The following is a 243,793-nucleotide window of genomic DNA, read 5'->3' as shown; positions in this document are numbered from 1 at the left end:
ACTGGTTTGAAATGGAGCCAGGCAATTCTTATATGCAGCCTGAATTGAGAACCATTTATTCAACAAATATTTATGGAGTACCTTCTATGTGCCAGACACTGTTCTAGTACTTGGGACACATCAGTGAAACCTCATGGAGCTTAAGTTCTAAAAGGGTCAGAAATTCTAGTGAGAGGTGGGCTAGGGGAACCATTAAACTAGCTAGGATCTTGGAGGCAGAGACTTTATTTTATTCATGTTTTTATTTCCCAGGGTCAGGGCTGTAGAATTCACCCAATAACGCTTGTTGAAAGAATGAGTGATCTTTGGCCTTCTCATACCTAACTTACATTTTTCTTTTCTGGATTCATTTCACTAGACCCTTAGCTCCACGATGACAATGACAGGTCGAATTTGTTCTGTCATACCCCCAGTGCCTATTACAGTGCCTGGCACATAGGTGCTCAGTAAACAGTACTTAAATGCATGCCTGCATTTGTTATAGCAGCCTGAGTTTCAAGAGTATTATACGGATAACATTAATGAATCCATGCAAATAAACATTTAGACAGGCATCGTCAACCAAAGGGTGCTCACTGGTACCCGGACAACCATTTCACAGACTGGTGTGCCCTATAGGCATCCCAGTGATACACCATCAGCCAGAGAGCTTGTGAACTCCTCCGAGCAGAAGGGCTCTCCCTGCCCCCTCTCCCAGCGCAGCTCGCTTTGCCCTCCGCCTCCTCTTCTCCGCCCACTCTCGCCGCGGTCTCCTGGCGGCGGAGGCTTTGTCTCGTGGGCTGGTCCCCAGCGGCTCCCTCCCCAAACAGCTGCTGCTCGAGGGAGGAAGCGGCGCGGGTGCTGTCCAGCATCCCGGTGCTGAAAATCGGAGGGCTCGTCATCCACCACTACCATGTAAGGGCCATGAGAAGGGCTCGTCCTGGCGCAGCACGGACATGGAGGAGGACTTATTCCAGCTAAGGCAGCTGCCGTGAGTATCATGGGGGCGAGCAAGAGGCAGACAGGCTTTCTTTTAAAAAACGAAAACCTGCAAGGGGGGTGGGGGGGGTGCATCTCCGCATGGTTTCTTGAATTTAAAGGCAACTGTTTCAGAGGAAGGAATTAGGGCCTGGAGGAGACAAGCCATTTTCTTTCCCCAGCAGCCCAGCCTCTGTATCTCTGACTCAGTTCCATTTATCAGATCTGTCAGTACCTTATGGGGGAACCAGGGGGGTTGTGATTCCCCTTTTAATTGCTCTCGATCCTAAAAGGATTTCGAGATGTGAGCTTTAAGAAAGCATTAGCTGCTGTTTTGAAATGTGGACAGAATTGGTGAGTCTATGCAATGACATCGGTCCTTTCCAGCCCTAATCCTATGCTGTGAAATCCATAATTTTTCTGCAAGGTCTTTTGGAAGGGAATGATACTGATGTTGCAAACTGGTTGATAAAAAAACTGGGATGCCTTCCTAGAGGAGAGGGTTGGGCAAAGTCCTGTTGTTTATGAAGTGTGTGAATGAGAGGGCTGTGCACGGTCGGTGAAACCTCTTGCCTTCTTCTGAATGAAAGGTTTTTGTAGCAGCTAGCTAGAGTGAGACTCACCGTCGGAACATCAGGAATATACTGCTTTGAGGATGGCGATTTTTAAGAAAAACCAAATTTGCTCTGAGAATCTGGGGGAAATACCATGCAACCGAAAGGACAGGGGCCTTGTTGTGGGGCTTACAGATTTTTCCTACCACAAGCAGATAGTGATTTGTTAAGTAAATTCCAAGAGTATGAGAGGGGGCATTAAAAAGAACATTGGTGGGGCAGGGGTTGTTTTAATTTTTAGAAACACTAGCCATTTGAGTGGTAAGAGTAGATTCCCTTTGAGATTGTTAGAAAGGATAAATTATAGTTAGTATGTGTGTATTTTCTTGATTTTAAAAATGGTGGATTTTTTTTTCTATAATCTACTGAGGAATTCTCCCAAGTGACTTTTAGTGTGGCTGATACACTTCTCTGAGGCTCTGAGTACTGAAGGGGATTGTAATGTTTACTTTTCAATCAGAGTAAAATTAATTTTCACTAAAATTTTTAATTAATTTAAAATTTGCTTTAAAGCTTTTACTAATTGATCCACAAATAGCATATCTGATTATGTAATACAGCATTATTTCACAAATGCTAGAAGATGTTCGGTTATAATATCCAGAGGTAGATATAAGAGTACATAAAAATGTAAAGGTCTGATTACAAATTTCCCAAGGAAAACATACAACTTTTAATGAGAGTAAATATCATATTCAAAAATAAAACTATTACCCCAATAAAAAATAATTTAATATCAGAAATGTGAACTTTGGTACTCAGAATAAGACTACATATTGGACCTGTGGTTTTCCTGGGATAAATTTTTCAATGATGTCGGAGCATGTGAACTTTTCAAAGAGTCATGTGTATATGAACTTTGCAAAAGGGTCATGTATATTTAATCTACTAATATATAGACCTGACATTATCATGACAATTCCTTCTTTAATTAAAAAAAGCAAAAATAGGAAGTTTTTACTTATTTAAATGTAAAAATTTAAGTTTTTATAGGAATATATTACAATGTACCAATAAATAAAGGTAAGTAAAGTTCAAAGAGAAGCACAAGAATAAAGAGTAAGTCTCCTTTCTTTTCAAACCCCAGTCCTATTCCCCAGAGTTAAGTTTCTTGATTATTCTTTCTGGTGCTTAATAGGCATAAATACATATATTATCTATTAGGTCCAATTGTGTACTGGTTAAGTACATTATCTCTTGAATCAGACATACTTGGGTTCAAATCTTTACGATGCCACTTCCTGGCTGTGTGACTTTAAGCAAGTGACTTAACCTTTCTGAGACTCAGTTTCCTTAGCTACACAATGAGGATCATAACAGTACTTAATTCACAAGGTTATTGTGAAGATCGAATGAGATAATATATGCCAAATGCTGGGCAGACACAAAGCACTCAATGCGTATTAGCTATTATTATTATTACATCTGAAAAATCATTTATATAAACAAAATATGTAGGTTTGCTATACTGGACTCCCTCAAAATCTTAATCTGCAAACCCCAAATGACATTTGAATGAAGTCAAAATTAGCCCTGAAATGTGTTGACCTCAATTTCTAAAAAAAGAGTAAGATAAATGAAACGGCCACATGAATCTGAGTGGGTTACAAATCACGATTTAGATGTTTTTTAAACCACACCCTTCGTATATTATGCACAGATTGCAGGCAGCAGATTTCCTGAGAGCAATATGGCTAAAAAAAATTCAGAGTGCCTTGTAGAGGGTTGGCAAGAGTGGACTTTGGAATAGACTCAGTCCCGTGGGAGGCCAAGTGTTAGCAGATTATAAGCCACTAAGTAGTTTACATGGTTGGGGAATGGGGAAAGGGAGTGAAGGTGTCTAAGAAACAGTCCTTCCTTGAACTTGAAGGAACCTTCACACAGCTCTGGGGTGGTTCATTTGAGACCACAAAAGACCATTGTTTTTCACAGGCTGTCCACTCTGGGACAGCACCACATAGAGGAGATTTGGGAGGCTGAGAGTTTGCATCCACTTCTGCCTTTTTGTGTGACCTTGTGCAAATCAGACTTTTCTAGGTCTGTTCTTTCTAGGATGATTTCTTGAAAGCAAGTTTGCAGACACTGATTGATCGATTCATTCATTCATTCATTCATTCATTCACTAATTTACTTAGATACCATCCTAGGTACAAAGGATTCTACAGCTGAGTAAGGTAAAATGGTTCTTGCGCTTAAGCAACTCACAATCTAGAGCTGCAATGTCCAATAGTACATTTAGCCACTAGTTACATGTGGCTATTTAAATTTAAACTTAAATGAATTTAAAGTATGCAGTTTGTACATGAAATAATTTATATAGTATAATATACAATATAAAATGTATATATATAATATACTATAGAAAATATGTGGCCGGGTGCGGTGGGTCACGCCTATAATCCCAGCACTTTGGGAGACCAAGGTGGGTGGATCATTTGAGGTCAGGAGTTCGAGACAAGCCTGACCAACATGGTGAAACACTGTCTCTACTAAAAATACAAACAAAATTAGTCGGGCATGGTGGCACATCCCAGCTACTTGGGAGGCTGAGGCAGGAGAATCACTTGAACCTGGGAGGCAGAGGTTGCAGTGAGCAGAGATTGTGCCACTGCACTCCAGCCTGGGCAACACAGTGAGACTCTGTCTCAAAAAAATACGTGTGTGTATATATATATATATAATGTAAAATTTTTAAAAAATTTGTCTCTCAGTCATACTAACCACATTTCAAATGCTCAATAGCTACATGTGGCTAGTGGCTACTATATTGGACAGCATACATGTAGGCCAGCAGTCCCCAACTTTTTTGGCTCCAGGGACTGGTTTCTTGGAAGACAATTTTTCCATGGATGGGGTGGTTAAGTAGGGGGATAGGGTTGGGGTTTCAGGATAAAACTGTTCCACCTCAGATCTTCAGGCATTAGATTCTCATAAGGAGCCTGCAACTTAGACCCCTTGTGTGTCAGTTCACAATAGGGTTCACGCTCCTATGAGAATCTAATGCCGCTGCTGATTGACAGGAGGCGGAGCTCGGGCAGTAATGCTCGCTCACCCAAGGTTCACCATGCAGCCCGGTTCCTAACAGGCCAGAGACCATTATGGGTCCTTGGCCCAGGGATTGGGGACCCCTGGTCTAGGACATTTCCATAATTGCAGAAAGTTCTATTGGACAGCACTGGTTTGGTAGGAGGAAGGACACTGAACACATCATTGCAAATAATTATGAGAATTGTCTTAAGTGCTATCAAGAACTACTGCAAGCCTGGGGAATATATTGAGATCCGTTTCCACTAAAAAAATTTTTTTCTTAATTAGCTAGGTCTGGTGGCTCATGCCTGTGGCCCCAACTACTAGGGAGGCTGAGACAGGAGGATTGCTTGAGCCTGGGAGGTCAAGGCTGCAATGAGCCATGATCGTGACACTGCACTCCAGCCTGAGTGACAGAGTGAGATCCTGTCTCAAAAAAAAAAAAAAAAAAAGAACTAATGCAGAGTACGGGTAAGGAGACTAGTTTTAGATGGGAGGTGGGTATCAGGGAAGACTTCCCTAAGGAAGTGACATTTGACCTGATCCTCTGGAGATGTAATTTCAGGAAAAAGAGACAGGATTAAGAACATTCCAGGAAGAAGAAACTGTATGGGTAAGAGCCCTGAATTGGGAAAAAAGACTGGTGTGTCTCTAAATCAGCCAATAGATCATTAATGAACAAGTGGCTTGAGGGGAAACTGCTGAGGACAACAGGGAGCAGGTCATCCAGGGTCTTGTGGTATATGACAAGGAGTTGGGACATCATCCTGCATTTGCTGAATCTACTGTCTCCTTTCTTACAAACCCTGTCTTTCAAGGTTGAGTTTGGGTCCACCATTGTAATAAATCTGCCCCTGACTTCTGCCAGTCTTAATCAATAGCAGAGGTAAAAATGTGGAAACTGGCTCAGGCAGACCTGGGTTCAAACTCTGGCTCTGGCCCTATCTGGGTGGCCTCGGGCTAAAGCCTTCTTCTCCTCAAGGCTGAGTGCCTTTCTGTGAAGTAAGAACAGTGATAACACCTGCAGGGCTATTGTAAGGATCAGGGAGATAATCACTGGGAAGCTCTCAGCACAGGGCCTGGCTTTGAGTATGAGCTCGATTCGTGGTGCTGGTGTTATTTGTTTTCCTCCACTCGGCATTCGTTTCCCTGATCTTCCAACTTATTAGGTAGTAGGAGTGCCTGGAAGCCACAGTCTCCTGTGCAAAACATTAAGAAGATGTCTGGTGTGGTGTGAGAGCATATGTCTGAACTTGAGCTCTTCGTCTGTCCTCCACCTGCTCCTCTTTCAGCCTCCCCCATCTCAGTTGATGACAACTCCATTTGTCCCATTTGGCCAGAAACTTTGGAGTCAAGTTAGACTCCTCTCTTACTCCCATTTCACTTTTTTGTTTTGTTTTGTTTTGTTTTGTTGAGACAGAGTCTCACTCTGTTGCCCAGGCTGGAGTGCAGTGGTGTGATCTCAGCTCACTGCAACCTCTGCCTCCCAGGTTCAAGCGATTATCATAGCCACCCCTGTAGCTGGGATTACAGGCATGCACCACCATGCCCAGCTAATTTTTTTTGTAGAGATGGGGTTTTGCCATGTTGGCCAGGTTGGTCACCTTGCTCCAAGTGACCCTTCTGCCTTGGCCCTGCAAAGTGCTGGGATTATAGGCATGAGCACCATGCCTGGCCTCATTTCACTTTCAGTCCATCAGGAAATCCTTTGGTCCTGCCTTCAACTTACACCCAGGCTCCCACCCCTTCTGCTGCAATCCCCTGGTTCAAGTCTCCATCCTCTCTCACTGGGATTGATTTCAATGATGTCTGTGCTGGTTTTCCCGCTCCTGCCCTTGCCTCTGTATAGCCCATTCTCAACCCAGCAGCCAGAGGGATTCTTTAAAAGTCAGATCATGTCCTTCCTCGGCTCAAAACTCTCCCATGGTTCCCATCTCACCTCGTCTCTTTCACTATCCTACCCATTCATGCTGCCGCCTCCCTGCTGTTCCTCAGCCATGCCAGCCAGGCTCCTGCCTCAGGATCCACCCCCTAGAAAGCTCTTCTCCAAGGTACTTGCTTCACTCTCATAAAGTCTCAAATGCCACCTTCTCACCAAAGCTTACCCTAATAACTCTCTTTAAATTTGCAGCCCTCTCATATACCCATTAGGATGGCTACTATCAAAATAAAAAATACCTGAGCTGGGTGCGGTGGTTCAAGCCCGTAATCTCAGCACTTTGGGAGACCAATGCGGGAGGACTGCTAGAAGCCAAGAGCTGTGAGACCAGTCTGGGCAACAAAGCAAGACCCCATCTCTACCAAAAATTTTGAAAAACTAGCCAGCCATGGTGGTACGTGCCTGTAGTCCCAGCTACTTAGGAGGCTGAGGAGGGAAGATTGCTTGAGCCCAGGGTTTTGAGGCTGCAGTGAGTTATGAATGTGCCACTACACTCCAGCTTGGGTGATCGAATGAGACCCTGTCACAAAAAAGAAAGAAAGACCAAAAAAATCAGAAAATAACAAATGTTGGTGAGGATGTAGAGAAATTGGAACTTTCACACACTGTTGGTGAAATATAAAATAGTGTAGCCATTATGGAAAACAGTATGGCAGTTCCTCAAATGTAAAAATAAAAATAATGCGATGTGACCCAGTAATTCCACTTCTGGTTATAGATGCAAAATAATGGGAAGCAGGGTGTTGAAGAGATATTTGTACTTCTATGTTCACAGCAGCATTATTCACTATAGCCAAACATGAAAACCCATGCCCATGGACTGATGAATGGATGAATAATATTCCATTGTGCAATATTGCTAAAATCTCCTCTCTTAGCAATTTTCAAGAAACAAAATGTGGTCTAACCACATTTGGAATATTATTCAGCCTTAAAAAAGGAAGGAAATTTTGGCTGGGTGCAGTGGCTCATGCCTGTAATCCCAGCACTTTGGAAGGCTGAGGCAGGTGGATCACTTGAGTTCAGGAGTTCAAGACCAGCCTGGCCAACATGGTGAAACCCCGTCTCTACTAAAAATACAAACATTAGCCAGGTGTGGTGGCAAGCACCTGTAATCCCAGCTGCTTGGGAGGCTGAGGCACGAGAATCACTTGAACCTAGGAGATGGAGGTTGCAATGAACCGAGATTGCACCATGGCACTCTAGCCTGGGCAACAGAGTGGGACTCCATCTCAAAAAAAAAAAAAAAAAAAAAAGGAAGGAAATTTGGGCAGTCCTACAATGCAGATGAAGCTTGCAGACATTGTGCAAATAAAGCAGTCACAAAAAGACAAATACAGCATGATCCCACTTACATGAGGTGCCTAGAGCAGTCAAATCCATAGAGACAGAAAGTAAAATGTTGGTTTCAGGAGCTCGGTGGTGGGGGGAGAGGGAATGGGGAGTTGGTGTTTAATGGTACTGAATTTAAATTTAAATTTTGCAAAATGAAAAGAGTTCTGCAGGTGGATGGTGGTGATGATTGTACAACAATGTGAACGTGCTTAATGCCAGAGAACTGTATACTCAAAAATGGTTAAGACTGGGCCAGGTGCAGTGGCTCACGCCTGTAATCTCAGCACTTTGGGAGGCTAAGGCAGGCAGATCACTTGAGGCCAGAAGTTCGAGATCAGCCTGGCCAACATGGTGAAAACCGTCTCTACTAAAAATGCAAAAATTAGCCAGGTGTGGTGGCATGAACCTATAATCTCAGCTACTCAGGAGGCTGAGGCATGAGAATCACTTGAACCTGGGAGGTGGAGGTTGCAGTAATCAAAGATCGTGCTGCTGCACTCCAGCCTGGGTGACAGAGTGAGACTGTCTCAGAAAAAAAAAAAAAGGTTAAGACGGTAAGTTTGATGCTATGTGTATTTAATCACAGTTGAAAAAAAGCTGCAGCCTTCTTCCTCTATCCTCCAATACCATGTTCTCCTTTTTCTTTTTTCATAGCACGTATCATCTGCTAATAAACTCTATAATTTGCTTATTTATTGTTTAGTGTTTGTCTTCCCTCATGAGAGTTTCACAAGGGTGGGATCTGATGTATCCCAAGTGTGTGGGATATTGCTGTCAGTTTCACCTACTACTGGATTCCAGTGTAGACCAATATAGACAGGCCAAATGATTAGGAAAGCTACATGAATGAAAAACCAGAAAAATCTGTCCGTCAGCTGTGTTATTTTCCCTGACAGTGGGACCACTATTAAGTTTTAGCAGCTGTATAGCCCAGTCTACCTGGAAAGACCAGACATAGCTTTGTTTCTTCATGTCTATTTTCTGCTTCCCCGGATTCCTTTTTTAAGACAGACTCTCACTCCAGTTGCCCAGGCTCGAGTGCAGTGGCACAATCATGACTCACTGCAGCCTCAACCCCCTGGGCTCAGCTGATTCTTTCACCTCAACCTCCCCTGTAGCTGGGACTACAGGCACATGACACCATGCCTAGCTCATTTTTTGTATTTTTGGTAGAGGCAGGGTTTCACTGTGTTGTCCAGGCTGGTCTCAAACTCCTGGACTCAAACAATCCACCTGCTTTGGCCTCCCAAAGTGCTGGGATTACAGGCTTGAACCACCATATCGGGCTGTACTTCCTCATTTTCTTTGACTAAATCAGGGAGGTTGGGAAAACAGCAGTTTGACTACTGATTACATAAAAAATTTTTTTATTATTTTAATATTTAAAAAAATGTTAAATTGGCAAATAAAAATTATGTATGCATGGTGTAGAACATGTTGTTCTGAAATATGTGTAATTGTGAAATAGCTATTTCAAGCTAATTAACATATGCATCATCTCACATCCTTTTTTGTGGTGAGTACACTTAAAATCTCCTTTCTTAGCAATTTTCAAGTATACAATACTCTAAATTGTTATTAACTATAGTCTCCATGTTGTACGATAGATCTCTTGAACCTATTTCTCCTGTCTAACTGATTTTTTTTTTTTTTTTTTCTGAGACAGTCTTGCTCTGTTGCTCAGGCTGGAGTGCAGTGGTGTGATCTTGGCTCACTGCAACCTCCGCCTCCCAGGCTCAAGTGATTCTCCTGCTTCAGCCTCCTGACTAGCTGGGATTATAGGCACCCACCACTGCGCTTGGCTAATTTTTGTATTTTTAGTAGAGACGGGGTTTTGCCATGTCAGCCAGGCTGGTCTTGAACTCCTGACCTCAGGTGATCTGCCTGCTTCAGCCTCCCAAAGTGCTGGGATTAGAGGTGTGAGCCAATGCGCCCAGCCTAACTGAATTTTTTTTTTACCTGCAGCAACTCCCTAATTCCTCCAAGCCCCTACCAAGCTCCTAGTAATCACCATTCTACTCTCTGCTTCTATGAGTTTGACTTTTTCAGATTCCACATGTAAGTGAGATCATGCAGTATTTGTCTTTCTGTGCCTGGCTTATTTCACTTAACACAATGTCCTCCAGGTTCGTTCATGTTGTTGCGAATGAGTGGATTTCCTTCTCTCTTAATGCTGAATAGTATTCCATCGTGTTTATACCACATTTCCTTGATCCATTCATCTCTTGATGGACACCTAGGTAGATTCCATAGGTTGGTGATTGTGAATAATGCTGCGATGATTATATGACTATTGCTGTTGAAATTGTCCCAGGTAAACTCTTTGAGCCCATGTTAACCCAGGCAAGGATTTGTGTTTGAGTTCTAGGGGAGAAGCTAGAAGCAGGTCCTGGTTCCTCTAACTGAGAAGATCTCTGCATAGAGACACAGGACCAGAGGAGGTGGCAAAGGCACACATGAGACTTCCTGCTGGCTCCCATCCCCCTGAGACCTAGTGGGGCCAAAGGAGGGGGAGGATCCCTGGACAAGGAGGAGAGATAGGGCATCATTGTCACTCACTTCAGGCAAAAAGTAGGGAGTTATTGTAATAGCCTGGGCATCGCCCAAGGGAACCCACCACAGCCTTTAAAACCTCACACTCAGAGCTGCTCACACCCCTTCATTTCAAAAATGTTTACATTTTATGCCAGCCAGCTTCACTTAAAGAATGTGTGTTTCAATGACTTAAGGGGAATAGTCTGATTGTTGAGTGCATTATATAAGATAGTGTAGTGGCCCTCGTCTATAATCTCAGCACTTTGGTGGGGGCCAAGGTGGGAGGATCGCTTGAGGTCAGGAGTTCGAGACCAGCCTGGCCAACATGATGAAACCCTGTCTTTACTAAAAATACAAAAATTAGCCAGGTGTGGTGGCGTGTGCCTGTAATCCCAGCTACTCGGGAGGCTGAGGCATAAGAATCGCTTGAACCCAGGAAGTAGAGGTTGAAGTGAGCTGACATCATGCCACTGCACTCCAGCCTGGATGACAGAGCGAGACCCTGCCTCAAAAAACAAAACAGAAAACCTCACACTCAAAGCTGTTCACACCCCTTCACTTCAAAAATGTTTACATTTTATGCCAGCCAGCTTCACCTATGAGGAATGAGTATTTCAGTGACTTAAGGGGAACAGTCTGGGCCGGGTGCAATGGCTCTTGTCTATAATCCCAGCACTTTGGGGGGCCAAGGCAGGAGAATCGCTTGAGCTCAGGAGTTTGAGATCAGCCTGGGCAACATAGAAGGACCCCCTCTCTAAAAAAAAAATTATCTGCGTGTGGTGCCTGTGGTCACAGCTACTTGGGAGGCTGAGGCAGAAGGATCACTTGAGCCTGGAAGGTTGAGATTGCAGTGAGCTATGATTGCACCATTGCACTCCAGCCTGGGCGACAAAGTGAGACCCAATCTGAAAAACAAAACAAAACAAAAACCACAATAGTCTGGAGGCCAAAGAAAGAAAGTCTCCTTGAAAAGAGGCCATTGTTTGGGTGGCCTTGGGTCTTAGGGAGGATTATTCCAGGGCTCACTGGCCTAGACAGTGGCTTTACAGCCCCAGCTAAGGTCTTCTCTGGGCTGTCTGAAAGAATTATGCAGATTTGCATGTGAATGATTATGTGATCTTGGGCAATTTATTTAACTTCCTTGAGACACAAGGGGGTGCCCGGGTCACCTTTGAGGGCATTTTCAGCTCTATGAGACTGATTCTCAGCTCTCTGGATGAATATGCCTGGCACCAGCCTGGATCATGGCAGTTATTCTGGTGTATTTATTAACTTATTTGTTTAATTAATTTTTTTTTTGAGAGAGAGGGTCTCTCTCTGTTGCCCAGGCTGGAGTGCAGTGGCATGATCATGGCTCACTGCAGCCTTCGAACTCCTGGGCTCAAGCAATCCTCCTGCCTCAGCTTTCCAACGTGCTAGGCTTAAAGGTGTGAGCTACTCTGCCCAGCCTGGTGTAATTATTAATAGTATCTCATTCACTCTTTAACCCAGGGTTTCTCAGCCTCAACACTATTCATATTTTAGACCAGACAATACTTTGTAGTGGGGGGGCTGTCCTATGCATTGTAGGATGTTTAGCAGCATTTCTGGCCTCCTCTACCCACCAGATGTCACTCTCACTCCCACCAGTTATGACCATCAAAGCTGTCTCTAGACATTGCCGATGCCCCTGGGAGACTAAATTGCCCCGATTGAAAACCACTGCTCTAGGACCAGGCGCCATGGCTCACACCTGTAAGCCCAGCACTTTGGGAGGGCGAGGCAGGTGGATCACTTGAGGTCAGGAGTTCGAAACTAGCCTGGCCAACATGGTGAAACCTCATCTCTACTAAAAAAATACAAAAATTAGCTGGGTGTGGTGGCTGGCACCTGTAATCCCAGCTACTCGGGAGGCTGAGGCAGGAGAATCGCTTGAATCCAGCAGACAGCCACTCATTTCTACAGCATATTCAGATCTCTCTTTAAGCCTCACTCCTCTGACTTGAGTCATGCTGGCACCCTGTACATGTTCTCTTAACAACTTGTGCATCTTCTGCAATGCTCAGGGTACCTTTGGTAAAAGGCTGTAAGTTCCATAGGGGCAAGAACTCAAATCTGACACAGAGAGGGTCCCCTCTGTATGGTTGTTAAATGAATGAGTGAATAAATAAGTTACAAAGACAAGGCCGGATGTGGTGGCTCATGCCTGTAATCCCAGCTCTTTGGGAGGCCGAGGCAGGCTGATTATCTGAGGTCAGGAGTTCGAGACTAGCCTGGCCAAGATGGAAAAACCCTGTCTCTACTAAAAATATAAAAATTAGCGAGGTGTTGTGGCTCGCGCCTGTAATCTCAGCTACTTGGGAGGCTGAAGCATGAGAATCTCTTGAACCCGGGAAGCAGACGCTGCAGTGAGCGGACATCATGCCACTGCACTCCAGCCTGGGTAAGAGTAAGACTCCATCTCAAAAAAAAAAAGAAAGAAAGAAAAGAAAAAAAAAAGTTACAAAGACAAATGACCGACTCTGAAAGTTGCAGCACAGGCTTTTTTGTTCTCCAATCAGAAGAGTAACCCACTCCCTCTACTGAGGCCATGTCAGAGAATGAATAAGTGTGTGCGCGCTCAACTCAGGCGATTTGGTTTTGGATCCTGACTTTCTGGCTAACTTGGTAGGTGATCTTGGGCAAGTTCCTTGTTTTTCTTTAGGCCTCAGTCTTATCATCTGTAAAGTGGAGACAGCAATGGCACCCACCTCCTAGGGCATGAGGGTTCCTTGAGATGATGCTCATAATGTGCTTAGCGGAGCTACCAGCCCCTGATAAAGGCTTCATGAATGCTAACTATGATTTATTTTTTATCATTACCTTTTGTCCAGGATATAAGCTAGTGGTCTGCTATCCTAGGAACAAGCTCATTGCTATTCAGGTTGACAGGGATGGCAGAAAAATGCAAATAAATAAAATCCACAGAGAACTAAAATTTCCATTAATTATAGACTTCCAACACATTCAGAAATGGAAGGTCATCACATCCAACCCCTCACACCCCGTCTCCCCAGTTCAGAGCAGGCAGGCATCAGATGGTGACTTTCAGACTTCTGTGGCTGCCATCAACATCTTATTAAAATTCAGGTTCTTCGGCCCCACTCTGTAGAGATGCAAAAGCATTATTAGGTCTAGAGTATGGCCCAGGAATCAGCATTTTAATCAGTTCCACAGGGGTATTCTTGGCTTTAGGTACAGAAGCTTTGGCTGACTGGTTAAGATCATGGGTTTTGGAGCTACTTGAGCCAGGGTCCTAGTACACTGCATATTATCTAGGAGACCTGGGAACCATTGGTGTAACCTCTCCTAGCCTCAGTTTACTTGTCTATAAACTGGAGATTTTTTTTTTTGAGACAGAGTCTCACTCTGTCACCCTGGCTGGAGTGCAGTGGTGCAATCATAGCTCACTGCAGTCTTGACCTCCTGGGTTCAAGTGATCCTTCCACCTCATCCTCCCCAGTACCTGAGACCACAGGTGCATACTACCACGGTCAGCTAATTTTTAAATGTTTTGTAGAGACATGGTCTTGCCATGTTGCCCAGGTTGGTCTCAAACTCTTGGGCTCAAGTGATCCTCCCACCTCAGCCTCTCAAGTGTTGGGATTATAGGTGTGAGCCACTGTGCCTGGCTGAAACTAGAGTTATTAATAATATTTCCCTGTTAGGATTGTTGAGTGCATTACATAACATAGTTTATAACACTCAGGCTTGGACCTGGCATGCTGAAGTGATTCATAAATATTAAATATCATTACTCCTGAGCCAATCACATGGACACCTGCCTCTGCTGCAATGCCTCTCATGAGAGGGAGCCCACTTTCTCCTAAAGCAGCCGCTTTCATCTCTCGGCTTCTGTGCCTGATAAGCCTCCTCTTTATATTGAGTTGAGATCTGCTTCCTTCTTTCTTATACCCAGAAGTTCAAGCTCTGTTCTTAGGATCCAGGTTGAGAGGCACCTTCTTTCACAGGTCAGAGCCTCAAATATTTGAAGACAGAGGTTCATCTCCTGGGAAGACTCTTCTCAAATCCTACAGCTCAGGGAGTGCCCCAGGTCTTGTCTTGAAGGAGACAAAGCAAGTCCATATGTTAGTGACCTTGGCAGTCTCTGCTGCTCCAAGTGCACAGCATCTAACTCCATTTGTTGACAAGTTTCAGATTCCAAAGACGCCACATCACCAGGGTATCTGGGACAAAGCTGAGGGATACCGGTTATCAGTGTTTTTGATAGAGTTCCCCAAACAAGGTGATCCCTTGTTGCAACCCTGCCTTCCACTGGCAGAGGAGCCTCCCTATGAAGATATCTTCTTGTACTATTTGGAAGAGTTGGGGAGAAAGGGATGAATATTTAACAAAAGTCTCAGCCCTCCACCTCTCCAACCCCCCTAATCCAAACCACCACTACCTCTTCTCCCACTGGCCACACAGCTTCCTTCCTGGCCTCCCTGACTCCTCCGCAGCCATCTTTTTGTATTAACCAGGCCTTTGATTGTTTATATTCAGATGTTTCAACATCTTGGAGGCTTGCTGACTCTGGAGGGACTTGCCCCTCTCAGAGTTAACTAATTCCTAGAAATAGCAAACAGCTCACCTGCCAGTGTGCCTTTCCTATACAAACCAATCAGGCCAGAGCCTCAGGTCTCTGCAGCCACCTCCTTTATCCAGCTCCCAGACTCCAGGCCACATCTACCTGCCCTCATCACCCCAGAACCAGGCATGAGACAATTAAGGACAGCCCCTATGCTCCAGAGAAGGATGAAATTATTCAAACAAACCGATCCTAAGCCAGCAGCCTCTGCCTTGCCCATTTCTTTCCTGGGAAACCACAATAAAGGCTCTTGCTCATGTTCTCCCCCTATACCCTCTGCCTCCTGACAAACCCTGGGGCTGCCATGTGTGCCCCTTACAGTGTGGCATGCCCCTTCTTCTTGGGATCTGTAAGTATGACAGAGTATATCTTGTCAATGGCTCACATCTCGTGATCTCTCAGCCTTGCCATACCTAAATAATATTAAAACCTATATTTAAAAAACGCTTTCTGGGGTGGGCACAGTGGGCCACCCTGTAATCCCAGCACTTTGGGAGGCCCAGGTAGGCGGATCACCTGAGGTCAGGAGTTCGAGACCATCCTGGCCAACATGGTGAAACCCCATCTCTACTAAAAATACAAAAATTAGCCAGGCATGGTAGCAGGCAGCTGTAATCCCAGCTACTCGGGAGGATGAGGCGGGAGAATCGCTTGAATCCGGGAGTGAGAAGTTGCAGTGAGCCGAGATTGTGCCACTGCACTCCAGCCTGGGTGACAAGAGCGAGACTCTGTCTCAAACAAAACAAAACAACCCGCTTTCCTCCATTGATTCCTCCTCTTGCGGGAGAATGTGCTGAGTGACCTCAAAACTCAACTCTGATCATCTTCCACCCTCTCGCTGCTACTTGAAACCCTTCCATGGTGTCCCACTGGTCTTAGAACAACACAGAAAATCCTCACTGTGACCTCCAGGGCTCTGTGTGATCCCGGCTGTCTCTCTGACCTCTGTTCCCTGGTCCCACCTCCAGGCCTTTGCACTAGCTGTTCTCTCTACTCCTCCCCTATTTGTGTGGGACTGTCTTTGTCCCCTTGATCTCTCCTTGGGGAGGTCTTTCCTGATCACTCACTTTTTTTCTTTAGGCCTCAGTTTTATCATCTGTAAAGTGGGGACAGGAATGGCACCCACCTTCTAGGGCATGAGGGTTCCTTGGGTACCACTGCTGTCCCCACTTGGCACCCTGTTTGCTTCCTCCTCAAGATATATTTCCTTTGCAAATGTATAATGATGTATTTGTTTACTTGTATATTAACCACCTTGCCAACCAGAGCATCCATTTCTGGAGGTCAGGGACCATGTCAATTTCATCCTCCATTGGACCCCAGCACTCACTCAGCATAAGTCAGCCCTCAATAGATGCTTATGGAAATACTGAATGGTCCTGCTAGGCTCTTCCAGATGCTCTCGATAGATAGACTCCTTAGATCTCCATGGCTACCCTGTGAGGTAGGAATTGCCATTTCCATTTTATAGGTGAGGAAACTGAGGCTCAGAGAAGCAAAGTAACCTACCTAGGGTCACACAGGTACTGAATGGTGTGGGTAGGGGATTCAAACCCAAGTCAGTCTGTTTGCCAGAGTTGGTCTCCCTTGTCTACTCTGGCGGACCACTTCTCTGACTCTGAATGCCACATGCAGATAATCACAACTTAAGCTTCCTTTGCAGTCTGATAGCTTGAACTCTGATAGCCTGAACTCAAGGGTTAAAACTCCAGAAGCCCAGATGAAAAGAGAGAAAACTTCCTTATTTAAAATACCTGGCTGGGCACAGTGGCTCATGCCTGTAATCCCAGCACTTTGGGAGGCCAAGACAGGTGGATCACTTGAAGTCAGGAGTTAAGACCAGCCTGGCCACCATGCTGAAACCTCGTCTCTACTAAAAATACAAAAATTAGCCAGGCATGGTGGAGGATGCCTGTAATCCCAGCTACTCTTGGGGATGAGGCAGGAGAATCACTAGAACCCAGGAGACGGAGGTTACAGTGAGCCAAAATTGTGCCACTGCACTCCAGCCTGGGTGGCAGAGTGAGACTCCATCTCAAATAAATGAAATGAAATGAAAAGAAATAAAATAAAATACCTGAATCAGACCGGGCATGGTGGCTCACACCTATAATCCCAACACTTTGGGGATCACTTGAGCTCAGGAGTTTGAGACCAGTCTGGGCAACATAGCAAGACCTTGTTTCTACTAAAATTCAAAAAAAAATTGCTGAGCATGGTGGCACATAGCTGGAGATCCAGCTACTTGGGGGGCTGAGGTGAGAGGATTGCTTGAGCCTGGGAAGTCGAGGCTGCAGTGAGCCCAGATCTGTACTCTAAGCTTGGGCAACAGAGTAAGACCCTGTCTCAAAAAAAAAAAAAAAAAAAAGTAACAATACCCGAATCAAATCACAGTCCCTAATTTAAGGTACCGAGGAAAATTCTATGGTGGTACAAACAAGATCTTTAGGTTGACAACTATTTCCTCAAGTTCTTCTCTCCCTTAAATAGCAAAATTATGTAAAACAAATGTTCCCTGCTATTTTGGTAAATTATATGCTATATATATAAATATACAACAAATGGCAAGAGATTGTGAGCCAGCCTGTTTTGAAGCCTTCATATATTTAACATATGCCACTGCTATTTTCTTTTTCTTTCATATTACTTTTTTTTCCCCTTGGGAAATCTTGGCTCATGTAGTTGATACATTCTTTTAGGAACCCGACTGATTCAAAATGTAGACTGGCTTTCTGAGTACTGTATAGTTTAATGTCAAAGGTCCCTCTTTATTTCTGTTTTAAAACAAACTTTAATAAACAAAGGTGCCCTCGCTTTTTGTAGTTTGCCAACGAAGAAATGTGAGCAGGTCCAGGTTTAAAACTGCAGGGAGGTTGGGCTCTGTGGCTCACGCTTGTAATCCCAGCACTTCAGGAGGCCGAGGCAGGAGGACCAGTCGAGCCCAGGAGTTTGAGACCAGCCTGGGTAACATAGTGAGACCCTATCTCTACAAGAAATTTTAAAATTGGCTGGATATGGTGGTGCACGCCTGCAGTCCCAGCTACTGTTGAAGCTGAGGCAGGAGGATCGCTTGAGTCCAGGAGTTGGAGGGTGCAGTGAGCTTTATTGCACTACTGCACTCCAGCCTGGGTGACAGAGCAAGACCCTGTCTCAAAAAATAAATAAATAAAACTTCAGGGAGCTAAGCCATTTTCTCAAAGTCACTTTTTACAAGGGTCAATGTACTCCAAACTCAAGGTAGAGAGGTGACTTGGAGAAGACAGGTTGCAGGAAGCTCGTATTTCCTCATTGCTCACAATTTTCCTCTTCATCAAGCTCAGTTAATGCTCACAGCCGTCTGCAAGCTGGCTGTCATTCCCACTTCACAGACGAAAGCAGAGCATAGCCACGCTTAGCAGCATGCTGCTCCATCAGCTAGAGCGTGGTCAATAGTCGCTGTTGTTATGTATATTTATAATAAGAGCAGTAGATGCCCAGGTTAAAAATGGCAAATATTACAGAAGGGTCCAAAATGAATAAGCAAAAAAAATGTGTCTTCCCTCAAAACTGGGACATGGATGAAACTGGAAAACATCATTCTCAGTAAACTATTGCAAAGACAAAAAACCAAACACTGCATGTTCTCACTCATAGCTGGGAATTGAACAATGAGAACTCATGGACACAGGAAGGGGAACATCACACTCCGGGGACTGTTGCGGGGTTGGGGGAGCAGGGAGGGACAGCATTAGGAGATACACCTAATGCTAAATGATGAGTTAATGGGTGCAGGAAATCAACATGGCACATGGATACATATGTAGCAAACCTGCACATTGTGCACATGTACCCTAAAACCCTAAAGTATAATTAAAAAAAAAAAAACTTCCCATTCCCATCCAGTTCTCCTCCCCAGAAGAAACCAGAGTTAGGCTTCTTACGTGTCCTTCCCAAATGTCAATGATTGTCTAAGCATAACTCCTCTAGAACAGTATTTCTCAGACTTTAGCATGCACACGAATTGCCTGGAGACTGGTTAAAATGCAGATGCTGATTCAGTAGGTTTGGGACAGAGTCTGAGACTGTGCATTTCTTGTTTTTTTATTTTTATTTTTATTGTTTGTTTGTTTGTTTATTTATTTATTTATTTATTTTGAGACAGGGTCTTGTTCTGTCACCCAGGCTGGAGAGCAGCGGTGTAATCACAGCCCACTGCAACCTCAAACTCCTGGGCCTGGCACAAAGCAGGTGCTCATTCAATATTTGTTGGGTAAGGGATTCCAGTAACATCCGTGGCAGTGCTAAGAGTTAAGGATTTTCGTTTTTTTTTTGATGGCAAAATACACATAACATAAACTTTACCATTTTAACCTTTTTTTTTTCCCTTAGAAATGGGGTCTTGCAGCCGGGCACCATGGCTTACATCTGTAATACCCGCACTTTGGGAGTCTGAGGTGGGTGGGTCACCTGAGGTCAGGAGTTTGAGACCAGCCTGGCCAACATGGTGAAACCCTGTCTCTACTAAAAGTGCAAAAGTTAGCTGGGTGTGGTGGTGTGCGCCTGTAATCCCAGCTACTTGGGAGCCTGAGGCAGGAGAATTGCTTGAACCTGGAAGGCAGAGGTTGCAGTGAGCCTGGGTGACGGAGTGAGACTCCGTCTCAAAAAAATAAAAGACGGGGTCTCGCTATGTTACCCAAGCTGGTCTTGAAGTCCTGGCCTCAAGCAGTTCTCTTGCTTCAGCCCATCCACGTAGCTAGGATTACAGACACATGTGCCACCCCAACCCCCCGCCACCATGCCTGGCTCTATTTTAACCATTTTATTTATTTTTTATTTTTTTCCATCTTAACCATCAATTAAAGTGTGCAATTTTACAAGGTTGCACAGCCCTCATCTCTATCTAGTCCCAGAGCATTTTCATCACCCCAAAAGGAGACCCCACACCCATTAAGCTGTGACTCCCCATTCCCTGGCAATCCCCCAACCTCTGGTAGCCACTAATCTGCTTTCTATCTCCATGAATTCTGGACACTTCATTTAAGTGGACTCATATCTATGTGAACTTTCGTGACTAGCTTCTTTGCTCAGCGTAATATTTTTGAGGTTCATCTGTAAAGTAGCATCTGTCAGTAGTTTCAGGAGGTTTCTGTTTCTTCATTTGTTTTGTTTTTCAGAGACAGTGTCTCTTTCTGTTGCCCAGGCTGGAGTGCAGTGGTGTGATCACAGCTCACTGCAGCCTCGACCTCTCAGGCTCAAGCGATCCTCCCACCTCAGCCTCCTGAGTAGCTAGGACTACAGGCACGCACCACTGCATCTGGCTAATTTTAAAATTCTTTGTAGAGATGAAGTCTCCCTATTTTTCCCAGGGTGGTCTTGAACCCCTGGACTCAAGTGATCCTCTTGCCTCAGCCTCCTAAAGTGCTGGGATTACAGGTGTGAGCCACTGCACCCCTGAGGACTTTTTTTTTTTTTAACAGTGATGTGCTAGAGCCTGATGGTACCAGTTCTAGAGAGCAGATGGATTGTTAAATATGCAAGAATTTGGGTAGCCTGTTATTTAATCACTGACAGGCTGAAACAAGCCATTGTGGGAGTATCTAGGACACAGATATTGGCAAATGCTACAAATCAATATTGTTGGGGGAGGGTATTTGAGAGCCAGTTTATAGGCACACCGCTGGCTATAAAGCACTCCCATAATCTCTGTCAGCATCCCTGAGAAGTTACCGCAACTAAATACCTACTTTGGTTTATTTCTTTATTTCTTTAGAGTCAGGATCTCACTCTGATGTCCAGGCTAGGTGCAGTGGTGCAATCATAGCTCACTGTAGCCTCAACTTCCTGGACTCAAGAGACCCTCCTGCCTCAGCCTCCTGAGTAGCCAAGACCACGGGTATGTATTACCATGCCTGGCTAATCTTTTTTTTGTTGTTTTTTTGTAGAGATGGGGTCTTACAGGCTAGGGGTGGTGGCTCACGCCTGTAATCCCAGCACTTTGGGAGGCCAAGACTTCTCGGTGGCACGATTCACGCTCCAGAGCTCCCTGTGGGGTCAGGCTGAGGCTAGCCTTCAGCAGGAACGACATCCTTTCTTAGCTTCCTCCTGCCTCCTCCTGCTTCCCAGTGGGTTTCTCTTGAGACTCCTTCCTCAGTAAATCGCTTGCACAAACGTCCCCATCTCACTGTTTTGCAGAAATAGAAAAATCCTAATCCCAGCACTTCGGGAGGCCAAGGCGGGAGGATCGCTTGAGGCCAAGAGTTTGAGACCAGCCTGACCAGCATAATGAGACCCCTGTCTCTACAAAACAAACTAACAAAGCTAGGTGTGGTGGTGCATGCCCGTAGTCCCAGCTACTCAGGAGGCTGAGGCAGGAGGATCACTTGAATCCAGGAGTTTGAGGCTGTAGGGAGCTATGATAGTGCCACTGCACTCTAGTCTGGGTGACAGAGCGAGACTCTGTCTCAAAAGAAAAAAAAGGAGGGTGGGCACGGTGGCTCATGCCTGTAATCCCAGCACTTTGGGAGGCTAAGGCAGGCCGATCACTTGAGGTCAGGAGTTCGAGACCAGCCTGGCTAATATGGTGAAACACCATCTTTACTAAAAATACAAAAATTAGCTGGGCTTGGTGGTGTGTGCCTGTAGTCCCAGCTATTCAGGAGGCTGAGGGAGGAGAATCACTTGAACCTGGGAAGCGGAGGCTGCAATAACCTGAGATCGTGCCATTGCACTCCGGCCTGGGCGTCACAGCAAGACTGGGTCTCAAAAATGAAAAATAAAAAGAAAAAGAAAAAAGAAAAAAAGGAAGGAAGAAAGAAAGAGAAATCTACCTGAAGATTCACATAGAATCTCTCAAGGGACACCGAATAACTAAAACAATCTTGAAAAATAAGAACGAAATTAAAGGTCTCACACTTTCCAATTTCAAAACTGACTACTACTTACTTAGGTGTGGCTTAAGGATAGACATACAGATCAATGGAATAGAATCAAGAGCTCAGAAATAAATTCTCGAATCATATGATTTGATTAAATGATTTTCAAAATGGTGCCAAGATCACTCACTGGGGGAAAGGACAGTCTTTTAAACAGATGGTATTAGGAACACTGAATGTCCATATGTGAAAGAATGAAGTTGGACTCTTACCTAACACCATATACAAAAATTAACTCAAAATGGATCAAAGACCTAAACCCATAAAAGTTTAGAAGAAAATTTAGGAGAAAAGCCTTATGATATTGGATTTGGCAATGATTTCATGGATATGACACCAAAAGAACAGATAATAAAAATAAAAGTAGATATATTGGGCTACATCAAAATTTAAAACTTTCGGCCTGGTGTGGTGGCTCACACCTGTAATCCCAGCACGTTGGGAGGCCAAGGTGGGTGGATTGCTTTAGCTCAGGAGTTCAAGATCAGCCTGGCCAGCATGGTGAAATATCATCTCTACAAAAAAAAAAAAAAAAAAATTAGTCAGGCATGGTGGTGTGCACCTGTAGTCCCAGCTACTCAAGAGGCTGAGGTGGGAGGATCACCTGAGCCCAGGAGGTCAAGGCTGCAGTGGGCCGTGATCACATCACTGCACTCTAGCCTGGGTGACAGAGTGAGACCCTGTATTAAAAATTTTTTTTTCAAACTTTGGTGCATTCAATGATCACAATCAATAGAGTAAAATGGCAATCCAAGGAATGGGAGAAATTGTTTGCAAATCATATGTCTGATAAGGGATCTATATCCAGAATATAGAAAGAAGTACAACTCAACAACAAAAAGTCAAACAACCCAATTTTAAAATAGTCAAAGGACTTCAATAGACATTTCTCCAAAGATGTACAAAGGGCCAATAAGCACATAATAAGTTGCTCAATATTAGGGAAATGCAAATCAAAATCACAACGAGATACCATCTCACACCCATTAGGATGGCTGTTATCAAGCAAATGGAAAATAAGAAGTATTGGCAAGTTTGTGGAGAAATTGGAATCTTTGTGCATTGCTTGTGAGAATAAAAATGGTGCAGCCACTGTGGAAGACGTTCTGGCAATTCCTCAAAAAATAAAACATAGATTAATCCAGTAATTCCTCTTATGGGTCTATATCTAAAATAAGTGAAAGCAGGAACTCAAATAGATATTTGTACACTCATGTTCATTACAGCATTATTCACAATAACCAAAACATGGAAACAACCTGTGTCCATCAACAGAAGAATGGATCAGCAAAAGGTAGTCTGTGCACACAACGGAATATTATTCAGCCTTAAAAAGGAGGGAAGTTCTGCAGTGTGCTGCAACATTGGATGAGCCTTGAAGACATTATGCTAAGGGAAATAAGCCAGACACAAAAGGAAAATTACTGTATGATTTCACTTATCTGAGATCCCTAGAGGAGTCAAATTCATAGACAGAAAGTAGATTGGTGCTTGTCAGGGCTGAGTAGGGGAAAATGGAGCATTGATTTCTATGGGTACACAGTTTCAAGTGAAACTTAATGTCACTGAACTGTACACTTATAATGGTTAAAATGGCAAATTTTATATTTTAATATGGCATGTATATTTTACCACAATAAAAAAAGAATCTGTGTTTCACGATTTTCTTCTAGGACACCTGACTTACGGCACAACTATTACACCAATGTATAGAAGAGGTAAACTGAGGCTCAGAGTGACTATGTGTTTGTCTTATCCAGTGGGGATAATAATAGTCTCCACCTCTCAAGGTTACTCTGAGGGTTAAATCAAATAATGATGCCTATAAAGAACCCCCCTCCCCAATCAAAGAAGAGCATTGGCGACAGAGTGAGAACCTGCATCTCATGGTATCTCATTGTGATTTTGATTTGCATTTCCCTAATATTGAGCAACTTATTATGTGCCTATTGGCCCTTTGCATGTCTTCTTTGGAGAAATGTCCCTTGAAGTCCTTTGCCTGTTTTAAAATGTGAAATACCTATGAAGATGTGAGCGATGGAGACAGGATGGCTTCAACTGAACTAGGGACAAATGTTGGCGATTTCATATGGGTCAACCTAATAGTCACGTCTAATCCTTTAGTTAAACAGCAGAAACAAAGATATTTCTCTCATTGTTATGTATGTAATTTTATATGCTCGAAATGTCTCAAAATAAAATATCTTTATAAAAAAATAGAGTAAATGGGAAGCAGTGGAAGAGTTTGAAGAGGTTTTACCCTCTCATTGGCCAGGAATACAATGTTTTAAGCCAGATAAATCTGTGGTTGAATCCCAGCTCCATGCCTGTTTAGTTATGGGACCGTGGGCAAGCCATGTGACTTCTGGGACCTCAGTGTTCTTGTCTGTAAAATGGTGATAATAATACAAACTTCAGAGAGGTTCTATGCAGATCGAATGCACAGAAAACAGCTGGAACTTGCACAGAGCACAAACTTGATTCTATTAGAGGTGACTGTGGTAGAGGGGGTGAAATGTTAGCACCAAGCTTCAAACCCCGCCAGTCTGTCTGCCAACCCTGTGCTGGGCCCTGCATTTCCAGCCAAGACGAGCTTGACAGCTCAGGTTTTCCAAGCCCAGCCTTGCCAAGGAGTGGAGTTTCAGGCGTTTACAGAATTACTGTGACTTAATCTGTCTTTTCTCTTCTAGAACTTCACAAGCAGGGTATGTTTGCTGTACTTCTGAAATCCAGAAATTTACCCTTTCTATGCCAGCACAACAGTTACTCTTTGGTGAAATACATGGAATGATGCAATCGTTAATAATAATAGCACATCACACTCCGGGGACTGTTGTGGGGTGGGGGGAGGGGGGAGGGACAGCATTAGGAGATATAACTAATACTAAATGACAAGTTAATGGGTGCAGCAAAACAACACGGCACATGGATACATATGTAACAAACCTGCACATTGTGCACATGTACCCTAAAACCTAAAGTATAATAATAATTAAAAAAAATAATAATAATAATAGCAGTATTTTGAACTTAAATATTTCTCTCTTTTTTTTACCTTTTAAAAACATGGATCAAATGTGTACTCTGTCGGCTCATATACTATCTCTGCTATTCATGCCCATGTAACTCCAGACATTTTTCTTTTTCTATTTTTTTAAACAAATAAAAAAACCCAGGATCTTGCTCTGTCACCCAGGCTGGAGGGAGTGGCGCAATCTTGGCTCACTGCAACCTCCACATCCCGGGCTCAAGCAATCCTCCCACCTCAGCCTCCCAAGTAGCTGGGACCACAGGCGCATGCCACCATGCCTGGCTAATTTTTGTATTTTTTGTAGAGATGGGGTTTTGCCATGTCACCCAGGCTTGTCTCAAACTACTGGACTCAACTGACCCTTTCGCCCCAGCCTCCCAAAGTGTGGAGATTGTAGGCGTGAGTGACCATGCCCAGCCAGACTTTTTTATTTTCCTTTTCCTTTTCCTTTTATTTTTTCCTTCCTTCCTTCCTTCCTTCCTTCCTTCCTTGCTTCCTTCCTTCCTTCCTTGCTTCCTTCCTTCCTTGCTTCCTTCCTTCCTTGCTTCCTTCCTTCCTTCCTTGCTTCCTTCCTTCCTTTTTTATTTCTTTCTCTCTCTCTTTCTTTTTCTTTCTCTCTCTCTTTCTTTCTTTCTTTCTTCTTCTCTCTCTCTTTCTTTCTTTTCTTTGTTTCTTTCTTTTTATTTTTCAGATAGGGTCTCTCTCTCTTGCCCAGGCTGGAATGCAGTGGTATGATCACGGCTCACTGTAGCCTCAACCTTCTGGGCTCAAGCGATCCTCCCACCTCAGCCTCCCAAGTAGCTGGGACCAAAGGCACACACCACTATGTCCAGCTAATTTTTTTATGTTTTATAGAGATGGCATCTCACTATGTTGCCCAGGCTGGTCTTGAACTCCTGTGCCCAAGCAATCCTCCCACCTCAGCCTCCCAAAGTGCTGGGATCACAGGCATGATCCACTGTACCCAGCACCCCAGACTTTCTTCAGAAAGTCTGTGAGGACTCAAAGCTGTGATAGAAAGGACTTGCACATTCAGTATCACTATCCCCTTGAGAGACTGTGAGGTCAGAACACATCTGTCTTTTCAGTGCTATAAACCCAAAACCCACCCTAGGGCTGGGAGACAGCAGGAGTTTTGTGTTTGGGAGTGAGAAAGTTGGAAGGAGACAGGTAATTTTGCCCCTGAGTCCCAGATGAAGAAACTACTGCCCAGAGAAATCAAAGCTTCTTGCAGAGGAACAAGAAACAGCATAGTACGAAGGAACATATTGCATGAGAGGGGGGGGGGCCCATGGGGTCTCAAACTCAAATGCCTACAGGGCCTGACAAATGGGGCCACGTGCCAAGTGAGAGGAACACAGAGCAAGTGCAAGGATAACTAGCAAAAGACCCTTAGGGCTGGAGATAATGAGACAGTGGTCAACTGGAGTGCATGACCCATCTAAAACAGGGGTGAGGGTGGGCTGGGGACCACCACTGCCCAGACCTAGCACAATTCCAATGCAGGAATGTGGGCTCCAGACAGCCAGATATTCTACTTTTTCAAGAGACATTGGGATTCTGGCTTTTTATGTGAATTTTCCCAATTTTAAAATTTTGGCACCAGGCGTGGTAGCTCACACCTGTAATCCCAGCACTTTGGGAGGCTGAGGAGGGAGGATCACTTGAGCTCAGGAGTTTGAGACCAGTCTGGGCAACATAGTGAAACCTTGTCTCTATTCTGAAAAATGGCATCCACTTTAAACTTCTAGAAATATGGTGTGAGCAACTTTTTGTGGGCCTAATGTTACCTTTAGATGACCAAAATGTTAGATATAGACAGATGAGTCTAAAATCTGAAACAAATGTACTCACAAACAGTATTCTGACCTAAAACAAAGATATCCTCAATCACATAACCTACTTTGTGAATAGGAAACCCTGGAATTGGGCAGTGCCCAATCTGCTCAACTGTACATGGCAGTCCTGATATTATAACTCTTGAAGTTATTACTCTCCCCAACCCCAGTCCAACTCAATAGAAATGCTAACCCCCATCCATCAACTCTCCAAATCATGAGAAGAAGTCTTTCACCTGTCTTGGTCACTAGAGCTGTGCAGCAAGGCCGTTTGGGGGAAGCTTTAGCCATCTTGACCAGATTTGTTCTGTTCCCTAGGGTTGTGAAATTCCGTCGCACAGGCGAGAGTGCAAGGTCAGAGGACGACACGGCTTCAGGAGAGCATGAAGTCCAGATTGAAGGGGTCCGCGTGGGCCTAGAGGCTGTGGAGCTGGATGATGGGGCAGCTGTGCCCAAGGAGTTTGCCAATCCCACCGATGGTGAGAGGGCCCTGCAGTTGGGGAATCAGTCTGGGCCACAGTCAAGGTTGCCTACCCAGCAGGCAATTTCAGAGGGGTATTGTGAAGGGGCAGTTGGAAGGGCCCAGAGGGCCAAGGGGTGGAGCTGGAAGTGGGGGCTGAGCCTACATAGCTTACTTCAGCAGGCAAGGTTACATCACAATCCCTGCCAGTCAGCATCAATGCACAACATTTGGCTTAGGATGGCAGTAACGATGATGATGATGATGACAAAGATGATGATGATGATGATGATGATGGTGGTGGTGATGATGGTGGCAATGATGATGATGGTGATGATCATTATAGTAATGATGATGATGGTGAGGATGATGGTGATAATGGTGATGATTATGGTGATGGTGATGATCATAGTGATAAAGACTGATGATAAAGATGGCAATGGTGATGATGGTGATGATGACGATGGTGATGATGGTGGCAATGATGATGATGGTGATGATCATTATAGTAATGATGATGATGGTGAGGATGATGGTGATAATGGTGATGATTATGGTGATGGTGATGATCATAGTGATGAAGACTGATGATAAAGATGGCAATGGTGATGATGGTGATGATGACGATGGTGATGATGATGGTGATAGTGATGATTATAGTGATTATGATGATGGTGATCATGACAATGGTGATGATGGTGATGGTGATGATAGTGGTGATGATGATGATATGATGATGGTGGTGATGATGATGATGGTGATGATGATGATGATGGTGATAGTGGTGATTATGGTGATGATGATGGTGATCATGATGGTGATGGTGATGGTGATGATGATGATAGTGATGAAAGATGATGATAAGGATGGCAATGGTGATGATGATGATAGTGATGATGATGATGGTGATGACGATGATAGTGATGATGGTGGTGGTGATGATAGTGATGATGATGATGGTGATGATGACGGTGATGACGATGATGGTGATAGTGATGATGATGGTGGTGATAATGATGGTGATCATGATAATGGTGATGGTGATAATGATGACAGTGATAAAGATGGTGATGATAAGGATGGCAATGGTGATGATAGTGATGAAGATGATGATGAAGATGGTGAAGATGATGGTGATGATGATGATTGTGGTGATAATGATGATTGTGGTGATAATGATGGTGATAGTGATAATTATGGCGATGATGATGATGGTGGTCATGATGATGGTGATGATGATGATAGGATGAAGATGGTGATGATAAGGCTGGCAATGGTGATGATGATAGTGATGATGATGATGAAGATGGTTATGACGGTGATGATGATGATATTGATGATGATGATGAAGATGGTTATGATGGTGATGATGATAGTGATGATGATGATGATGATGAAGATGGTGGTTATGATGGTGTTGATGATGATAGTGATGATGATGGTGGTGATGATGATGATGGTAGTGATGATGGTGGTGATGATGAAGGCGATGATGGTGGTGATGATGATGAAGATGATGGCGGTGGTGGTGATGATGGTGATGATAATGGTGGTGATGCTGATAGTGAAGACGATGGTGATAGTGATGATGGTGGGGATGACAGTATAATGACAATGGTGGTGATGATGTTGGTTATGATGATAGTGTGATAGTAATGGTGACACTGGTGATGGTATGGGAGTAGCTAACATTGGCTGAGGATTTATTATGTGCCAGGCACTGCTCTAACCAGTTTACATGTTTTATCCATCTAATCCTCACAACAGTTCCAATTGGATCTATTACCAACATCTTCCCCATTTTGCAGGTGAGGAAACTGAAGCACAGAAGGGTTAAGTATCTTGCTGAGGGTTATACAGCTAGGAATTAGCCAATTTGGATTTATGCCCAGGCAATCTGGCCTCAGAGCCCACATTCTTACCCATGACCTTGTGCTGCCTCTGAGGCGGTGCTGTGGGACCTGGTCTCCAGCTTCCCTCGCTTCTTGATGCTGATGGATGAAAACATTCTATGCATTCCTGAAAAGCCTCAGATTCCAAATCTAAGAGAGGACTAATGACTGGAACGCAAGGCCTATTGTTGGCAGAGATAAGGTGGCAATGACAGGGGACGGAGGGAAGCTGAGGCTTTACTCTCAGGCTGATCTGGGCTCTACTTCCAACTCTGTGAAACGCAGGCCAAGTCCATATCCTCCTCTGTAAAATGGGGCTAATACTAGGCCTTAACTCATAGGATTGTGATGAGGATTAAATGAAATAATGCACATCTAGCTTTTGGCACAGTGCCTTGCAGGTAGTGAGCACTCAGTAAATGCCCCACAATAGTGTTACTACTGTTCTTCTTGTGGATGATATTTTTTGCTGGAGGAAACCATAACCTGCTAATGTGATCAACACCAGCTCACACTTCTGGAGAAAATTATGATTGATATACGAGGCCCATGGTTGAAATTCCAAAAAGATGACACCTCCCGGCAGGGGCTGATGAGATCCTCGGAGGTCACCCATGGGGCCACCCAGCTTCCTCCTTTAGTATTTTTATTTTTTTTCAGATGGAAACTCACTCTGTCACCCAGGCTGGAGTGCAGTGGTGCAGTCTCAGCTCACTGCAACCTCCGCCTCCTGGGTTCAAGCAATTCTCCTGCCTCAGCCTCATGAGTAGCTGGGACTACAGGCATGTGCCACCACACCTGGCTAATTTTTGTACTTCTAGTAGAGAGGGGGTTTCGCCATGTTGGCCAGGATGTTGTCAAACTCTTGGCCTCAGGTGATATGCTCGCCTTGGCCTCCCAAAGTGTTGAGATTTCAGGCATGAGCCACCGTGCCTGGCTGTATTTTTATTTTTTGATTCACTATTCATCTTGGAATTATTTTAGCTTTACAAAAAAATTGCAGATATAGTATAGATATTTCTCACATACCCTTTACCCAGCCTCCCCTAATGTTAACAACTAAACTAAAAAAATTAATGTTGGTGTGCTACTATTAGCTCAACTCCAGACTTTATTCGGATTTCACCAGTCATTGCAGTTGTGCTATTTCCAGATACAATCCAGCATAACATATTGGGTTTAGTGTTTTAGTTTAGTTTTGTTTTGTTTTTCAGATTTTTTTTATTTTGAGACAGAATCTTACTCTGTCACCCAGGCTGGAGTGCAGTGGCATGATCACAGCTCACTGCAACCTTGAAACCTCCCTGGCTCAAGTCATCCTCTTCCCTGAGCCTCCCAGGTAGCTAGGACCATAGGCGTGAGCCACCACTCATAGCTACTTTTTAGAAATATTTTTAGTAGAGATGGGGTTTCACTATGCTGCCCAGGCTGCTCTCAAACTCCAGGTCTCTAGTGATCCTCCTGCCTCAGCCTCCCAAAGTGCTGGGATTACAGGCATGAGCTACAGCATCCGGCCATCTTTTAGTATGTTTCAAAAACACTTATTAGCTTATAAACTTTATCTGTGTTTTTTCTGAGCATAAAATAACACTTGTTTATTTGGAAAGCATTCAGACATTAAAGAAATTCTCAAAGTAGGAAAGTGAGTGTTGTTTTCAAAGGTGAGCATGGTAAGCAGTTTTTAAGATGTCCACTCAGTCTTACTTCCCCTGCTTGGCACACACACACGTATATACATTTTATCACAAAGACAGCTCCTCTCGTACATACCTCTGCACAATTTTCGCTTTTCACTTAACAATATAGTATGCACATCTTTCCATCGGAGTGCAGATGGAATTGTGCCTTTCAAAAGTATTTCAGGCTGGGCATGGTGGCTCACATCGGTAATCCTAACACTTTGAGGGGCTGAGGTGGGAAGACAGCTTGAGCTCAGGAGTTCAAGACTAGCCTGGACAACATAGTGAGACCTCATCTCTACAAAAAATAGAAAACAATTAGCTGGGCATGGTGTCATGTGCCGTAGTCCCAGCTACTTGGGAAGCTGAAGCAGGAGGATGACTTGAGCCCAGGAGATCGAGGCTGCAGTGAGCTATGATTGTACCACCGAGCTCCAGCCTGGGCAACAGAGTGAGACGCTGTCTCAAAAACAAAAACAAACAAACAAAGAAGTATTTCTCTTTTTTCTGGCCATGGAAGTAATACATTGTAAAAGGAAGAAAGTTAATTCTCATATAATTTTTTCCTTCCTCCCTCTGACAACAAACAAATTAAACCATAATTCAAAGCCTTGTACATATTCTATGGATAGATACATGTGCAGATATATACACCCACATGGGTACATTTCCAAGAATAGAACCATGCTACATACCTTGTTGTCGATCTTGTTTTGTTTTGAAACATTAATTAACAATATACTTTGTGTATCTTTCTATATCTGCACATTCTTGTTAACAGTTGGGTCATATTTCATAATGTGGATATTTAATAATTTATATATGTATAATATCTACTTTATTTAGCCAACCCCTGTTGATGGACATTCTGGGTTTTTCCATTTCTCCCGTTGTAAGTAATGCTGCAATTGTAGGATATCACTTCACACTGGAATATTTTTCTAGGATAAGTTCTAAAAGCAGCATGTGCTGCATTTAATTATCTTGGCTGGGAACCACCCCAGAAAACCCCACACTAGGACAACTGCAAGGTGCACTGATTCCTTCCTTCCCTCTCCCTTTCTCCTTCCCAGATACTTTCATGGTGGAAGATGCGGTGGAAGCCATTGGCTTTGGAAAATTTCAGTGGAAGCTCTCTGTTCTCACCGGCTTGGCTTGGGCAAGTATTTCTGGGGGGCAGTGGCTCAGCCTCCAAGAGACCCCCATGCTGCTCAAGTGGGTTTCCATGGTCTACGAGGAAGGACACAGTTCTTTGCACATGGAGCCTTTGCTTGAATTCCAATCAACAAAATTTATGTGGCGTGATAAGTGGTGATAACGAGGTCCGTGCTTGAGGAGAGCTGGGTGTGGTTGGCAGTTGCCCCCAAGGAGGAGTTGAAGCTTCTAGCTAATTAGGTGGCTTTCAACTCTTTGGGCTCAGGGCTACTATGAGATTATGATGTCAGCTGTAGAGCTCTCCCTAGAAAAGCATGCACAGATTAGAAATGTGCGTTCTGCTTCAAGACTCTCATGATCCCTCATTCAAATCCCCTAGCTATGGCAAACAGCACAGCCAAACCTTTAATATACTTGAAATTAATTTTTGTGAATGGCAGGAGATGGTGACCTAACTACATATTTTTCCAAATGAATCATCAATTTCCCCTCAACATTCCCCCCCAATTGGAAAAGCTGCCTTTATCATATACCAAATTCCCATGGCCACACTGGCATGCTTCTAGATTCCATGTCTGTCCCAGTCTGTCTAGTCTCATAAAGGTACACGATGTTTAATTGCTGGGGATTCTGAGTCTGTTTTAATGTATTAAAAGGTCACACTTGTTAACTATACTGACAATTATATTCTATTCTACATGAAAAAATTACCTATAAGCCAAAGACAAGCTAGTCTTTAATTGCACTAAAAAGATCATTGTCTCTCTGCCTCTATAAAAGTTTTTTTCTCAGATTTTAGAAATATGTTTTCCCACTTCGTTTGTGATATGCCCATATTTTTTAAAACACACACACAAAAAAACACACATGAAAATAATATAAAATGTCTATTTGTCTATTCCCGCAATGGCAATGCATGCTTTTAACTGCTGGAGCTTTGAGTGTGGTTTGATGTGCAGCAGGGCACTTGGCAGCAGGTAGAGAGGGTTGTGCTACAGTCTCTGTCTCTGGGGTTATGGACTTGGCCAGCCTTCCCCAGCATCAAGCAGCATCCTGGCCTCATGATGTCTCCGTCCTCTCTGCAGATGGCTGATGCCATGGAGATGATGATCCTCAGCATCCTGGCGCCACAGCTGCATTGCGAGTGGAGGCTCCCAAGCTGGCAGGTGGCATTGCTGACCTCGGTAGGCAGCCCAGCAGCTCCCTCCTGTTGCATACAGTTCTGCTCCCCTGGGGTGTCCTGTGGGATCTCTCCCTTCTCCTGCTGCCAAAGGCTCAGCAGAAAAGAATTAAGCCCTGATGGAAACACTGTCCCATCCCCACCTCACGTGTCCTAGCAGGTTTACAGCCAACTCTACTTCACCCGGAGGTCCAGCTACTTGGGAGGGTGTCCCAGGCATCCTGTTCAATTGCTAGGAGCTTGAAACCCACCTGTGCATATCACTTAAACTCTATATGCCTGTTTTGTTGGCTGCAAACAGGAGGTGCCAATCCCCACATCCCTAGGATTATTTGAGGACTGGAAACAACACAGTGCCTGGCACAGAGTAGGTGTTCAATAAATTGGAGCTATTGCTCCCTGGAATTAAGGCTTGAAGGAGGAGGCTGCAGAACCCTCACTTTTTGTCATGGAGATATCAGCAGCAACCTCTTAAAAGAGAGGAATGGGCTGGGCGCAGTGGCTCACGCCTGTAATCCCAGCACTTTGGGAGGACGAGGTGGGTGGACCACCTGAGGTCAGGAGTTCGAGACCAGTCTGACCAATATGGTGAAACCCCATCGCTACTAAAAATAAAAAAATTAGCTGGGCATGGTGGGGGCGCCTGTAATCCCAGCTACTCGGGAGGCTGAGACAGGAGAATTGCTTGAATCTGGGAGGCAGAGGTTGCAGTGAGCTGAGATTGTGCCATTGCACTCCGGCCTGGGTGACAGAGCAGGACTCCACCTCAAACTAAAAAAAGAGAGAGAGAGAGAGAGGAATGGCCAGGCTGGATAAGAGGATAATAATGACAATCACAAAAGCTAATACTTACAGAGCATTTACTGTGCAAAGGCCTTTACCTACATTGCATACAATGTATGCATAATGTACATGTGCTCTTTAATCCTCACAGACCTATGAGCTAGGCACTATGATTAGTTGAGCAAGATGATGCACAGAGAGGTTAATCACTTGCTCAAGGTCTGTGATCTCCATCAGTGGTGGAGTCATTGCCAATTCAAGATGCCTCCCAGAATGTTGTTTTTTGTAGATAACTGTTCTGGAATGGCCTGAGTGCCTTCCACACAGCATGGCCCAGTCTGATATTAGCAATAAGGTTGTGAAGCTCAGTGGGAAGAGTTTCATGGCACATACACCTGTGTTTTTGTGGTTTAGTCACCTCCAGAAGTGTGACCTTGAGTGAGGCACTTGATGGCTGTATTTTGTGGCCTACAAAATGGGGGTGATAATGCCTGTTTTTCTGTGTATTTTGTTAAACACACCAGGGGCTGAGTCCATGATACTTGTTTTTTATATTCCTCCTTCTCATTGATGTCTCCTAAAGAGTAACTGCGGGCTGGTTGCAGTAGATGATGCCTGTAATCCCAGCACTTTGGGAGGCTGAGGCAGGCGGATCACTTGAGGCCAGGAGTTCAAGACGAGGCTGGCCAACTTGGTGAAACCCCCATCTATACCAAAAATACAAAAACTGGGCATGGTGGCACGTCCCATAATCCTAGCTACTCAGAAGGCTGAGGCAGGAGAATCACTTGAACCCGGGAGGCCGAGGTTGCAGAGAGCTGAGATTTTACCACTCCACTCCAGCCTGGGCGACAGAGTGAGACTCCATCTCAAATAATAATAATAATAATAATAACTGCAGGTCTGTGTTTTTGCAATGTAGGGCCTTTCTGGTCTCTTGCCATTGGATTATAACAACCACAATTTACTGAGCACTTATTTTGGGCCAGGCTAATGGTTTTGCATACATTACCTCTTTAACCTTCTCAAGCCTATGAAAGAGGTGCTTTTATTACTGTCACTTCTACAGATAAGGAAACTGAGGCTTAGAGAGGGGCATTGACTTGCCCAAGCTCAGACAGCCTGTAAGAGGCAGAATTGAAAGCCAGGCCTGGCAGGCTCAGAGCCCCTGTCTCGGGCTACTTTCTTGTGGTATGAGGTTTAGACTTGTGGGCTAGCTAGAGCCATTAAGTCTCATGGGTAAATTTTCTAAGGAAAAGTCAGAGTCCTGCAGGAGTTGGAGACATAAAGTACCCAAGGAGGATATTACAGATGCACATTGTTGCTGCAGGAAATACCGTGCAAGATTACCGTAATTATTATGATATAGAAGCAGTGCTTTGCTGTGCCAGAATCTCTCCTTTTGGGGAAAATGGGTGTTTTGAGGGATATTTAACTCTTTGAGGACATAAGAATATCACTTAGCACATAACAAAGGCAACACTTTATCCCAAGACCGTAATCTTCAAACATCTTTTTTCAAGGTTAATCTAGAAAAGAATTAAATAAAAACCATGTAGAATCCAGGACTGTCACATGTTTTTACATTGACATGAAATTTTTAAAATTGTAGGTTGCAGATGATACCATTGCCAGTGTACTGAAATATAAAAATCAAAATAAAATTATCATATCACTTTTTAAAATGTGTCTAGTAAAGTGGAAAAATGGAAATACTTACCTGATATCTATCATCGTTTGTTTTAAAATTACATGAACAATCTCTTTAGAGGAATTTGGAAATTTTGCATTGCTTTTTTCTTGGAACTGATATTTCCATTCATTTCTCCATATCATTTTATCTTAATGTATTTTTTTTTGAAATAGGGTCTCTCTGTGTTGCCCAGGCTAGAGTATAGTGGCATGATTTTTGTCTCACTGCAACCTTTGCCTTCTAAGTTCAAGCTATCCTCCCACCCCAGCCTCCTGAGCAGCTGGGACCAAAGACACATGCCACCATGCCTAGCTAATTTTTTTACTTTTAGTAGAGACAGAGTTTCACCACGTTGCCCAGGCAGGCCTAATGTAATATTATTTTGCTTGAAAGGATCACATTCATTACCCTATTATAATTCTCTGTGACAGAATACATACATTCTAAATTATTAGTTTTAATTCTCTGAGATGAGAAGTCTCTAAGCACTAAAATTTTTCTCCTGCACTGACTTATCATTATAATTTTTAGTAGTACACAATAGACCACAACAACATATAATTTTGATAAATAATTGTTAATCATAAGCAAGGTTTTATCGGAAATGTATCCCTTAATGAGTGGTGTGGAATGTTTCCCAAATATTTTATGTATTCCTGAATGACTATTGCTAAAGTGAGACAGGGTTCAGCACCAGATCTTTTCCTATTTGTCACTTTTCCTGAATGACGATGTATATGAAAAGCTTTGTTCACATAAAAAAAAGTTTTGAGGAACTGAAGTAGTTTTGTTAGAACTCAATAAACTGATGCCATTTGATTTTTTAAAACACTCTCCAAATTGCGTGTGCCAAAGAGCACACAGCTTTCATTTCTGAAAAATTATGTTCCATGACCTAACTTGCCGACAGCTTGATTCGACCGTTCTTCAATTCTGTTGAAAGTAGTAATAAAGGTATTGGAAACCAGATGACTTGCAAAAGTCATCTATAAGTGCATCATCAGTGCCCCTTCTGAGGCACCCTAAAGGGTTTACACTGAAAAGCAATGCCTTGGTCAGACTGGCCTAGAGAGGCGTGGCTGAGAAAAAGGGAGTCAGGCAGGAAATGGAGAAGAAGACCCCTAACTCGTTCTTGAGAAAGAGTCTGTAGGGAAGTTGTAAACTTGGAAATGAATTCCTTTAAAATGATCCATTCGGGGCCAGGTGTGATGGCTCATGCCTGTAATCCCAGCACTGTGGGAGGCTGAGGTGGAAGGATCCCTTGAAGCCAGGAGTTCGAGGCCAACCTGGACAACAAAGTGAGATCGTGTCTCTACTAAATAAATAAATAAAATTAGCCAGGCGTGGTGGTGCACACCTGTAGTCTCCCCTACTCGGGAGGCTGAGGTGAGAGGATCACTTGAGCCCAGGAGGTTGAGGCTGCAGTGAACCGTGACCACACCACTGCACTCCAGCCTGGGTGACAGAGCAAGATCCTGTCTAAACAAACAAACAAACAAACAAACAAACAAATAAATAAATTATACATACATAAACTGTGTCTGCTTCTCCCTTGGAACGCTTCTGTGTACCATCCCCACTCCCTGCCCTCGGACATGCCACAAGAAATGCTTTTTGGGTCAGACCAGACTGAATCTGTGCCCTCCCCTCTCTGGCCCTCAGTTGCCTTATCTGTGAAATGGGGATAATAGAAGCATCCACCAAGTAGGGCTACTGCGAGGATGCTGTAAGATGTGTGCATAAAGCCTTCAGCATGGTGTCTGGCACTTGGAGAGGGAAGAGCATGGTGAGGAGGCACCAGTCAGCCTGCTTGGGCTTAAGACTTGCCTCTACTCTCTCCTTTCAGGGAGGCGGAGCAGGTTTCTTAACCTATCTGAGCCTCAGCTCCCCATTCTGTCATATGAGTAGGATCATTCAAACCTCACCAGCTGTTACTCCAAGGATTAACAATGTAACAATGACTTGGCCTCCCACACAATGAGTGGTTTCTCTCACTAGTAGTTTACAACTCCCATGCCAGCCCCCTGTGTGCCTGTTTTTCCTACTTTCCAACCTCTACCTTGCAGCCGTTGGTATTTTCTCAGCAGTAGGGCAATTGTTTCTTTGGGATGGTGTGAAACTTGTCAAAAGCTAGTTCTGGAGCCAGAATGCCTGATTCCAGTGCAGGCTGCACCACTTAACACCTCTGTGACGCTGGTCCTGCAATTGCCCCTCTCTCTGAGTCTCAGTTCCCACATCTGTAAAATGGGGATAATAGTAGCACCCTCCCCATGGGATTGTTGGGAAGCTTGCAGGAAGCACTTAGTGTTTGCCACTTTGCAGGCTTTCAGTGAATGTTAGATCATTGCTGTTACCTAGAGGGTGACGTCACCACTTCCATTTGTTGTTCCCTTTCTGTGCAATGATCCAAGTCCTCTGCCTAATGAAAACTGTCTTTCCCCCCACAGGTGGTCTTTGTAGGCATGATGTCCAGCTCCACGCTCTGGGGAAATATCTCAGACCAGTACGGCAGGAAAACAGTAAGGCAAACTTACTCTTCTAAACGCATGTCCTCTGGATTCTCTTGGTGATGGTCTGGACAAGTAGCAAACCCGTTCTGCATTAGCAATTGGGAGGCCTAATAAGGATGATGTTGAAGTACAGTGAGAGGACATTGCTGTAAGGCTGTTGTGGACTCTCTTCAAAGCACACGTTCCTAGTGGGGCCCAAGCATATACATTTCAGAATCTAGACAATCAGTGTCTACTCATATCCCCTGGACCAGAACCATTTCCTCATTACCCCTGGCTGGGGCAGTCAAGGGATAGTAGATAAAGCCATTGATTCTCTTGCCCTAACAAGAGCCATTTCTCAAATTTTGGGGTTTTTGTTTTTCTTTTTGTTTGAGACAGGGTCTTGCTGGAGTGCAGTGGCACAGTCTCAGCTCACAGTAGCCTCAACCTCCCAGGCTCAAGCAATCCTCCCACCTTAGCCCTCCAAGCAGCTGGGACTACAAGCATGCGCCAATACACCCAGCTCAATTTTTGTATTTTTTGTAGAAATGGGGTTTCACCATGTTGCCCAGGCTGGTCTCACATTCCTGGCCTCAAGCGATCCTCCTGCCTTGGCCTCCCCACAGCGCTGGGATTACAGACATGAGCCACTGCACCCAGAAAACCATTTCTCAATCCCAGCAGGACTGAGCTCCAGTGTCTGCTGTGGGAACCTGTTCATGAAGACACCCTGAATTACCTTCCTTCCCTTCCTTGTCTCACTTCTCCACTCCCCTACTGGAAGTATCACTGCTCAAATAAACTATCTTTACTAGGATCCTTATCTTAGAGCCAGCCTTTGGGAGAGCCCAGACATGATATGAAATGGATTTGCAAACAAGAAGGAAGAGGGAACTTACAGCTCAGGGCCTTGAAGTCAGGTGGACCCAGGTTCAGTGTCAATTTTGCCACTACTGGCTGTGTGATCTTGGGCAAGCAAATTGACTTTTTTTTTTTTTTTTTTTTGAGACGGAGTCTTGCTCTGTCAAGACCACATGGTTTGTGCATGACAGAGCCAGGTCTTGCTCATTCTAAGTCTAGAGCTCTGTCTTCACTGTGATGCCAGTGGCTTGAATCGGTAGGTGCTCCAGAAACAAGTGGTGGCTCAATAAATGAATGAACGTTCTAGCAATGCCATAGAGGATGCAGACTCCAGGTGCATCCCCTCTCACTGCTACTACGCAGGAACCTTGGGCCAGCAGACACCTGGAAAATGGTGATCAATATAACTGCCAAGAATGTAACTCCAGAGGCAGCAGGCTGGAAACTAAATGCAGCCATGATGGGCCTCAGGGTCTCGGCTGGTGATGGGGCTGGAGACGGCAGTTGGAAAGGCCTCTCTGGGGCTCCCAAAGGAAGTAAAATCTGGTTATTACCCCCCTGTTAACCCAAGAAGGAATTACTCTGGTCTTCAGTGGCAGCTTCTTAGATTCTGCCCCCATCTGCCCTCCCACCCATTTCCTGTTTCTGGAGCATATGAGTGATGGCATAGTGATTTTCTGTTTGGAAGAATGAACAAGAGTTTAAGGACAGGAGAGAGGAAGGAAGGAAGGAAGTAAAGAAGGAAGGAAGTAAAGAAGGAAGGAAGGAAAGAAGGAAGGAAGGGAAAAAAAGGAGGGAAGGAAAGAAGGGAGGGAGAAGGGACAGAGGGAGGGAAGGAAGAAAAAAAGGAAGGAAGTAAAGAGGGCCCGGGCGCAGTGGCTCACGCTTGTAATCCCAGCACTTTGGGAGGCCGAGGTGGGAGGATGACCTGAGGTCAGGAGTTCGAGACCAGCCTGACCAACATGGTGAAACCCCATCTCTACTAAAAATACGAAATTAGCCAGGCATGGTGGCGCATGCCTGTAAGCTACTCAGGAGCCGAGATCGCGCCATTGCACTCCAGCCTGGGCAACAAGAGTGAAAATTTGTCTCAGAAAAAAAGAAAGAAAGAAAAGAAAAGGGGGAAAGAAGAAAGGAGAAAAAGAGAGAGGTAGGAAGGGAGGGGGAGAGGAAGAAAGGAAGGAGGTAGGAGAGAGAGTGAGGAAGTGGGAGAAGGAAGAAAAAAGGAAGAAAGGAGGGAGGGAAGGAGGAGGGAAGGAAGGAGAGAAGAAAAAACGCTTCTGAAAATAAAATAGAGTCATTTTTGTTTTGATGGAGCTGAGCAGCCATTAAAAGAACTGTAAAGCTGTGGCTGTCTGAGGCTGAATCCAATGTTAATCTTTAAGCCTTTAAAATAATCAAAGGAGGCTGGGAGTGGTGGCTCATGCCTGTAATCCCAGGACTTTGGGAGGACAGATCACCTGAGCTCAGGAGTTAGAGACCAGCCTAGGCAACATGGTGAAACCCCATCTCTACAAAAAAATACAAAACTTAGCCAGGCCCAGTGGCGTGCACCTGTAGTGCCAGGTACTCAGGAGGCTGAGGCAGGAGAATCGCTTGAACCCAGTATGGGAGGCTGCAGTGAGCTGAGATCACGCCACTACACTCCAGCCTGGGCAACAGAGCGAGACTCTGTCTGGAAAAAAAAATTCATTTATTTGTTCCTGAGACAAACATGCACACACACACACACACACACACACACACAGAGACACACACACACACAGACAAACATGCACACACACACACCCCTCAGGAATCCATAATGAGGAAATTTGCTGAACCCCAAATTCTGCTATCCAATTGCTGAATTATAAGGCAGTGAGGACTATAAGAGAAAATGAGTAAAAATACCTTGACTTTGGGCTTGAATCTGACACTGCATGACTAAAGCAAGCCACTCCCCATCTAGGGCTGAAATTTCCTTATTTATATCAGAGGAGACCGGATAAGAAAACACAGATATTCATAGCTACCATTCATTGAATCCCCAAAATGAAAGGGCAGGTGGGTTTTGTCCCTGTGTCTGTTCTAATCATTTATTAGAGGATGCCAGAAACATGGATTTGAGGAGTCAGAAGGCTCAGTGGGACAGTGCTGTGACTGACTAGTGATGTCTGCCACAGGCACAGGACTGAAGAGGGTGGAGGGAATTTAGTAAACTCCATGAGGAAAGGGGCTGCATTTGTTTTGTTCACTGAGTTGGCCCCAGAGCCTGACCTCCCTGGTTGAGAGTGCACACTCAATAAATACTTCTTGAGTGACTGAGCTGTGGTGGATAAGAACCAGACCTCCTTGCTTCCATTCTCTGCTACTTTCTTATCCTCTCCAGAGCAGCAACTGCCTTATCCTCTCCAGAGCAGCAACTGCCTGATGAATGTTCTTTGTTGACCAGGAAAGTCCACAATGCACAATGGTCATTCATGTAGGAGCCCAACTTCCCTTGGAAGAGTATGTTTACTCTACCACTAGGGGCAGCAATTCACTTGGTGTTCCCATATAGACATCTTCATGTTTGTGAAGGGCCTCAGAGGAGATTTTAAAGAGATTCATAGAGGGGTTTTCAGAAATGCCATTTACTGAATCTTGCAGATTGTAATCATATTTTGGCACCTTCCAAAATAGTAGTTCTCAGTGCAGGACTGGGGGCACTTGGCAATGTCTAGAGACATTTTTGATTGTCACACCTTGGGGGAGGGGTGTTCTACTGGCATCCAGTGCACAGGGGCCAATAATTCTGCTCCATAGCCCACAGTGCATGGGACATCCCCCACCACAAAGAATGACCCAGTCCAAGATGTTGGCGGTGCTGAGGTTGAGAAACCAGGCTCTAGAAAACATGTGCAAACAATATCACCAAGTTGCAGTGATGTGGCATCCGCTCTTCATGATCTTTCTTCATCTCCTGGGCCTGCTCAGCCCTCATTTCTTTCTTTTTCTTTTTCTTTTGTTTTTTTAATTGAGACAAAGTCGAGCTCTGTCTTCCAGGCTGGAGTGCAGTGGTGAGATCTTGGCTCACTGCAAGCTCTGCCTCCTGAGTTCAAGTGATTCTCCTCCTTCAGCCTCCCAAGTAGCTGGGACTACAGGCACGTGCCATCAGGCCTGGCTAATTTTTATATTTTTAGTAAAGATGGGGTTTCACCGTGTTAGCCAGGATGGTCTCGATCTCCTGACCTCGTGATCTGCCCACATCGGCCTCCCAAAGTGCTGGGATTATAGGAGTGAGCCACCATGCCCGGCCTCAGCCCTCATTTCAATATTTACCTAAGAAGCTCATTTTGACAAATGACATAATGCAGTGTCATTGTGAAAAGCACGGGTTTTGAGGCCAGACTGCTTGGGTTCAAATCCCAGCTCCTCTATTTAAAGGCAAGCTATTCAACTTCTCTGTGTCTCAGTTTTCTCATCTGTAGGTGGGATAATAATAGCCTCTCCCATGAGGAGTAAATGGCCCTTGTACATAAAACTCTTGGCACAGAGAAAATTACATAAATGTCCATTATTATACCTATCATTTGCCAAGCTTGTGGTGCCCATAAATGGCAATGCCAGCATTGAAATGCAGGCACACCTGGCTCCAGGGTCCACATCCTGAACCCTGACCTTGGCTGCTGAGAGACATAACTGAATTATCCCTCAGAATTTAGTTGATTAGTTGAACATTCATCCATCCCAAATAGATGAAGCCCAGGAGGGCTGCCCATATGGTGTCCCGCCAGTTCTCCCAACCAGCTTGATAAATTCCATACCCAACATGAAACCGGCCTGACCAGAGGGAAAGAGAAAGTGTCCCCAGATTGCAGAGCTTCCTCCTCCGCAGCATGGAATTCTGGCCCAGCCTCAGGAAGGACAGATCAGACTCTAATTATAAAGCTTCCCCAGAATTCCCCCAGGAACACGGGGCAAGCCAGGCAGCTGGCAAGCCTTGGCAACCACCGAGAACCTCCTTAATCTGCCCTGGCTCAGCTATAAGGTTCCTGCCGGGGTGTTCACCACGTGATATTGTGGGGCATTCACATACGGGGTTAGGACTCAGTGAGCCACTTCGGTTCCTACAGAAGTTTCTACCACCTGGGAGTTTGTGGCAGCCATGGAAAGGCGAAGGAAACTGTAGGTGTGTGGTCTTGAAGACATGGAGATAAACGCATCCAGGTTTATATCACAGTGCGCCCCTGTTGACTGAGGTGACCTTGGGCAAGATGCTTCATCTCTCTGAGCTTCAGTTTCCCCATCTGCAAAATAGACTCCATAATAGGCACTTTAATGGGGGGATTAAATAAGAAAATGTAGCCAGGCGTGATGGCATGTGGCTGTGGTCCAGGCTACTTGGGGGCTGAAGTGAGAGGATCGCTTGAGCCCGGGAGTTCAAGGATGCAGTGAGCTGTGATTGTGCCACTGCACTCCAGCCTGGGTGACACAGCAAGATGTCATCTCTAAAGAAGGAAAGGAAAGGAAGGAAGGGAGGGAGGGAAGTGGGGGGGGGAATGGAGGGAGGGAGAGAGGGAGGGAGGAAGGAAGGAAGGAAGGAAGGAAGGAAGAGAGGGAAAAAGTGCATAATACACTTGGAATATGGTATGGAGCGGTCACTATCTAGTTCAAAAGCTATTAGGTCTATCTTATCTTTAAGAAGGAAGTGGAGGTGCCTGGAGGCGCTTGGACTCCCTCTGATGATCCTTGGGCCTCCTCGACCTGTGAATATTGTCCTTCGGTTGAACATGTTAGAGAATACCACAGGCCACATTTGGCCCACGAGCACCAGGCTTTCTAGGCTACAAGTTGCAAACTGGTAACCCATAGGCCAAATATGGTAACCCATAGGCCAAATAAAAGATGTGTTTTATTTATCCTGCACAATGTTTTATAGGATTTTGAATCAGTTGCCTCCATTTCAAAAATGACATCTTGCATAAAAATAAAGTTATGAGTTTTTTGGAAAATCAGGTAATCTGGAGGCCTGGAACCCACATTTTGTCATGGTAACTTTTGGCTAGAGATGAACAGAGGCTGACAAGACAGGACAAGTTCTCTGTAATTCCGCCAGGCCCCCATCCTTGCTGTGTTACACTTGCATTGTACATTTACGTTCTCTGTCAGAGGTAACAGGGAGCCATCAAAGGCTCTAGAGGAAGGGAGTGGCTCATTCGAGGTTGGAAATTCTGGCTCCAACTTTGGCACCACTTACGGATCTTCAGCAAATCGCTCAACTACTTGGGCCCTTGCTATGTTAATTTGTAAAGTAGAAATGAAAGTAACAACCTTTGTTGACAGGGCTGCTCTGAGGACCCAGTGTAACGATGTGACAGTGGTTAATGAAATGCAAATGAAAGTTCCATGAAGTCAGAGACTCTGGCTGTCATGTTCCCTAGGGTAGCCCAGGGCCTAGCAAACAGCAGGTGTTCAATATATGCATATTTTATGCATGAATGGATAAATAATATATATCAGTATCTTTAATGCTGGATACACAGCACGTGTTCAACATGTGTTTATTGAATAAATGAATGAATGGGTGAAGAATATATGTCAGTGTCTGGTATACAGCAGGTGCTCAATACATGCTTATTGAATGAGCAAATTAATGAATGCATAATGTCTATGCATCTACCCTGGAGCCTTATATACAGGGATGTTCAATAAATGTAAAAAGAAGGGAGAGAGGGAAGGAGGAAAGAAGGAAGGAAGGAACTATTAATCTACAGAGGGCAGAACAGATATTAGACAGAATGACAGTCGTAGTTAATGAGAAGCCCAAAGGCCCGTGAGACATTTCTGCGGAGTCCCAAACAAGCTCTTGGGTGGGGCTTGCTGGCAGTACCCCCTGCTTTTGTAATAGCCATGACAGGCCTTACACAGGGTTGCTGAGCCCTCATTTTGGGGCAGCTGGAAAGCCCTGGCATCAGCAGACAAATGCAGAGCCAGCTGCAACCTGTTGTGACCAAACAGGACAGATTAGTGTGTCTCTGCTGCCTGGCAGGCGGATAATACGGCTCCCAGCAGACCTTGAAGGAGGGTTAACTCCCATGCACTTGTCTCGGTGCCTTTTTTTCTCCCACTGATGCTAATTAAGTCTTCTGTTTGATTCAAGACTCCTTGGATTCCAAGGAAGAAAGCCCCTATTAAGTTAGCTTAAGCCAAAAGAAAGGGATTAAATGTCTGTATGGCCAGTACCGATGTCACAGTCATGGATTTAGAAGTGCAAAAATGTTGCTTTATTATTATCATCGCTTCCTAGACTTTAGTAAATCCTGTACCGCCTATTATCTTATATACTTAATATCTTTCTTCTTTCTTTCTTTTTTCAATTTAATTTTTGTAGACCAAGGGTCTCGCTATGTTGCCCAGATTGGTCTCAAACTCCCAGCCTCAACTGATCCTTTTGCCTCAAGCTCTCAAAGTGCTGGGATTACAGGCATGAGCCACCTTGCCTGGACCTTAATAACTTTCTTTATATCAAATTGCTTTTAAAAAATCGATCACCTGTAACATGGGGCTAATAAAAAAATTGTAATATATTTTTGGAAAGTGAAACTATACAGTCTTAATTGGAAGATCAATAACAATTGCCTTAAGTAGGAAGTGTCTGCAAAAATAAATGCAACACAAACAAAGCAATGTTATTAAATTCTAAGTGGTTGTGGTTGTCCCATTGCCTTCTGTGTTAAATAGAGAGGAGAGTAGCTATTTTTAAAATGTGTTGGCTGGGTGTGGTGGCTCATGCCTGTAATCCTAGCACTTTAGGAGGCTGAGGCGGGTGGATTGTTTGAGTCCAGGAGTTCGAGACCAGCCTGGGCAACATGGCAAAACGCTTTCTCTACTAAAAGTACAAAAATTAGCTGGCCATGGTGGCGCAAACCTGTTAGCCGGCCATGGTGGCACAAACCTGTAATCCCAGCTACTCAGCGGCTGAGGCAGCAGAATCGCTTGAACCCAGGAGGCGGAGGTTGCAGTGAGCTGAGATCATGCCACTGCACTCCAGCCTGGGTGATTGAGCGAGACTCTATCTTTAAAAATAAGTAAATAAATACAAATAGATAAATAGGTGTTAAAGACAGACTGGCACCTCACGGACTCTTTCTCTTTGACATAATCATAAAAATGAAGACTGAAATGAAAAAGAAATAACTTTCTTGTGAGGCGATGCAAAATTATTTAAAATATTCTCTCTGCCACCTAAAGTCATTTTCTAAAAGACCTGAAATCATCTGGTAGGCTTCCAAATTTCCTCACTCATCTCCTTTAATTCAGTTTAATATCTTAAAGCAAAAAATCAGTATGTTTCCTACTTGCCCCCTGAAGTGTTCCCTGGGGGACAGGAGGGTGAACTCACCCTTGGAGCTCTGGGAAGGGTATTGCAGAAAGAGGCCTGCCCAGACCTCACAGAGCAGGTTGAAAATGCACGTGAAATTTGCATTTTACCCTCTCATATTTGGCATTGATTGTGATATGAAAATAGTACTTGTTTACTCTTAATATTTTTCTCAACCTCTAAGGGTAATTAACACTCCAGGAATATGTGCCATGTTTGTCTTCTCTGTTTTGTTTTGTTTTGAGATAGAGTCTCTGTCGCTCAGGCTGGAGTGCAGTGGCATGATCTTGGCTCACTGTAACCTCCAACTCCCGGGTTCAAGCAATTCTCCTGCCTCAGACTTCCAAGTAGCTGGGACTACAGGCACCCGCCACTCTGCCTGGCTAATTTTTGCATTTTTAGTAGAGACAAGGCTTCATCATGTCGGCCAGGCTAGTCTCAAGCTCCTGGCCTCAAGTGATCCCCTGGCCTCAGCCTCCCAAAATGCTGGGATTACAGATGTGAGCCACCGCACTCGGCCTCATGTTTGTCTTGAAGCATCGTGTCCCTCTGTGGTTCTTGACCCTGTTGAACACATGCCCTCTTTACTTTAAAAATGTGAAAAAATGTGCCTCTGTAATCCCAGCTACTCAGGAGACTGAGGTGGGAGGGTCCCTTGAACTCAGCAGTTCAAGATCAGCGTGGGCAACATAGCAACACTCCATTTCTTTAAAAAAGTGAACACTTTGAATAATGCCTTCTTAACTATCCAGAAAAAATTTCCAAAGATAAAATAACCTAGTCATTCACATACTTTAAAAAAGAAATCAGCCAGGCGTGTTGGCTCACACCTGTAATCTCAGCACTTTGGGAGGATGAGGTGGGTGGATCACTTGATCCCAGGAGTTTGAGAATAGCCTGGGCAACATGGTGAAACACCGCCTCTGTAAAATATACAAAAATGAGCCAGGCATGGTGGCACACACCTGTGCTTCCAGTTACCTGGGAGGTTGAGGTGGGATGATCACTTGAGCCGGGGAGATTGAGGCTGCAGTGAGCCGAGATTGCACCACTGCACTCCAGCCTGGGCAACAGAATGAGACCCTGTCTCAAAATAAATAAACAATAAAGAAATAAGTTCTTTGTTGGGTTTGCAAATTAGGAGGATGTAAGAGTATGTCATTCATTAAAATAACTTCAAAATGAGTTTGCTAACACAGGAAACCGCCTTTATATTATGTTTTATGCTTCATAGTAAAAATATCACTCAGTACAGTTATACTTTGATATAGGTTTATCCTGGTACAATAGATGTTAGAATAATGGTGCCAAAATAAACTCGTTAATGAGAAAAAGAAAGAAATCAGTTCTAAAGTGCTAACTAGGAGGGATAAATTTAAAACGTCATTAATAAAATAAAATTTATTTTTAACATGCAAATGTTTACCTACAACTCTGTCTAGATGACAAGAGGAAGGGGTCAATATCTGCCCCTGATTGTAAATACGTTTGGATTTAACTGAATATTGTTGATGGTTTTTCTTTACATCTGACCTTTTAAAATAAGGTTTAGATCAGTCTGTTCGTAGATAAACCCCGTGAATGAAAGCTGACACTGAAGCTTCGCGTCAGTGACTCAAATGCTGCACACGGCGTTGTCATTGACAGCATGGTTTTCTGAAAAAACAATTTTGTAAAGTTCCAGGTAAAACAAAGTAAATTTTCTTTTGACTTTCCTGAAAGTTGCATTCCTGAAAAATTAAGTGTATGTTCAAACTATGCCAAAAAAAAAAAGTCTTGAATGTGTGAAACAGAGCAAAAGGTCTAGGTGCAGATCATCAGAAACAGAGTTTCAGCTGCATGATGGGCGGGCAGAACATTTGAGATGGTACGAGATGCAGGACAATCTATTTTGTCTCCTGCATTGTGGAATATCTGAGATATCTGGCCCAGATTGGCATTCAATGCCAATCATTGGGACAACCAAGAATGCCCCATGATTTTCTCACCCAACCCCTATGGGTTGGCACTCCCCATACAGAGGACCCCGGTACCCCCCTTGGTTGTGTAGGCTCCCTTTAGCATGACCCCATTATCAGCAGCTCTCAATGAGGTGCAAACGCTACCTGGAGGTGCTGAAAAGCCGTTGTGATTCCGTGTCTTCCTTCTCTGCAGGGGCTGAAGATCAGCGTGCTGTGGACTCTGTACTATGGCATCCTTAGTGCTTTTGCGCCTGTGTATAGCTGGATCCTGGTGCTCCGGGGCCTGGTGGGCTTCGGGATCGGAGGAGTTCCCCAATCGTAAGTTAATACCCAGTGCTGGCTATGCAGCCAGGCTGCCCATCCACATGCCTGTTCATGGTCTGGGTCAGGAGGTAGGGGCTGAGATGGGGCAGCATGGGTGCAGAGATGGCTATATCAGGGCTTCCAGGATCAAGGAGCTATGGTGTAGCAAGAAAATAGCACCATTATCAGTATTGTTATGATCAACAACAGCAGCAAAACAACACAATGGCTGGAAAGTTGCAAAAGCAAAATAATAATGCATCTAGCATTGATTGACTGTGCCACTTGGACACATTGCAGCAGCCCAAGAGGTGCGTGTTATTGTATTATTGCAATCTCTGTTTTACAGTTGGGGAAACTGAGGCTCAGAGAGTGAAATCATCTGTCTGAATCACATGATGGGTAACTACAACATCCATGCTTTTAGCTACCATGAATGCTACTTCCCATGCTCTTCCAACCTAAACGCAAGGCAGGGTATGATGCTAACTACATGTCACTTGGGCAGTAATTTGCTGTTGCTGTTGTAGTTTAAGGTACTAAGAATATTCAGAGCTGTAGGAAGAAGCCACTGTCTCCTGGGGGATTGAGGAGGACTTCCTATTTGTGATGCGCCCTGAAGCAGATATTGGCACACTATGGCATATGGGCAGAATTCGACCTGCTGACTGGTTTTGTAAATAAAGTTTTATTGGAACACACCACACTCTCCATTTATGAATTATCTATGGTCGTTTTCATGCCACAGCAACAGAACTGAGTAGTTTCAGCAAATATATGGCCTGCAAAGCCTGAACTATTTACTATGTGGCCCATTATAGAAAATGCGTGTTGGACTCCACCCTAAAAAATGATAATAGCCAATATTTAGTGTTAACTATGTGGCAGGTGCTGTTCTAAATGGTTTACCCAGATGATCTCCTTTAATCTCTCATTTTCCCTAGAAGGTAAATTCTATTATTAACCCCATTTTACAGATAAAGAAACTGAGGCACAGAGTGGTAAAGTAACTTGCTGCAGGCAACACAGCCAGGAAGTGGAGGAGCTGGAACATGAACTGGACTTGCTAACCCCAGTGCCTGGGCTCTATACCCATTGCATTTTACTGCCTGCTATTAAGAAGGCAAAGGATTTGAAAAGACCCAGAAGGAGACTTGGAGAAGATGTAGGATATTTTCTAAGAAGTGAACCACATGAAAAGAGGAAGCCGTAGCTGAGGCTGAGGAAGGCTAATTGTCTGGTTGGTCAGCTTGGAGGGATGAGATCTATAAGAGAAAGCTGGCCAGGTGCGTTGGCTCATGCCTGTAATCTCAGCACTTTGGGAGGCCAAGATGAATAGATCACTTGAGTTCGGGAGTTTGAGACCAGCCTGACCAACATGGTGAAACCCCATCTCTACTAAAAATAAAAAAATTTTCCAGGCTTGGTGGCGGGCACCTGTAGTCCCAGATACTTGGGAGGCTAAGGCAGGAGAATCGCTTGAACCCGGGAGGCAGAAGTCGCAGTGAGCCAAGATCGTACCGCTGCACTCCAGCCTGGACAACAGAGTGAGACTCTGACTCAAAAAAAAAAAAGAATTAAAAGCTGAGGTTGGACAGGTAGGCCAGGGCAAGCTTGTTAAAGGCCTAAAATGCCAGGCCAAAGGGATTCTATTGGTGATGAGGAGCCACTGAGAGTTCTTGAGCAGCGGAGGTACCTAGAAGTATGGATCTGGCTGTGGCAGGTAGAACAGCTTGGAGGTAAGGAATTATTAGGGAAATTTTGCAAGAGGACCAGGGTGATCCCTTGTAGTGTATTCATTTATTCCACCAATATTTCTTGAGTACCTAGAAATGCTGGGTGCCAGGATGCAGCATTGAGCAAGAGCACCGTGGTCCCTGTTCTAGGATGGGATCCTGGGGAATAGACTTTGAGATGGAGATTACTGTGCGGGTGGTTACTAGGATTAACGCCTGTGAGAAAGTGAGAAAATTAGGACCAGCAAAGGGGGAAGCTGAGTTGCAATACCATTGCCACAGAGGCCTCTGCTCAGCTTACAGGATTTCAGAAGCAGAGGTGACCCTTCAGAGGTGTTTCAGATTGGGGCAGGGGGGCTAGGCCTTTTTACCTTCGCAACAACCAGGCGTCGGATGTGGGCTGCCCTCAAGGATGGAGCATGACCTCAGGCAAGGCAGCTACTTTTGGCCAAGGCAACTTCTGCAAGGGACTCAGCTATGAACTCCTGGCAGGCAATGCTCCTGCCCATTTTGGAGGGAATAAAAGCCTCAGTCCTGAAGGGCAGACCACGTGGCACATCACAGCATCCTCCACAGTCCAGGGTGGACCCACTTGCTTCAAATATAGTCAGGCGTCACTTAATGATGGGGATGTGTTCCAAAAATGCATCAATAGGTGATTTTGTCGCTGTGCAAACATCATAAAGTGTCCTCACACAAACCTAGATGGGACAACCTCCTACACAGCTAGGCTATACGGTATAGCCTATTGTTCCAGGGCCACACACCTGTACAGCATGTAACTGTGCTAAATACTGCAGACAATTCGAACACAATGGTATTTGCATATCTAAACATATCGAGACATAGAAAACCTACAGTAGAAACACAGTATTAAATTAAAAAAAAAAAAAGGCCAGGCATGGTACCTTACACCTGTAATCTCAGCACTTTGGAAGGCTGAGGCAAGAGTATCCCTTGAGCCCAGGAGTCTGAGATCAGCCTGGGCAACATAGCTAGACACCCTCGCTATTAAAGAATAATGAAAATAGGCCAACTCTGTATGCACTGCCTATGAGTTAGCCCTGCTCTGCACAGAGCAGTACTCTTCAATTGCAAAATAAATAAGTTAATTAATTACCAAAGTATTATAATCTTATGGGGCCACCATCATATATGTGGTCTGTTGTTGACTCAAATGTGTTATGCAGCCCATAATTATAATCAGCTCACCCCGCCTAGGAACAGTTCCTCCAGGATTCTGGTTAGTCTCTTTTCTGCAATAAACTAATCTACAGTCTTGTGATTGCTGCTGGCCTCATGGCTGCAATGGATGCCAATGGAGCTTATAGCTGAGTCCCTTGCAGAAGTTGCTTTGGCCAAAAGGCCAAATGTCTCCCGCCTCTGCTCCCCATTCTAAATTCTTCTCAGCTTCAGCGAGCACTCCCGCTGATCTAGACGGTTTGCCCGGGTGGGTGACTGAGACCTCATGCCTAAGGGGTTCGAGTCCCTGGTCGCCATGTCTCTTTTAGGCCATAGCTGCCGTGCTTGTCCATTTAACACCAAAATTGAGCAGGAGATTACCAAGAGACGTCTGGTATATCACCTGGGTGGCCCTATGATAGATGGGGCTTATTAAGTCTTAATGATGAATAGGATCAATTTCTCCAACATGGGACCCAAGGAGCCCATGGTGACTCTTTTCTTGCCTGTTCATTTCTTGACACAAAGGAGCCCAAAGTTACTGGGTAGCAGCTGTTGCTTAAAGTCTAATGGGTCCGGGCACAGTGGCTCACATCTGTAATCCCAGCACTTTGGGAGGCCAAGGCAGGTGGATCATCTGAGGACATGAGTTCGAGACCAGCCTGGCTGACACAGTGAAACCCCATCTCTACCAAAACTACAAAAATTAGCTGGATGTGGTGACACACACCTGTAATCCCAGCTACTTGGGAGGCTGAGGCAGGAGAATCACTTGAACCCAGGAGGCGGAGGTTGCAGTGAGCCGAGAGCGCGCCACTGCTATCCAGCCTCAGCGACAGAGCAAGACTCCATCTCAAAAAAGACAGTCTACTGGGACTCTTGCTGTGTCTCCTGTGGAAGCTTTCCCTCCCTGGGAGCCAGGACCTCTAGACCCACCGAGCCCAGAAGTTGCAGGATGTGAAGTACAAATCCCGTGATCTGGGTCACTGGGACTGATGACAATGAAGCCTACTCTTACTTCAACCCCTTAATTTCCAGACCCACGAAATCTTTTCTCCTGGGAATGAAGCATCATAATAGCAGTGGACTTAAGTGGGTATTGTGTCCTGGAGGACAGTGCCCCATGGTCACAGGGCATCGTCTCCAAGCTGACACCTTAGTGTCACCTTCAGAGTGCTGTTCCATTGCTCTCTCAGGCCAGCAGCTTCAGGATAGCACAATATATGATAGGACCAGCAGATTCCAGGCCACGCATCCACTTCTACATCTCCTTCACTCTATATGGGCTCCTTGGGTCCCATGCAATGTTACGAGGGATCCTTTGTCAGTGGGTCAGACATTGCGTGAGCCCTCAGGTGATGGTGGCGACTGAGACCTTGTGGGTAGGAAAGATAAACCAGTACCCAGAATAGGTGCTGATTTGGTCAAGATGAATTGTTGCTCCTTCAAAACTGGAAGAATCCAATGTATGTACCTAAGTTGCTACCAAGTGACGTGGAGTGGTTCCATCCTGGGGGCTCCACGTTGGTCTCTGTCGCTGGCAGGCTGGATCTTTGGCAGCACAAGCAGCAAGATCAGCATTGGAGGGTGGGGATCTGTTCAGTCCTGCTAGAGCGCCCACCCTCTCAGGGGTAATAGTTCAGGGATTGATTTCTTATGCCTGCTGAGCATCATGATGGGGAAGACTGGAAGAGACAGCCTAAAAGAGTAATGCTAATTCTTTTTTTTTTTTTTTGAGACGGAGTCTTGCTCTGTCGCCCAGGCTGGAGTGCGGTGGCACAATCTCGGCTCACTACAAGCTCCACCTCCAGGGTTCACACCACTCTCCTGCCTCAGCCTCCTGAGTAGCTGGGACTGCAGGCGCCTGCCACCACGCCCAGCTAATTTTTTTGTATTTTTAGTAGAGATGGGGTTTCACCATGTTGGCCAGGATGGTCTCGATCTCCTGACCTTGTGATCCACCCACCTCAGCCTCCCAAAGTGCTGGGATTACAGGTGTAAGCCACTGCACCCAGCCAGCATAATGCTAATTCTAAAATAGATCATAGGCTCTGAAACCAGACGGCTTGGGTTTGAATCCTGGTTGCTCTGTCACATAATAGCTGTATGACCTCAGGCAAGTCACTGAACCTTCCTACATCTGTTTTCTCATCTCTAAAATGGAACAAAAACATCCCCACCTCATGGGGTCCCTTAAAATAGTCATTAAATGACAACATTCTGCAAAATGCCCAGGACGGTGCCTGGCAGAGCACTCAAGATTTGTTAACAAGCATTTGATCTGCTGAAGGCTTTGGCAAGAAGCTCAAGTGTCATTGTGATGTATGATGGATGACGGATGAATGACTCAAGGTATCACTGTAGACAGAACAGGGACAGGGGATATATGATCACATGGATTTAATACATGAGCAAACCCCCAGCCTCCTCCTGCCACTTGGGAGGCTGGAAGGATGGTGAGTGGCTCTCAGCTCTCCTCAGTTCTTCCCTCCTTGATTCATGATTAATTCCTCCAGGGCTCTGTAGAGTAGGCATTTGACATACACGTCTGGATCTGGGATGAGCTTACAAACCACTGGAGCTTGAAGCAAAGGCTATTAATGGAGCTGCAGCCATAAATCTGGGCTGGCAGGAGCTTGTGGACAATGTGCTCCACTTCTGGCCCAGCTCCAGGAATTCCTGCAGACACAACTACTGCCCTATTCATGAATATGATGAGTTCATTGAGTACGATACAGTTTTCCCCTAGTGGCTGGAAGGAATGTACTCACAGAAGAGCAAATCAAATTCCCTTACCAGGGACGCTCAGAGAGATGCCTGCAGAAATAGACTTCAAACAGTCACTGGATTTTCTTCTCATATAAGGAAAGATAAAGGAATTAAATATTCAGAATGTCCACAGAAATTCTTGTTCAAGATGGTAGAATGAGAAGTGACATTTTCGATTTCTTCTTCCACATTTCCTGGAAATGACATAGAAGTAGTAAGAAATAGAATAAATCTTTTCTTTTTGCGAGAGACAGGGTCTCGCTCTGTTACCCAGGCTGGAGTACAGTGGCACAATCATGGCTCACTGCAGCCTCGAACTCCCAGGCTCAAGTGATCCTTCTGCCTCAGCCTTGCAGGCACACACCACCATGCTCAGCTAATTTTTTCTATTTTTTGGTAGAGATCGGGGTCTCACTATATTGCCTGGGCTGGTCTTGAATACCTGGCCTCAAGCGATCTGCCTGCCTTGGCCTTCCAAAGTGCTGAGATTACAGGCATGCATCACGGCGCCCAGCTAAGAAATAGAATAAATACTCAAGAGTACTGGAGAGCAAGAAAATGGCACCATCGGTGGATCAGAATTTTGAGAAGCCTCTGGAAGCTTATAAGCAGATGCGATTGCAAGGGTGGAGTAACTGGAACAGAGAAAACCACACCCTCAAACAGCAAAGGGGCGGGACTACAAAGAGGAAGAGAGATTCTTCCCATGGGGTTCTGGGATTATGGCACAGGACACCAGGGGAATAAAATAAAGGACATAGAGGAGCTAGGAGGGCCTTTCCCCCTTATCTCATGCTTATCTTAAGGGTCCCCGGCTTGCCTGCCTGCTCCCTACTTCTTCCCCATTTAGTTGTTCATGTATTGAACACTGCTTGTTTATTGAGCTATTACTACATTCCAGACACTGAGCCTCGTGCTTTACGTATATTACCACTCTAACACTCATGACATCTTGGGATGTAGATATTATGATCATCTCCATTTTACAGGTACAAAAGCTGGAGCTTTGTAGAGACTGAGTAGCATGCCCAAGGTCACATAGCTAGTAAATGGCGGAGCTGAGGTGTAAACATCACTTGATCCTCCAAACCTATTCTCTGAACTACTCCACTAAATAGCTTTTTTTTTTTTTTTTTTTTTTTTTTTTGAGACAGATTCTTACTCTGTCACCCAGGCTGGAGTGCAGTGGCGTGATATCTTGGCTCATTGCAACCTCCACCCTCTGGGTTCAAGCAATCCTCCCACCTCAGCTTCCCGAGTAGCTGGGATTACGGGAGCATGCCACCACACCTGGCTAATTTTTGTATTTTTAATAGAGACAGGGTTTCACCATGTTGACCAGGCTGGGCTTGAACTCCTGACCTCAAGCGATTCGCTTGCCTCAGCCTCCCAAAGTGCTGGGATTACAGGCGTGAGCCACCGCGCCCAGCCTAAATATCTCTTTTATCTGTGAGGAGGGCAAATAAAAACTAGAAACAAAATTACAGAAGAAATATTTAGCCACCCAAGAGAGCCACTGGCTTCCCACCACTGTAACTCTATCCACTTACATAAAAATAATGTCTTAGTTATACAATGTTCCTATCTAGTTATAAAAATGGCTCCCTTAAGTTCATTATTTGGAAACATTTAGTTGGAGATATTTTGATGTGATTAAATGCAATTAAAAGTTTCCATTAATTTACAATAGCTTTATCCTATTGCAGCAACTCATAAAACCAGATGAAAAAGATTTTGCTGTATAATTCTTAAAAGCTCAACAACCAGAAGTCCTTGTAATGTACTCTGAATTTTAATTATAATGTCAGTTAGGGCCAGGCATGGTGACTCACGCCTGTAATCCAAGCACTTTGGGAGCCTGAGGTGGGCAGATCACCTGAGGTCGGGAGTTTGAGACCAGCCTGACCAACATGGAGAAACCCTGTCTCTACTATAAATACAAAATTAGCTGAGTGTGGTGGCACGTGCCTGTAACCCCAGCTACTCGGGAGGCTGAGGCAGGAGAATCGCTTGAACCCAGGAGGTGGAGGTTGCAGTGAGCCGAGTTCATGCCATTGCACTCCAGGCTGGGCAACAAGAGTGAAACTCCGTCTCAAAAAAAAAAAAAAAGTAATTAGATCATTAAGGAGCCTATTCCTCTACCCTGATCTGTGCTTTTCTACAACCCTCCTTCTCTCCTCCCTTCCTCATTCTTTCCTTTCTTTCCCCCAAAGTAGATATAGTAATGAAGCTTACCAAGTGCTGGGCACTTTGCTAAATGTTCTGCTCAGACTACCTTACTTGGTCCATTGAACAGCCGTTTTATCCCCATATGACAGATGCGAAAACTGAGGCTTAGAGCTCACAAGGGACTTGCTGGAGGTCAGATAGTTATTATTATTATTTTTGAAACCGGATTTTGCTCTGTTGCCAAGGCTGGAGTACAGCAACACGATCATACCTCCCTGCAGCCTCAAACTCCCGGGCTCAAGCGATCCTCCCACCACAGCCTCTGGAGTAGCTAGGAGTACAGATGTGTGCCACCACGCCCAGCTAATTTTTAAAATTTTTTGTTGAGGTGCGGCAGGGGACAGGGTGGGTGGTCGGTCTCACTATGTTACCCAGGCTGCCCTTGAACTCAAGCAATCCTCCCAACTTGGCCTCCAAAAGTGTTGGGATTACAGGTGTGAGCCATCGTGCCTGGCCAGATAGTTATTAAGTGTAGTGTAGGGGGCCCGGGCACAGTGGCTCATGCCTGTAATTCCAGCACTTTGGGAGGCTGAGGCAGGTGGATCACTTGAGGCCAGGAGTTTGAGACCAGCCTGTGCAACATGGCAAAACCCCATCTCTACTAAAAATACAAAAATTAGCCAGGTGTGGTGGTGCACACCTGTAATCCTAGCTACTTGGGAGGCTGAGGCAGAAGAATCACTTGAACCTGGAGGGTGGAGGTTGCAGTGAGCCGAGATCACACCACCACACTCCAGCCTGGGGAACAGAGTGAGACTCTGACTCAAAAAAAAAAAAAAAAAAAAAAAAAGAAAGAAAGAAAAAGAAAAGAAAAGAAAAAAAGTGGAATGTAAGGTTTGCTTCTACTTTGTAACAAATCACCGTTGCATTCATGGTTTAAAACAATGATTAATTCAACTCATGATTCTGCAGTGAGGCAGTTTGGTGGCTCCTCTAGACTCCATGGGACTTGCTCATGTGTCTTCAGTCCACTGAATCATGGGGCACCCAGGCACCTGGTCCCATGGCATCTGGACAGGGGTCAAAGGCAGCAAGAAGAAGCCACAAAGCTTCTTGAGGCCTACGCTTGGAACTAGCATAACATCATTTCTGCTACATTCTGATGGTCAAAGCAAGTCACAAGGCCACCCAGATCCCAGGGAGGGGAAAATGAATTCTTGATGGGACGTGCTGCAGTCACACTGCAAAGGTGCATAGATACCGGGAAGGAAAATATTGGAGCAACTTTGGCAAACCAGTTGCAACTGGGTTCAAATCCAGGTGTGTCTGGTGCCAAAGCCCTTACCATGTTGAACAACAATTTCAAAGGGGTTTCGAGCATATATAGTCAGAAGGTCCTGTTAAATCATTTGTATCCACGGCGTCTCTGGTACTGATTTGGAGAATGACTCTGGAGTGTAGGCTGGTGGTTCTTAACAGGTTTCTAGTCCCTTTAAGGCAGGTAATAGGAATCACATGTAGAATCCCAGATAATTACACTTTCTCTCTACGGAGGAACATCAGAAGGAATAGACTTTAATTCAAGCAAGGGAATTAAATACAATTTTATTTTTGTCATTACAGACAATATACTTTTGTTTTAGAAAATGTAGAAAATGCAAATAAGCACCAACAAAATGATAATCACCTGTTACTGCACCGTGTCTCTCCACGAGAACATCAATACAGGTTGGCACTGGGCCAATGTGTTTTTACTTCCAGTAGAGGGCGCCATGTACCGCAGCGAAACACCATTTACGTAAGCGGCTGCGACGGGAAACCTGGAGTAAGGTAACCCACGCCCTACTTGTGTTTTAGCTGCTCTTAAAGACAGTACCTCAGGTAGCTGCCCTGCCTCAGAAACCTGCCTCAGAATGATCTTCAAATTGGTGTCTACAATGAGCTTATACACAAAGCCTGTCCTCGTTCCTCCAAAGACCAGGCAAAAATGCCAGGCTGAGATCACAGGTTCTTTCTTTCCAAACACGTGATCCAAATGGCAAGCATCTAATTGCCCAGTGCTGTAAATGTGATTATCTGCAGTGGGAATTTATTTATGCCAGAATCAGCTGATTCTTGGCATTGCTAATTTCATTGCTCATTCTTTTATTTTTCAGTCTGATTATAATAATTGCCATACTTTGGATAAAGATCAAGTAGCTTGTTTTCATAATGAACTGCTATAAATAATGGCCAAATGTGGGGCACAACAATTATAGGAAAAGATGTTTCTTGTGGCACAGGTGGCAAAAGCAAGAAATTGAACACAACCTAAGCATTCATCAATAGGGGCAGTTAAATAAATGATGATACTACCGAGATGAGGAATGCTATGCAGCTGTGAAGAATAATGCTCAGCTGGGTGTGGTGGCTCATGCCTGCAATCCCAGCACTTTAGGAGGAGGGTGAAGCAGGCAGATCACTTGACTCAGGCATTCAAGACCAGCCTGGGCAACATGGTGAAACCTTGTCTCTACAAAAAATACAAAAATTAGCCAAGTGTGGTGGTGCACACCTGTAGTCCCAGCTACTCGGGAGGCTGAGGTGGGAGGATCATCTACCCCAGGAGGTCAAGGCTGCAGTAAGCTGATATCGTGCCACTGCACTCCAGCCTGGGTGACAGAGTGAGACGCTGTCTCAAAAAAAGAGTAATTCTTGGCCAGTCATGGTGGCTCATGCCTGTATTTCCAGCACTTTGGGAGGCCAACACAGGAGGATTGCTTGAGCCCAGGAGTGTGAGACCAGCCTGGACAAAATAGTGGGACTGCATGTCTACAAAAAAAAAAAGAAAGAAAGAAAAATTAGTTGGGCATGTTGGTGCATGCCTGTCATCCCAGCTACTTGGGAGACTGAGGCAGGAGAATCTTTGAGCCCAGGAGCTCAAGGCTGCAGTGAGCTATGATTGCACCACTGCTCTCCAGCCTGGGTGACAGAACAGGACCCTGTCTCAAAAATAAATAAAGCTGTAGATCTACCTCTATTAACATGAAAAGATTTCCATATTGTCTTATTGAAGCAGAACCTAACACAGAAATTCAAGAGCAAGAAGTTTCCTCTGGGAGACTCAGCTGCAGGTCCTCCAGATGGTCCCACTTCAAGGAGAGGGAACTGTCCAGTGAGGGCTACTCCCGGGAAGTTTAAATTCTTTGGCACTTCTGGCCTGCCACAAAGGCTGGCCAGGCAAGCTTTAATGACCAGAGAAAGTTCTCTGGAAAGGGTCACAGATACTGGCAGTTGGAAGGTGGACTGGCATGCATGGACATGCTAAGAATGGGGATGTTTGGGTGGAACGCTGACAGTGTGCTGTGTGTGTTAAGAAAAAAAGAAGGAAAGAAGTAAGGGAGGGAGGAAAAGGTAGGAGACAGGGAAGGATAGAGAAGGGAAAAAGAAAGAAAGAAATAGCATGTTAGTTAAATTTATGTATTTACTTTTTCTTAGAAAAGAGGCTGAAAGATTGCAGGCCAGGCACAGTAGCTCATGCCTGTAATCCCAGCACTTTGGGAGGCTGAGGTGGGTGGATCACCTGAGGTCAGGAGTTCGAGACCTGGCTAACATGGCGAAACCCCATCTCTATTAAAAATACAAAAAAATTAGCTGGGCATTGTGGCATGCACCGGTAATCCCAGCTACTCGGGCTGAGGCAGGAGAATCATTTGAACCTGGGAGGCAGAGGTTGCAGTGAGCCTGAGATCGCACCACTGCACCCCAGCCTGGATGAGAGAGTGAGACTCCGTGTGGGCAAAAAAAAAAAAAAAAAAAAAAAAAAAAAGCTGAAAGATTGCAAAGCAAACTGATTAGTAGTTATGGCTTTGGGGGAGGGGAATGGAAGTTGGGGTCATAGGGAGAGGAAGAATCATCATATACTCTGCATGCTTATGTATTGCTGAATTATTTTACAATGAGGTTGCATTCATATAATACTCTATAACTAAACAAAAAAACAGAATGAAAAGTCTTCATGAAATAGGTTATAAGTTTGTTATAAAAACAAATCCTCGATCTCTAAGGACAGAAATAGCTTTGCCCTTAGAATATCCTGCTGCACATTTTTGCTTGATTAGTAGTTTGACTTTGATTTGGTGAAGGAAAGGTAAACATGGTATTATTATTGATTTTTAAAAATAATATAAGCATACCATTCAGAAAATAGAATAAAATATCAAAGTCATCCATGATAATTGCTGCAATCTTTAGCAACCACTATAATCTTGGTTTCTATTATCAGGGTTTAGTTAATGAAATTCCCCATGGTTTTTGTTGAGTGAGGTACTGGAAGGAATATAAATTGGAACAACATTTTGGAGAACCACTTTGGTAGTATATATCTCAAATCATAAAAACAGGCATACCCTCTGACTCAAATTCTACTTAGGGGGATCTGTCCTAAGGAAACAATGTGAAGACAAAGACTTCAGCCTAAAGATGTTTAAGGAAGTGTTGTTTATAACTGTGAAACTGCCCCGACAGGGAAGTGATTCATGGGCTGCATGATATAGACAAACCCAATTTAAAATGTTGGCTCTTCTGCTTACTAACTTACTAGTTGTGCAATCCTGGTCAAGTAACAACTTCTCTGTTGTTGATAGATGTAGATATGAAAATGGTGGTAGTCCGTTCTCCCAGTGCTGTAAAGAGCCATCTAAGACTGGGTAGTTTATAAAGAAAAGAGGTTTAATTGACTCACAGTTCCACAGACTGTACAGGAGGTATGGCTGGGGAGAAATCAGGAAACTTACAAGCATGGTGGAGGGCAAAGGTGAAGCAAGCATATCTTCACATGGCAGCAGAAGAGAGAGAGTGAAGAGGGAAGTGCTACACATTTTTAAACAACTGGATCTCATGAAAACTCACTATCACGAGAACTACGAGGGGGAAAACCACCCCCATGAGCCAATTACCTCCCACCAGGTCCCTCCCCTAACATTGGGAATTACATTTCAACATGAGATTTGAGTGGGGACAAGAGCCAAACCATCTCTCTCTCTCTCTCTCTCTTTCTCTCTCTCTCACACGCACACACACACACACACATACGCATACACATTGGGAATTGTAATTACTTACCCCCATTGACTTGCAATACTTATTGGGTGAGAAAATCCATGCAGAACATCTAGAATAGTGTTAAGCACATAGCAGATACTCAATAAAAGGTTGCTATTATTAAGGATAGTATGGTTCATGCATGTGATAGAATAGATGTGTGCAAGAGCCTATTGAATGGCATGGAAATGCTTACTTATAAATCAGATTGATAATAGGCATTCAAAGCTCTTGAGTATGATCTCAGCTAGGGATTCATACAGAAAGAAGAAGAGAGACTAAGACAGAAAGAGAGAAGGTACTAAAATACTCACACTGTTAAGTGAGACTAGCTGGCATTAACATTTTCTTCATGCTTTTCTCTAAAGAGAGTCCCACTGAACTACTGAAGCCCTAGCCTTTCTTCTGAGGCTCCTGAGAATTCTTCTTGCTTTGGATAGAGGTGCCTTTGCTCAGAACCCTAACAAGGACTTTTACTGATGATAGAACTATGTCTAAATCTCAGTGGTATTGCTGACGCCACCTTTTGAAAAGTGAAATGCTCTGTAAGGAAACCCATTGATTGGGTTGCATAGAAGCAGGCAGAACCGGGGGCAGAGGTTCCTCTGTAAGTGATTTATTGAGAGTGTTCTTGGGAGGAAGCTGTAAGAGTGAAAGATGCTAAGAGAAAGATACAGGGAAGAAGTTCACAAGGATGTGGTTTCTTCTGGACTCACCTGAGCACACAGGGAGCTAAGGGAGTGTTCATTGCTCCACAAGATCTGGAAGGAATATAAATGCCAATGCCAGGGGGTGGGCCTTTTATACACATACATGCCAGTCTGCAGCCTGCCCTGGGGTGATGGGCATAACTCCTAGGTACCTCTGGGGTGATGCAGCTTCAGTTGCTCAAGAGTATCCCTAAGAGAAGGTTGCAGGTATGAGCCATTAGCAGAAGCGCAAGGTGGGCACGCAGACCTAGTAAAGGGAACCTAGGAGATCTAAATGTGTCCCCAGCACCATCTGCCTTCACAAGGTTAAAGGAAATTAACTTCCCTTTATCCCCCAACCCCCACCCCTTAAGAGGAGCTAGGAGAGTAACATGAGGCCATTTAGTAGCTCAGATGCCTGGCTTAGGTGGGAGATATGAGAGAAAAGAAGGCCTCCTCTTTCTAGCAAAATTGAAGGCAGCATGGGGTAGGTGGGAGCAGGGGCTGGTTTAAAAGTTCCCTTCCCTGTCCAGCATGCCCAAAGTCTGAGGAAGTGAAAAGGAGGAAAGCATGGAAGCAGCAGACAGAGGAGGCAGCCAGTGCAGTTGGGATGCTGGTTACATTAAGCAAACAAGTAAATTGAGCAGAGACATAGCCGTATTGAGGATAATGAGACCAGATTTCCCATTATTGGAGAAGGGTATTGCAACATGGAAGTGAGGAAGTTTAGAATGAACCCTAAGGTGATGAACTGAAGTGGAAAGTTATCAGTATGAACTCGTTTTTAAATAAATATACACAGATAGATATAGATATGGTGAGTGTGTGAAGAGAGAGGAAGAGAAGTAAGATAGAGATAGATAGATAGACAGACAGATAATCTCTTAGCTGTGTCCACCAAGAGGCCCAGCAGCAGTGACACCCCAGGAGCAATGAGCACACTGAGCACAGAGATCTTGGTTTCTAAATACCATCTTCTGCCAAAGGGAACCAGGGCTTCTTAGAAAGGTGATGACAGACTCCAGGGCTGGGGCAAGGGAAGTATAAGATGAGCTGGATATCTTGTGCTAGAAAATAGGGAAGACCTCAAGGAATGATGGAGACATGCCAAAAAGACAATAGGAATCAGCTTGAAGGGGCTCCCACTGGGCAGATCTGGGGCAGTCTGAGCATCAAAATAATAACAGGTTGCAGGCCGGCCATGGTGGCTCATACCTGTAATTCCAGGACTTTAGGAGGCTGAGGCAGGCAGATCACTTGAGGTCAGGAATTTGAGACCAGCCTAGGCAACATGGTGAAACCCCATCTCTACCAAAAAATACAAAAATTAGCCAGGCATGGTGGCAGGCAGCTGTAATCTCAGCTACTCAGGAGGCTGAGGTGGGAGAATTGCTTGAACCCGGGAGGTGGAGGTTTCAGTGAGCCAAGATTATGCCACTGCACTCCAGCCTGAGCGACAGAGTAAGACCCTGTCTCAAAATAATAATAATAATAATAATAATAATAATAATAATAAAAACAGGTTGCAACTCATGGAGTAAAATTGGAATCCTCCAATCCTTACTGACTAGATAGATAGATAGATAGATAGATAGATAGAAGATAAGATAGACAAAGGGGAGGAGGAAAAAGCTCTTCTAAGTATCAAAATAGCAACGGGCTTCAACCCACTGTGTAAATAGGACTCCACAAGTCTATACTGATTAAATGGATAGACAGATATGATGAAGGGAAGAAGGAAAATCTCTTTCTTACAGTTGAATGTCAACTAATAAATACAGAAGGAATGATAAAAATAAAAAATACCATTTGTGGGGCTGGGTGCAGTGGCTCATGCCTGTAATCCTAGCGCTTTGGAAAGTCAAGGCAGGAGGATTGCTTGAGCCCAGGAGTTTGAGACCAGCATGAACAACATAGTGAGACCTCATCTCCACAATAAAAAAAAAAAAAAAAAAATTGGCCAGGCGTGGTGGTGTGTGCCTATAGTCCTAGCACCTGTAGTCTTGGAGGCTGGTAAGAGGATGGCTTGAGCCTGGAAGGTTGAAGCTGCAGTGAGCCATGATCACACCATGCACTCAAGCCTGGGGATAGGGTGACACCCTGTCTCAAAAAACAAAACAAACAAACAAAAACAACCATTTGTTACCATCACAGTGGTAGATGATGTAGATAGAGATAGTCAATGGCTAAAAGCTGGTGGGTAGAGGTTCTATGGGGAACTGGATATTGGCATAATCTGAATACTTCCCCACAAAGGGGAAATATTCTTATTCACAAATGGAATATTATAACATCTGTTAGACCAGATTACCAAGCTGGTAATCTCCATCACCAGCTTGATCAGGTGATGAAAATTAATGTCACCAGTGATGGACAGATTGACATTGTGTGCTGAGAAGGGCTCAGGTTGAGATGTTCCTGCCAAGAAAACATTTTTCCCTGGATTTATTGGATTATGGGTAGGGCTCAATGGCAGCAGTTAGGAAATTTGAGAATCACTTGGGGAGTTAAAAATGCAGGTCAGCCCAGGCATGGTGCCTCACATCTGTATTCCCAGCGCTTTTGGAGGCTGAGGTGGAAGGATCGCTCGAGGCCAGGAGTTTGAGACCAGCCTGGGTAACATACATCTCTACAAATCATAATAATAATAATTAGCCAAGAGTGGTGGTGCATGCCTGTAGTCTTAGCTACTCTGGAGGCTGAGGCAGGAGGATCACTTGAGCCCAGGAGTTCAAGGTTGTACAGTAAGCTATGATTGCACTTCAGCCTGGGTGACAGAGTGAGACTCATAAATAAATAAATAAATAAATACAATAAAATAAAAATGCAGACGCCAGGGCCTCATCCCTGGGAGTCTGTTTCTGAAGGTCTAGGAAGGGAGGGAGCTAGAGATCTGTATATTTAACCATCATCATCTCAGGAAATTCTGATGTAAGTGGTTCACTGACCACCCTTGGAGGAATGTTGGCTGCAAATTCAGAAAACGGTAGCCATTTTCCCACCCAGTTCTGATCTTAACTCCCTTTCCGTCCCTTTTACATTCCCAGGGTGACGCTGTATGCCGAATTCCTTCCCATGAAAGCCAGAGCTAAATGTATTTTGCTGATTGAGGTAAGGAGGAGAGTGGCCTGGGTCTCTAGGGTGTGTGGATTCCGGCAGGAGGTTCTCAGATGTCTTGAGCCACAGGTCAAGGAAAAGGGAGTTTAAGAAAAAAAATTACAGACTCAATATGCAAAGACGTAAAAGGATCAGTTACATCATTTCTGACATGCCCGTTTTGCAATAAGGACAAATTCTTCAATTGACAAGAACATTCAATCTATCATCCCTCAAAAAAAAGTGTCGGCAAGGGTATGGAAGAGTATGTTTTTCTTGAACTGGAAATAGCTTGTATCTGAGAGTTGGTGTTGAATGGTATGGCGTGAGTAGACCAAACTCTGGCCCGCACCCGTATCATCACCTGCCACCTGTCTTTTTGGTCAAGAATTTCCATTCTTGACCATTTCTGTGGCCTATAGGCTGCCTTAAAACTTTCGTGGTCCAGCTAGTTCCTCTCAAGTTTTTCTTCCAGGGTCTCGTGACCCATTTTCTAACCATGATCTGAAAGATCTCAGAGCAAATACAGTGGCTCCATGACTCCCCGCCTCATGCAGCTGCCCAGTGGCCCCCTCCACACAGTGGCAGAATGGTTTATTTGCCCATGCTGGACACTGATTCCAACAGTGATGACTATGAACCCTCTCTGATGTCCCCAATCATTTTAACCACACTGACAATGTTACTCGCATTGATCCCACAACCCAACATCCTGACTACGTCTGCTTCTTACCAATTAAGGTGATGCTCTGCTGATCCACACTTATGTGGATGAATCCGTTGTTTAAATATTGAAATGCATCTGGGACTTTGGGAGGCCAAGGCAAGAGGATCACTTGAGGCCAGGAGTTCGAGGCTGCAGTGAGATGTGATCACATCACTGCACTCCAGCCTGAGTGGCAGAGCAACACCCCATCTATTAAAAAAAAAAAAAAAAAGACTGGGTGCAGTGGCTCACGCCCATAATCCTAGTACTTTGGGAAGCCGAGGCGTTTGGATCACCTGAGGTCAGGGGTTCACGACCAGCTTGGCCAACATGGTGAAACCCCATCTCTACTAAAAAATACAAAAAGTTAGTCAGGTACGGTGGCAGGCTGTAATACCAGCTAGTTGGAAGGCTGAGGCAGGAGAATTGCTTGAACCCAGGAGGTGAAGGTTGCAGTGAGCCAAGATCGTGCCACTGCACTCCAGCCTAGGCGACAGAGCAAGACTCTGTCTCAAAAAAAAAAAAAGAAGAAGAAGAGGAAGAGGAGGAAGAGAGAAGAAGAAGAGGAAGAGGAAGGAGGAGGAGGAGGAGGAGGAGGAGGAGGAGGAGGAGGAGGAGGAAAGGAAATGTATCTAGACCAGCTGATCTTGAACTCTGACTGCCTTTCATTGCCTGACACTCTGTCCTTTCTCAGGGCTTCCCAGGATTCAGCAACTAAAGAGTCTAAGAATCTTGGCCCAGTGCAAGTGGTATGGGCCTGTATAACTGGTGTCCATTCTTTTTTTTTTTGAGACAGAGTTTCTCTCTGTTGCCCAGGCTGGAGCAGTGGCGCAATCTTGGCTCACTGCATCCTCCGCCTCCCAGGTTTAAGCAATTCTCTGCCTCAGCCTCCTGAGTAGCTGAGATTACAGGCGCCCACCACCACGCCCCGCTAATTTTTTTTTGTATTTTTAGTAGAGACAAGTTTTACCACCTTGGCCAGGCTGATCTTGAACTCCTGACCTCATGACCCACGCACCTCGGCCTCCCAAAGTGTTGAGATTACCAGGGTGAGCCACCGCGCCCGGCCACTGGTGTCCATTCTTATTAATGAGTGCATTACTTGTTGTTAGACATTTTTCTGTCACTTCTGATTGTCAGCAAAAGGGGACTTTGGAAGGTTCTTGGGGGCTCCAGAACAAATGGGGAGGCTGGAGGGCCAGGTTTTGGAATGGACTGTAGTTGTAGAGTCAGGGTCCCAGTAGGAAACAGCTTCTAAAATTAGAATCATTGCAGATGATTTAATAAAGGGACTATTGGCCGGGCGCAGTGGCTCACACCTATAATCCCAGCACTTTGGGAGGCCAAGGCAGGCAGATTGCTTGAGGTCAGGAGTTTGAGACCAGCCTGGCCAACATGGCAAAACCCCATCTCTACAAAAAAATTAGCCAGGCGTGGTGGCACACACCTGTAATCCCAGCTACTCAGGAGGCTGAGGCACAATAATTGCTTGAGCCTGGGAGGCAGAGGTTGCAGTGAGCTGAGATTGCACCACTGAACTCCAGCCTGGGCAACAGAGCAAGACTCCATCTCAAAACAACAATAACAACAAATAAATAAATAAAGGGACTATTTGTAAAGTCCCACAAGGTGTTACCACCCCAGGCCAGAAGGGGCAAAGAGAGGCATTAATGAGCTGCCCAGAGAGTTGTGTGATGAAGGCTGCCAGACAGGAGCCAGGACCCTCAGCTGACAGATGCAGCCAGCCACGACGGCTCTGCAGGGAGGGAGCCAGGGGAATAAGTGCTTCAGTCTCTTCTTCCTCCCCTGCTTCCATCTCCTGCAGGGCTCCACATTGGCTGCACCCAATGGGAAGCGCTAGGACAGGGATCCTGTTGATGGAATCCATACAAAAGTGGAAAAGGATGGAGGGTGACTTGGACAGGCAAACAGAAGATATTCAGCCCCATTGAGAAGGGGCAATTCTGATAAGGAATTCTGGGGCATCACTGGGCAAGGGAGATGGATGTCAGTGAGCAAAATCAATGTGTCCATTTTGTACAACCACGTTCATAGCCGCGTTATTCACACTAGCTAAGACATGGAAGCAAAGTGTCCATCAACACACATGTGGACAAACAAGCTGTGGTCTATAATTCATTGGAATATTATTCAGCCTTAAAAAGGAAGGACATTCTGACATATGGTACAACGCAGATGAACCTTGAGGACATTATGCTCAGGGAAATAAGCCAGTCACAAAAAGACAAATACTGCATGATTCCACTTATATGAGGTACCTAGAGTAGGCAAATTCATAGAGACGAAAAGTAGAATAGTGGTTGCCAAGGGCTGGGGGTGGAGGGGAATGGAGAGTTATTGTTTAAGGGGTACAGACTTTCTGGCCAGGCGCGGTGGCTCACGCCTGTAATCCCAGCACTTTGGGAGGCCGAGGCGGGTGGATCACCTGAGGTCAGGAGTTCAAGACCACCCTGGCCAACATGGTGAAATCCCATCTCTACTAAATATACAAAAATTAGCTGGGTGTGGTTGGGGGGGCGCCTGTAATCCCAGCTATTTGGGAGGCTGAGGCAGGAGAATCACTTGAACCTGCAAGGCAGAGGTTTCAGTGAGCCGAGATTGTGCCACCGTACTCCAGCCTGGGCGACAGAGCAAGACTCTGTCTCAAAAAAAAAAAATGGGTACAGACTTTCATGTTTGCAAGCTGAGTTCTGGAGAAGGGGAGTGGTGATGTTTGCACAATATTGTGAATGTATTTAATACCACTGAACTGTACACTTAAAAATGGTTAAGATGCTAAATTTTGTTATGTGTATTTTACCATAATAAAAAATTTGAGGCCGGGTCTGGTGGCTCATGCCTGTAATCCCAGCGCTTTGGGAGGCCGAGGAGCCCAGGAGGCCTGGGAAACATAGTGAAACCCTGCCTGTACTAAAAATACAAAAAAATTAGCCAGACATGTTGGCATGTGCCTGTAGTTCCAGCCATTCAGGAGGCTGAGGTGGGAGGATTGCTTGAGCCTGGGAGGTTGAGGCTACAGTGAGCCATGATCGGGACACTGTACTTCAGCCTGGGTGACAGAGCAAGACAAAAAGACAGAAAGACAGAGAGAGAACCAATGTGTTCACTACCAATTTGACATCACGTAATATTGATCATATTGATCTCCTTAACCAAAGCTGCCACATTGCCCAGCTCCAGCGGGCATGCAGAGCCATGCAAATATTATACAGTGTATAATGGTACCCTCGTGAGCTGGGCAACATGGCAGCCCTGGCCCAACCATATAGACCACAGGGAAAGGGTGGCTATTCTAATCTTGCTGACTTCAATGACCCCTTCCTTACCCATAGAGATACCCTTGTCCACAGTGCCCCCATAATTCCTCACTGTATGGACCATGCTACTCCCACCACTGATCCTGATTCTCCTGTGCCAGGTATTCTGGGCCATCGGGACAGTGTTCGAGGTCGTCCTGGCTGTGTTCGTGATGCCCAGCCTGGGCTGGCGTTGGCTGCTCATCCTCTCGGCTGTCCCGCTCCTCCTCTTTGCCGTGCTGTGTTTCGTAGGTATCCTTTAAGAGATTTCAGCTTTTGCTCTCTGACACCTTACTGTCCACTCTATTTTGGTGGGGAGGGGATGGGGAAGGATACCAAAGCCACCTTTTAAGATTATTTTTTCAAATCAGGAAATGAGACAAGGGAGCTATGGCGTGGGGTAGCCCCAGTATGGAGTGTTAGATTTCCTCCAGACAGACACTTCTGGGATGTTTTCTGGGGAGATAACAGGGGATGGGAGGATACATTGGCCCCATCATTGCAAAATCTACACTTAAAAGTGATTGTATTGCACTAGTTGAGACTCTTAAGTTGCAAGTGACAGAAACCCAATTCAAACTGGCTTGAGTAAAAGAGAGGGATAAATACATTTCAGAGGATTAAGTCAGACTTCAGGCATGGCTGGCTCCAGGAGTTTAAATGATCTCTTCATCTCCTCTGTGCATAAACCACACCCTCTACTGAGATCTTGCCACATATTCATCATTTCATGGGCACATGCATGAAACACTTTACAGCCAATAGGCACTAAAATAAACCTAGAGATGGGTAGTTCCCATGTATGGTAAATACCACAAAAATTCCTGGTAATGATAAGTATTAGTAATTATTAAGCTTAACTGTGTGGCAGGCTCTGTGCTCCATGCATTATCATATTTATTCCTTCCAATAATCACAGGACTATAATGAACCCCTATATTAGTCAGGATGATACCAGCTGCTGAAACAAAGCCCACAAGTTCAGTAACAGCACGACAGGAGCTTCTCTCTCACTAACACAATAGTTCGGAATGACTTTTCTGGTTGGCAAGTGGAATTCTGGGCTCAGTTTTTGTCCAGCTGGGGCTCTGCCATCCTCTAGGGCTTTGAAGTCTTCTACATACAGACAACAGACTTACAAAAGGCAAGTGGAGACCGCACAGGCACTTCTTAAATACCTTGGCCAGGAATAGTCTGCTCATATGCCATTGGTGAACGCAAGTCACATGGTCCCACCTAGATGCAAGGGGAGCTGGGAAATGTAGTCCCTGTCTGGGCAGCCACATCTGAGGACAACTTTGCACTATGAAAAAGGAAGCAGAATGTTGGTGGGCATTTGCACTCTCTGCTATATCCTCTTTTTATTGATGAGAAAACTGAAGCCCAGAAGGGCTAAATGACTTGTTAAAGGGCCTACAGCAAATAGACAAAAGAACTCTAAATCAGATCTTCTAACTCCTAGTCTTTTCTCCAGTATACCTGCTGTTTCAAACAGCTGTTGCTCCATTTTTACAGAAATGTATGTATGTAGTCATTTGGGGTTGAGACTTCCATTGGCCTAAAAATCTTTCTGATTTCTTTCTTTCTCTTGAACTGAGTTTGCAAGATGATGCTGAATACAGGTGAGGTGTAATTCCTTGAAAGATGGGGGTGAGATTTCTGATAGTGATCTTAATTTAATTCAGCCCTCACCTGGAATTCTGAAAGCAGCCCCAAATAATAGTAATAGCAACCGTGACAATAATAATAACTGTATTAACTCATACCAGGCACTGCAGTAGGCACCTTGCCTGGATTATCCTGTTTAATCCTCTTAAGAGCCCTAAGAGGTAGGATCTCTTATCATTCACATTTTATGGAGAAGGAAATGAAAGCACAGAGAAGTCAAGTAATTGTACAGGGTCACACAACCAACGTAATAAATGGCGGGGCCAGGATTTGAAGTCAGGTCTCTGGCTCCAGAGCCCCCACTCTTCTAGCCAGTATGTGGCTAGAAGCGAGTGCTCTGTTCCACCCTAACCAGCCACACCTGGGTCTCCTGTCTCCCCCATCCCAGTGGCTGCCTGAAAGTGCAAGGTATGATGTGCTGTCAGGGAACCAGGAGAAGGCAATCGCCACCTTAAAGAGGATAGCGACGGAAAACGGAGCTCCCATGCCGCTGGGGAAACTCATCATCTCCAGACAGGTCAGTGCCTGGACCAATAGACTCTGCAACGTGCGTATCGGGGTGCATGCAGGGGAGTGTGTGCATATGGAGTAGGGCATGCATGCGTGGACACACGTGGGTGTGTGTACCCAAGGTGGGGTGTGTGTGCACATGGAGCAGATGAGGGCCCAGTAGACAGGACCTGCAGGGGTAATTTGGCAACTCCAATCTGTATTTTCACTGCCAAGTTCTAAAAATGCTTCCTGGAGAATTTCACCAGTGATTAGAGAAATGTAACATCTGCTAATGGGTCCTGTAACTACTCCTGCTTTGGTTTCAGCTTTCAGCACAGATGAAGTCTGACTAGCAAATGAGATTGATTGGCAAAAGCTGTGCAATAAAACCACATTAGGAAGGAGTGTGCTTAGATCTAGGGGATCAAACCGCACCCTGTGTAGATGTTCTTAATGAATTGTGCCTCACTCCACTGGTAACACCATCAGGGAGTCCACCACAGTGAAACTTTATGAGCACCTACTGTATGTAGGCACCAGCATTGCACACATGAGGAGAAAAGATTCGGATTTAAGGCTGCAGTCCCTGCCCTCAAGAACCATCCAAGCAGATTGGAGAAATATGACAAATACCTTAAGCAGACATCAGATTCTATAAAGAAATTACCTTTTAAAATAAAGTTATATTTCTGATTCTTTTTATGTTATGCAAGAAGAACTGAATGGCATTTCACCAGGTTGGAAGGAGGTGTTTGGTCTGACAACATAGAGTCCAGGGGACCTGCCCTAAATCCACAGGGGCAGAGCAGGAGGGATTCCTCAAGAGGTGCAGAAGCCTATTTGGTTGCCTTTGGGGAGCGATCCCTTCCATGGATGAGGGAAAGCCAGGCTGGTCTCGAACTTCTGGCTTCAAGTGATCAACCTGCCCCGGCCTCCCAAAGTGCTGGGATTACAGGCACGAACCACCACACCTGGCCATAGCATACATTTTTTAAAGAATGTCGTAAAGCAAAGTTTGATAAATTTGTAAATTATGTAAAATTGGCCAATCGGTCATTTAGCTAATCAATCTTTTGGTAAATTGGCCTTTGGTGAATTAGTTTCTCAGCACATTAACTGTTGCCACCTAGATCTAGAACTGGGGAAGGCGCATGTGTGTGTGTGAAATGGCTGGACATGTTTTGGACTGGTTTTCTGCTCACTGGGTCCTTGGATCTGTGCTGAGGTCTGAGGGGCTAGGAAGGAGGGATCTGCTTCCCAAGTCCAGGTTTCCAGGTTGGAGGGCATGAGATCCATCCTGTGGGGATCGTGTCCCTGGACATGGCTGGGTTCTGGCTGGAGGGGCTGAGAGGCTGCATCCTATAGATTTGAGACCTGGGTTCTCAGAGCTCCAGTGTCCTACTTACTAGAAACCTCCCTCCCAGCCTGGGTGTGCACTAGTCTCAGGCCACCAGCCCATCTCCCATGCATCTGTAGGGGAGAGAATAAACACTATGTCCTTGTTTTGAAACAGGAAGACCGAGGCAAAATGAGGGACCTTTTCACACCCCATTTTAGATGGACAACTTTGTTGCTGTGGTTTATATGGTAAGAGCTGTTTGTTGACCACTTTGACCCCTTTCCACTCCCTGTGCCCTATTTTGGGTTTTGTTTTAATGCAATGGACAGATAACACTTTCATTTCAGGCAGCATTTGCAAATTTCAGTAGTTTGAACATCATCCTCCTGATTTCCATCATATCCAGGTTATCATCTGTACGTACTATTATTTCCTTAATCTTTTTCTTTAACTTGACTGCTTTTAATCACCATGCAGGCTGGAGTGCAGTGGCGCTCTCCTAGCTTACTGCAGCCTTGAACTCCTGAACTCAAGCAATCCTCCCTCCTCAGCCTCCTCAAATTCTGGGATTACAGTTGTAAGCCACTGAACCAGGCTTATAACTCTACTTTAAAAGAAAACACCTTAATTGCGAGTCACAGATAGAAGGCACTCTTAAAGAGAAATACCAGCAAAAGTAACTAGACAGATGGTTTGCAGAGGCAGTGAGCCTCTGTATTTAAGAGATAAAAAGGCTGGCTGGGCATGGTGGCTCATGCCCATAATCCCAATACTTTGGTAAGGCCGAGTTGGGAAGATCTCTTGAGGCCAGCAGTTTGAGACCAGCCTGGGCAACATGGTAAAACCCTGTCTCTACAAAAAATGTTTAAGTTAGCTGGGTGTGGAGGCATGCACCTGTGGTCCCAGCTACTCAGGAGGCTGAGGTGGGAGGATCACTTGAGCCCAGGAGGTTGAGGCTGCAATGAGCTGTGATCATGCCACTGTACTCCAGCCTAGGCAACCGAGTGAGACCCTGTCTCAAAATAAAAAGAGACGGGAGAGGGGAGGTGTTAAGGACTCATTAGCACATAAGTGAGACTGGGATATAATTTAAAAGGATTGAAAGTAAACTTAAAAGGTAATTTTTCTTTCACAATACGATTAAATATTTCTGCTATGTGGGCTGGTGTGGTGTCTCATGCCTGTAATCCTAGCACTGTGGGAGGCTGAGGCAGGTGGATCACCTGAGGTCAGGAGTTCGAGATCAGCCTGGCCAACATGGCATAATCCTATCTCTACTAAAATACAAAAATTAGCCGGGCATGGTGGTGGGCACCTGTAGTCCCAGCTACTTGGGAGGCTGGGGGATGAGAACCGCTTGAACCCGGGAGACAGAAGCTGCAGTGAGCCGACATTGCACCCCTGCACTCCAGCCTGGGCAACAGAGTGAGACTCTGTCTCAAAAATACGTGTGTGCGTATGTATGTGTATTTATACTATGTCAGTGTCTTCCCTGTAGCCCATATTGCCCCTTGGGTACCACAGGGGTGGCATGTGGCACGTATTTTGGGAACCACTGATTTGGTCAACATGGGCATCCTTTTAAGTTCCAGTTCTGACCCTGTTGGACCTTTTCTTAAATAATACCCATGGAAGGGAGCTGGAGACAGAAGGCGTGGGTTGGGGGTGGTATTTGGAGAGTGTAATCACCTTCAACTCCACAGTGAATTGGAGCTGCAGTCATCTTTCAAGTCCCTTTGCACCAATTCATGTACACAGCATTAACAGTGAACAAAATTGGCCTGGCTTAAGGCTTTATGTTCTTTTTTAACCAGTTCTCATTTTTCTATTCACCATTTAGCAAAGTGCTAATTAACAGGGAAGTGTCCCCAAGGTGGTCAATTACAGGGAAGAGGAGAAAAAAGCTTTGATAATATACAGAATGGCTCTAGCTCTGCCCCGAGTTCCTGAGAGCTCAATCAACTCAGTGAGCCTGCAGAATTTTTTAAAAGGATGGTGGGGGGTCAGAGTTGAGACTACCCACCTTTGAGCACATGTAATTTGGTCGGGCCAACACTCCTTGAATACTGAAGCGATTAATTAGAGACTAATTTTAGTGCATTATGAAAGCCACTACATTTGCTTGCACACATTGTAACCTAAGGAAATGAATCACTGGCTTCTGATTATGACTGAGTTTTCATATAATTATTCTACTGGATGAGAATGTTCTGGTCTTGCAAACTTGCGTATTCTAGTTCCTGGGTCAGCCAGGAATTAATAAATTCTGTCATTCTGCTCTGAAATTCGAAAATCACACGTCCAAGTTGATGCACTTGACCCAGAGCCCTAAAAGATGTTAATGGGACTGTTTTCTTCCAGAGGTTGGTCCCATTTTTCCCCTATTGCCAGTTGGGTAGACAGCCTTGGAGGTGTTGTGTCTCTGGTATAGTATAGTTCTGTTACCAGAAAGGTGTCCGGATTCAGACCCCAAGAGAGGGTTTTTGGATTTCATGCAAGAAATAATTCAAGACCAGTCCACAGAGTAATGTGAAAGCAAGTTTATTAAGAAAGTAAAGGAATAAAAGAATGGCTGCTCCATAGGCAGAGCAGCCCCGAGGGCTCCTAGTTGCCCATTTTTATGGTTATTTCTTGATGATATGCTAAACAAGAGGTGGATTATTCATGCCTTCCCTTTTTAGACCATATAGGGTAACTTCCTGAAGTTGCCATGGCATTTGTAAACTGTAACGGCACTGGTGGGAGTGTAGCAGTGAGGACGACCAGAGGTCACTCTCTCATCGCCATCTTGATTTTGGTGGGTTCACAGCTGGCTTCTTTACTGCAACCTGCTTTATCAGCAAGGTCTTTATGATCTGTATCTTGGCTGACCTCCTATCTTATCCTGTGACTTAAAATGCCTAACCATCTGGGAATGCAGCCCAGTAGGTCTCAGCCTTCATTTACCCAACCCCTATTCAAGATGGAGGTGCTCTGGTTCAAACGCCTCTGACAGTTCTTGCTCTTTCAAAGGACACAGGATCACTTCCCTTTGATCATATCGTGATGCTTTTTTACCTACCATCTTCTTGCTCAAGGTCCCCAGGAAAGCCCCCAAAATCCCAGTGCAGCCCAAAGACTGGTCCCTGCTACTGTAGGCATTGGCCCTTCCCAAGGGGGTAGGGAAAGGGGACTCGTGTTCCTCTGATCATTTCTTTACCTTTCTTGCTTTCTCCTGGCAGGTTTTCCAATGCATTCTCTTACTACGGGTTAGTTCTACTCACCACAGAACTCTTCCAGGCAGGAGATGTCTGCGGCAGTGAGTATCTTGGTTGTCTTCGCCAGCTAACTACTCCCACACCCTAGGCACATACACTGTCATGCATACACTCCCACCCCAGGCTCTGCCCTTAAGGGACTTGGCCTTGTACTACTTCTGTGGTTCCGAGTTCAAGCGATCCTCCTGCCTCAGCCTCCCGAGTAGCTGGGATTACAGGTGGCACCACCATGTCCGGCTAATTTTTGTATTTTTTTAGTAGAGATGGGGTTTTGCAGTGTTGGCCAGGCAGGTCTCAAACTCCTGACCTCAGATGATCTGACTGCCGTGGACTTCCAAAATGCTGGGATTACAGGTGTGAGCCACTGTGCCTGGCCTATTATTATTATTATTATTATTATTATTGAGACAGGGTCTCATTCTTTCACCCAGGCTGGAGTGCAGTGGCACAATCATGGCTCACTGCAGCCTCCACCTCCTGGGCTCAAGAGCTCCTCCTACCTCAGCCCCCCAAGTAGCTGGGACTACAGGTGCAAAAAGAAATAGAATGTTAGTTTTATTTATTTATTTATTTATTTATTTATTTATTCATTCATTCATTCATTCATTCATAGCAAAGAGGCTGAAAAGTTGCAGGCCAGGTGTGGTGGCTCGTGCCTGTAATCCCAGCACTTTAGGAGGCCGAGGAGGGTAGGCTGAGGCCAGGTGTTAGAGACCAGCCTGGCCAACATGACAAAACCCTGTCTACACTATAAATACAAAAATTAGCTGGTATGTGCTTGTAATCCCAGCTACTCAGGAGGCTGAGGCAGGAGAATCGCTTGGACTCAGGAGGTGGAGGTTGCGGTGAGCAGAGATTGCACCACTGCACTCCAGCCTAGGCGACAGAGTGAGATTCCATTTCAAAAACGAAAAAAAAAGAATTATATTTGGGAGTAAAATATTTTGATTTCCTTCAGGGTCTGCTATCTGTTGAATGATGTTCTACTAGAGTCAAGTTGGAATTTGGTATCTGATTGCCACGAAGAGTCTGTTTTGTCGGTCTTACGATCTTTGTTTTCATGTTAATGCTGGTCAGTTGTGCCTAAACTCCAAAAGGGAGGGGGGATAAGAAGAAGGTGTGTCTGAACCTCCTTCCCATCATGGCCAGAATTCAATTTTTCAGGTTTCTCTGGGGTCCCCTTGGCCCAGAAGGGATTCGTTCAGTAGATCGGGAGCTTAGCATTTCATTTTTGGTTTGCAGTTAAGTTACTCTTAGCTGATTTCAGTTTGCTCACCTAGGACCCCACAACACTGAAGCTGTCTCAGACTAATGGCCTCTCAGTTAATTTTTTCTAATAGCATTTCTTTTTCTTTTTTTTGAGACAGGGTCTTGCTCTGTTACCCAGGCTGGAGAGCAGTGGTGTGATCATAGCTCACTGCAGCCTTGACCTCCTGGGCCTAATAGTACTTTAAGGTGAAAATTTAATATAGGTTAAAATTATGGCTGGGTATGGTGTCTCACACCCATAATCCTAGCGGTTTGGGAGGCAGAGGCAGGAGGATCACTTGAGGCCAGGAGTTCAAGAACAGCCTGGACAACATGGCAAGACCCTGTCTCTACAAAAAATTTTACAAATTACCTGGGCGTGGTGGTGTGTGCCTGTAGTCCTAGCTACTAGTTGGGAGGCTGAGGCAGAAGGATTGCCTGAGCCCAAGAGTTCCAGGCTGCCGTGAGCCGTGATTGTGCCTCGGCAATCCAGCCTGGGTGAGAGTGAGACTCTGTGTGTGCAAAAAAATAAAAATAAATAAATAAAATTATCATTGCAAATCCCCTAAAGAGCCCTCACGAAGTATAGTACTCAGAACTTTATGGATATGATCCTGTGCAATAATTCTAATGTGCACATTAAGTTTGAGGACCAAGTTGGCTCTCCACCACAGCCACATAACAGACTCACCCGGGAAACTTTTTTTTTTTTTTTTTGAGACGGAGTCTCGCTCAGTTGCCAGGCTGGAGTGCAGCGGCGCAATCTCGGCTCACTGCAAGCTCCGCCTCCCGGGTTCAAGTGATTCTCCTGCCTCAGCCTCCCGAGTAGCTGGGACTACAGGCACCCACCACCATGGCCAGCAAATTTTTTGTATTTTTAGTAGAGACGGGGTTTCACCAGGTTGGCCATGATGGTCTTGATCTCTTGACCTCGTGATCCACCCACCTTGGCCTCCCAAAGTGCTGGGATTACAGGCATGAGCCACCATGCCCAGCCGGGAAGCTTTTAAACAGTGCCCAGACCCATTTAATCAGGACTTGGGAGGGCAGGTGGAGCCCAAGCATTAGTGAGTTTTAAAAGCTCCCCAGGCGATTCTATTGTGCAGCTGGAGGTGGCAACCTCTGGACAAAAAGAAACAAATGCAAAGAAAAGTCTATATGCTTTTTTATGCCTGTGCTTTTAAGCCATTCTGACTTTTAAGATAACACTAAATTCTCAGCATTGAACTCAGATTAGAGGATAAAAGAATCAAGTTCCTGCTTGTGTTCGGGGTTTGCCCAATTATCTTTTATATTAGGCCTCTATAATCGTAGTTAATAGTTTTGTTTATTGGTATAAGGATTGAGTGAGGTAGTGGAGTCCCATCTCACTGCGGGGGTGTGGGAGAGTCTGTGTTAAATGCTCTGCTGATGTGCTTCGATTGTAGAGTCAATCACAGGGTTTGGTACTGATTGAGCACAGATTGCCTCTCCTAAGAGTAGAATGCTTAAGCTAAGCATCCTAATGCTTAAACTAAGGATTCAGGGGAATGTCGTAAAACAGGGGTTAGCAACCTTTTTCTATAAAAGGTCAAGTAGTAAATATTTTAGGATTTGCAGGCCACATAACTCTGTTGCTTGTAGCAGGACAATGGTGGACGGCATATTGTTAAATTAAGTCCAGCCTAAAGCTGCCTCCTTGCATATTTTAAGTTCAGCCTAAAGGTTTCTCCATACATAATGAGTTGTATGAACTGTAACCTAACTGGATGTGTGAACAGACTGTAATCTACTCTTGTGCCAATCGCTGATTTCCGCCACTCAAAAGCAGTCAACTGGCCAGGCATAGTGGCTTATGCCTGTAATCCCAGGACTTTGGGAGCCAAGGTGGGAGGATCACCTGAGGTCAGGAGTTCAGGACCAGCCCGGCCAACATGGCGAAACCCCATCTCTACTAAAAATACAAAAATTAGCTGAGTGTGGTGGCACATGCCTATAATCCCAGCTACTCAGGAAGCTGAGGACGAATTGCTTGAACTGAGGAGGCCGAGGCTGCAGTGAGCCGAGATGGCGTCACTGCACCCCAGCCTGGGCAACAGAGCGAGATTCTCTCTAAAAAAAAAAAAAAAAAAAGCAATCAACTGTTCAAACTCTATTCAAATAAGGCAAACACTGAGCTGTAACCAGTCCAGCAATTTCTGTATCTCACTTCCGTTTTCTGTTACTTTCCTGTTTCTGTCCATAAACCTTTAAACACTTGGCAGTGCCAGTCTGTCTCTGACCCTATTCTGGCTTGGGGGCTGCCTGATTCACAATTTACTGTTTGTTCAATTAAACTCTGTTACATTTAATTTGTCCAAGGTCTTTCTTTTAACAATATAAATGAACAAGCATTGCTTGTGTTTCCATGCAAATTTGAATTTTGGGTCATTTTTATGCCTCATTATTTCTTTTTTATATGCTTTTATTTTTCCGTGATTACAAACACAACTGAATATCAAATGCACAAAGTAAGAATTATACAGGGAAAAAAAATCAGATACATTCATATATATATATCACCTTTTCAAGGCTATTTCCATCCAGAATAACCTTGGTTTGCCAGGGCCAATAGAAAGAAGTCACAAAATCGCCTTTAGTCAAATTTGTGTGTTTGCTTTCTTCTATAATTCCAATACCTCCACCATCAACGACTTGAGATAGCTGCCAAGGTGTTATATAATCAGTGCCAGTGTCTTCATTCATTCTACAACGAAGGCTGTCACTTCACACTTGGAAGGTTGCACGGCGGCCGGGCAGAGGTGCTCCTCACTTTCCAGACGGGGCTGCCGGGCAGAGGTGCTCCTCACTTCCCAGACGGGGCTGCCAGGCAGAGGCGCTCCTAACTTCCTAGATGGGGTGGCAGCCGGGCAGAGGTGCTCCTCACTTCCTAGACGGGGTGGCAGCCGGGCAGAGGCGCTCCTCACTTCCCAGACGGGGTGACGGCCGGGCAGAGGCTGTAATCTTAGCACTTTGGGAGGCCAAGGCAGGCGGCTGGGAGGTGGAGGTTGTAGCGAGCCGAGATCACGCCACTGCACTCCAGCCTGGGCAACTTTGAGCACTGAGTGAGCGAGACTCCGTCTGTAATCCCAGCACTTTGGGAGGCCGAGGCGGGCAGATCACTGGAGGTCAGGAGTTGGAGACCAGCCTGGCCAACACGGCGAAACCCCGTCTCCACCAAAAATACAAAAACCAGCCAGGCGTGGTGGTGTGCGCCTGCAATCCCAGGTATTCGGCAGGCCGAGGCTGGAGAATCACGGGAGCCCGAGGCAGGGAGGTTGCAGTGAGCCGAGATTATGGCGCTGCACTCCAGCCTGGGCAACAGAGGGAGAAGGTCAGAAAGAAAGAAGAAAAGAAAGAAAAGAAAAGAAAAAAGAAAAGACAGAAAGAGAGAGAAAGAAAGAGAAAGAAGAAAGAAAGAGGAGAGAAAGAGAGAGAAAGAAAGAGAGAGAGAGAGAAAGAGAGAGAGAGAAAGAAAGGAAGGAAGGAAGGGAGGATGGACTCATTATTTCTTCTTCTTTTAATTTCTAAAAATCACTTAAAAAAACATTTTTAGCACATAGGTCAGGCAAAAAATAGACAAGGGACCAGATTCGGTCAGAGTTTGCCAACCCCTGTTGAAAAGCTCTCTCTTAAACCTGGGTGGGAAAGTAAAACTGTAGAACAAGCCCACAGCTGGAAATTAGGAGACGTGGGTTCCAGCACCAAGTACCTGTGTCACTTTGGGCAAGTCATTTACTTAGTATGTATTTTCTACATGCCAGGTACTGGTCTATGTGTCAGTGTCCAAGAAAGCCAGAGCTGGACAGAAGTGAAAGCAGTGAAGGAAAATTTCATTTAGTAACAATTGCAATCGGAGGAGAGAGACCTCAGTATAGAACTGGGCTCCTTTCTGTATACGCAAGTATTCAAAGTGGGGATTTATAGCCAGGGAGCAGGGTGGGGGAGTCAGTGGATAGAAAATTACTAAGAGGAAATGTCAAGGATAAGTGGTTTCTGGTTAAACCGACTTTATAGGATTATTGCTGGGCCAGGCTCACACTCGTAATCCCAGCACCCCGGGAGGCAAAAGTGGGAGGATTGCTTATGCTCAGGAGTTCGAGACCAGCCTGGGCAACATAGTGAGACCCCATTTCTACAAAATGTAGAAAAAATTCGCATGCCTGTGGTCCCAGCTACTCAGGAGGCTGAGGCAGGAGGATCGTCTGGGCCTGGGGAAGTCAAAGCTGCAGTGAGCTGTGATCACACCATTGCATTCCAGCCTGGGCAACAGAGCGAGGCCCTGTCTCTAAAACTATAAATAAATAAATAAATAAATAAATAAATATTTAAAAAGGACTATTGCTGAAGGCAAGTATAGGGGAGGAAGCATATCTTTCCTTCTATTCATCCTGGTTTTATGACTGAGGCCCCTATAACAAAAGACAGATTAAGAAAAGCATATGAACGTATTTCATCTAAGTTTGATATGGCATACGAGCTTTCATAAGGAAAGGAAGATCTGGAGAAATGCTTAAGCCTGAGTATTTTTGTGCTAGATTTGATGAACAGTGGAGAGTCGTAAAGAAATATGACAGGACGAAGAGTGACTTAGTGGTAACAAACTGGGGGAAAGTCAGCAAGGCCTGTTCAGATTCTTTTCTGTCCCTGTGTCTTTGGAGATAAGGATGTTCTTTTTCTCTGGGTATAGGCAGGGCACCTCTCACCTGAGGGTTTTATGATCTGCTTCAAAATAAAGTCATAAAATTGCCAGGCACGGTGGCTAATGCCTGTAATCCCAGCACTCTGAGAGGCTGAGGCGGGCAGATTGCTCAAACTCGGGAGTTCGAGACCAGCCTCGGCAATATGTTGAAACCCTGTCTCTATCAAAACTACAGAAACTGAGCCGAGCGTGGTGGCGTGCATCTGTGGTCCCAGTTACTTGTGAGGCTGAACTGGGAGGATCGCTTGAGCCTGAGAAGTGGAGCTTGCTGTGAGACGAGATTGCACCACTGCACTCCAGCCTGGGTGACAGAGTGAGACTCTGTCTCAAAAAAAAAAAAAAAAAAAATCAGAAAATCCATCTGGGTTTTATGACCTGCTTCAGGGGTGAGGGGCAAAGGAAGGTCAGAGGCCCCTTCTCCACATGCTGTTTCTCCAATTATTTTGTCTTAAAATATTCAAAATGCCAAGGTACCATATTTGGGGGTTGGCATGTCCTGAACCCCATCACAGGCCAGGGTGATGAGATATCAAGGGTGGGGGGTGAGGAATTGGATCAAAAATATAAAAGGTGTGCATTTTCGCTAGACTGATTCAGCAGTATCTTGTCAAAACTAGACAGATCCCAAGGGTGAGGATGAATTTTTAAAAGGACTCAGAGGAGCCTGACAAAAGTTTGGTTAAAATGGTGGGGGTGGAGGGGGGCGTGGGGGTTGGCTGCACGTGGTGGCTCACACCTGTAATCCCAGCACTTTGGGAGGCCGAGGCAGGTGCACCACTTGAGGTCAGGAGTTTGAAACCAGCCTGGCCAAAATGGTGAAACCCATCTCTACTAAAATGCAAAAAGTAGCCAGGCACGGTGGCATGTGCCTGTAATCCCAGCTACTCAGGAGGCCGAGGCAGGAGAATTGCTTGAACCCAGGAGGCAGAGGTTGCAGTGAGCCGAGATAGCACCACTGCTCTCCAACCTGGGAGATGGTGTGAGACTCTCTCTCCAAAAAAAAAAAAGAAAGGTTTTTGTCAGCTGAGCATGGTGGCTCATGCCTTTAATCCCAGCACTTTGGGAGGCTGAGGCGGGTGAATCACTTGAGCTCAGGAGTTCAAGACCAGCCTGGGCAACATGGTAAGACCCTGTCTCTATAAAAAATACAAAAAAGTAGCCTGACATGGTGTGCCTGTGGTACCAGCTACTCAGGAGGCTGAAGTGGGAGGATCACTTCAGCCTGCAGGTGTGGAGGGTTGCAGTGAGCGAAGATTGCGCCACTGCACAATCCTGCTCCAGCCTGGGCAACAGAGTGAGAGCCTCTCTCAAAAAAAAAAAAAAAAGAGAGAGAGTCTTTGTCATTAGAATACGTCAGTGAATTCTAATTACAAAAGACAAATATTTCTGCCCTATGGGCTTATATTTGGGGGGAAGGGGAGACAATAACATAATGAGAAATTACATAGTATATTACAAGGTGATAGATGAGTTAAAGGAAAAATTTTAAACAAAAGGTAAAATCATGCCTCTCATACAAATATAAAATTAATACACGACAGATTTCAATTAACTCATTAATTAATAAATGAATCAGTTAAGAATTACTTAAAGTCTGAGTTTGACCTATTTGCAAGCTGACAAGTTAGCCTTTCACAGTTCCCACAGGTGCTAGCAGAAGACACAACACTCCTGGGTCAGAGACAAAAGACCATATTACTCATAGCAATTGCAGTAGCCAGAGTATCGGCATTTTCTTACACCAGTTCCTCAAGCCCCCAATCCCCCAGGGTAACATGAAGAGAGGCAGGCAATACCAACAAAAGTATTGAGTTGTGTAACAAGAGAAGATCCCTGAGCTTAGGGAACCCCAATCTTTTATACTAGACAGTAAGCATGCCTGTCCTTTGCTCTGGAGAGAGACGTTATATCGTCGAAAGCCATAAGCAAACTACTGTTTGAGCCAAGGGGAGACATTCTCTTTCTTCCAAGGCTGTTTGCTAATCAAATATCCTTGAAAATGTAGTCCAGAGCAAAGGTAATCAGTGCGTCTACTCAGAACATGCAGAAATGTCAGAGACCCAAAGAGAATTGTCTACTAACACAAATAAGAGGGTACAACTGGTTCAAAGGAGAAGTCAAAGCAAACACGTATACAGGCAATCAGAGATGCTGAAATGAATTTACAATTAGAGGCAAAACTGGTCAATATGTATAGGGCAGTCAATTGCATCACCACCAGGCACTATTTGCATTTTTATGTATTAATACTAGAATCATTTACGTTAGTATCATTTTTCTACAACATAGCTCAAAGACAATGACAGATGAAGACAACCTATAAAGGTACAACTACAAGACATTTTTGCCCATTTCAAAGTCTTTCACATATGCTTACTTCAGCAGCACATATACTAAAATTAGAACAATACAGAGAAAATTAGCATGGACCCTGCACAAGGATTGCATGCAAATTCGTGAAGCATTCCATATTTTTATGGATTGGATTAAGAAAATATGGTACCTGTACACCATGAAACACTACACAGCCATAAAAAAAAGAACAAAATAATGTCCTTTGCAGCAGCATGGAGGCAGCTGGAGGCCATTACCCTAAGCAAATTAACACAAGAACAGAAAACCAAATATGACATGTTCTTACTTAGAAGTGGGAGCTAAACATTGGGTACTCATGAACATAAAGATGGCAACAAGCTCAGGTGTGGTGACTCACACCTGTAATACCAGCAATTGGGAGGCCAAGGAGGGACGATTTCTTGAGACTAGGAGTTCGAGACCAACCTGGGCAATGTGGCAAATCCCCATCTCTACAAAGAATACAATAATTAGCTGGGCCTGGTGGTGTGTGCCTGTGGTCCCAGCTATTTGGGAGGCTAAGGTAGGAAGATTGCTTGAGCCCAAGAGTTCAAGGCTGCAGTGAGCAGTGATTGTGCCACTGCACTCCAGCCTTCCAGCCTCGATGACAAAGTGAGACCCTGTCTCAAAAAAAAAAAAAGGTCAGGAATGTAGGGCAGAGAAAGGGGCAGTGGTTAGAGTTAAGTTTTAAATAGGATGGTCAGGGTGGCCTCAATGAGAAGGTGAAATTCAAAGAAAGACTTGAAGGAAGTGAGGAAATTTATCATGGGGAGAGATAAAGGGCAATCCAGGAAGAGAGAGCAGCCAGTGCAAAGGTCCTAAGGCAGGCTCATGCCTTACTTGCTGAAGGAACAGAAAGGAAACCAGTGTGCTGGAGTAGAGTGAGTGGAGCAACAGAGGAAGAAGTAGAAGATGGTATCAAGGTTGTGTTGAGTGCCAGATAATATAGGGCCTTAGAGATTTTTGAAGGACTTCGGCTTTTACTCTGTGTGTCATGGGAGGTCATTGCTGAGTTTTAAGCAGAGGAATGACAGTGATTTGACCTAGGTTTAAAAAGGATCCCTTTGACTGACATGTTGGAAATAGACCATGGCTGGGTGGAGAGGTCAGGGGGGAAAGTGAGTACAAGCGTAGAAGCAGGTAGACTAGTTGGAAGGTTATTTTGGTAATCCAGATGAGAGAGGATGGTTGACGATGGCTCAGACCAAGATGGCAGCAGTATTACTGAACCGAACCTCACCCAGCATGGTAAAGCCAAACAACTACACTGAAGTTTGCAGTGAGAGAAAGGAGGGCGTTTATTTGCAGGGTGCCAAGCAAGGAGAAATAGACAGTTTACACTGAAGATCCGACCTCCTGGATGGCTTACAAGCAAGGGTTTTTAAAGGCAGGGGTACATTTTAGGAAAGTAGAAGTTATAGGCAAAATCATAGGTCAATCCATGGAAACTATACCTTGGTTTGGACCCTGAAATTGGGATATCTTGAAGATCAGGGGGCCTTACAGGTGGATTTAGAGATTCTTTGATTCATAATTGGTAAAGAAAAAAAAAGGGAGGCTTTTTCAAAAACTTGAGGTCAGCAGGAAGGAGTGTTAAGATTTGGCCTGTGGGCATGACTCTCTCTAGGCCCCTTAGGAAAAGATTTATAATCAAGGGCAGTGGTCAGAGTTGGGTCCTCAGTTCTCGCTTATCTGAGGTCTACTCAATGGTGGTCAGCATTTTCCATCTGGTGGATTCTGGGTTTCTGAAACCAACTCAGGGACATATGTTAAGATGTTATCTTTAGTTTCTATAGGGAGCCAAACATCCTGTGGCTCTAACCTCCTTGGGTGGCTATTATTTTAAGGTATTTTTACCTTCCTGTTTATTAAGTTCTTCAGTTACTTCTCAAGGCTAGCTAGGTGCCTGGTATTTCTCTTGAAGGGACTCAAGAGAATCCTTTATTTCCATGTTTGGGGGCAGTGGGCAGAAGCCTCCTGAGACAGGGTCCCTGCTCTGTCTCTGCAGTGATGAGATGTGGCCAATCCTATTCTAATATATTTTGAAGGTTGAACAGCTGATGGGTTGGCCATAGGGTATAATAAAAGAGAAGAGTCAAGGATGCCTCCAGGGCTTTCTGCCTGAGCAACTGGAAGGATGGAGATGCCACAACTGAGATGGGGAAAGTGTAGGTGGAGCAACTTTGGGGGACACTCACCCTCTCTGAGTCTTGCCTGTTAAATGGCTGGTTCAGATAAGGTGTGTGAATCAATTTGGACTGCTATAACAAAATATCTTAGACTGGGTAACTTAGAAACAACAGAAATTTATTTCTGTCCGTCCTGGGAGCTGGGAAGTCTAAGATCAAGGCGCCAGTAGATTCAGTGTCTGAGGAGAGCTCTCTGCTTTATAGACAGCATCTTCTTGTGGCATCCTCACATGATAAAAGGGGCAAACACTGTGTCCTCAGATGGCATAAGGGCTGGGGAGCTCCCTTCAACCTCTTTAATGAAGACACTAATCCCATTCATGACGGAAGAGCCTTCATGACTTAATCACTTCCCCAAAGTCCCTACCTCTTAATACCAACACAATGGAGATTAGGTTTCAACATGAATTTTGGAGGGACATATTTCAGACCATTTCACCTCTATCTTTAGGAGATTAGTCCCATAGTTTGAGAGTAAAGCAAGGTCAGGAAGGGAGCAATGTAGCATTCATCCTTCTTTATTAACTCTGCCTGGAACAGGGATGAGATCTTGTTTCCATCACCTCTTTCGCCATTGGGTTCCACTCCAATTTGCTTTCAATAAAAAGGTTGGGGTAGATGGTAAGGGACAGGAACAGGTGATAACCATGTATTAGTTACCTATTGCTTCATAACAGAATTACCACAAACTCCTGTACAGAAACTATGACATGATAAACGTATGTTGTTTCTTAGTGGCCTGAGACAGCACACACTTATCATCTCATAGCTTCTGTAGGTCAGGAGTCTGGACACAACTTAGCAGGGTCCTTTGCCAGGCTGCAATCAAGGCATCAGCCAGGACTGGAGGTCTGGGTTCTCATCTGGAAGCTCAACTGTGGAAGGACCCACCACCCCACCTTTGTTGGTTGTTAGTAGCATTCAATTCCTTGTAGTTGTAGGACTGAGAGCTTCAGATTCTTGCTGGCTGTCAACTGAGGCTGCCCTCCGCTCCTTGCCACCACATAGGCCACCCACATGGCCACTTGCTCCTTCACAGTCATCAAGGAAAAGCATAAGAGACAGTCCTGCACGATGGGCATTTCAGTCTTGTGTAATGCAATCACATACATCCTGTCACCTTTGCTGTACTCTATTGGCTAGAAGCAAGTCACAGGCCCCACCTACACAATCAAGGGGAGGGGATTACACAAGAATATGACTACCAGGAAGTGGGGATCATGGGGCCACCCTAGAGTCTGTCTGCCACTAAAGTGCCTACTACGTGCCAATTCTGGACTAAGCACATTCATACGCATAGCCCACTTTCAGTCTCTCAATCCCTTTGCATGGTGCTTTTATTTGCCCCAGTTTTATGAGGAAGCTCACACTTAGAGAGATGAAGCTGGAGCACTGCTGCTTGATGTTCAAACCTGAATCTGTCTGTCTCTGAGTCTGGGCTCTTTCTATGGCATCTAAACTGAATCATCCCAGGGAAGGAGGTATGGGGAGCAGGAAGGCGTGATTCAAGACTCTGTATATGACTCCCCCTCTCTTTCTCTCTCCCAACCCCAGTCTCCAGTCGGAAGAAGGCCGTAGAGGCAAAATGCAGCCTGGCTTGCGAGTACCTGAGTGAGGAGGATTACATGGACTTGCTGTGGACCACCCTCTCTGAGTTTCCAGGTGAGGGACCTGTGCAAGGCGAAGCTGTGTCAGGCAAGCCTGGGAATATGGCAGTTGTTCAGCCGGTGGCTCTGTCTGCCCTACCTGGAAGCAAATCCCATTTTTAGTCAGTGAGGGACTTTGTTTTTCAATCCTTAACTATAAGTTGTCAAGAACTGTGAAGGGGCTGAGATGTTACCCTACTTGAAGGCTGTCAAGTTAAGCTGCCCAGTTTCATGCCTGCTGGTGGAAGACATGAGACTCCTGGGTCAGAGACAAAAGACTATTATAGCAAGCAGCTTGAGTAGTACCTTGGTGACTGTTTCCCTTGCCCCCAAGTCCCACGGGGATGATGAGGAAGGACCCACGTGGAGGCTACACGTGCAATGGATTTGCAATATAGCTGGGGAACCCCAAGCTTAGGGAACCCAAATATTTTATAATGGCCTGCCAGAAACCTCCCTAAGGGAGACATCATCTTTATTATATTGGACAATAAGCCAACCTGCCCTTTGCTCCAGAGGGAAACAGTATCTCTATCTTCCGAGGTTGTTTGCTATACAAACAACTCTGACGTGGTAGCCTGGACCAAAAGGGCAGCTGGTCCCTCTGCTCATAAGATGTGTAGAAATATGAGAAACCCATGGAGAATCATCCTCCAACACCAGGCACACTGGAAAGGAAGAGTAGAGTGTCAAAAATCCAAACCTGCACGTGATGCAAAGGTGATCTATCTTTTTTTCTTTTAAGAGGAATAATTATTACAACTACAATAACATCTAGTACTTATTGAGCGCCTACTGTATGCCAAGGCCTGTGTTAAATGTCTTACAGATACAATCTTATTTAATCTTGCGAAGTCGTTTAGTTATTCCCATTTTACAACTGAAGAAACTGAGGCTCAGAGTGGTGACATAATTTGCCCAGTGTAGCAGAAACTGTTCCTGCAACTTGCAACTGCCAGGATTCTGTGCCTGAAGACTATCTCCGAAGGAATGAGACGTGTCTGTATCTAAAAGCAAGCAAGGTAGCTGGAAGTGCCAAGGAGTTAGCACCTGGGAGCAGCCTTTAAACAATACTGTGGGATGTGGAGGACAAATACCCCAGCATCCTTGCCCATCAGCAGGAAAACTCCAAGGCGCATGTTCTATGCTGGCTTTTGAGTCCCCCAGTGGAATTCAGCTCCAGTTGCCCACAGTAGTGGGCAACTGCTTGATACCCACCTTTTGTTAGTTGCTTTCCCTTCCCAAATTACTTCCCCACTCTCCTGCTGGTCCTTTCTTGGATTACCTCCCAAGTCGATGCCTTGCACTTGCATCCTTGTCTCAGGGTTTGCTTCTGGGAAAACCCAACTGCAATACTGAGTACCCCACAGCAGGCAGGGCTAAGACCTGTGCTCCCACCCTAGAATTCAGAGTCTTCAGTCCCATACTACACTGTGTCTTTCCTCTAAAACCCTTTCCCCACATAGCTTAGTAGGTAAGAATGAAGGCTCAGAAGTTAAACTTAACATTTGCAATCTCCATTTCTGTGACTTTAGAAAAGTCACATTATGTGACATTTCTGTAACTGGAAGCAGTCACGATTTCTGTGATTTTATCTCTCCGAAACTCAGATTCTTCTTTATTTACTGTGTGTATTGTTTTATTTGGTTTTGTTCACTAATGTGCCCCAACTTCCTGGAACAGTTCCTGACACACAGTAGGTGCTCATTGACTGAATAACTGTGGAAAAATGCTATTCGATAAATTAATAGCATTTATTTTAGAGGATCGTTTTGATGACTAAACAAGATTATGGATGTAAAAATGGAGCTGGGCGTGGTGGCTCACGCCTGTAATCCTGGTGCTTTGGGAGGCCAAGGCGGGCAGATCACCTGAGGTCAGGAGTTCGAGAGCAGCCTGGCCAAATGATGAAACTCCATCTCTACTAAAACTACAAAAATTAGCTGGGCATGATGGCATGCACCTGTAGTCCCAGCTACTCAGGAGGCTGAGGCACAGGAATCGCTTGAACCCAGGAGGCAAAAATTGCAATAAGCCGATATCACACACACCACTGTGCCCCAGCCTGGGTGATAGAGCGAGGCTCTGTCAAAAAAAAAAAAAGATGTAAAAATGCTTAGCTCAAATTCAGTTATTATTATTACTAATAAGCACTGTGCTATACTGCCTCTACTGAGGTAGAGTGTGTTATTTTTTAGGCTCATTTTATAGAAGAAGAAAATGAGGCTCAGAGGAGGTAAGGGACTAGCCCAAGACCACATGGCAAGTTAAAGGCAAAATGAGGCATTAGAACCCACCCATTCTGTTCCCTGGATTCAGTGAATGCCACCATTCAGGCTCCTGCTGGTGCCTGGGTTAGTTGTCTATTGCCAGGTAACAAATCATCCCGAAAATGTAGTGGCTTAAAACAATGCACACTTATGATCTCACAGTTGCTGTGGCTTCTCTGGGTGTTCTACTTCAGCATATTTCATGTGGCTGCAATCAAGGCATTGGCCCAGGGTCTGTAGTCTCATCTGAAAGCTCAGCTGGGGCAGGATCCACCGCCATGCTTACTCACGTGGTTGCTGGCAAGATTGCATTCCTTGAAGGTTTTAGCACTGAGGGCCTCAGTTCCTTGCTGGCTGTTGGCCAGAGGCTACCTTCAATTCCTTGCCAGGTGGCCTTCTCCATCAAAGCAAATACATGAGAAGGACCAGGGAAAGAGAACACCAGGACAGAAGTTACAGTCTTTTATCACCTGACCTCAAAAGTGACACCTTATCACTTTTGCTGTCTTCTAGTCATTAGAAGTGAGTCACTAAGTCTAGTCCACCCTCCAGGGGAGGGGATGATACAGGCTGTGCTACTAGGGTGGAGGGCATTGGGAATCACATCAGAAGCTGCCTATCTCTCCCCACTCCCCTTCCAGGTGTCCTTGTGACTCTGTGGATTATTGACCGCCTGGGGCGCAAGAAGACCATGGCCCTGTGCTTTGTCATCTTCTCCTTCTGCAGCCTCCTGCTGTTTATCTGTGTTGGAAGGTAGGTGATCTGCAGGCCTAGTTATGGGTATGAGCACAGGTGGAGGTGTGGGTGCAGGTGTGGGTGCAGGCCCAGGTAGAGGTGTGGGCCAGGTGTTAGTGTAAGCCCAGGTGGAGGTGCAGGCCCAAGTGTGGGTGTAGCTGTGAATATGGGTACAGGTACAGGTGTGAGTGCAGGTGTTGGTGTATGCCCAGGTATGGGTGCAGACCCAGGTGTGTGTATAGACCCAAGTGTGGGCACAGGTGTGGGTATTGGCCCAAGTGTGGGTGCAGGTATAGGTGCAGGCCCAGGTGTGGGGGGGGGGGGGGGGGGGGGGGGGGGGGGTGCAGGTTAGGTGCAGGCCCAGGTGTGGGTGTAGGCCCAGGTGTGGGTACAGGTATAGGTGCAGGCCCAGGTGTGGGTGCAGGTGTGGGTACAGGCCCAGGTGTGGGTATTGGCCCAAGTGTGGGTGCAGATGGGGTACATGCCCAGATGTGGGTGTAAGCTCAAGTGTAGGTACAGGCGTGGGTGAGGCTCAGGTGTGGGTGTAAGCCCAAGTGTAGGTACAAGTGTGGGTGAGGCCCAGGTGTGGGTATTGGCCCAAGTATGGGTGCAGGTGTGGGTGCAAGTGGGGGTACAGACCCAGGTGTGAGTGTAGGCCCAAGTGTGGGTGTAGGGTGTGGGTGCCGGCCCAGGTGCAGGTATTGGCCCAAGTGTGGGTACAAGTGGGGGTACAGGTGTCAGTGCAGGCCCAGGAGTGGGTGCAGATACAGGTAAAGGTGTAGGTGCTCATTAGGACTGAGGCTCATGGCTGCCTCACAACTGGATAAAAGATCAGGCCTAGGGAGGGGGCCTCTGATGGGGGTTGTAGTCAGGGGAGAACTTTGGCCCCAGTTTTGCTCTAATGATGCCAAATTTAGACTTTTGATATCATCTCCCAATGAGATCATAAATGTAGCTATTTATGTATATGTTAAAACTGTTAACTTGTTCAATGGAAATATTTCAAACAGACCCTGTTTTGTAATCCCGTTTTAACATTTCTCCATTTTTCCATTTGCCAAGAGCCTCAAAATATAGAAATGGCTTATGCCTCTATTAATCTCTGGGAGACCCCAGACCACACCTAGTGAGGAATCTGTGGGCCACCTCCTGGTCTGAGGAAGGTTGGGAGATGCAGCTTTGACCCTGAAATGTTAGTGTTCTGGGACATTTATGGGAACAATGGGACAGAATTATCCTAAGAATACTGAATAGTGGTTTACTTCCCCCAGCTCAGCTGGCCCCTGGCTCAATTCCTGCTCCACCCCCAGCCAAGTTCCTATCTGAGCTTTCCACTATTTATATCACTTCTCCCTAATCTTGTGCCCATCCTGGGTACCACAGGTGTTTCCCATCTCTCAGCCTGGTACTTTAAAGAATGACAAACTTATAAAAGCAGGACTGTCAACAAGATGATACTGAAATATGTGTGCCCGCATGTCTGTATCAGTGAGCGTCGGGGAGGGGTAACCTTTGCCAATTGCTAGGGCTTTGATACTGCCTGGGAAGATAGGACTACGCTGAAACAAGCAGACAGTCAAAAAATGCCATCATCTGCCTTTATCCTCCTCCTAGAAATGTGCTCACTCTGTTACTCTTCATTGCAAGAGCGTTTATTTCTGGAGGCTTTCAAGCGGCATATGTTTACACACCTGAGGTAGGAGGGGTGTCTGGGAGCTGCTGGGGAACAGGCGGTGGGGGGAGAGTGGCTGTGGGGGATGCTCTGCTTCCAGAAACCATTAAAAAGAATGAGGTGGTGGGCACAGTGGCTCACGCCTGTAATCCCAACAGTCTGGGGGGCCGAGGCGGGAGGATCACTTGAGCCTGGAAGTTTGAGACCAGCCTGAGCAACATAGCAAGACCCTCTCTCTAAAAAATAAAAAATAAAAATTAGCCAGGCTGTGGTGGCACACACATGTAGTTCCAGCTACTCAGAAGGCTGAGGTGAGAGGATCACTTAAGCCCAGGAGTTGAAGGCTGCCTTGAGCCGTGATCACGCCATTGTACTCCAGGCTGGGCAATGGAGCAAGACCTTATCTCAAAAAAAAAAAAAAAAAAAAAGAATGGGGTGGATGTTTATGTATTGATGTGTATAGGATTTAAGATATACATACTACTGAATGGAAAAGGCACATTGCAGAATAATATGTATGATATGATACCATTTATGTATTTTTAAAATACTATCTATTTTCCATATGTATATTTTTGAACATATCTGGGAAGATACATACCAAAGATATCCCTAATGGTAGGGCCCTATGAGGAGAATTTTCCTGGCAGTGGGAGTAGATCAAGAGAGAATTTAGGTTTTAGAATTTTGATTTTTTACAAGGAGAATATATTTCTATATTGTTTATGTAATTGAGTGAATTGAAATATCATGTATAAATGCATATGGTATGCACTGAAAAAGTATGTGCTGAATAAGTAAGTGAATGAAGATATATGTGCTATATATAATCCAGAAAAAGCTAGAGGAGTATACATAAAAATGTGACAAATCTTGAGTGTTGAGCTCCTGAATGAGTTTTACATTTTCCTCTTTATGTTTTTATTCTTTGCAAGCTTTCTACACTGAGCATTGCATTTGTTAAAACATGCTAGCTAATGTAACAGAGAACCCCCAAAGTGGAGTGTTTTGACACAAGAGCAGCTTCTCACTTATAAAAGAGCCCAGGCCAGGCACAGTGCTTCATGCCTGTAAACCCAGCACTTTGGGAGGCCGAGGCAGGTGGATCGCTTGAGCTCAGGAGTTCAAGACCAACCTGGCTAACATGGTGAAACCTCATCCCTAAAAAACATACAAAAATTAGCTGGGAGTGGTGGCACATGCCTGTTGTCCCAGCTACTTGGGGTGGGGCTGAGGTGGGAGGATCACCTGAGCCTGGGGAGGTCGAGGCTGCAGTGAGCCTTGATTGTGCCACTGCACTCCAGCCTGAATGACAAAGTGAGACCCTGTCTCAAATAAATAAGTAAATAAAATACTATAAAATAAAAGAGTCCAATATGGGTGTTCTAGGTTGGGGGACAACTTTCCTCTTCCAGTGATTTGGGGACCCAGGCTCCTCGCATCGTGTGCCTTTCTCGTCCAGGGATCTTGCCCCAGGGGACATTTGGCAATGCCTGGGAATATTTTGGATTGTCATAATGTGGCAGGGGGAGGCAGAAGTGCTACTGGAATCTCGTGGGTAGAGGCCAGGGATGCTGCTAAACATCCTACAATGCACAGCAACTACCCCCACACCCCTGCCATGACAGAGAATGAGCCATCCCAAAACATCCATAGTGCCCAGGCTGAGAAGCCCTGGCTTAGGGCCATGGAGTCCTCCTCCCAGCCAGCAGACATGGGAAGGGAGAGGAGAAAACGCACCCTTCTTAATTACCTTGGCCTGGAAGATGCACAATCCCTTCTCACTTTGCCGAGGGAAGAATGAAGCACGTGGCCCCTACAGGGTACAAACTGAGAGACTGTAAACATTTCCATCTCTCTCTTTATGAAATCCATTGAAAACCTGTGACCCAGGCTTCAAGGTGAACTCATGAGAAGAAGGTGGAGAGCAACCCCTGAGTTCTGAACTTGTGGCAGTTCCTGGTGGAGGAGTCTGTGGGGAGCCCCCCAGGACAGAGTGGATCCCTTTACTGGGTTCCCACCCACAGCTCAGCGTCTTGCCCTAGTTCTGAGTTGAGCCTCCCATGCCCTTTGGGGTGAGGATCCCTGTCCCTTAAGGGCGTCACCAACACTGGAGGGATTTGCCCTGACTTCTGGCCTGCCCCTGGGGTCGGTCCTATCAGCCTGGAGCTGGAGCAGTGGGAGGAACCTGCATGTCCCCAAGCCCATATCCGGCCGCTGTGTTTCAGGTCTACCCCACGGCAACACGGGCACTCGGCTTGGGCACCTGCAGCGGCATGGCAAGAGTGGGTGCTCTCATCACTCCATTCATCGCCCAGGTAGGTGCCGCCCCCAAATACAGAGGGGTGGGGGGTGACAAAACCCCATGCACGGCAAACAGTTACTACATGCCAACTGTCCCCAGAGCCCTCGGGGTGCATTCGCTCATTTTGTCATACCAACACACCCGAGGACAGAAGAAATATTGCCTGCAGACGAGAAAACAGAGGCTCAGGGGCTAAAATGACATGCCCAAGGTCATGCAGCTGGAAAGTAGACAATCCAGGAGTCAAACCCAGGTCTTCCCTGTGAAGAAAATCCTTGGGCTGCCATATGTTTTGCTTAAAAACAATTTGGATGAAAACAAGCGGGCAATTGTGAGCGAATTAATGCAAGAATAGAAAACCAAATACTGCATGTTCTCTGGGAGCTAGACATTGAATACACATAGACATACAAATAGGAGTAATGGACACTGGGGACCACTAGACTGGGGAGGAAGGGTGGGAGTCATGGGCTGAAAATTCCACCTATTGGGTACTGTGCTCACTACCTGGGGGATGGGGTCATTTGTACCCCAAACTTCAGCATCATGCAATATACCTGTGTAACAAACCTGCAGTGGACCCCTTAATCTATGATAAAAGTTGAATTTTTTGGAGGGGAGGACGGAGTCTCGCTCTGTCACCCAGGCTGGAGTGCAGTGGTGCGATCTCAGCTCACTGCAACCTCCGCCCCCCAGGTTCAAGCGATTCTCCTGCCTCAGCCTTCCGAGTAGCTGGGATTACAGGCGTGCACCACCACGCCCGGCTGATTTCTGTATTTTTAGTAGAGACAAGGTTTCACCACGTTGGCCAGGCTGGTCTCAATCTCTTGACCTCGTGATCTGCCTGCCTTGGCCTTCAAAGTGCTGGGATTACAGGCATGAGCCACTGTGCCCGGCCAAAAAAAAATTTTTTTTTAATGTTTTTAAAATTAAAACAAAAATTTTTTTTTAAATTTTTTTTTAAAAAAGGAAAGAAGGGTCAGGTGCTGTGTCTCACGCCTGTAATCCCAGCCCTTTAGGAGGCTGAGGCGGGTGGATCACTTCAGGTCAGGAGTTCAAGACCAGCGTGGCCAACATGGTGAAACCCCCATCTCTACTAAAAATACAAAAATTAACTAGGTGTGGTGGCAGGTGCCTGTAATTCTGGCTGAGGCACAAAAATCGCTTGAACCCAGGAGGCAGAGGTTGCAGTGAGCCAAAATTGCGCCACTACACTCCAGCCTGGGCAATAGAGTGAGACCCTGTCTCAAAAAGAAAAAAAAAAGGAAAGAAAACAAGTACGCCGACACAATTTAGTGGAAAACAAATAAATATGCCAGTTCCTGCGTTTTGAATTAGATAATTAGACGTCATTGCAGAATTTTGCAACTCTTCGTGTGTCATGAAGCATTTGTATCTAGGGATCTTAGTAAGTCTTTTTGCTTTTTGAAAATCCATGTTTATTTCTGTTTGAATTACTTTTTTATTGAGGTAGACGTCACATAACAAAATTAACCATCTTAAAGGGAACAATTCAGTGGCATTCAGCACATTCACAGTGTTGGGCAACCACTGCTTCTATCTAGTTCTAAAACATTCTCATCACCCCAAAATAAACCCCTGGATCCACTAAGCAGTCACTCCTCAATGCCCACTTCCCCTAGGCTCCTGGCAACCACCCATCTGCTTTCTGTAGATTTGCCAAGTCTGAATATTTCAGAGAAATGGAATTTAAAGACGTGTGTAGCCAAGTGTTTCTGTTCTACTTTGATTTTGGCCATTGTGTGGCACTCCTAACTGATACTGGTTGAGAGCTCACCATGTGCCTCCACAGTACCAGGTGCTTCCAGGTTCTTCCCATTAGAAAGTGACACCACTCTATGCCCATTTGGCAAATGAAGAAATGGGCTGGGCACGGTGGCTCACAGCTGTAATCCCAGCACTTTGGGAGGCCGAGGTGGGTGGATTACTTGAGGTCAGGAGTTCAAGACCAGCCTGGCCAACATGGTGAGACTCCATCTCTATTAAAAATACAAAAAAATTAGCCAGGCATGGTGGCACACGCCTGTAGTCCCAGCTACTCGAAAGGCTGAGGCAGAAAAATTGCTTGAACCCGGGAGGCAGAGGTTGCAGTGAGCCAAGATTGCACCACTGCACTCCAGCCTGGAGACAGAGCGAGACTCCATCTCAAAAGAAAAAAAGAAAAGAAAATGGGACTCGGCTCTGCCATGTGGTTTGCCATGTGCCAAAAGCTAGGAAGTTGGCACAGGCACTGCACTGTTCCAGAGGAGAGAAGAGTTATAAGGAGCCCAGACTCAAGCTTAGCAGACCCAAGTTCAAGTCCCAGCCCCATCCTTATTATCTGTATGAACTTGGGTAGGAACCGCTTATCCTCTTTGAGCCTCAGTTTTCTCCTTTGTAAAATGGGGATGAAGTACTTAGCTCATAAGGCTGTGGCATGGCATCTGTGTTGGTCCATTTTGTGTTGATTTAAAGGAATACCTGGCCAGGCACGTTGGCTCATGCCTGTAATCCCAGCACTTTGAGAGGCCGGGGTGGGTGGATCACCTGAGGTCGGGAGTTCGAGACCAGCCTGACCAACATGGAGAAACCCCGTCTCTACTAAAAATACAAAATTAGCCGGGCGTGGTGGCGGGAGCCTGTAATCCCAGCTACTCGGGAGGAGAATCACTTGAACCCGGAAGGCGGAGGTCGCGGTGAGCCAAGATTTCACCATTGCACTCCAGTCTGGGCAACAAGAACGAAACTCCGTCTCAAAAAAAAAAAAAAAAAAAATACTTGAGACCAGGTAATTTATAAAGAAAAGAGATTTATTAGACTCACGATTCTGCAGGCTGTACAAGCATGACACCAGCATCTGCTTGGCTTCTGGTGAGGCCTCAGGAAGCTTTTACTCATGGAGGAAGGCAAAGGAGGGGCAGGCGTGTCACAAGGAGAGAGAGGGACAAAGGGGGAGAGGAGGGAATCACCAGATTCTTTTTAGCAACCAGATATCACAAGAGGGCCTGATGTTGCTAATACTATTTGATGATTCGCGATGTCTGTGCTTCAGAAGGGATGCTTTCACCGACCCGTGTCTCCTTCCCCTAGGTGATGCTGGAATCCTCTGTGTACCTGACTCTGGCAGTTTACAGTGGCTGCTGCCTCCTGGCTGCCCTGGCCTCCTGCTTTTTGCCCATTGAGACCAAAGGCCGAGGACTGCAGGAGTCCAGCCACCGGGAGTGGGGCCAGGAGATGGTCGGCCGAGGAATGCACGGTGCAGGTGTTACCAGGTCGAACTCTGGCTCTCAGGAATAGTGACCGATGGGGGACTGAGCTGGTCTTTGAGGCTGCAGAGCTCGGGGGGCTGGCGGGCCCCAACTGGGGCACTGATTGTCACTGCCGACATCAAGAACTCACCCAAGAGTATGACCTGGACCAACAGGGTTTTGTGTCTTGACTCAGTTTGCTCATCTTCATTGAGGCCACCCAGGGATGGGGAGGTATTTGCTCTAGGGGGTTCTCTGGATATGTGGTGAAAGCTTTGTTCATAACCTGTGGATCTACATGGGAAAACTCCCCATATTAGGAGGGTCTGGTAATGCCAGCAACCAATCAGACACCACCCAGAGTCACCCGGCCAAACCCTCAGTGAACAACCAAAATATCTCTCTGTAGATACCGTCCAGGCTCAGGCCCATGTGACACCTGCTGTCCATCCATCAGACCTGTTCAGTAGGTTTCTCCCACACCCACAGCCCCAGGCTTTCTTCTTTGAAATTGCAGGTGATCTAGGTGTGGTCCGAGCAGCTATTTCCTGGCAGGGGCCCCCCTGGTTTGCCTCCCTAGAGCCTGACCAGTGGATTCTCTGGCAGATGGACATGGTGCATTCAAACTGGAGCCACGTGCCCCCACCCAGCCCCCTCTAGAGTTGCCGTTGTTGGCACCAAGAGATCCAGATGTGTCCCTGGGGACAGCTAGACTTGCACCGGGTGACAACCTCAGAACGCTGTTACCCCCTGGGAACTGAGGACTGAGGCCAAAGTGAATGAAGCTCAAGCTAGAGCACGGGCCTCCCCTTCTGAAGCAGTGAAGGCCACAGTTCCAGCTTCTTTCCTGGCCCCCTCCTTGGTCAGGCTGAATGGTGATTTTTTTTTTTTTTTGAGACGGATTCTTGCTCTGTCGCCCAGGCTGGAGTGCAGTGGCGTGATCTCGGCTCACTGCAACTCTGCCTCCCGGGTTCAAGCAATTCTCCTGTCTCAGCCTCCTGAGTAGCTGGGATTACAGGTGCCCACCTGTACTTTTTAGTAGAGACAGGGTTTCACCATGTTGGCCAGGCTGGTCTCGAACTCCTGACCTCAAGTGATCCACCTGCCTCGGCCTCCCACAGTGCTGGGATTACAGGTGTGAGCCCCTGCACCTGGCCTGAATGATGACTCTTGAGGGGAAAAAGTTTACTCAGGTTGCAGGTACAAAATCCAAAATCCAGGGCTTTGGGTTTTGTGCATGGGTAGACAGCTGAATGGGCAGAGAAACCAAAAGGATGCTACACCCACCATCTTGTCCCATGGAGATCAGGGGACCAGGATTCCCTGATGTGAAGCTGCTCCTCTGTCCAGGGACGTCTTGGTCATTACACAAAGGCAGCCCCTGGGGTTCCATTCATGGAGGCTGCCGTGGAGTGGAGAGGGGTGGGAGGACTCAGGTGTGTGAAATGTATATGTTTTCAAAGGAAGAGGAGGGAGGCCAGTTGGTTGTGAGTTGGTCTCCGCAGGCGACATCACTCCTGGGATTTGGTTTACTGGAGCCTTTTTTCCCCATAGTGAAGGCAGGGGACATAGACAAGGAGGGAGGAAGCTGGCAGATCCCATCAAAGGCCAGAGCAGACAGATCTACTGCTTGAAGTAAACATTGCAAGGAAGCCAATTTGTGCGTTCATCTCTTATTAAAACATGTCAGTGATGGACATTGCAAGAGCCTAAGTTTATTCACTGTCATCATGTCCTAGTGACAGTCCAGCCTAACAGTCTGCCTACCTTTGTTCATCGGAATTCATCTCAATGCTTTAGTGTGATCATCTCCTTTCCAATGAGTGGGGAAAGACGCACCGTTGGCCGCCAACATTTTGGCTGAGCCTGTTGGAGACAACACTTTCTTCTAATGGTGTGCAGGTCATCATGGGGGACTTCTTCCAGCTCAAGTTCTAAATCAACTGCAAACAATGCTGTGTCTCTAAAATATGGGCTGCAGACCCCTCGGCCCAGGCAGTCGAAGAGGAGATGGCTTGGCAGATCTCTGTCTCTCTCTGACAACCATATTTCCTTGAACCACATGTGGCTGTAGCTCTAATTATTTCCGGACAGCTGAGCTGTCCTGGGTAACACAGAACTTTTGCTTGTCTCTTTTGCCTTCCGGCTGGTCAGACGCCGCTGGATGATCATGTCCTCTCCCTCACCCTAGAATAACCCAGTGGAGCTGGGGGCTGGGTAGGGATAGACTGCTTGGTGGGCAGGAATATTTCCCAGAGACTAGGGTGAAGGGGTTTATAGTTGAGGGCTTTCTCTACTTGAGAAAGTGAAAGTTAAAAACTCTTGCCGGGCACAGTGGCTCACGCCTGTAATCCCAGCACTTTGGGAGGCTGAGGCGGGCAGATCACGAGGTCAGGAGATTGAGCCCATCCTGGCTAACACGGTGAAACCCTGTCTCTACTAAAAATACAAAAAAAAATTAGCCAGGGGTGGTGGCGGGTGCCTGTAGTCCCAGCTACTTGGGAGGCTGAGGCAGGAGAATGGCGTGAACCCAGGAGGCAGAGCTTGCAGTGAGCCGAGATCGCGCCACTGCACTCCAGCCTGGGCGACAGAGCAAGACTCCATCTCAAAAACAAAACAAAACAAAACAAAACAAAAACTCTTTGCCTTCTAAATAGCCTGCCCTTTTCAAAAAAAAAAATCAGTATTATCAAATGATACAAGCGCTATCACAAAAGGCACCCAAACTTCTGAATACGTGAGACCTTTAGCTGAAGACGTTTGTATCTAATTTTGAACAATCCTATTCAAAAAGCTCCTATTTTCATTAATGGAAATGTCATGTTTCTCTCAGAGTTAGGAAAGATCTCAGAAAGTGGCCAAAGATATTTAATGTAGCCAGAGCTATATATTTCTGTCTTTCTCGTACTTCAAGTATTCTGAAAAACATATAACTGACCTTGGTGGTGTTCACAATGGGATGAAACAGTATCTTAGGAATCGACTTTGAAATTAGTATGGAAATTCATTGTTTTTAATATAATATTAAGCAACAGAAAGCCTTGAATGATGAGATCAAGAGTCTCCCCTGCCATTATTTTCAATGGCAAAAACTGCAATTACTTTTTTTTTTTTTTTTTGAGATGAAGTCTTGGCTCACTGCAACTCTGCCTCCCAGATTCAAGCGATTCTCCTACGTCATCCTCCGAGTAGCTGGGATTACAGGTGCCCGCCTTGATGCTTGGCTAATTTTTGTATTTTTAGTACAGACAAGGTTTCACCATGTTGGTCAGGCTGGTCTCAAACTCCTGACCTCAAGTGATCCGCCCACCTCGGCCTCCCAAATGCAATTACTTTTGCACCAACCTAAGAACAGTAATCCCAGTCAATAGTGGCTTAAACCATTAGAACCAAAAACAGGCAGAGATCAGAGAAGGTTCAACACTCAACAATGTTATCAAGAACCCAGCTTCTTTTTGCCTTTCCTTTTCACCATCCTCTGCATGTTGACCATTTGACCCTGTGCTTGAAACCTCATGGTTACAAAATGGCTGCCCCTGTGCTGGACATAATATTTATTTTCAAAGAAGGTAGAATGGGAAAGGAGCAGTCATAAAAGGTTTTCTTTCAGAAGAGTCTGTTGATTTTGGTTAAAAAAGGAAGTCCCCGGCAGATTTACCATTGCTTCTCATTGATCAGACCTGGGTGTCATGCCCATCCCAGCACGAGTCCTGCTGTAGGGCAGCCTGGGGGTTGGGGGCCCCTGCCGGTTGGGGGCCCCTGCCCTACAGAATTTTAGGTTGGGTAAAGAAATCACATTGGTCAAAAACTAAATGCTGGGTCTTACTCCAAGCACCAGGAAGTGCCCTTGCCCTGGGATCCTGGTCAGAGTCCTCTCATCTTGGCCCAAATGTAGCTATGAGGAAGAGAGAGCTAGTTCCTTTTCAGTGTGCTTGCAGAGAGAGTTGAGGAAGAGGCCCAACCGATCCCTTCATAGCTACATATTCCCCATCCGCCAACATCCCCCACTTTCCTCCACGATTTGGATTCAGTCTTGTGTGGTAGTTGAAAGTGAAGCACTGGGCCTGGTGCGGTGGCTCACGCCTGTAATCCCAGCACCTGGGAGGCCGAGGTGGGCAGATCACAAGGTCAGGAGTTTGAGACCAGCCTGACCAACATGGTGAAACCCCATCTCTACTAAAAACACAAAAATTAGCCAGCCATGGTGGTGCATGCCTGTAATCTCAGCTACTCATGAGGCTGAGGCAGGACAATTGCTTGAACCCAGGAGGCGGAGGTTGCAATGAGTCAAGATCATGCCACTGCACTCCAGCTTGGGCGACAGAGCAAGACTCCGTCAGGGGCGGGGAAAGAAAGTCAAGCACTGGAATTACATAATTTCTGAGCCAGAATCTCCATTCTATCACATCCCAGCTATTGACTTTAGGCTACCTTCCTTCCTTTCTCTCTTTTCTTTTCCTTCCTTCCTTCCTTCCTTCCTTCCTTCCTTCCTTCCTTCCTTCCTTCCTTCCTTCCTTCTCTCTCTCTCTTCCTCCCTCCCTCCCTCTTTCTTTCTTGCTTTCTTCTTTCTTTTTCTTTCTTTTTTTTTTTTTTTTTTTTGACAGAGCCTCACTGTGTTGCCCAGGCTGGAGTGCAGTGGCATGATCTAGGCTCACTGCAACCTCCACCTCCTAGGTTCAAGTGATTTTCCTGCCTCAGCCTCCAGAGTAGCTGGGATTACAGGCACCTGCCACCACGCCCCACTAATTTTTTTATTTTTAGTAGAAACAGGGTTTCACCATGTTGGCCAGGCTTGTGTTGAACTCCTGACCTCAAGTGATCTACCCGCCTCACCTTCCCAAAGTGCTGGGATTACAGGTGTGAGCCACCGCACCCGGCCAGGCTGCCTTTCTCTGCCTCAGTCTTCTCACCTATGAAATGGGATAATAGCTACCTCGTGAGGCATGGGTAAGGATTAAATGAGCAATGTTTTGTAAGAGTTTAGCACAAAGTATGGTACCCAGACTGAATATATTAAGTTTTAGCTATAATAATAATTACTGGCTGGGCGTGGTGGCTCATACCTGTAATCCCAGCAGTGGCCGAGGCGGGTGGATCATGAGGTCAGGAGTTACGACCAGCCTGGCCAAGATGGTGAAACCCCATCTCTACTAAAAATACAAAAATTAGCCAGGCAGGTTGGTGGGTGCCTGTAATCCTAGCTACTCTGGAGGCTGAGGCCGAGAATTGCTTGAACCTGGGAGGCGAAGGCTGCAGTGAGCTGAGATTGTGCCACTGCACTCCAGCCTGGGTGACAGAGCGAGACTCCATCTAAAAATAACAATAATAATAATAATAACTGTTGTTGTTGTTAGGAAGGATGTCTACCTTAAATCTCGGCCCTCTCACCCTACTTAGCCTAGGCCTGGCCAGCATCATGGCAGATGCTTCATGAAACAACCCTCATGGAAATGGCATGGCATGGCAGGAGCCAACTGAGACCTCTTCATAGCACACGGGACTCCTGGGCCAAGACGCAGAGGCTTCCTAGGCTCTGGCCTTTCACAGAAACCCAGACAGGTGAAAATTCAACCTCAGAGGCTGAGGCTGATAATTAGGAATGAAGATGCTAAGCGGTCTCCTAGGCTCATTTAAGGCTTTCAAAAACATCTGGGAGCTTGTTTGTCATTTCAGAGGGTGCCAGCCCAAAGACAAGAGAGATGTTAAATTGCCCCCCAAAAAAGGAATATGCTTGGTAAGTTTAGTTCTTGCTATTGCTTAAATGTCCCTGCCAAAACTCACGTTGAGACTTAGTCCTTAACGTAGTGGTTTGGAGAGGTGGCGCCTTTAAGAGGTGATTGGATCCTAAGAGCGCTGCTCTCATAAATGGATTAATCCATTTATCAATTAATGGATTATTAGGTTAATGGATTAATGGGTCATCTTGGGAATGAAACTGGTGGCTTTCTAAGACAAGGGAAAGAGCTGAGCTAGCACGTTAGCACAATCAGCCCCCTCACCACGTGATGCCCTGAGCTTCCCTGGGACTCTGCAGAGAGTCCCCACCTCTCCACCAGCCAGAGAGAGGGCTCTCGCCAGATGTGGCCCCTCAACCTTGGACTTCTCAGACTCTATAACTGTAATAAATAAATTCCTTTTCTCTATAAATTCCACAGTTTCAGCCAGGCATGGTGGCTCATGCCTATAATCCCACCACTTTGGAGGCCAAGGCAGGAGGATCACTTGAGCCCAGGGGTTCAACGCCAGCCTGGACAACATGGCCAAACCCCATCTCTACAAACACACACACACACACACACACACACAAAATTAGCTGGGCATGGTAGCAAGTGCCTATAGTCCTAGCTACGGGTGGCTGAGGAGGGAGGATCATTTGAGCCTGGGAGGTGGAGGTTGCAGTGAGACAAAATCACGCCACTGCACTCCAGCCTGGGTGACAGAGCAAGATCCTGTCTCAAAAAAAAAAAAAAAAAAAAAATCCCCAGTATCAGGTATTCTGTTATAAGCAACAGAAAATGGACTAAAACAGTTCTCTATGAAGGGGTTCCTTGTGGGATGATCCCTCCAGTGGCCCCTCCTCAAAGGTTACGTGGTGCTCATGGGGCCACTCAGTGAATAGCTGATGCCATTTGGAATTCTGGATGTGGAACAAACACCATGTGTTACGAGTTCAGTGCCTCACCTCTCTGCTTCCTCCACACCCTAGTTGTATGTATAACCTCCTACAACAAACACAACAGATACAACAAAATCTGTTCCAGCATTTTCTCAGATTTGTGTCATGGCATTCATGGGTGCGCTGGGCAAAAGAGTTCCATAGCCAGACAGGCTTAGCAAGCACTGGGTTAAACAACATCAGATAGTTGTCTTTGCTGCAGGACTTTTCAGAACCTTTAATATGTTAGTACAACTTGTAATCAGGTTACTTAGCCTCAATTTTCTGTGGCTCTGGGCAGTTGGCCTCTTTGATTTTCTGAGCTGTCCTTTCTTCTGAAGACTCATGGAATAACAGTCTCAACCGTTCTTTATAATGCCAGACCCAGAGAAGGTAGAGGGATTTCGGTGATGAGAGGGGCCCCATGTTGGGCTAAACCCTTCTCCAGGAACTGACTTTGTGGCCTTCTCTCACCTCATACTTCTTTGAGGAAAGAAGTGAGGGATAAGCAATGGCTTATGAAGGAGCACATTGATTCATTGGCTGAGGGGAGAAGGGAGTTCTTGTGGAGGGAGGCAGCAGTCACTGGAGTCTTCAGAGGTGGGATGGTGGCATTCTGGACAATTTCTTTTCTTCCAGGATTCTCCCAAAGAGCTTGGCTGCCTCCAGGGCACATCCCCAGTGGATGGTGAGCCCATAGCCTCCATGGCCATAGTTGTGGATGACCTAGGAGAGGCAAGAGAGAAGGTGGCCAGGTCCAAGAGGGACAATGGAAAGAATAGATGAAGCTCTTCTGCCCTGGAAGACTCAGGAGCCTGCTGAAGAGTCCTGGGCAAAGCCAGATGCCATCCGAGTTTCTCTTGGCACCTGGGTGGAATGGTGGGGACCCCCTGGAACAGTTGCAAGAGATGATGGGGCAGCCACCAAATGGGTATCTGGAAAATAGCCTTGGAGTCAAATTCAAATCACATCCCAGCCCTGCCCTCCACCAGTGGTCTGACTTGGGCAAGTGACTTCACCTCTTAATTCACCCCAGTTTCCTCATCCAAAGCATGGGGAGAACTGTCCCTATCCCAACGAGCTCCAGAGGAGATTTAATAAGGTCATTCATGTAATGGACTTGCTGCTGTGTCTGACACGAAGTACACATCCAGTAAGTATACATTTTCCGTTATTTGACCACAGACTTTAGAAAACCAACCCCATTCACCATTTCACCACCACCATTAACACTGCCATTGATACTGTCATCTCTGCCACACCCTCAATATTGCCAATGAGACAGTTAGTGCAGACATGTTAACACTGCCTTTGAGATTGTCACCTCTGCTGTGGTATTAACATCCTTGATAGTGTCATTTCCATCAGCACCAACTATTATCCCCACTCCCAATCACACCATTATCAACATGGATCTCATCAGCACCACCTCCATTAACATCACCACTGCCCCTCTATGTAGCCTTCAGCAGGTCCTTAACCATCATTGAGACTCGGTTTCCCCATTTATAGAGGAGGGGATATTAGCCACCACTGCCCCTGCCTGCCAGGGAGCCTGTGTGGAACCTGAGATCAGACATGACTGTTCCCTGGAAATGCCAGAGCCATCTGAGGAGTGGAAGAGGGCATTACTTTCCTTGCCATGGGAGCATACCTCTGTGTTTGAAGGTCCAGTGCGAAGCTGTTCTCTTTGTAGCCGAATCTGGGGGCGTACTGGCCGGAAGCCAGTTCGTTCACCAATAATTCTTGCATTCTGGAAAGAAAAATGCTGATCACTCATTTCTGGATTTTTTTTTCCTGCTGCCATTTTTAGGTCATAGGGAGTTAGCTTTGAGAATCTCATCACCACCACCACTAATATAATCACAGTCGTCTTTATCAATCACCACTACCACCAACACCATCTTTGTCAGCTACCAACATCATTACCATTACTGCTTCCACCTTTCCACCAATGCCATCATCAACCACTACCCTCACCATCAGCCGCCACCATAATTTTAACAACCATCACCACCTTATCACCATCACTATTACCATTCTCAGCATTTTCCTCACTATCAGTACCAGCTCATCCTCATCACCATCACTACTGTCATCATCACTCACAGACAAATGTGAAAACCAAGGGCTCTCAGCCATGGCCAGACAGGATTCATTAGCCCCTAGCAAGAACTTCCCTGTACATTGTCAAATTCTGTTATATTCCACATCCCTTGCTGGAGTTAATTTGCCCAATTATCCCAGTGGTGGCATCTTCCCGTCCTGAAGTGTCCTCATTACCAAGCTCCCAGGACCTTGGTCTAGGGCACTGCTACTCCTCCCTACCTTACCTTCAGTGTGGGCTCCAGTCTGCAGCAGCCTTCCCAAATGGTGTTGTGGTCCTGGATATTGTTTAGTTCACTCCAGTTTCCCAACTGGAAGATGCCTCCAAGAGTAACTGTCTGGGTCCTAGATACAAATGAGGAGGGTCAAGGATGAAGGAAAATGAAGGCTCTGAGATGAATAAAGGTCATTACCATCAACCTTGTCACCTCTGCTAACACCACCACCATCACTACCTCAATTGCCACCGTCATCACCATCAACACCAACAACGAACTCTTCCATCACCACTTCCATCAGTGTTGTCATCTCCATCAACAACATTGTATTCACTACTATCATTAATAGGTCATCACCACCAACTGCATTCATCATTTCACCACCACCATTAACATTGCCATTGATATTGTCATCTCCATGACACCAGTAACATCGCCATTGAGACAACATGGTTGGTGCAACCATGTTATTAACATTGCCTTTGAGATTGTCAGATCTGCTACAGTATTAGCATCATTGATAGTGTCATTTCCATCAGCACCAACTACCATCCCCACTCCCAATCACACCTTCATCAGCATTGATCTCCTCATCAGCACCAGACCACCTCCATTAACATCACCACTCTACCACTCTTATGCCAATCACCACCCCCATGAACACTGTCTTCCCCATCAATACAATATTATCCCTACTACCACCATTCCGCTATCAACAATATTGTCATCCCATGAACACCACCACTGGTTTCAGTGACATTGTCATCTCCACCATTAACATTACCATCACTATCAACCCCAATCACCATTCCCATTCCCACTCCCATTATTGCCATTCACACCACTTTTTTTTTTTTTTGAGACAGAGTCTCGCTCTGTGGCCCAAGCTGGAGTACAGTGGTGTGATCATGGCTCACTGCATCCTCATCCTCCCGGGTTCAAGCAATCCTCCCATCTCAGCCTCCTGAACAGCTGGGACCACAGGCGTACACCATCATGCCTGACTAATTTTTGTATTTTTGTAGAGACAGGGTCTCGCCATGTTGCCCAGGCTGGTCTTGAACTCCTGGGCTCAAGAAGTCCTCCCACGTTGGCCTCCCAAAGTGCTGGGATTATAGGCATGAGCCACCTACATATCACTTTTAGTGTCACCACATTACATCCACTCCCTTTGTCTCCAGCATCACCACTATTGTCATCTGAAAGAATGTTCACGGTAGACCTCAGTCGAGGCTGAGTCTACCTTCCCAGGGATTCAGTAGCTCAAACTCACTAAAAACATTGAAAGGGGCCAGGCACGGTGGCTCACACCTGTAATCCCAGCACTTTGGGAGGCGAGGGTGGGTGGATCACCCGAGTCAGGAGTTCAAGACCAGCCTGGCCAACGTGGTGAAACCTTGTCTCTACTAAAAATACAAAAAATTAGCTGGGTGTGGTGGTGGTGGGCACCTGTAATCTCAGCTACTAGGGAGGTTGAGGCAGGATAATTGCTTGAACCTGGGAAGCAGAGGTTGTAGTGAGCCAAGATCGCACCACTGCACTCTAGCCTGGGCAACAAGAGTGAAACTCTGTCTCAAAAAATAATAATAAATAAATAAATACATAAAAACATTGAAAGGGAACAACTGCAGGGAGTAAGGAGCCTGGGGCAGGCAGCAGGGGCATGAAGAGGGCATGAAGGGGACCCCTCCTCTGCCCGAGAACAGTCCGATTTTACCCTGGGATGATGTATGGGGAATTGTAGATGCCTCTCTCTGGGTCATGCGTGAGAATGAAGTGCTTCATCCAAGGGGCGTCCACCTGTTGATTCAGGGCAGGAAATTCTCATCAGCGAGGTGAGTCAGTCTGGCTGCCCTTGCTCCCCTCCGTGGCCAGATGTCCTGACAAGAGTGGCCAGGCTGATTCCTTATAAGACCTCTCATGACCCTGTGGCCCAAGTCTGCACCTGACTGCTTGCCTCTTGCAGGAAGAGCTGCCCTAATTGGCAGCCACCCCTGCTCCCTGAAGCATTGTTTCTCCTCACCCACACGTCTGAAGAAAAGCACCAGTACACACATGTAAAGGCATACACATAAGAAATAAAAATAAAATTCTAAGCCCCCAACTGACTGAACAGACCCCCTCTTGGCCCCAGGAGCCCCAGAGAAACCTTGGAGCTGAGTTCACAGCCACGGGGGGAAGGGAGGGCCGATACATCTCATTATATCCCCTCCCTCAATGACCTGACCAAAGTTAGGCTTTCTTCCCTAAGGGGTAAGCAGATACCAGCCCTTTCAACAGACTCCACACTGATAACATCAATGACAAGCTTATCTTCCCAGATACAGAACTTCCTCCATTCCTTTTTTCTTCAAACCTTCAATTTTTTTTTTTGAGACAGAGTCTCGCTCTGTTGCCAGGCTGGAGTGCAGTGGCGCAGTCTCGGCTCACTGCAGCCTCCGCCTCCCGGGTTCAAGCGATTCTCCTGCCTCAGCCTCCCAAGTAGCTGGGATTACAGGCACCTGCCACTACACCCAGCTAATTTTTTGTATTTTTAGTAGAGATGGGGTTTCACTATGTTGGCCAGGCTGGTCTCGAACTCCTGACCTCATGATCCACCTGCCTCGGCCTCCCAAAGTGCTGGGATTACAGGTGTGAGTCACTGCACCTGGCCCAAACCTTCATCTTATCTTATGTAAAATGTAGATTTACTGGGCACTAACTAAAGTCTCACAAGTATGCAATCATTCTCCCGCTGCTGCACCCTTCTCTCACTTTTTTTTAAAACAAAATGTATAAAGATTAAATCTCCTGAGAACCTCTTTGGAAAAACGAGTCACAGGTGCATCTGTGACTCGCATTTTTCTTGGGTGCGCCCTCAAGCTGGCTCCATAAACCTCCGTGATTTGAGACTTATGCCTCAGTCACTCATTGGTTGTCACACCCATCAGCCCACATTAGGAACACACACACGCACCCCTACACACAGAAGCACACACACCTGCACACCTATGAACACTCACAGGTGCACATGCACACACACACCCTCAGACACACACCCTCACACACATGCACACACACATACCTTCACATGCATCCACACACATAACCCTCACACACATGCATGCACACACACACCCTTACATAAATGCACACACCCTCACACACATGCACACATACCCTCACACACACACACACACCATCACACACGTACATACACTCTCACATACATGCGCACACACCCTCACACACATGCACACACACATACCCTCACATGGTGTGCATGCATGCACACCGTCACACATATGCACACACCCTCACACACATGCACACACACTCACAAATGCACACACACACGCACACCCTCACACAGACGCCACACACCCCCTTACACACACACACACTCACATACATGCACACACACATACCCTCACACATATGCACACACACAGCAAGAGGAGGCATGGAACAATGCTTGCACGCACAGGCTCTTAAGCCAGGTTGCCTGGATTCCAATCCCAATTGCACTGCTTACTACCGTGTGAACTTGTGCCTGTTACTTAACTCCTCTGTGCCTCAATTTCTTCATCTGTAAGATGGCAATGACGATATGGTAGTACCCAGCTCAAAGGGCTGTGGCCATCACTAAATTAATTAACACAATAGGCTGAGCGTGGTGGCTCACGCCTGTAATCCCAGCACTTTGACAGGCCAAGGCGGGGGGATCACTTGAGCCCAGGAGTTTGAGACCAGCCTGAGCAATATGGTGAAACCCTGTCTCTACAAAAAATAAGAAAATTAGCTGAGCATGGTGGTGGCATGCGCCTGTAGTCCCAGCTACTCAGTAGGCTAAGGTGGGAGCCTGGGAGGTCAAGGCTACAGTGAGCCATGATCAAGATACTGCACTGTAACCTGGGCAACGGAGTGATACCCTGTCTCAATAATAATAATAACAATGATAATAATAACACAATTAATAATAATTAATAATAATAATAAACACAATAAAGTGCTTAGGACGGTATCTGGCGCTTGGTAAACATTCTAATGTTTGCTATTTTTATTGCAATACAGGCATATGCTGCTCCCACATAGGTACAAGCGCATACATGCATGCTTCACGATCAAGAGGAAATCCTGAAAGACAGCAATGGGGGTGGGACAGGTTTGTTTTTTTACATGTCAATTCCCTGCAGTCCGGGGGAGTCCTCTAACAGATGTACCTGATTTGTCCATGATCCTGAGAGATGAAATAAGCATGCAGAATGATCTTCCTATTAACAAAAGGCAGGGGTCTGACCCTCACACTCACCTTAATGATCTGCCCCCGGCCTGGCTGCAGCAGGGGGTCTGGTTGTAGTGCCCCAGCCCATACCCCAGTGGAGTTGACAATCACGTCTGCGCCTTCTCTTGCCACCTGGTAGCAACCAACAGGGTAGTGGGGGATGAAAGGTGGGGAAGACCCTGGTATCCCCTGTTCTCTCTTCCCCTTTCTTCTACCCCCAATCTGTCTACTCCCTGATGAACAGTGGGGAGAGGTCTCAATGAGGAATCAGATGGGCCTGGCTCAAAATTTTCACACTGCCATTTATGTGACGTGTGACCTTGAAAATGGCTCTTTACCTCCTTAATGCTCGGCTGCCCCTGTAAAATGAGGCTGCCCATGGCTGTTCATAGGCTGCTATGAGGCTCCTGTACAACTCTGAATATAAAAGTGGTTGTAAAACAGTTCTTTGGATGGGGGAAATCTTCCTGGAACCTCCCAAAAGAATTCAGAAAGGAAGCAGAGATAGTTCTCTTTCTCCTTCTGACTCCTTTTAACTTTATTCTCTTGCCTTATACTCTGCCAAGACATTTGCAGAAGACTCGTTGGAACCCCTAGCTCTGCCTACAGATGAGATGATCTCATCTCAAGCACGCATCATGAGCCCCTAAGCTCCCCAACCCAGCCCCAGTGACTCTCACCACAAGTCAGTCAAGGGACACACACATTGCAGGACGCTACTATTGTTCCTGAGTGAATGATTGAGAATGAGGACTGCACTGGGTCGACGACGTATCTTCAGTGTCCATCAGGGCCTGACCAGAGCAGGTTAGTCCTCATGACATAGCACTAGTAACTACGTGTACGGAGCGCCTTCCATGTGCCAAGCAGGGTTTTAGATGCTGGGATTGAATGAAGCCATACAGTAAAGCTCTTGTTGCTGGTGCCTGGAGATGGTGGCTTTTCCTATCATTATTATTGGTGGTGGTGTTGCTTTAGAGGTGAGTCAGCTGAGGGCCTGGACTTTGCAGAAAGACCAACACAGATGTCAGTAGGGTTAGGAAGCAACCAAGTGTCTGACCTTAGAGTGCAGCTGACACTGAGAAAAGGCGGCCAGCTGTCTAGCCCCAAAACTCACTGAGGCTCAGATATAAATCAGCCCCTAATGGCCACCATGATCCCAGTGTTCCTTTGTTCCCAACACCAGCATGAAGGCAGAGACCTCCTCCTTCAGAATACCTAAGTCCTCCTGGGGCAAGGGTCTGGGGCAGGCCTGTGGGGACCCTAGGAGCCTGAGAAGGGGCCCCTGACTCAGCAGCAAGAAGCAGAGGCCTCCCCTCTTCTCCCTTCCCCATCCCCTACATCAGCCCTGCAGCTCACCTCCTCAAAAGACTCCACCTTCCGCTGGAAGAACTTCACTCCCCTCTCAGTTAACCTGGGATGATCAAACACATCAAAAAGCCCAGTATTCAGTTATCTGCCCCATCCCACCAAGAGGGTGGCACAGGGGCCTTTCCCAAACAACCTTCTGTGGACGTTAGTCGCACAGGATGCTGCTTGAGAAGATGGCTATGTCATCACATCAGCTCATGAGCACCTGGCTGGACTGGTGGTCCACAAAATCTCCCTTGAGAAACCAGAGATGGTCCAAGCCCCTTGTTGGGCAGATGGAGTTGGGGAAGGGCCTTCCTGAAGGCCATAGAGTGAGTCAATGATGGAGTTGGAACTCAAACCCAGGCCTCTTAGCCCCCAATACTTCCTATGACCACCACATTGCTTTGTAACAGCAAAGGGGATGAGATTCAGAGTAGAGAAGGAGAGAGTTGTACCAGTGCCAAATTCCCCTTTGTCAGAAGCCGGGCATGAGGAGGGAGGTGGGCTGAGGATATCCACCTTCCCTTTAAACATCCCATAGGAAAAACAGTTATCACTATTAGAAATACACTAGAAACAGCCAGGCGCGGTGGCTCATGCCTGTAATCCCAGTAATTTGGGAGGCCAAGGTGGGCAGATCACGAGGTCAGGAGATAGAGACCATCCTGGCTAACATGGTGAAACCCAGTCTCTACAAATAATAAAAAAAAAAAAAATAGCCGGACGTGGTGGTGGGCGCCTGTATTCCCAGCTGCTCAGGAGGCTGAGGCAGGAGAAAGGCATGAACCCAGAAGGCAGAGCTTGCAGTGAGCCAAGATTGCGCCACTGCACTCCAGCCTGGGTGACAGAGCAAGACTCCGTCTCAAAAAAAAAAAAAAAAAAAAAGAAGAAGAGAGAAAGAAACACACTAGAAACATCCAAAGAACAGGAAATCAGCCAAAAAGAAGGTGAAGCATACCCTCGGAACTATCTCATTTCCATCATTTCCTCAAGATGGAAAAATCATGGGCATGTTTTTCCTGGAAAAGACTGGACAAGAGTCATGTGTCCCCAGGTTAGGAGAAATAGCCATGTCTTAGTACAATGATTCCCAAACATGGCTGATAATTAGAATCACCAGGGAGCTTCTTAAAATGCAAATTCTGCTAGGCCTATTTGCTCATGCCTGTAATCCCAGCACTTTGGAAGGCTGAGGCAGGAAGATTGCTTGAGCCCAGGGGTTTGAGACCAGCCTGGGCAACATAGTGAGACTCTATCTCTACAAAAATATTAAAAAATTAGATAGGCATTGTGGCACACACATGTGGTCCCACTACTTTGGAGGCTGAGGTGGGAGGATCACTTGAGCCCAGGAGGTTGAGGCTGCTGTGAGCTGTGTTCATACCACTACACCCCACCCCAGCCTGGGTGACAAAGTAAGATTTTGTCTCAAAAAAAAAAAAAAAAAAAAGCAAAGTTATGAACCTTATCCCAGAAGTTCTAATTCAGCAGGTATAGAGTGGGGTCCTAAAATCTACATTTTAAAAAAATCTTCTGAGGTCATCTGATAAAAGCCACCATATATTCCATATTTTTTTAATCTTTTTTTTTTTTTTTTTGAGACAGGGTCTTGCTCTGTCACCCAGGCTGGAGTGCAGTGGTGTGATCACAGCTCACTGCAGCCTCTACTTCCCGGGATAAAGCCATCCTCCCACCTCAGCCTCCTAAGTAGCTGTGACTACAGGCATGCACCATTATACCTGGCTAATTTTGGCATTTGTCTGTAGAGACAGGGTTTTGCCATGTTGCCTAGGCTGGTCTTGAACTCCTGGGCTCAAGTGATCTGCCCACCTCGGCCTCTCAAAGTGCTAGGATTACAGGTATGAATCACCATGCCTGGCCTAAAAATCTTTAAAAAATAGTAATATATAAAAAATGTATGGAATCAGGCCGGGCCCAGTGGCTCACACTTGTAATCCCAGCACTTTGGGAGGCCAAGGTGGGCAGATTATGAGGTCAGGAGATCGAGACCATCCTGGCTAACATGGTGAAAACCTATCTGTACTAAAAATACAAAAAATTAGCCGGCCATGGTGGTGGCAGTCACCTGTAGTCCCAGCTACTCAGGAGGCTGAGGCAGGAGAATGGCATGAACCCAGGAGGCAGAGGTTGCAGTGAGCTGAGATTGTGCCACTGCACTCCAGCCTGGGTGACAGAGCGAGACTCCATCTCACACACACAAAAAAAGTATGGAATCTCCCTTAATATGAATGTATGTGAAAATAAATACCAATGTATCTCTCAAGCGAGTGTTTGCTAATTTAGAACACTGCAAGATTCCTATGAACATGAGAAACAAGTCAAAGACATCCACTATCATCTGTATGAGTAACATTGTTCTAGAGGTATTGGCCAAAGCAGTTAGAGAAGAAAAAAAAAGAGAGGGAGATAAAAATAAAAGGCAGCTTATGTTTTGCAGATGATGTAAACATATCTGGAAACCTTAAAAGAATACATCTAAAACTATTACACAAACATTAGGGATTTGAAAGAGGTTGTTAATAGACATCATGTGTAAACAGCTACCCAGATGGTTCTGATGCCCAGCTAGGCTCAGGATCCATTGCCTCTGTGCCCAGTGGTGATCAGGACCAAGAATAGCTCCCACACCAGGCCTAAGGGTATTCTTCAAACCTGGGGGTTAGTCCATGCAGGGGGAAGCCCAGAAACCATCTTCCACTACAACTTGGTCTCTGGGAGGTGCCTCCCTCAAAGTGAAGCTTAAAATCTCACCTTTCAGTCAGCCACTGTAGATAGTTCTTTCCCTCCAGAATTAGGCTTGTGTGGAACCAGCCATAGCTAGAGTCACAGCAGGCAAAAGGTGGAAATAAAGGTAAAAATTAGAGCTATATTTGAAGGCTGTGAAATGGAGGTGGGAGCAATGTTTTTCTGTGGGCCCAAAGGCTAGTGCCAGGACCACTACGTGAAGTTCAAGGGGGGACGTGGTTTTGAGCTCAATGCAAGGAAAATTTTTCTATCAGACAAGGCCATATCTGACACTGGAAAATGCAAGTGAAGATTGGATGTGCATTTGTAGAGGGGATTCAGGTGTAGGGTGGGGTTAGGAGAAGACTGGAGAGGCATTGGGCTGTAGAGAAAAGAAAGGAGCGGTGTGGGGTCATACAGACTGGGTTGGAATCCCAGTTTGGCCACTTGGCTGTGTGACCTTAGGAAGTCACTTAGCCTCTCTGAAACTCAGTATCTTCATCTACAAAACAAGATGGTGATATGGAGCTTCTGGGCTTGAGATCTGTGATTTCATACCCCCTGCCTTCCCAGCCCAAGACCAGGTTTGAGTGAGTAGCCTCTCTGAAGGAGCTGGACGAAGGACCAGGAGACCAGGGTACCAGGGCCTGGGTAGGACAGGAAATCTGATGCCTCTACCCTCTGCTGCCTTCTGGACAGATCTGTCTAACTTGTGGGTCCCCAGTCCCCTTTGCCTGTGACAATAAACTCACCCGTAATCTGGGAACATATCCAGCTCTCTGGGGGTCAGCTTCCGAAATCCCAGAACTGTGTCCTTCCAGAAAGGGTCCTGAAGAGGAAGGACAAAGGGGGCACTGGGTGGGATGGAAGTCAATAATAATGATAATGGGCCAGGCGAGGTGGCTCACACCTGTAATGCCAGCACTTTGGGAGGCTGAAACGGGTGGATCACCTGAGGTCAGGAGCTCCAGACCAGCCTGGCCAACATGGTGAAACCCTGTCTACACTAAAAAAATAATAATAATACAAAAATTAGCAAGGTATGGTGGTGCATGCCTGTAATCCTAGATAGGAGACTGAGGCAGGAGAATCGCTTGAATCTGGGAGCTGGAGGTTGCAGTGAGCCGAGATTGTGCCACTGCACTCCAGCCTGGACCACAGAGTGAGACTTCATCTCAAAAAAAAAAAAAAGATAATGACAAAGACTTATGTAATGCTAAGTGTGTATAAGGCACTATTCCAAGCATTTTCTTATACTGGTCCATTTAATCTTCACAAGAAGCCTTTGGGGTGGATCCTATTCTTTCCCCAGTTTACAGATGGACCAGTTGAGGCTTAGAAGGATTAAATAGCTTGTCTAAGGTCACACAGCTAATAAATAGTGGCGTTGGGATTTTAACCCATACAGCTTAGTTCCAGAGTCCATGTTCTTAACCCCTATTTACGGTAAGGATAAGAGTAAGACTGAGGGTGAGTTACAGGGGAAAGGTCAGAAACAGGGGAGAGAAAGTGGCAACAGTGAGAGTCGCCGGGGATGAGAGAAAGCAACAGAGCATAGTGTCAGACAACCTGGGCGGAGACCCCAGCCTCATCACTTGCTGCTTGAATTCTCTGAGACTCAGTTTCCTTGTCTGTATCATGGAGTTAATAATCACTCTTGGCCGGGTGTAGTGGCTCACGCCTGTAATCCCAGCACTTTGGGAGGCCAAGGCAGGCAGATCACTTGAGATCAGGAGTTCGAGACCAGCCTGGCCATCATAGTGAAACCCCATCTCTTAAAAATACAAAAATTAGCCAGGCATGGTAGTGCATGCCTGTAATCCCAACTACTCAGGAGGCTGAGACAGGAGAATGGCTTGAACCCAGGAAGCGGAGGTTGCAGTGAGCCGAGATCATGCCAGTGAACTCCAGCCTAGGCAATACAGTGAGACCCTGTCTCAAAAAAAAAAAAATACTCTTGGTCCCATGAAAGGTAACAGACAATGTGGATAAAGCCCTTAGCACAGTGCCAAAGGTTGAACGAACCTTGAGAGCTGGCACGGGTCTCTGGGCACAGAGCCAGACCACCCTCTCTAAGCAGCCTGAGCAAACCCTCCCAGGGCTGTGCTGTTCCTGTTAGCACACTGGGCACCATGTAGTCACAGACGGCCTGGGTTCAAATCCCAGCTCTGCCACTGGCAAGCTTTGTGGCCTTGGGCAAGTTACTCCATTTCTCAGAGCCTCTGTTTTCTCATCTATTAAGTGAGGATAAGGACAGCACTTACCTCCCGGTTATAAAGAGAATTAAATGAGTCGCTGGCTGTAAATTAGTTAGGACTGGGCCTGGCACATAATAAATGCTTTGGCAGTTTTTGCTATGATGAGTATTTTATTTCTTCTTGATAAAAAGCCTTGGGACCTTCAGGGACACGTGAAACCTTTTGGCTTCAGCACCAAGTGCCCATCACTGCGAACATATTTGTATTTTAGCCATGCTAATCAAAGGCTAGTTTCCTCTGGGCATCAGAAGATTCTTTGTCCTCTGCCAATTTAACAGCAAAATTTGAAACAAAAATAATTTTCAAAGCAAAAATAGAATTTAAACCAAACGTGTTTTGAACCCAGGAGTCTGTTGCCTACGAGACTCAAAGCACCCCGCCCTCATCTCTGATTAAGGCTCTGCTGCACCCACCCTCACCACCCCAGCCCTGGGTGCTCATCCCTCATGGTCAAGAACTGCTCACCCACCGGAATGGCTTCATGGAAGAGGTTGTAGCCCGAGATTAGGAACAGGCCCAGTTTTTCAGCGTTGGGAGAATGGACATGGCTCAGGAGATAGTCAAAGGTCTGTTGGCTCCAGTCCCTGGAAGGGTCATGAAGAGTTTGATCACCCAATGCCCTGAGCTGGGCAAAAAACCTTAGGTCAGCTGGCATGGGGCTGTGGCATGATCAGGAGTTTGGGGTGTATTCAAAACCCAGAAATCCACCATGTTCACTCTTGCAACTCCCCAAATGCCTTGGGTCTTCTCCCTCCCAAATTTTCCAATATTTCACCATTAGTAGAATGAAGAAGAGAGGGAATGAAGGATGCCCCATCATAACCAAATGGAGTACACCTCCAGCATGGGATTACATGGCTGATGAGTTTCAGTGAAGGCCTTGACCTGGCTTTGGGGATTATGAGCCACACTGTTCAGTCCGGCTGCAAGCACCCCTCCTTGTAAACACTGGTGGCAGACATCAACTTGCAGCTCCTACAACTTTTCCTCCTCCCCCTGGGCACACAGCTCACCTACATTTCCTAGACCCTCTTGCAGCTAAATGTGACCGTGTGACTTGCTTCTGGCCAAGGGACTCTAAAGACTCTGCACATGTGGTCCTGTGTGATCCTTCTGCAGTCACCGGCCCATGTGAATGGTGACATTGAGGTGACCTCATGAGCACATGGAAAAATGGCAGAGCCACGAGATGGAAGGAGCCTGGGCCCCTGAATCACTGCCCACTGATCAGAAACATTGGTTTTTTTACAGATGTGTGAATTAAAATTCTGGCTGGGTGCAGTGGCTCATGCCTATAATCCCAGCTCTTCAGGAGGCTGAGGCAGGAGGGTCACTTGAGGTCAGGAGTTTGAAACAAGCCTGGGTAACATAGTGAGATCCTAGCTCTACAAAAAATAAAGAAAATTATCCAGGCATGATAGCATGCACGTGTGTCTTCGCTACTTGGGAGACTGAGGTGGGAGGATCGCTTGAGCCCAGGAGGTCAAAGCTGCAATGAGCTATGATCATGTCACTGCACTTCAGCCTGGGTGACAGGATGCCTCTTAAAAAAATTTTTTTAATCTGTTTGAGCTGCTATTCATTGGGTGTTCCATTTGCTGAACCATCTGGCAGTTTCTAAACTACCATAATGACCTTTGCAATTTATTGGATAAATCTGTGCATCCATCCACCCACTTAGATGTTCACCCACTTAGAAGTTTTCCAGATTCAGCTGGGTGCAAGGGCTCACACCTGTCATCCCAGCAATTTGGGAGGCCAAGGAGGGCAGATCACTTGAGCCCAGGAGTTCAAGACCAGCCCGGGCAACATAGTGAGACCCTATCTCTATTTAAAAAGATAAAATTTGGCAACGCATGATGGCTCATGCCTGTAATCCCAGCACTTCACCAGGCACGGTGGCTCACGCTTGTAATCCCAGCACTTTGGGAGGCCGAGGCGGACGGATCACGAGGTGAGGAGATCGAGACCACGGTGAAACCCCGTCTCTAAAAATACAAAAAAAAAAAATTAGCCAGGTGAGGTGGCGGGCACCTGTAGTCCCAGCTACTCGGAGAGGCTGAGGCAGGAGAATGGTGTGAACCCGGGAGGCAGAGCTTGCAGTGAGCCAAGATCGCGCCACTGCACTCCAGCCTGGGTGACAGAGTGAGACTCCATCTCAAAAAAAAAAAAAAAAAAATCCCAGCAATTTGGGAGGCCAAGGTGGGCAGATCACTTGAGGTCAGGAGTTCGAGACCAGTCTGGCCAACATGGTGAAACTCCATCTCTACTAAAAATACAAAAATTAGCCAGGCATGGTGGCAGATGCCTGTAATCCCAGTTACTTGGGAAGCTGAGGCAGGAGAATCGCTTGAACCTGGGAGGCAGAGGATGCAGTGAGCCAGGATCACGCCATTGCACTCCAGCCTGGGCAACAAGAGGGAAACACAATCTCAAAAAATAAATAAAAATGTATAAATTAAAACAGAGGAAGTTTTCCAGATTCACCAGTCATGTGGTATCGACAGGCACCCAGTTTAGGGAAGATGAGACAAAGCCTCCTAGTATCTGGCACAGAGCAAGGGGCTTAATATTTATGAATCTTTTCTTTATTTTTTTCTTTTTGAAACAGAGTCTCACTCTGTCACGAGTGCAGGGGCGGAATCTCAGCTCACTGCCACCTTCACCTCCTGGGCTTAAATGGTTTCCTGCCTCAGCCTCCCGCGTAGCTGGGATTACAGGCGTGCGCCACCATGCCCAGCTAATTTTTTGTATTTTTGGTAGAGATGGGGTTTCACCACATTGCCCAGGCTGATCTGGAACTCCTGGCCTCAAGTGATCCTCCCACCTCGACCTCCCAAAGTGCTAGGATTAAAGGCGTGAACCACCACGCCTGGCATTTTCTTTATTTTATGCTAGATCAGAGCTTCCACAAGGGGCTTGCTCTTGGTGATGGGAACCCTGACTCCCTCTGCAGACTTAGGTCCATGGGCCCCCCAGGCTACCCTATGTGACCCTCACTCACGCCTCCTGTGGGTTGCTGGGGTCAGAAAGGTAGGGCTGCCAGAGGCCAGCAGCCACGTCGGTGGTGGTGAGTGGGGTGAAGCGGTCCGCATAGACCTTTATGTCCAGTGGCTGCAGGACTGAGTGGTAGCACTCATGGATGCAGAGGGCGGTGGACAGCCCGATGACTCCTGCTCCAATCACCACCACACGCATTGCACAAGCCTGTGGGAAGGAAGAGTAGAGGCACACCATCATCACCATCATCTCCATCATCCTCACCGCCATTGCCACCATCCACCATCCACCACCAAGCCCTTTTTATATTTGACCTTCCTGATGACCCCTAGGAGGAAGGAATATCATTGTTCCCATTTTGCAAATGGAAACACTGAGGTATGGAGAAGTGACCGAGACTTCGCCACAGTCACACGGCTGGTGAATGATGCAACTTTCTCTGGGGAGCGTCCCCAGACACCCAGTTTCTGGGCTGGGAATAGAAAAGACCCAGCAGAGGGCACAACCAACTGTAGGCTGGGTAGGCCAGTGGTTAGTGCGATGGGCTCTGCCTTCAGGACTCAGCTCTGCCACCTACTGGCCGTTAACCTTGGGCAAGATGCTTCAACCTCTAATAACCTATGCTTGAGAGGATGGATGGGAAATTGAAGATGCCAAACGTAACAAATTTAACAAGCTGCCTGATGCAAAAGAGGTAATATACTGACATTTGTGGAGCACCTACTGTGAGCCACCTGGCACTAAGTGCTTCACAAGTATCCATTTATCCAAGTCTCCCAACACTCTTATGAGGTAGGGGCTACTGATATCAGTCCTGTTTTACAGAGGAGGAAACTGGGGTTCAGAGAGGTGATGTGACTTACCTGAAGTCACACAGCCAGTTAAATGGTACAGCTGTGACTTAATTTCAATTTGAGTAAACTCAACACATGCTTAATGCATACCTACCATGTGCCAGGCTGGCGGATAGCAAATGCAGCTATGAGCATGACAGACACAGTGTCTGGCCTCAGAACTTGGTCTTCCAGCACAGAACTCCCCCTGCCTTGGGGCACAGGCTGATTGGGCCCTGAGAAGTTTAGAAGGCCTACCAGCTTTTAACCTTGAAGCTACTTAAGCCCGCACAGCAGGGAAATATTCTGCAGGCTCCTGCTGAGGCAGAACAAGAGAATTATTTGTGCCCAGAAGAGCCAAATTCAACTTTCCCTCCTCTTCACTCACAACTCTCCTCCCGCAGACCTCAGCTCCTGGCAACTCGGGCCTGTGGCCCTGGACAGCGGGACATTCTTAATATGGCCTAGTTTTATAAAGGAGGGAAAACGGCTCCAGCCCACAAGAACTGGACTCTGTTGGGATTTCAGAAGCCAAGTTGGAGATAGAACCAACAAACAGAAAGGTATCGTTCCTCTAGGCAATTCTCCTTCCAGCTTCGAGCCTGAGCTTGGATACTGGGGCTTAGGGGACAGCCCCTTTCAGGGACCCTTGGTCTTCTCTCTTCCCTCTTCCCCCATACTTTGCCTCTGGAGACACAATCTCTTCATCTGCAAAATAGGGTTAATCCCAATCTCACAGGGTCATTTTAAGGATTAAATAAGAAGTTTAGCAAAAGTTCTCGGTACCATGCCTGGCACAGAGTAGGCCCTCAACACACAGCAGCCTCCTTCCTGTCTCCTAGCATTTTGAAAAATCACATAGAGCAAAAACATTGCAGGAACAAAACGAGAGAGGGAGGACCAGGCGCAGTGGCTCACGCCTGTAATCCCAGTACTTTGGGAGGCCGAGGAGGGTGGATCATGAGGTCAGGAGTTCAAGATCAGTCTGGCCAAGATGGTGAAACCCCATCTCTACTAAAAACTACAAAAATTAGCCGGGTGCGGTGGCAGGCGCCTATAATCCCAGCTACTTGGGAGGCTGAGGCAGGAGAATCGCTTGAACCCAGGCAGCAGAGGGTGCAGCAAGTCGAGTTTGCACCACTGCATTCCAGTCTGGGCAACAGAGCAAGACTCTGTCTTAAAAAAAAAAAAAAAAAAAAAAAAAAAAGAGGAGAAGAGAAAGGCAGAGTCAGACCTGGCTTCACTTCTGCCTTGCTGTGTGACCTTGGCTAAGTTAATTCCCCTCTCTGGGCTTTTTGACTGTCTCTGCATAATTTCCGGAGAGCTGACCACTTTTTTTTCTTTCTTTTAAGAGACAAGGTCTCACTCTGTCACCCAGGCTGGAGTGCAGTGGCACGATCATAGCTCACTGCCACCTCCAATTCCTAGGCTCAAGCGATCCTCCCCCCTCAGCCTCCCAAAGCGCTGGGCTTTCAGGTGTGAGCCACTGCACCCGCCCCCTTGACCATTTTTATATGTTAACAATGAGAAGGCAGAAGAATAAAGGGCTTTCTGTATTTTTCCTAATTCTCCATGAAGAATCTAAGAGACAGTATGGCCCAGGCTGAGAGTCAGACAGACCCAGGTTCACAGCCTGACTCGGGCACACACCAGCCATGTAACCCTGGGCAAGTTGCTAAACTTGACTGAGTGAGGGTGACCAACCTCCCCAGCTTGCCCAGGACTGAGGGTCCTCCCAGGATGCAGACTTTCAGACTAGAAGTCAGTGCATCAGAGTCCCAGGCAAACCAGGATGAGTTGGTTAATCCTAATTGAACCTCAGTTTCCTCATCTATAAACTTTTTTTTTTGAGACAGAGTTTCACTCTTGTCACCCAGGCTAGAGTGCAATGGCACAATCTCGGCTCACTGCAGACTCTGCCTCCCGGGTTCAAGTGATTTTCCTGCCTCAGCCTCCTGAGTAGCTGGGATTACAGGCATGCACCAACACGCCTGGCTAATTTTTGTATTTTTAGTAGAGATGGGGTTTCACCACGTTGGCCAGGCTGGTCTCAAACTTCTGACCTCAGGTGATTTGCCGGCCTCAGACTCTCAAAGTGCTGGGATTACAGGCGTGAGCCACCACGCCCGACATCATCTATAAACTTTTATGAGAGCTGACAAAGCTCCACCTCCTTGCCTTATCATCTCCTCACTGGAATATCAGCTCCTTGACACCCACGTGGTGAGAGGCAGAGCCCAGGCCAGCCTGACTCATAAGCCTATGTGCTTAAACGCCATGCTTGCCAATAAATCACACGGTTTGAAAAATCTGAGAATCAAGCCAGTAAAGAAGAACAGCCGAAGCTTCAGAGTCCTGCATTTCAAAAATAAAATATAATATAAAATAAGACAAAATAAAATAAAATAAAATGCCTGTAGGAATTTTTAGAGTGTTGGTAGGAATAGAATGGAAAATCAAAAAGGCCGGGCACGGTGGCTCACGTCTTTAATTCCAGCACTTGGGGAGGCCGAGGCCGGCAGATCACTTGAGGTCAGGAGTTCAAGACCAGCCCGGCCAACATGGTGAAACCCTGTCTCTACAAAAATACAAAAAAATTGGCTGGGCATAGTGCTGCACGCCTGAAATTCCAGCTACTCGGGAGGCTGAGGCAGGAGAACACCTTGAACCCGGGAGGAGGAGGTTGCAGTGGGCCGAAATCATGCCATTGTACTCCAGCCCAGGTGACAAGAGTGAAACTCTGTCAAAAAAAAAAAAGAATTTAAAAGGAAAAAAATGTGAGTCCTAAGTCAATTATTTTTTTTTTTAAATTCATCATGTGAGTCAGAGTTGACACTGATTATAGCAACGTGTGTGTGTGTGTGTGTGTGTTTTTAAAGTGCAAAATAAATGCATGAGGTCCTCATGACAAGCCAGAGCCAGATTGTCAGATGTGGCAGATCCAGCCTTAGGTAAAATCATTCATGCGTGTAGGTAATGAGCTTTTGGACTTAAACGCACCCAGCTCAGTTATTCGGTTGGACATTTTCATGTTGATGCTGATGTTTTTATTAGTGTTGCCGTTCTCCTCTGTTTTACACCATTACTTCAGCCCAGCAAGCTTGGAGTATGCATCCCAGAAGATGCAAACAGCTGAGATTATTATATTTGTGTGTGTGCGTGTGTGTGTGTGTCTGTGTCTGTGTGTGTGATTAGAATGTCTGTGTAAGTATGGAGCAGGAAGGGAACCAACGTATTTTGGTCTCTGCCACTTGCTAGATACATGTAGATTCAGTACAGACATAATCCTCCTAATCCTCTCAACTGCTCTAGGAAGTAGGGAAGGTTACTGCCCTCATTCTGGAGGCTGGGACTGAGGTTTAGGGAGGAGAAGTCACCCACCCAAGGTTACACAGTTAGTATGGGACAGCATTCGGATCTAGACCCAGTTCTATCGGCGCTTTCTGCACTACTCCAAAAAAATATTTAGGCAGTCGGCATGCAGTTGCCACTTGATGCTTTCTGCTTGTCTTTCAGTCTTGCATTTATCTGCCTAGGACCTCCCTTGTCCCCTAGAAGGCAATCTGAGACAACTGATGCCTTTGATTGCTACGTGCCCGTAGCAAAGAATATGAAAGACTTCTTTTTAAAAAAAAAATCAGTAAGCCAGAGATGAGGCATTTGAATGAACATAATTAGTTCTTCCTGGTTGCACCACACGGCTACTTCTTATGAAGTTGTTATTTGCAGAGTTTATCCTTGAAATGGAACAGAAGCTATAAAAGTTTGAGAACCAGGCTACCAACTCCCCCACCAAAAATAATAATAACTACCATATGAGTACTTGCTACATGCCTAGATCTGTTCTAAGTACTTTACATGCACCACCTCTTTTAACACTCAGACTCGTGCTGTAAGAGGGGAGTTATGATCCCCATGTTCCAGATGAAGAAACTGAGGCTTCAGGAGGGAAAAATCACTTACCTATGGTCTCTCTGCTGGATGTTTGAGAGGCTGGATCTCTCCTTTCCTGTCATCTGCCTTAGGCTGTAATATTGAGCCCTGTCTTTGACATTGCGAGGACATGAAATCCTTTGCCTCTCCCCTCTCCCAATCCCTGTCCCCAGCTCAAAGGTGCATCTGCCACTCACCGGAAGTACTAAACTGCTGGAGAGACCAGACAATTGCAGTGCGGGGACACAGGATGCTATTTCCTGAGGTGAAGCTCCTGATTCTGGGGCGTCTTGTTTCCAGCCCTCTGTCCGCCAGCCCGGACTGGAGCGCAGGGTCAAAGTCTGGAGCTATGGACAGGGCACAGCTTGAGGGGTGGGGCTCAGCACTGCACTGCCCACAGAGACTGGACCCAGGCCCGGCCGGGAGACCTCGCTCCCAGTCCCTGAAAAGTTGCCTGACTTTTCTGGCTGATCTCAAGCCCCTGTGGACAGGCCTTGGGGGAAGGAGGGAGGGCGGGCATTCTTGGAGGGTTGATGAGCACAAGAAGGTCTGTCTCTCTGGCCAGCTGGAGAGGATCCCCTTTCTTCCCTCTTCCTGCTGCCACCCTGGGAGAGGGTCGGGATGTTCCCTGGGGCACTGTAGGCCTGGCCTGCAGCGGGGGGTGGTCAGCCTGGCAGCCCCTGAGGGGAAAGGAGAGGCACAGGACAGGGGCTCCCTGGGCCAGCCCGATGCCATTCCAGGACGCTGGGGAGATGAGGCCAAGGAGAGACTGGAGGTGACGCCTGTGTGGGCCATGAGGATGCGTGGCTCTTTGCTCCCGTATCCCAGAGACGCAAGCGGCAGGACTCCAGGCCCTTCCTCTGCCAGGGATAGACATGGAGCTGTGATTTTTAGAGCCCAGAGATCTGCAGGCACCTCACTGTACAGATGAGAAGACTGAGGCCTGAGAGAGAGGGACCAATCAGCCCTGAGGGAGGCATTCTTTGGGTCAGCTTTAGCAATTCAGCCTCTAACACCTGCCTTTAATATCATCAAATAAAAAGACGAAGATGAAATAAGAAAATGCACGCAAAATACTCACTGCATAGTATTTTTTCTTTTTTCTTTAAGAGGGTCGGCTGGGCACAGTGACTCACACCTGTAATCCTGACACTTTGGGAGGCCATGGTGGGTGGATCACCTGAGGTCAGGAGTTCGAGACCAGCCTGGCCAACATGGCGAAACCCCTTCTCTACTAAAATTACAAAAAATCAGCCAAGAATGGTGGGGCGTGCCTGTAATCCTGGCTACTCAGGAGGCTGAGGCAGGAGAATTGCTTGAACCTGGTGGGTGGAGGTTGCAGTGAGCTGAGATGGCATCACTGCACACTCCAGCCTGGGCTACAGAGCGATACTCTGCCTAAAAAAAAAAAAAAAAAGAAAACAAAAATAAGAAAAAGAAAAAAAAACAGACAGGGTCAGGCCAGGTGCAGTAGCTCTTGCCTGTAATCCCAGCACTTTGGGAGGCCAAGGTGGATGGATCACTTGAGATTAGGCGTTTGAGACCAGCCTGGCTAACAGGTTGGTGAAACCCTATCTCTACTAAAAATACAAAAATTAGCCAGCCATGGTGGCACATTTCTGTTATCTCAGCTACTTGGGAGGCCGAGGCAAGAGAATCACTTGAACCTGGGAGGTGGAGCTTGCAGTGAGCCAAGATCAAGCCACTGCACTCTAGCCTGGGTGACAGAGTGAGACCCAGTCTCAAAAAAAAAAAAAAAAGAGAGAGCGAGAGAGACAGGGTCTCACTCTGTCACCCAGGCCAGAGTGCAGTGGTGCCTTGAACTCTTGGGCTCAAGCAATCCTTCTGCTTCGGCCTAGCCAGGACTACAGATGCATGCCATAACACCCAGCCAAATTATTTACTTTTTGTAAAGACAGGGTCTTGCTATTTTGCCCAAGCTGGTCTCAAACTCCTGGCCTCAAGCAATCATCCCACCCCGACCTCCCAAAGGGTTAGGATTATAGGCATAAGCCACCATGCTCTGACATATATTTTTCTTCAGTAATAAAAAATGGATGGGGTGAAACCCACTTTTTACTTTATATCTAACTGGTTTGAATGTTAATACAACAGTCATGTATCACTTATATATCATATGACCCTTATAAAGTTCCCTGTGTGTTTAATTCATCATGAGAGCACTTAAACATTCATAAAAGTTAGTCCAATACCTTCATGCTCCCCACTGCCATCCCAGCAATAATTTATGTTTTGTAAATTTCGGTGTACCAATTCTGAATACTTTATTTACCTGGATTTTCTTTTTTTCTTTTTTATTTTTTTCTGAGACAGAGTCTCACTCTGTCACCCAAGCTGGAGTGCAGTGGTGCCATCTCAACTCACTGCAACCTCTGCCTCCTGAATTCAAGCAATTCCCTGGCCTCAGCCTCCCAAGTGGCAGGGATTACAGGTGCATACCACTTCGCCAGGCTCATTGTTTTTCTATTTTTAGTAGAGGCAGGGTTTCCCCATGTTGGCCAGGCTGGTCCGGAACTCCTGACCTCAGGTGATCTGCCCACCTCGGCCTCCCAAAGTGGTGGGATTATAGGCGTGAGCCACTGCACCTTGCCTTACCCAGATTTTCTCTTTGCATCTCGAAACAGCCCTATAAGGCAGGTGCTGTTATCATCATCCCCACTTCAGAGCTGAAATTCAGAAACTTGCTCCAGCATCCACTGAAGTTAAAGATGGCTATCCTAATATCTATCATGCCCATTGCCTATGTATACACCCAAGATAAACGAAAACACACATCAATCAAAAGGCTTCTGTAAGAATGTTCATAGCCCCTGTTAACTTAAAAAAAGATCACAAATGTGTAAATTCAGAGAGGAAAAGAGACCTTATTTCTTAGAAGGGGTTATAGCCCACAAGGTGACCAGCCCGTGGGCTGGGTAGTAGGCCTCCCGCCAAGACCGGAGACAGGCACTTTGAAGGAGGAGGGGTTGGGTTAGGAGCTTTGTGCTGAAGGGGTTGGCTGAATGATATATTCAGCAGGTTACAGGAGAAGCTATGAATATTTATGAAGGTGGCCCCAACACGTGTATGAACAAACATGCATGTAACATACAACCCATGTTCACTTTGGGGTGGAGACTTAACATTTAAATGTATTACAATTAGGCCAGCCGTCGTGGCTCATGCTTGCAATACTAGCACTTTTGGAGTCCAAGGTGGGTGGATCGCTTGAGCCCAAGAGTTTGAGACCAGCTTGGGCAACATGGCGAAACCCCTGTCTCTACAAAAAATACAAAAAGTAGCTGGGCGCAGTTGCGTGCACCTATAGTCCCAGCTACTTGGGAGGCTGAGATGGGAGGATTGCTTGAGCCCAGGAGGCAAGGGTTGCAGTGAGTTGTGATCGTGCCACTGCACTCCAGCCTGGGCAACAGAGTAAGACCCTGTCTCAATCAGTCAATCAATCAATCAGTCAATCAATGTATTACAATTAGAACCTACACATCAAAAGGTCTTTTCAGGAAATGCAGGCACATGAGGGTGCAGTTTTGTAACTCCACCAGAAGCAGTCCATAGTCAGTGATTTTTCATTAGGAGAAAGCTACCAAAATCAGTCTCTTGTTCAATCAAAGCTGTAGTTATGACTGGAGGAACAGGGTGTCAGTTGGGCATCTGTGAGCTAGATGAGTTGTAACTGTTTTAATATTGCTTCTCTTGAGGCCAGTGTTTGTTTAGCTGCTAGAGAAAAAGAAAAATCTTGTAACATAATTAGAACATAGTTTATTCCTTAAGAGTAGGGGCACCTGAATTAACCCTTGCCTGACATGGCCTTAGGCTGTGTTTATAATTTGGTATCTTATTGCCACAAAAAGTCTGTTCTGTCAGTCTTATGATCTCTCTCTTTTTTTTTTTTTTTTTTTTTTGAGACAGAGTCTCACTCTATTACCCATGCTGGAGTGCAATGGAATGATCACGACTCATTGCAGCCTCTGCTTCCTGGGCTCAAGCGATCCTCTCACCTCAGCCTCCGCAGTAGCTGGGACCACAGACACGCACCACCGTGCCTGGCTAATTTTTTTTATTTTATCTTTTATTTTTTTGTAGAGACGGAGTTTCACCATGTTGCCCAGGCTGGTCTCGAACTTCTGGACTCAAGTGATCTGCCTGCCTCAGTCTCCCTGAGGGCTGGGATTACAGGTGTAAGCCACCATACCCAGCCCTCTATTTTAGCATTAATGCTGATCAGTTCTTGTATCTAAATCACAAAAGGAAGGAAGGGAGTATAATGTGGTGTGTCTGACCTCCTGTCTTATCATAGCTGGAAACAAAGTTTTTAAAGTTTTTCTGGGGTTCCCTTTGCCAAGAAAGGTGTTCATTTAGTGGACCCTTAGGATTTTATTTTGAGTTTACACCCCAAACTGGAAACAACTAAATATCTATGAGACGGAGGGTGGATAAACAAATTGTGGTGTTTTCAGGAAACAAACCTCCCCCCGCCAAAAATAAATAAATAAATATAAACACACACAATGGAATATTATACAGCAATGAAAAGGAAAAATACTGTTATATATAGCAACCTGAATGAATCTCAGTCATTAGGTTAAGAAGAAGCAGCTAGACACTTAAGAGCTCATATTGCACATTTCCATTTTTATGAAATTCAAGAACATACAAAATTAATTGACAATAACAGAGGCTATGAGAAGAGTGGTTACCTCTGGGGGAGATACTGACCAGCAAGAGGCATAAGAAAATTTTCTGGGATGCTGGAAACGTGATCCTTAATCTGGGTAGTGGTTGCAGGAGTTTATGCGTATGTAAAAATTCATCAAGCTGCATATTTAAAATTAAGATTGATGCACTTGACACAATTAGGGAAGAAAGAAAGAGAGAGAAAAGGAGAGGGGAAGCAAGGAATAAAGGAAGGAAGGAGGAGGGAGCAGAGGGGAGGAGAGGGAGGAAGAAAAACAAAAGAAAGAGAAAGCAGGCAGGCAAGGAGGGAAGAAGGAAAGAAGAAGAAAGAGAAAGAGGGTGAGAAAAAGAAAAAAGGAAAGACAGATTGTGCTCATAGTCACACTGCCTGGAAGCAGAGGCCCAAATGTGAACCTAGGTTAGGGTTGCCAGATCTAGGAAATAAATTCCAGGACACCATATATATATATATGTGTGTGTGTATGTGTGTGTGTGTGTGTCTGTGTATTTTTTTTTTTTTTTTGAGACAGGGTCTCGCCCTATTGCACAGGCTGGAGTGCAGTGGCGTGGTCTTGGCTCACTGCAAACTCCGCCTCCCCTGTTCAAGTGATTCTTGGGCCTCGGCCTCCCAAGTAGCTGGCATTATAGGCATGTGCCACCACACCAGGCTAATTTTTGTATTTTTAGTATAGACAGGGTTTGCCATGTTGGCCAGGCTGGTCTTGAACTCCTGACCTCAAGTGATCTACCCACCTTGGCCTCCCAAAGTGCTGGGATTACAGGCGTGGGCCACCTCCCCAGAACGCCCTGTATTTTATCTGGTGACCTTCACCCAGGTTGTGTCCAGAACTGGGGTACTCAGTCACTACACTATAGCTTTTAATTGAGAGCCAGAGAAGGACCCCAGGCATCAGTGACCAGGACTGGAGGTGGCCTGTGGCTTCAGAAAGTCCTGTACTGTGTACAAACAAGCATACTTAGAATTATTATTTAATTTTGGAAAATGAGCTTGGGGGACGACTATTGTTTTCATGATATAATCTACAGAAAGTAAAGTTCCATAGTATCTTTTTGGCTATTGGAATAAGGAGAAAGGTACCCACTAGGAACAGTGTAAGAATTTTATCTTTATTAAAAAGGAGAGTGAGTTTAAGAAAAAGTCAGCCAGGCACGGTGGCTCACGCCTGTAAATCGCAGCACTTTGATAGGCTGGGGCAGGAGGATCTCTTGAGCCCAGGAGTTTGAGATCAGCCTGGGCAACATGACAAAACCCCATCTCTACGAAAAATTAGCCAAGCATGGTGGCACATGCCTGTAGTCCCAGTTACTTGGAAGGCTGAGGTAGAAGGATTGATTAGCCTGGTTGGTTGAGGCGGCACTGAGCTGAGATCTTGCCATTGCACTCCAGCCTGGGTGACAGAGCGAGACCCTGTCTCAAAAGAAAAGAAAAGAAAAGAAAAAGTTGAGAAACACTGATACGGTTGAATCTGTCCATTTTACAGTTAGGGAAATTTAAGTGCACTGAGAGAGCTTGTGGGACCAAGGCCCTTTCCACTACCCTGAAGTCCAAAACTCACTGATCCTAGTAATGGGAGGCCCTAGACCTTTGAAAGCAACTTCTGTTTATTTGGCTGGAATTGTAGAAGTTAAGGGTCCTTTTGACCCCACTGGGTGGTTGATAAACAAAACGACCTCCTGGTAGTTCTGAAACACAGTCAGGCCAGGGCAAAAACATTTACCTGGAGAATTCTCTGCAGGAGTCAATCCTGGTGGGGCCAGGAAGTTACAGAATAACAGGTTAACTCCCACTCTCTTTCTCAAACAAAATTAGCTTTAATCACTTTTTCAAGTGTTAAACAGTATTTAAGGATTTCAATTATTTATGCAGAAGGCATAAAGAAGAAAATTGAGAATCCCCTGCAATTAATCCCACCACCAGGAAATAGGGACCATTAGTTTGGGCAGATATTTCCAAATGTGAACATAAACACAGGCAGGTGACAAAAATAGTATCATGTGACATATGTTGGTTCCTCTGTTCACTTGTACCAATATGGTACACCCTGAGCCTCTTTCCATGACCACTATAGAACAGTGACATCCTTTTTATTTTTCTTTTAATTTAGTGACAAGGTCTTGCTCTGTTACCCAGGCTGGAGTGCAGTGGTGTGAACATAGCTCACTGAAGCCTCGATTTCCTGGGCTCAAACGATTCTCCTGCCTCAGCCTCCCAAGTAGCTGGGACTACAGGATGGCATCCTTTTTACACAGGATACCGATGTACCTGGATGTAACAATTTTTTTTATTTTTTGAGACAGGGTGTCACTCTATTGCCTGGGCTGGAGTACAGTGACGCAATCACCGTTCACTGTAGTCTTGACCTCTAGGGCTCAAGTGATCCTCCCTCCTCGCCTCCTGAGTAGCTAGAACTACAGGCATGCACCACCAACCTGGCTAATTTTTACTTTTTTTACTTTTTTTTTTTTTGTAGAGACGGGGCCTCCTTATGTTGCCCAGACTGGTCTTGAACTCCTGGGCTCAAGCGATCCTCCCATCCTGGACTCCTGAAATGCTGGGATTACAGGCATCAGCCACCATGCCCAGCCAGATGTAACAATTTTTAAAGTCAGTCCATAGGGTTGAATTTACCTGTCATTTCTAATTTGTCGACATTAAAAATATCCTAGATGTGTTTCTTGGCACCCTTGCCCTATTGTTTCCATAAGGTCAGTTCCTAAAAATGGAATCATTGTGCCAGGGTTTGTACGTTTAAAATATTGATCCATTTTGCCAGACTGCCATCCAGCAGGGCTCTAGCAATTTACACATTTAAGGAGGCACTTACCCTCAGATGCCCACTTTGTACTTACATGGCCCTGAGAGTGAGAGCCTCCTTAAATTTTGCATCCTTCCTTCTCCCCACCTTAGTTCAAGCCCTGCTAAGGAGATGGCAAAGTTTCATGTCCATTGGGCTTTGTATTTATTTGTTTGTAAAGTGCCTATTCTTTTTTCCCCATTTTTCTATTGAGGTGTGTTGGTTATTTTTCTTATTAATTTGAAATAACTTTTTTTTATTTTTTTGAGATGGAGTCTCACTCTGTCACCCAGGCTGGAGTGCAGTGGCACGATCTCGGCTCACTGCAACCTCCACTTCCCAGGTTCAAGCGATTCTCCTGCCTCAGCCTCCTGAGTAGCTGGGCTTACAGGCGCACGCCACCACGCCTGGCTAATTTTTGTATTTTTAGTAGAGACGGGGGTTTCACCATATTGGCCAGGCTGGTCTCAAACTCCTGACCTCGTGATCTGCCCACCTCGGCCTCCCAAAGTGCTGGGATTACAGGCATGAGCCACCGCGCCCAGCCTTGAAAGAACTCTTTATATGTATGTGTATTATCCCTTTGTTGCAAATATTTTCCCCAATTGTCTGTCCTACAAAGGTTTGAAAACGTTTTTAGCTGTGGCTTGCACTTGTAATCCCAGCTACTCAGGAGGCTGAGGTGCAACTGTCCAGTGGGTTATCCTTGCCCACTGCCTAGACAGAGCCGATTTATCAAGTCGGGGGAATTGCAATAGTGAAAGAGTTTAGGATCAGTGTTCAGGGTTTGTTTTCTGTGGGTTTTTTGTTTTGTTTTGTTTTGTTTTTGAGACCGAGTTTCGCTCGTCATCCAGGCTGGAGTGCAGTGGAGCCATCTTGGCTCACTGCAACCTCTATATTCTGGGTTCAGGCGATTCTCCTGCCTCAGCCTCCTGAGTAGCTGGGATTACAGGCGCCCGCCACCACACCTGGCTAATTTTGTATTTTTAGTAGAGATGAGGTTTCACTATGTTGGCCATGGTTGGTCTCGAACTCCTGACCTCAGGTGATCCATCTGCCTCGGCCTCCCAAAGTGCTGGGATTACAGGCGTGAGCCACTGTGCCTGGCCAGGATCAAGGTTTTTAAGGATAATTTGGTGAGTAGGGGGTCAGAAAGTAGGGGAGTGTTGATCGTTCAGGTTGGAGACAAAATCATATGGAGTTGAAGCTGTCCTCTTGTGCTGGGTCAGTTTCTGGGTGGGGACCACAGATCAGATGAGCCTGTTTATCCATTTGGGTGGTGCCATCTGATCCATCGAGTGCGAGGTCTGCAAAATATGTCAAGCATTGATCTTAGGTTTTACAACAGTGATGTTATCCCCAGGAGCAATTTGGGAGATTTAGAATCTTGTAGCCTTCAGCTGCATGGCTCCTAAACTGTAATTTCTAATCCGGTAGCTATAATAATTTGTTAGTCCTGCAAAGGCAGTCTAGTCCCCAGCGAGGAAGGGGGTTTGTTTTGGAAAATGGGCTATTAACATCTTAGTTAAACTTTGACAAAGTTAAACTATAAACTAAATTCCTCCCAAAGTTAGCTTGGCCTACACCCAAGAATGAACATGGACAGCTTGGAGGTTAGAAGCAAGATGGAGTCAGTTAGGTCAGATCTCTTTCACTGTCATAGTTTTCTCAGTTACAATTTTTGCAAAGGCAGTTTCAGGGGCGGGAGGATTGCTTGAGCCCAGGAGTTCAAGGTGGCAGTGAGCTATGACTGTACCAGCTTGGGCAAAAGAACAATACTCTGACTCTAAAAAAACAAAAACAAAAACTTTTTTGTAGTTAAATCTACTTCCTTTTTTTTTTTTTTTTTTTTTGTCCTTTATGGTTTTTGCATTGCCATTTCTTTATAGTGGTGTATGGTTTTATAACATATTTTTTATGGCTATAGTTACGTTTAGAAACCCTGCTTCATCTCTCTCCCTTGCTTCATATTAAAAATTATTCCCACAGACTTTCTATAAGTTTTGAAGGTTTTTTTTTTTTTTTTTTTCTGAGACCGAGTCTCACTCTGTTGCCCAGGCTGGAGTGCAGTGGTGCGATCTTGGCACACTGCAATCTCTGTGTCCTGGGTTCAAGCGATTCTTCTGCCTCAGCTTCCTGAGTAGCTGGGATTACAGGCACCCACCAACCACACCTGGCCAATTTTGTATTTTTAGTAGAGATGGGGTTTCACTATGTTGGCCATGGTTGGTCTCGAATTCCTGACCTCAGGTGATCCACCCACCTTGGCCTCCCAAAGTGCTGGGATTACAGGCATGTGCCACCATGCCAGTGCTTTTTTTTTTTTTCTTTTGAGACAGAATCTCGCTCTGTAGCCCAGGCTGGAGTGTGGTGGTGTGATCTTGGCTCACTGCAACCTCTGCCTCCCGGGTTCTAATAATTCTCCTGGCTCAGCCTCCTGAGCAGCTGGGACTATAGGCGCCCACGACCATGCCCGGCTAATTTTTGTGTTTTTAGTAGAGATGGGGTTTTGCTATATTGGTCACACTGATCTAGAACTCCTGACCTCAGGTGATCCACCTGCCTCGGCCTCCCAAAGTGCTGGGATTACAGGCGTGAGCCACCATGCCCGGCCGAGCACTATCACTTTCATATCCATTTTACAGAGAAAGAAAGTGGGTCTCAACCGGGTCTGATGGCTCACACCTGTAATCCCAGCCATGTGGGAAGCCAAAGTGGGCAGATCAAGTGAGGTCAGGAATTCGAGACCAGTCTGGCCTGGCCAACATGGTGAAACCCCGTCTCTGCTAAAAATACAAAAATTAGCTGGGCATGGTGGCACACACCTGTAATCCTAGCTACTCAGGAGGCTGAAGTGGGAGGATCACTTGAGCCTGGGAGGAGGAGGTTGCAGTGAGCCAAGATCGCGCCACTGTGCTCCAGCCTGGGTGACACAGAGAGAAGGAAAATGGGTCTCAGAAAAAGTACCTGACCTGTAACCTCACAGTTCCTTAGTGGGGAGGCCAGTTTGAATGAACCAGGCAGATCCCAGGGTTTCTACACCTCCCTGGTGGGGTTGTCATGGTGATTCCTCTGCTCAAATATCACCTCACCCAGAAGCTTCCCTGACCACTTGTCTAAGTGGCCTCCTCCATGACTCTGCCCTTAGCCTGCTTTGTTTTTATCCCAAGTTCTTTTTCACGATTGGACATCATATTTCATTTATTTGACACATGAGTGCCTATCTTGTTCTAAGACCCTTACCAATATTAATTCATTTAATTATTATTATTATTGTTATTATTATTTTGAGACAGTCTCACTCTGTCGCCCAGGCTGGAGTGCAGTGGCATGATCTCGGCTCACTGCAACCTCCGCCCCCCGTGGTTCAAGCGAGTTTTGTGCCTCAGCCTCCCCAGTACCTGGGATTACAGGTGCCCGCCACCACAACTGGCTAATTTTTGTACTTTTAGTAGAGACAGGGTTTTGCCTTGTTGGCCAGGCTGGTCTCGAACTCCTGGCTTCAAGTGATCCACTGACCTCAGCCTCCCAAAGTGCTGGGATTACAGGCGTGAGCCACCATCTCAGCCTATTAATTCATTTAAGTGCAATATATTTACCATATATGATTTTAAACATATTTGCATATATATTTTTTTACTACATTTCCCACTTGATTGAATGCTCTTCATGGGCAGTGATTCCATTTTGTTCACTGATGGAACCCAGATTCCTAGACTAGTGCCCAGGAGAGCAACAAACATAGTTTCTTGGATGAGCTGAGTGAATGAGAAAATGACACAATGCTTGGGAAACACCTGGAACATACTGGGTAGTGGCATTATAATGATATGTTTTTTAAAGCCCAAATGGAGGTTGAGTTTTATATTCATTTCCTATGGCTGCTGCAACAAATTCCCAGAGATTTAGTGGCTTAAAACAACATAAATTTATTCTCTTGCAGTTGTAGAGATCAGAAGTCTAAAATCAAGACGTTGCCAGGATTGGACATGGTGGCTTGTGCCTGTAATCCAAGCAACTGGGGTGCCTGAGGCAGGAGGATTGCTTGAGCCTAGGAGTTCAAGACCAGCCTAGGAAACATAGCAAGACCTTCATTTCTTTTATTTTTTAGAGACAGGGTCTCACCCCATCAACCAGGCTGGAGCACTGTGGCATGATCATGGCTCACTGCAGCCTTGATCTCCCAGGCTCAGATGATACTCCCACCTCAGCCTCAGGCATGTGCCACCACGCCCGGTTAATTTGTTGCATTTTTTGGTTTCGCCATGTTGCCCAGGCTGGTCTTGAACTCCTGGGCTGAAGCAATCTGCCCACCTTACCTCCCAAAGTGCTGGAATTACAGGCATGAGCCACTGCACCCAGCTGAGATGCTCATCTCTAAAAAAAAAAAAACCCCTTAAAAATCAACCGAGCATGGAGAACATCACACACCGGGGCCTGTCGGGGGGTGGTGGGCTAGGGGAGGGATAACATTAGGAGAAATATCTAATGTAGATGACGGGTTGATGGGTGCAGCAAACCACCATGGCATGTGTATACCTATGTAACAAACCTGCACGTTCTGCACATGTACCCCAGAACTTAAAGTATAATAATAAAAAAAAAGTCAACCGGGTATAGTGGTGTGTGTCTGTAGTCCCAGCTACTCATGAGGCTGAGGTGGGAGAATTCCTTGAGCCCTGGAGGTCGAGGCTGCTGTGAGCTATGATAATGCCACTGTACTCCAGCCTGGGTGACAGCTCTGTGAGCAAGACTCTGTCTCAAAAAAGAAAAGAAAAAGATATCAGCAGGGCTCCATTCTTTCTGGTGGCTCCGAAAGGAGAATTCATTTTTTGGCATTTCTCCACTTTTAGCAACTGCCTGCATTCCTTGGATTGTGGCCTCTTCCTTCACTCTAATCCCTCAGTTCCATTGTCACATCTCCTACTACTGACTCTGACCTTCTCACCTCCCTCTTATAAAGACCCTTGTGATTACATTAGGACCTCTTGGGACTCCTCCAGGAAAATTTCCCCATCTAAACATCCTGAGTTTAATCACATCTGTAAAACCCTCTTAGCACGCAAGGTAACATAGGCAGGGATTCTAGGGATTTGGAATATGGACATCTTTGGGGGCCATTATTCAGCCTATCAGAGCTTTATTACCTCTGAATATCATTTTGGAATGAATAATTAAGGAGGAATTACAAGTTATTTGCTTTAACAAGCAAACTATTGGCCTGGTGCAGTGGCTCACACCTGTAATCCCAGCACTTTGGGAGGCCGAGGTGGGTGGATCACTTGAGGTCAGGAGTTCAGGACCAGCCTGGCCAACATGTGAAACCCCGTTTCTACTAAAAATACAAAAATTAGCTGGGCATGGGGGTGGGCGCCTATAATCCCAGCTACTTGGGAGGCTGAGGCAGGAGAATCACTTGAACCCAGGAAGTGGAGGTTGCAGAGAGCAGAGATCGAGCCACTGCACTCCAGCCTGGGCATCAGAGCAAGATTCCATCTCAAAAAAAAAAAGGGGGAACTATTACTTTTAATAGTTGATCATTAATGACAAAACCACAATTACTTTTGCACCATTAAAAAAAAAAAAAAAAAAAGACAAAAACCGCAATTACTTTTGCACCAACCTAATTTGCACCAATCCTTTCTGAGGCTGTCCTGGAAGAACCTGTCTTTGCCTGAGTTCTAAAGCAGAAAAACATGGGTGAACCAGGTTCACCACTTCCTAGTTACATAACTTGGGGCCAGTGCCTTAACCACTCTGTGCATCAATTTCCTCATCCATGAAATGAGAATCACAGGGTGACAAGAATGAATGTACCTAAAGTGTCCCAACCCAGAAATGGGCCCACGGCAGATCCACAATGCCATTGTCACTAATGCACAGGGGCTGTAGGAGGAGAAGAGGTGCCTAACCCAGCCACGGGGCAAGGAAGACTTCCTGGAGGAGGTGATCTTGGAGTATAAGTGGGGGGACATTCACATGTTAATAAATCATGTCCCCCACACACTCACAAAGCACTTTGCATGGTGCCTTAGCAGATAGCAAATAGCTCCATAACTCACTGTTTTTTAGTAGTTACAAAAGTGAGCTGGGACTACAAGGAGGAGGTCAAAGATGATTAAACAAACTATTAGATGATGAAAAATCATGATACTGATTGGAAAGGGCTCTAATGCATGGGAGAAAACTTCAGAGCTGCCTCTACTGGATTGTTCTCCTCCTCCACGCCTAGGGCTTCTTGGGACCTGCCCTGACTGAGGCCTGGGAGCTTTCACTTCCCCTTGTCCACTCCACCCCCTCAGAGGCTACTGGAGTCAAGCTGACAGGCTTTTTTTTTTTTTTCTTGAGACAGAGTGTCAAAAGTGGCACGATCTCAGCTCACTGCAGCCTCCGCCTCCTGGTTTCAGACGATTCTCCTGCCACAGCCTCCTGAGTAGCTGGGATTACAGGTGCACGCCACCATGCCCAGCTAAACCACAGGCCATTTTCACAAAAGGCTTTAGAATGGCCAAAGTTGTAAAAGACTCAATCAAATAAAGACAGGATCAACAAAAGTGCTTTGCTGAGCTACACTGAAGTCTGAAGTAAGTGGAAGAATCAGTGACACAGTACTGATTCCATTTTTACTTAAAAATTTGATACTTTGGCCAGGTGTGGTGGCTCATGCCGGTAATCCCAACACTTTGGGAGGCCAAGGTGGGGGAATTGAGTGCTGCCAGGAGTTTGAAACCAGCCTGGGCAACATAGCAACACCCAGTTTCTGCCAAAAATAAAGTCAGCCAGGCGTGGTGGTGTACACCTGTAGTCTCAGGTACTTGGGAGGTGGAGGCAGAAGGAAGGCTTGAGCCTAGAGTTCAAGGCTGAAGTGAGCTAGGATTGCACGACTACACCCTGTCCTGGGTGACAGAATGAGACCTTGGCTCTTAGAAAATTTTTGTAAATATTTTGACCAGGCGCAGTGGCTCACACCTGTAATCCCAGCATTTTGGGAGGCCGAGGCAGGCAGATCACTTGAGTTCAGGAATTTGAGACCAGCCTGGCCAACATGGTGAAACCCCATCTCTACTAAAAATACAAAAATTAGCCAGGCATGGTGGCGGGGGTCAGTAATCCCAGCTACTCAGGAGGCTGAGGCAGGAGAACTGCTTGAACCCAAGAGGCAGAGATTGTGCCACACTGCACTCCAGCCTAGGCGACAGAGCAAGACTCTGTCTCAATTAGAAAGAAAAAATTTAAATATTTTATTCATCATGGATTTGGCATTAATTCTGATTTTCTAAAATATTGCATTAAAATACTATTTATCTTAATCATTGAGTTTTTGGGGGGACTCTCTTACATTTTGCATCCTCACGCTGGTCCCAGCCTGACTCCTGAGGCTTTTCTTAGGGACCATTCCTGGCTCTACAGTAATGGGACAAGACAGAGAGATGGACCCATTATGATAAGGCAGACTGACACCTGCTGTGTGTTTAAGGGTAGGATGAGGGCTATGAGATCCTGGAAATGACACTGCTTAAGGGGCAGGGAAAGCTTTTTGGAGGTGATTTCTAGCAAGAGTTAGTTGCGGGGAAGAAGAGGGCTCTCAGCTCTAAGAGGAAGTGAGAAGGGGTGGAGACGGCCTCCAAAAAAGTTGGGGTGAGTGGAAAAGCAGGCCGGCCAGAGCAGGGGGATTAGGATTGGGGGCCACGGACGGGTACCAGGATCAGATCTAGGTAGGAATTTCTTGGTGAAGAGGCCATGGCATTTGTATAGGCAGTAGTTCTCAGACTGTCATCCCCAGACAGAAGCATCAGCATTGCCTGGGAATTCGTTAGACGTGCAAATTTTCCAGCCCTACAGCAAACCTTGTGAATTCGAAACTCTGGGAGGTGGGGTCTAGCAATCTGTATTTTCTCCAGGGGATTCTCAAACTCTCAAATTTGAAAACTAATGTAAGAGAGACATAAAAGAAAAATAAATCATAATGAAACAACATGCATTACAATGTGGAAATGCTCAGCCACTACTTCCTGAGACGACACAGGGGCATCTCAGAAGCATTGGCCTGCCAATAATAAATGTGCTTGGATTTGAGAAATAAAATATTCTCTACTCGACTGAATTTTGTCCACAATTTCGCCTTATATTTGACATTTAAGTACCTATGACTGTCTGTCTACCTAGAGTAGAGCTACAAATGGGGGCACCTTGTATGGGATGCTCTAATATTAGGAGAGGTGTTGTCATCCATTATCTCCTTTTCCCTAAGGATGGATGAACAACTCTTGACAAAACTCTCAAGCAAAACAAAGTATATTTTCCCTTCCTTTCCCTTCCCTCCCCTCCCCTCCCCTCCCCTCCCCTCCCCTTTCTTTCTCTCTTTCTCTCTTTCTTTCTGTCTCGCTGTGTCGCTCAGGCTGGAGTGCAGTGGCACGATCTCAGATTGCTGCAACCTCTGCTTCCCAGGTTCAAGTGATTCTCCTGCCTCAGCCTCCTGAGTAGCTGAGACTACAGGCGCCCGCCACCACACCTGGCTAATTTTTTGTATTTTTAGGAGAGACAGGGTTTCAACATAGTCACCTTTCTGAAAATTCAGTAAAAAATACCAGACCAGCCATGGTGGCTTGTGCCTGTAATCCCAGCACTTTGGAAGGCCGAAGCAGGAGGATTGCCTGGGCAACATAGTTAAACATTTTTTTTTAAGGAGCTGGGCGTGGTGGTGTATACCTGTAGTTCCAGCTACCCGGGAGACTGAAGCAGGAGGATGGTTTGAGCCTGGGAGATGGAGACTGCAGTGAGCTATGATTGTGCCATTGCACTTCAGCCTGGGTGACGGGAGTGAAACTCTGTTTCAGAAAAAAAAGAGAAAGAAAGAAAGGGAGAGAGAGAGAAAGGAAGGAAGGAAGGAAGACTAGTTTGTGTTGATGTATGAAATGGAGTTAGGTTCTGGCTTCAGATTACTATAATGGGTTTTTCACCCAGGAAACATTTTGTGGGAATGGAGCAATTCTTCTTGGGGAGACTGTCCGGTGCATTGGAAGACATTTAGCATCCATGGCTCTTGCACTCTAAATGCCAGGAGCTCTCCCCTTCCATCAGCAAGACAACCACAAACATTCCCACAAATCCCCTCTTAGAAACGCTCCGTAGAAGCTACAGTGCCCCCCACTAGAATCACCTTTGAGATGAATCGTGCTGAGACCCTGTGAATAATATGAAGGAGGTCACAGCCCCAGGACAGAGGGAGGGACAGGGAAGAATCCAGGAGGCTGCGTGGGTTTCCTGCTGGGCAGTAAGACAAATTTGCTAAGCTGCGGGGCAGGCTGGGACCACTGCGTTTGCGAGTGCTTGTGCAACATGCAGAGGTTGGGGGTGGGAGCCGATGAGATTTTGGCTAAAAGAAAAGTTTCCTGCTACTAAGTCAAGCCAGAATTGCCTTCTTAGTATCTTACTCCATGTTCCCCTCTCCATCACCGTAACTGGTCACCTCTCCCCGGGACAACAGCAGCAGCCTCCTCCCTGGCCTCCCTCAGCCCTCTGCCCCATGGTCCCTCCTCCACGCAGCAGCCGGAGCGATCTTTCCAGAGAGGATGGAGACTCCAGCCATTCCTCCCCTTTTCCCTTCCCTGAGTGCTGGTCTCCGGTTGACAAACTTCTTCCTGCTTCAGGGCACGCTGATCTCCCCCGCTTGGAGAGCTGTCTCTCCCTTCTTTCACCTGTTAATCCTGCTTATGCTCAAGCCCAAGCCTCAGAATAAAGCTCTTCTGGGAAGCCTTCCCTGACCTCCAAGGAGTTGGCTGGGTTTCAGAACACCCAGAAAGAATTCACTGAAAAAGATTAGCAAAATGCTTTTTTTAAAACGTGCCTAATAACTTGATTAACCTCTGCAAAATTAGGCGAATCTATTTTGCTTACTGTTTTTTTTTGTTTGTTTGTTTGTTTTGTTTTGTTTTTTGAGACGGAGTCTCGCTCTGTCGCCCAGGCTGGAGTGCAGTGGCGCGATCTCAGCTCATTGCAACCTCCGCCTCCCAGGTTCAAGCGATTCTCTTGCCTCAGCCTCCTGAGTAGTTGGGACTACAGGCGCGCACCACTGCGCCCAGCTAATTTTTGTATTTTTACTAGAGACGGGGTTTCACCATGTTGGCCAGGATGGTCTCGATCTCTTGACCTCGTGATCCGCCCGTCTCAGCCTCCCTAAGTGCTGGGATTACAGGCGTGAGCCACCGCGACCGGCCCCAGGACGTCTTTTATTTCCTGGTCGCTGTACAGTCCTGTCTGCACGGTCGCCGGGCCTCAGTTTCCCCAGCCAGAGCAGCAGCGGGCAGGGTCCCTGGGGCGGACGGGCTCCGGGCGGCGCGCGCGTCCCCGAGTCCCAGGCCAGATAGCCGGGCGCGCGGGCGGGGGCGCGTGTGTCGGGCGCGCGAGGAACGCGATCGACTAGCCGAGGCCTCGGGCGGCCCTCGGGGCCCCCGCGCACGCGCGCCTCCTCGCCCCGCCCTGCCCTCTTCCCCGCCCACTCCGCGCACTGAGGCCGGCGCGCGCCGGCGCGGGAGGAGGGAGCTGGGGGCGGGGGTGGTGGCGACGCCGAGGGGGAGGGGCGGGCCCGGCCCGGCTCGGTCCGGCCGCCCGCGCGCGGCTCCAGGAGGCCCCGGGCCCGGCCCGGGCGGCGGTGGCGGTGGCGGCTCTAGCTCGAGACCTCTGTGGCGCCCTTGCACCGCACCGCAGCCATGGCCCTGGTGACCCTGCAGCGCTCGCCCACGCCCAGCGCCGCCTCCTCCTCGGCCAGCAACAGCGAGGTGAGCCCCGGGCTCGCCGCTCCCGGCCTGGACCGCCGGACGCCGCGCCGAGGCCGCCGGAGCTGGGGCCGCGCGTGCGGGGCAGGGGGGCGGCTGCGCGGGCTCCCGGGGGCCCCGCCGTAGGAACAGAGCCGGGCAGCCGGACCGGGGTGACCGTGCGAGGACTGTGTGCGATGTGACCCTGTCTGGGGGAGCTGTGCGGGGACTTTGTGTGCGTTGTGACCCCCATCGGGGGACGACTTTGCAGGGACTGTGTATGCAGTGCGACCCCTCTGGGAGTGTCTGCAGGAGACTGTGTGTGCGCTGTGACCCACATCAGGGGGTTACCCCCATCTTGGGGTGACCCCTGTTAGGCGGGGACTGTGTGCGTTGTGACCTCTGAGGGTGACTGCAGACACTGTGTGCAGATGTGACCTCGTGATTGTGTGGGGACTGTGATTTCAGGTGTGACCCCCATCTTGGGGTTGACCTCTTTCTGGGGAGTACTGTGCGTCTGTCGGGACTCCCATTTGTGAGTGACTCTGCAGTGTGACCCGGGGTCCAGGGGTGACTGGATGTGCAACTGGGACCCTTGATTGGGTGACTGCGTGAGCCGCTTGTTCTGAGACCTGTGGCCTGGGAAGTTCTAGGCCCTTTGCCTGTGTGCCTGGCTGTGCGATGTGAGATGTGACTGTTGCTGACCTGCCGTCCGGGGACTGTGCCAGCGTGAGACAGGCATCTGGGAGTGCCCCTACAAACGTGTGAGATTGTTTCCCCGCCTGCCGCCTCTGGAGTTCTGTCTGTATGCGTGCACGTGTCACTGTGTGACGGTGACCGAGCGTGCTGTGGGCTCTGTGTGACTGTGTCTCACGTCTGCGTGTGCAGCCTGAGTCTGGCTTTTTCTTTCTGTAACATCACTCAGGCCTGTGTGTTTATGTGCATCTATGTTTCTGTGTGGCTGTGACCCATTCTGAGTGATTGCATAGGTGCATCCCTGGGCTGCGTGTCCTGGCACTGTGCGCATTTTTGTGGGTCTGTGTGTGGCCCAGGTCCGTTTGCCTGGCCACTTCTTCCTCTGGGGTTGATTGAGGGCACTGGTGCCCTCTGAGCCTGCAGGGTTGGCCTGGCTTGTCTTGTCCTAGGCTGGGGCCTTGGGCCTCTGAGCAGGTCAGCTCTCTGTAGCTGCAGGGATGACCCTCTGGTCGCGCAGTCTTGCCCACCATCTCTTGAAGAACCCGTCAAGGCCTCTGGTCTAAACTCTTACCTATAACAAGGCTGAGTGTCCGCCTGCAGACCCTTAGCTATGTTTAGAGAAGACTGGAGGAGCGGCCCTGCGGTCCCAGGCCCAGGAAGTTCCGCAGCCGGCATCTGGGCTCTTCAGCCCCTTTCTTTGTGGGAGGGAGTGGGGGAAGTTGACTGATAACACGGGGGAGGTTTGTGTGTCCATGTGAGAGAAGAGAAGAACGTTTGCATTTGGCTTGACAGCCCTGTTTCCTGGTAGGGTAGTTCTTCAGCCTTGTTTTGCTGGGATTGGCAGGGACATTTTCAGAGTGGCTGGGAAGTTGAACCTTCACAGCCCCCTCCTTGGAGAGGAGAGGCCATTCATGAGTTATCTACAGACAGGTTCTAGTAATCCCCCTCTACACGTTGATTAGAGGCAAAAGAACATTGGCGATCAATAGCCTGCTACTGAGAAGTTAGGCTGCAGGAGCACCTTTCCTTCCCACAGCGAGGAGGGGCTGTTTTCTGTTTCTGTCACTGCTGTCTGGCAATTTATGCACTTAATCTCAGGTTCTCATCACAAAAGCTTATGTGAGGTAAGGGGAGAGGTTGGCTTCAGGCTGAGCCTGTCAGCCCAGATTTCTGATTCAAAACTCCATGTTCCTAGAGTTACTTGCAACCTAATCTGTTCTTGTCTTACGCATTTTTAAGGTCTTACTATTTTTTAGTTGCATACCATAAATTTGCCATTTTAAAGTGTACAATTCAGTGGTTTTTAGTATATACATGAGATTGTGCAACCATCACCACCATCTAATTCCAGAACATTTTCATCCCCCCAAAAATAGGAACCCTGTACCCCTTAGCCCTCACCTGCAGCCTCCCCCTGCCCATTCTCCCTAACCTTAGGCAACCACTAATCTACTTTCTGTATCTATGGATTTGCTTATTGTATACATTTTATATCAATGGAATCACACCCTATGTGGCCTTTTGTGTCTGGCTTCTTTGACTCAGCATCACGTTTTTAAAGTTCATGCATGTTGTATCATGTGGCAGTACTTCATTCCTTTTTCATGGCTGTATAATACTCCATTGTATGGATGTACCACATTTTGTTGGACATTTGCATTGTTTCTACCAGATACATTTTCAATTATTATATAAAGCATTATTTTTACCAAGTGCCAATGACCTGATAAACATAAAGTAAAACTCAGGCAGCTTTTATTTGACCATAGTAAAGCTGCAGCATTCATTGCTTGGCTTTGAATGGGCTGGGATGTTTCCCGAAGGCAAGGCCCTCGTCCAGAAGTGTTGAGGTGAGAAGCAAGGTGGGATGGAGACAGCAAGTGTGTGTGGGTTCAGGAGACCTAGGCCAGGCCGGTTCTGCCCTGGTCCGCCCTTGCTTGAGTTGCTTCCTGTCTGTGGGCCCTGGCTCATCTAAAAGGACTGAATTAACTCTTTCATGTGTTCCTTGGCATATGTAGTTTCCCTGGAATAACTGACCTGAGATGGCCTTTCATCTGAGAACCTCGGAGAGTGACTGAGAATTAAATGATTGTGAAGTCCGTACCCCCAAGTCACGTCATCACTTTTCAAATTGCAACTTCATAATGAGTCAGACACTTAGGGCAGCGCTTTCCTGACACAGCCAGTCCTGCTGCCGGCATGGGAAACGGCGGGGGGTGGGGGGGGGATGCGGATCACAGCCCTCAGTCCTAAGGCTCTCCTTTCTGTTTTAATTTTCTTTTTTTCCCCAGCCTTTGATTATGTCACTTATGTCATTTTCCTGTGAATCTTACCTCAGTTCCTTTGTGTGAACCGGCAGAGCACAAGAATAGATAAATCAATAATTTTCAGGGATGGATTGTAACATTGTTATTTCTGAGAAACATTCAAAGTGACTAATTTTCATGGGCAGATCTCCAGGCACTTTTTTGGATTGGACCAGAGTTTCTCAACCCACTGTTGATACTTGGAACCAGAACATTCTCTCTTGTGGGGGCACCGTCCTGTGTATTGTGGGATGTGCAGTACATGTGGGATCCTGTCCTCTACCCACTAGGTGCCAGTAGTGACCTCCAGAAAAATGCCTCCAGACATCTTCCAATGTCTCCTGTTGAGAGAACTTGCTCCGCGTTGGGAACCACTGGGTTAGACCCCAGCATACTCTTTCTCAATTTGTTGCTGTTGTGACTTGTTTCGTGGTCATTGAAGCCTTCCCTGGTCTTTCTACTTCTCCTTCAGTGTGGGGTAGGTGCCTCTGCAGAATCTTGTATGTACATCATCTTAATATGATGTAGGGACTCCCAGGCCCTCTGGTGTACGCATTTTTTTTTTGAGACAAAGTATTGCTCTGTCACCCAGGCTGGAGTGCAGTGGTGCAATTTCGGCTCACTGCAACCTCTGCCTCCTGGGTTCAAGTGATTCTCCTGCCTCAGCCTCCCAGGTAGCTGGGATTACAGGTACACGCCACCAAGCCTGGCTAATTTTTGTATTTTTAACAGAGACAGGGTGTCACCTTGTTGGCCAGGCTGGTCTCGAACTCGTGACCTCAGGTGATCGGCCCGCTCGGCCTCCTGCAGTGCTGGGATTCCAGGTGTGAGCCACTGCGCCGGGCTGGTGTACTCATTCTTGATTGAAGTTGCCACCTCTTAGTGGGTGTCCCTTGCTGCCCAGGCCCCTCCCTACATTATCTCTGGACCCTTTTTCCTTCGCCCCTCCTGCCTTATTTCTGTCCTCGATCAGCCCTGCATCTCTCCCAGCCATCACAGCTTTCCAGGTTTCTCTTTCCCATTCAATGGGCACCTCTGTGCAACATAAAAAACATGCCAAGTCCCAGCGGTGTGGAATTGTCTGGGGGTGTGTGTGTGTTTCCTTCTCATTTCAGTTTGCTCTCTGAAAGAAAAAAAATAAAAATAAGTCATAGGTACTTCTGGAGCCCAACCTCTTGGCCTTTTAGGTTTCAGAAAATATTAAATATCTCTTTCTTGCATTTATATAAATAAACCGATAGCCTAGGATGTTTCATATCAAACTTTTAAGTCTTTTCAAGAACCATCAAGAGCTTTCAAGACCCACAAACAGACGGCCTGATTCCTGGCCACCTTCCACTGTGCAAGTCTTGCCTGGGTTGGTTTTTTGAAAATGGTGTTCATCACTCAGCTGTTATTGCCTGGCTCCACGGAGGAAGTGGATTCTCTTTAAACATGACCCCCTCCCCTTAAAAGAGAAAAACAGGATAAGATCCAGAACAACCCTGGAAAGTTGAGGGCTGAGGGCTAAAAGACCGTGCTGGGTAACAACACCAGATCGGAAATGTTGAGCTAACAGGACTCCATCCCCTGGACTGCGGCAGGAATGTGGGTCAACATTTGGAAACCTGAAAATTCCCCCACGGAAATGACTCCAGTGGACAGACCGGGATTGGTGAGGAAAGGGCACGGCTGTTTAGAAGTAGCTAGGTTTCCTGGATGTCTTTATCTTTTTCCGATACCGGGGTAGAAAATGTGAGACTGCCGCCCGAGGCATGTTGACAGTGGTGCCTGTGGTGTGATATTCTGTTTCTTTCTCTGTAGTTGGAGGCTGGCAGCGAAGAAGATCGAAAATTAAACCTCAGGTAAGCAGACTTTCAATTTTTGTTCCTAAGTCTTTCTCCCAAGCAGGTAAGGAATGCTCTTGTTCCTCTCCCAAAGGGAAAACCTTCAAAAAGAATATGCCAATTTTGGGCCAGGCACGGTGGCTCACGCCTGTAATCCCAGCACTTTGGGAGGCCGAGGCGGGTGGATCACAAGGTCAGGAGATCGAGACCATCCTGGCCAACATGGTGAAACCCTGTCTCTACTAAAAAAATACAAAAAATTAACCGGGCGTGGTAGTGTGTGCTTGTAGTCCCAGCTACTCGGGGGGCTGAGGCAAGGGAATCGCTTGAACCCTGGAGGCAGAGTGAGCCAAGATCACGCCACTGCACTCCAGCCTGGCGACAGAGCAAAACTCCGTCTTTAAAAAAAAAAAAAAAAAAAAAGCCAATTTTTTAGTGCCTTAGAAATTATACCTAAAGCACATATAAAACTGAAGTGCTTTAAAATCCATACATATGTCTAGCCACTTTAATAATACTAATATAACACTTGGAAAAGAAGGAAAATAATTGCCATTATTCTCCCACCCTTACATTACCATTTTGAGCATTTTTTGGTAACATTATTTTCTAATAGAGACAAGGTCTTGCTGTGTTGCCCAGGCTGGTCTTGGACCTCTGGCCTCAAGACATCTTCCTGCGTGGCCTCCTGAAGTACTGGGATTACAGTCATGAGCTACTGCGCCTGGCCTAACTTGAGCGCTTCTATGTATTTTCTTGCAGACTATGCTTCTGCTTAAAAAAAAAAGTAATAATCATGACACTCTGCCCTCACTTTTTCGTCTTGCTTTTGGTAAGGTGTTCCTTTTGCGGTAAGCACTTTGCTGATTGGAAACAGATACTCAGCCCCCTAAAGGTATCAATTCAGGGTGCTTTAATTGTGCTTATGAGAAATCTTTAGCTCTGCTCATTTAAAAGATTCCAAGATGTAGTCCTCAGCTGATGTATTCACTAATGGACACCAAAAACATTTTTGTTTTTTCTTTGCCAAAAATTAAGTTCTGCCTTTGTTTGGGTATTTTGTTGATTTATAGAAGATTCAGCCCTTTGTTATATTAATATCATGTATTCCTTCATACCAAGGAGCCAGTCTTAAACTCTGACCTCATAGTTTTAAAAAAGTAAATAAATTTTCAGGGATATTGTTCTTTAAAAAAAAAATAGTCTGTTTTATCTCATGAGGGGAAGGAAAATTAATTGGAAAAGGAAATGTGTGTTCAGAAATTGGGGTCAACCATTCATTACCGAGAGCAGGGTGTTCTGGTCAAACTCTCATGCAGAACTGGTAGAAATATGCTCAGCTTTTCCCTGATGTTTCTGTGTGCTTGAGTGAAGGGAGGGGAAATACTCACTTTTATTATGGCACACATGATTTCTAAAGATTATGGGACTAGGGAAACACTAGCCTGCAAGAATCAAAGAGATGCCTTATTTCTGGGTCCTCGCTTTTAATGTTATGCTCAAGACACAGGACACATTTACTCCGTCACCCTGGGGTTTTTGGTTGGTCAGGTCAGGGCCCACGTCAGGGTTCCCAGGCTAGAAGCAGCTGGACTCCCAATGGGGGCAGTCATGGGCCGAGTTGCAGATCAGACTGTCTGGGTGAAGCAGGGAGGGGGTGGAGTGGAAGTCTGGAGACTGACTGTCAAGGAGGATGTGAAAGAGGGGCTTACCCACCTCGGAGCCGCTCCTGTAGGCACCCAGCTCCCTTCCCCCCCCCGGTATCTCCTCCTCCGGATCCCTGCCCCCAACTCCCCTCCCCACCAGCTCCTCTCTCTACCTGTTCTCCTCCCCAAAATCCCCTTCCCCAGATCCCTCCCTCCAGGTTCCCCTCCCCCAACTCCCCATCTCTCTTCCCCCACTCTGCTCCCCTAGATCCCCTCCCCCAAGCTTCCCTCCCCCAGATCCCCTCCCCCAAATCCCCTCCCTAGATCCCATCCCCAACCTCCCCTCCCCAGTCCCCTCCCCATATCCCCTCCCTGAAGTCCCCTCTCTGAGCTCCCCTTCCCCCAGCTTCCCTCCCTAAATCCCCTCCCCAAGTTCCCCTCCCTCAGCTCCCTTGCCCCAGATTTCCTCCCTAGATCCCCTCCCCAAGCTCCTCTCCCATTTCTCCTCCCCATCTCCCCTCCCCCAGCTTACCTCCCTAGTCCCCTCCCCAAGCTTCCCTCTCCCAGATCCCCTTCCCCAGCTTCCCTCCCCCATCTCCCCTCCCCAAGCTCCCCTCTCTCAATCTCCTCCTTAGCTCCCCACCCCCAGGTCCCGTCATTGAGCTACCCTCCCAAGCTCTTTTCCCCCAGCTCCCTACTGGAGCTCCCCTCCCCATATCCCCTCCCCCAGCTCCCTCCTGGAGTTCCCCTCCCCATCTCCCCTCCCCCAGCTCACTCTTGGAGCTCCACTCCCCCATCTCCCCTCCCCAATGCTCCCCTCTCCCAGCTCCCTCCTGGAGCTCCGCTCCCCATCTCCCCTCCCCCAGCTCCCTCCTGGAGTTCCCCTCCCCATCTCCCCTCCCCCATGCTCCCTCCTGGAGCTTCCCTCCCCCATGCTCCCCTCCCCCTGCTCCTTTCTGGAGTTCTGCTCCCCATCTGCCCTCCCCCAGCTCCCTCTTGGAACTCTATTCCCCCATGCTTCCCCTTGGAGCTCTCCTCCCCCATGCTCCCCTCCCCATGTTCCCCTCCCCCACCTCCCTTCTGGAGCTCCCCTCCCCCTCTGCCCTCCCCTAGCTCCCTCTTGGAGGTCCCCTCCCCCATGCCTCCTCCCCTGGCTCCCCTCTAGCCCTTTCTTGGGGTTGGAATCTCTTCCATCTCTTGTCTCTCTCAGGGCTGTTGTTGATGAGAGAGTACTGAGCTCTGTCACTTAGACTGTCTTTGGGGCAAAGAGCTATTTTTATTTTTTAATTACCTTTAATAGCTTATAGCATAGTGTTTTCAGTTAATAAGAACTTATAAATGGCAGTGACATGAAAATGCATATGTGGACCTTTCTCAATAGTATTTAACCTTTTTTTTAAATTAAAACTTTTTGTTTTTATTTTTTAGAGACAGGGTCTTTGTTGTCCAGGCCGGAGTGCAATGGTGTGATCATAGCTCACTGCAGCCTTGAACTCCTGGGGCCAAGCTGTCTTCCCACCTCAGCCTCCCAAGTAGCTGGGACTACAGGCGTGCACCACCACACCTGGCTAATTTTTTTTTAAATGTGTTTTGAAGAGACTAGATCTCACTGTGTTGTTGAGGCTGGTCTCAAACTCCTGGGCTTAAGTGATCCTCCCACCTCGGCCTCCCAAAGTGCTGCGATTACAGGCATGATGACAGTCACTGCACCTGGCCCTTTTCTTGCTAATAAAAGGTCCCTTTCTCTGTCTAGTTGGGAGCTGCAGGGGACCTTACAAAGGGATGGGAAATAAAGCTTTGGCAGCTTTCCATATTGAATTCTCAAAACAGCCCTAGGAGGGGGGTTTTCCCGGTTGGTGGTTGAGGCCCAAGATTGGAATTGGGAAATACTGTATTTGAAGCGAGGCCTCTTATGCCAAGTTGATCCTACTCTGCCGCCTTTCTGGAGACCAGGTTAGTAGTCCCGTTGAATTAGCTGTCTTGGACATACAGGTGAGGGAGCATGCGTAAGGCCACTGGGGTGGATTAGCAGCAGCGCCAGGGCCAGCACCAAGGACTCATGCCAACTAGTGGTGGGTGCCTCCTGGGATGTTGGGTCATTCTGACCACCACCAAGAGTCCTTCCGTGCCACTGTCAGCAGGTCCCCAACACCATTGTGACCATGGGGAGACCCTGGGCTGGAGTTGGAGACCTGTGTTCTCAGTTAGGGTGGGATGCTGGGCTCTGGGCTTGTCCTCCTAGGTCCCTTTTTAAACTCCTCTTCAGCCACCTTGACGTCACACTCACCTTTTTAGGCACAGGACACCATCCTGCCTCCTAACCTTCCTCGCTACACAAGAAAAGTAGTGTCCTGGTTTAAGCTTTGACTGAAACTCACTCACATGCGTGTGTTAATTTGCATTTTCAGGCCTCTTCTCTCTGAGTCTCTCTTAGAGAAGAAAATTAAGGAATAGTTGATTGCTTTTTGTTTGGGGTCAGGAGAATTAGGGAGAGATTTCTCTTTGTTTCCAATGGATCGTGAAGGTAAACTGCCATCACCTCGTCTCTAAGAGGTGCTGTAGGGAGAAAAACTGGAGGTAGCAGTATATTTCTCTCTTTTTTCTCCCCTCTGTCTAGCCTTGATTAATAGTTTCATCTTTTGGGTCATCTAAAAAGTCAGCTCTGATTCATCCATATCCAATAAATTGCGGGGTCACATGGATCGGGTCTTCCGAGCCACCTGCCTTCTTTTTCTCAGGTTCCCTGGTGGCACCTCTTCAGGTCCTCACCCCTCATCTGTCCCGTCACAGACGAATACCCCTGGACCCATCCTCTCTACCTTGGCATATCACCCCCTGGTCCCTTGATGCTTCTTCCTTCCAGTCCTTGGAATCTTTTCTGAGCTCCAGCATCACCAGCGTTGCTGGCCTTTCTGCCTTCTCCTCTCGCATGTGCCTTTTGCAGTCCATCGGGACTGCTCCCCGCTCCCCAGTCATGCACATTCCCTAGGCCAGTTCCTTCTCACCTGGCCATAGTCCTCATGACCAGCTAAAAGTGCTCCTGCCCCAGATGTTTGTGACTTCCCTCTCTTAGAGAAAGCAGGGAGCCCCTGGCATCCCTATCTGTGACAGGTGCCACACCCGCCTTATGGTGCAGGTCTGTGTGCCCTTGTTGCATCCCTAACTGCTCTCACATCCCTTAGTGACAGCCTCATTTCTCTGCCTTTGTGTAGCATTTAAACAGTTTAAATGGACGGGCATGGTGGCTCACATCTCTAATCCCAGCATTTTGGAAGGCCAAGGCGGGACGGATCACTGGAGCTGCGGAGTTCGAGACTAGCCTGGCCAACATGGTGAAACCCCCTTTCTACTAAAAATACAAAAATTAGCCAGCTTGGTGGTGCGCGCCTGTAATCCCAGCTACTCGGGAGGCTGAGGCAGGAGAATCGCTTGAACCCGGGAGGTTGCAGTGAGCCGAGTTTGCGTCACTGCACTCCAGGCTGGGCAACAGAGCGAGACTCTGTCTCAAAATAAGTAAGTAAATAAAAGTTAACAGTTTAAATGGATGAACCTTTGACCCTGCAGTAAATTCCAGACATGTAGGAGAAACAGCCAGGTGTAGAGGGAAGGCAGTGGGGTTTTGAGTCAGGCAGACCTAAGTTTGGCATCTGGCTGCTGTGCTGGTGGCTGAGTTCCTTTACCTTTGTGTGTTCCTATACCTCTGTGGGTCTCAGTTGTTCCACCTATAAAACAGGGATGACACTGTGACCTTTCAGGATTGTGGAGTAGTTGTGTGATGTTCCTTGTCCAGGCCAGGCGCAGTGGCTCACGCCTGTAATCCCAATACTTTGGGAGGTCAAGGTGAGTGGATCGCTTGAGCCCAGGAGTTTGAGACCAGCCTACGCAACATGGCAAAACCCCATCTTCGCAAAAAGAAAAATTAGCTGGGCATGGTGGTGCACGCCTGTAGTCCCAGCTACTCAAGAGGTTGAGGTAGGAGAATCACTTGAACTCAGGAGGTCAAGACTGCAGTGAGCTGAGATTGTGCCACTGCTCTCCATCCTGGGTGACAGAGCAAGACCCTGTCTCAAAAAAAAAAAAAAAAAGCTCCTTGCCCAGAATCAGGTTCACAGTGGGCTTGGTTGCTGTGCTCAGTCTTCACAAAGTATTGCTGACGTGCAGTGTTAGTTCACGGCACAGGAGAATTAAAGGGGCCGACTCCCGCAGGTGCTGGGTCCAGGCCTGAGAGGGCGCCCACCATGGATGCCCTTTGACTTGGAGCAGCCTTCCCCCTTTACCCGGCTACATTCCTATAAGATGCAAATAAGCATACAGACTGGGAGGAAGCAGTGTTGTAACTCAGACAGTATTTCTGAAGGCCTTCTGGGAAGTGTCTCAAGAACTGATCATCTCACACCCAGCATGCAGATGATTGCAGCAGAGCAGTATAGATCCAGTTCCCTCGCTCTCCCCTGCCTTCCGCATGTGCAGGCTGCTGCTGGCCGCTCGCAGTCTCTCTTTGGAAGCTGTGCCGTTCAGACTGTGGGAATTGGTGAGCAGATGGCCCTGCTGGCAGCAACTCCTGGCTCCCTTGCCATCCTGGGAGCTGGCTCAGTCTGGCATGAGACATAAGTAGTTGTGGGCTAGGTAGGACAATGGGAAGATAATATTGTCCCCAGGGTGTGGATCAGGAGTGAAGTTTTTTTTTTTAAATCCAGCATTTACAAGTCAAGTGCAGGAACATGGTCATTAGAATTATTATAATTTGCTCATTTGTGATTGCCTGCCCTAGCAAAGGTTTGGGCCAGAGCGAGCTGCAGGATTTTGTCTCTTCTGTTTTATTTGGTTTCAGTGGTAAACTGTGAACTCCCTGACTCCTCTGCCTTTCTCTCCGCACTCCCTTCCCCTTTTGGTCTCCACCTGGAAGTCTCCCAGGGACCCCATTCTCCTTACAGCCTTCTGAAGTGGTTTTGCCTTCACCCCCTCCCCTACAGTGTCAGAGTGGATGGGGGTTGGCCTGTCATTGCCCTGCAGACCATGCTTCCCCTCTTCATTGAACACCCCTACTTTTGCACCTGTCCACACTGTGGGGTTCCTCCTTGCCCTTGGCGGTCCATCTTACCTGGGCTTTATTGTCTTTGTTGCTTGTCTGTCCAGTTAAGTCCTGCCAAAAGGTGTCATGCACCCCGTGCATCCAAGTTCTGTGTCCGTGCTGGAGATGGACGTGTGCGTAGGTTACTGTTTCAGTCATCACTTGCTGCATGACAAATTACCACTAACTTAACAGTTAAACAATATATGTTTATTTTGTTTAAATTTGAGATGGAGTTTCGCTCTCGTTGCCCAGGCTAGAGTGCAATGGCACAATCTCAGCTCACTGCAACCTCCACCTCCTGGGTTCAAGTGATTCTTGTGCCTCAGCCTCCCTAGTATCTGGGATTACAGGTGCATACCACCACGCCTGGCCAATTTTGTATTTTTAGTAGAGACAGGGTTTCTCCATGTTGGGCAGGCTGGTCTCGAACACCTGAACTCAGGTGATCTGCCTGCCTTGGCCTCCCAAAGTGCTGGGATTACACAGGCATGAGCCATCACACCTGGCCAGCCACCACACCCAGCCCATGTTTAGTATCTCACAGCTTCCATGGGTCAGGAATCTGGACACAGTATAGCTGGGTTCTTTGTTCGGGGACTCACAAGGCTTGCTGGCTTGGGCTGGGGTCTCGTCTGAACCCCAGGGTCCTCTTTTAAGCTCACGTGGTTCTTGGCTGAATTCATTTTCTTTTTTTTTTTTTCTGCTCTGTCGCCCAGGCTGGAGTGCAGTGGTGCGATCTCGGCTCACTGCAACCTCTGCCCCCTGGGTTCAAGTAATTCTCCTGTCTCAGCCTCCCGAGTAGCTGGGACTGCAGATGTACCCTGTAAATTTTTTTATTTTTAGTAGAGACGGGGTTTCACCGTATTGGTCAGGCTGGTCTCGAACTCCTGACTTCAGGTGATCCACCCGCCTCAGCCTCCCAAAGTGCTGGGATTACAGGCGTGAGCCACCACACCTGGCCTGAATTCATTTTCTTGCAGCTGTGGAGAATTCATGGTGCTTGCTTCTTCAAGGCCAACGGGAGAGTCTGCTTCTTTAGGGTCTTATGACAGATTGTTATCACTGGAATGACTGTCTTATCGCCTTTAATGTGCAGCACAGCCTAATTAAGGGAACAGCTCTCCCATCTTGTTCTCTGGTCCCTCCCACGTTCAAAGAGAAAGGCTCACTCGGGTGCATGCACCTAGCAGAATTCTGCCCACCAGTCAATCTGTGTGTGTTCTAGGGATGTGCCCAGTCTAATATAGAGAGAACACATGTAAACAAGTAGGTTTCCATTCAGCGTTACAGATGTGCCTAGTTTTGGGATGGTAAGGGGTGCCTGGTGCGCTCATGGGAAGAGACCAGAAACACGGAGAGTGAGCCTTGCAGAGTTTGACACCACCCTGGTGAACGCTGGTCCCCTCCGCTCAGCACCCACATGCTTGTTCGTGCTCTGAGGCTTAGTGTCTCTTGGATTTGCCCCCACCTTGAATATGCTAGCCTTAAAAATAACCACCCATGTTGATTCTTATTTTTTTTTTCCCACAGCTTTGGACTTAGGGAGGGATGGGCATGGGTTTGGCTCCTGTGTCTGTCCTTTGTCACCTCACTAGGCTATTATATGATTTTGGGCAGGCCTTAGTTTCAAATGGCCAATATAGTACACAGCTTGTAGGGTGGCTGTCAGAATTAAATGTGCTCATGATGCGAACCCCTTCTCCCATAGTAGACATTCAACAAATGCCCCCTGCCCGTACTTCCTTCATGGTAACAGCTTCTGTTGGAAATGATTCATGTCTTCTTTTTTCTTCTCACAGGCATTTTTCTCTCCTTAGTGTTTCCTTGGTGTTTGGTACTTGCTTTGTAGTGTATGTACTTAGGTACAGAAATGTTTCCTGTAATGCAGGACTGGCTGCATAATTTGTGGAGCCCAGTGCAAAATGAACATGGGAGAGCCCCTTGTTAAAACATTATTTAGAGGCTGGGCGAAGTGGCTCATGCCTGTAATCCTAGCACTTTGGGAGGCCGATGCGGGCAGATCACCTGAGGTCAGGAGTTTGAGACCATCCTGGGCAACATGATGAAACCCTGTCTCTACTAAAAATACAAAAATTAGCCAAGTATGGTGGCGTGTGCCTGTAATCCCAGCTACTTGGGAGGCTGAGGCAGGAGAATAACTGGAACCCGGGAAGTGGAGGTGACAGTGAGCTGAGATCACACCCTGCATTCCAACCTGGGCAACAGAGTGAGACTCTGTCTCAAAACAAACAAACAACAACAACAAACATTACTAAGAATTTGAAGATGGCACCAGCAGAGTATTAAACCAAGCACGGGGCCCCTCTGAGCACATATGAAGAAGCTGGCCCTGCCCACTAGACCGTGAGCCACCCTAGGGACAGGGCCTGCCTGACCTCCTGCCTCACAGGGCCTTGGATGGACCCTAGAGGTCTTGTACATTGAGTATTGTTTCCTGTTAAGCAACTGAAAGTGGTCTTGGACGTTCAGGAAACAAAGGACAGAGAGATTCTTCCCACTGTTGCCTCCGTTGCAGTTTAGTAATATCGGTGCTCTTAGATCAGTCTCAGTGCCCCTCTGTCCTCATCTGTCTGCTTGTGAGCTGTTCATTCAGCAGATATTTATTGAGCTCCTACTGTGTGCCAAGCCCTGTTTTAGGGGCTGGGAATATAGCAACAAACAAAATAAAAATTCCTGCTCTGGAAGCTGACGTTCTGTTGAGGGAGACAAGACAGTAAGTAAACAAGCACAATAATTGTGTGTTGGTAAGTGCCCAGGCGAAAAAATAAAGCAGGGATGGAGGAGAGAAAAGGGAACACGCATACTCCACTCTGTGAATTGCCTTTTGTGCATTATTTCAATTAATCTTTGTGAAAACCCTGTAAGGACATTTAAATTCCCATTCCCTGGATGAGAAGACTAAGCCCCAGAGAGGTCAGTGGCCTGTTTTTATTTAATAGTAAACAGTAGAGCTGAGGCCCTCATACTCCATGTCTCATTGACTCCAAAACCTGTGCTCTTCACCCCAAAATCCAAGCGCTGTCTTTTCCTCCTCCCTATGCATCAGAACCCACACTGGGAGACAGAATGGAGTTTAGCAGAAGAACCAGGCTTTGCAGTCCATTCTTCCTGCTTGAGCCATTAGCGGCATCACTATGTGCTTGGGCAGGTCCCGTCACCTCCCTGAGCTCTACTTAAAGCAGGGATTGTCACGTATCCTCTTCATGTGCTGCAGCCCGGAGAGCATCCGGGTGGTAATGAGGCCAGCTTCTGCAGGCTGCAGGCTCTGGGCTTGGAGCTTTTGCACTTGCTGTCATCTTGTTGTCACAAGCCTGCAAGGTGGGGACTCTCCTCGTTTTAGTAAACCAGTTCCACGAGGCTGGTGGGAGGCCTGAGCCAGGGTTTGAATACAGGCTGGTATGATTCAGGGACCTGAGTCCTGCCCTGACCCCTGTGGCCTTGTAGGTAGTGGCCTCCCATTGACTCCCACTTTTAAACATTGGGGCATATAGACTTAACATTCTGGGGCCATTGTGCTGTTTGGCTGTTCCTTTTAGTTTAACTCGGGTTTTATTTCTGCAGTTTGTTGGAACGTTTGATTTGAAAATCAGAATTTGCCTTCAATTTTTTTTTTCTCTCTCTCTCTCTTTTCTTCTTTTTGAGACAGAGTCTTGCTCTGTTGCCCGGACTGGAGTACAGTGGCATGATTACAGCTCACTGCAGCCCCGACCTCCTGGGCTCAATTGGTCCTCCCACCTCAGCCTCCCAAGTAGCTGGGACCACGGGTGCATACCACCTTGTATTTTTGGTAGAGAGGGTCTCACTATGTTGCCCAGGCTGATCTTGAACTCCTGGACTCAAGCAATCTGCCCACATCGGCCTCCCAAAGTGCTGGGATTACAGGCATGAGCCACTGTGCCCAGCCCTATCTATCTATCTATCTATCTATCTATCTATCTATCTATCTATCATCTATCTATCTATACTTTTTTTTTTTGAGACGGAGACTCACTCTGTCACCAGGCTGGAGTGCAGTGGCACAATCTTGTCTCACTGCAACCTCCACCTCTGGTGTTCCAGTGATTCTCCTGCCTCAGCCTCCTGACTAGCTGGGATTACAGGCATGCGCCACCACCCCTAGCTAATTTTTTGTATTTTTAATAGAGACGGGGTTTCACCATGTTGGCCAGGTTGGTCTTGAACTCCTGACCTCAGGTGATCCACTCGCCTTGGCCTCCCAAAGTGCTGAGAGTACAGGCGTGAGCCACTGTGCCCGGCCCTGTATTTTTTTTTTAATTAGAAAACTCATTCTAGAATGGGGACAAATGAGGACAGAGACGTGAAGAGTTAATTCTGTCAGAACTTAATTAAACTTTTCATTAAGGTTAACGTAAAACGAATTTTGCTGAGAGTCTAGTAGGTTTCATTAAACTTTTGAAACACCAGTACTTAGACTTCAAAAGAATGCCTCAGGGCTCTGGTCTCCTTCCTGTGCACTTAGCACATCGTGCGCGCATGCGTGTACACACCAGGAATGTGCGTGCAAGCTCAGCTCGTAGGTAGCAATGTTACCAATGGTCATCTTCGTGATAAATGGGGCAAAGCTGTGAGACGGAGTCAGAAAACCTAGGGTCCATCTTGAGATGCGTCATCTGCTGTGCAACCTAAGGCAACGCCTCTTCACTTCTCTGGGTCCCTGTCTCCTGCTGTGTAAAGTGAAAAGGCAAGATTAGGTGATGGCCTCCAAATTTAAGAATGAGAGTCCTCAGACCCACCAATCTAGATCTGTGTTTATATTGTGCTGCTCATCGTTTGCTGTGTATTTGTAACTGACTATCACGAGTTTTATTCCCACAGTGAGAGCAAGGTCATGCGCTTGTTAGGGTCTAGCTGGGTCAGGGCTATGGTCTGACCCTGCAATGGAGAAAACCAGCCGGGCTACTGAGAGGAAGTGACCCTCTGCTGGGACTCACCTCCTCCTCCGCAGAGCTTAGCCTGCCGCGTCTGCCCCCAGGAGCAGAGCCATACACAAAGCAGCATCCCTTTAGAAAGAAAGTACTTGCATCTTTAGAACTCATCTTTGGCATTCATTGTTCTGTGGTCAGATCTCTGGATTTAGACAGCTTATTAGAAAATTCCTGAGATGAGGAGGACATCCAGACAGGTCATGCTGCTTCAAGGAAGGCTGAAAATGAGAAACCAGGATTAATCAAAATAGGATTAATCAAAATCCAGAGGAGCCATTTTCTTTTTTTCTTTTTTCTTTTTTTTTTTTTTTGAGACAGAGTCTTGCTCCGTCACCCAGGCTGGAGTGCAGTGGCACATTCTCAGCCCACTGCAGCCTCTGCCTCCTGGGTTCAAGTGATTCTCCTGCCTCAGCCTCCTGGGTAGCTAGGACTATAAACGTGTACCACCATGCCCAGTGAATTTTTTGTATTTTTAGTAGAGATGGGGTTTCACCATGTTGGCCAGGCTGGTCTTGAATTCCTGACCACAAGCAATCCAACCACCTCGGCCTCCCAAAGTGCTGGGATTACAGGCGTGAGCCACTGCGCCCAGTCCCCAAGAGTAGCCATTTTCAAAGCGAACTGGGCGATTGGGCTGGAGGGTGCGGGGGCTCCTGCTTTGTGGGTGTAGTCAGTGTCGGGATGCAGGGTGATGTGCTGATGAGGAAGCCACGCTGGCCAGCCTGCAGTGTGGGGGCAGAATTGCAGTGAGATACAAGAGACTGCGCATAAATGAGGACATGCCGGGTGAGCCTGCCTGTGGCCAGAGCGGGGCCTCTGGATGGGGCATCGGCCTTGCCGCTTAGCTCACTTGCATGTCTGACCCTGGGCCCGCCACCTGCCTTCCTCCTCTCAGGGCCCTCCTGAGGCCTCCAGAGGGTCTTGTTCTGTGTACGGTGTCTGGCCCTGGCGTGTACGCAGTAGCCATCATTTTCAGTGTCAGCCCTTCCTGCCGCACTTGTTCCCCTCCAAAGACCAATGTTAACCAAGTGACACCTAAGAGGAAAAACCCAGCCTTGACCTGTTTTCCCACAAGTTCTTCTGAAACCTGTGCCAGGCTTTTATCTGGGAAACATCATTCTTGAGTGCCTTTACTTTTTTTTTTTTTTGAGACGGAGTCTCGCTCTGTCGCCCAGGCTGGAGTGCAGTGGCGCAATCTCGGCTCACTGCAAGCTCCGCCTCCCGGGTTCACGCCATTCTCCTGCCACAGCCTCTCCAAGTAGCTGGGACTACAGGCGCCCGCCACCACGCCCGGCTAATTTTTTGTATTTTTAGTAGAGACGGGGTTTCACCGTGGTCTCGATCTCCTGACCTCGTGATCCGCCCGCCTCGGCCTCCCAAAGTGCTGGGATTACAAGCGTGAGCCACCGTGCCCGGCCGAGTGCCTTTACTTTTACAGTTTTTTTTTTCTTTCTTTTCTTGAATGGTTACTTTTGAAGCTATTTTTAGAAAGACTTTGTTTCAGAGAAGGCTGTTCAGAGGTCCTGTGTTAGGAAATGCCTGGTCTCTCCCCTGTGCCCACAGAAGTCATTCCTGGTCCAGGCCTGGCATGCACTTGCCAAGAGTCCTCGAGGCATGTTTCCCCAAATCTGGGCCCAGTCAGAATTCCCACAGGAAGGGGCCTTCGGTGTGGTCTGGAAAGAGCCAGGCTGGCTGCAGCATCTGGAAATCACTTGTCACTTCCCTGATGGCCAGGCCCACCCATGCCACGCTGTGTCTGTTGCAGCTGGGAGTCTAGGAGTGGCTCTTTAGGTCTTGAGTCAAGGCCACTGACCTGTCGGCTGCCCCTACAGCAAGAAGGCTCCCTAAGGAACCTAATTCCCAGGGCCTGGGGACTCCTGACCAGGCCCCACCTCGTGAGGTGGAAGGGAGAAGAACCTCTTGTGAAACAATATGGTAATGGAGGTGGCTTTTACTTAGCTTTTGGCTTTTTGCATTCAGCCGATGTGTATTTAGTGCCTAAATATGGGTTCTTTGCCAAATGCCAGGGATTCTGTGTGGAGTCAGAAAGAGTCCTTGTCCCCCAGGAGTAACGTGTGTTGTATCTACAGTAGTGCCCTCCAAGAAGGATTTGAAACACCTTACAACATTCATAGAGAACAATAGAATTTAACATTAGTGAGAAAATTGGGACATGAAGAAAGCAGAAGAAAATAAGATGAAGTAAGGGGAAGGTTTGTACATGTAGTACATGGCATAGCATTGGTATGGTTACCACAATTTGGCCACAGATCTGACTTTGAGTTTCCTGGTAGTCAAAGCAAAGAGAGAAACAAGATCAATCTCTTGATTCTTGGTGTCCTGAAAATACCAACAGATTAGTTCCTTGGAAGAACTCTTCCTGATAGATACTTGTGGGTGTTCACAAGGAAGCCCAGCATAATGGATGGACAAGCAAGTTGTCTTAACAAGGACAGCTGATGCTGCATGCCTATCCCACCAATTACCCTGGGTATTTGTGGTCTTAAGAGGTGAGGTCAGCAGCAGCGCTTGGTGCCAGAGCTGCTGGCCGCCCCAGCACTGAGACAGGATGCTGAGTCATATCCTGCAGGGCTGCGGTATCCTGGTTTCGCGTGCCCTTCACAATGGGAGGCCTGCACAGGCAGGTCGGCCCCTGCTGTTCCAAACGTGTGGTCTCTGAGCAGGAAAATGCTAAAATTAGATCTTACATGGTCCAGAGCCATATAAGTGAGAGGGGCTCAAAACCTGGACACACACAGACCAGGAGGACCTGAGAGAGCAGAGCTCTTCATCGTTCTCTTCTGCTCTGGGCATGAAACAGGACCAATTCTGTTCTGGAAAACACGAAGAGGGCAAACAGTGCTGAGGCAGGGAAGGTCTTGCTTGGTGAGGGTAAAACTATGTAAGAGATGAAAGGGCAAAGTCATGAAATATGCCCATACCAGTGATCAGTGAAATCATCTGAAGCTTTTATTACCTACCGATAAAGAAAAATTACGGGTAGTGTTTTACCAAAATCGAATTAAGTGGAGATTTAAAAAATAACTTTAAAAAATTTGGCTGGGTGTGGTGGCTCATGCCTATAATCCCAGCACTTTGGGAGACTGAGGTGGGAGGATCTCTTGAGCCTAGGAGTTCAGTACCAGCCCTGGCAGCATAGTGAGACCCTGTCTCTACAAAAAAATTAAAAAATTAGCTGGGGGTGGCGGCACACACCTGTAGTCCCAGCTACTCGGGTGGTTGAGGTGGAAGGATCGCTTGAGCCTGGGAGGTGGAGGCTGCGCTGAGTGAGCCGTGATCGTCCCACTGCACTCCAGCCTGGGCGACAGAGTAAGACCCTGTCTCAAAGAAAAAAAAAAAAATTGGTAGCTTGAAAACTTGCAATGCTCCCAACACATACAAATGATTAATACTCAAGGTCATGGATACCCCAGATACTCTGACTTGGTCATTACACATTCTGTGCATGTAACAAATACTTACATGTTTTCCATAAATATGTAAAATACTACGTCGATAAAAAATTCTCGTTAATTTTGAGATAATTTCCAACTTACTTAAGAATTGCAAGTACAGTGAAAAGAACTTTCTTTTTTGAACCACTTGAAAGTAATTTGTCAACCTGCTACTCCATTACCCTTGGAATACAGACCAGGGCATTCTCCCACAGAACCGCAACACGGCCATCCACGCGGGACACTGACTCTGATGCATTCCCACCGCCTAGTCCTCTAACCCCATTCAAGAGTCACCATATGTCTCAGTGTTGTCCTTCATAACAAAAGATCCAATTCAGGACTGCCCATTGCATCTAGTTATCCTGTCTCTTGGCTCTCCTGCAGTGTGGAACATTCCTCAGTCTTTCTTTGACTCTTGTGGCCTGGATTTATTTTTTTATTTTTTATTTTTATTTTTTGAGTTGGAATCTCACTCTGTCGCCCAAGCTGGAGTGCAGCGGTGACATCTCAGCTCACTGCAACCTCCACCTCATGGGTTCAAGCGATTCTCGTGCCTCAGCGCCCCGAGTAGCTGGGATTAAGGGCGTGCTCCACCACGCTTGGCTAATTTTTGTATTTTTAGTAGAGAACGGGGTGTTGCCATGTTGGCCAGGCTGGTCTCAAACCCCTGACCTCAAGTGATCCGCCCACCTCAGCCTCCCAAAATGCTGGGATTACAGGCATGAGCCACCGCGGTCTACCATGACCTGGACATGTTTGTGCCCAGGACTGTCAGCTTGCAGAGTGTCCCTCAGTGTGAGTGTGTCTGATGTTCTTGTGTGATTCCACCGGGCGTGCATATTTGGCCGGAACATCACCCAAAGGATGCTGCGTCCTCATTGAATCCCATAAGGTGGCGCATGATTTCCTTTTGTCCCACTGTGGTGACATTCACTTTGGTCACTAAGGTGGGTTTTACCGGGCTTTTCCACTGTACAGTTATTCTTTTCCCCTTCATCATTCAGAAGCATTCCTTGGAGAGATACTTTAAAATTATGTTAATATCCTGTCCGCCATCAATGTCCGTTTCAATTCTTTGTATTTTTCTATTTTATTCAGTGGTTCATAATCTGCTACTTAAATTGTTGACATCCTTGCTCAAATTGTCCCTGTGGACAGTCAGGGCCAGTGGGATCTCATCCAGGCTGGCTTCTGTGTCCCTTTGACATATCCACATCATTCTTTAAGTGCTTCCTTGCTTTCTGGCAACAGATGCTCCCTACCCACCTGTGGAATCAGTCCTTTATCCAAGAGGCCCTGGTTCCTTTTAGTGGAAAATGAAATTTAGGAGCCAAGCTAGGTCTGCTTATTGCTGTTGGGGTGTTGCTAACCACAGGCCTCTCAATGGGCAGAATTAGGGAACATTTGTATGTACGTGCATACACACACACGTGCATCTATATTTATTTCAATATGTTGAAAACTATATGAGTTCAGACTGATAGCTTCAATTGTGATGCAGCACCTTGGGGTTCATTCTAGTTTTGTCTCTCCATATTCATGACTCCCATCGTCCCTAAAATATTAATAAATATTAACATGTATATTATATAAAATTTACATATTATTTATATTATAGAATAGATATTTGTTAATATTAATTATATGAATATTAATATAATTATAACTATATTAATTATAAAATTAATATAATATGTATATATCCTATAGATATATCATAAATATATTATAAATATTGATATTAACATTGATGTTTAATATTTCATTCCTTGCCTGTGAGCAGTCTCTGTCTCCCTTGCAGCCCCTCCCTGCACAGATGCCCTTTGCACCCTGCTTGCCAACAGACACCCCAGCTCGGGATCCCACACCCCCTCACCAACTCAGAAGCTGCCCTGCCCTTCCCTGCCAAATGGTTTTAGGTCTGAATTGTTGGGAGGAGAAGTGGACTTTTTTGACACTGTTTTCCAGAGGTGTCAGTTCAGCCAAAAGCCAGTGCCTAAGAGCAGAGGTTTCAGAGTTACACTTCTGCCTTCCTCTTCCTGCTTCCCCGCTCCTTGGTCTCATGAACTTGGGCAAGTGACTTAACCTCCCCGAGCCTCAGTGTTTTTTTTTTTTTAAAGACGGAGTCTCACTCTGTTGCAGTGCTGTGGCACAATCTTGGCTCACTGCAACCTCCGCCTCCCAGATTCGAGTGATTCTTGTGCCGCCCAATAGCTGGGATTACAGGAGCACGACACCATGCTCGGCTAATTGAGCCTCAGTTTCCGTATGTATAAAACACTGAGAGATGGACACTGAGGAGTAAATGAGTTAACATACCTGATGTGCTTAGCATAGTGCTCAACGAAGATGTTATTGGTGTTACATTTATTGATGTCCACTGTTTCCTGGTCACTGAGAGGGATCCTGAGACAGAGAAGTCATAGCCCTAGCTCTCCAGACACTCAAGGTGATGTGGGGAACTTAGCTGCTGTTGTGTTGTTTGAAGCACTCAGTTGTCAGGAAGACCTGACCTGACCTCCAGGTGGCTTTAACTTGCATGCGGCACTGATGCTGTGAGTCTTATTTGCCAGGTTCAAACTTTGTGTGGGGAGTACCCAGTGTGCCCAGGGCACAGAGATGACCAGGGTGAGTTACTCCTGGAATACTGACTTCAGAGAGGACCACAGCTTGGCCAGTGTATCTACCAGCACTTACTTTCAATCTACTGTATGTCAAGCACAGAGGGAGATTTAAAAAGCATGTGCATCCTGGCCCTCGCATCCCATTGTGAAGTTAAAATATACTGGCAGGAAGATGGCTTCACCACTAGTTAGTAAATAAGTGGGTCAGGGAACATGATTTGGAAGTCAGGGAACTTGGGTTCCTATCACTAAGGATGGTCTTTCCCTCAGTATCCAAGGGGATTGGTTTCAGGACCCCCGCCTTTGCCGAGGATAACAAAATCCATGGATGCTTAAGCACCTGCAGAACCCATTAATTCAAAGAGTTCAGCATCCCTCATATACTGTATCTTCTATCTGTAGTTGGTTGAATCCACTGATGAGGAACCCGCAGATACAGAGGACTGACTGTATGTGACCTTGAGCAAGTGACTTAACCCCTAAGCCTCAGTGTCCTCACCTGCACAGTAAGAGGAGGTGCTATAAGATGTTGAAAGGGAGGAGCTATAGCTCGCGGCAAGGGCCACAAGAGAAAGCTTCCTGGAGAAGGCATAAACACTGGAATACAGGCATGACGTGGGGAGGCCGATGGGAGGAAGGAGACCATGAGCCGAGAACCACAGTAGGCTTTATGGGGACAGTGCTATAGCTGGGGATAGAACAGAGAATGCGAAACATGGAGAACAGGGGGAATAGTGTGAGAGGTAATACAAGGAGGGTTTTTATTCTAAAGTATTGTTTTCTAACTATATTCTAAGCCCCTAAGGTCAGGGCATAGCAGATGAATGAAATTTAGGTTAACGACGTATAATGGCTAATTGTGGCAACCATAGAGAGTTAGCACAAGAAGTTTGGACTCTAATCAATAGATGATGTCACATGGCTGAAAGTTCTGGGGCTGGGAAAGAATGTCATGAGAGCAATGGTTAGGGGCTGTGCAGAGTGGGCGAGAGGCCAGGGAGGCCCTTGTCCTGATTCTTCTCACCAGGCCAAAAGCTTCCGGAGCTCTGCTGTCCTATACCACAGCTGATAGCCTCGTGTAGCTAATTAAACTTAAATTTAAATTAACTAAAATGAAATAAAATGACAAACCCAGTTTCTCGGTCACACTTACTGCCTCTTAAGTGTTCAGTGAACACATCTGGCCAGTGGCTCCCATACTAGACAGAGAGTGGGTAGAGAATACAACAGTCCTGGCCTTCAGGGACATTCAGAGAATGCAGCACAGAGCTGGGTGCACCGTGGGGCTGCTTGGATGTCGCCTGGTTCACGGGGGTGAGGAGGGCCAGAACTGGGGTGGTGCCTGAGAGACCTGGAAGGAGGGGCCTCTGACAAAGTTAGGACTCGGTGACGAATGGCTGTGGTATGGGGCTGCATACCAAAGACAGAGCTGAGAACCTGGGACAGTCGGGATAATCTCTTCTCGGAATTTTTGAGCTGTCTCAGAAACATTTCCTTCATGTGCCTGTTATTTCTGGCGTGTTCGGCTGTCTTTGCTGCCATAGCATTTCCCGCACAGTGCAGCCCTTTTACCTTCTGCCCTCATGAAGGGGCTTAGATCCTGGTGGAGCAGATGATGCTTGGAGGAAGCTGCGTTAGCTCCAGCTTCCATGGGGCCTGAGGGCTCTTGGGGTCATCAGGGAACTATCTTAAGATTTGCTAAACCAAGCCAAGACACATCACTTGCTGTCTTATTTAGGGAGAAAAAAAAAAAAAAAAAAAAAAGCTTGCTTTTGCGAGCTCGCTGCTCAGTTCAGCTGCTTGCCGCTACCCGTTGGTTTGGAGGAGAGCTGTGTAGCTGGCTCAGAGAATGTCTCTTACTGTCTGAAATACTTTTGGACATTCCTTCTCTCTGAGAGAAGCCTACGCCTTCTAGCCAAACAATACATGTTCCAGCAGCAAAGATATTTGTAATGAGCCCTGCCAGCATTCCTTGTCTGTGACCCCTTTCCCTAAGTATAACGCCCTGCAGAGCTGGAATTTTTCTATGCTCAGCATTATGTGTTTAGAGGGGTACAACTTGGGAGCTCCGGTTGACAGGTGTGTCCCTAAAGTTACTTGTTTTCTTAGGCTCTGAAGAGTGACATTTGGAATGAGGCCCTGCCATGTTGCACTGTAAGGCACACAGTGAAGAAGAACGAGACCTTGGCCCAACTCAGGGTCTTTGTGACTTTTAAACATGAATTCCAAATGAGGGAAGAACCTGTGGGAGAACCATGGAAAGAATTTTCCATCCCACCTGTAGTCTTTAGCTAATCTCTCTCCAAATGGTGAATTTTCGATCTCCTTTACATCTTTATCAACTTCACTTTGCTAGGCCTGGGGTTCCGAATCCATCCAGAGCCTCACTGAGAGTGGTTTTGAGGTCAGTTGATCAGCTTTCCACGTTGCTGCTATTGCTGCAGGTCAGATGGTCCTGCTCTCTGACCTATGGATTCTTCAGGAAGAGCACCGAACTTTTTCAGCCCCATTCTGCCTCTTATTAGCCAAATGACCATAGACAAGTCATTTATCTTCTCCCAGTCATGATGGTTTCATTTTCTTTTCTTTCTTTTCTTTTGGGGGCTGGGGGTGGGTGGGACAGAGTCTCCCTCTGTCGCCCAGGCTGGAGTGCAGCGGTACAATCTTGGCTCACTGCAACCTCTGCCTCCTGGGCTTAAGTGATTCTCCCACTTCAGCCTCCCGAATACCTGGGACTGCAGGTGCTCACCACCACACCCAGCTAATTTTTGTATTTTTTGTAGAGACAGGGTTTTGCCATGTTGCCCAGGCTGGGGTTGTTTCATCAGAGGAATGGGATTGTAAAAATTAAGTGGAAAAATGTAGGGATAAACTCTCTGTAAACTAGAAAGCTATTATTTACTTATTTAAAACAATATGTATTGTTAGTATTAGTATACCAGGCATTCAGGTGCTGAGAATTTGTGATGTTGACAGTGCGATGTCTGAACCACAAGCACGAGGTTTGTTTCTTAGGTTTGCACATTCTGAAACTTGAATTTGTGAGTTCACTCAGGGGTGATCAAGTTCTAAGAAACCAATTTACGCTAACCAAACTTATAAGGAACTGATATATAAAGCACCATTTGTAAATTGAGGTTTATGAACCTTTTACGACAGAGGCCAAATCCTTCTGGGTTCACAATAAGGTACATGTAGCATAATCATCTTACTCTCCTGCCCCTTGCGCCTCTCTGTTTACTGATCCTTCAGGGCCTCGCGGGCTTCATTTCTTCCAGGGAGGCCTCCCTGAACCCCTGTGTGTACGTGCATCTGCACCTTCTACCTCCTTCCACCGTGGAACTTGCTGCCTTATATCTAAATTACTGTCTTGTGCCTGCCTGGCCCTCCAGTGTCACTCCAGACCGGGTTTGGAGTGGTCTGTGGTGTGGGTGGAAACCGGGTCTGTTTCACTTCTAAACTCTCAGGCCTTAGCACTGACCGGAAACAATAGACACTCAGCAAATACTTGTTGATCAAAACCGAATTAACAGAGCCTCCTTTTTGGAATGCTCGTTGGCACCCATCTTTCTGTGCTGACAGCATTACATTAGTTCCTTTTTCTCCTAGAATTACCATCAAGTTGGCTGGACAATTGACAGTCCCCTCAGTAATCACCATGCAGAGTGGGGTACCATTGAGGGTTAGTTCTATCCAGGGGAAAGTGATTCCGTTTGTCTCAGCCTGTCCCATCAATCTGGGACCCTTGACAGGGCCTCTTCTTCAGGCCTATATTCCCTACTTTTTTTTCGAGATACAGCATCAGAAATCCTAAATTTGTACTATTTAACTCCCCGTTTCCTTAGGCATAAATTAGTGTAATAATGCCTGTCTGGTCTTCCACACGGTTTTGTGAAGATCAGATGAGTTGACATTCACCAGAATGCTTTGTCCACAGCAGAGTTTGTCAAAGGTCTGATCTGAGGTTGGGCTCGGTGGCTCACAGCTGTCACCCCAGCACTTTGGGAGGCCAAGGCAGAAGAATCGCTTGAACTCAGGAGTTGGAGACCAGCCTGGGCAACATAGCAAGACCCCATGTCTGTTTCACACAACACAGGTCTGATCTGTTTTTGCTATCACTGTCATCATTTCGTATTGTCATGATGCAGCATCTCCCTTAGAGGGCCAGAAGAACATTCAGGTCTCTGAAAGTGTGTAGTAGAAGACTAGCATCTGTTTTACTGCTTCCAAAGAGAGTATTATTTTGTTTTTGACCCTAGCATGACCTCCCTTTATTGCACCTAATCACATCACCCACCTTCTGAGAGCACCATGCCTTTTTGTTGGTGTTACCTTTTACCAGCAGAAAACATTGACATGTACCTATGTGAGAGGTATCTTTATGAAGCCCATGGAGAAGCCTGTTTTCTCTGTGTCTTCTGGTGTTATTTGTTTGTTTGTGTGTTTGTTTTTGAGACAGTCTCACCCTATCACCCAGGCTGGAGTGCAGTGGGGACTCCAGGATCACAATCTTCACTCACTGCAGCCTTGACCTCCGGGGTACAAGTGATTCTCGTGCCTCAGCTTCCCAAGAAGCTGGGACTACAGGCATGCGCCACCACGCTCAGCAAATTTTTGTATTTTTAGTAAAGACTGGGTTTCACCATGTTTTCCAGGCTAGTCTTGAACTCCTGACCTCAAGTGATCCACCCACCTTGGCCTCCCAAAGTGCCAGGATTACAGGTGTGAGCCACCATACCCGGCTATGATGTTATTTGATTCTGAGGTTTTTAAAACTTGGCTATGCATCAGAAGCACCACCTGGAACTTCCTGGAGATAAGGTCTGTCTCCCAGGCTGGAGTGCAGTGGCGTGGTCACAGCTCACTGTAGCCTTGACCTCACTGGGCTTAAGTGATTCTCCCACCTCAGCCTCCTGAGCAGCTGGGACTACAGGCACACACCACCACACCTAGCTAATTTTATTTTTATTTTTTATAGAGACAGGATCTTGTTATGTTGCCCAGGTTAATCTTGAACTCCAGGGCTCAACTGATTCTCCCACTTCGACCTCCCAAAGTGCTGTGATTATAGGCATGAGCCACCATGCCCAGCCCCCTGGAACTTTTAAAAAGTGGATGCCCAGGACTCATCACATCACCTTCCAAATTAGACTCTGCTGAGACTGGACCTGGGCATGAATGTGTTTTAGAAGTTTGATAGGTTGTTTCAATGTATGACCAGAGTTGGAATTCAGGGACATTTGGATGATATTCTATACTGTGATGTTTCTATACCTACTATTTTTGTTCTTCAAGAAATGTTGTTTCTATGCAGCAGGGCAGACACCCAGATCACCAGCACATATACCCATTCCTTAAAGAGGATGGCTGTCTTTGCCCTTATCAGTGCTTGGGCTGGCTTGGCTTAGCCCTGTGCTCCACGCTCTGCAAATGTTTGCCTGTTTGGATGAATGAACAGAACCCTGTAAGGGAATTCTAGGCATTAATTCCAGGGGTTAATCAGAGTATATATGGTAGAATGTAAATTGGAACCCAGAAATATGAATTCCCAGACCATTGTTTTTACTTTTGTTCCCCGTCCCCCCTGCCCAAGACAGTGTCTCACTTTGTCACCCAGGCTGGAGTGCAGTGGTGCGATCTCGGCTCACTACAACCTCTGCCTCCCGCGTTCAAGTGATTCTCTGCCTCAGCCTCCTGAGTAGCTGGGATTACAGGCATGCACCACCACACCTGGCTAATTTTTTATTTTTAGTACAGACAGGGTTTTGCCATGTTGACCATGCTGGTCTCGAACTCCTGACCTCAAATGATCCGCCCACCTCAGTCTCCCAAAGTGCTGGGATTACAGGCGTGAGTCACCACCCCCAGCCAGTTTTTACTTTTCTTAAACTTTGAAGCGCAACAGTCACCATGGGCGTTGTCCATGCTATCCCTGGAGATTCTATTTTGGAATCATTGTCGGGCTTCCTTCATTTGTCATGTGGAGAAAATACCTTACCCTGCAGAACTGCCAGAGTTCAATGACATGGCATAGCTAAGTACCTCCTACAGCCTTTGCCACATGGGAGATCCTCAGTAAACAATAGTCCTGTTGATGGGAAACTTACCTTGAAAGCGACTTCTTGGTCAGTGTGGCTGTGTGGTTTACAGAACTCCTGAGCCTCTATGCAGTGCAGAAGGGCCAAAGGATGTGTCCTGTCCCCCAACTATGACGGCAGTGGTGGGTAGGATAAGGCTGTGGGTCCCCTGCCCTTCTGATTTCTACTTGGGCAGGTGGAAGAACCCCGGCACAGTCTCGTCTTCCTGAAGTTCTGTTTGCTTGGATGAATGAACAGAACCCTGTAAGGGAATTCTAGGCATTAATTCCAGGGGTTAATCAGAGTATATATGGTAGAATGTAAATTGGAACCCAGAAATATGAATTCCCAGACCATTGTTTTTACTTTTGTTCCCCGTCCCCCCTGCCCAAGACAGTGTCTCACTTTGTCACCCAGGCTGGAGTGCAGTGGTGCGATCTCAGCTCACTACAACCTCTGCCTCCCGCATTCACATGAGAGAGAATGGTTCCTTCTCTCTCTTTCCCATGCATGATGCAGTCACATACTAGGAAGAAGGACGGAAGATGTGATCCACATTCTGACTTCTCAGTGCCTTAGTGGCTTTGCCGTTAGGCACCTGGGCAGGCATGAGCGGAGGTGACCGCGGCATAATGGCTCTGATTTTCACTCTGGATGAGTAGAACAGCTGCTTAACAGGGGTTAAGCAGATGGGCGTGGGGCAGATAGATGTGAGTCCAGCCCCATCTTGTAAAGATATGTGCTCCTAGGCAAGCTGGGGTTTCCTCACCTGCAAAACCAGAATCATGGTAATGTGTGTTTCACTTAATCTGTAGGGAGGATCGCTTGGTCACTTGTGAGCCGAGGGAAGAGAAGCTCCTACTCAGTGCCGCTTCCTTCAGGAATTGTTCCAGAAGTCACCAGTTAAATGCTCCCTCCTCCCTCTTGTAAACCATAACCGAGCCCCTTTCTTAGGGTACTTATTCCATTCTCTCCTGCATCATGGTTATTCACATCCTGAATTTATTTCTCTCGCTGAAAGAAACGCTAAAAACACAGCTCTTGGCTGGCTTGTGCCCGGAGGGTTTGGGATCACACCTCCACCCTTTAGGACCTCTGCAGCCTGACCTGCCTTGGGCACCGTGCGTATCCCAGAGCTCCTCATAGGTGTGCATGTGGTCCCCTCTACCTGGCGTGTCCTCTCAGGTAGCTGTTAGCACGACTGAAGAATTTTCAGGATGTAACCGTGCTTTGAGTACGCAGAATAACTAACTGCGGCAGCTGCCCACGTCACCGTCACCGTTGGGTGAATGGATGCTGATTTGAAAGAAAGAGTCATCCTTCAGAATGTTGATTTGAATCGGAAGGGGGTCTTGTTGCTTGGGGTTGGTTCCTTGGGGCCAGCTGTTTGCCCTCACAATGTCGAATGCACACCCTGGTGCTTGTTTCTCCAGCCTACTGAAAAGCCCGTAGGAGTGCAGTGATTAGAGGAACCTCAGCTGTTTTGCTGAATGGCCCTCTTTCATCAGGATGTGCTGGGACAAGGGCCTTTTTCAGCCAAAATATCAGAGGAAGACAAGAGTTCCACAAGAGCCATTTGCTTTTCGGGGAGGACTCCGAGGAAGAGTTGGTTCCCCAGCCCTCGTGGAAGCACTCGGCAGCCTCCTGGCTTTTCCTGATCTCCGTAGGGAGCAGATGGCCGGACCTCCGAGGGCAGTTGTAGGGAGCATTAGAGATGTGAGCACTGCAGCCACAAACCTCTTTTATTTTACCGATTTCTGCATCTTCCTTCAGCCAACCCACTACTTCTGCTGTCCAGAGGTTTCCAGCTCAAATTAGTACGTATGACCACCCTGATTTCTGTTTTCCTGCCATGGCTTGGTTTCTGGATGACACTGGCTGTTTATATTTTGGGGGCCTGGGGTTTTTTGAGGAGCATTGATTGAGGTTTTTGTCTGTCTTCAATGCTTTGGAGAAACTTTAATCTTATGAAGCTTCCCGAATGGCAGTAATCAGTGTCCGAGAACAGATCTATGTGGTGGAGATAAAAGCTTTCTGGTTGGTGGGTAGAGAGGGCAGCGGCTTTTTTTTAATCCCTCATCAAGATTTTTCTTACAGTGGTGGAGGAAGACATTTCCGTTTTGTCTGTCTGCATCTGACCTTTTGTAACTTTAGTCACTCCTTTTAGGACACTCAGATCTTTTGTGAGAAGGGTGATTTCTGGGTGGCTGGGATGGATGGCTTGTGGGTTTGGGCTTCCTGGCCCCGGACATCTGGTAAAGTGAGCGTGCCATCACCAATGTGGATTTCTTCATGGACTTCCCCAGTGGGGCACTTTGAGGGTCTGATGAATTGGGGGAGCCTGTGCCTCTGGGCATCAGAAGCTGCGGTCGTCAGATACAGTATTCAGATCGGCCACGCAGAGGGCGCATGAGGCTCTGGGCCCAGAGTGAGCTCAGAAGAGAAGCCAGGAAGCCGGGTCACAGAGACTTTCTGCATCTTGTTTTCATAAATCCTGTGACTGACCACGCTGTGCAGCCTCCCACCCCACCCCCCACCCCGAGAGTCATGTCGTGCGGTTTCCTCTGGCTGTATCCCCTGACTGTATTTGCAGGACGCAGGGTGATCTCACGGCTTCGGGATAATGCGCTGCTGCTTGGTCTTCCCTGCAGCTTCCAGTCTTGCTTTTTACAGTAAATGCCTGTTACTTGATTGTCGTGGGGGAACAGAGGCAGAGTGTTCCAGGGCCCCAATCAATGCCATCCCAACTTCATGCGTAGAGCAGGAGGCCCTGATTCTTATCAGTGTAGGAACACGGAGGAGGAACAGCTGGCCCTGTAAGTGATCACAGAGTGAAACCAGCCTAGTCTGTTGCATTGTTCCTTTTTTTTCCAAAGGAAATGTAAGGGAAACCAAGGGGAATTTTTGCTCATGGTTTCCAAAGCAAAGGTCATCGTTAATGGTTGGCTGTTTCCAGCGTGCTTGGGTTTCTGGTCAGTATGAATTGTTTTGTTTTTGTTTTTGTTTTTTTTAATCTCGTGAACAAAAGCAGTTGATGTTGTCTCGAAAAGATTTTCCCAGCTGCTTCGATGAACTGATGGTTGTTTTAGGTTTCATGAGTTTGGAACCTCTCGCATAGCTCTTTCAGATTTTGATGAGAATAAATAGTAAGTGATCTGTGTCTAAGAACAGTTCTGAAAACATACTCAGCTGTGAGATTCTAAGGAAGGAGAGAGTGACAAGCTTTGTGGGTGGAAAGGGTTAGGTGATTCTGCACCCTGTGAAATGAGATCGGCCAGATGGATGCTAAAGAGCTTTTTACTTCCTATGAGTGAGGGTGAGACAGCAAAGAAAGGCTGCTTCTCGTTTCTTTCATTATTTATAATCCTGAGCTCCTCAACACTTGAACCTTGCAGCACAAATATATGACTGTGAGAGGGTGGAAAGGATGACTCGGCAGTGCATCTGCAGTAGCAGACGAAATGCTGTCAGATGTCAAGTATTGGTGTCACAAGATATCGAAAACCAATTGCCTGGAATTCAAAGGACTGAACAAGAAGGCAGAACTAAGTCTTCTTACTTAATATTTGAGCAGTCACTATTTTTAGCATGAGCATTTAACCAGAAAAACTAACAGATTTTATTGTGGACTTTATATCATAGAACATAACAGTCTTCCTGATTTCAGGAGCTGCTGATTGGAAATGCTAGTTCATGTGGCATTTTCTTGGCACCCAGAGTCATACTTTAGACTTAGTGCTGAGTTTTTTATTCCAGAATTCGAACATTTAACTACTAACATTAGATGTCTGGGGCAAAGGTGATCTTGCTTTCTTATATTACAGAAAACATCTTCGTCTTTCTGTCAGGAGTTGATTTACTTAATTTCAAGGTTCTCTTTAATTAGAAGACTGCTTTTTCTTAGGGATTTTTCCTTCAAATCACGTATATGTCCATTGGTTTTTCAAGAGAGAAATTTTTATAGTTGCCTACAATTTGAACTGTGACCTCCTTTTATGAAATTATTAAGATGAGGATGTTCTGGCCGGGCGCGGTGGCTCACGCTTGTAATCCCAGCACTTTGGGAGGCCGAGGCAGGTGGATCACGAGGTCAGGAGATCGAGACCACAGTGAAACCCCGTCTCTACTGAAAATACAAAAAATCAGCCAGGCGTGGTGGCGGGCGCCTGTAGTCCCAGCTGCTCGGAGAGGCTGAGGCAGGAGAATGGCGTGACCCCGGGAGGCAGAGCTTGCAGTGAGCCAGATCGTGCCACTGCACTTCAGCCTGGGTGCCTGGGTGACAGAGCGAGACTCCATCTCAAAAAAAAAAAAAAGATTAGGATGTTCTTTTTAAATTATAAAGTATAGTATGTGTTTTATATTATTTTGAGAATCAAACAAAAGTAGATGTTTTAAAGGTTAATATAAGTTTAATATAGAACATTTAAAAAATACTAGAAGATAATCTATTCCTCCTCCTCCCCCACCTCCTGCAAAGCCGTTAATAATTTTGGTGTATTTTATGCATAATTTTGAGAGTTGATGGTATTTTTGAACAATTGATAGTAATTCATAGCTGAAGCATTCTTTTCTTATGTCTTAATTTTTGCAGAAGCCAGACTTGATAGCCAAGTCATGAAAGTGAAATTAAAAATAAAAACTTTTGATGTACGACAGGGTCTCACAACGTATCCCAGGCTGGTCTCAAACTCCTGGGCTCAAATGATCCTTCCACCCCAGCCTCCCAAATAAACATTTTTTAATTGTAATTTTTTTTTTTTTTTTTTTTTTGAGACGGAGTCTCGCTCTGTCGCCCAGGCTGGAGTGCAGTGGTGCAATCTCGGCTCACTGCAAGCTCCGCCTCCCAGGCTCACGCCATTCTCCTGCCTCAGCCTCTCCGAGTAGCTGGGACTACAGGCGCCCGCCACCACGCCCGGCTAATTTTTTTTGTATTTTTAGTAGAGACGGGGTTTCACCGTGGTCTCTATCTCCTGACCTCATGATCCGCCCGCCTCGGCCTCCCAAAGTGCTGGGATTACAAGCGTGAGCCACCACGCCCAGCCTTAATTGTAATTTTTAAAGTTATAGGTAGATATAAGTGTTATTGCTAGCTAAAATAACAAAATCCAAAGATTCATTCTGCTGAGAAATTCATTGGGCCAACTTCAGGTTTTCTGCAAGAATAGTGGACAGGACAACCTTGACTAAGTTAAATCACAGGTCAGTATCCACCCACTTTTTTTTTTCTTTCTTTCTTTCCTTTTTTTTGAGGCACGGTCTTGCTCTGTCGCCAAGGCTGGAGTGCAGTGGTGCGATCTTGGCTCACTCCAGCCTCTGTCCCTGGGGCTCAAGTAAGTGATTCTTGTGCCTCAGCCTTCTGAGTAGCTGGAATTACAGGCATGTGCCACCATGCCTGGCTAATTTTTGCATTTTTAGTAGAGACAGGGTTTCACCATGTTGGCCAGACTGGTCTCGAACTCCTGACTTCAAGTGATCCACCTGCCTTGGCCTCCCAAAATGCTGAGATTACAGGCTTGAGCCACCTGGCCCGTCCCCACTTTTCTTAAAATGCAAACAACTAGTGAAAGTGTAATTTCATCTTGTATTCCATCAAGGGAAGTCACCAAGAAACAATGGAGTTGTTAAAAGCCAGAGAGTTAGAAGCAGAGATCAACAGCAAGAGCATGAGAATTCACAAAGTAGACCGCCCTCTCCTAATCAGGGAGTTGTTCTCTATTCTTAGAAAACGTTATGGCCGGGCGCGGTCATGCCTGTAATCGCAGCACTCCAGGAGGCCGAAGCAGGCAGATCGCTTGAGGTCAGGAGTTTGAGACCAGCCTGGCTAACATGGTGAAACCATGTCTCTACTAATAATACAATAATTAGCTGGGCATGGTGGCACATGCCTGTAATCTCAGCTGCTGGGGAGGCTGAGACATGAGAATCACTTGAACCCAGTAGGCAGAGGTTGCAGTGAGTTGAGATCACACCACTGTACTGCAGCCTGGATGACAGAGTGAAACTGTATCTCAAAAAAAAAAAGAAAGAAGAAAATGTTATATGACAGTGAGATCCCTGTCCAGTATTCTGCAGAAAGGGGCCCTGGAGAGCCTACGTAGAACTTTGGGTGTTGTCACAGAAGCATTATTTTGTCACGAAAATTCTCCAGCAGCAAGCTTTTAGCAAAAGCAAGGTTTGAGAAAAGTACTACGTGGAATTATTATAAAAGCAGTTTCATCCTATTTGCATTTTACATGCCATTTGTCCACGCTAAAGCTTTTTCCCCTGCAGTAATTCTTTGTCCATTTTCCTGTCTGAATTCCAGTCTAACTGTGCTTTGGTCTTATCCTTCCCAGCTTAAGCGAGAGCTTTTTCATGGTGAAAGGCGCAGCCCTCTTCTTACAACAGGGAAGCAGCCCTCAAGGCCAGCGGAGTCTTCAGCACCCCCACAAGCATGCAGGTGAGGGCTCTAAGTTGATACTCTTATATTGGAGCTGCTTTTCTGGACAGCAGAGGAAACTTCCATTGTTGGTGATGTTGCTGAGTTTGAAGGCCTTAGACATAGTGGACGCAGGTTTGCAATGACAAGTGCAGGCAGAGGCTCAGATGCTCTCTCTTGAGCAGGCCACGCACATTTTCCAACCTTTTATGTCATGTCTGTCTGCGTCAGGAGTAAGGTCAGCAGCATCCTGCTGGGATGCAAAGATTTCCTCTCTGTAGTTTATCAGTTAATTGCAGGCTGTAAGTTACAGCCTGACTTTTTAACAAATGCACCAAAATGAATTATAGCCAGATGTTGTCCACTTGAAAATAACCATCTGGAGTGCTGTATACCTAATCTTGGGATGGATTTCTCCAAGCATTTGAAAAACACTCATTTGGAGAATTTCTTGAAGGGCCTTTGGCTCCAACTCTGAGATAGACACTATAGTAGGAAGTCTTGATTCTGTAATAGTTTGTTTTTAGGAAGTGGACAGAAGTAATAGGGTGAGGCTCAAACTGAGTTTAAATAAGAAATGCCTACTAAGTAATAAGACTGGTTTTCTTAGGAGACTTGACTCAGAACTGAAGGCAGTTAGAAAGAGGAATTCAAGAAATGCTTGCGTGGCCCTGCATGGTGTCTCATACCTGTAATCCCAGTGCTTTGGGAGGCTGAGGTGGGAGGATCACTTGAGCCCAGGAGTTTGAGGCTGCAACGAGCTAGGATCACGCCACTGCACTCCAGCCTGAGTGACAGAGAGAGACTCTGTTTCTTAAAAACAATAACAACAAAACACACTTATGGCCAGGCACGGTGGCTCTTGCCTGTAATTCCAGCATTTGGGAGGCCAAGGTGGGCAGATCTCGCTTGAACCCAGGAGTTCCAGACTAACCTGAACAACACAGTGAAACCCTATCTCTGCAAAAAATACAAAAATTAGCTGGGCATGGTGGCGCATGCCTGTAATCCCAGCAGAGTGGGGGGCTGAGGCGGGAGGATTGCTTGAGCCCAGGAGGTCGAGGCTGACGCGTCACCACACCCAGCTAGTTTTGTGTGTGTGTGTGTAAAGGAGGTCTCACTGTGTTGCTCACTGTGTTGCTCAGTGAGCCATGATTGCGCCACTGCACTCCAGCCTGGGTGACAAAAAAATAGACCCTAGCTCAAAAAGAAAGAAAGAAAAAAATGCTTGCATGTAAGTGGATCTTTGTTGTAGATGGACAGCGTCTCAGGGCATTTCTTGGAGAGGCAGTGCATAATTGAATATGAGCTGAGAAGGCCTTTACTTTTCAGAACAGCAGCAGGTGAAACCAACCAGCCATTGTGGCCAGTTTTCTTGTGAACATTTTGTTTGTTTAACCTCAAGTCATTCAGCTTCATTTTAGATCTGGGTGCTCAGGTTAGAATTCTGCACCATACAATTTATAGCAAACACCAAGGCTCAGTCAGTATTTTCACATACTGATGTTGATAATATTTAGGTCTGTTTTAAGCAAAGAAAATAACTGTCCTGTACAAGGAGGCAGTGTGGTTTGTAGAAATAGTATTTGTTTTGAAGCCAGGCAGACCTGTCTTCTGATCCTAGTTCTCCAACTTACTAAGCCGTCACAGGTCGACTTCTAAGCCTCAGTTTCCTAGTCTTTACAATGGGCATCAAATACTGGTGCCTCAGACAATATGGAAATTTAGAGTTATGCGTGTAACATACCTACCTTTAGTAGGTGCTGTGTGTATATATATATATATATATATACATACATATATATGTATAGATAGATGGGTAACTATCATTATTATTACGATGACTTCTAGTACAATACAGCTATAAACAGACCCTTCATTCTTTTTTTTTTTTTAATTATATGAAAAGTTTTTTTAGAGACGGATCTCATTTCCTTGCCCAGGCTGGCATGCAGTGGCCTGATCATAGCTCACTGCAGCCTCGACCTCCTGGGCTCAAGTGATCGTCCAGCCTCAGCTTCCTGAGTAGCTGGGACCATAGATGCGTGTCACCACACCCAGCTAGTTGTGTGTGTGTGTGTGTGTGTGTGTGTGTGTGTGTGTGTGTGTATAGATGAGGTCTCACTATGTTGCTCAGGCTGGTCTCCAACTCCTGGCCTCAAGCCATCCCCCCACCTCAGCCTTTCAAGGCATTGGGATTATAGGTTTGAGGCAGCATACTCAGCCAGATTCTTCATTCTTGAATTTGCTAATTATTCTGCCCTCTTAGAAATGTAGCTGTTGTTCATGTTTTAACTGTAACACATACAACAAAGCAAATGCTCAAGCTCTGCTCACTAAGTGTCAGATACCTCCTTCCTCTAATCCAAAGACTAGAAGGGTAGGATGCAAGCCACCAGCTGGCTGACTCTTGTGCCCTGAGATCTGGAGTGGACGATGAGGTCAGAAGGCAGAGGGGCCGCCAGCTGTCCACAGTTGGTCTGTAAATGACCTTGGGACAGGCGCAGACTAGACTTACGTTAGTTCCTTTTTTTTCCCTAGAATCACCATCAAGTCTCCTGAATGTACCAGAGGCCCCCCAGTAACCACCGTGCAGAGCTGAGTACAATTGAGGGTTAATTCTGTCCTTGGAAAAGTAGTTCAGTTTGTTTCAGCCAGTCCAGTCAATTTGAGACCCTTTCTAGGGCTTATATTCTCTGATTTTTTTGTGTGTGGATGTCAGACTGGGGTTTGGATTTCTGTCTGTCAGCAGTTCCATATCTCAGCAAACAATCCCACTGAAAGAAGTTTATCTGTGTGGAAAATGTCCCTTTCATTTAGGCATTTATCAGACAGGCGTTTGTTTTTGCTTTCCCCAATGCAGTTCTATGACTTGGGTAGATGGTGGGAGGGCCCAGGCGGGTGAAGAACCAGCCCATGGTCGTTGTGTTGTATTGGTGACATGATGGGTGGAGGAAGGGGGTGGGGAGGTCTATGGCTTTCTTTAATGTGAACCCTTATCTCCAAATCGCTCATCGTAGGAAGCAGGGTCAACATAGGGTGATATACACTGTGGAATTGTATAACTGGAGAGGACAGATAAGAGGGGCATGGTTCTTTTCTTTTTTAAATTTTACTTATTGTGGAAAGAATGCTTAATTGGGCTGGGTTTGGTGGCTCATGCCTATAATCCCAGCACTTTGGGAGGCTGAGGTGGGAGGATCATTTGAGTCCAGGAGTTCGAGACCAGCCTGGGCAACATGGCAAAACCCTATCTCTATTGAAAAAAAAAGAAAAAGAAAGAACACTTAACATGAGATCTACCCTCCTGACTAGAGGCACAAATTTCTAATGACTCAATTCCTCTCTGAGGCAGGAAGTGCAATTTGGACATCATCTGTCATTCTCCCTTAAAATGAAAAAGAAGCTTTTGCAAAAGGAACAAACACAATGTTTTCTTTTGGAGCATTTGAGTGTGTAAGCATTATTGATCCTTTTGGGGTTGTAATTGTGATGTATATTTTTTTTTCCTTTGTAGAGACAGGGTCTCATCATGTTACCCAGGGTGGTCTCAAACTCCTGGGCTTCAGCGATCCTCCTGCCTTGGCCTCCCAAGTAGCTGGGACTACAGATGTGAACCAGAAAGCCCAGCTAATTTTTTACTTTTCTGTAGAGATGGGGTCTTGCCATGTTGCCCAGGCTGGTCTTGAATGCCTGGCCTCAAGTGACTCTCCTGCCTCGGCCTCCCAAAGCACTGGAATTACAGGTGTGAGCCACCACACCAGGCTGATATTAGCATCTTTACAGATGAACCTTTCTTCAGAAAGAAAGCCTTGCAGATATAAAGAAAAATGTATAAGCTAGAGAAAAAAGCAAACTTGGAGTCACACCTGCTACTTATTAATTATGCACCTCCCTTACAACTTTCCCCCCCTTGAAAGTGTGCCCTTCTTCTAACAGGGTCTCCTGCTTCGCGTGAGACTCATGGCCAGTAAAAGACTTTCCTCACTGCACTCCAGGGACACCTCCTGAACCCTGGGGCAGCTCAGAGAAGTTCAGAAGCCGTCCCTGGCTACTGCCTGTTTTACATAGTGAAGAAAAAAGAGTACATAATTTTTAGCAAGAAAAGAGAAAATGACAGATTGGTTTCTATTCAAATTATTTCTCTGGGCAACCAGCATACAGCTGCTATCTGTAGAGTCACTTAAACATTTTCCCCCCCGGTTATGGAAATAATGTCTGCCTCCAGTGGAAAATGCAGAAGTTTGAAGTGGGGCCTGGGTGGGGTAGCTCATGCCTGTAATCCCAGCACTTTGGGAGGCTGAGGCATGCAGATCACTTGAGGTCAGGAGTTCGAGACCAGCCTGGCCAACATGGTGAAACTCCGTCTCTACAGTTAATACAAAAATTAGCCGGGTATGGTGATGGGCACCTGTAATCCCAGCTACTTAGGAGGCTGAGACAGAAGAATCCCTTGAATCCAGGAGGCGGAGGTTGCAGTGAGCTGAGATCGCACCACTGCACTCTAGCCTGGGTGACAGTTTGAGACTCTGTATCAAAAAAAAAAAAGAAGAAGAAGAAGTTGTTTGAAGAGGAAGGATGGTGCTCTGTCCTTTTTCTCTAATGATTAACTCTTAGCAAATGCCTTACTTCCAGCCACAGCTGTCATTTCTAGGCACCCCAACCTGCCGAGTAACATTGGCTTGAATGAAATAACATTTTTCTCTAGGCTTGCCTGTATTTTCCACATTTTGTATTCGGAAACCTATACTGTATGTATTTCAGGAAATAAGAGCAACTTTTTTTTTTTTTTTTTTTTTTTTTTTTTGAGACGGAGTCTCGCTCTGTCGCCCAGGCTGGAGTGCAGTGGCGCAATCTCGGCTCACTGCAAGCTCCGCCTCCCAGGTTCACGCCATTCTCCCGCCTCAGCCTCTCCGAGTAGCTGGGACTACAGGCGCCCGCCACCATGCCCGGCTAATTTTTTTGTATTTTTAGTAGAGACGGGGTTTCACCGTGGTCTCGATCTCCTGACCTCGTGATCCGCCCGCCTCGGCCTCCCAAAGTGCTGTGATTACAAGCATGAGCCACCGCGCCCGGCCAAGAGCAACTTTTAACAACATGACAGTAAGCTCCATGTCACCCATCCACATTGCACAGTATTCAGAGTGGTGTAAGAGAAATTGAGACTTGAAGTTTTTGTGGTGATTCTCCTGTGGTGTAGGTAGACAAATTTTAACTTCTCAATCTTTTTCCAAGCCCTCAAAGTCAGCCTTTCAGAGGTTTTTTTCCTAGAAAGTAGGTAAGAGACCTTTTAAACCTTTCTTTATTGGTTCAACAGGTGACCTGCCTCAACATCTTCAGGTGATGATCAACCTTCTGCGTTGCGAAGACAGAATCAAGCTGGTAAGAAGCAGTGAGAATGTCAAGTTAGAAAAAAATTTTTTTTAATTTTTGTGAGATGAGGGTCTTGCTCTGTTGCCCAGGCTGGAGTGCAGTGGCATGATCCTAGCTCACTGCAGCCTCAAACTCCTGGGTTCAAGCAATCCTCCCACCTCAGCCTCCTGGATAGTTGGGACTACAAGTGTGTACCACCCTGTGTAATTTTTTTAAAAATTTTGTGGATATGGCGTCTTGCTGTTTTGCCCAGGCTGGTCTTGAACTCCTGGCCTCAAACGATTCTCCTTCCTCTGCCTCCCAAAGACCTGGGGTTATAGGTGTAAGCCACCGTGCCCAGCCAGCAAGTTTTAATTTTTAATTGTGAAACTTGGTGGGGAACCATTCATGAATGATAGGGGGAAAAGCTTTTAGGTTACCACAAACAAATTCTCCTCAAATTGTGCACTAAAGCCAAAGCCAGGTTGACTCCTCAGTTCCCCAGAGGGGCGGGAGGAGGGATGAAACAGGTCTCCATGGCAGTTAAATAAGCTAAATAAGAACTTTCTTTGGATTTCATGTGTTCACTGATTTCTTGCATTTTGGGTGATTCCTCTGAGCCAGGCGGCGTCCCTGCTGCTACAGAGAGAAATGAGGCCTGGTTCCTGCTGTCAAGAACGTCCTCTTTGTGTTTTGTTGTTTGAGACGGAATCTCACTCTGTCACTCTGGCTGGCATGTGGTGGCGTGATCTCAGCTCACTGCAACCTCCGTCTCCCGGGTTCAAGAGATTCTCGTGCCTCAGTCCCCTGAGTAGCTGGGATTACAGGCGCACGCCACCACGCCCAGCTAATTTTTGTATTTTTAGTAGAGATGGGGTTTTGCCATGTTGGCCAGGCTGGTCTCAAACTCCAGACCTCAAGTGATCTGCCTACCTTGGCCTCCCAAAGTGCTGGGATTACAGGCCTGAGCCACCATGCCCAGCCAAGAATTTTCTCTTCATTTTTAACTCCCCGAGGGAAAGGCAGAACACTGAAAGTGTTGATCTTGCATTGGAGATGGGAGGGAGGCACCACCTGCAAAGGCAGGCCAGTGAGAGCCTGTCTGCCCTGTTCCAGGCCGTGCGCCTGGAGAGCGCCTGGGCGGACCGGGTCCGGTACATGGTGGTGGTGTACAGCAGCGGGCGCCAGGACACCGAGGAGAATATCTTGCTGGGAGTGGACTTTTCCAGTAAGGAAAGGTGAGTCTGATGGGCTAGGTGTTCCCTTCTGGGAGGGAGGCAAGAGTTGCTGCTGGACAAAGGATTCCGTGGTCCCATATCCGTCAGAGGCGGGAGAGGGCTGTGTCCTGATGGAGAGCCTGGGGAGTCGAGCCACTGGGAACACTAGGGTGTGCCATTTCAGCTCTGTGTGCCAGGCATCGTGCCAGCTCCAGGCTGTGCTCTCGGAACTCAGAGTCAATTGAGAGGACAGAAAGTTATGCTGTTTGCTTAGAGAGGTTTCATGCCAGCTGCTATAGAGTGGGGCACCTTAGCCAGAAATGCTTCCTGAAGGAGGTGACAACAACGCCAAACCCAGAAGGCCAAGCCAGAGTCTGCCAAGGGAAGCAGGGAGACCCTCCCAGGCAGAGGGGCCCGTGGAGAAGTGTGGAGATTGGTGGGCCTTGCCTCAGACGCCTGACCCCATAGTGATACTCCATAGATTCCCAAGTACTTCATGGCAGGTCCTAGTGAGAGGCTTGAAGAGTAGCTTATAATTTCCCACTAACTGGAGGCCAGGTAAGTTAGAGCACTGACCCCAAGTTGTGTGTGAAATGAGGGTGGAATCACTCCCCTGACATCTTGGATAAATGAATGCCTGTGAGATCATTGCAAAACCTGGGTTTGTTAAAACTAGATTAGACTCCCTTTATTCATCATTCATTCATCGACTCATTCATTAAGCATATGATTTATTTGCGTTCACCTGTGTGTGAGGCAATGGGCTAGGCCCAGGTAAACAAAGAAGCGACAGTACACACAGTTCTTGGCCTCAGAGAGCCTCTGAGCGAGCATGGAAGACAGTCACAACCAGGTAGGAGGGAGAGAGTGACCGAGAGGTGCTGGGGTTTTGTGAGACCACAGGAGGGGGTGACTGTTGAGAGCACCTGGCAGGACCTATCTGGCAGGAGTGAAGCCTAAGCCGACTCTTAACGGGCAAGTGGGCAGTCAGGCGAGCTCTAGGGTGGAGGCGGAGCAGCAAGGTGCATTTGAAGAGCATTTCAGGCAGAATCAACAGCAGAAACCAGTCAGGGAGGCCGTGAGTGTCATGATAACAGTACGGTCTTGTCTTCTTCCTATGAGAGCTTCTGTAAGTCACATGCTAGCGACTGAGACTTTGATGCTTGTTTGAAGGAAATGAATAAGAAAGGGAGGACATTTCTTTTATGACATGGCCCCCACCCCCGCAGTACATAATAAATAGCACTATGAGAAAGTTTCCTGTGACACATGTAGCAGATGGAGTTGGGGCTGGCATCTGTGGCCTTGGGCTGGTTGGGAACCTGGGGCTAGAAGAACCTGTAGCATAGGAGGTGTTTGGATCTGAGCTCTGAAGAGCCACTTGGAGACTGGAGGGCGTGGTCTGTTAGGATGGGGTGCCACCAGGCAGGTGATCTCAGAAATGCCCAGAGCCCCATCTACTTGGCCATTATCTGTACGGTTGTGAGGCATAGCGGTGTTTGGTGTTTGACCGTCTTGTGGTTGTAATTGTTCTTCCAATGACTGTCCAGCTTTTCTGAATCTTTCTGAGGCAGGGACTTCCCTCACAAGTGTGGCCTGTTCCAATAATGCTTTCTGATCCCAAACGGAAATTGGCCTCCCATGGCCTGTGCCCATTGTCTTGATCCTAACCATGGGAGTGGTGTGGAAGCCCAGTCCTCCTGACTGTAGAGTACAGCACAACTACAAAATGCCTCCGTGAACATCTCATTTAACCCCTTCATCCCCCTGGGGTGGGTAGTCCTACCTCAGATTTTACACGACAGTCAGAAGCTCACAAGGCTGCAGTGATTACCTCAGGGTCATCCCAGTAAGTGGCCGGGCTGGGATTCGGAGGCAGGCTTTTCCTGTCGACCTGCTGAATGAGTAGATGCCACTCATTCTTTCCCAGTGGGCTGCAGCTCTCTTCCTGTACACCGCCTTGCTCGTTCATTCACTCCTAGGTTTATTGTGTATGGACTTGTTAGCTCTTTTCCTGTGCTGGGCGCCCCGCCAGGTGCTGGGGCTACATCAGGGAGCATGGCAGACACACCTGCAGTCTCACAGCGCTCACAGGCCAGCAGTCATGGGCATGCCTTAGATGCACACACGTGCACTCCCACTCCGCTGCTGCCCGGCTGGAGGAGACTGGCCTGTGTGCTCGTCCGCACTGCCCCCGCAGTGCTCTTCCCTCCCATCCTCTCCTCCCTTTGCCTCCCCTCAGCACCCCGACTTCGGTTCTCGCAGGTTCCTCTCCCTGTGGTTCCCTCGCCTCTCCTGCACGCTCTTCCCTCAGGTCTCTGCGCCCTCTGCTCAGAGGTCTCTGTGCCCTCTGAGCAGGAGCCACAGCCCACCTGTGGGCACCGACCCTAAGGCCAGGGAAGGTCTCTGTGGTTGGAGAGGGCGGTCGAGAGGCCACCCAAGATGATCAGGGGCCTGAGGGGAACTTCCTGTCGCTGGGCCTGATGCAGCTGCCTTCTGTGCCCAGGGAATCCCGGGGGCTGGGAACTGGGCCTTCTCCTGCAGCTCCCACATTGCCCAAGCACCAGGCTGTTGTCTTCCTTCCCGGCTTGAAAAAAAGAGTCCAGGTCCCCACCAGAAGCCTTTAGCCTGCTGAGGGAGCAATATACTTGTTTTTTCTAAATTCCTTCCTTGGGATTTTGTTTTTTTATTCCCCCTGACAAAAAAAAAAAAAAAAGAAAAAAGGAATAGACAAGCATTGCCCCCAAAGGGCATCTTCGTAAGAGTCCAAACGCTCTCCAGAAGGCAGCATTGGAATGGCGGCTCCTGCAGCAGGCTCGCGCGCTCTCACTCAAAGTTTTTGTTTTTGTTTTTATTTTTAAGATGGGGTCTCACTCTATCACCCAGGCTGGAGTGTAGTGGCACGATCTTGGCTCACTGCAACCTCTGCCTCCTGGGTTCAAGCGATTCTCCTGCCTCAGTCTCCTGAGTAGCTGGGATTACAGGCATGCACCACCATACCTGGATAATTTTTGTATTTTTAGTAGAGACAGGGTTTCACCATGTTAGCCAAGCTAGTCTCAAACTACTGACCTCAAGTGATCCACCCTCCTCGGCCTCCCAGAGTGCTGGGATTACAGGCGTGAGCCACTGCACCCGGCCTCACTCAGAGTCTTATATCTGCATGTGCATCCTGGAAGACCAGAGCAGCCACGCCACCTTTAGAGTTCACTCTTGGATTCTTTTCTCTTCTCCACTCTTTTTTCTTTTCTTTTCTTTTCTTTCCCTTCCCTCGCCTTCCCCTTCCCTTCCCCTTCTCTTCCTCTTCCCCTTCCCCTTCCCCTTCCTCTTTCCCTTTCCTTCCTTTTTTTTTTTTTTTTTTTTTTTTATGTGGAGACAGGATCTCACTCTGTCACCCAGGCTGGAGTGGTGAAATCATGGCTCATTGCAGCCTTGACCTCCCAGGCTCGATCATTTCTCCTACCTTAGCCTCCTGAGTAACTGAGACCACAGGCACATGCCACCATTCCCAGCTAATTTTTGTATATATATATATATATAATTTTTTAAAAAAATCACTATTGCCCGAGCTGGTCTCAAATTCCTGGGCTCAAGCAGTCCTCTTGTCTCCACCTCCCAAAGTGCTGGGATTACAGATATGAGCCACCACACCCGAGCAGGATTATGTTTTCGATTCGGATTGGGAACATTTTGAATGCCATGAGCATACACCACCATCCACGCATCAGTGTTTTGCCGTCAGTGAAGGACTCCACGATGGGGTCTTAGAACAGGTTGGTCTCCTGCCTGGACCTCCAGACCCATCTGGCTTCTCTGTTCCTGTCATACAGGCCCTAGGAACTTGGAGCCTGCTTTCTTCTTCTGCAATTGCTCCCACCCACTTTAGCCTTGGGGTCACTCTTCCTCTAAAAAGATTCAGCTTCCCTTACTATGTATCCCTTTCCTGCTTCCCATATATGCCCCCCAGGTGGAGACAAGAGGACTGCTTGAGCCCAGGAGTTTAAGACCAGCCTGGGCAATATAGTGGGGCCTTATCTCTACAAAAAAAGTGTTTTTTTAAAAAGCTGGGCATGGTGGCATGTGCCAGTGGTCCTAGCTACTCAGGAGGCTGAGGTAGGAGGATTGATTAGGCCCAGGAGGTCGAGGCTGCAGTGAGCTGTGATTACACCACTGTACTCCAGCCTGGGCAATGGAGCAAGACCCTGACTCAAAAAAAAAAAAGAAAGAAAGAAAAGTATGCTTCCCATGGGTCCTCCTTCCTTGTAGGAATCTTACTGTTAATCATTGTAGGACTGCTGGAAACTCACAAAAGTAACAGCTAGGGGATGATAGGAGATGTGTGCAGTTGTTGCAGTCCTGCAGGGTCCCTGTTCCATGCTCCTGGCTCTAGTTGAAGGCTGTGAGCAGAGGTCCCCCGTGGGCTGAGCCTCTTGCGCATCCATGTCCAAGGGAGGCTGGTCTAGGGGCTTAGGTTCCACATGGTTTCATGTGCCCCTTATTTCCTATGGGCAGTCTTGTCCCTGCCCCCTTGACCTCTGCCTGCCCTGGAAGGCCCCGCCCCTGGCCTAGGCCTGGCCTTGCCACCCCACCACCCCCCTGTCCTGTGCTGTCTGCAGCTCTCTGTGCTGTACCTGCCTCCTTATCAGTCCCTGGCGAGGGTCGTCAGGGCTCAGGTCGGGTCTTCTAGACCACACGTTCTCAGGGCACCATCTGACCTGGCTTCTGCCTATCAGATTTGGGCTCCATAGGGACCCTTTCCTTGCCTCCTCCTGGTGCTGACACAGCCACGTGGTCCCTAGAGCTCTGTGAGGCCCAACATAAATTTTATTTTGCAGTGCTACAAGAGAAACACTAGTTAGTCCCTCCGGAGTGGGTAGGATGGCACGGAGAGACCTGAGAATTTGCCCAACCCAAAAGCCTGAGTGTCATTGGCCAGAAGGGCTTGGAACAACCTTCCCCACAGATGTAGAAGCATGGAGTTGAGAAGAGTCCCGCATGGGGCAGGGCGCTACCTGGGAGGGGAGCTGGGTCTGTGATCCCCAGAAGCCCCATTCACATGGGCACACATAAAACATGACCGTGGTGTTGGCAGCAGCAGAGATGGAAGCATGAGATTCCTGAGGTCTGCGGAGCTGGCCCTTGGCAGGGTTACAGCGGCTTCTCACAAGTCGACTTCTAAATGCCTGAAGAATTTTCATCATAATCTGAGGACTCTCCGATAAGCCCTTACTTTCCCTCTGTTTTTCAATGGCGCCAGTCTCTGCAGTCATTCAGTCTCATTTCACTGGTATGATGGGCAAAACAAAACCAGGTTAAGCGAGGTTGTAAAACCGCAGCCACGCTAAAGGCGCAGGTGCACAGGTCCGAAAGTGAGCTCCGGGAACGGTGTGAGCATGCTCCCCTCCCCGCCACCCAGGACAGGCCAGGCCGGGCTTGGCCGCCGGTGCTTGCCTGTGTACCCCCAAGTACACATGTGGCCTCCGCCAGCAGAGCACCGGCCCTGGGCGGCTGCCTCCCTGCTGTAGAGTGGGCGTGCGGTCAGCCCACACTGCACCCAAGAGCCTCAGCTGAGCACTTACGGAGTTGTGTCCACAGGGCCATCCCAGACCCGTGTCTTCTAGAATTCATCAGTGAGCAGTTCCTGTGCAGACAGCCTACTCCCACACGTACGTCCAACAGCCCGTCCTGGACCAGGTGGTGAGCTGGAAAGGCTGTGCATGTACGTGGGTAGACGCTGACTCCACACGTCTTCTCTTCCCCCCTCGCAGTAAAAGCTGCACCATTGGGATGGTTCTCCGACTGTGGAGCGACACGAAAATCCACCTTGATGGAGATGGGTAAGGAGGTCTCTTTAAAAGATTTCGCTCACCGTGTGTAGGCATTGAAACACGAGCGGGTTCGGGCATCCTTGGATGATCATTAGCACTGAACGGCACGTGTGGCGGGAGTGTCACAGCGGGAGAAATCATATTGCCCTCGAGTGAGCTGCACGAGGGAGGGTATGTTTTGGATGTCCGATTAGGGAGTTTAGCTCATGAAGTATCAGTGGGAGCGATTACAGGAGATATGCTGCTGTGTGAAGTTCAAGACAGCGGTAAACCGATATCCATCCGCCACCTCGATGGGTTAAGTGAACTCTCACCACACGCCCTCCATGGGGCTTGCCCTGAAAGTTCACGGATGAATGTGGTGCAGCAGGAACTCACCAGCTTTGGGGTACAAGGAGAGACATACAACTGACAGGCACAACAAGGTTTCAAGTGCCGCCCTGGTGGCCACAAAGGAGGAATGAACCAGTTCCACCCGGGCAGGCAGTCAGGGGATGAGAGGCTGTCTAGCGTCCGTATGCGTTCACTCCCAAGGAGGTGCGTGGGCACGGTGAGGAGTGGGGAGAAACAGAACAGGAAAGTGGCCTGACACGGGGATTCTAAGCAGGTCAGAGTTATGTTGCCTAGTAGGATGGGAAGAGAAAAATAATTCGATTTGTTGTTTAAGTGATGGGGTTATGGGGATATTTTTCCTTTTTAATTTTAATATCTTTGTATTAATTTTTTTTTCTCTTTTTTTCAATGGAGTCTCACTCTCTCACCCTGGGTGGAGTGCAGTGGTACGATCTTGGCTCACTGCAACCTCCATTTCCTGGGTTCAAGTGATTCTCCTGCCTCAGCCTCCCAAATAGCTGGGATTACAGGCACCTGCCACCACGCCTGGCTAATTTTTGTATTTTTAATAAAAACGGGGTTTCACCATGTTGGCCAGGCTGGTCTCAAACTCTTGACCTCAGGTGATCCACCCTCCTCGGCCTCCCAAAGTACTGGGATTACAGGCGTGAGCCACCACCCCGGCCTGTGTTAATTTTTTATATTTTATATTAGTATTTTTATATTAACATATTTATATTAATGTATTAATAGATATTTTTATATATTGATTATTTTCTGTGCAATCCTGTGAATATAGTTTCTATGCAATTACAAAAAGGAATGGCCGGGCCTACGGGACAGGAGGTGGCAGTGGAGGCAGGAACCACATGGGAACATAGACGCTCTTGGAGGTCTTCACCTGGCACCCTTTGCCAGGCTTTCAGTTTTTGGTGGAACTCGCAGTGCTGGGTTAAAAACAAGCCCTCCTCATCTGAGAATGTGTCTCTTTGCTGCCCTTGCCCACGTCTCTGCCGAAGTGGGTTCCGTAAAATCCCTCATCATGTGGCCTGAGATGTGCTTGTTCCCAGCGTGTGCGGTGGGCTGGCTCCCTCCTGCCAGAGTGATTTCACTCAAGGCGCTGATTTCTCACCACAGATACCTTTCTCTCTGTTTTTTATTCTCAGTGGGTTCAGCGTGAGCACAGCAGGAAGGATGCACATATTTAAGCCTGTGTCTGTCCAGGCCATGTGGTAAGTGTGGTTTTAGGGACATTTAACTCCCTAGAAATATTTTCTTAGCCGATAGCATGAATAGAAAAACCCCTTCTACCAAGAAGCTCGTTACGTATGTGCATGTTGAGGGAGGCGCAAAATATATGTAACATAAAATTTACCATTTTCACCATATTTAAAGGCACAATTTTTAGCGGCATTAAGTATATTCACAATGTGTGGGGGGTTTGGGGTTTCTTGTTTTTTTTTTTTGAGACAAGGTCTTTTTCTCTGTCACCCAGGCTGGGGTGCAGTGGTGTGATCATGGTTCACTGCAGCCTTGACCTCCCAGGCTCAGGTGATCCTCCTGCCTCAGCCTCCCAAGTAGCTGGGACTACAGGCATGCGCCACCACACCCGGCTAACTTTTCTATTTTTTTTTTTTTTTTTTTTTTTTTAGAGATGGGGTCTCACTATGTTGCCCAGTCTAGTCTCAAACTCCTGGCCTCAAGCAGTCCTCCCACCTCAGCCTCCCAAAGTGCTGGGATTCCAGGCATGAGCCATCGTACCTGGCCTCAGCCTATATTTTTGTAAAAAGAAGTAAAATGGGCTAGGCGTGGTGGCTCACACCTGTAATCCCAGCACTTTGGGAGGCCACGGTGGGTGGATGACCTGAGGTCAGGAGTTTGAGACCAGCCTTGCCAACATGGCAAAACCCTGTCTCTACTAAAAATACAAAAAATAGCCAGGTGTGATGGTACACACCTGTAGTCCCAGCTACTCAGGAGGCTGAGGCAGGAGAATTACTTGAACCCAGGACATGGAGGTTGCCGTGAGCCGAGATCACACCCCTGCACTCTAGCCTGGGTGATGGAGCGAGACTCTGTCTCAAAAAAAAAAAAAGAAGAATAAAAGAGGGTGACTAAATAAAACATAGATTCTTAATATTGTTTCCCAGTCTGCTCCCCAAACCTCTTCAGTTAGTTTCTGTATCAAAATGACTTTCTAGAACTTGTTTCCTTAAGAAATCTAAGCATCTAAGCTATTAGAACATTGATGGGGGAATGGGTGGAAATGTAATTATTTAGAATGCAGGCAGATGTCTCTGTTGCATATTAAAGACTTTTTCTTCCAGCTGCTAAGCTTAATTGTGGGTCTTATGTTCAATGTGGGTCATATGAACATATGTTCAGGGTTACCACGCTTCAGGAGCAGTTCTTCATTCTCTGGAGTTAATTGTTGGGTTGTAAAATAACCCGTGAACCACCTGATTGGAAGAGTTATGAAGTAGTTTGTTGTTTGTTTCTGCTGCTTTTTGGAAATGATGTGGGGTGTTCTGGCCACTCTTAGATTCAATCAGTAAGTATGTCCCAGGGACTAGCTCCGTGCCCTGGCAGGCTGAATGTTTCAGGCTATATGCTTTCCCCAGCGCCCGTACATGTAAGTGTGACTCTAAGAGTGAGCCCTTTACAAACTGCACTTCTCAGCCAGGCACGGTGGCTCATGCCTGTAATCCCAGTACTTCGGGAGGCCGAGGCGGGTGCATCACTTGACGCTAGGAATTCAAGACCAGCCTGGCCAACATTGTGAAACTCTGTCTCTCCTAAAAATACAAAAATTAGCTGGGCTTGGTGGTGGGTGCCTGTGGTCCCAGCTGCTCGGGAGGCTGAGGCAGGAGAATTACTTGAACCTAGGAGGCGGAGATTGCATTGGGCCGAGAACGTGCCACTGCACTCTAGCCTGGGTGACAGAGCGATACTCTGTCCCAAAAAGAAATAATCAACAAATCAATCATTGCCCTTCCCTTCCCGTTTTTGAACCCCTTCGTCAGAGGAGAAAACCCTGCATCTCTTGTGCCTTCCCAGGGCTGACCCTGTCTTCTCCTCGCCCCAGGTCTGCCCTGCAGGTGCTTCACAAGGCCTGCGAAGTGGCCCGGAGGCACAACTACTTCCCCGGGGGCGTAGCTCTCATCTGGGCTACCTACTATGAGAGCTGCATCAGCTCCGAACAGAGCTGCATCAACGAGTGGAATGCCATGCAGGACCTGGAGTCCACACGGCCCGACTCCCCCGCGCTGTTTGTGGACAAGTAAGTGCGGTGCCTCCGGTGTGAGCACACCCAAGCCCACAGGCACCTGCCTCTCCCCCACCTGCCCTGTGCCTGAGCCTGAACCTGCACTGGGCCACACCGCCCCTGGAGTTCCTTGAGTGAGAGCCCTAGCTTTCTCAGAACCAGCGTTTAAAGCAGAGATCTGTGACACAGGCCCCTGTCCCATGCAAAAAAAAAAAAAAAAAAAAAAAAATTACTGATGAATTTGGTGAATGCATTTCTGGGGACGGGGTCCATAACTCCCATTAGACTCTCAAAGGCATGTGTGGCCCTTTGTGTCCCCAACTCTTTGCAGAGCTGTGTGGTCTGGCCTTTTCTCTTCAGATTACCAGAGACTTAATTCCCAGATCCTCCCGCTCTGCTCTGAGGAGAGTTAGGAATGTGTCCTCTGCTTCCTTGGATCCAAAAACACAACTGCTGAGGGCAGCCTGCCTTAGCAGCAGCCATGGTGAGCCACATGACCTGTGTCGTGTGACCTACAACAATGCTGATGTGGAGAGGCCACACTCGCTGAAGTCTAGTTAGGGAGAATGCTGGTCGCCCCTCCCCTCGGGGTCAGGACCCTGCTCCCACAGTGTGGTGTTCCTCCAGGACACTGCATTTTGGGAAGACTGGATAAACCACAGCGTGTTCAGAGGGCAGAGACCTGAAGTACGGGAAGCCACATTAGGAGAGGGCCTTGAAATCACGGAGGAAGGATAGTTGCCTTTGAATAGTTGAAGATTCCCCACGGGGAAGAAGGATTATCCTGGTCTGTGTGTCCCCTAGAGTTAAAACCAGAGCAGGGAAATACCCAGATTTTGATTCTAAGGAAGAAGGGGATAATGAGATCTGCTGCAGCTGGGCCGGGCTGCCTTGAGACAGTGAGGTGCTCATGCCCAGATGTGTTCGAGCAGAGACTCAAGGGCCCAGGGGCCTGGGGATGTTGCGCTGGGCATCCCAGCATCCTGCCCTAAGAGCATCTGAGCAAGGAGTGAGTTTCCACACTGTCCTCTCCCCACTTGACCTGCTCCCTGCTCTGTTGACTCCCGTGGGAGTTCTAGAGCTGCAGCGTGTTTCTGTGCACCTCTCCCTACTGCCTGAGAACGTGCACACCAAGAAGTGTGCCAAGCCGTGTTCTGTTGAGACCCAGGAGCATTTGGCATTCCTGTAACCTCCGACCACAAGCTTTCTACAGCTCCTTGCTCTCCTAAGTGTCGTTTCTTTCCAGGCCCACTGAAGGGGAAAGGACCGAGCGCCTCATCAAAGCCAAGCTCCGAAGCATCATGATGAGCCAGGATCTAGAAAATGTGACTTCCAAAGAGGTAAGACAACTCCTCCCTTCATTGCAGGTCAGAGGTCATGCAGCCTCCATGTGTCCTGCTCCCGAAAGTGCAGCAAAAGCAGGCCCAACACCTTGTTGTCTTTACCTGTCCTCTGGTATCAGCCCCCGGAGGCTTTTTTCTGCCTCGTTCTACAATCGTAGCAGGCCTCGGAGTCAGACTCCTGTTTGAGTCCAGATCTGCCACTTATCAGCTATGAGACATTGAGCAAATTGCTTGACCTTTGTGAGCCTCACCTATATAGCCTTTGGGGAGAAGTCCATGAGGTCCACAGACTGCACTGAGAAGCATTGACCTGTTTTAATAACACCCCCTTGTTCTCTCTTCTGCTCCCTATTACCTTGGGTTTTATGGAAGAGACAGCAGACTTATTTCTCCACAGGATGACAGCTTGACCTGCAAGTATCAAATTCTAGAATAATTTCTCTCTACTTTTTTACTTTTTCATGTTTTTTCCTGGATCACTTTTTTTTCCATTGCTTTTTATTCAAAGCATGCAATGAATTATAATGAGAGATTAAACTGGGTGGATCTAAGAAGTTAAAATTGACATTTTAAAAGTTCATTTATAATCTTTTTTTTTTTAAGAGACTTGGTCTTCCTGTGTTGACCAGGCTGGTCTTGAACTCCTGGCCTCAAGCAATCCTCCCACCAAGGCCTCCCAAAGTGCCGGGATTACAGGCGTGAGCCACTCCATCCAGCCCTGTCTTTTAATTAATGAATACATTTTAAAAAAATCATATCGTGATATCTTTCCAAGAAAGATAGAACCGATTTTAGATTATTTGATGTATTTGACATTTAATTATAAAAGTAAAAGCGCTTTAAACTTGGTAGAAGAGATCTCATGGAAATCAAATTCCTTATTTGAAATAATAAACTTTACCCAGTTGAGTTTACTTCTAAGCTGAGTAGCCTGCATTCCTGCCACCGACGCATGTATGTTGCGTGTATCTAAATGTATTACTCTGAAAGAGAAAAAACACCCACCTTTTTTGGAAATAGGCACAGTTTGCATTGTAACTTTAATTCTTTTGAGGTGGATGATTGTTTTCTTTAACAAATCACTTTTCCTAATATTTTCTACTCCACAGATTCGTAATGAGTTAGAGAAACAGATGAATTGTAACTTGAAGGAATTCAAGGAATTCATAGACAATGAGATGCTACTTATCTTGGGACAGATGGACAAGCCCTCCCTTATCTTCGATCATCTTTATCTCGTAAGAGGCGTGGCCCTGGCAGTATCTGGTTTGGGGGACATAAATCAGACCCTGGTTGTTTGGAGTTTGTAGCAAGTCCGGGAGAAAAAGCAGGCAAAAAACTTGAGTTGCCAGAGCCTCCATCCTGGCTGGCAGGAGCTCCCCTCTTTGGCCCCCTCTCTGGCCTGCAGCCTGCTCATCTGCTCCTGAACCAGCTGTTTGAGACGTGGCTCCTAGCTGAGCTGCGGGGAGTTGTTTGGGAGCTATTTGGCGTAGTCAACTGGCATGTGTTTCAGACTCTCGCAAATCCTTTGTCTTCTTCAGCCACTAACACATAGGCCCCATCCAGTTACTTCCAAGTGGTTTGTGGGCTAAAAAACCCCAGTTACTAAAGGAAGTGTCCTCACCAAACCCCAGAATTATGCCTAGGCACCCTGAGACATGAGAAACAACAGGGAGGAGAGATCACACAGCTGACACAGAGCTCCCGCTGAGCTTGGCCAGACAGCTTTTCCATGCACGGCTCCAGGGCCGCTGGAAGCCCTCACCCTGGTCCTATAGTTCTGGGTGGGTTGTACTGATTTCTGTGCACCTCCACGGCTAGCTCAGATTGTCTTAATGCTGTGAATCTCCATAGAAGGCAACTGGCAAGTTTGCAAAGTCAGAGAGGCTATAGAGGAAGGCACGTTACTAAAATTAGAGAGGCCTAGTGGTGTAACGAAAATCAGGGCCCACCAGGGCCCGGGTTCGCACTCCTCAGCCTCAGCGGCTATGTGACTTGGAAGAAGTCACTTTCCCTCTTTTTTTCTTCATCCTATACCCCAAGGGATGACTATAAGAATTAAGTAAAATACAAACTGGGCACAGTGGCTTATGCCTGTAGTCCCAGCTACTCATGAGGCTGAGGTGGGAGGATAGCTTTAGCCTAGGAGTTTGAAGCCAGCCTGGGCAACATAGTGAGACCTTGTCTCTAAAAAATATTTTTTTAATAAAATAAAATAAAAAATACATATTTAAAGCACCGAGTGCAGTTTTTGTAGGTGCTAACTAATGGTAACCATTGTTAGAGGAGAAAGTGCTTCCTGGGAAAGCTAATGAAGTAAATTTACTGCTAGAGACAAGAATGACTTTGTTTTCTGTAGGAAGTAATTAAGAGTTATGTATATGTCATATCTATGTAGATATGTATATTTTTAATATATTTATGTGTACAGATCTACATAGATTTCATAGTTATTGATTAAAATGTATGTACATGTGTGGATTTGAAAGCTGTGGGCAGTCCTGGGCACTGCTCTCCCCGGAAGTCTGTTGATTTCCCTGGTGAGAAGGGAACGGAAGACACCTTCGTCCTATCTTTCTCCACTAGGTGGCAGTCACAGCAAGAGGACGCTCACAGCTTCAGCGGCACTCGCGTAATTTTTTTGGTGTGGTTCGGTGCTTTATGTCACTTTTTCCATGAGAGATACTAAAGGAATTTTTATGTTTGGGCCTCTCCCTCAAATATGAAAATTCAGCTAGTGTCGCGCATTGCCAGCTTGCTCAGGGCCCTGCCACCCCTGGTCCTGAGGGGTCTGCCCTCTTGGGAACTTGGGAAAGGAAGTTTCAAGGAAGACAAAGCTGGATTCTTTTGCTCTTTATGACACTATGTTGTTTGCATTTCGTAAGAGGAAAGTGATCATTTTTTGTTTTCTTTTTTTTCCCCCATTCCATGTCCTTTGAATGCTTGGGAGTGGAAGGTTTTTCAATGATACCATTTTTTAAAAGTACTAAATTAAAACATGTTGCAGAAAGTCTGAAAATAGAAATAAATCTAAAGAAGAAAAAAGATTCACAATCTCACAAATCCAGAGGTAGTCCCTGTTAACATTTTGGCATATTTATTTTCCCATCTTCTGTTTTTTTGGGTTTTTTAAATGCATATATAGCTTCTTTAAAAAGAAACAGAGAAGGAAAGGATCATACTGTTTATGTTTATATAGTCCTGTATCCTCCTCTCTTTTAAAATTTTTTTTCCTTACATGGTATTTGCCTGTGTCATATAATACTCTGCAAAATTTATTTGTTTTAAAGACTCCATCATGAAGATCCAGGCTCATTTATTTTACTCATTTTTTCCCATTGGACGTTTGGGTGGTTTCCACTGGTTTATTACAAATAATTATAAATATCCTCCTACCTAAATCACTGTGTGAGTTCTGATAATTTCCTCAGGATAGCTTTTTGTAAGTGGAATTACTGGGTCAGAGGGTGGGAACTTTTTCAGTATTGCCAAAATACTTCCCAGAAGGTAGAACGATTCCTGCTGTAATTAGTGGCTTGTGAACGTGCCCTTCCCTGGGTAGGAGGTCGCAGGTCATTGCCTCTGCTTACAGGACCCCACTGGACTCTTAGGAAAGGAAGTGGGGAGATGGAGAGCAGGTTTTCCTGGACTTGCTGTTTCCCTAAGGCCAAGGGGCCAGTGAGGGCCGGGACCCTTCCCTCCCTCCGTCCCTCCCTCCTTTCCTCTCATGCTGTGAGTACTCACTCAGGAACCTCCTTGAATATCAGCCGCTGGTTCTCTCTGTTCTCTGAGGCCAATGGGGCCATGAAATAAGACTTCACCGCCAGAGCTAGGGCAAACCATGCATCCCCTGAGCAGCTCTGAGGCTGACATGTGACACTCACAGGAGTTTGTGTGATCTGTCTCCCAGGGCTCTGAATGGAATGCATCCAATCTGGAGGAACTGCAGGGCTCAGGGTGAGTCTCCTCCCCTTGTCTTTCCCTGTCCTTCCAGGCAGCTTAGAAACCCTCCACTCTGCCATGGAGGGGGAGACCTTGGGGCTGCCTGCCTGTAATTGCCTGCACCCTGGTCTCTGAAGTGGCTGCCAGGGGTTGATGTGCATAGCTAAACAGATGTGCTTCCAAACACCACGCCCTGAATAATTCATGGAGTTTAGATTGTGCTGAAGTCTCGCGTGATTGTGTGGGTTGAGGAAAACTTAAAATTACACTCTAATTGCTGTAGGACCGCCTGGATATTGATTAGGCTCTGTGCTGCCTCCCCCACACCCCGCCTCCCTGCCCTGCACAGTTGCTGCAAACCCTAGTGTGGACGCAGAGGTCTGCTGGCTGTTTCGGTAGTCAGCAACCCTGATCCCTGGGCCACTTTGGGCTCTATCTGAGCTAATGCTTTGGGGCCTGGTGGGAATCTTGCAACGTTATGCTCAGTGTCGGCCAGAAGCATATGCCTGTCGTAGTCTGACACTCAGCAGGGATGAAAAATGTTTCAATCTAGACCTTCAAGAACAGATGTCTGGACTTTTTTTTTTTTTTTTTAAACAACACAGCCACAAAATCACCGTTCTGTGGGCCTGACATGATGACATTCTAGAATTACCACGTTTAAAAATCAAGACTAAACAAATCTTAAAATACGTCTTTAGAACTACCGGTTAAGATGCATTCTTTCAACAGAAAGTATTCTTAAAACATAAGGGCATATACTCTTCTGTGCTTTCGTCTTGCTGGGAATAAATTAATGATTTTCTTAGGTATTTTTTTAAGCATGTCTAAATATTATGAAACCTATTTGAGATGTTTTCTAACTCCTGACATTATTTTCTTCCAGAAGTAAAAGTATTGATTAAGTTTAGAGAACTACAGAACCTGGGTTAGCAGACCCTGTCAAATACTTATCTATCTTGCCTTTTTTCAAAAAAGGATTTAAGGCAATTCCCAAGGATATAGATAATGGATGGATATAATTTGCTTTTTAGCTCTCTAAGAGTGAAGACGCTGGGATTTTTTTAAGCCTCTGTATATTCATAATAGTCATGAATAGTTATAAATTTAAGTAACACATATATTTAATTTTCCAGAATGCTTTAAACTGAGTTTTCTTTTTATAAGGTCTTTAAAATAATTTGGTTTCTTAGTATAAATATAACACATTCTCACCATCGAGAGGGCATTTATAAAATACCAAAAAACATAGCTATTAAGGGAAAAACCAAAGTCCCGCCACAAACATATGACCCTTGGTTAATGTGTGTTTCCTTTTCTTTTCTCTGCCAGTTTTTATTACCTTGCTTTTCTTTCTCATTCAGATTCTCCAAATTTGTTTCTTACTTTTTTCTCATTGCAGGGTTGATTACATTTTAAATGTTACCAGAGAAATTGATAATTTTTTTCCTGGCTTATTTGCGTATCATAACATCCGAGTCTACGATGAAGAGACCACAGACCTCCTCGCCCACTGGAACGAAGCGTATCATTTTATAAACAAAGCGAAGTAAGTGGGCAGAGAGGCGGGGCTGAGTATGAAACCAACCTGCTGAGGCTGGGAGAGTGGGAATGAACGGGACTACAGATGCAGGAGTCGGCTGGTGGGAGGGGACTTGATGTGGGATGGACCTTTGCTTTTAGTCGCAGGACGCCAAGCACCAAAGGAGAAAAGTGGTTGGTCCTCTCCAGGTAGAGTTCCTATTGAGCTTAGTCTCTCCCACCTATCTTTGATTGCGACACTTGACCCCAGTTGTCATCATCAGCTCTGATTCCAGGCAAGCCCCAGATACCAAGTGGACACTCAGGGGCCCCACCCCTAGGAAGTCACTGAGCCAAAGGAGAGCTAGGGGATGACATGCACGGACACGGGCTTAGAGCTTCTTTGGGACTGTTTCCCTAAGAATACGGCCCATCTTCCCTCCCTGAGTTACTGTCGCATGGAACAGGACAGCACATCGGAGGTCATGGCCAGCCCCCACTGCCCCTGAGCCCGTCAGTGGTTTCACCTGTCTCTGGTGCTCATTTTATTCCCCTGCGAAACAGCTCTGCCTTTTTAAGTCAAGAACAGAAAGAACCCTTTGAGATGCTGTCAAGACAATCACCCTCTTCTGCTTTGTCTCCCTCTGGGTCAAAGCCACATGATGTGTCCTTAACCAAATCTTAGTTCCCTTATATTCCCAGGAGACAAACTCAAGACTCCCTTGATGGAGACTTCAGACCAGCAGTTAGGGGGAGAAAACCCCACTGAGATTTGCAGGAGAATTTCAAGCTTGGGGTATAGGAAACCAGAGCCGGCTCCCACCTGGTGGGTCTGCCTTCTGTACAAATAAAGTTTTGCAGGTGCTGCCCTTACTGGCCTGGCCCTCCCTCACATTCTTGAGCAAGTGATACTTAAAGAAACACTGTCCCCTGGGCCATATCTGGTAAATCAGCCAGGTCTGGGCCAGCACTGCCTCCTTACAAATAACGGGCCAGCCCCATCTCCCACTCCTGGCTTTTCCTTGCGGCCGCCCTTACTCCTGCTCCCTGGCCCTCCTGTCTGAAGAGCATCTCGTTCTCCCCAGGGCCTTGCAGCTTTCAGTTTGCTGACCCCATTTTTCTGCAGTAACTCATCCACCGTCTCCATCTGCTGTAGCAGCTGAGTAGCTCTTGCAGAAATCCCGTTAGCTGCTCACTGTCATCCCAGGAAAGGGCTTTCGGTCCCCTAGCCCATCCCAGCCATGTGAGAAGATTCTCACTTGGTCCCTGAAGGCAGCCAAATATTGAAGCTCTCCCTGCAAACAAAACATGGCCAGGCCAGAACAGATTTCTTTTGATATCCCATTGTGTGCTAATTGATTCTACAGTGGTGGTATTTCCTTTAGAGAGTGTCTGGACATCTGTTCCGTAAACATTAAGACGTAGGAGGATTTCGGCAGTAAGATAACTACAGGGTTTAAAAAAATGATTCGGGTAAAAGCTGAGAGAATGAAGTTGTTGGAGCTTTTTAACTCCTTCCCCACTGCTTCTCCCCCATCCCTCCTCCCCAACTGCTCCCACCCCTGCAGGAGGAACCATTCCAAGTGCCTGGTGCATTGCAAAATGGGCGTGAGTCGCTCGGCCTCCACTGTCATAGCCTATGCAATGAAAGAATTCGGCTGGCCTCTGGAAAAAGCATATAACTATGTGAAGCAGAAGCGCAGCATCACGCGCCCCAACGCGGGCTTTATGAGGCAGCTGTCTGAGTATGAAGGCATCTTGGATGCAAGGTGGGTGCCTGCCTGGAGAGAAGGGTTGGCAGGCGGAGCTGGAGCGGCCATGCGGCCAAGCCAGCCAGGCCTCTGTCGGCAGCAGAGCATGCTCCCATTCGGCCCAGCAGCCACTTCCGCAGCCAAAATCTTGCCTCTCAGGGGGAGTCAGTTTGAGAAAAACAACTATTGTTTGGGCTTTGATGAGTAGTTTCCAGGAGGGATCCGTTTTGATTTTCTTGGCACACACATAAAGCTGGTTTTGCTGCTGGAGGGAATGGTGCCTAGGTTCTAAGCCAAGGCCTGGCCTCGTGTGTGTGGCGTAAGCACGTGTGCATCTTGCTTCCTGGGCATCTGCTTTGTGCCAAGCCCTGTGCACCAGCTTTGCTGCAGGAAAAGCCAAGGACTTGGAGAGGCACAGCAACCAGGTTCCACCACTGATGAGCAGGGCAAGTCAGGGCAAGCCCATCAGTCTTCCCGAGCCTCAGTTCCCTCTTCTGAGTTAAGAATTAATGCCCACCTTAGCCGGGCCTGGGACATGCACTTGTAGTCCCAGCTGCTCAGAAAACTGAGATGGGAGGATTGCTTGAGCCCAGCAGTTTGAGGCTGCAATGAATGTGATCGTGCTACTGGACTCCAGCCTGCATGACAGAGCAAGACCCCATCTCTTAAACAAAAATGCTTTTTAAAACACTGAGGTCAGGTGTGGTGGCTCACACCTGTAATCCCAACACTTTGGGAGGCCAAGGAGGGTGGATCGCTTGAGCTCAGGAGTTCGAGACCAGCCTTGCTGATGCAGTATATTTTCTTGACCCCTTTTTGGGACACGTGACAGAGGTGCCTCATTTACTCAGCCTGCCCCACTCAACCCCTCATGGGAGGGAGCATACAAGCGAACTAGTGCAGGAACTGGAGTGAGCAAGTGGAGGAACCAGCCTCTTTGGCACTGGCAGGAGTGAACTCTGTGCAGGCCCCATGGCAGCATCCAGGTGGGGGTGCCTGTGACCCTAAGGCCTCAGAGGGTGTGTTATAATACTCCTTTAGCTCTGCCATCCACAGATAGCAGTGTATTACCAGCTCAGTGGGCCCTTTGCTTCATCGTGTGAGGCAGCTGCCTTCTGCCAGTGAGGGCAAAGGGCCAATGTGACAGCATTTTTGGGTACTCACACCTGGTGTGTCCTGAATTCTTGTCCAGTGCTCAAGAGGAATGAGGTCACATGGGCGAATTGAAGAATAGTGAATGTGGAGAAAATTTTATTGAGTGATGAAAGCAGCCCTCAGAGAGGGGAGCTGGAAAGGGGATAGGAAGGGAAGGTCGCCCTCCCCTGAGGTCAAGCCACCTCTCTGCCTCGTCCAGCTTCCATCTTCTAAAATCAAGCTGCCTCTCTCTGACATCCAGGCACTTCTTCCTGACATCCAGCTGCTGCTTCTCTCTGCCAGCTGAGTCTGGGGTCTTTATAGGCACAGGATGGGGGTGGAGTGGGCTATAGGTAGTTTTGGAAAAGGCAACATTCAATTGGTAAAAAGACATTATTCAGAAAGAGCCAGTTGGGAGACAGCAGGCACACAGGGATGGGTGCTCTTACTCTGGGACACAGGTTTCAGGCTTTTCGGCTTGAAGATGGGGTTTTGCCAGGGACCCATCCCTGTCTGCCTAGAATTTCTCTGCCTCCTATTGCTGTCATTGGCAACATGCTGAGACCCTGTTTCTACTGGAAGTACAAAAAAAAATTCAAGTGTGGTGGCGTGCGCCAGTGGTCCTAGCTGCTTGGGATGCTGAGATCAGAGGGTTGCTTGAGCCCAGGGGGCAGAGGTTGCAGTAAGCTGAGATTGTGCCACTGCACTCCAGCCTGGGTGACAGAACCAGACCCTGTCTGAAAAAGAAAACAAACAAAAAAAACAATGAATGCTTACCTTAATGTGGATGTTAATGGTACAGGTGCTGTGGAAATACAGTATGGTGGTTCTTCAGAAAATTAGGGGCCAGGCATGGTGGCTCATGCCTATAATCCCAGTACTTTGGGAGAGCCAGGCAGGTGGATCACCTGAGGTCAGGAGTTCAAGGCCAGCCTAACCAACATGGAGAAACCCCATCTCTACTAAAAATACAAAATTAACTGGGTGTGGTGGCATGCACCTGTAATCCCAGCTACTCAGGAGGCTGAGGCAGGAGAATCGCTTGAACCCAGGAGGTGGAGGTTACAGTGAGCCGAGATCACGCCATTGCACTCCAGCCTGGGCAACAAGAGCAAAACTTGGTCTAAAAAATAAATAAATAAATAAAATTATTATATCATCCCGCAATTCCACTTGTGGAAATATATCCAAAACAATTGAAAGCAGAGCCTCGGAGAGATATTTGTACATTAGTGCTTATAGCAACATTATCCATGATAGCCAAAAAGTGGAAGCAACCCACGTGTTCATTGATGGATGAATGAACAAATAAAACGTGATATATTCATACAATGGGATATTACACAGCCTTAAAAAGGAAGGAAAGACTGACACAGGCTACAACAGTCATGAACCTTCATGACATTGTGCTAAGTGAAATAAGCAAATCACAAAAAGAGAACTACTGTATGTTTCCATGCATATGAGATACTTAGAGAAGTCAAAGTCACAGAGACAGAGAGTAGAATGGTGGTTGCCAGGGACTGGAAGAAGGGAATGGGGGCCGGGCGCAGTGGCTCACGCCTGTAATCCCAGCACTTTGGGAGGCCAAGGCGGGCGGATCACAAGGTCAGGAGATCGAGACCATTCTGGCTAACACAGTGAAACCCCGTCTCTACTAAAAATACAAAAAAAATTAGCCGGGTGTGATGGCGGGCGCCTGTAGTCCCAGCTACGCAGGAGGCTGAGGCAGGAGAATGGTGTGAACCCAGGAGGCGGAGCTTGCGGTGAGCCGAGATTGCGCCACTGCACTCCCGCCTGGGCGACAGAGCGAGACTCCGTCTCAAAAAAAAAAAAGAAGGGAATGGGGAGTTACTGTTCAACGGGTACCGAATTTCAGCTTTGCCAGAGACAGAGCATTCTGGAGACTCTAGTCTAGAGGCTCTCTGGATGGTGGTGATGGTTGCATAACATTATGAATGTATTTAATGTACACTTAGAAGTGGTCAAGATGAGGCCGGGTGCGGTGGCTCATGCCCGTAATCCCAGCACCTTAAGAGGCCGAGGCAGGTGGATCACTTGAGGTCAGGAGTTCGAGACCAGTCTGACCAACAAGGTTAAACCCGTCTCTACTAAAAATACAAGAATTAGCTGGGTGTGGTGACGTGCACCTATAATCCCAGCTACTTGGAAGGCTGAGGCGGGAGAATGGCTTGAACCTGGGAGACCAGGAGTTCAAGACTGCAGTGAGCCATGATTGCATCACTGCACTCCAGCCTGAGCAACAGAGCAAGACTTTTTCTCAAAAAGAAATACTTAAAAATTTTTTAAATATATAAATAAAAAGTGGTCAGGGTGGCAAATTTTATTTATTTTTTTGAGACAGGGTCTCACTCTGTCACCCAGGCCGGAGTGCAGGGTATGGTCATAACACCTCAACCTCCCAGGCTTAAATGGTTCTCCCACCTCAGCCCCCCAAGCAGCTGGGACTACAGGTGCACACCACAATACCCGGTTAATTTTTTATATTTTTTCTGTAGAGACAAGGTTTCGGTATGTTGCCCAGGCTGGTCTCAAACTCCTGGGCTCAATCGATCCTTCCACCTCAGCCTTCCAAAGTGCTAGACCACCACACCTGGCCCACATTTTATGTTATATGTATTTTAGCTGTAAAAAAAAAAATTGAGGGTCAGGCACTGTAATCCCAGCACTTTGGGAGGCCGATGCAGGCGGATCAGCTGAGGTCAGGAGTTTGAGACCAGCCTGGCCAACATAGTGAAACCCCATCTCTTCTAAAAATATACAAAAAAAATTAGCCAGGTGTGGTGGCACGTGCCTGTAATCTCAGCTACTCAGGAGGCTGAGGCACGAGGATCGCTTGAACCCGGGAGGCAGAGGTTCTGAGATCATACCACTGCACCCCAGCCTGGGTGACAGAGTGAGACTTCACCTCAAAAAAAAAAATTTTTTTTTTAAAGAATACCCACCCAATAGGGCTGCTGTGAGGTTTGCATGAGTGCTGTCTGTCAATCAAGCAAAATGACCGAGGCAAGTCTCAATCATTTTAGGAGGTTTATTTGCCAATGTTAAGGATGCGCACCCGGGAGACAGGTCTATGCCTTTCTCCTCAGATAATTTTGAGGGCTTCAAATTTTAAGGGGAAAGGATGGGATATTGAGAAATGCACAATTTTCATGTGAAGCAGGATAGGGGGAAAAGAGTCATGCATGCCTTCGTCTGGCTCAGTGAATCTGCGTTTTTGCGTAACATAGACAATAGGGCAGAGGAAACAATCAGATATGTATTTGTGTCAGGTGGGTAGAGGGATGACTTTGAGTTCTGTCCTGTGTCTTCCTTCCCACCCATCCCCCCACCTGTGAAGATAGTGGGCAATTTACATTGCCATGGTGAATTTTAACAGAAAAGCTTTAGGGTAAAGATCTTGGGGACCGCAAGGAATTTCCTTGTGGGCAAGATATGAGGGAGGTGTGTAGCTTTTCATCTTTGTAGCCATCTTATTTAGGAACCAAAATGGGAGGCAGATTTGCGTGACCCACTTCCCAGCTTGACTTTTCCCTTTGGCCTAGTGAGTTTGGGGTCCCAAGATTTGTTTTCCTTTTGCAGTGCTAAACAAGTTTACCTTTACAGATACTTCCACATCTGGCTTGTAGTAAATAATAAATGTAGCTTAAAGTCCCTGAACTCCCACCCTAAAAAGTTCTGTACAGGTTATCCCCCTTTTGCGAGGATCAGTGCAGGGATAAGGAGCTGACGCTGAGAGGTTGGCCTGTCCCCCGTCACACAGCCAGTGGGCGGCAGGAGGGAGAGGGACACCGCGGCCCCTCACTCGGCCTCTGAGTCAGGGTGCTGTGTGCAAAAAGCCCTGCGGTTCTCTTGCCCACACGGGGTGGTGGGGGAGGTCCTCGCTATAGTTCCAGTACCCCAGGCTCTCAAGTTGGAAGCCCAGAGCCTGGGCGTCACTTTCTCCCGGTTCCTTTTCTAGTCAGTCTGTACGAGAAGCAGGCCTCCCTGGGTGATATCAGGCCGGTGTTGGAAGGAAGCCACAGGCGAAGTCCACCAGCTTCTTGGCCAAGTTTGGGAATGCAGGGTGCCCTGGCAGAGTTAAACAGGGTCCAGAGAATAGCGCCGGCCAACTGTGGACTCCTTCACTGTCAGAAGGGCTGGACAGGTCCCCAGGCAAGGCCCAGAGGAGGAGGAGGAAGAGCGACCATCTCACTGTCCTCCCCCTGAGCCTGCCAGGCACTCAGTGCCCGTTGCAGCCTAAGCCGGGCGCTCCAGGCCGGGTTCATAGCAGCGTGGCGGTGAACTTGAGTAGCTGCTGGCTGGGATGTGCACACTGAGCAGAGAGGCGCTCTCACACTGTGCTCTTACATTTACCTCTCTCTTTTTAACCCTCGCAAGCCTGTGATACTGGTATTACTTTAAGGTCCTTGAGGGTGACTTAGTTACCTTATTTCACCGTAAACTTCTTTTTTTATGCCTTACATTTTAAAAATGTATTATAGGGCTTGGTGCAGTGGCTCACGCCGGTAATCCCAACACTTTGGGAGGCTGAGGTAGGAGGATCGCTTGAGACCAGGAGTACAAGACCAGCTTGGGCAACATAGCAAGACTCTGTTTCTACAAAAAAAAAAAAAACAATGTAAAAATTAGCCAGGGATGGTGTCACATGCCTGTAACCCTAGCTACTTGGGAGGGTGAAGCGGGAGGATCGCTTGAGCCCGGGAGTTTGAGGCTGCTGTGAACCGTGATCACAACACTGCACTGCCTGGGCCCTCATCTCAAAAAAAAAAAAAAAAAAAAAAGGATTATAAAAACAATGTCATCATCATAGTAGAAGAAATTATTTTAAAACTGACCGAAACAAACACTTTCTAGTTTTCCAGGATCTTCCCAAATGCATTCCAGTGCATTATGTGTGTGTATAGTTGTATTATCGTGTATAGATCTGTACATACTCCACTTTGATTCCCTTCATTTCCCTACAATATAGGTAGGAGAGCATTGTTATTCTTATTTGACAGAGAAATGAGAGATGGAGCGTAACTGACGTGACAAAGTTCATTAAATGAGGCAGCACTAAACACAGATACACAGATTGAAGTCTAGACGCCCCCGCGTTCCTTCCCCATTGTCATCGGGCAGAAAGTCACATCAGGCTTCCTGTGCGAGCCTGGACAACTTAAGAGCCAGTGCTGTTTCTCATCCTTGTGTTTCTTGGGAACAAATGAATAGAGAGAGGCTCTACCTGAATGAGCCATGGATCGTCCCTGGCGCCCTGACCTTGGGCAGCCCCTCACTGGCTCACCACATACTCTTCCCAGCACCCCCAGGCACCCTCCTCCTCCCCTCACCTTCCTCTACCCTCTCCCTCCGCAGCAAACAGCGGCACAACAAGCTATGGCGTCAGCAGACAGACAGCAGCCTCCAGCAGCCTGTGGATGACCCTGCAGGACCCGGCGACTTCTTGCCAGAGACCCCAGATGGCACCCCGGAAAGCCGGCTGCCCTTCTTGGATGATGCCGCCCAGCCTGGCTTAGGACCCCCCCTCCCCTGCTGTTTCCGGCGACTCTCAGACCCCCTTCTGCCTTCCCCCGAGGATGAAACTGGCAGCTTGGTCCACCCGGAGGATCCAGAGAGGGAGGCTCTGTTGGAGGAAGCTGCTCCACCTGCAGAGGTGTACAGGCTGGCCAGACAGCCCCAGCAAGGTTCCGGACTCTGTGAGAAGGATGTGAAGAAGAAACTAGAGTTTGGGAGTCCCAAAGGCCAGAGTGGCTCCTTGCTGCAGGTGGAGGAGATGGAAAGGGAGGAGGGCCTGGGAGCAGGGAGGTGGGGGCAGCTTCCAACCCAGCTCGATCAAAACCTGCTTAACTCCGAGAACCTAAACAACAACAACAGCAAGAGGAGCTGTCCCGATGGCATGGAGGTAGGCAGAGCCTGGCCTGCAGGGTGGCATACCCCATCCCTTCCATCCCACTCTGATTGGCCTACCTTGGCCTCTGTAGCAGGGACTATAGGCACCCACCACCACACCCAGCTGATTTTTTTCTATTGCCTCTCCTGGGCCCCCAGCTCCCATCTCCAGGGACCTGAGGGTTCTTTCAGGGGGTGATTCTGCTGGTGGGTATGTAGTGCGTACCTTATATAGCAAATTGAGAATCTGTTGGGAATAACACATATATCTGCACGCCATGTTTATTCATACCCTGGGCAGGGCTTCCAATTCAATTTCTTTTTGTGTATGTAAAATTAAAACATACAATTTATCAGCCAACTTCAGCCTTTATCAATATATGACTATTCTTTTTCATCTCACCCCTACCCACTTCCCCACACCCCTGATGATTCTGGAACCAATCCCAGATTTAGATATAGATACCTATATCTAAAAAATATTTATTATAGGTATATACTATAGCTATAGATAGATACATACTATAGACAAGTTCTCACTCTGTTGCCCATGCTGGAGTACAGTGGCATGATCACGGTTCACTGCAGCCATGACCTACCAGGCCCAAGTGATCCTCCCACCTCAGCCTCCTGAGTAGCTGGGACCACAGGCACATGCCACCACACCCGGTTAATTTTTTCCGTTTTTTTGTAGAGATGAGGTCTCACTGTTGCCCAGTCTGGTCTCAAGCCATCTGCCCACCTTGGCCTCCCAAAGTGCTGGAATTACAGGTTTGAGTCACCACGCTTGGCCTCAGATATATCATTTTATTCATAAATGCTCCAGTATGTTAACATAGCCACAATACCATTGTCACCTTTTAAAAAACTGATAGGGCCAGACACGGTAGCTCACATCTGTAATCCCAGCACTTTGGGAAGCTGAGGCAGGCGGATCAGGAGGTCAGGAGATTGAGACTATCCTGGCCAACATGGTGAAAGCCTGTCTCTACTAAAAATATAAAAATTAGCTGGGTGTGATGGTGCGTGCCTGTAATCCCAGCTACTCAGGAGGCTGAGGCACAAGAATTGCTTGAACCCAGAAGGCAGAGGTTGCAGTGAGTCAAGTTTGTGCCACTGTACTCCAGCCTGGGTGACAGAGCGAGACTCCGTCTTAAAAAAACAAATATATCTAGATATCTATATCTAGATATATATATATAGTAATTTCCCAACATTGTCAAGTATCCAGCCTTCCAACTTAGACTCTAATACTTAACTCCATTAGTCTCTTGGAGTTGCCATTTTTAGTGGATTATCTGCCACAAGGTTTGAGCTTCAACCTGGTGCTTACTGAGAAATTGGTTAATTCCAGCCAACCTTTTCCTTCCTCCATGGGGGAAGTGATGCAGGAGCAGAGTCTGGTTCAGTGGAAGGGTGGCCATGCAGGCTGGTCTCCACTTCCACCCTTGCCCTGCTGCTGACTTCGTTCCCTCTGGCTTCACCTGCCCATCTCACAGGACAGCCGTGGTTCTCAAGTGGGGGCACTTGGGGTCCTGACAGATGCATTCAAGTATACAGCCAGTTTATTATTATTAACAGCATGTTATAATGCAAACAAAACTGGGCAGTTGCATCTGTCGACCTCCATAAAGCATTCCAAATCAAATACTAATTATGGATTTCCCCCACTTCCCTACTTACCACAAAGCAAATACCCATAAAGACAGATGAGATAAAACCCTGGGCCGGGTGCGGTGGCTCACGCTTATAATCCCAGCACTTTCGGAGGCCAAGGTGGGCAGATCATCTGAGGTCAGGAGTTTGAGACCAGCATGACCAACATGGTGAAACCCTGTCTCTACTAAAAATACAAAATTAGCTGGGCATGGTGCCACACGCCTGTAATCCCAGCACTTTGAGAGGCTGAGGTGGACAGATCATCTGAGGTCAGGAGTTCGAGACCAGCCTGACCAACATGGTGAAACCCCATCTCTACTAAAAATATAAAATTAGCTGGGCGTGGTGGTGCATGCCTGTAATCCCAGCTACTCAGGAGGCTGAGGCAGGAGAATTGCTTGAACCTGGGAGGCGGAGGTTACAGTGAGCCGAGATCACGCAGTTGCACTCCACCCTGGGCAACAAGAGCGAAACTCCATTTAAAAAAAAAAACAAAAAAACCCTGGAAGTCATGGCAGGGCCGTTAAGCAGGCGGGTGATGAGCCCCCTCTGGCTGTGGTCTACAGGCAGGCTGGTGGGGTAACAGGGGAAGTTGGGAGGCTGGGATCAAAGTGGCTCAGAGGATGGGGCAAGGACGTAAGGAGGTGTTGAGACAGAGCTGGCGGGGTGTAGTGGCTCACGCCTGTAATCCCAGCACTTTGGGAGGCCGAGGCAGGAGGATCAGTTGAGCCCAGGAGTTTGAGACCAGCCTGGGCAACATAGTAGGACCGTGTCTCTATCTGTTTGAAAGAGAGAGAGACAGAGCCCTGTTGCCCTCCTGCCTTGTCCTGCTCTCCAGCCTATAGTCCTGTGCAGGCGGGGTGGGGTGGGGGGGTGCCCTCCTCCTTCCTCCCGCTTTGCTTCTGGACCTGCATGCTGCTCTCTCTGGCTGGTCAACACCTGCTTGTCCCAGAAGCCTCAGCTGAAGTGTCAGTTCCTCTGGGCAGCCTTCCCTCCACGGAGACTTTGAACTTGTCCCTCTCTCCCCTGGGACTCTTCACACACCTTTCTAGTCCATTCCCAGGACCACTGGGTACCTGTCAGTTGGCCTGTAAGGAAGTGAAGGGTGGGGACATAGAGGCGTGTATCACGTTCACTTAGATCCTCACTGACCAAAAGGCAGGGGGGTTTCCTTAGGATACAATGTAAACTTGTTTTCTGTTGGGGTATAAAATCCACCTCAGGCCAGGCACGGTGGTTATTCACGATCAAGTGGGCTCCGGGAGGTCTGTCTCTCAGTACTAAGTGAAATGAGAGCCTCCCCTACAGGCCCGGCCCCCAGTCCCGCCTCGCACCCCAATCCCGCCTCGCACCCCTTTCCCTGCCCACCCCACGTTTTTGGTCTTTGGCTCATGACTGCACCGTTTCACCATGCTCTTGTCCCCTTCCTTGCAGCATGATGCTATATTTGGGATCCTTAACAAAGTGAAGCCTTCCTATAAATCCTGTGCCGACTGCATGTACCCTACAGCCAGCAGGGCTCCTGAGGCCTCCAGGGAGCGATGTGAGGACCCCAATGCTTCTGCCATCTGCACCCAGCCAGCCTTCCTACCCCACATCACGTCCTCCCCTGTGGCCCACTTGGCCAGCAGGTCCCGTGTTCCGGAGAAGCCAGCCTCTGGCCCAACCGAACCTCCCCTGTTCCTACCACCAGCAGGCTCCAGGAGGCCAGACACCAGTGGCCCTGGGGCTGGAGCTGCCCTAGAGCCACCAGCCAGCCTTTTGGAACCTTCCAGAGAGACCCCAAAAGTTCTGCCAAAGTCCCTCCTTTTGAAGAATGCTCACTGTGATAAGAACCCTCCCAGCACAGAAGTGGTAATAAAGGAAGAATTGTCACCCAAGAAAGATATGAAGCCAGCCAAGGACCTGAGGCTTCTGTTCAGTAATGAATCTGAGAAGCCGACAACCAACAGCTACTTGATGCAGCACCAGGAGTCCATCATTCAGCTGCAGAAGGCAGGCTTGGTCCGCAAGCACACCAAAGAGCTGGAGCGGCTGAAGAGCGCACCTGCAGACCCAGCACCTCCCTCCAGGGATGGCCCCGCCGGCAGGCTGGAGGCCAGCATCCCTGAGGAGAGCCAGGATCTAGCCGCGCTCCACGAGCTGGGCCCCCTGGTTATGCCCGGCCAGGCTGGGAGTAATGAGAAGTCAGAGGCCTCCCCAGCTTCATTGGAAGGAGGCTCACTGAAGAGCCCCCCTCCTTTCCTCTACCGCCTGGACCACACCAGTAGTTTCTCAAAAGACTTTCTGAAGACCATCTGCTACACCCCCACCTCCTCTTCCATGAGCTCCAACCTGACCCGGAGCTCCAGCAGCGATAGCATCCACAGCGTCCGTGGGAAGCCCGGGCTGGTGAAGCAGCGGACGCAGGAGATTGAGACCCGGCTCCGGCTGGCGGGCCTCACCGTCTCTTCCCCACTGAAGCGCTCACACTCTCTTGCCAAGCTCGGAAGTCTCAACTTCTCAACGGAAGACCTGTCCAGTGAGGCTGACCCGTCCACCGTCGCTGACTCCCAGGACACCACATTGAGCGAATCTTCCTTCTTGCATGAGCCCCAGGCAACCCCGAGGGACCCAGCTGCAGCCTCCAAACCATCAGGGAAACCCGCCCCAGAAAACTTAAAGAGCCCTTTGTGGATGAGCAAAAGCTGACCCGTCTTTTGCTGTGTCAGGCTGGGCGGATATTTTCATATGATCCCTCCCTCACTTTCACTGTGGATTTGGATCGACCCCTTACATCTTGATTTCCCTTAAACGATTGAAGTCATCCTAACTTTTCCCCTACTCTTGCTATAGAGAGGAGGAGAAGAAACTAAACAACATGCAGCACAAGAAGGGGAGCTATCAGTCGTGTGGCCTGGGAGAACCAGGAGCCGCTGGCCAGGAGACACAAAACTCCGCTCCCACCGTGTCTTCAAGAAAAACCGTGTTTTAGGAAGAATGTGCACACATAGGTGCACACATCCAGACTGTTCCCTTCACATCCTGCAGAAGAGTCCTGGTGGTGGCAGCCTCACCGCGGCACACGCTCTAGCTCATTCTGGGCCTCGCAGAAAACTCTCGGATGGCAACATTAAGTCCTACCTCTGTTCTCGCTGTGCTTTTTATTTTTAAAACACAAGAATGACCAAGGCTCGTTCCAGGGAATAATGCTCTGTCTGAAAGCGTTTTTCCAAAAAAAAGAATTTTTCGTTTTGTGTTTTGATTGGGACCCCAGACACGTCAAGACTTTTAACCCGACAGCCCCAAGCACTGCTGGGTAAAGTCATCAGATGAGTAGTCCCACGCTGTTGTTGAGCTGACTCTGTGCCCAATTCGTGGTGCAGGCGCTCTGTCCTGGTTGTGTTGTTACGTGTTTGACTAGCACAGGGGTCCGGTGGGGAGAATGTATGGGTTGTTCTCAGTTGTTGCTAATGCTGAAGTTTAAATCTCAAGGGGAAGGGCCCACCCGCATTGTTGAGCGTCTGCTGCTGAAACACATGGTTGTGTTTAGGTTTGAAATTGCTTAAGTGTCTGGCTCAGGTGGTGGTTCTGAGACACATCGTCCTGCTGAGAGCCCAGATTGCTTAGCTCCACTAGGGCCCATCCAGGGAAGGGAAAGGAGATTTCAGCAGCTTCCCTGAAAGGAACAGGACTGTCGGGACGCTTCCCAGATGTCTACAGTTGCCCCTTCCTGCAGTGAGATTACTGCTTCCTGTTTCCCTCCAGCTCTTCCCAACAGCAGTGATGGAGTATAAGAGGGATCTGTAGTCGCTGCCTGGCTCTGTGGGCGGCCCCTTTAAGACTCAGGTGAGCTCAGCCAGTCCCGCTGCGCCAGGCTTGAATCAAAGGTGTCAGCAAGCTAGATGTCAAAACATTTTGAGAGAGAGGCAGCTTGTAGAAAAGCAGAAAGGTTGAATTCAGGGGTCAGCAAACTATGGCATGTGGCCCCGTGAGCTAGGAATGGTTTTTCCTTTTTCCTTTGAGACAGAGCCTGGCTCTGTCCACCCAGGCTGGAGTACAGTAGTGCAGTCTTGACTCTGCAGCATCAACCTCCCTGGCTCAAGCAATGGCTTTTACCTTTTTAAGGAGTTGTAAAACAAAAGAAATAATATGTGACAGAATTCACGTGGCCCACAAAGCCTGAGATACTTACTGTCAGGCCCTTTATAGAAAAAGTTGCTGACTCCTGGTTTGATTTGCCAGACAGGGCTGCCCATGGCCCTGTAGGAAGAAACTGGGTAAATTTGAAGCCCTCTGCCTCTCTGACACCTAAGGCCAGACCCTTCCCTCCTCCCAACCACAAGCTTTGCCAGCCCCGCACTAGCCTCACCTGTGCAGGATGGAGTAGGTTGCGTACGTGGGGGAAGGCAGGTGAACACAGTTGAAGCTCTTCCACAATTGCATCTTGCCGTCAGCTGGGTCTTCCAGATTAACTCAGCGAAACCAGAAAGCCTTCAAGGGCCAGCTGAATTCTGAAAGTGGGTGAGTGAGCCATCATCTTACATTGGTCAGAACCGTGCTCCCCAAAGCTATTCTAGAAAGCACCCCAGGCGGGGTCTGCAGGAACAAGGCTAGTTCATATTTTACCTAGTGGGCAGAGTTTTTGCAAAAATCCTCCCTCCAGGACTTTGTTTCCTTGGAGTGATTTTTAAAAATACATACATTATAGGAAGCTGTTTTCCCACTAGTGTCAACTAAAATCACCTTAAAAGGTGATTATCCACTTATTCCTGAAACCCTGTGGGTTGTTCCCCCTCTTCCCTCAGCCAACAAAAGCATAGCGTCAAAAAATATCAAGTTCAGTATGTTTTGCCAAATCAAATTTCATGTGGTAGATCAATTTTTGTGTCAAAATAATCTTTTAAATTTAGTGATGACAGGCTTTCGTTGGTTTTTTAACCACATCTATGTATGAGAATGATATATTTTTGAAAACTTTAATTTTGAAAGCCATAATTTTTCTTATCTAAAGAGTTGGGAGGTGGGGTGTGGAATCTGGAGAATACAAGTTGGTCTTTGGCTTCTGGCAAACTTACCCATTCATTTTCGGAAGCACAACTAGCATATCAACATCCAGACAAGAGCGCTGGTCCCGTCATCAGAGCAAAGTGAAGCATTCTTGACTTCATGCTTAATACTCTGGCCTGGAGAAAAGGATAAGATTTTTTTTTTTTTTTTTTTTGGAAACCCAGATCAGTTGCATGTAAGCAGATGGCACATGGCTATTTAAAATGCTATATGATGGGGCTGGGTGTGGTGGCTCACGCCTGTAATCCCAGCACTTTGTGAAGCCGAGGCAGGTGGATCATCTGAGGTCAGGAGTTCTAGACCAGCCTGGCCAACATGGTGAAACCCCATCTCTACTAAAAATACAAAAACTTAGCTGGGTGTGGTAGCGTGTGCCTGTAATCCTAGCTACTAAGGAGGCTGAGGCAGGAGAATCGCTTGAACCTGGGTGGCGGAGGTTGCAATGAGCCGAGATCGCACCACTGCACTCCAGCCTGGGTGTAGTGAAACTGGGAGTGAAACTCTGTCTCAAAAAAATAAAATGCTGTATGAACAACATGAGCATTCCGTCAGGCGTCGGGACACCTGGGCAAAGACAAATTCATACTGTCTCTGAAAAGAAAGTTTGCACTGTAACATATGCCATAGCTTGGCCCTTGCTTTGTATGCAACCTTAGCTGATGGGGAAAATTCCAAACCTAAGTGGCACAGGAAAGAGGCAGGCGGTGGAGGCAGGGGTCTGTGCTGTGCAAGTCACTGGTTTTTTATGACTATCATTTTCACTGAATGCATTTGTTGAATTGGGACAAAAGGAACATTTTCTAAATCAGCTTGATACTCTGTATAAACAGCTGAATCTTACCTTCTGCCTCACATTAATTCATGTGGCATGCCAAAAGTTAGACTGAACTTTTCTACATCTTCACCTTGCATTGATACAGGAAGGTCTTCTCTTTAAGTCTTGTTAAGTATAAGGGGGATAGTGGTCACGGGAAGAGGAGAACCAGGCTGCTCTCGGATGGTAATTGACAATGCCGATTTCCATTTCTTTGTCTTATGGCTACTTCCGAGTCTTCTAGCAAGGTCCCTTGTTGCACGTATTTCCTAAGAGCAGAGTTTATTTCTCTTTCCATTCCCTGCTTCCTTGCTGTCCGTGCAGGGACCCCAGCCAACCTCTGGGCTGTTGAATAGCTCTCTGCTGGGTGGCAAGCCCTTCTCCTTGGCACCCTGTTGCTTAAGCATACAGATTGCTCACCAGGTGCACACAGACAGCTGTACGGTCCAAGCCCATTCTGCTCCACCCTGTCCTCTTCAGCTAAAGAGCATTCCAGTAATATAAAGCCCTTTCCCCCTGGAGAAGTCCAGAGGATGCAGCAGTATGGAGCTGAGCTTGAACAGAACAGACCCTCAGCACGGCCCTGGACTAATGCACTGTTATCTCAGGGCAGTCCATTCTAAAAGGTTGATAAATTTCCCCACCACTCTCCTGGGGACCTTTTCTCCCTAGTGGGAACAAATGCTACATAATTTAGTCAAGATCCTATTAAGTCACCTCACCTGAGGCAGTGGAGAGGGAGTTGCCTTCCATTGGTGGGAAATTGTTGGTGCCAGAATACATTTTGCCCAAAACTCTTCTCATTGGCTGGCCACCTAGCAGGGCTCCTCTGAACACACAACTCAGCGAGGGGACCCCCTTCACCTCTGGCAAGAGAGCTGGGTAAATCAGAAACTTGGTGACGCCTGGCTAGCACGGAGCAGGCTCACTCGTCTTGGTCCCACTACCCAGATTCCTGCAGACATTGCAGGCCAAATGAAGGTTGTTGAATGACCCCTGTCCCCAGCCACTTGTTTTGTTATTATCTGCTCTGCAATGGAATGCCTATGTGTTTGAGTTCACTCTGCATCTATAGATTTGAGTATAGAAACCGAGTCAAGTGATCATGTGCATCCAGACACAGTGTCACTTGAGCCACAGAGCAAATCACCTTAACGATCTGGAATGAAACTGTGACCAGTGCCGCCCTGGGTGGTTCTGGAGAGACTGCCGTCTTCTTGTTTGGCCGTAGGTGCTGGGGCCCTGGCTTCAGTCACTGTCTCAGACAGGAGTCCCGATAAGCAGATCACCAGTCCTCCACTGTCCTTCCTGTCGGCCTTGCTGCATGAGAAGATAGCTGCTTCCTCCCTCTTTTCCTACACTGTAATTATTGTTTTACAATTGAGTGCCTTAATAATAGTTTACAAATACTATGTATTTATGCAGAACTGTTAAACTCTCATCTGTTGTGATTGAATACTTGGTCTTGTTAGTAGTGGTCGGTATTGGGATGTGAGCTTGTCCTACTCCATATGTGTTTATTCTGCTATGCAGTTTTACATTGTGTGTTCACATCTGTTCCAAGGAGCCTTGCTAGAAACAACACTGGTAGTTCCTGCAGGCCAGGCAGGCATTGGCCCATGCTGTGTCCCATAGGAGGCAATGAAAGAACGTAGCTTGGTCTGCTAGCCAGCCGTGGAATGGCGCAGGCCAAGCGGCCTCTGCACCAGAGTCCAGCACCTGCCCATTCCCCAGTCATACAATCATACTCTTCTTTCATAGAGATTTTATTACCACCTAGGCCACCCTAGTTTTCCTCTCTGTTAGTGTCCTGAGCTCTTTTGCAACAAAATGTAGGTACAGACCAATCCCTGTCCCTCCCCCAATCAGGAGCTCCACACCATGAGTTGTTTGGTTTTCCAGAAGCTGCCAGTGGGTTCCCGTGAATTGCGTTACAATATCGATGATTTTTTTATTATATATTTTTTTCTTGTTTTTTTAAATAATATATTTAAAGGCAGTATCTTTTGTACTGTGAATTTGCAGTAGAAGATGCAGAATGCACTTTTTTTTTTACTTCTGTTGGTGTGTATTGTACATAGTGTGTGTGCTTCTTGTGATGAAAATAAACTTTTTCTTTATAAATTCCTGATGACTGAGTTTATATAAAACTCAACCCCTGCCAAAACAGTCTGATACATCGTCATCATCATCATCATTGACATGGCCAGTCTTTATTGAGCATCTATTATGTGCTAAGTTCTTTGCTAGAAAACCTAGACAAGTTACACCAAAGAAAGGATCACGGGAAGAAATGTTAGCTCCTCCCGGAACTAGTCTGTTTTCTTTCTAATTTTGTCAGTAAGCAAGAGCAGGCCCACTTGTGGGTGGTCCTTTGTGTACCAAAAAAAAAAAAAGTTACCCACCAGGAAAGGGTTTGGACTTTGGGTGGGTTCTCTTCCCGTACAAATAGGAAACGTAAAGCCAGAGGTGTGCGCTCCCACCAGCCCAGTGGGAGAGGGAGGACTCTGGAAGCTAAGTACTGCTGATTTCCAGGGTACATGCTCATGTCCCAGTTCACTGCACACCAGGCAGCTTTTGATGGCTCTCCTCCCTTGGACAATTAGGAAGCAGAGCTGCTTCCATTTTTTTTTTTTTTTTTTTCGAGACTGGGTCTGGCTTTCTTGCTCAGGCTGGAGTTCAGTGGTGCCATCATAGCTCACTGCAACCTCAACTTCCTAGGCTAAAGCGATCCTCCTGCCTCAAGCAATCCTCCCACCTCAGCCTCCCCAGTAGCTGGGACTACAGGCATGCACCACCTTGCCCCGTTAATTTTTAAAATTTATTATAGAGATGAAGTCTCACTTTGCCGCCCAGGCTGGTCTTTAACTCCTGTCTTCAAGTGATCCTCCCACCTTGGCCTCCCAAAGTGCTGGGATTACAGGTGTGAGCCACCTCAACTTCCATCTTAAAATTCTGCCACCTTAGAGTTCTTTGCTTTCTTCTGTGTAGTCAGGGAGGAATCACATTCACTCAGTCTCCTCTGTCTGGATGTGATACATCATTTCTACTTGCTTTCCAGTGGGCAAGGCCCAGTCACGGGGTCCCAATGCAACAGCCAGGGAAATTGGGAAATGTATGGGGCACATGTATTTGGTGAGCACTGACTGCCACAAGTACCTGGGCGTGACCCCTAAATTCCAGTGCCTGCAGAGCCAGGAAGTATTTTGTTCAGTTCATCTGGACTTGCTCTGTCTCTCAACTGGACTCAAAAGACTGATGAATAAACCAGAATGCAAGTTTATTACTTTACCAAAAGAATTATAATCGTCAAGCAGACCAGATTACTCACACGCTGATTAGCCATTTAGTCCTGCTAGGTAAGTCTTTCTTTTTCTGAGACAGGCTGGAGTGCAATGGCAGTCATGGCTCACTGAAGCGTTGATCTCCTGGGCTCCAGCAATCCTGCCTCAGCCTCCCAAGTACCTGGGACCAGAGCCACACACTGCTGCACCCAGCTAAATTTATTTATTTATTTATTTAAAAGATGGGGTCTCACTATGTTGCCCAGGCTAGTCTTGAACTCCTGGTTTCTGATGATCCTCCTGCCTCAGCCTCCCAAAGTGTTGAGATTATAGGCATGAGCCGCTGTGCCCAGCCCCTTCTAGGTAAATCTATATGAGGTGTCAAATTTTGGTTAAGAATTGCTTATTGAATATTAAAAGTTTAGTGGGATGCTTTTTTTTTTTTTAATTTCTTTTCAGACGGAGTTTAGCTCTTGTTACCCAGACTGGAGTGCAATGGCGTGATCTCAGCTCACCGCAACCTCCGCCTCCTGGGTTCAAGTGATTCTCCTGCCTCAGCCTCCTGAGTAGCTGGGACTACAGGCATGTGCCACCACGCCTGGCTAATTTTGTATTTTTAATAGAAATGGGGTTTCTCCATGTTGGTCAGGCTGTCCTCAAACTCCCAACCTCAGGTAATCCACCCGCCTCGGCCTCCCAAAATGCTGGGATTATAGGCATGAGCCACTGCGCCAAGCCACGGGATGCTTCTAATAGTGTTATCAAGCTATAATGGAGCCCTCTCTGTAAAATGTTTTAAAAACAAATCACTGAGGGTCATGGTTCAAGACACTGTTCCCTGGCAAGGTTGAAGATAGCTAACAAATTCTCTTTGGGTTCCAGCCATGAATGGAGTGGGATGGGCCCCAGCAATCTGTATGTTTCTGAGATTCCCTGGGAATTCTGATGGCCAAGTTTAGAAACCTTCAAAATAAGAATGTGATGCAACTGAGTAGGCTCACGCTTTGCTAGTTACAATCACATTGCACACATGCTTTTTGGAGACAACACCCACACCACCCTAACAATGTGTGTTCATAAAACTCATCCGATACTTATTTGTTCAGGGCCCTAGGACAATATTCCTGTAATTGGCTGCTTTTGCCTGATTTCCTCCTCAGAGTAACTGTCTCGCAGTTGGGCGCGATCCCAGATCACACCTACAGTGGAGGTGGTTTTGCTGGGGAGGATCTGCATGCTTGTTTGTGTTTATGCCTGGGGAGCCCCCTCTTGGCAAGATGTTTGGGAGAGGCTCCAAAGGCAGCATGGAAGATGACTTGGAACTTAGGGGGATTCACTTTATGGTAAAGAAGCCCTTTCTAAAGGAGAGCTCCACTGATAGTGCACAAAGTGAGCCCTACCCAGGAAACACCACCCACCCACGCATCCTTGCCTCCTAAAACCAGGTTATGTTTATCACATACCTTCTATGTGCTTTACATGAAGAATCCCCCGGAATCCTCCAAACTGGGCACTGTGGTCTGTGATGCGTATCTCAAAAGAGGTGAGAGGGTTGGGCACAGTGGCTCACGCCTGTAATCCCAGCACTTTGGGAGGCCGAGGCGGGTGGATCACTTGAGGCCAGAAGCTCAAGACCAGCCTGGCTCACATGGTGAAACGCCGTCTCAACTAAAAATACAAAAATTAGCCGGACATGATGGCAGGCGCCTGTAATCCCAGCTACTCGGGAGGCTGAGGCAGGAGAATCGCTTGAACCCGGGAGGTGGAGGTTGCTGTGAGCCAAGATTGCACCACTGCACTCCAGCCTGGGTGACAGAGTGAGACTCTGTCTCAAAAAAAAAAAAAAAAAAAAAAAAGAGAGGTAGAAGAGAGTCCTTTTCCTTCTAACTTTCTTCAACTCTTTGGACTACCTTGGGATCCTTCTATTTACTGCCTTGTTGGCATTATTCTCAGTTTATGAAAAAACGGGCCCACAGAGTGGAAGTAATTTGCCTACAGGTACATCTAAAAATTGATGAAGCCAGAGAGGAACTGCTCCCTTATCATCTGAAACCCTTCCCAGAGCTGTCTCTCCCACCCCAGAAGTAGAAAGAAGCCAGACGAAGATGCATCTTGATCTCCCTTATGGTTTCAGCAAGAAAGCAGATGAGTTGGAGATGAAGCCCCCAGCCCCTGGGAAACTGGACCCACTTCTTGCTCCAAAGGCTATTGGGGTGACACAAGGTGTGTTTCTCTCCGTAGATCATATTCACCATATTTTGCCTTTAAATGGAAATTGTGCATCCTGAAGTACCTTGTTAAGGGTCCAATTTCAGCCTGAAATTCCGTTTTTTTGTAAACCACTTCAGCAAATAAAGTGTTGGCATTTACATTAGCAACCTCCCAGCCTAGGAGAGGATGTTCCAGCATCCGACTCTAAAAGACAAATTTGTCTGGGCACGGTGGATCACGCCTGTTATCCCAACACCTTGAGAGGCCGAGGCAGGCAGATTGCTTAAGCCCAGGAGTTCAAGACCAGCCTGGGTAACATGGTGAACCCCCATCTCTACCAATAATACAAAAATTAGCCAGTCATGGTGGTGTGCCAGTGGTCCCAGCTACTTGAGTGGCTGAGGTGAAGGATCCCCTGAGGCTGGAAGGCAGAGGTTGCAGTGAGCCGAGATCGAACCACTGCACTCCAGCCTAGGCAATAGAGCAAGACCCTGTCTCAAAAACAAATAAAAATAAAAGATTTTAAAAAGACAAATTATCCCACAAATGGTACATTGTGGTGGTGGTGGTGGTGGTAGACCTCCCTCTGGTTCTTGAAATTGGATCAAAACAAACTGACAATGCTACCTACTTCATGGGGCCATTGGAGAATTCACTGATAATGCATGCAAATCCCCTTCTGCCTGGCACACTACCTAATAAATAAATGGTGGTTATTATTGTTGGAATTGGAGGATATATTGAGCATCTCCTAGTTGCAAGGGTTTCACATGTATTACCAAGTTAATCCTCATAGCAGATATGATTCTGTTTTACAAAGGAAGCGGTGGATGCTCAGAGAGGTTAGGTAATGTGGGTCAGGGACACACAGCCAGGAAGTGGCAGAGGCTGGGAGTGCCTGACTCCAAATTCATGCAATTTCTACCCCACCATCTTCTCCCCAAGGAAAATAGTCCTTAATGCATGTGTGCAATGCTTAGAGGGCAGTAGACGCTCAACAGATGCTGAGAGAAATGAGATATGCCATGAAAAGGAGCCCCTATGGACTTACATGTGCGTTTGTTTAACTTGTGGACAAGTACTTATAGACAGGTGCAAACAATAAATCTCCTTTTGCAACCAAGAACTTGTTCAGTATGAGTTTTGATACATATAAGAAAGGCTATTATGACACCTGAGACAGTTAACTAAGGGAGGGAATATTGATAACCATAAGTGTTAGTTGCAGGCTGGGCACAGTGGCTCATGCCTGCAGTCCCCTCACTTTGGGAGGCTGAGGTGGGAGGATTGCTTGAAGCCAGGAGTTCAAGACCAGCCTGGGCAAGAAAGCAACACCCCCATCTCCACAAAACTTTAAAAATTAGCCGGGTGTGGGGGCACGTGTCTATAGTTGTAGCTACTCTAAAGGGGAGGCTGAGGCAGGAGGATCGCTTGAGCCCAGGAGTTGGAGGCTGCAGTGAGCTTTGACGGCACCACTGTACTCCAGTCTAGTCAACAAAGTAAAACCTGTCTCTTAATTAAAAAAAAAAAAAAAAAAAAAGGTTCTAGGACTGTAGAATCATTAGCTTAAAAGCATAGGATTTGAGGGAAAACCTCAGTTATATTAATTTAGTATTCCAATTTCATGTTGACTTGATTTTTTATAAAGACCTTTTTTAAAAAGGAGCCCCTGCTTCATTTGCCAAAGCTTGGAACGTTTAGGGACACCCATGACTGCCTAAACCAAGTTCCACTGGGGCTGGGGCCATGTCTCAGTCACTTCTGAGACTGTCAAGGGCCTGGCATATTGGGACTGAACCCCAGGTCGATGCCAGGCTTTTGCTGTGAATCAAAGAATACTGAGTTTTTCAGAGTCCAGAAGAATCTGAAAGGTCAACCAAGCCAAGCCCCTTTATAACATCCACCCATTCTGGCATTCTTCTCTGCTTCATGGAGCCCCTGCTGTGGCCAGGCACTGGGGAAGAGAAGAGGCAGTCTGTGTCATCCCGGGGATCCTGACAGAAAGCCCTCTGTGAAAGAAAGAAAACTCACCACCTGCTAACAGCAATGGGTTAGACAGGGAGGATTCAAGGCTTATTTTCTTCCTTCTTTTGTCTGTCTGCCAAAATCTCTGCAACAGAATTATGTTACTTTTTTTTTTGAGATGGAGTCTCTCTCTGTTGCCCAGGCTGGAGTGCAATGGTGTGATCTCAGCTCACTGCAACCTCCGCCTCCCAGGTTCAGGCAATTCTCCTGCCTCAGCCTCCCAAGTAGCTGGAATTACAGGCATGCACTACCACGCCTGGCTAATTTTTGTATTTTTAGTAGAGATGGGGTTTTGTCACGTTGGCCAGGCTGGTCTTGAACTCCTGACCTCAGGTGATCCACCCGTCTTGGCCTCCCAAAGTGCTGGGATTACAGGCGTGAGCCACCGTGTGGTTCCTTTTTTTTTTTTGATACAGAGTCTCACTCTGTCGCCCAGGCCAGAGTGCAGTGGCACGATCTAGGCTCACTGCAACCTCCACTTCCTGGGCTGAAGTGATTCTCCTGCTGCAGCCTTCTAAGTAGCTGGGACTATAGGTGCATGCCACCATGCCTGGCTAATTTTTGTATTTTTAGTAGAGACAGGGTTTCACCATGTTGGCCATGCTAGTCTCAAACTCCTGACCTCAGGTGATCCACCTGCCTTGGCCTCCCAAAGTGCTGGGATTACAGGTGTGAGCCACCACATCTGGCTTTTTTTTTTTTTTTAGACAGAGTCTCTCTCTGTCGCCTAGGCTGTAGTACAGTAGCTCAATCTTGGCTCACTGCAACCTCTGCCTCCTGAGCTCAAGTGATTCTCCTGCTTTAGCTTCCCGAGTAGCTGGGACTACAGGCACATGCCACCATGCCTGGCTAACTTTTCGTATTTTCAGTAGAGATGGGGTTTCACCATGTTGGCCAGGCTGGTCTCGAACTCCTGACCTCAAGTGATCTGCCCGTGTCGGCCTCAGGATTATGTTACTTTTATAATGTAAAAAAATGTGGCCAGGCATGGTGGCTCACGCCTGTAATCCCAGCACTTTGGGAGGCCGAGGCAGGTGGATCACGAGGTCAGGAGATCGAGACCATCCTGGCCAACATGGTGAAACCCCGTCTCTACTAAAAATACAAAAAACTATCTGGGCGTGGTGGCAGGCACCTGCAGTCCCAGCTACTCGGGAGGCTGAGGCAGGAGAATGGCGTGAACCTGGGAGGCAGAGCTTGCAGTGAGCCGAGATCGCACCACTGCACTCCAGCCTGGGCGACAGAGCGAGACTCCGTCTCAAACAAAAAACAAAACAAAACAAAAGCTTATAAAAAATGTGGCTGGGCAAGGTGGCTCATGCCTGTAATCCCAGCACTTTGGGAGGCCGAGGTGGGTGGATCATGAGGTCAGGAGTTCGAGACTAGCTTGGCCAACATGATGAAACCCTGCTTCTATTAAAAATACAAATATCAGCCAGGTGTGGGGATGGGCACCTGTAATCCCAGCTACTCAGGAGGCTGAGGCAGGAGAACTGCTTGAACCCAGGAGGTGGAGGTTGCAGTGAGCTGAGATTGTTCCACTGCACTGCAGCCTGGGTGACAGAGCAAGACTCCGTCTTGGGAAAAAAAAAAAAAAAGTAAAGATTTAATAAAAGAATTTTTTTTTTTTTTTTTTTTTTTGAGACAGAGTCTCACTGTCACCCAGGCTGGAGTGCAGTGGCGCGATCTCGGCTCACTGCAGGCTCCGCCCCCAGGGTTCAGGCCATTCAGCCTCCCGAGTAGCTGGGACTACAGGCGCCTGCCACCTCGCCCAGCTAATTTTTTGTATTTTTAGTAGAGACGGGGTTTCATCATGTTAACCAGGATGGTCTCGATCTCCTGACCTCGGGATCCACCCGCCTTGGCCTCCCAAAGTGCTGGGATTACAGGTGTGAGCCACCGCGCCCGGCCAAGAATTTTTTTTTTAATTGAGCTAGAATTTGCTCTCTAAGATCCCAGGCCCATGGCTCTAGGACACTCAGTAGAGCATTTTTGTGGAAGGCTCTTTCCTTCCCTCCCTTTGATGGGGTTGCATTGGTCCCCAGGAACAGAGTACTTTTGGATCGCTGTAGCTTTCGGGTGCCAGGCAGGGGCTTACTGTCCTGGGCTGTCAGCTGCTCCAGGTTGCTTGTGCCCACCCTTCTGAGTGTCTGAGGGTGGCAAGGGAACTGCGTGGTGTGACAATGGAAGTACAGTGTCCAGGGCTGGCTTCAGGGCAGTTGCATAGGACTCTAAATTTGTGAAGACCTTGCACTTGGTTTTCATGTTCTGCTGTCACCATCTTGAAATTTCTCATCATTCTTAAACAAGAGCCTGGCCTTTTTGTTTTGCACTGGGTCTAGTTAATTATGTAGCCGGTCCTGGCAGCATTACCATTCCATCAAGGGTTTTGGAGCAAGACAGCCCTGGGTCCCAGTCTCAGCTCCTTAATTTACACACTCATCTACTTGAGACAAGTGACTGAATCTCTCTCCACCTCAGTTTCCCCATTTGGAAAACAGGAATAACCTCCTAGTGGTATTATAAAGACTAGCACTGTTGGTCTTTTCCTCTCGAAGTCCCGTCTCTCTCACTAGAGAGAGAGCTGTTTTCCTTTCTCTTTCTTTTGCCTATTTAAACCTCTGCTCCCAAACTGTTCACGTGTGTCCATGTCCTAAATTTTCCTGATGCGAGATGACAAACCCTAGGTATTTACCCCAGACAACGTAGCTGCTTCATAATGGGGACCTTGTCCGGATACCAAGATACAACATTCATCAGAATGGTGAGTAGAGGAGCGGACTCCACCTCTGACCTTTCATCTCAGGGCTCTTCAGCCTCCATTTTAGAACCAAGTCAAATCAATAATGGGCGTCCATCAGCCAGTTAAAAACACGGTTAGTTAGCTGCCATTCTTAAAGACTCGGACGTCAGTCTTACTGGGGAGAACATGGAGAATCCTCCAGCACCCATGGTTTGCTGGACATGTTTGAACCAGCTTCCTTTCATGGAGAACTTAGCCGTCACGTGGGGCTGGGGGAGGTTCTGGAGCAACTGAGGATTTCTGGCTGGGGCTACCCCTTGGTGTTATCCAAAGGCTTCTAGACTGACCCAGGCCTCCAACTGCCCAATGGGGTTTTGGCAACAGGATCTCCAACTTTGCATTTTGTTTGTTTGTTTGTTTGAGACAGAATTGCTTGAACCCGGGAGGTGGAGGCTGCAGTGAGCTGAGATCATGCCTCTGCACTCCAGCCTGTGCGACAGAGCAAGGATCTCCTATCCTCTCTGTGTATGCAATGTGCGGGAAGTTTACAGTTCAGGGAAGTAATCTTGTTCTCTATGTAAATCAGACACCGCCTCCTCAAACCTGACTATAAAATCCAGTGCATCCTCCGCTGGTGGCTCTTTTCCTCTTAGAAGTTTCCTCTCTCTCACTAGAGAGACAGAGCTGTTTGCCTTTCTCTTTCTTTTTCTTTTGCCTATTAAACCTTCGCTCCTTAAAAAAACAGGGTAGCACTGTGTAATTAACACAAAGTAAATGCCCCGAATCTTTATATTCTTTGTTTATAGAAAGTATTTAGCATAAGTAGCACAAAGTAATCCCTCAATGAGTAGCTGCTATAATCGTGGGGAAGACAGGCCGGCCCCCACAGGCCAGGCCTTGCTGACAGGTGGCTTCTCGTCCTACCTGGCAACTCCCTTAGCATCTCCTGGAAGAGCCAATGGATGCAAACCCGAGCTCATTGAAGGAGGCGCTCAGCTAGGATTTGCACTGTGTCCTCTCACTCCCCTGCCACTGACCCCAAGAGGACATGAGGTCTGCCTCTTTCCAGACAACAAACACCATTTGTCCTCGACCTGGACCTGACCAGTCTTTCCCAACAAGCCTTCAGGGAGGGGAAAGGCATGGGCAGCCTGTGCGCGTGGGCTTGTCCCTGCTGTGATCCAAGTTACATCCTGTTCTGGCGTTGCTATGGCACAGCCAAAAACATCTGCCACAACAGACAGCTGGGACTGGCGGCTGGCAGCAGGGCTTGGATGGGCTGGGCACCAGAGGCCGGGCTGGAAAGGGTGCAAGACTGAGCAAGGCCAGGAGCTGGGCAGTGATCTGGGAAAACACCCCGATACCCCCAAACACACGCATACACACACACGCACACACACACGTGCGCATACACATACACACACGCACACACGCACGTGCACATACATACACATGCATACACACACGCGCACGTGCGCATACACATACACACACAGACACACACAAACATGCACGTACACATACGCATACACACACATACACACATGCACGTGCGCATACACATACACACATACACACGTTCACATACATGCATACACACATATGCACGTGGCACATACACATACACGCACACATATACACACACATGCACATGCGCATATACACACATGCACGTGCGCATACACATACACACACATGCACATGCCATACACACACATGCACGTGCGCATACACATACACCACACACATACACACATGCACGTGCGCATACACATACACATGCACGTGCACACACACACATGCACGTGCGCATACACATACACACACATGCACGTGCGCATACACATACACACACATGCACGTGCGCATACACATACACACACATGCACATGCGCATATACACACATGCACGTGCGCATACAATACACACAATGCACGTGCGCATACACATACACATGCACGTGCGCATACACATACACACACATGCACGTCGCATATACACACATGCACGTGCGCATACACATACAACACATGCACGGCATACACATACACACACATGCACGTGCGCATAACACACACTGGCATACACAACACACATGCACATGCGCATACACATACACACACATCATCGCATACACAACACACATGCACGTCGCATACACATACACACACATGCACATGCCAAACACACATGCGCATACACATACACACACACGCACATGCGCATATACACACGCAACACACATGCACACACACGCATACACACATGCACACACACGCATACATGCACACATGCATACACAGACATGCACACATGCTCTATTTAGGAGGCAAGTTGGACTTCTAGGACAAGAGTTCCTAATTCTTCCTAGGAAAGGTTTCTAATTCTGCATTTTTTTTCCTGAAGTTCCTGAGAGAAGACCTCAAGTGCATAGCCCTAGAGGGACTGGGCCCTCCGAAATTCTTGCCCTCATCTAGGTCCCAGCCAGGCCCACAGAATTGCCCAAGGCCCTATCCTGCTCCCAAAATGGAATTCGCTTTCCCTGTTGTTGTTATTGCTGGTGTTTTTCCTGATTAGTAAAACAGTGATTGTAACAGAATCACATGATGCAGAGGAGTGATAACAGCTGTGCTTATGTGGCATGAGCCAGCTGCTGTGCCACATACCTCTCATTAACAAAATATACGTAGAAAGTGTTTAGAACAGCCCCTGGCCCTGGTAAGTGCTCCACACTGCACCTGTAATCCCAGCACTTTGGGAGGTCGGGCAGGCGGATTGCTCGAGCTCAAAAGTTCGTGACCAGTCTGGGCAACATGGTGAAACCCTGTATCTACAAAAAATACAAAAATTAGCCAGGTGCGGTGGTGAGCACCTGTAGTCCCAGCTACTCAGGAGGCTCAGGTGGGAGGATCACTTGGGCCCAGGACATTGAAGCCACAATGAGCCATGATTGTGCCACTGCACTCCAGCCTGGGTGATACAGTGAGAGACCCTGTCTCAATCAATCAATCAATTAATCAATAAAGTAATTTTCAGAATGATCTGATTTTCTATGACAAGGTAGTGATACAGGTATTAATAACACAATATCTAAAAGAGGAAGTGAGGCTTGGAGAGGTGACATCACCTGCCTAAGGTCACATGATGAGTGTCCTACCTGGATTTGAACTCAGGTTACACCAATGCTAAAGCTCTAAGCTCAGAATCTCCCCCCTCCCCCACCCTTTATGCGGCTGTCCTTAGTTCTTGAACACCGGTTGCTCCTTTCTCTCCCCCAGCCACAGCCCTGACCTCATTCCTGCTGAAGGCCCCAGGGGCCTGGGTGTGGTCACAGTTTTGGCCACAGATCCACAGAGGCGACACCCTGTCTGAAGCCACTGGGGATTCTTTTCACTAGTTTGTCCTGTATTCCTGGGCTCTGAGAGTCTTGGGAACTCTCTGCCTGTCCTCTCCCAAAGCATGGACTTTGGGATATCACCCCTCTTCTCTCCCTGCCCACTTTCTGTGCCCTGTGGTAGGGGCTCACTGGGATTATAACAGTGATCATGAATGACAGAATTTTTTTTTTTTTTTTTTTGAGATGGAGTCTTGCTCTGTCGCCCAGGGTGGGGTGCAGTGGTGCAATCTTGGCTCACTGCAACCTCCACCTCCCGGGTTCAAGCGATTCTCCTGCCTCAGCCTCCCGAGTAGCTGGGACTACAGACGCGTGCCACCACACTCGGCTAATTTTTGTATTTTTAGTAGAGACGGAGTTTCACCATATTGGTCAGGCTGGTCTTGAACTTTTCACCTCGTGATCCACTCGCCTCGACCTCCCAAAGTGCTGAGATTACAGGCGTGAGCCACCGCGCCCAGCCATTTCCTTTTTTAACAGACGGTTTTGCTCTGTCACCCAGGCTGGAGTGCAGTGGCACGATCACAGCTTACTGCAGCCTTGAACTCCTAGGCTCAAGCAATCCTCCTTCCTCAGCCTCCTGAGTAACTAGAACCACAGGCATGTGTCACCACACACAGCTCATTTTTATTATTATTATTATTTGTAGAGGTGAGGGTCCCCTATGATGCCCAGGCTGGTCTTGAGCTTCTGGGCTCAAGTGATCCATCTGCTTTGGCCTCCCAAAGTGGTAGGATTTACAGATGTGAACCACTGCACCAGGCATGGATGACATTTCTTGAGCCACACTGGACCAGGTGAGCCTTATTATTACTATTTTTCAGATGAAAAAACTCAGAAGTGACATGTCTTACCTAGATGGCCCAGACAGAATTTCAGAGCTGCCTCTTCCAGGAAGCTATTCCTGACAGCCCCTCCCCTAAATGCTGAAGAGATAACTATTTAGTATGAGCACCCTATGGATATGCCCAGGACTGTGAGCTCCCTGAGGGCAGAGGCTGGGTCAGGTTGATTGCTGTCTGCCCTATACCTGATATAATAAGTGCTCAATAAATACTTGTTGAATGACTGACTGACTGAATGAATGAATGAATGATAGGGCTGATCTCTTTTCTCCTCTTGGGTCCTGAGAAGTTTGGGGAATCAGGCAAGTCTGAGTTTGAATCTTTGCTCTGCCACTTCCTGGCTGTGTAGTCTTGGCCCAGTTACCTAACCTCTCTGAGCCTCTGTTTCCCTCTCTGCAAAATAGGGGTACAGTCTGTGGGAGCGTTGGAGAGGACCTACAATGACTGGCACATAGTAGGTATTCTATGAACAGCCCTGTAGAGAGACAGTTCAGGTCCTCCCTGGAGTCAGCCTGTCTGGGGTTCAAACCTCAGCTCCAACACTGACAGGGTTGTATGACCTTGGACAAATCACTTTTCCTCTCTGGACCTCGTCTTCCAAATACTTCACTTGGGGATAATATTAGCACCAATTACTTGGCTGTAGTAAGAACTAAAGGAGGCAGTCCGCGTAGTAAATCCTCCATAAACATGGGCTTCTGTGACTTAGGGTGAGCTCCTGGAGGACAGACAGGTGTCCCATTTTTCCACCCCACCCCAGAACCTTGCTCAGTGCCAGGCACATAGTAGGGGCACAGATTGCTGAAGGAACTGAGTCTCCATTTCTGTGGCTACTGGGTGCAGTCCCGGAGAGCCAGGGCAGGTTTCCAGAACGCCCTCCCCCAACAGGCCATCTCATTTCCCAGCTAGGTGGAGGCAGAGCAGCAGCCCAGCCCTGGCCTTCTGTGCCAAGCCTGGTGGGGGCCAGCGGCAGCTGCTCCTCCAGGGGAGCGCCTCCTGATGGAGGTTGGGAAGGAAGGGAGGGCTGGGGAGGTGGAAGCCCCTCCAAAGTTAGCCCAAGGCCCCCAGGGGAACATGCTGCTCAGAAAGGAGAGCTGGGGTTCAAGCTTACCAACCCTACTTACAGCTGTATGACCGTAGACGCCTCGCTCCACCTCTTTGAGCCTCGCTTCCTGTACCGTGGGGCTGGTGGCCTCATAGGGTTGTTAGGAAGCAGGTGAAGCGTGAAGCATACAGTAAGTGCTCCATAAATGTACCAGTCATTGCTGCCCCTCTGACTTGTTGCAGTATAGCACCTGTCTTCTATAGATGGGGAAGCTGAGGCCCAGAGAGAGGCAGTGACTTGTCCAAGGTCACAGAGCCTGTCTCTTTCTGGTTCCAGCTTCGGCCTTAGCCATTCTGCCTGCTCAGCCCAAAGCTCAGCAGGGATGGGCTCCTGGGTGGACCAGGCAGGGGGTTCCCTTGGGCTGAGGGGCAGGAAGGTAGGGGTGGAGGAAGCGTTCAACAAAAACAGCCTCAGCCGGGGGCTGTGGCTCATGCCTGGAATCCCAGCACTTTGGAAGGCCAAGGCAGGCAGATCACTTGAGGTCAGGAGTTTGAGACCAGCCTGGCCAACGTGGTGAAACCCCCTCTGTACTAGAAATCCAAAAAATGTCTGGGCATGCAGCACACCTGTAATTCCAGCTACTCAGGAAGCTGAGGCAGGAGAATCACTTGAACTTAGGAGGCAGAGACTGCAGTGAGCCGAGATCGTGCCGCTGCATGGTGCCACTGCACTCCAGCCTGGGTGACAGAGCGAACCCCTGTTTCAAAACAAAACCAGAAGCAGCCCCTTTGCAGCAGGCCTCTGGGATGCCAAACACTTTGGTTGTTTTCTTATTAATCCTGAAAACACTATTAAAATGGTATTATTCTTAACATTCCCATTTTACAGATGAGAAAACTGAGGCTCAGAGAGTTGCCTAAGCACACAATGGGAAGAGGGAGGCTCTTGACCCCAGGCCCAGATCTGTCTGTTGAATGAAGGAAGAGATAGTGGCCCATTCAGGGGTGCACAGCGAGCTCTGTGGTTTGGTGAGTTCAGTCTGTCTCCCCAACCCCCAGATGACAGGCGAGAGGAGGACGCAATGCCAGCAGCTCCTGGGCTTGGGATGTCATAGCAACTTCCAAAGAAAGGGGAAGAGAAAGCCTGGTCACCCTCGCCCCACCCCCACAGGTCGCAGAAGCCGCTCAGGGCTGGCAAATGGGCCTGGAGGTGGCCTCCGCAGCCCCAGGGGCAGGGCAGGGACGCTCTGAGCCAGGTGGGGGTGCCAGGCGCTGCCTCCCGCGACCACGCCCACAGGGTGCTCTGCTGCCTGCTGGACCTCTGCGCAGTGCCTTCGGGCAGATGCAGACGCCCACCGCGCCACTTCCCCCGAGCTCCGGGGACCCCCTCCACCCGCCCGGCCTGGCCCTGGAGGCGCGACGCCCCGTCGTGTACCATCTGGAGGAGGTGGCGCGCTGCCTGCACCTCCTGGAGCTCTCCAGCTCTGAGGGTCCCGGCTGCAGGCCCGGCGTGTCTGCTGGCCTCCAGGTGCACAGGCTCCAGAGCGCCTCCCAGGGGACTCCAGGAGGCGCCTCTGCCTCCGATTCCCCTAGAGGGGACCCGCCAGTCCCAAGGTCCAACAGGAAGAAGGCAGAAAAACCCACCCGAAAAGGTGAGCGCCTTTCGGGGGCTTTCTTCCCTCCATTGGACCCACAGATTCTAGGCACAGTTATCCCGGGGGGCATCCGTGGGTCTGCATTCTCAGTATTGCTGTCCACTTGCCCTGTGGTTTCTGGCAAACTCCTGGCCCTCTCTGACCCTCAGTTTCTTTATCTCTGCCACCAGAGATAAAGGGATTGGACTTTGGTTTTTCACTCTTAAAACTGAAGACAAGACTCCTCATTTCTGTGGGAGGAGGGCTCCACCTGTGGGATTATAAGGACAGCATCTGGGCCATACAAATCTTTTCCCTTTCCCTAAAAAAACTAGCTACGGAGCTACTTCTAGGGTTACAATATCTAATTCTTACAAGAATCCACCCCGGGAAATGCTGTTACCCCATTTTATTGAAATGAAAACAGTCTGGGCACGATGGCTCACGCCTGTAATCCCAGCACTTTGGGAAGCCGAGGTGGGCGGATCCCTTGAGGTTGGGAGTTTGTGATCAGCCTGGCCAACACGGTAAAACCCCATCTCTACTAAAAATACAAACAATAGCCAGGCGTGGTGGCAGGCACCTGTAATTCCAGCTACTCTGGAGGCTGAGGCAGGAGAATCGCGTGAACTCAGGAGGTGGAAGTTGCAGTGAGCCGAGATCACGCCATTGCACTCCAGCCTGGGAGACAGAACAAGACTCTTGTCTAAATAAATAAATAAATAAATAAATAAATAAATAAATAAATAAATAAATAAGTAAATAATAACAAAAGAGAGAGAGAGAGAAAAGAAAAAACACTGAGCTTATAGTGAGTGGGTTCAAGTTGCAGAAATGGGGTTTGAACCTCCACCCTCCTTCCAGGCCTGTCTGACTTCAAAGCCCCATGCTTTTTCCACTAATAATGCAGATGGTCTCCATGAAAGCCACACAGGCTGGATTCTCAGCAGGAATGGCCAGGGGTCCTCGCTCTTGTCGGTGCCACCCATCAGCTCTCTGAGGCCACTGCCCTGAAGGATCTTGGGGGATCCCTGGGGAACACCTCTCAGCTAATGTGGACAGGGCATCACTGGTACAGCCTCATGCCATGACCCAAAGCTTCCAAATGGAACGGAGGAGGGCCCCCATCACAGAAGTCCAACAGGGACCCCTGAATTGGGCATGAAAGAGCAAGAAGAAATGGGGGTTGTGTGGGGAATTGGGTGTGGGAGTGTTCCTACCAGACTAAAGAACTGATGGGTGAGGCCAGGTACGGTGGCTCATGCCTGTAATCCCAGCACTCTGGGAGGCAGAGGTGGGCGGATCACAAGGTCAAGAGATGGACACCGTCCTGGCCACAATGTGAAACCCATCTCTACTAATAGGAAAAAAAAAATTAGCTGGGCGTGGTGGTGCAAGCCTGTAGTCCTAGCTACTTGGGAGGCTGAGGCAGGAGAATCACTTGGACCCAGGAGGCAGGGGTTGCAGTGAGCCGAGATCACACCACTGCACTCCAGCCTGGTGACAGAGCAAGACTCCATCTCAAAAAAAAAAAAAAAAAGAAGACCTGGTGGGCCAGGTGTGGTGGTTCACCTCACGCCTGTATCCCAGCACTTTGGGAGGCCGAGGCAGGCGGATCACTTGAGATTCAGGAGTTCGAGACCAGCCTAGCCAACATGGGGAAACCCCATCTCTACTAAAAGTACAAAAATTAGCCAGGCGTGGTGGCAGGCGTCTGTAATCCCAGCTACTCATGAGGCTGAGACATGAGAATTGCTTGAACCCAGGAGGTGGAGGTTGCAGTGAGCTGAGATCGTGCCACTGCACTCTAGCCTGGGAGACAGAGCGAGGCTCAGTCTCAAAAAAAAAAAAAAAAAGAACTAGTGCAAAGGCCCGGAGGTAGAGGTGAGCGCCCTGGCTTCCACAAACTCTAAGCAGCCAGTGTCACAGGTGGAGAGCCAGGTGGGGCAGTGGGCGGGACGCAGACCATGCCAGGCCTTGTAGGTCATTGGACTTGACCCTGAGGGCTCTGGGGAGCCAAGGAGGGGTTGCAAACTGCAAAAGGGTGTGGTCAGCTTTTCTCTCTAGAGCTGCACTGTCCCATATGGCAGCCACTAGTTAAATAGATTTAAATAAAACGAAAATAATTTAAATAAATTAAATATTAAAACAGTTAATTAAATAAATTAATTTAAATAAAACTAAATGAGAAATTCTGTTCCCTTGTCACACTTGCCCTGTTTTAAGTGCTCAATGGCTACTTGTGGCTACCCTATTGGACAGCACAGATAGAGGACATTTCCAGCATTGCAGAAAGTTCTATAGACAGCACAGTGCTAGAGTTCACCCAGGGTTCTGGGTGGGAAGTGTTTTGTGGAGGAGACCAGTGAGGATGGGTTCCAAGGATTCAGGGAGAGATGTACGTGCCCAGTGCCTTGCATGGTCCCTAGAACAGAGTAGGTACACAATGAAAGACCACTGAATGGATGAATGGCCTGGATTAGAGTGGGATGGTGGGATGGAGGTGAGAGGATGATGGCAAGAGAACTTCAGAAGGCTAAATTTGTTGTTGTTGTTCTTGTTGTTTGTTTTTTGGGACAGAGTCTTGCTCTGTTGCCAGGCTGGAGTGCAGTGGCGCGATCTCAGCTCACTGCAACCTCTGCCTTCCGGGTTCAAGCGATTCTCCTGCCTCAGCCTCCCAAGTAGCTAGGACTACAGGCTTGCACCACCACGCACAGCTAATTTTTGTATTTTTAGTACAGATGAGGTTTCACCATGTTGGCCAGGATGGTCTCAATCTCTTGACCTCGTGATCCACCCACCTTGGCCTCCCAAAGTGCTGGGATTACAGGCGTGAGCCACCGCGCCTGGCCTAAATTGATGGGCCTTGGTGACTGGTGAAGGATGAGGGAAGCACCTCGGTCTGGCTTGGGCAGCTGAGTGGACAGTGGGGTGTTTTCCTGAAATGGGAACGCAGGAGGGAAGTCAGGTGTCAGGACGGGGATAAGCTCCCACCTGAGGGGCCTGTGGAACTGCCACATGGAGATGTCTGGGAGGCCACTGGCTGCTCAGCCCTGGAGGTGTGGGCCCAGCAGATTTGGGAATGCATGGGCCTGCCCAGGAGAGAATGAAACTGCAAGAAGAAGGGGCAGGGGGAGGGCCCTGGGGACACGAACATTGGAGAGGTGGCCAGAGGGAGAAAGAGTGAAGGCAGCAGAGAACAGTGCCATGTCAGGGTCACCAGGCAGGCCTGTAAACCTGGACTGGGAGGCCCTGGATCCAGCCCTAGGAATTTGTCAGTGACCTTGGAAAGAGAAGATTCAGGGTGGGGAGAGAGAAAGAGCTAAAGCAGAAGCAAAGAGGAGGAGGCAGCGAGTGGGCTACAACTCTTGAAGAGTTTGCTGGTGAAGGGGTTGAGACTGGCACTGAAGGCTGATGCAAGATTATGGGAGATAATTTTCCCCTTGAGATGGAAAAGATTTGACCTTGTTCACAGAAAATGTGTGTGTGTCGGGGATGTTGCCCTAAGGGAAAGATCAGCTCATAAATGGTATTTGTAACATGCTTGTAGGCTGAGGTGGCTCACACCTGTAATCTCAGCACTTTGGGAGGCCATGGTGGGAGGATCAGTTGAGTCCAGGAATTCGAGACCAGCCTGAGCAACAGGGTGAAACCACTTCTCTACAAAAAATACAAAAGCGTAGTGGCACACACCTGCAGTCCCAGCTACTCAGGAGGCTGAGGCAGGAGGATCACTTGAACCCAGAAGGTCCAGGCAGCAGTGAGCCATGATCGTGCCACTGCACTGCAGCCTGGGCAACAGAGTGAGACTCTGTCTCAAAAATTAAAAAAAACAACCAACCAACCAACTAACAAAAACCCAGCATGCTTGAGAGTGTGCATCAGTTCGTATAGTGATCTTCTGAATATCCCAGTGAGGTGGAATCTTCTTATTTATCCCCATTTCAGAGATGAAGAAACTGAGGCCCAGCGTGGCTCAGCAGTTTCCCCACAGTCACACTGAGCAGCTTTTCCTAATGTGCACAAAGACTTCATCCAGGCCAGCAGGGTCTGGTTTTGAATCTGGTGCCTTAGGCTCTGCTCCCGGGTTAGTCCCCATGCTTTTCCTCCTTTCTATTTTGTTGTTGTTGTTGTTGTTTTGTTGTTTTTAGACAGACTCTCGCTCTGTCGCCCAGGCTGGAGTGCAGTGCTGAGATCTCTGTTCACTGCAACCTCTGCCTTCCGGGCTCAAGTGATTCTCCTGCCTCAGCCTCTTGAGTAGCTGGGATTACAGGCATTTGCCACCATGCCTGGCTACTTTTTTTGTATTTTTAATAGAGACAGGGGTTTCGCCATGTTGGCCAGGCTGGCCTCGAACCCCTGACCTTGAGTGATGCGCTCACCTTGGCCTCCCAAAGTGCTGGGATTACAGGTGTGAGCCACTGTGCCTGACTTTTTCCTCCTTTCTGGATAAACAAACCACAAAGTGACTGGGTGCAGTGGCTCACGCCTGTAATCCCGGCACTTTAGGAGGCCGAGGCGGGTGGATCACTCGAGGTCAGGGGTTTGAGATCAGCCTGGCCAACATGGTGAAACCCCACCTCTACCAAAATTACAACAATTAGCCGGGTATGGTGGCACATGCCTGTAATCCCAGCTACTCGGGAGGCTGAGACAGGGGAATTGCTTGAACCCGGGAGGCGGAGGTTGCAGTGAGCCAAGATCGTGCCACTGTACTCCAGCCTGGGCAACAGAGCAAGACTCCATGTCAAAAAAATAATAATAATAAAAACAAAAACAAAACCATGATATGATAAAAAAAGAAGCACCAAAATTCCCAAGTGGAAATAATTTAGCCAGAGAGCATGAGCCGGGGAAGCCACTCACCGTACTGCGGTATTTTCAGATTTACAACATTTACATCCTGCCGTCATCTCCTTCCCCAATAGGATGTCTTCTGAATTTGCAATAATATAGTAATTGTGGCAACTATTTTTAATGCTCTTATTAGGTTATATACCTTACTAAGCATTTAAATGTTATCTCATTAACTCTTGCAGCAACCGTGAGAGGTAGGCCGTATTACTCTTTCCTTTTTAAGGTTAGCAAATGGGGGCACGGAGAGGTGAAGTGACTTGCCCAGGGCCACACAGTACATCTTTGGCAGAGATGGAAGTCAAAGCAGGATCTGTTTGTCACCACAGCTTGTGCCCAGCTGTCAAACTACTTTATTAGTGTTAAAATCATAGCAGAAAGGCTTGTTATTCTGTCACATCCGGCTTGCTGACTGAAGTGGGGGTAAAGTTAGCATCCCATTCTATCAGCTGATCAGCCTGTTCTTCCTTAGGGATGTAATTGTCCTAAACCCCAGAAAAGGATGCCATTGGGTCTGCAGGGACTGCAGCAGTCTGGCTGGAAGAAACCTCTATTTTCAGCCAGCTGCAATGGCTCACGCCTATAATCCCAGCACTTTGGGAGGCCAAGGCAGGCGAATCACTGAAGGTCAGGAGTTTGAGACCAGCCTGACCAACATGGTGAAACCCTGTCTCTCCTAAAAATACAAAACTTAGCCAGGCGTGGTGTCAGGCACCTGTAATCCCAGGTACTCGGGAGGCTGAGGCACGAGAATCACTTGAACCTGGGAGGTAGAGGTTGCAGTGAGCCAAGATCCTACCACTGCACTCCAGCCTGGGCAACAGAGTGAGACTCCATCTAAGAAAGAAAGGAAAGAAAGAAAGAGAGAGAAAGAAAAGACAAGAAGGAAGGAAAGACAAACCTGTATTTTCATCTGCAAAAAGCTTTTTGAAACTTAGGAGCCTTAGGGAAACAGGGACAGATGGAGCCATATATTTCTTCCAGAAATGGTCTCCTTTTCTTTCCTTTTCTTTGCAATCCCTGGATAACGAATGTGCTGAGGTCAAGAAAAATGGCTGGTGATTTCCCACTGAACTGGGGGAGGGGAAGAAGGAAGAGGATGAACACCTGTTTATCATCAACAGAAGGGGTAGCCCATGGCTCGCCCGCCCGCCCTCCCTCCCTCCCTCCCTCCCTCCTCCCTCCCTTCCTCCTTCCTTCCTTCCTTCCTTCCTTCCTTCCTTCCTTGTCACGCTCTGTTGCCCAGGCTGGAGTGCAGTGGCGTGATCTCGGGTCACTGTAACCTCTGCCTCCCAGGTTCAAGCAATTCTCCTGCCTCAGCCTCCTCCCGAGTAGCTGGGATTACATGCGCCTGCCACCATGCCCGGCTAATTTTTGTATTTTTAGTAGAGACAGGCTTCACCATGTTGGCCAGGATGGTCTCGATCTCCTGACCTCGTGATCCACTTGCCTCGGGCTCCCAAAGTGCTGGGATTGCAGGCGTGAGCCACCGTGCCTGGCCTCCCATGGTTTTTCCTTGTCTGGAGTGCTCAGTGTCCTAATCAGTGTAGGTGACAGAGAGGATTAGAGAGGTGGATGAGAGTCAATCCCTGGCATCTAGCTGGACAGGCTATTGCTTAGAATCAAACCCCATTGGTGGCTGCTAAGCCTCTGATTTGAAAAGACACAGTTTGGTTAAAGGGATGTTTTAGTTATGTGGGTATTCAGAAGCTAAATGCCCAGCTTCCATTTTCTTTCTTTCTTTTTTTTTTTTTTTTTTTTTTTTTTTTGAGATGAAGTCTTTCTTTGTCACCCAGGCTGGAATGCAGTGGTGTGATCTTGGCTCACTGCAACCTCCGCCTCCTGGGTTCAAGCAATTCTCCTGCCTCAGCCTCCTGAGTAGCTGGGATTATAGACATGAGCCACCATGTCCAGCTAATTTTCATATTTTTAGTGGAAACGGGGATTTACCATGTTGGTCAGGCTGATTTTGAGCTCCTGATATCAAGTGATCCGCCCACCTCAGCCTCCCAAAGTGCTGGGACTATAGGCATGGGCCACTGCGCCCAGCCCCCCAGCTTCCATTCTCTTTTTTTTTTTTTTTTTTTGAGACGGAGTCTGGCTCTGTTGCCCAGGCTGGAGTGCAGTGGCACAATCTCGGCTCACTGCAAGCTCCGCCTCCTGGGTTCACGCCATTCTCCTGCCTCAGCCTCTCCGAGTAGCTGGGACTACAGGCGCCCGCCACCACGCCCGGCTAATTTTTTTGTATTTTTAGTAGAGACAGGGTTTCACCGTGGTCTCGATCTCCTGACCTCGTGATCCACCCGCCTCGGCCTCCCAAAGTGCTGGGATTACAAGCGTGAGCCACCGCGCCCAGCCCCCAGCTTCCATTCTCTAGGGGGTTAAGGAGAACGCAACTCTGGCAGAATAGATTTATTAATAAGAACCTACTTCTTTCCTTCCTGCATTTGGTCCCACACTGGGACTCCGTGAGCCTCAGTTTTCTACATATACTACTCAATCGCATGCCCAGCCACAGAAATAATCATTGCTCAAAGTGTGGTGATGTCTTCCCGGTCCTTTATCTGGACATCTGCATGGATATATCCATTATTCCATTGCACGGCTGTGCTAGAGTTAACTCAGCCAATCTCATATAGATGTCTCAAATTTCTTACTATTAGAAATAATGCTGTAATGAACATCTTTGTGCCTAAAACATTGGTAGCACCTGCTGTCCATCCTTAGGCCGGATTCTCAGAACTGGCAATGTACCTCCAAGATGGCCCCGACAACCCATGTCTTCTTGTACTCATGCCTGCTATGCACCAAATGCTTCTGTGTCTTCTCACTGAAGCCCTAACCCCTAATGTGGTGGATTTGGAGGTAATTGGGTTTGAGGAGATCATGAGGATAGAGTCCCCATGATGGAATTAGTGCCCTTGTAAGAGGCTGAAGAGGCCAGAGCTCACTCTCTCCACCATGTGAGGACACAATGAGAAGGCGGCCATCTTTACACCAGGAAGAGGTCCCTCACCAGAACCCAACCATGCTGGCACCTTGATCTCAAACTTCCGTGTTCCAAAGCTGGGAGCAGTAAATTCCTGTTGTTTAAGCCATTCAGCCTGCAATATTCTGTTATGGCAGCTACAAACGACTAAGACACTGCCTCCGTGCAGTCGCCTTCTACCCTGAACCAGGACAGCCCGAGTAGACAATAGAATATGGCAGAAGCGGCCAGGCACAGTGGCTTATGCCTGTAATCCCAACACTTTGGGAGGCTGAGGTGGGCAGATCACCTGAGGTTGGGAGTTCCAGACCAGCCTGACCAACATGGAGAAACCCCATCTCTACTAAAAATACAAAATTAGCCGGGCGTGGTGGCACGTGCCTGTAATCCCAGCTACTCAGGAGGCTGAGGCAGGGGAATTGCTTGAACCTGGAAGGTGGAG

At 47.1% G+C, this 243,793-nt stretch overlaps 3 protein-coding genes and 2 non-coding genes across 5 annotated transcripts; 4 read left to right on the top strand and 1 right to left on the bottom strand.

Annotated features, from left to right (window-relative positions):
- Positions 1–563: 563 nt before the first annotated feature.
- SVOP (SV2 related protein) lies at positions 564–100,189 on the top strand. Its single transcript, XM_030821328.1, has 16 exons — positions 564–970; positions 27,112–27,272; positions 31,898–31,983; positions 33,065–33,163; positions 38,083–38,154; positions 48,488–48,612; positions 65,272–65,335; positions 69,466–69,591; positions 71,400–71,528; positions 73,017–73,090; positions 76,064–76,140; positions 88,166–88,273; positions 91,169–91,280; positions 92,877–92,958; positions 95,163–95,252; positions 98,330–100,189. Exons 1-16 carry the CDS (start codon positions 936–938, stop codon positions 98,534–98,536), a joined length of 1,647 nt encoding a protein of 548 aa, XP_030677188.1. The 5' UTR covers positions 564–935; the 3' UTR covers positions 98,537–100,189.
- Positions 84,437–84,543, top strand: LOC115837199. Its single transcript, XR_004032216.1, has one exon. It is a non-coding gene; the product is annotated as a U6 spliceosomal RNA (small nuclear RNA).
- Positions 100,190–105,347: 5,158 nt separating the features above from the next.
- On the bottom strand, positions 105,348–126,279 carry DAO (D-amino acid oxidase). Its single transcript, XM_030821327.1, has 11 exons — positions 126,050–126,279; positions 121,091–121,293; positions 118,556–118,670; positions 116,581–116,657; positions 115,856–115,921; positions 113,090–113,144; positions 111,758–111,862; positions 109,184–109,266; positions 107,476–107,593; positions 106,797–106,895; positions 105,348–105,868 (listed from the first exon to the last, which is right to left on the bottom strand). Exons 2-11 carry the CDS (start codon positions 121,282–121,284, stop codon positions 105,737–105,739), a joined length of 1,044 nt encoding a protein of 347 aa, XP_030677187.1. The 5' UTR covers positions 121,285–121,293; positions 126,050–126,279; the 3' UTR covers positions 105,348–105,736.
- Positions 126,280–143,952: 17,673 nt separating this feature from the next.
- SSH1 (slingshot protein phosphatase 1) lies at positions 143,953–220,454 on the top strand. The gene is made up of 15 exons (XM_030821326.1): positions 143,953–144,138; positions 148,920–148,960; positions 179,124–179,227; positions 184,524–184,588; positions 185,675–185,796; positions 191,544–191,612; positions 193,103–193,168; positions 195,022–195,216; positions 196,448–196,541; positions 197,654–197,782; positions 200,455–200,501; positions 201,889–202,035; positions 203,576–203,776; positions 210,272–210,818; positions 213,899–220,454. Exons 1-15 carry the CDS (start codon positions 144,070–144,072, stop codon positions 215,153–215,155), a joined length of 3,153 nt encoding a protein of 1,050 aa, XP_030677186.1. The 5' UTR covers positions 143,953–144,069; the 3' UTR covers positions 215,156–220,454.
- Positions 220,455–224,864: 4,410 nt separating this feature from the next.
- Positions 224,865–224,989, top strand: LOC115837141. Its single transcript, XR_004032173.1, has one exon. It is a non-coding gene; the product is annotated as a small nucleolar RNA SNORA40 (small nucleolar RNA).
- Positions 224,990–243,793: the final 18,804 nt, after the last annotated feature.

The sequence above is a fragment of the Nomascus leucogenys genome, chromosome 10 (genome assembly GCF_006542625.1).
Source record: "Nomascus leucogenys isolate Asia chromosome 10, Asia_NLE_v1, whole genome shotgun sequence".
Classification (NCBI taxonomy): domain Eukaryota; kingdom Metazoa; phylum Chordata; class Mammalia; order Primates; family Hylobatidae; genus Nomascus; species Nomascus leucogenys.
This window is presented reverse-complemented; position numbering and strand designations above follow the sequence as displayed.

Bases quoted from the DNA above. Each gene is read 5' to 3' on its own strand.
- SVOP (XM_030821328.1), top strand. From the start codon at position 936: ATGGAGGAGGACTTATTCCAGCTAAGGCAGCTGCC. The intron at 65,336-69,465 runs GTAAGGAGGAGA...CTCCTGTGCCAG, and splicing joins AATGTATTTTGCTGATTGAG to GTATTCTGGGCCATCGGGAC. The intron at 71,529-73,016 runs GTCAGTGCCTGG...GTTTTGAAACAG, and splicing joins AACTCATCATCTCCAGACAG to GAAGACCGAGGCAAAATGAG.
- DAO (XM_030821327.1), bottom strand. From the start codon at position 121,284: ATGCGTGTGGTGGTGATTGGAGCAGGAGTCATCGGGCTGTCCACCGCC. The intron at 109,267-111,757 runs GTGAGTGTGAGG...CTGAATCAACAG, and splicing joins GCCGGGGGCAGATCATTAAG to GTGGACGCCCCTTGGATGAA. The intron at 105,869-106,796 runs GTATGCTCCCAT...TGCCTCTCCTAG, and splicing joins CTGGACCTTCAAACACAGAG to GTCATCCACAACTATGGCCA.
- SSH1 (XM_030821326.1), top strand. From the start codon at position 144,070: ATGGCCCTGGTGACCCTGCAGCGCTCGCCCACGCCCAGCGCCGCCTCC. The intron at 148,961-179,123 runs GTAAGCAGACTT...TATCCTTCCCAG, and splicing joins GATCGAAAATTAAACCTCAG to CTTAAGCGAGAGCTTTTTCA. The intron at 196,542-197,653 runs GTAAGACAACTC...TCTACTCCACAG, and splicing joins AAAATGTGACTTCCAAAGAG to ATTCGTAATGAGTTAGAGAA.